The sequence below is a fragment of the Macaca mulatta genome, chromosome X (assembly GCF_049350105.2).
Source record: "Macaca mulatta isolate MMU2019108-1 chromosome X, T2T-MMU8v2.0, whole genome shotgun sequence".
Classification (NCBI taxonomy): domain Eukaryota; kingdom Metazoa; phylum Chordata; class Mammalia; order Primates; family Cercopithecidae; genus Macaca; species Macaca mulatta.
In genome coordinates this window covers 93,037,353-93,325,710 of record NC_133426.1, presented here as the reverse complement: position 1 = coordinate 93,325,710, position 288,358 = coordinate 93,037,353, and the positions used below count along the sequence as shown (strand labels likewise).

At 35.8% G+C, this 288,358-nt stretch overlaps 1 protein-coding gene and 1 pseudogene across 1 annotated transcript; one reads left to right on the top strand and one right to left on the bottom strand.

The window, feature by feature from the left end:
- Positions 1–61,468: 61,468 nt before the first annotated feature.
- On the bottom strand, positions 61,469–260,300 carry DACH2 (dachshund family transcription factor 2). The gene is made up of 9 exons (XM_015127763.3): positions 260,173–260,300; positions 210,853–211,011; positions 185,312–185,484; positions 159,577–159,712; positions 83,383–83,531; positions 83,110–83,257; positions 79,283–79,429; positions 78,027–78,092; positions 61,469–61,967 (listed from the first exon to the last, which is right to left on the bottom strand). The coding sequence occupies exons 1-9, from the start codon at positions 260,285–260,287 to the stop codon at positions 61,918–61,920; spliced, it is 1,143 nt and encodes a 380-aa protein (XP_014983249.3). The 5' UTR covers positions 260,288–260,300; the 3' UTR covers positions 61,469–61,917.
- LOC100423773 (COP9 signalosome complex subunit 8 pseudogene) lies at positions 98,290–98,913 on the top strand (annotated as a pseudogene).
- Positions 260,301–288,358: the final 28,058 nt, after the last annotated feature.

Here is a 288,358-nt window from a genome sequence, read left to right as displayed (position 1 = left end):
CATAGTGGTGGTCCCAGGGTGCTTGTGTCACTCCAACCCAAGCTTTCATTGGTCAGAAGAGAGAGAGAGAGAGAGAGAGAGGGAGAGACAGAGACAGAGAGAGACAGAAGGAGAGACAGAGACAGAGTGAGAGAGACTCTGGGTTTTTTTTTTTTTTTTTTTGGAGTAAGTAAGAGAAGAGAACAAGAGTCTCTGCCTGGTAATCCAGATACTTTTCTGGACATTGTCCAAGATGATCAAGGTGGTACCTTTATGAGTCTGCAAGAATTGTAGTGTTATACATACCCTCTGATTTAGGAAAAGAGAGGAATGTGAGCATCAAACTTGCTTTGTATTCTAGAACCAGGCCTGCCTCCATAAATCTCAATTTTGGAAAAAACCTCAGAGTCCCAGGCTCTAGGCCAGTACCATTGGAAGGGGTCTTATTGCCAGACTGGATCCCACAGCCAATTAAAATTTTGTGGACTACTGAGGTGGAATGAATACATTTTGTATGTGGGAACAATGTTAGTTTTGGGGAATCAGGAGCAGAATGTTATAGCTTGAATTTCCCCTTCGAAACTCATGTTGAGATTGTATTGCCATTATGACATTATTTAGAAGTGGGACTGAAAAGAGATGATAATGCCATGAGGGCTTCATCCTTATGAATGCAGTAATGTCATTAGCACTGGAGTGAGTTCTTTATCATGAGAATGAATTGTTATAGAATCTAATTTGACCCTCTTGTTCACTCATTCCCACACTCTCTTTCCCTTCAGCCTTCCACAATGGGATGATGCAGCATGAATGTTCTCACTGGATACCAGTGTAATGCTCTTGGACTTTTCAAACTTCACAACTGTGAGAAATAATTTTCTTTTCTTCATAAATTACCTAGCCTATGGTATTCTCTTATAGCCACACAAAAATGGACTAAGAAAAAACTTCAATAGGTTCTATTATTTAAAGTTTTTAAGGCATATTTTATGGTACACATTGTGTTCTCTCTTGATGAATGTTTCGTTTGAGCTTGAAAATAATGCATATTCTGATATTGTTGAATGGAGTATTTAAAATGTCAAATAAATTAAATTGATAAGCAGCTATGTCCACTATATCCTTACTGCTTGTGTGTCTACTTCCTCTATCAATAACTGAATAGGTGGCATTAAAACATTTAACTTTAAGAGTATATGTGCCCATTTCTCTTTAAAGTTTTATCAGGTTTTGCCTCATATATTTTGATGTTTTCTTAGGTGAATTTGTGTTAAAGATTGTTATTTTTTTGGAAAGTTAATTCCTTGATCATTAACTTTATCTTCATATTTGAATAATAATTTATACTTAATATATTCTTTTCAGTTTGTAATTTTTTTCTTTCAAAACTAAATATTTCACTCAAAGCTTTTTTTTTTTTTTTTTTTTTTTTCTTTCACAGTTTCTGAAATGAAGTCCAATGTCATTCTAATCCTTATTCCTCTGTAAGTAAGGTCCTTTCCTCTTCTAGTTTTCTTTAAATATTTGCAGTTGGCTTTGTTTTTCTGAAATTTAAATGTGATGTGTCCAGGTGTGTTTATTGTTTGTTTACTTGCATTAGTGTTGCTTAGTGTTCTCTAAGCTTTCTTGGTGTGTGAATTGGTATGTGGTTTTAATTTTCAAAAAACTTTTGCTCTTTGCAATAAATCTTGCTGCTGCTCACTCTTTGGGTCTGCACCACCCTTAAGAGCTGTAACACTCACCGCAAAGGTCTGCAGGTTCACTCCTGAAGTCAGTGAGACCAAGAACCCACCGGGAGGAATGAACAACTTTGGATGCGCTGCCTTTAAGAGCTGTAACACTCACTGCAAAGGTCTGCAGCTTCATCCCTGAAGTCAGCGAGACCACGAACTCACCAGAAGGAAGAAACTTTGGACACGTCCAAACATCAGAAGGAACAAACTCCAGACACACCATCTTTAAGAATGGTAACACTCACTGCGAATATCCACGGCTTCATTCTTGAAGTCAGCGAGACCAAGAACCCACCAATTCCGGACACACAAACACCTCCTACCAGACCCCAACCCCAATATTGGGGATTACAATTTAACATGAGATTTCGATGGAGACGAATATCCAAACGATTTCACCAACTTTTCAATGGAGTTGTTTGGTTTTTGCTTGTTAATTTATTAAAGTTTTCTATAGATTCTGGGTATTAGATTTTTGTTGTGTGCACAGCTTGCCAATATTGCCCCCCATTCAGTAAGTTGCCTGTTTACTCAGTTGATATATTATTTTGCTGTGCAGAAGCTCTTTGATTTAATTAGGTCACAGCTGTCAATTTTTGTTTTTGTTACTGCTTTTGGTGTCTTTGTCAAGAAATTTTTCCCAGGGTCTATATTTGGAATGATACTTCCTAAGTTATTGTAATGGTTAATACTGTGTCAACTTGATTGGATTTAAGAGTGCAAAGTATTGATCATAGGTGTGTCTGTGAGAGTGTTGCCAAAGGAGATTAACATTTGAGTCAGTGGGCTGGGAGAGGCAGACCCACCCTTAATCTGGATGGGCACAAACGAATCAGCTGCCAGCACAGCTAGAATATAAAGCAAGCATAAAAACCTGAAAAGAGGAGACTGGCAAGGCCTCCCAGCCTGCATCTTTCTCCAATGCTAGATGCTTCCTGCCCTCGAACATTGGACTCCAAGTTCTTCAGATTTGGGACTCGGACTGGCTTTCCTTGTTCCTCAGCTTGGAACCTTGGAATTGTGTGAGTTAGTACTTAATAAACTCATATATATATATATACACACACACACACACACACACACACACATCTATATAGATAGATAGATATAGAAAATCTATCTATATATAGATAGATAGATGCGTATGTGTGTCTATATATGTATATATACACATATATGTATACATACACACACACACACACACACACACACACACACACACATATATATATATCCTATTAGGTCTGTGCCTCTAGAGAACCCTGACTAATACTGATTTTGGTACCAAGAGCAGTTCTAGAGGAACAGAATATTAAGGATTGAGTTCTTTCATTGGTTTTGAGGTTTCTGGAGTTAGCTGCTTAATATGTAGACCCCCAAATGTTAAGGACTCTACTTCTAATAGTATGGAGAACACAGATGATCCTTGGCATGAACTATTTAGAGTGTTATGAAAAATAGATGCATCTGACACTCCTAATGCACTACTTGAGAGAGGCAAGGAGTTTAGTGACTCTAAACATAATAACTTTGACCATATATGGAGAACCAAGGAATATAATGAAGCTGGTTGGTTGCTCCTAAGTTCAGTAGACAAAGTGATAAAAGAAAATGATGAACCCAGGGATGCTATCTCCCAACTTCAGAAGCAGATACTGAGCCTCAAATCTGCTAAGATTGCCCTGAGTGAGAATAGAGAAGGAGCTGAAAGACACAAGCTATTATCAAGCAAGTGGCTGACCTGTAACGAAAGGTGCATGCAAAGAATCACCAGGTGTCTACTGTTAAAGTGAAGGTATTGATTGGAAAAGAATGGGACCCTGCATCTTGGAATGGAGACATGTGGGAAGACCCTGATGAAGCTGGAGACACGGAGTTTGTAAACTCTGCTGAACCTCTTAGGCAGTTGCCAGGCAAGATAATGTTGTTCTCCTCAGCAGCCACCCCCAACAACCCTGTTGCTTCTAGACCTATAACTGGACAAAAGTCCCGGAGAGCCCCTAGATGTGAGATAGAGAGTGTAACCCTTGATTCATAAAGCAAGTTTTTAGAGACCTACTAAGAGACTACAACTCCCATACAATAATAGAGGGAGTCTTTAACACCCCACTGTCAATATTAGACAGATCACTGAGACAGAAAATTAACAAGGATATTCAGGATTTGAACTCAGCTCTGGAGCAAGTGGACCTAATAGACGTCTACAGAACTCTCCACCCCAAATCAACAGAACACACATTCTTCTCAGAACCTCATCACTCTTATTCTAAAATTGACCACATAATTGAAAGTAAAAGACTCCTCAGCAAATGCGAAAGAATGGAAATCATAACAAAAAGTCTCTCAGACCACAGTGCAATCAAATCAGAACTCAGGATTAAGAAACTCACCCCAAGCCGCACAACTACATGGAAACTGAACAACTTGCTCCTGAATCACTACTGGTTAAGCAATGAAATGGAGGCAGAAATAAAGATGTTCTTTGAAACCAATGAGAATGAAGACACAACAAACCAGAATCTTTGGGACACATTTAAAACAATGTTTAGAGGGAAATTTATAGCACTAAATACCCACAAGAGAAAGCAGGAAAGACCTAAAATTAACACCCTAACATCAAAATTAAAAAACTAAAATAACTTGAGAAGCAACAGGAAACAAATTCAAAAGCTAGCAGAAGATAAGAAATAACTAAGATCAGAGCAAAAGTGAAGAAGATAGAGACACGAAAAACCCTTCAAAAATCCATGAATCCAGGAGGTGGCTTTTGAAAAGATTAACAAAATAGATAGACTGTCATCCAGACTATTAAAGGAGAAAAGAGAAAAGAATCAAATAGACACAATAAAAAATGATATAGGGGACATCACCACTGATCCCACAGAAATACAAACTACCATCAGAGAATACTATAAACACCTCTACACAAATAAACTAGAAAACCTAGAAGAAATGGATAATTTCCTGGACACGTATACCCTCCCAAGACAAAACCAAGAAGAAGTCAAATCCTTGAATAGACCAATAGCAAGTTCTGAAATTGAGGCCATAATTAATAGTCTACCAATCAAAAAAAGTACAGGACCAGACGAATTCACAGCTGTTTTCTACCAGAGGTACAAAGAGGAGCTGGTATCGTACCTTCTGAAACTATTCCAAACAATAGGACAAGGGAATCCTCCCTAACTCATTTTATGAGGCCAGCATCATCCTGATACCCAAACCTGGCAGAGACACAACAAAAAAAGAAAATTTCAGGCCAACATCCCTGATGAACATCAATGCAAATATCCTCAATAAAATACTGGCAAACCAAATCCAGCAGCACATCAAAAAGCTTATCCAGCACGATCAAGTTGATTTCATCCCTGGGATACAAGGCTGGCTCAACATATGCAAATTAATAAATATAATCTATCACATAAACAGAACCAATGACAAAAACAACATGATTATCTCAATAGATACAGAAAAGGCCTTAAACAAAATTCAACACCCCTTCATGTTAAAAACTCTCAATAAACTAGGTATCGATGGAACGTATTTCAAAATAATAAGAGCTATTTATGACAAACCCAAAGCCAATATCATACTGAATGGGCAACAACTGGAAGCAGATCCCTTTGATAACTGGCACAAGATAAGGATGTTCTCTCTCACCACTCCTATTCAACACAGTATTGGAAGTTCTGGCCAGGGCAATCAGGCAAGATAAAGAAATAAAGAGTATTCAAATAGGAAGAAAGGAATTCAGATTGTCTCTGTATGCAGATGACATGATTGTATATTTAGAAAATCCCACCATCTCAGCCCAAAATCTCCTTAAGCTGATAAGAAACATCAGCAAAGTCTCAGCATACAAAATCAATGTGCAAAAATAACAAGCATTCCTATACACCAATAACAGACAAACAGAGAGCCAAATCATGAGTGAACTCGCATCCACTATTGCTAAAAAGAGAATAAAATACCTAAGAATACAACTTACAAGGGAAGGACCTCTTAAAGGACAACTACAAACCACTGCATAAGAAAATAAGAGAGGACAAAACAAATGGAAAAAGATTCCATGCTCATGAATAGGAAGAATCAATATTGTGAAAATGGCCATACTGCCCAAAGTAATTTACCAATTCAATGCTATCTAAATCAAGCTACTACCGACTTTCTTCACAGAATTGGAAAAAACTAAAGTTCATATGGACCCAAAAAAGAGTTCACATAGCCAAGACAATCCTAAGCAAAATGTCAAATTGTCTCTGTTTGCAGATGACATGATTGTATATTTAGAAAACCCTGGGGTCTCATCCCAAAATCTCCTTAAGCTGATAAGAAACTTCACCAAAGTCTCAGGATACAAAATCAATGTGCAAAAATCACAAGCATTCCTATACACCAATAATAAACAGAGAGCCAAATCATGAGTGAACTCCCATTCACAATTGCTACAAAGAGAATAAAATACCTATGAATACAGCTTACAAGAGATGTGAAGGACCTCTTCAAGGAGAACTGCAAACCACTGCTCAAGGAAATAGGAGAGGACAAAAACAAATGGAAAAGCATTCCAGGCTCATGGATAGAAAGAATCAATATCGTGAAAATGGCCGTACTGCCCAAGGTAATTTATAGATTCAATGCTATCCCTTCAAGCTACCACTGAATTTCTTCACAGAATTAGGAAAAAAACTACCAGGGCAGTTCTCCTGGATAATATCCTGAAGAGTGTTTTCCAACTTGGTTCCATTCTCCCTCGTCACTTTCAGGTACACCAATCAAATGTAGGTTTGGTCTTTTCACATAGTCCCATATTTGTTGGAGGCTTTGTTCATTCCTTTTCATTCTTTTATCTCTAATCTTGTCTTTACATTTTATTTCATTAAGTTGATATTCAATCTCTGATATCCTTTCTTCCACATGATCGATTCGGCTATTGATACTTGTGTATGCTTCACGAAGTTCTCATGCTGTGTTTTTCAGCTCCATCAGGTAATTTATGTTCTTCTCTAAACTGGTTATTCTAGTTAGAAATTTCTCTAACCTTTTTGCAAGGTTCTTAGCTTCCTTGCATTGGGTTAGAACATGCTCCTTTAGCTTGGAGGAGTGTGTTATTACCCACCTTCTGAAACCTACTTCTGTCAATTCGTCAAACTCATTCTCCATCCAGTTTTGTTCCCTTGCTCGTGAGGAGTTGTGATCCTTTAGAGGAGAAGAGGCATTCTGGTTTTCTGAATTGTCAGCCTTTTTGTGCTGGTTTTTCCTCATCTTCGTGGATTTATTTACTTTTGATCTTTAATGTTGGTGACCTTCAGATGGGGTTTCTGTGACAATGTCTTTTTGTTGATGTTGATGCTATTTCTGTTTATTAGTTTTCCTACTAACAGTCAGACCCCTCTGGTGCAGGTCTGCTGGAGTTTGCTAGAGGTCCACTCCAGACCCTCTTTGCCTGGGTATCACCAGCGGAGGCTGGCTGCAGAACAACAAAGATTGCTGCCTGTTTCTTCCTCTGGAAGTTTTGTCCCAGCGGGGTACCCACCAGATGCCAGCTGGAACTCTCTTTTACGAGGTGTCTGTTGACCCCTGCTGGGATGTGTCTCCCAGTCAGGAAGCACGTGGGTCAGGGACACACTTGAGGAGGCAGTCTGTCCATTAGAAGAGCTCAAGTGCTGTGCTGGGAGATCCACTGCTCTCTTCAGAGCCAGCAGGCAGGAATGTTTGAGTCTGCTGAAGGTGCACTCACAGCCACCCCTTTCCCCAGATCCTCTGTCCCATGGAGATGGGAGTTTTATCTATAAACGCCTGACTGGGGGTGATGCCTTTCTTTCAGAGATGTCCTGCCCAGAGAGGAGGAATCTAGAGAGGCAGTCTGGCTACAGTGGCTTTGCAGAGCTGTGGTGGGCTCTGCCCAGTTCGAACTTCCTGGTGGCTTTGTTTACACTGTGGGGGGAAGACGGCCTACTCAAGTCTCAGTAATGGCGGACGTCCCTCCACTCACCAATCTCAAGCATTCCAGGTCAACTTCAGACTGCTGTGCTGGAAGTGAGAATTTCAAGCCAGTGGATCTTAGCTTGCTGGGCTCCATGGAGGTGGATCCACTGAGCTAGACCTCTTGTCTCCCTGGCTTCAGCCCCCTTCCCAGGGAAGTGGACATTTCTGTCTTGCTGGCATTCTAGGCACTGCTGGGGTAAGACAAAAACTCCTGCAGCTAGCTCGATGTCTGCCCAAATGGCCACCCATTTTTGTGCTTGAAACCTGGATCCCTGGTGATATCAGCGCATTCGGGAATCTCCTGGTCTGGGTGTTGTGAAGACCATGGGAAAAGTGTAGTGTCTGGGCCGAAGTGCATCATTCCTCAAGGCACAGTCCCTCACAGTTCCTCTTGGCTAGGGGAGGGTGTTCCCTGATCCCTTGCATTTCCTGGGTGAGGCAATATCCCACCCTGCTTCAGCTCACCTTCCATGGGCTGCACCCACTGTCTAACCCGTCCCAATGTGATAAGCCAGGTACCTCAGTTGGAAATGCAGACATCACCACATTCTGCATTGATCTTACTGGGATCTGCAGACTGGAGCTGTTCCTATTCGGCCATCTTGCCAACCAACACAACACTATAAATTTAATATGGAACTAAAAAGAGCTCATATAGCAAAGACAATTTTAAGCAAAAAAAAACTAATCTGGAGGCATTACACTATCTGACTTCAAATTATACTACAAGGCTACAGTAACCAAAGCAGCATGATACTGTTACCAAAACAGATATATAGACTAATGGAACAGAACAGAGGCCTCAGAAATAACACCAGACATCTACAACCATCTTATCTTTGACAAACCTGACAAAAAAAAAAAAACAATGGAAAAAGGATTCTCTATTTAATAAATGATGTTGGGAAAACTGGCTAGCCATATGCAGAAAACTGAAACTGGACCCCTTCCTTACACCTTATACAAAAATTAACTCAAGACAAGTTATAAACTTAAACATAAGACCTAAAACCATAAAAACCCTAGAAGAAAACCTAGGCAATACCATTCAGGACATAGGCATGTGCAAAGATTTCATGACTAAAACACAGAAAGCAATTGCAACAAAATCCCAAATTGACAAATGGGATCTAATTAAACTAAAGAGTTTCTGCACGGCAAAATAAACTGTCATCAGAGTGGACAGGGAACCTACAGAACGAGAGAAAATTTTGGCAGTCTATCCATCAGACAAAGGGCTAATATCTAGAATCTACAAGGAACTTAAACAAATTTACAAGAAAAAATCAAACAACCCCATGAAATGTGGGCGAAGGATATAAACAGACACTTTTCAAAAGAAGACATTTATGCAGCCAACAAACATATGACAAAAAGCTCACCATCAGTGGTCATTAAAGAAATGCAAATCAAAACCACAATGAGATACCATCTCATGCCAGTTAGAATGGTGATCTTTAAAAAGTCAGGAAACAACAGACACTGGAGAGGATGTGGAGAAATAGGAATGCTTTTACACTGTTGGTGGCAGTGTAAACCAGTTGAACCATTGTGGAAGGCAGTGTGGGAATTCCTCAAGGATCTAGAATGAGAAATGCCATTTGACCCAGCAATCCCATTACTGGGTATATACCCAAAGGATTATAAATCATTCTACTACAAAGACACATGGACACATATGTTTATTGCAGCTGTATTCACAATAGCAAAAACTTGGAACCAACTCAAATGCCCATCAATGATAGACTGGATAAAGAAAATGTGGCACATATACCCCATGGAATACTCTGCAGCCATAAAAAAGGATGAGTTCATGCCCTTCGCAGGGACATGTTTGAAGCTGGAAACTAACACAAGAACAGAAAAAAAACACCACATGTTCTCACTCATAACTAGGAGTTGAACAATGAGAACACATGGACACAGGGAGGGGAACATCACACACAGAGGCCTGTAGGGGGTTGAGGGGCAGGGGAGGGATAGCATTAGAAGAAATATCTAATGTAGATGACTGGTTGATAGGTACAGCAAACCACCATGGCATGTGTATAACTATGTAAAAACCCTGCATGTTCTGTGCATGTATCCCAGAACTTAAAGTATAACAATAATTTAAAAAATAACAGGCCATCGGGAAATGATGTCCTGTTCAATAAATAATGCTGGGATAACTGGCTAGAAATATGCAGAAGATAGACACTGGACCCTTTCCTTACACCACATACAAAAATAAACTAAAGATGGATTAAAAACTTAAATATGAAACCTAAAACTATATAAACCTTGGAAGATAACCTAAGATCCCTGGGAAAGATTTCATGACTAAGAGGCCAAAAACAATTGCAACAACAAAAAAAATTGACAAATCGTACCTAATTAAATTAAAGAACATCTGCACAGCAAAAGAAACTATCAACAGATTAAACAGACAACGTAGAGAATGGAAGAAAATATTTTCAAACTATGCATCTGACAAAAGTCTAATATCCAGAATCTATAAGGAACTTAAACAACTTTACAAGCAAAACACAAACAACCCTATTAAAAAGTGGGCAAATATCATGAACAGATATTTTTCAAAAGAAGACATACATGGGGTCAAGAAGCATGTGGAAAAAAAATGATCAACATCACTAATAATTAGATGATGCCAATTAAAAACTGCTGGCAGAAACTTTAATTAATTCATCCATTGTGGAAAGCCATTTGGGGATTTCTCAAGTAACTTAGAACTGCTATTTGACCCAGCAATCCCATTATTGGATATATACTCTAAGGAACATAAATTGTTCTACCATAAAGACACATGCATGCTTGCTGATGTTCACAATAATGAATCCATGGAACCAAGCTTAATGCCCATCAACATCACACTGGATAAAGAAAATGTGGTACATATACACCATGGATTACTACACAGCCCCCAAAAAGAATGAGATCATCTCCTTTGCTGCAACATCAGTGGAGCTGGTGTTCATTATCCTAAAGAAACCAACACAGAAAGAGAAAACCGAATACCGCATGTTCTCATTTGTGAGTGGTATCTAAACATTAAGTGTACATGACATTTGTAAACATGAAGTATACACGACAAAATGACATACTAAACATTAAGTATACATAAACTCAAATAAGATGTATATATATGGTATATATATTCCTTTTGGTATATATCCAAAGAAAATGATAACAGTATGTGGAAGGGACATCTGCACTCACATATTTATCATAGAACTATTCACAGCAGAAAAGATACGGAATCAACCTATGTGTCCACCATAAGGAGAAGATGGCCATATAAAAGCCAAGGAAAGAGGCCTCAGGAAAAAAAAAAAAAAAAAAAGTCTTATTTACATCCTGATCTTCAGCTTACAGTCTTCAGATTTATGAAAAAAAAGTCTCTGTTGTTTAAGCCAAAAAGGAAAAAAAAATATTTCAAAAAATGTAAAGTTATCCTGAAATAGAAAAGGAAGCCTTGTGACAAATTGAGTTACTGGTCATTAAGGATGTTAACACAGATGCTGGATGACAATCTGCAGGTTGCTTAAAACATTCAAGCATCAGTTATGATTCCTCTCAAAGTATTAGGTAAGTATCTATTACCCAATATTGCTGCCAAAAATAAAAGTACCAGATATTAAGGCCTGGAAGATTATGATTTATTTAAATAATAGAACTGCTGCATCATACTTTATCAAATTGGGTTAATTTTGTGATAAAAATAGTGAATTTATTTTGCAATGAAATACTACATATTATATATAATTTGGGCAATTAAGAAAATGCATAGTAAAATGCAAAAACTACATTCTGTATTGTACCACCACAAAATGTTTACACCAGCTGAATATCATTTCAATCAACTAATTATAAAGGTAGGAAGATAGATGGGTCAAAGGACAGATGGATGAATAGATGGATGGATAGATAGATATAGATATGACATATAGATAGATAAATTGACAATAAAAATGTTTTATGAATATTGGGTCCTAACACATGCCTTATTTTAAAAAATAAGTATTCAGTGTAAGTTTACGTGAATGAACAGAAAAGGAAACTGTAATGAAACTGAATTAAATATTGTTTCACCTTAATAAATTATTTCCTTTAATTTATTTCTAAATATAAAAATTTTTTAAATATAGGTTTTTAAATTATGCACCTTTAACTCCTCTTTTAAACTTTACACACATCAATTGGCTCTCTGCCATAAAAGATAAAGACATTAGCAGTCTTTCATGTTGTCCTACCTCCCTTCCTTCCTCTTTCTGATTTGTGATTTATGCTATTAATTTTATTTCACTAAAATTTATTACAGTCTGTTCTCTTACGTTCTGTTACTGTAATTTTTATAAGTTTATATTTGTATGTATAAGCTTGTTCATTATTTTATGTTTTCACATATTCATTATTTTTGCTTATTTCTTTATTCGGTTTCATCATTAAGTAGTTTTTATTTCCAACAAAGTTTCCAAAATGTTTCTTTTACAATTTTTCTGGGTTTAGGATTCCTAACGCTTTCAAGTTTCAACATTTTCTTTTGGATGAATAATCCTTCCATCACATTTTATTTCTTTCAGGAAGAAAACAAAACAACTTTGTCTTGAAATTTAATTACTTACACATGGGATATATCTTAACCATTCAGTGTAAATGTTTCCTGGAATCTTTTTTGGCTCTTTCTTCATTTCATGGAAACTTATTTTATTAAATATTTAATAATTCTCCCAATCCATATGTTGAGTTCTTCAGGGAAACCAATAATTCATATAGGAGATTGTCTTTGTCTTGCGTATCTATTTTTTTCTGATTACTTGATCTTTCACAGCTGTGTTCTCTGTAATTATTTCAAGCCTTTCCTCCATGTTATCAAGTAATTAATTTGCATTTTTCCATATATGCTTTGTTCATTGCACCTTTCAGTTTATTAATTACATTAATATATTTTGACCCTTTATTTTGTATTGTAAGTTAATCACCTCAGTTTTTCTCATGGTTTTGCTCTTTATTTTATTTAATCTGAGTCCTTCTGGAATACAAAGCATCATTGGCAAATTTCCTTTTGTTCCTTGGGTTATGTTTTCTTCCATTATAGTTTCTTTCTCTGTTCTTTTTATTGAAAGCATCTCATTTATTTTTTTTTTCTGGTGTTATGCATAGGCTTAATTTCCATGCCAAACTTTTTCAGCTTTTTTGCACTTTGGAATTTCCTCAGCTCTGTCCAGACTATATTTTAAATCTCTATAGTGTAGGTGAATTTACCTTCCTTTCCAATTCTTTTGTGACTTACTTTTTGCAAAAAGCAGTTATTTTCAGCTGCCTTTAAAATATTCTATTCAGTTTTTCTGTCGCCTGCAGTCATGGAAAGAAGAAAGAACAATACTGAACTCACTTTTTCCTTCCCAGATTTCGTTATATCTGCTGTATCAAGATGTACCGCACCTCACTGTTAGGTGTATTCAATTCATTTGGGGTATCATTTAACTTAAAATTTACTCCACTAATTATTCTTTATACTTAGAACCTTTATTTTTCTCCGATAAATTCAATCTCATTGTTAATTTCTTGAGTTTTACAGCATCCGTTTCCCCTATTACCTCTTCAGAAGAGAGTCAACACAAAGATATTCAATTAGCTTGCTTTTTCACATTTGGTAATATTAGTTAAAATTCTCAGGCTTTTGTGGAATCACTATTATGGTATCTAAAGGACATGGGTTGGATGGGTCTTGTCTTGTTACTTTTTTTTTTAATTTTTTAAATTTTTTTATTTCTTTAAATTTTATTTATTTATTTATTTTTATTTATTTATTATTATTATTATACTTTAAGTTCTAGGGTACATGTGCATAACGTGCAGGTTTGTTACATATGTATACTTGTGCCATGTTGGAGTGCTGCACCCATCAACTCGTCAGCACCCATCAACTCGTCATTTACATCAGGTAAAACTCGCAATGCAATCCCTCCCCCCTCCCCCCTCCCCATGATAGGCCCCGTGCTCTGTATGTCACATTATTAACTGTTTCCATTCTTGGTTGTCCTTTTGGAAGTTAATGATTTTGGGCTCCACCTCTTGCGTTATTTAGTCATTGCTACTTTTTTTTGGACTTTTAAAAATTTTTGCTGTCTTCTAAATTGTTTTGCTGCTGTATCTTATTAATTTTTGCGTTGTTAAAAACCATTATTTTTTCATTGGTAGCTATAGGAGAATTGGAGGAGAAATATGCTGTCAGGTACCATTTTTCTCTTCCATTTAAAACTGAAAATTTGAAGATATGCTTTTATGTGCCCCAAGTCTAAAATTATTAGAAAATTATAAAACAAATTTATGTTCCCATGTTTGAGTAATTTTAAGATAGTTTCAATGTAAATAATACCTTACAAACTTTTAAATTACAAAGGTGCGTAAGCTAGGAAAGCATGAAAATTTGATTCTCATAGAAATAGTAGAATTCTTGATCAAACAAAATTATATAAAAAGGATAAAATTTTTCCAGTGAATATGTTTTACACATGCAAATAATGATAGAAATCTTATTTAAAGGCACACACAAAAAGAACTGAAATGTTTTCCTTGGGAATCATTTCTATTTATTTTTCATTGTTATTGTTTTTTGGCCTCATCCACTAGATTACCAATAGGAAAGTATTAAAATGTATTCATGTGATATTATTTTTGATCTTTTGACATAGCCTATTATACAATTAATGTGAACAAATGGAAAAGATCGGCCACCTAATTCTATAAATTAGAAATTTAAAGGACATATTAGTCATGTTGTTCAGCCTCCATTTTTTCTAAATATGCGTTTTATTTTAGTAAGAGGCATGGTTTCACTGTAAACACAGAATACACATTGATTTGGTTTTATGGTGCAGGTTTAATTAAAATTCCACCCCTAATGGAACAGTACAAAGTCCTATTTTAAGTTTATGATCTTCAGCTAATTTCATGCATTATTTAAGAACCATTATTTTGGTTTATTAACAGTCACGTGTGCATTTGATCACTTTCTTCAGTGAGAAAGTGCTGTGTATAAGTTACTAGTTATTTCAATATCATCTAAAGCCCAAGTCAGTAACATTTTTTTTTTCAATTTGAAAGCAAGCACTGTTTATAAACTGAACAGATTAGAAAAATAATTATGATAAACACTTTAGTTCATCCTTCTAGTAAGTCTGTTGTTCTGGTCCTCCCTGTTGCCAGCATCTTCACCTTCTGCAAAAGGGATGGTCTTTTTTTATTATTATTCCACCTCATGGAGAGGATAATTTGAAGGGCCACAGAAAATTTTTTGCTTCTTTGAAGCATCTTTCCATCAGTAGAGATCTCATGAATCAGACCCTCCATGCAGATGATGCCATATTTACCAAGCGATGAGCAATCAATGTGTTATCTGTCAAGGCAATGTGCTTCTTGATGATTTTGCCATGATCATGTTTGTAGATTAGTTCAGTTACCAAGTTCAGGTTTGGGTATCTCCATGCAGTATATGGTTCTACAATCCACAACATATTAAGTGAAGCGTTGTTGAGCTTAATGAAGATTCCATTGAAGATCTGACAAAGGCAAAGAAGCTGCAACACCTTTCAGACTTTTGGGCTCACACCATTGATACTTCCGTTCCTGATGACAAATGTCAATTTGGGTTCTACAGGTGTAATACATAGAAATTGCTAGCTTTCTTAGCATCCTAGCCATTCGAATTTCAGATCTGTGCATCTGCCTATATTCCTTGTGATAGTACTTTGCTTTTTCATAGATAAGCTTCCTACTTACCTTTCGAAGCATCTTTTGGGCAAAAACTTCTTTCTCAGGCACTTGATGTTCAGCTCTGCTAAATCCTTCACTTTTTCTTAAGCATTACTGGCACAACAGGAATCTTCTTCTTCTCTTGGACAGCCTCCATGTTTCCAGCCAGAAAGGAGCTCAGTAAAGCTCTGATAGGAAGAAAGAGAAACTTAATTGCATTTGGCATGACTCTTTTACCTAATAACAAATTGGATGTTTGTGTCTTTATCTATAGAGTACCTATTCCTAGGCAGTATGTTAACAATTAAAAATGTATCATTTTAAAATTTCTCTCCCACATTTTTTTATCAACTACTATTTTATTTGCACATGCCCAGGAAACCAAGAGTGAGTTAACATTGAAGTTTCACTTGGGTGAACTATGAATATATATACATATATACATAAATACATATTTTCATTACATTTATATATGTATGTCAGAATTAGGAACTTAGATGTTCAAAGTTATATGTGTGTATATTAAATGTAAAAGGAAAAAGAGTCCAGAAATAATTGGTGATGTATAATATCATCTAAGTAGTTAAAATTCAGGAAAAAATACTCACCAAAGAAGAAATGAATGGAGAACTAAAACAAATGATGTTAAAAAAAGGGCTGGGCTCTCCTAGAGGTAAAGAAATAGTGGTTATAATAAAAAGTATTACCCTATAGAACTAGATAAAATCTGATGGAAAATTAGTATTCTAAGACTTTTATCTTGAAATGATCTGTGTTTTAGTATAATGATAAAAAGACTATGCTTTTGTTTTATTGACTAAATTTTTATTCTTCATACATAACAGATGCACAAAGAGCAATGTTTTCTGAACTGGCTTCCTAAATAATAAATAACTTGCTTAGTTTCTTTGTTAAACAAGCCTTAATGTTTCTGTATGCCATGCACTGAAGAAGTATGGAAACATTTTTATTTGATGGCAAATTCCAATTTTTCTTTAAAAGTTGGCAATATTTTGAGTCAAAAACATGACAAAACATCAAAGTCTATTTCGAAATGCTTTACATCTTAATATAGTTGAAGTTAAAGCAGTAAGTAATTTCAGAGATTTTCCCATGAGCTGCATAGTTCTTTTCATATGTAATTATGCTCTGAGTGCATTAGATAATGCTATGGTTCCCACAGCTGTATACACATCTATAAATCATTAATGAGGCAGTTAACTGAAACAAAACTGTAAAAGATTTGCATTACCCAGCAGAATCTGGCTTTAATGACATCTAGTTATTTACAATTAATTTTGCCTTTTGGAATAATAATTGAAAGTAATTTAAGATTTTCTTGCACAGAAATTAGATGTTGTCTATTCATCAAAAGTTTTCTCTCTCTCTCTCTTGTTTTACTATGTAATGGAGACTCTGTCAGTGACCAATATGCAGCCTGTGCTAACAATCTTAACTAGATCAAGCCCTCTCCTACTCTCCATTCCTAACCTTTCTGTTTTCCTTCCTCCCACCTAAAAAAGGAAGGATAATTGAAAAAATTCAGAAATAAAAGGAAAATGTACCTTATCTAAAATGGAATAAGAAGAATGAGTCCAGTGAAACATACTTTTGGGGTATATTTATTGATTCTTTATGTTTTTGAAGGAATATCTTTTTCATTGTTTCTTAAAAAATGAATGTTAAAAGTGAAAAGCAAATGAAAGTTTTATGAATGTATATGCTGTAAGTATAAATACATCATAATGCTATATAGTAACTAGGACTCTATAGAAATACTTTTCAAATATAGTAAACATGCTTTGGCATTTATCAACTCATTTTATATTGCTCTACCTACATGTCATATTTTAATGATATTATTCATTTGTCACAATTTTCTATTATTATTTATTTGCAAGTCATCATCCCTCAAACCACTAATATGCAATAAGCAGTCTAATGATGCCACAATGATTGTTCTTCCCCTATTTAACACCCACCAATGATGGAAACATCATAGAGAATGAGAGAGGGGATTGGTGAGAGACTTCATTATTGCTAAGAAACACCTAAGGAAGTTATCCAAATAATCGAAACTCTTACTGCAGTTTTAATATAAATTATAAGACAAATTATTTCCCCTTTTACAGTTTGTTTTTTAATGACTATCACTATAAATGAAATCTGGCCCCACAACACCAGATCGCTCCACTGCACTCCAGCCTGGCAACAGAGTGAGACTCCATCTCAAAACAAACAAACAAAAAAGAGTAGAAAGTGCAGAGACTTTCCATATACTCCCTGTCTCTACACATGCATAATCTCCCTAGTATTAACATCTCCCACTCCATGGGTTTATAGAAATGTATAAGGGCATATATCCAACACTATGGCATCACATAGAATAGTTTTACTGCCCTGAAATTCCTCTGTGCTCTGCCTATTCATTCCTCTCTCCCCGCCAACCCTTGGAAACCACTGATCTTTTTGCCATATTTATAGTTTTGCCTCTTCCAAAATGTCATATAGTTAAAATCATACAGTGTGTAGACTTTTGATATTATCTTCTTTTCACTGGTCAGCGTGTATTTAAATTTCCTTGCTAGTTCATTTCTTTTTAGTGCCGAATAACATTCCATTCTCTGGAAGTACTGCAACATGTACTTTTGCTCCAGGCTCTACTTCATGAAGGACACAAGCTAAGGCAAAAAGTCTAATGATATTAAGATATATTTAAAATACCAGCACTTTTAATTTGTTCTTTTGCACAATTTAAAATACAAAAAAAAAAAAAAAAAAAAAAAAAAAGGACTCTTGCTAAAGTTAACCGGAATGGAAACTAAAGTGTACTGCCTCAGAACGTTGTATTAATATATATACAAGATATCCAAATACATATTAGATAATCCATAAATGAATAATTATTAACAATTTAGATTTCCAGTTTTTCATCTGTCTCTGATTCATTCATTCACTCTAAAAAATGTTTGAGCCTTTAATATTGCCAGGCACTTTTCCAAGTGATGCTGATTTGGCAGGTTACAGAAACATGCAAAGTTCCTGCCCTTGTGTAGTTAAAATTTTTGAAGGGCAGATAGAAATTTGTTTAGATCTTTTTGTTTTTAGTTTTTGTGGTTACATACTATGTGTATATATTTATGGGATACATCAGGTGTATTGATACAAGCATGCAATGTGAAATAATCACATCCTTGAAAATGGGGTATTTATCATCTCAAGCATTTATCCTTTGTGTTACAAAGAATCCTATTATACTCTTTTATTTTTAAATGTAGAACTAACATTACTGGCTATAGCTACCCTTTTTGCTCTCAAATACTAGGTCTTATTAATTTATTCTATTATTTTTGTACCCATTAACCATCCCCAACTGCCCCCTACCCTTCCACTACATTTCCAGGCTTCTGATAACCATCCTTTTATCTCCATCTCCATGAGTTCAGTAGTTTTAATTTTCAGATCCCACAAATAAGTGAGAACATGCAATGTTTGTTTTTCTGTGCCTGGCTTATTTCACTTAACATAATAATCTCCATCCAGTTTCAGCCATTTTGTTGCAAGTACTTGGATCTAATTTTTTTACGGATGAAAAGTACTCCCGTGTGTATAACTACCACATTTTTTGTATCCAGTCATATGTTGATGAAGACTTAGGTTGCTTCCAGATTTTGGCTATTGTGAACAGTGCTGCAAGAAACATGGGAGTGCGGATATCTCTGCAATATACTGATTTACCTTCTTTTGAGTATAGAACCAGTAGTAGGACTGTAGGATGATATGGTAGATCTATTTTTAGATTTTGAGGAACTTCCAAACTGTTCTTCATAGTGGTTGTACTAATTTACATTCCCACTCAGAACGTACAAGGATTCCCTTTTTTCCACATCATCGTCAACATTTGTTATTGCCTGTCATTTAGATGCAAGCCATTTTAACTAGGGTGAAATGATATCACATTGTAGTTTTGATTTGACTTGACTCTGTGACGGCATTACTTGACCTGCCCTGGGCCAGAGGGGAGCCCACTACCCTGAAGGGTGAGTTCCAGGCCATGCAGCATTCACCACAAACTAACTTACAAGCCCTTAAGTCTTATGAAAACATCACTAATAGTCTGGCAGTACTCCACATGGACATGTAGTGCTGGTCAGAGGGTGAGGCTCCTCTGCTTTTGCAAAGAGAAGGGAAGAATGAGAAGCGCTGCACCTTGTGGTTTGAGTGCCAGCTCAGCTTCAGTACAGAGAGCAGAAGGTAGTTTGCTCTTCTCTATGAATCCTGGCTGTCATCTCTGGGCTCACCTGGGGTATGGGGCATCCTGCTGCCCTGAAGGGAAGGACATAGGACTGGTGGGCTTTACAATCTGCTGATTGTAGGGCCTTAGACCCTTGAATGAACAAAGGCAGTATCCAGGTAGTGGTTACAGAAGACCTTGGGTGAGATCTAGTGTTGTGCTGACCTCAGGTCTGACTCAACACAGTCATCATAGTGGTGGCCACAGGAGTATATGTGTAACTCGAAGCCCCAGCTTTAGGTGGCTCAGAACAGAAAGAGGACTTCATTTGTTTGCAAGAAAGTAGGGCAAGAACAAGAGTTATCTGCCTCATCCTCCAGAGAATTTGTCTGGATCTTGTCCAAAACCATCAAGGCAGTACTTCTATGAGTCTGCAGGAATCACAAATGTATGGGGTATGGGTTGCCACCTAAAGCAGATACAGTTTAGATCCCAATGCCCAAGATTTTTTGAATATCTAGAAAAACTTCACAAAAGGATAAGTTAAATAAAAAGACCAGACAATGAAGACTACAATAAATACTCAACTCTTCAGTGTCCAGACATTGAAGAACATTTCTAGCATCAATAACATCCAGTAAAACATAACCACACCAAATGTAGTCAACAAGGCACCAGGGACCAGTCCTGGAGAAACGCAGATGTGTGACCTTTGAGACAGATAATTATAAATAAGAGTTTTGAGAAAACTTTAAGATAGCATCAAGAAATAATTTAGAATGGTGTCAGATAAATTTAACAAAGAGATTGAAGTAATTTACAAAAAAAAACCCAGAAATTATGCTGCTAAAAAATGCAAGTGATATACTGAAGAAAACATCAGAATTTGAATAGTAGAATTGACCAACGAGAGGAAAGACTTAGGGACCATGAAGATAAGCTACTTGAAAATACCTAGTTAAGGATTGTGTATATATATATATATCACTAAAACATAATTACAGGATCTAGAAAATATCCTCAAAAAGGAAGAATCTAACTGTTAGTGATCTTAAAGAACAAATAGAGAAAACAGATAGTGGTAGAAAACTTATTCAAAGGAATAATAACAGGGAACTGCTAAAACATAGAGAAAGAAAGCAATATCCAAGTACAAGAAAGTTACAGAATGACAAGCAGTTTTAACAGAAAGAAGACATCATAACCAGACAAGGATACATCAATAGAAACAAAAGTATAAGGAAATATCTCTGGTGAGTGGTGATACAAAAATTCTCAAGAAAATACTAAGAAACTAAATTCAACAATACATTAAAAGTGGTGTTTGGTTTTCTGTTCTTGTGATAGTTTGCTGAGAATGATGGTTTCCAGCTGCATGTGTCTTTATAGCAGCATGATTTATAATCCTTTGGGTATATACCCAGTAATGGGATGGCTCGCCTGTATCAAAATATCTATGTAGCCCATAAATATATAAATCTACTATGTATCCACACAAATTAAAAATTTATAATTAAAAAGATAAAAGAAGATGTACTGAATTCCTAATGCAAGGCCCCAGAGCACACTCTTCCTCCTGCACAGTGATTGTGAATGCACGGAGATGGAGCCTTCATCAGCCTGGTGCCCCGGGACAACACAGATCAGAGCCCCTACCAGTCCATGAGAGATATGTAGCATGAGAAGAAATAAACCTTTGTTGTTTTAAGAAAAAAAAAAAAAGTGGGATTCATCATGACTAAGTAGGATTTATCTCAACAATGCAAAAATGGTTCAACATATGCAAATCAATCAATGTGACACATCATATTGACAGAATGTATAATTCAAACCATATGATCATTTCAATTGATGCTGAAAAGACATTTGATAAAATTCAACATTTTTCCATAATAAAAACCCTAAAATAACTGAGAATAGAAAGAACATGTCTCAGTATAATAAAAGCCATGCAAGACAGACCCACAGCTGGTATCACACTGAATGAGGAGAACCTGTAAGCCTGACCTTTCAGATCTGGCAGATGACAATGCCCACTACCAAAACTGTTTTTCCACATGGTATGAAATTCCTAGCTAGAGCAATCAGAAAAGAGAAAGAAACGAAGGGCATCCAAATTAGAATGGAAGAAATTAAATTACCCTTGTTTGCACATGATATGATCTAATATTTGGAAAAAATTAAAGACTCCATGAAAAAACCTTTAGAAATGGCAAACAAATTCAGTAAAGTTGCAGGATAAAAAAATCAACACAAAAAATCAGTGACATCTCTATATGTCAACAGTGAACAATGAGAAAAAGAAATAAAAAAGTAATCCCATTTACAGTAACCACATATACATTAAATACCTAGAAAGTAACTTCTACACACCAACAGCAGTCATGTGGACAATTGAATCAGTAACTCAACCCTTTTAACAATACCTGAAAAAAATAAAAGTTCTAGCAATATACCTAACCAAGGAGGTGAAAGATCTCCATGAGGAAAACTATAAAACGCTGCAAAAGAAATCATAGATGACACAAACAAATGGAAACACACCTCATGCTCATGGATGAGTAGAATTAATATTGTGAAGATAACCATACTGTCAAAATCAATCTACAAATTCAACACAATTCCCATCAAAATACCACAATCATTCTACACAGAATTAGAAAAAACAATTCCAAAATTCATATGGAACCAAAAAAGAGCCTGCATAGCCAAAGGAAAACTAAGCAAAAAGAACCAATCTGGAGGCATCACACTACCCGATTTCAAACTATTCTATAAGGCCATAGTCACCAAAACAGCATGGTACTGCTATAAATGAAACAGAATAGAGAGCACAGAAATAAACCCAAATACTTGCAGCCAACTAATCTTTGACAAAGCAAGCAAAAATATAAAGTGGGGTAAGGACACCCTATTCAACAAATGGTGCTGGGATAATTGGCTAGTAACATGTATGATAATGAAATTGGATCCTCATCTCATAACTTATACAAAAATCAATACAAGATGGATTAAGGACTTAAATCTAAGACCTGAAACTTTAAAAACCATGGAAGATAACATAGGAAAAACCCTTCTAGACATTGACTTAGGCAAGGATTTCATGACCAAGAACCTAAAAGCAAATGCAATAGAAACAAAGATAAATAGTTGGGACTTAATTAAACTAAAGAACTTTTGCGTGGCAAAAGGAACAGTCAACAGAGTAAACAAACAACCCACAGAGTGAGAGAAAATCACCACAATCTAAACATCTGACAAAAGCTAATATCCAGAATCTACAATAAGTCAAACAAATCAGCAAGAAAAAAACAGTGCCATCAAAAAGAGCGCTAAGGACATGAATAGACCATTCTAAAAAGATATACAAATAGCCAATAAGCATATACAAAATCTTCAACAACACTAATGATCGGGGAAATGTAAATCAAAACCACAATGCAATACCACCTTTCTCCTGCAAGTATGGCCATCATCAAAAAAACAAAAACACACTCGATGTTGGCCAGGATGTAGTGATCATGAACATGTCCCACTGCTGATGGGAATGTAAACTAGTACAACCACTACGGAAAACAGTGTGGAGATTCCTTAAAGAACTAAAAGTAGAACAACAATTTGATCCAGCAATCGCACTACTGGGTATCTATCCAGAGAAAAATAAGTCATTATATGAAAAAGATACTTGCACACACATGTTTATATCAGTACAGTTTGCAATTGCAAAAGTGTGGAACCATCCCAAGTGCTCATCAATCAATGAGTGGATAAAGAAACTGTGGTAGATATATACAATGGAATACCACTTAGCCATTAAAAGGAATGAATTAATGGCATTCACAGTGACCTGGATGAGATTGTAGACTATTATTCTAAGTGAAGTAACTCAGGATTGGAAGACCAAGCATTGTATGTTCTCACTGATATGTGGGGGCCAAGTTATGAGACTGCAAAGGCATAAGAATGATGCAATGAACTTTTGGACTTGAGATGAAGGGTGGGAGGGGGACGAGGGATAATAGACTACAAATAGGGTTCAGTATTTACTGCTCAGTTTATGGGTACACCAAAATCTCACAGATCACCCCTAAAATATTGACTCATGAAACCAGACATCACCTGTACCCCCAATAACCTATGTAAAAATAAAGAAAAAAATAGGTTAGACAGTGTCAAAATAAAAACAAAAAAGAAGCAATACCCAATGATATGTTGTCTACAAGAGATCCCTCTCACATGAAATGACACCTGTAGCTTCAAAGCAAAGAAATGTGGAAAAATCCACCAAGCAACCAGAAACAGAAAAAAAGCAGGGATTGCTATTTTAACTTAGATAAAACAGACTTAAAAGCAAGAGACAAAAAAGGACAAAGAAGGACATTACATAATGGTGAAGGGTTCAATTTAACAAGTAGACCTAAGTATCCTAAATATATAGGCACTCAAAATAGGAGCTGCCAGATTTACTGAGCATGTTCTTGGTGACCTACAAAGAGACTGAGATAACCATAAAATAATAGTGGGTGACTTCAACACTCTACAGAGAGTATCAGAGAGATCATTGAGGCAGAAAAATAACAAAGATATTTGGAACCTGAACTTGACACTTGAACAAATGGACCTAATAGGCACATGCTTGAAAATCAACCATGCAATTGCACATAAGACAATCCTTTGCAAAATCAAAAAACCCTAAATCATACCAACCCCACTCTTGAGTTACAGTGCAATAAAAATAGACATCAGTTCTAAGACAATTACACAAAATCATATAATTACATTGAAATTTAACCACCTGCTCCTGGATGACTTTTGGGAAAATAATGAAATTAAGGCAGAAATCAAAAAATTCTTTGAAACTAATGAGAACCACGATGCAACATGCCAGAATCTCTGGGACCCAGCTAAGGCAATATTAATAGTGAAGTTAATAGCACTAAATGACCACATCAAAAAGTTAGAAAGATGTCAAATTAACAACCTAACATCACAACTAGAGGAACTAGAGAAGCAAGAGCAAACCAACATCAAAGCTAGCAGAAATCAAGAAATAATCAAAATCAAACCTGAAATGAAAAAGAATTGAGATGCAAAAAGCCATACAAAAGATTAATGAATTAAGGAGGTTTTGTTTTTTTGAAAAAAAAATAATAAGATAAATGGCTAGACTAATAAAGAAAAAAAAAAGAGAAAATTCAAATAAACACAATGAGAAATGACAAAGGGACATTACAATTGACCCTAAAGTAGTTAAATAAAACTCTCTCCCGGCCAGGTGTGGGATATAATCTCCTGGTGTGCCGTTTGCTAATACCCTTGGTAAAGCACAGTATTAGGGTGGGTGTTACCTGATTTTCCAGGTGTTGTGTGTCTTAGTTCCCCTGGCTAGGAACACTTTTACACTGTTGGTGGGATTGTAAACTAGTTCAACCACTGTGGAAGACAGTATGGCGATTCCTCAAGGATCTAGAACTAAAAATACCATATGACCCAGCCATCCCATTACTGGGTATATACCCAAAGGATTATAAATCATGCTACTATAAAGACACATGCACACGTATGTTTATTGTGGCACTATTCACAATAGCAAAGACTTGGAATCAACTCAAATGTCCATCAGTGACAGACTGGATTAAGAATATGTGTCACATATACACCATGGAATACTATGCAGCCATAAAAAAGGATGAGTTTGTGTCCTTTGTAGGGACATGGATGCAGCTGGAAACCATCATTCTCAGCAAACTATCACAAGAACAGAAAACCAAACACCACATGTTCTCACTCATAGGTGGGAACCGAACAATGAGATCACTTGGACTCAGGAAGGAGAACATCACACACTGGGGCCTATTATGGGGAGGGGGGATGCGGGAGGGATTGCATTGGGAGTTATACCTGATGTAAATGACGAGTTGATGGGTGCTGATGAGTTGATGGGTGCAGCACACCAACATGGCACAAGTATACATATGTAACAAACCTGCACGTTGTGCACGTGTACACTAGAACTTAAAGTATAATAACAATAAAAAAGATTAGTTACTGCAAAATAAAACTTAAAAAAATAAAAATAAAAATAAAACTCTCTGAGACTATTACAATTACATCTATGCCCACAAGGTAGAAAATACAGAAGAAATTGATAAATTCCTGGTCACATGCAACCTCACAAGACTGACCAGGAATAAAATGAATCCGTTAACAGACCAATAATGAACTCTGAAACTGAAGCATTAGTAAAGCCCTGACAAACAAAAACAGCTCAGGACTAGATGGATTCACAGTTGAATTCTACCTCACGTATAAAGAAGAGCTGGTACCATCCCTACTGAAAATATTCCAGAAAACTTAGGAGAAACTAATTTTTAGCTCATTGTACGAGGCTAGCAAGATCCTAATACAAACACCTGGTAAGCACATAATAAAAAAAGAAAACTTCAGGCCAATATCCTTGATAAACATAGATACAAAAATTCTCCATAAAATACTAGCAAACTGAATCTCACAGAACATCAAAAAGTTAACCCACCATGATGAAGTAAGCTTTATCTATGGGATCTAAGGTTGGTTCAACATACGAAAATTAATAAAAGTGATTGATCACATAAACAGGAATAAAAATAAAAACCACATGGTTATCTCAACAGATGCAGAAAAGGCTGTTGATAAAATTTGCATTCCTGTATGTTAAAAGCCCTCAACAAAGTAGGCAATGAAGGAAAATTAAATAATAAGAGCCATCTATGACAAACCCACAGCCAACATCATGCTGAAAGGGCAAAAGCTGAAAGCATTCCCCATGAAAAGCAGAACAAGACAAGGATGCCCAAAGCAATTCATAGATTCAGTACTATTCCTATTGAACTACCAATAACATTTTTCACCGAATTAGAAAAAAAAAATTAAAAAATTTATATGGAATCGCAAAAGAGTCCAAATATCCAAAGAAATTCTAAGCAAAAAGAGCAAAGCAGGAAGCAACATATTATCCAACTTCAAAATGTACTACAGTGCTACAGTAACGAAAACAAAATGCTACTGGTACAAAAACAGACACATAGACCAATGGAATAGAATAGAATTGAGAAATAATGCCACACGTGTACAACCATCTGATCTTTGACAAAGAACTTAAAACTGAATTACCGTTCAACCCAGCAATCCTGTTGTTTGATATATGTCCAAATGAATATAAATTATTCTACTATAAAGACACATGTATGTTCATCACAGCACTCTTCACAATATAAAATACATTGAATGAATCTAAATCCCCATCAACAGTAGACTGAATAAAGAAAATATAGTACATAGACACCATGGAATACTACATAGCCATAAAAAGAACAAGATCATGCTCTTTGTAGCAACATCAATGAAGCTTGAGGTCATTATCCTAAGTGAACTAAAGCTCAGAGTCTTGAGCGAACATAGATAGTAGCCAAAAGTGATTAGAACAGGCCTTGGGCGGGACCCAGAGCAGTGCTTGCTTCAATTTCACCCAGTGCATTCATTGTGGTGGTGGCCACCGGGGTGCTTGTGTCACTCCACTTCAACTATAGATGGCTCAGAACAGAGAGACACATGCTGTATGTTTGGGATAAAGTAAGGAAAGAGAACAAGAATCACTACCTGTTAATCGAGAGAATGCTCTCAAATCTTGTCCAAGACCATCAAGGTTGTACCTCTGGGTCTGCAAGAATGACAGTGTTACTCGGCTTGGGGTGCCCCCTAATCATAAACATCTTAGGTTACAACACCTAAGTCCTTTTAAATATCTAGACGTTCTTCTCAAAGAAGACAGCTGCAAATAATCCCAGAGACTAAAGACTACAATAAACACTTAACTCTTCAGTGCCCAGACACCAAACAACATCTACTAGCGTGAATACCATCCAGGAAAAATATGACATTACTAAATAAACAAAATATGGCACCATGGACCAAACCTGGAGAAACAGAAATATGTGACCTTTCAGAGAGAGAATTCAAAATAGTTGTTGAGAAAAGTCAAAGAGATTTAAGATAACACCGAGAAGGAATTCAGAATTCTATCAGATAAATTTAGCAGTGAGATAGAAAGACTCTACATTGATTATATCCCCAGGCTTACAAATCAAAGAACCAATAAAATTGGAAAAATTTTTCAGAATATTCAAATTATGAGAGAATGCAGAAACCAAAAGTATATGGGTATAAGAGAATTGAAAAGTATAATAACGGTAAACCCTGTGAAGCTCCAAAAATAATATTTTTTCTTCAGAAGATAAATCAACTTGAATCAAAACTATTTTGCACATGGATAGAACACTGGGAGTAAGAGAAATAAAGTTTATAATATTGGGTAGGTGAAGGATCCCAAAAGAAATATATCACATTAAAGACTTGTATTAGTCAAGGTTCTCTGGAGAAGTAAAACCAATAGAAGGTGTCTATCTATAGTTTATATAGGGTATTAGCTAACATTATTATGGAGGCTTACAAGTCCCACAATCTGCTGTCTGCAAGCTGAAGACCTTGATGGTGTAGTTCACAGGTCTGAGACTGAAGAGCCAATTACAGATTCCAATCTGAGTCTGAAGCCCTGAGAAACAGGAGTGCCAGGAGCAGGAGAAAACTGATGTCTCAGCTCCAACATTCAGGCACAGAGTGAGAGAATTCTCCTTTATTAGTCCATTTTCATACTGCTATGAAGAAATCCCCGAGACTGGGTAATTTATGAAGGAAAAAAAAAGGTTTAATGGACTCACAGTTCCACATAGCTGGGGAGGACTCACCATCATGGCAGAAGGTGAAGGAGGAGCAAAGGAACGTCTTACATGACAGTAGGCAAGAGAGCTTGTGCAGGGGAATTTCCCTTTATAAAACAATTAATTCTTGTAAGACTTATTCACTATCACAAGAACAGCACAAGAAAAACCCACCCTCATGATTCAGTTACTTCCCATCAGGTCCCTCCCATGACATGTGGGGATTATGGGAGCTGCAATTCAAGATGAGATTTGGATGGGGACACAGCCAAACCTTATCACCTCCCTTCCTCCACCTTTTCTTAGGATTTAGGTCCTCAATGGACTGGATAAGACCCACTCACGTTGGGGAAGGCAATAGGTTTTACATAGTCTAATGATTCCAATGCTCATCTCTTTTGAAAATAACCTCATGAACTGTTTTGTATTGTTTTGTTTGATGGTCAGTCAGGTGTGGCCACAAAAGAAGACACAAGAGAGGCTGAAGAAAACAAAGTTTATTACACTCACAGGTCCTAGAGACAGGTGGCATAGCACACCACATAAAACCACACTGTAAAGACATTAGGGTGGTCAGGAGACAGAAGACAGGAATGTTAGCCAGAGCCTTTATTGGAGTTTCTGTGGGAAATGCAAGGCAGTGGAGGATGACCAGTTTAAGATTGGCTAGTTTGAACAATTTTTGCAGGCTTTATCCTATAGACGTGATCCCTAGTTGTCTGGTGTCTGGTCCTAGGATGCTTAAGGCTGAAGAATATTGCCTCCTGAGGTGTGTAGGCCAGATAGAAAAGTTATGGCTCTGGTTAATTTGCATGTCAAAGGGATGCCCCTAGCTGTGACCTTTGCTATCTCTGAGGATTGTCTATCCCTGAAATAGTCTCTCCCCAGCCAGAAAAGTTTTTTTATGATGCCAAAACTTCATAAATAATACAGAAAATAAAAATATACAACACATAGAGACACCCAGAATTAATTTGTTTTACCAGATATCTGGGCACCTCATGATCCAATCAAGTTGATGTATAAAATTAACTATCACAAGTCCACCCCTTTTCATCTTGACGATAATATGCATGTCATAAAACATACTTAATTTCCAAATAAAGACAATACTGGATCAAAATATCACCGAACATGATACAGCAATACTGTGTATAACTGAAAACACACTAACCCCTTTCCTAAAGGAAGAGTAATTTTGTCCTAAAGTTCTTAAGTTTTTATTCATTTACTTCATATCCTGTAACGTAAATATTATAAAGTAAAATTAATACTTAGTATGATATGAAGTGAATACATCTTATGTTATGTAATATAGAAATGAGAGGAAAGAAAATAAAGTTATTTGATATATTTTATACACACACACACAAACATGTTCATAACCAAATAAGGAGGAATACTCATGACAATTATAGTTCTCAGTTTAGTAACTAGTCACATGATCATGGCTGATATTTTTAATTGTTCTCTTCTCTTACCATTCTATATTTTCTTTGCCTTTATCGAGCACCACAGCTGGTCATTATTCTTTACCTGGTGTTGTAATCCAGACCTTCATTACTGAATGTTTTGTGCTAATCTGCCTGGATTAGGTTGTTTTAGTTTTCCATTGACTCTAATCACAGGGCATGATAATAATAAGAGATGCTCTAAGTAATATCCTGTGTTCCAGACATACTTTTCCTTATCTCCATTGTGGAGTAAGAGTCCAATCTTTTTTTGCTAGTCAAGATCAATCACCACAGCCAACATAGTACCTTCTTTCTTTGCCTGTTAATTCAGAGACAAAAGAGGAGTTCAAAGTGACTGGATGGCAATCTTAACTTCCAGTACAATGAAATTATTATTGTGTCTCCTGGTGGAAATATTTCTCCTTTTAGAGCTAAGTGCTCTAGGAAAGCAGGGCATAAAGTCGCAGTAACAGGAAGCAAATATTTGCTAATGGATCACTGGGGAGTTCTACCACTTTTATTTCTACTTCTTGATTCCTGGACCAATGATCCTGCTATAGAAGAAACACCACCATATATTGGACACTGATTCAGAGTATATACAGCCTTTTGGAGAGTATTGTGCCAGACCTGCAAGACATTGCCACCCAGCTGGTGCTGTAATTGATCCTTCAGTCATTCTACTGTTCTATCAAGTCAGCTGCTTCAGAACAGTGAGAAACATGGTAACTAATGGATTCTATAAACATTGGCCCACTGTTATATATACACACACACACACACACACACACACACACATATATGTGTATATATATGTATATATATGTATATATATATAGCGCTGTGAAATTTTTTTTATTAGAAACAATATTGTGTGGAATACCATGACAGTGGAAAAGCCATTCTGTGATTCCAAGGATGGTAGTTTTGGCAGAAACATCACATGCAAGGAAAGCAAGTCATATCTAGAATAAGTATCTGTTCTAGTAAGGATAAAATGCTTTCCTCTCCTAATAGAAGCAGTTTATTGCATTTAATGTGCCACCAGGTAGCTGGCTGATCACCCTGAAAACAGTGCCACATCAGGGCCATATATGGAACTCAATGTTGCTCTCTGCTGTTGGCACATTGGGCACTCAGCGGAGGCTGTAACTAGGTCAGTCAAGATGAGTGAAGTCCATATTGCTGAGCCCATGTATAATCTTCATCTCTGTTACCCTGGAGATTTAGTTCATGAGCCAATTGGGCAATAACAGAGGTGGCTGGGGAAAGAGTCTGACTAGTATCAGCTTGTAACCACTGAATGGTTCCGGTTCATCTTTTTCACTTGATTATTAAAATCCTCCTTTGCTGAGGTCACATTTTGGTGATCATTCGCATATGACACAAATATCTTTACATTTTTGCCCATTCAGAGAAGTCTATCCACATACCTCTTCCTCAGATTTATTTGCTATCAATTTTCTAATCATCATCTCTCTAAGTTCCTGACCATCCTGCCAAACCATTGGCTTTTGTGCATGAATAGGTATATAATCACCTATCTGGCCATTTCTTCTTCCACACAAAGTTCACAGCAGGTATGCTGTCAAAATTCTGCCCACTGAGAGGATTTTCCTTCACCACTGTCCAACAAGTATGTCCCAGGGAGTGGCTATAGCGAAGTTGTCCACTTTTGGGTGGTGCCTACATATCATGTCAAACCATCTATAAACCAGGCCTAAGTATTTTCTTCCTCTGCCACTTGATTATAAGGCACTCCCTGTGAGGTTATAGGTGCAGGCCAGAGGAAAAAAGGTAATGTAACAAGAGTGGGGATCATGGGCATTTGGACTGCTTCTTTGCATAATTTACATATGTTGTCAGGGCCTGCTAGGACTGGAACATGTATATATCTCTTCCATTTGATGATGAAATTTTGCTATGTGTGCCCTACTTTATGACATCGCGGGTCAAATTACTACCAATTCAAGAGGGACAACTCATGTTTCATGATAACTTAGTGGCTTCTGGTCAAGCATTCAGTTTCTACTAAGGCTCAGTAGCAGGCCAAAAGCTGTTTCTCAAAACAAGAGTAGTTATCTGTGGAGGATGGCAGAACTTTGCTCCCAAATCCTGCATCTGTACTATAATCTTCCTATAGGGACTTGTCAAACGCTCCAATGAACATCGCTACTTGCCATTGACACTTCTAGAATTACTGGATCAGGTGAACCATATGATGAAAATGTCAGAGTAGCTTTCACAGCAGCCTGGACTTGTGACAGAGTCTTCTCTTTTTCTTGGACCTATTCAAAACTAGCAGCATTTAGGTCACTCTGTAAATGGGCCAGAGTAACATACCCAAATGAAGAAATATGTTGCCTCAAAAATCCAGGGGTGTCCTGGTCATAGTGCATTCCTTATGGTTGTAGGAGGGGTCAGATAAAACAACTTATTCTTCACCTTAAAAGGAATATCTTGACAGATCCCACACCACTGGACCCCTAGTAATTTCACTGAAGTAGAAGAACCCTGAAGTTTTGTTGGATTTATTTATCTCCATCTGGAACAATGCCTTACCATAAGTCTGGAGTAGCTACTTCTTACTAAATCCAATCAGAATAATGCCATCAATATAATGGACCAGTGTGATCAGCGTGATATGGAAAGGAAAGGAGATCAAGATTCTTGCAAACTAAATTATGACACAGGCCTAGAGAGCTGATGTACTCTTAAGGTAGTACAGTGAAGCTGTGTTTCTGGCCTTGTCCACTGAAAACAGTGGGCTTTTAGTGGGCTTAATAGACAGGAGTGAAGAAAAAGTCTTTTGCCAGAGCAATAGCTGCATACCAGGTGGCAGGGGCTGTGTTACTTTGCACAAACAATGAAATAACATCTGTTATAGTAGATGCAATTGGAGTCACCACCTGGTTAGGGTTATAAAAAATCACTGCAATTCTCCAAGATTCAACTTTCTTCTGCACAGGGTAAATAACTGAGTTGAATGAAAATATGGTGATAACCACCATCCCTACATCTTTCAAGTCCTTGATGGTGGCATAATCTCTGCAATAACTCTAGGAAAGCAGTATTACTTTTAGTTTACTATTTTCCTAATTAAAGGCAGTTTAAGTGGCTTTCACTTGGCCTTTCCCACCATAATAGCCCTCACTCTATATAAGTCAGGAAACCAAGATGAGTATTCCTCCTGCTACTGAGTATATCTATTCCAATTATGAATTCTGGAACTGGGGAAATAACCACAGGATGGCTTCTGGAAAACAATGGGCCCACTGTGAGACTGATCTGAGTTAAAACTCCATTGATAACCTGACCTCCATAAATCCCTACTCTTTCTGGCAGGCCACAGTGACTTTTTAGGTCTCTCAAAATTAATGACAATTCATAACTAGTGACAGTAGTCCCTGAGAGATCTGAATATTTTCTTTCCTCAAGGGCAATTACCCTTAAAAAGGCTGTAAGCCCCATTGGGTTTGTCTGAGAGAAAAAACAGCAAAAATTTGTGGTTAGATACTTGGGTCCTTCCTTACAGTGACCTGACCTCTCCTTTATTCAAGAGCTTTGGGTCTGTAAACTGGCTCAAGTCTAAGAATTGATCGAGGGATGATAAGTTTCCATTTTTATGATTTAGGTTAGTCTTTTTTAAAATTGACTTAGGACTTTTCTGTTTATATGGATCAAGTAAGAATTTAGTAGCCTTCATATCTATTTTACTTCTATAAATCCCATAATCAATGAGCCAATGCCAGAGTTCTGGATGAGTCTACTCATAATTGTTGTTTTGACTCTGCTGTCTTTTATAGTAACCATGCCCACCTATTTTTGGCAGTTGAGTGCTGCCACTCCAAAATCCAATTAATCCCATTGCATTTAGAATTTCCAATTAAGTGGCAGCAGTTTCCATTTTTGTAACAATGGAAACTGCTGCCTACAGAGAAAAGCAATCATGCAGCTCTTTAAAGATGCTGGGTCTCCTTTATCAACTTATTTCTTGGAGTATTGGTGAAAGTTATGTATTCTGGACCTTCCTATTGTGGATGAGTAGGACTTAATGACAAATACACTGTAACATTTCAATCTCCATAAGCCTTTGATTTCCTTTCATTAAAGGAAGTCGGGTCTAGCATTTCCTAATCACTCATTGTGGGCATCTTTGGGTACATGTTTCACCCAACCGAGCAAACTCTTAGAACGCTTTCTAACTCTCCCAGCTACAACATTAAATCCAGAATCTCAGCTTAGTTATCTCATATCAATACATTCAGCCTGATTCAACTTAGTGTTCCTTTAATTATTTCATACCCTTAGAATTTACTCCCACACATATTCCCCAGATTTCTGTATGTATAAATTAGAAAAATTCAAGCAGCTATTTTGGAGTATGGCACACCTCTTCACGGGTCATACTATATACCTCACCTTTAGGGACCTGCCGGAAGTTGAGTCTAGTTATAGATCTAGAAGCGAAAGATGTAGTGGGGTGGATCCTGAAAGGAAGCAGCGTTGTCTTGCATGAAAATTGCCTCAGCGGAGCCCATTACAGTTTTCTCAGTCAATGCAGAGTTAATTTCCTTAAACCGAGATGGGTGTAAAATCTTATACCACTGGGAATGGAGAGATTTGGGGATATTGCTGCCACTGAGTGGGTAGTCTGCTTCCATTGGAGGCTGAGAGATCTCTTCCACTATCAAAGAAGACGCATCAGTTTTGTAGGAACTCAATGCCTGTTTTCACTCTATGGATTTGCCTATTCTGGACATTTTGTAAAAATGGGATCATACTAAATATGGCCACTAGTGTTTGTCTTATTTTACTTAGCATAATGTTTCCAAGGTTTATTCATGTTGTAGCATGCATCAGTACTTCATTATTTTTAATGGTCAAATAATTTTTATTTGCATGAATATACTGTATGTTGTTCATCTATTCATTTGTTGATGAACACTTTGGTTGTTTCCATATTTTGGGTACTGTGAATAAAGCGGCGATGAATATTGTCAAACAAGTATCTGTTTGAGTCTCTAGTTTCATTTCTTTTGAGTATATAGATAGGAGTAGAATTGGTAGGTCATATTGTAAGTCTATGTTTAACTTTCTGAAGAAACTCCAAACGACTTTCCAGTATGACTGCACCATTTTACATTCCAGTAAGCAACATACAAGGGTAATACTTTCTATACATCCTTGCCAACATTTGTTATTTTCTGCTGTTTATAATTATAGCTATCCTACTGGTGTGAAGTGGTATGTCACTGTGGTTTTGACTTGCAGTTTCTAAGTGACTGATGTTGAACATCATTTCATCTTCCTACCAGTCATTTGTATATGTTTTTGGGATAAATGTCCATCTATGTATTTTGCCCATTTTGTAACTGAAACATTTGTATTTTGTTGTTAAATTGCAGGAGATCCCTGTATATTCAGGATATTAAACCATAATCAGCTATATGATTTGCAAATATTTTCTCCCATTCTGTAAACAGTCTTTTTACCTTCTTGATAATGTCCCTTGACACACAAAAGTGTTTAATTTTGATAAAGTCACATTTCTCCTGTTTATATGCTTTTGTTGTCTGTTATTGGTTAAAATTCCACATCTCCTCTACCAAATCATATGTTGCAGTCCCAACACCTATTACCTCAGAATATGACTCTTTTTGAAGATACGTTCTTTAACAAGGTAATTAAGGTAAAATGAGGTTATTAGGTTGGGCCCTAATCCAATATAACTGGTGTCCTTATAAGAAGAGGAGATTATGATCCAGACACACACAGTAAAAATACCATGTGAAGACACAGGGAGAAGACACTCATTTACACGCCAAGAAGAGAGGCCTCAGAAGAAACCAATCCTGATGGCACTTTGATTTCAGACTTCTATTCTGAAGAATTGTGAAAAATAAATTTATATTATTTAAGCCACCCAATCTGTGGTACTGTGTTACAGTTGCCCTAGCAAACCAATACAGTGTCATGCTGAAAAATCCATTGCCAAATCTAAGGTCATAAATATTTTACTTCTAAGTTTTCTTATAGGAATTTTATGATTTTAGCTCCTATATTTATGCCTTTATTATACATTTTGAGATAATTTTTGCATATGGTGTGAGGTTGGGGTCCAACTTCATTCCTTTGCATATAGAAATCCCAGCTACTTAGAAGGCTGAGATAGGTGGATCAATTGAGCTCAAGAGTTTGAGACTTCAGTGAGCTATGATTGTATCACTGCACCAGAGCCAAGGCTACAGAATGAGACCCTATATCTACAAAAAAAAAAAAAAAAAAAAAAAAAAAAAAAAATCCTCCATTGGGCATAGATTCATGGGTTTATTACATGACTTTCAATTATATTCTGTTGGCCTATATGCCTTTTATTTTGCCAGGTCTACAATGTTTTATTAATACAGCTTTGTAGTAAGTTTTGAAATTTAAATGAGGGAATCATGAAACATTGTTCTTCTTTATTGTTTTGGTTATTTGTGGCTCCTTGTAATTACACATAAATTAGAGAATTAGATTTTCTATATTTGCAAAAAAAGACTATTGGTAAAACTTTGATAGGGATTGTGTTGAATCTAGAAATTGTTTGAGTAGTATTAACATCTCAACAAAATTAAGTATTTCTACTGTGAATTTGTGTTTTTCCCCCATATATTTAGGTCTTACTGAATTTAGTTTAGCGATGTTTTCTAGTGTTCATTGTACTATCTTCCACCTTCTTGCTTAAATGTATATCTAGGTATTTTTATGTTTTAGAGGTTATTAAAAATGAAATTGCTTTTTTATATTCCTTTTGGATTGTGCATTACTGGTGTTTAGAAACACAAGTGATTTTTGTTTGTTGAGATTGCACCCTAAAATTTGGCGGAATTTGTTAATTAGCTCTAGTAATTCTCTTGTGAATGCTTTGGTATTTTTCCATATATAAGATCTTGTCTTCAGCAATTGGAGATAGTTTTACTTCTTTCTTTTCAGTTTGGATGGCTTTTATTTCTTTTTGTTGTCTAATGTATCTGGCTAGAATTTACAGTGCAATGTTGAGTAACAGTAGTTAAAGTGAGCATTCCTGTCTTGTTCCTGACTTTGGAAGGGAATTGTTTCCTTTTGTTCGCCATTGAGTATGATGATAGCTGTGTGTTTTTCATAAATGCTCTTTAATATGTTGAAGAAGTATACTTCCATTCCTAGTGTTCTGGGTATTTATAATACGAAAAAGTATTTCACCTTGTCAAATAAATGCCTTTTCTGCATCAATTGAGATAATCTTTTCTCATTGATATATTATGTGTAATATTATATTGATTTTCTTATGATTAAAAATATTTCATTGATTTCTTACCAGCCCTTACATGTCTGGAATGAATCCCACTTTGCTTTGATTTCTAATTCTTTAAATATGCTGTCGAAATCTGTTTGCTAGTATTTTACTGAGGCTTTTTGCACATATATATATATATATATATATTACTAAAGGATATTGGTGTGCAATTATCTTTTCTTGTGATGGCTTTATCTATCTTTGGTGTCAGGGTAATGCTCATCTCCTAGAATGGGTTAGGTAATTTCTTGGAAGAGTTTTAGAAGTACTCTTTTAAAATATTTGATAGAATGCAACATTGAGACCTTCTGGTCCTGGGCTTTACTTAATTAAGAGATTTTTGATTACTGGCTTAATTTCTTTACATATTACAGCACCATTGATATTTTTAAATTTTTCTTAAATCACTTTAAGTAATTGGTGTGCTTCTAAGAATTTTTCTGTTTCATCTGAATTATCTAATTTGTTGGTATACAATTGTTTATAGAATTCTCATGATGCTTTTCATTACTGTAAGGTTGGTAGTAACATACTCATTTATGATTATGAACTTAGTTATTTGTTTCCTCATTTTCATTTCTGTCAGTCCAGCTAAAGACTTGTTAATTTTATTGTTTTTTTAAAGAACCAATTTGATTTCACTTATTCTCGTTATTGTTTTTTTATTATCCCTTTTAAAATCTCTATCCTAACTTTTTATTTCCTTCCCTCTGCTAACTTTCACTTTAGTTTATTCATTTTTGTTCTAGTTCTTCTAAGTGTACAGCTACATATTTCCCTCTGAGGACTATTTTCACTGCACTCCATAAGTTTTGGGATGTTGTGTTTTTGTTTCCATTTATCTTTAAATATTTTTCAATTTCCATTGTGATTTTTCTTTGTTCCATTGGTCCTTTACATGTGTATTGTTTAATTTTCACAAATGTGTACATTTTCTAGTTTTCCTTCTGTTATTTATTTCTAGATGCATTCTATTCTTGTTGAGAAGACACTTTGTACAATTTTATTCTGAAAAAATTTTCTTTGAGATACACTCTCACTCTGTGGCCCAGGCTGGAGTGCAGTAGTATGAGCAGACCTCACTGTAGCCTCAAACTCCTGGGCTAAAATTACCTCCTTTCCTCAGCCTCTTGAGTAGTTAGGACCACAGGAAGACACCAACATGCCCAATTAAGTTTTAAAAAAATCTTTTAGAAACAGGGTCCCAGTATGTTGTCCAGGCTGGTCTTGAACTCCTGGCCTCAATCAATCCTCCTGCCTTGGCCTCCCAAAGTGCTGGGATTCAGGAGTCAGCCACTGCAATTTCATTCTTCTTTAATTTAGAAGTTTTTTGTTTAGAATTTGTTTGTTAGAATTTGTTTTTTGGACAAACATATGGTCTATCCTGGAGAATGTTCCATATGCTCTTGAGAAGAATGTGTATTTTGCTATCATTAGATGGAGTGTTTTATATATATCTGATAAGTATAGTTGATTTATAGTGTTGTTTAAATCCTCTATCTCCTTAATGATTTTGTGTTTCATTTTTCTACCCATCATTGAAACTAGTGTATTGAAGTGTTGTACTACTGTAGTAGAACAATACCAAAGCCAGACAAAGGCCTTACAAGAAAGGAAACTATAGAACAATATTTCTTATAAATATATTTTTTAAATTCTCAACAAAATACTACTAAACTGCATCCAGGAGTATATTAAAAGGATGATGTACCATGACTAAGTGGGATTTGTTCCAAAAACAAAAGAGTGGTTTGACATAAAAAAGTCAATGAAAGTAATATACTGTGTTAATAAAACAAAAAAATCACATTGTCACAATAGATGCAGAAAAAGCATTTGAAAACATTAAACAATCTTCCACGTTAAAAAATGTCTAAAAAACCCTACTAATTGAAGGAAGCTCCTTCAACTTGTTTAAAGACATTTCTGAAAAACCGGCACACACACAAAAAGAATACTTGATGGTGAAAGACTGAAAGTTTTACCTGTAAAATAAGTAACTAGATAAAAATATTCATTCATGCCACTTCTATTCAACATTGCACTGGTAGTCCTAGCCAGGGCATTAGACATGAAAAATAAATAAAGCTATATAGATTATAAAAGAAGTAAACCTATCTTTATCCATAAAAGTCATAATCTTATAAATAAAATGTAAGGAATCCACAAAGAAAAAATCTGTTAGAGCTACTAAATGAGTTCATTAGAGTTGCAGCCACAAGATCAATATAAATATTAGTTTAATTCTATACACTAGAAATAAACATTTTGAAAACAAATACATTTACAAGAGCATCAAAATAATAAGATACTTAAATAAATTTATTTTTATTTGTTTATTTATTTGTGAGATGGAGTCTTGCTCTGTCACCCAGGCTGGAGTACAATGGCATAATCTCGGCTCACTGCAACTTCCTCCTCCGGGGTTCAAGTGATTCTCCTGACTCAGGCTCCTGAGTAGCTGGGATTACAGGCATCTGCCACCAAGTCCTGCTAATTTTCGTATTTTTTAGTAGAGATGGGGTTTTACCATGCTGGCCAGGCTGGCTGGTCTCAAACTCCTGACATCTGGTGATCCACCCACCGTGGCCTCACAAAGTGCTGGGATTAAAGGTGTGAGCCACTGCACCCAGCCAGATACTTAAATAAATTTAGCTAAAGAAGTCCAACACTTGTATAAAACATGGTAGAAAAAAATTAAAGAATACTTAAATTAATGGGAGGGTATCTGATTTTTTTGTATCTAAAAACTTAAAGATGTTAAGATAGCAATACTTACCAAATTAATCAATAGATCCAAAATGATCTCTATCAAAATTTCAATACTCTTTCTTTAAATAAATGGACACATTTATTCTAATACTCATATGTCAAAGCAAGGTACTGCTGAATGTCCAAATATTGAATAACCAAAACACTCTTGAAAAAGAAGAATCAAGTTTGAGGACTCACATGTGCAGTTTTGAAAACTTATTGCAAAGTTACAGTAATCAAAACAATGTAGTACAGGCACACTGAAATGGAATTAAAAGTATAGAAATAAATTCACATACTTTGATTAATTGATTTTTGAAAAGGGTGCCAAAATCATTCAGTGGGTAAAACGTAGTGTTTGCAACAAATGGTGCTGAGAAAAACAGATATCCACATGCGAAAGAATGAACTTGGACCCTTACTTCACACCACTCATAGAGAAAAAGGGAATCCTTTTTCAATCATTCTGTGAACCCAGTATCACCCTAATATCAAAATCAGGAATGGACGTAACAAAAAAAGATAACTACAGACCAATATCCCTGAAGAACATAGATGCAAAAATCCTCAACAAAATATTAGCTAACCAAATCCAACAGCAAATCAAAAAGATAATACATCATAATCAAGTGGGTTTCATACCAGGGATGCAGGGATAGATTAACATATGCAAGTCAATAAATGTGGTACATTACTTAAATGGAATTTTAAAATATCTTATGATCATCTTAATACATCCAGAAAAAATATTTGATAAAATCCAGATTCCATTTATGATTGGCATAGAAAGGACATACCTCAAAGTAATAAAAGCCGTCTTTGACAAACCCACAGCCAACATCACACAGAATGGGGAAAAGTTGAGAAAATCCCCGCTGAGAACTGGAACAACACAAGGATGCCCACTTTCTCCACTTCTATTCAACATAGTACTGAAAGTCCTAGCCAGAGAAATTAGATAAGAGAAAGAAATAAGGGGCATCCAAATTGGAAAAAGTAAGTTAAACTATCATTGTTTATCAGTGATATGATCATATAACTAGAAAAACCTGAAGACTCATCTAAAAAGTTCCTAAACCTGGTAAATAAATTCAGTAAAATCTCAGGATACAAAATAAATGTACACAAATCAGTAGCACTGCTATATACCAACAACGACCAAGTTGAGAATCAGATTAAGAACATAATCCCTTACAACAGCTGTAAAAATAAATAAATAAAATCCTTAGGAATATACTTAACCAAAAAGGTGAAAGATCTCTAAAAGGGGTGGGCGGAGCAAGATGGCCGAATAGGAACAGCTCCAGTCTCCAACTCCCAGCGCGAGCGACACAGAAGACCGGTGATTTCTGCATTTTCAACTGAGGTACTGGGTTCATCTCACTGGGGAGTGCCGGACGATCGGTGCTGGTCAATTGCTGCAGCCCGACCAGCGAGAGCTGAAGCAGGGCGAGGCATTGCCTCACCTGGGAAGCGCAAGGGGGAAGGGAATCCCTTTTCCTAGCCAGGGGAACTGAGACACACAACACCTGGAAAATCGGGTAACTCCCACCCCAATACTGTGCTTTAAGCAAACAGGCACACCAGGAGATCATATCCCACACCTGGCCGGGAGGGTCCCACACCCACGAGCCTCCCTCATTGCTAGCACAGCAGTCTGTGATCTACCGGCAAGGCAGCAGCCAGGCTGGGGGAGGGGCGCCCGCCATTGCTGAGGCTTAAGTAGGTAAACAAAGCTGCTGGGAAGCTCGAAGTGGGTGGAGCTCACAGCAGCTCAAGGAAACCTGCCTGTCTCTGTAGACTCCACCTCTGGGGACAGGGCAATAACAAACACAGCCGAAACCTCTGCAGATGCAAACGACTCTGTCTGACAGCTTTGAAGAGAGCAGTGGATCTCCCAACACGGAGGTTGAGATCTGAGAAGGGACAGACTCCCTGCTCAAGTGGGTCCCTGACCCCTGAGTAGCCTAACTGGGAGACATCCCCCACTAGGGGCAGTCTGACACCCCACACCTCACAGGGTGGAGTACACCCCTGAGAGGAAGCTTGCAAAGCAAGAATCAGACAGGTACACTCGCTGTTCAGAAATATTCTATCTTCTGCAGCCTCTGCTGCTGATACCCAGGCAAACAGGGTCTGGAGTGGACCTCAAGCAATCTCCAACAGACCTACAGCTGAGGGTCCTGACTGTTAGAAGGAAAACTATCAAACAGGAAGGACACCTACACCAAAACCCCATCAGTACATCACCATCATCAAAGACCAGAGGCAGATAAAACCACAAAGATGGGGAAAAAGCAGGGCAGAAAAGCTGGAAATTCAAAAAACAAGAGCGCATCTCCCCCGGCAAAGGAGCGCAGCTCATCACCAGCAACGGATCAAAGCTGGAAAATTTTTGCAATCTACTCATCTGACAAAGGGCTAATATCCAGAACCTACAAAGAACTCAAACAAATTTACAAGAAAAAAACAAACAACCCCATCAAAAAGTGGGCAAAGGATATGAACAGACATTTCTCAAAAGAAGACATTCATACAGCCAACAGACACATGAAAAAATGCTCATCATCACTGGCCATCAGAGAAATGCAAATCAAAACCACAATGAGATACCATCTCACACCAGTTAGAATGGCGATCATTAAAAAGTCAGGAAACAACAGGTGCTGGAGAGGATGTGGAGAAATAGGAACACTTTTACACTGTTGGTGGGATTGTAAACTAGTTCAACCATTGTGGAAAACAGTGTGGCGATTCCTCAAGGATCTAGAACTAGATGTACCATATGACCCAGCCATCCCATTACTGGGTATATACCCAAAGGATTATAAATTATGCTGCTATAAAGACACATGCACATGTATGTTTATTGCGGCACTATTCACAATAGCAAAGACTTGGAATCAACCCAAATGTCCATCAGTGACAGATTGGATTAAGAAAATGTGGCACATATACACCATGGAATACTATGCAGCCATAAAAAAGGATGAGTTTGTGTCCTTTGTAGGGACATGGATGCAGCTGGAAACCATCATTCTTAGCAATCTATCACAAGAACAGAAAACCAAACACCGCATGTTCTCACTCATAGGTGGGAACTGAACAATGAGATCACTTGGACTCAGGAAGGGGAACATCACACACAGGGGCCTGTCATGGGGAGGGGGGAGGGGGGAGGGATTGCATTGGGAGTTATACCTGATGTAAATGACAAGTTGATGGGTGCAGCACACCAACATGGCGCAAGTATACATATGTAACAAACCTGCACGTTATGCACATGTACCCTACAACTTAAAGTATAAAAATAATAAATAAATTAAAAAAAAAAAAAGATCTCTAAAAGGAAAACTACAAAATGCTGTTGAAGAAATCATAGATTACACAAAGAAATGGAAACACATCCCATGCTCATGGATGGTAGAATCAATACTGTGAAAATAATCATACTGCTCAAAGCACTCTACATACTCAATGCAAGTCCCATCAAAATATCATCATCATTCTTCACAGAACTAGAAAAAACAATCCTGCAACTCATATGCACCCAAAAAAGAGTCCACATACACAAAACAAGACTAAGCAAAAAGCACACAACTGGAGGCATCACATTACCCAACTTCAAATTATACTACAAGGGTGTACTTACCAAAACAGCTTGGTACTCATATAAAAATAAGCACGCAACCCAATGGAAGAGAAAAGGGAACCCAGAAATAAAGCTAAATACTTACAGCCAACTGATCTTCAACAAAGCAAACAAAAACACAAAGTGGGGGAGAAAACACCCTATTCAGTAAATGGTACTGGGAAAACCTGCAACCCACGTGCAGAAGAATGAAACTAGATCCTCATCTCTCACCTTACACAAAAATAAACTCAAGACGGATGAAAGACGTAAATCCAAGTCCTAAAACCATAACAATTTTAGAAGATAACATTGGAAACACTCTTCTAGACATTGGCTTAGGCAAAGAATTCATGACTAAGAACCTAAAAGCAAATGCAAAATAAATAAATAAATAAATAAATAAATAAATGCCACCTAATTAAAACAAAAGACTTCTGCACAGCAAAATAAATAATCAACAGAGTAAATGAACAGCCCACAGAGGGGGAGAAAATATTCACAAGCTATCCATTTGACAAAGGACTAATATCCAGAATCTACAAGGAGCTTGAACCAATCAACAAGAAAAAAACAAACAATACCACCAAAAAGTGGGCAAAGACAAAAGAAGATATACAAACAGCCAACAAACCTATAAAAAAGGCTCAAAATCACTAATCATCAGGGAAATGCAAATTAAAACCACAATGAAATACCAACCTACTTTTTAAAGAATGGCCATAATTAAAAAGTCAAAAAAATAGTAGATGATGATGTGGATGTGGTGAAAAAGGAACACTTTCATGCAGCTAGTGAGGATGTAAACTGGTACAACCACTATGGAAAACAATATGAAAATCCCTTAAAGAACTAAAAGCAGAGCTACCATTTGATCCAGTGATCCAACTACTGGGTATCTACTCAAAGGAAAATAAGTCATTATACAAGAAGACGCATGCACACACGTTTACAGCAACACAATTTGCAACTGAAAAAATACGGGAACAACCTAAATGCCTATCAACCAATGAATGGATAAAGAAAATGTAGTATATATGTACCATGGAATTCTACTCAGCCATAACATGGAATAAAATATTGGCCTTTGCAGCAACTTGGATGGAACTGGAGGCTATTATTCCAAGTGAAGTAACTCAGGAATGGAAAATCAAATATCATATCTTCTCATTTATAAGTGGGAGCTAAGCTATGAGTATACAAAAGCATAAGAATGATATAATGGACTTTGGGGATGCAGGGAGAAGGCTGGGATGTGGGTGAGGGATAAAAGACTACATACTGGATACAGTGTACTCTGCTCAGGTGACAGGTGCACCAAAATCTCAGAAATCACCACTGAAGATCTTATCCATATAAGCCAAAATTACCTGTACCCCCAAAACTATGGAAATTTAAAAAAAATGCATGCAAAATATTTATTTAAAATAGTTTAAAGGTGCTGGGCATGGTAACTCTTGCCTGTAATATCCGCACTTGGGGAGGCTCAGACGGGTGGATCACTTGAGGCCAGGAGTTTGAGACCAGCCTGGCTAATATGGCAAAACCCCATTTCTACTAAAGATACAAAAATTAGCTGGGTGTGGTGACAGGCACCTGTAACCCCAGCTACTTGGGAGGCTGAGGCAGGGGAATCGCTTGAACCCAGGAGACAGAGGTTGCTGTGTGCCAAGATCATCCCACTGCACTCCAGCCTAGGCAACACAGTGAGATTCCATCTCAAAAAAATATATATACTAGCAAATGTACTAGCAAATCAAACCCAGCAGCACATCAAAAAGCTTCAATGTACTCAAACTCTAAAATTCATATTAAACAAGAAAATAACTCAAATGGTTCAAGCAATTTTAAGAAAAATAACAAAGCTAGATAATGGAACAGAACAGAGAACCCAGAAAAGAAATCAGAGATCTACAGCCAGTTGATTTTTAATGAAGTCAACAGAAACATATGCTGCGGAAAGGACACCCTTTTCAATAAATGGTACTGGAAAAATTGTATTGTCATATGCAGAAGAAAGAAACTGGACTCCGATCTCTCAACACATACAAACATTAACTCAAGATGGAATAAAGATCTAAATGGAAGACCCAACACTATAAAAATCCTAGAAGGAAACCTAGGGAAATCTCTTATAGACATTGGACATTGGTCTAGGCAAATAATTTATGACTAAGACCTTAATAGCACAAGCAAGTAAAATAAAAATAGACAAATGGGACTTAATTTAAAAAAGAAACTTCTGCACAGCAGAAAAAATAATCAAACAATCAACAGAGTGAAAAAGAAAATCTGCACAATGGGAGAAAATATTTTCAAACTATGCATCAGAGAGAAGACTTATATCCAGAATTTACAAGGAACTCAAACAACTCAACAACAACAACAAGATAAACCAAATTATCAAATTAAAAAGTTGGCAAAGGATATGAATAGACTTTTTCAAATAATGGTCACCAGGCATATGAAAAATTATCAATATCAGTAATTATCAGAGAAATGCAATTAAAACCACAATGAGATATCATCTCACACAGGTCAGAATAACTATTATTAAACTGACAAAAAATATGAGATATTAGCAAGGATGTGGAGATAGGGGAATGCTTATGTACTTTTGATGGGCAAGTAAATTAGTACAACCTCTAAGGAAAACTAAAAATAGAACTACCATCTGATCAAGGAATCCCACTACTAGGTATCTACCCAAAGGAAAACAAATCATTATATCAAAAGATAACTGCATTGTATGTTTATCACAGTAGTATTCACAATAGACACTTAGGAATCAACCTAAGTGTCTATCAATGATGATTCAATAAAGAAAATGTGGCATATATACACAATGGAATATGATTGGGCCTTAAAAATAATGAAATCATGTATTTTGTAGCAATATGGATGGAACTGGAAGACATTATCTTAAGTAAAACAACTCAGATACAGAAGGACAAATACCACATATTCCCACTCATAAATGGGAGTGAAATAATGTGAACACGTGGACATAGTGTGGAATGATAAACACAGAAGATTTGGAAGGGTGGGAAAGTGGGAGGGAGGGAGATGATGAGAAATTACTGAATGGGTACAATGTCTTTATTCAGGTGATGAACACACTAAAAGCCCAAATTTCACCACTAAGCAATATAGTTATGTAATAAAATGGCACTTGTACCGTTTAAATTTATGCAAATAAAAATGGTGACAATATCGTGGAAAGCAGTTTAGTGATGTCTCAAACTGTTAAGCATAGCGTTACCATATCATCCAGTAATTTCACTCCTACACATATAGCAAAAATGAAATAAAAGGTGTTCAGAACAAAAAGTTGTACACAAATGATTTCGTGACATTATCCATAAAGTCAAAATTTGGAAACAATAAAATGTTCATCAATTGATGAGTGGATGAAAAAGTGTGTATCCATAAAATAATATATTATTTAACAATAAAAAAGTATAACAAAACTAATGCATGTTACAACTTGGATGAGCATTGAAAACATTATACAAATTAAATATTTTATTATTGCATTTATATGAAATATTCGGAATAGGCAAATCCATAGAAATAGAAAGGAGATTGGTGGTTGCCAGAGGTTGAGAGGAAGGGAAATTGGCAGTGACTGTTAAAAAGTATGGGGCTTTTAAGGGAGGTAATAAAAATGTTATGGAATTAGTGGTAATGTTTGCACAACATTGTGAATATACTAAAACTCACTGAATTCTACACTTAAAATGTGTTAAAATGGTGACTTTCAAGTTATATGTGCTTTATCTCAAATGAATATAAATAATGCCAATAAATCTGAGCCCAGTGATTCTACATCTAACAATTTTTCTTTAGATGTATACATATATCTATAACATAATAGTATTTTGCAAACTTAAATGTCTAACAGTATGAGATTAGTTAAATTAGTGTACCTACACAGAATACAATGTATTCATTAGAAAACATGTTATAGGCCCCCCAAAAATGGTAGTATACATTGTTGTATGAGTAAAAGAGGCTTCAAAATAGTATTTACAAGATACTTCAGCATGTTGGTCTGACATATAAAGAGGTTACAGGTCATCACTGTCATCCTTGAAACAAGAAAAAAACTGAACTAAAAGCAAACAACTCTTATTAGATCCAACAGCGAATTGAGGTAGAGGGCAAACCACTGTCCCCAAAACTGGAGAGAAATGTCAGTGCTGAAAGTTGTAGCTTACCAGTATCAGAAGCCTGCCACTGGAACCAGTACTGTTAAGAACACTTGATCTCTAATTGATGAGTTGTTGAAGGCACAAGGTGATCCAGCTTGAGAGGTAAGAATCTTGAGGGGACTGTTTTAATATGGCACCCACAATTTTGTAACTTTTGCCTCCAGAAAACCTACCACATTCTAAGGGTAAATGGTGGAGAGAAATCCTCTTGTGATACTCCATAGGGAGGGGAAAAGTAAGCATTTTGTAAGATAGCTAGAGCATTTGGTTCTCCTTAAACATGGGTCATTCTCAAAAATAAAATAGTGTTTACCAGAGACTAAGTTACATGGTTTTTACTAGAGTCTAACTGGCACAAGGGAAGAGAAATACCCAACTCCAGTGGCCCAGCCATACTGTCTTACCTAAGGGAGAAAAATCTAAGGAGCACTTGTGAAAGTCACAGCCTAGGGACACATGCTTCTAAAAGATTGAGATCTAATCACAAAATCCTTCCTGTCCCTCACATCTTACTGCCACACCAATAATTAGATTACGACTTAAGGACTGCAACATTCAGACCCTATTTTTAAAAAAAGAGTCTCTAAAGAAGCTCAACAGGAAGACAAAAACAAGGACATGACAGAAAAATTGAGTATTTGACACTAGAGCTACAGCAAATAGTAAACACAGACTAGGTCTCAGTCAGATAAACATAACGTTTCACATTATTGTTCATGTTACTCAATATATTAAACCTGGATTTCAACAAAAAACTGCAAGGCATGTTAGAAGACAAATATACAGAATAAAGAGGCAACATAGGTATCAGAATTAAACTAAGATATGACAGAAAATTTGGAATTATGAACTGAAGTAAACATAATTATGATTAATGTTAATCTTAATTAATGGGAAATTAATAAGAAATGTGGACAACATGAAAAACACATGGGTAATGTGAACAGAGAGATGGAAACCATAAGAAAGAACCAAAAATAAATTCTAGAAATCAACAACACTATAAACAAATGAAGAATGTCTTCAATGGGTTCATCAATTGGTGGATGTAAAGATCTGAATATAGAAATTTTCAAAACTAAAATGCAAAGAGAAAAGTAGTAAAAAATAAAAGGTAGAGCAGAATATATAAGAACAGTGAGACAATTATGAAAGGCGTAACATATGCATAATGGTAATGCCATTAGAAAAAAAGGAAAGAAATGAACAGAAGAAATATTTGATGCAATAATGGCAGAATTTTCCAAAATTAATGACAGATATCAAACTACAGATCCAGGAAGCTAAGAAAACACCAAGCAGGATAAATACCAAAAAAATCTACATCTAGGTACATAATATTAAACTGCAGAAAATCAAAGATGAAGAAAAAATTTTGAATGACGACATAGGGAATAAAAACACCTTACTTATAGACAAATAAGCATAAGAATTACATTGAAAGACTCTACAGAAATCAGGCAAGCCAAAGAAGAATGGTGTAAAGTATTGAAAGTGTTGAAAGTAAAGAACCATCAACCTAAAACCCTGTGTCCAGTGAAATTATCCTTCAAAAGTGAAGGAGGGATAAAGGCTTTCTCAGACAAACAAAAGATTGAGAAAATTAGTCATCAATAGACATGCCTTGCCAGAAATGTTGAAAGTTGTTTAGAGAGAAAGAAAATTATATAGACCATAAATTCTGATCTACGTAAGAAGATCAGGACACCCACTTAAAATTTAAAAGATAAGTTGAGTTGAAATCCTAAGTAAGGAAACGTTAGAATCATAAAAAATACTCATTTAAAACCAGAGAAAGCAGAAGAGTAAAAGACAAAATGAGAAACAAAGAACAAAGGTAACAAATTAAATATATTTAAAAATATGGTAATATTAAACCAACTATATTTATAATCTCTTTATATAGGAATGGTCTAAATACACCAATGAAAAGGCACAGATTGTCAGAGTGGATAAAAAATCAAGTCCCAACTCTATGCTGTCTTCAAAATATGCATAATATGATTCTAATTTTGTAAAATCTTTTTAGATCTATATTTGTATCTTATCTCAAGAACATCTAGAAACAAGGTGAAAAGGATATAAATCAAAGGTTATTGGTGATCATATATTGATGGTTAAATTATTGGCAAATTTTATTTTATTTCTCCCTTCACATGTTTTAAACATTAACAAAGAGATAATATTGTTTTTCTAATAAGAAAAAAACAGTAAATTTTATTGAAATAACACTGCAATTGAGAATGTCCATGCATTTTATAAATCGGCATCTAACTTTTACAGACAAAGTTATCTGAATTAATCAGGACCCATGCCGAGTAATATAATATGCTGATCCTAGTTATGGATTTCCTTAGCACAATGTTTTATTAATACATGTTTTTATCTTCAAAAACTTTAAATACTTATCATAACATTTAGTATTCATTATAGCAAAGTTAGAAAATTCAAATAAGAAAATCACCTCTATTTATAATACCATTTCCAACCTTACAATGTGTGTGTGATTATGGCATATAAAATTTTGTAGTTTGATTTTTCCCTAATTTATATATTGTACACCTCTTCTTGAGCCCATTAATATAAAAAATGACTACAGTTCAGTCTCCTCATGAAGATGCCATAATTTTTAAAATTTGTATCTATGTAAGATTTAAGGTTTATTCCATTTTCTCTTGATAGGAAAAAAGTTACTGTGAATAACTTTGTCATTCATTTTTGTACAGTTACAGCAAGCATATTTATAATAGAACAAGTACAAAGCTAAAGGATCAGCACATTTATATGGCTTTTGAAGCGTATTGACAAGTTATCTCCCCCAAATTTAACAATAAACCCTATCAACTGCAGTGTGTGACTTTTTCCACACAACTTCATTAACTCTGGCCATAATGATTTTTTTTTATTCTTGTCAATATTATAGATAAAAGGAAGCCCTCTCATTTCAACTTGAATTTTAATATGTGAGGTAAATAAGTTTCAAATTTATATCTTTTTAAAAATAAATTGATTAAATATCCATTTTCATTTGACAGTTTTTTATTGATTAACAATAACTCTTTATATATTACAATTATTAACTCTTCATCTGTCTATATTGCAAATGTTTTATCTGTTGTTGTCTTTCAATTTTTGTTTTGTAGTGTGTTTTACATACAGGTGTGGTTGACTGCTAAGAGCCAAATCCATCAGTCTTTATTTACCTTTATGGCTTCTGCCTCAAAAGTTATGCCTCCAAAGGCCTTTCTCTTTATAATATGATATAGATATTAATATGTTTTAGTTTAATGACTTTTGTGGTTAAGTCTAATATTATCACTACTACAATTTGAAATATCTAATATTATTATTACTATTAGATTTGAAAAATCTAATATTTGAAACATTTGTCAATCAAAAATTTAGCAGTCATTAAGTTTGCAAATTCCATGTAGACACATTTAAAATATCTTCTAATGAAGAAAATTATTGTCATTCTTAAACAAAATGTTTCATTATTATTTTTTGTAATATTCTACAACCACAAACATAAAATTATGCAGATAGAGGTATGTATGTACATTTATATATATTTAAACCAATCTACTCTTTTTTCTCTCCTTCAGAAGCATATGTTATTGTCTTTGTAGATATATGTGTACATGCATGTTAACAACGTATGGGTTTATCAAATAATTGATGCTTTAGCCATAATTTTTCACTGTCATCGTGGCTATATACTAAAACATTATACAGTGACTGTGTTTCAAAACATTCCTGGATCTGCTCATATAGTATGGTATTATATGCATTTGAAGGCCTATAATATATTATAGTAACATTTTTATGTCTATGGTTATACTGCACAGCAGCCAAAATACATCATGTTATTAGAGAGTGTACTCATTATGTGCCATACATCAATTATCAACGAAATTTTCCTTTAGTAACTACTTTGGATAATTCATAGTTCAAATATGCCTGTTCTGATGATGATAGTGATGCTGATGACTACCTTTTAGTTAGAGAAATCTAATATTCTGTGTGTGTGTGTGTGTGTGTGTATATATATATATATTTTTTTTTTTTTTTTTTTTTTTGACGGTGTCTCGCTGTGTCACCCAGGCTGGAGTGCAGTGGTGTGATCTCGGCTCACTGCAAGCTCCTCCTCCTAGGTTCATGCCATTCTCCTGCATCAGTCTCCCGAGTAGCTGGGACTACAGGCGCCTGCCACCATACCCGGCTAATTTTTTGTATTTTTAGTAGAGGCGGGTTTTCACTGTGTTAACCAGGATGGTCTCGATCTCCTGACCTCGTGATCTGCCGGCCTTGGTCTCCCAAAGTGCTGGAATTACAGGCGTGAGCCACCGTGCCCCGCCTATTCAGTATACTTTTGAGTTTTAATCAGTACACAGTAACTAGAGCTATTTTAATTTTCAAGGTAGACTAACTTAGTACTGGATAACAGTAATGTGCTTTGTCCTCAGTTTTTTTCACTGAAGATTGTTGTCTGATAAGAAATTTTTCTTTTATAAAAAATAAATCGAAATGCCTTCGGTAGCACTCCATTGCTGCAATTTGTCGTCAGGCACTGTGAGACAGACCGTGTTACAAATACATATTTTAAATATTTAATTGCATAATAGGTAATGCTGTGGAGATGGCCATCCATTGGAGTTATGCTTTTATGGCGTGAAAGTTGCTGTGGTGCTTTACAACTTCTGCAAGTGATCTTTCTAGATTGCAATCACACATATATGCTTTACTCTTTTCTATACTCATCACTGGGGGCTCCCTCGTATAGCGAGATATTCACCTGGAAAGAAAATCCCACTGAGAAGCATTACTATTCCAGAGCACTTTGACATTGCTGAAATACAAACGTTCATGGTGTAGAGATATGTTGTGGCAGCGTGTTTCATGGGAGTTACAAAGAGAAAATGGTTGGATTCATATTAATTAATTTGAATGTCATATTTAGGAATCAATCATTGCCCACAGATAATCCTAATTTGCTCTTATTGAGAGTATGAGAAAATTCAGCAAAAGAAAATATTAGTTACAAGCTATTTGGATAAAGTTGAAATATTTTCGCTTCATACCCCGGCCTGTCAATATATATCAGCAGCAAGCTAATAAGAATTTAGCAACAGGTTTCTTCTGTGAAACTTATCAATTCCCTAAACCTCATTTGCCAGTAGTTTGACACTTTAAATTATTTTTAGAGGGACAAATTAGAAATCAAGGACATATCAAGCCAATATCGGTGTAGTTTACAAAAATGTAAAGCAGGTTTTGAGGGGAAGTACTATGATTACAGTACTTTCCCTCTAAACCTGTTTTACATCCCTCAGAGATGTTAAAGAAAATACAGACACTTAGTTCTCAAAGTTCTCTGTGAAATATTTTCCATTAAACTTTACTTTTATTCCCTAAATTACGCCAGTGTAAATGCACTGGGAGATCAGTCATAAGAGGAAATAGTAGTGTTCATTCTAGCAATCAGCAATAACCGTGAGAACTGATTGACAGACTTGTGCCCCGAAGTTTCATGCTAAGAGTTCACAGAAGGATATCAATACAGATGGCCCTGGGCTGATATTCTAGGTGTGTTGAAAAACTGGCTGCTCGGTGACAGAATATCAGATGTAATCCTAACAGCATTTTATTTTACTATTCGAGTGTAATAGGAACGCTGAAAATCTGGAATTTAGAACAATGCTTTATCCTATCTTTTTATTTTACTATGGAAGTCTGAGAGCTAGTCTTAAAACAATAACAAAACACACACAAAGCCTTCCACATGGCAACTGGCTCTTTTATATATATATATATATATATATATATATTAATTAAAGGATTTCTGAATTAGGCTATGATATATATACACATATGATATATGTATATATATGTGTATGTATATGTATATGTGTATATATATGTATATATATCATAGCCTAATTCAGAAATCCTTTTAAAAAAACAAAAAAACCCCAACACCCTCAAAATGTAAAGTAGAAATCACTGGAAACATTTTGTAGGGACTCTCCTCACCTCAATGCTCCCCCCTCCCTTTTTTTTTTAATTGAGACAGAGTCTCGCTCTGTCTCCCAGGATGGAGTGCAGTGGCGCAATCTCAGCAACATTCGCCTCCTGGGTTCAGGTGTTTCTCTTGCCTCAGCCTCCCAAGTAGCTGGGACTACAGGCGCGTGCCACCATGCCTGGCTAATTTTTTGTATTTTTAGTAGAGTCGGGATTTCACCATGATATCCAGGATGGTCTGGATCTCCTGACCTCATGATTCACCCACCTTGGCCTCCCAAATCTCATGCTGGGGTTACAGGCATAATCCACCACGCCTGGCCAATGCTTTCTTTTTAAAAATTAGAGAGTGAAGGAATACTTCTGCCTTTTGTTTCTCCCAAACTCATCCCTTGCTTCCTAATTTTGGATGCCTTTGAGAATTCTGATTTTAGCAAAATACAGGAGGTAAGTGAATAACCGTTTGTATGAGTTCTAGAAAATTATTTGTTTTGAGCAGAAGGAGACACAATTGGAAGTTGCTGTGCATCTGTAGCAGTCAATATCAACTTCAAGTAAAATGTAAGTCAAGGTGGTGGAAACATTAAACCATCCCTTCACAAATAATACGACAAACACTAAAAGAATGAGTACTATGTACCAGATTCTGCGCTAAGTGTTCAATAAAAGCATTAGTTCATTAATTCATTTTGTATTGGGGGTGCTGCATGCTATGGTAGATATTAGGAGAGTTACAGAGTAATAAAGACAATCTTGAGTCCAGTGGGGGAGACAAATACAATTGAAAATAATTCTAGTATAATGTCACAGGCCAATAATAAATTAAAAGCTACCATTTAGTAGTTGCCTCCTTTGTACTAGACATTGTTCAAATTATTTAAGTACTTCAACTCCTTTAATCCTATATAAATCCTGTGGGTAGTATTCTCTACATTTCAGACAAGGAAATTAAGGCTCAGGGTGGGTGTATATATATATTTTTTATGTCAGAGACAGAATTGAGATTCAAACCTAAGTTTCTCTGTTTCAAAAGCCTGTGTTCTTTGACAGGGAAAAATGTATAGGTTACTAAGCAGATTAAAAATAAATGGACCTTTCTTCCGCAGAAGGCAAGTGAATGTACTCGGTCTCAAAGGAGTACACAAGATGGGAAACAGATACTGACAGGGCTGGCTTTGGCATTTAAAACTGGCTTCACACAAAAATAAAATTGAATGACAAGTTGGTGGTAAAAATTTATATTTTTCATAGAATGACATTAAATTGCAATTTAAAAAAATGTTAGCAAGAAAAAGAGAACATGGCAGAAAGGGAAAACCTTTATATATAAATTTAATGGCACTTATTTCTTGCTTTTTAAACAAGGGATTCCACATTTTCCTTTTGCACTCACCCCCAGGAATTATGTAACTGGTCCTGGGTCCTGATCATTTTAGGCAAAGAGAGCATGAGATTTAAGGAAATGGAAGCATTAAATATATACATTGTGTAGGTTGTGGGTGTATGTTTAGCATATGAGGGGATGTAGCAGGAATTGAGATTTAAAAAGTAAGACTGCCTTGTATGCCATCCCCAATTAGGGAGGAGGCATTAATGGTTTAAGACTAATAATAACATGACCCTAATAAAATCCTAGGAAGAGCCCTCTAGTAGTTTGGTTATGATAGCATGCAGTTGAAAAGACTACTACCTAAAAGACGAGTTGGACTGAAATTCTTCAGGTAGGAGATAATAGAGGTGTACATTAAGATAATAGCAATTGGAAGGGAAATGATTTTGAAATATATTTCTGAGGTAGATGTGATAGTATTCGATGACTAGATGTTGGTTATAAGTCAAAGGAAAAATTCAGAATGTCTCTGAGGTTTCTAGCTGGAGAGATTCAGTGATGGTTATGCATTAACTAAGAAAAGGATTATTCCAAAAGGGGCATGTTTGAAAGAGAAGATAAAAAATGTTATTTTGAATATATTTCATGCCCTTCATTATTATATCTGAATGAATATATCCAGCAGACACTTGGAAGTGTAAGACCAAAAGTGTTCGTGTACCAGTAAGACAATATTTTGTTACTTTGGTAGCAATTTTGAATTGCCTGACTTTCTGATTTCTGGTCATATATATTCAGAATTAGCTTCTAAGTTCAGAAATAAGTAAATCAGCCTGGGAGCCTGAAAGATTGCTCACAAAGTCTCTGGTCTAAAAGCGTAGTATGTATGCCTGTTGGCTCTGACATAAAGACATAAATTTTACTCCTATTAAAATTTAATGAGCTTGATTATCTATCCCTGAGACCTGTGTCACTCATGCCATACTTCGTGGAGAAGAGCTCTTACAAGAGTCAAGGTTGTACAATAGGGGAATATATGAAAATAAAGGAAAGTACATTCCCTTAGAAACATGTTGAATAACTGATATCGAATGAAATGATTTGTGTGAAGACAATTTATCAAATGCAAATTGCTACAAATATGTGCTATGGTTTTAGTCACTCTAGGTCAAACTAGTCATTCACAAATACCAAGAGAATAAGACATTTTTTACCTTCACATAGTTGCAGATATTATAAGAACTAAGAATGAGTGGTTAACCTGGGAGAAATAATGGGCAGTTAAAGCACTGGAAGCTTTTAGGGGCTTTAAAACCCATCAAACCCTATGGGCTATAGAGTGAGAACTTAGTACGTGGAGCCACCTTTATTTTTTTAATTTTATTTTCCTTTAAATGCAAAATAGTAATTGTACATTTTATAGGAAAATGTGATCTTTTCGTATGTGTATACATAGTGGAATAATTAAATCCAGCCAGTTAACATATCCATCACCTCACTTACTTAATTTTTGCAGTGAGGACATTTAAAATCTATTATTTTAGCAATTTTGAGATAAACAATGCATTATTAACTAAGGTTACAATGCTGTGAAATTGAACACTAAAACTTATTTCTAGTGTATAACTGAAATTTTATACTATTTGACCAACATTTCCCCTTTCCCCATTCACACTCCCAACCCCCAGCATCTAGTAACCACCATTCTACTCTCTACTGCTGTGTTCAAACTATTGGATACAGAGGAGAGAAAATTTAAGGGGAAAAAGAAATAAGAGGAGACTTTAGGTTTATTTCTTCCTGGAGCACCAAGATATTAAAGATGAAAGAACTTTAGGGGAATAAAAGTGGCATTTTTCTGGAAGTAAATTGCATATTTGCTTGCAGGTGGCCTGACCTTTCTTCCTCTAGTGAACTGTGTTTGTCCTTCAAGTTGCAAGTGAGATGTCTTTTTCTCCAGGAAACATAGAACCATCTGTGCTTCAAACCCCCAACTGTCTGTCAAAGCTAATCATTTGTCCATGGGAAAAAAAAAAAAAATCTGCCTCGTTCTGAATTCTGTATTAAACTCCAAAGATACAGCACCCAGTGCATTCTTAGTAGCAGGACATATAATTATTCTTCCTCATTTCAGTATGCTGGCTGATAGGAGCAAGGACTTTAATGGGACTGTAAATATTGTAGGGGCTCTGACTTTGGGGTTAGCTTGGTCAGGGAAGTACAGGTGGTAAGAAGATTTCAGTCGGACTTTGTCTTCTTAAGGTGGCAAAAAACCCTATGTTTAAAAGTAGTAAAAGGAGTGAGACTTTGGAGGGTAGAAATGGAGATGAGGCCTAGCTGATGCCATGGTTCACGTATAAAAGATGTTCAGTTGTAATGACACTTAGAATTCAGGGATGATCTACATTAGTAAAGTTGAAAATACTAGATTGATTGAGATTTCAGATGAAATGTTTTATTTCAAATAAAACTCCATTTCTGGCTTATGATTTTATAGATATTTGTGGAAGCTTAAATGCAAATGTTAAACCTTGCCAAGAACAGTTTATGTTGATTGACCCGTGGAACACCTCACATTCTCATAGTTAGCTAGGATTGTTAAGCATCTGTGAAAATTGATAGCATGTGTACCATCCTTGATTATGCTGAATTCTCCTTTTAAATTAAAAACATGTAGAGAAAAACATAAAAGTGCTATTTTATGCCATGTAATTGTCTCTCTTCCTGAAACTTCTTCAATCACTTTATCCCACACTGCTCTCAGACTGATGTTCCAAATGAGTTGCTGTTATATGTTCATTACTACCTACTCACACTGTTCTATAATATAGCCCCATTTTAACTATCAAATCTTATCTCCCACTAAAGCTGGATAAGAAGTCTGTGCTTTCTTAGAGTGAATTTCTTTCTGTTCCATGAATAGTACATACCATTTTACTTTCTTACCCTGGGGCTTAGCTGGTACTGAACTCTTACCATTGTCCTCTTCCCACAAATCCTTCTTGTTATTTAGGGCTGTAATCAAGTTTCACAAAACCTACCCATTATTCTTGCCCATAACATGTGTTTCCTTCTTTATCTCTGTACCATACATATTGGCATTTAATTATCTAACATTTGTAGTGATTTTTAATCGTTTATAATGTGAATTCTGTTTTCTCATTTCTATTAGAATTTTCTTGCTATATAAAGTATCCTTTTCTATGTCAGACACAAAATTATACCTAAACACTTAATTTTAATGCTCCTGTTTGACTAATTAAGATAGATTTTGAGGTGTGTTAGTGTTGCTCTGGAACTTCTAAGATCTTTACATACCGCTAATCTCATAAATGGCATGACAACCCAAGAGGCATACTCTACCTAATTTTAGCACAAATATTACACAAAAGATTATGGGTTTCATGCATTTAAAAAAGCACCCAAAAGTGAAGAAATATTCTCCCCATGAGAGCATAATGAGTTATTGTGTAATGCCCTAAAATGTTTATTCGTTGAGTTCAAATGCATTTGTGGTTATTGTAGCCCTCTTATTTGAATAAGTGAGAGAAGTTGTCCATGAGGCATAGATAATTCTGAAGATATTAATAAATATGTCTGATAATCAAGGAGCTTTAAAATTAGTACAATTGCCTTTCTGGAGCTTCTGCCTCCCATACTTCTAATGTATGAGAACATAAAACAGGGTTCCATGGTTGTGTTCTCAGTTGGACTATCGTTCAGTTTAAACCTAGAAACTTTAGGGAAGGATTGCAGTGTAATTGATAGAGGTTTAAAAAATGAACTCTTACATGGCCAGTTGGGGTCAGGAGAGGGGACTTTTTGTTCAGAAAACTAAAGAGCTGAGCTTCAGAATTATTATTATAATCTGGGCATTTTATATTCAAAATGACTACCTCCCCTCCCAATGATTGCCTACTATCTTCATACCTCACATTTGCTTTACATCTCATAATTTAGCTACTCACATGCTTTAAGAGAGACTTGAATCAGGTGAAACTGGACAAATGCCCAGATTTGATTTCAGTAATTCATTGACAAAGGGAAGCAGGAGTGTTTTGTGCATATATCCTCTGTGTGTGCACACAAATACAAATAGGAATAAAAACTATGCTGATTCCTTTTACTTTGCCTGTAATATCTGACAGATTTCTATAATTTTAAAGGAGGGAGTCATTTAGCTATGTTTGTGATTGGGGGTAGTTTTCCTCCAAGTTCAAGCTGAAGTGGTAAATTTTAATTCAATATCACTTTTGATCTTTATAATGCTGACAGCTGTCTAACAAAAGCAGCAGCTCCTTGACATTGTAATTCTTCAAATAGTAATTGTTTGCCTCCTTTTGATATATCGGACATTTGATGGTCTTTATAGACGCTCCCAATCACTCCCTAATCTCATATTCTATTTTAAATTATTTTTAGAACACCATCTACATCGACACCTATCCCTAAGTAAGAGGGCACAAAGCTAGTGTTTGCTGGGTGAGAGAGGCCTTTATAACCTAATACATAGGGGTTCAGTTATATATAAATAGCAGTATATGTGAATGGCATATGTTGGGAAGAACAAAAACAGCTGTATCTGGCAAAAAGGTTAGGTGACTTGTAAGGAATGGGAAGACACTCAGACTAGGATTGTAATTATAGATGACAGTGTTATGAGTATGTCTGGTGGTGGGAGCAGCTGTAATCCCTCACCCCTACTCCATGATTAGGGAATTTAAGGAAGTCAGAGACCATAGGATTTGCTTGAGGCTGATCCAACTGCTACAGCCATATTCCCAGGATGAACATAAACTGTATTTTCTCCAAAGAGAGTGCATAGGAAAATAATGTAATGTGGATCCTCCCAACCCTAGGATAAAAGCATTTACTGAGAAAGAATTGATATACAGTGAAACCACCATCCAGCAATGATGGAATTCTTAGCCTTGACCCAGTTCCTTTTCTTAAGGCTAAGGTTCCTGTGCTTTTGGAGGAGGGAGGTGGTTGTGAAGAGGAGGATGTGGAAGAGTTGTCAAGGGGTAGCAGTGAAATGACAAGCAATCCTATCCCAGTAAACTTGAAGGTACATGGTGGGCCTCACTCCCAATATTTTTCTGTCTCAGTTTCTTCTGATGGGTCAATTAAGTGGGCTTTCAAATAACCAGAAGATTCCTATAATTGCTTTCACTTCCTTAGAAGTCCTAACCATCCATGAGACCCAAAATCAAATTATGCCCATTGATGTTAAGCCGGTGCAAATAATTGCTACCAGGTGAGATAAACCCACAGGCAGCATTAGGCACCAGAACACCTGAAAGTAGGGCAGCTACTAGCACATGCTTTCTGTGATTGTTAGATTGACTTTTAAATAGTGCAAGCCTGAATATCATATGTCTGCCTATTGAGGACTTGCTTTGTGTGTTATGGCAGGGGCTATAGTATGCTACCAGAGCAGGCCTGCTTAGCAAACAAAAATCTTAGAGATCTTTGTCCTTTACAACACAGAAAGAGCTTATAGTCCTGTCAGAACTCTCAAGATTTCCATAAACAAGGACGGTGTGGACATGATAGTGAGAAGAAACATCTGTGGATTTACCAACATGGTTCCAAAGTAGAAGACCTAGTCATTGGGTGACCAGCTAGAATAATACTGTGAGATACAATACATTTCAAAAGATAGGCAAGGAGTGGGAGTGTCGCTGCCACTTCAGAGGAAAACCTGAGAGGTTTTATTATCAACCAGAATTTGAGTGAGCTCCAGCGTTTCACCAGAAGTGAACCAAGAGAAGCTAAGAGCACAGATTAAATAAACTGTAGGGCAGGGCTATAACTGGCCTTGGTTTTTCACCACACTGTGATGGGCACTTGGATATACAAAGAGACTTGATATTTTGGGGGGCCAGAGAAGATACATACCCCTTCAGTTTTGTTTGCTTTTTAGTGTAGGTGGCTCTAGAATAAACTTTTGACGATAACAGATGCTCGGAAAATGTTTTCCAGTTCTTGGTGCACCCATTTTTCCTGCTTCCCAGTGTAACCCTTCCTCCTGGAAGCAGGCTCACTAAGCACACATAGCTAGGAAAAGGCAATCCAGTGTGAATCAATATAACAATCGAGGACGGGAATATCATCCTGCTTAAACAGATGAACTAAAATAAGAACTGTGTTCATATCTGCTTGAAAATAACAAAACTAGAGGAAGATTTGCAAACATCTTGCTAGTTCCTGTATTTTGATTTGCATTGACTCTACTATATGTTTCAATGGCTGCAGATGGCAGTTTGAAAATAAATACTCAGTGACAATTGACAAAGTCAAAATGTTTTTATTTATGCTGAAGTTTAGCAAGTACATTTTTAACAAAGAAGGTGTACTTTAACGTTATGTATAGTAGAACAGGGAAACCATACATATAAGTTTCTAGTCTCTAACACACTACTGCATTTTTTTTAATTTAAAAGACAAAAAGCCAAGTTGAAATGAGCATAGAAAAGCATCAAATATGGTCAAGTTACTTTAGCCATTAGGATTTAGCTCATATTTTTAAACTGGTCTATCTAATGCAAGGACAAAGTTTACATCATTGCTTTTAAAATGTACACGTGTTTCTTTCTTTTTTAATGTAACATAGATTAAATAGCTCCTTCAGTAAACAAAGCTTTGCTGATAAACAAAATTGAAATAACTCCATGTTGAATAGTTTCAGAGATAAACTGGAATCACAAGCATCTTCATTTATGTAAAGCCAGCGAGGACCTTTCAGGCTGAATAAAACTGTTGTGCCATTTCTAAACAGTAATAGTTACCTCCTTTAAAAAAAAGAAAACAAGTTAGTTCTTATGAAGAATAATTCTGATACTTGCTTAAAAATACTAAAACTTCTATCTTCAGGAACCTAAAATGATCTGATGTAACAGGCTCAATTTAGTGTTGGTAAAATTTAACATTTCTTAACATTTCTATATTTTCATCTGTCAGTTTTCAAAGATCCTTCAAATTTCATGCTATAGCTTCTGTTCTTCTTTCCACAGCACTGGAGACATTGAAGACTGATAAAGGCTCTTCATAAACCATATTATAATGTCTGTAATAATCTATATTACTTTTTCTTTTTGTATATAATGGTGCATCTGAAATACAATTCCTATAGTTTACCAAAACAGGGGGAAAAGAGTATCTGGTTATGATCTAAGATAATGACAGCTTTGTACATTTAGAATTTCCTCTCCTGGGTTGACCCTGAGACTGTGTATACTGCATGAAGGGAGACTAGTTCCGAATTATCATTTTAGCTACAGTGTTTAGTCAAACCGGTATCCCTCTAAATGATAGCAATTAAAAGAGCCCATGCCATCCTAGAGTTAGATAATATTTAATTTGGGTGGGTAAAAGTTATTATTGGAAATTTGCTTTTTAAATTTTATTCTACCTCTTTTTGTCAAACCTTGTTATTTTCCACAGCAATGGCTTATAACCCGAGTCTCTATTTAGATGTGTTACAAAGATTGGCTTTTGGTTACAAACGAAGTCGGAAAAGAAATGTGGATGAATCAGTACAAATCCATTACTTGTGCTTGAGAAATACTTAAAGATAATGTTTCTGAGTCAAGTGGTTTATTTTAACATATAATGGAGAGGACATTATCATTGTTGGACTAATATGTCTAATCTAAAATATTAAGTCAATCCGGTCAAAGCTTATTAGGAGAAAAGTATACCCTTTTTAAACCTTGGGTTTAGTATCTTTAAAATCTTTATTCTTTCTGTGTATAAGGTATCATGGTGAGTAGCAGAATTTTCTAGATAATACCTCAGAACCAAAAATAAAGATGTAGTAAGGTAACAGACGAATAAAAGATTGGGGTTTGGGTTAGTCAGACTCATGGAGGGTTGGACTTCATCAGAGGGCAACCAGACATTTTTCCCAAGAAGCCCATGGAATTCACTAAAAGTTTTCCAGGGACCAGAAGAAAACAGAGCTTGAATTTTTGGACACTGGTAATTGTTCCAACTCCTTTGTGGAGTCTGAGAATATTTACTCTGATGAATTGACAAATATTTGCTTAGTCCTCCAGTCTACCTCATCCTATGTATACAAAGCCTAAATGTCAAAGGAAAGCTCTTCGACATGAAACGACAGTCATTTTACCAGGATTGAAATTTATACATTATAGCTAAAGCTTAAATCATGCAACACAAATTGTGAACATTACAAACTGGATAGCAATGGCACACACTATGTCCCCTTAAAAAGGGTACATGAACTCAGCAATGAATAGCGAAAGACAATCACCATCTGTCCTTTAGAAAAATGCAGTTTCTCAAAAATTTCTACTTTTGTTATGTTTATTTCTTGCCTTTATTTAGAGACAGAAATATTTGCCCACATCCTTTATGTGTCTGCTTACAAGGCCTATTAGGAATAGCTCCCACAGCTGCTCAAAAATTGAAAGAAAAATTAGGCTAGCAAGAAGAAAACAATATTAAGTGAATCCACTTTTCTACCGGAATACAATAAATTGAGATTTCATGGTAGTGAAACTTTTTCTCCCAATTTTGAGGACAGGAGCAAAATAGACCCCTGTGTAGCATGCTGTATAATGTTGACACATATTTGGTTACTGTTTTACATGTGCCAATACTGAATGATCATAAGGAAGATGCCAGTAAGGAACTGCTAACTGACACCGATCCTTGGAGCAATCTCAAAGTTTGCCACATTTCAATTTCAAAATGCATTTCAGCTATAATATGAGTGATTTATCACTTAGTAGTAGCTGTCAAAGTAATCTCCTAGATAAACCAAAAACATCTGGAACCATAAACAAAGAGGAGTAGTAGCTGAATTTTAATCCAGACCCAGTGTGCTCACTTCATTAGGAACAGGAAACAGCTAATTAGTAATGGAATGTTTCATATTCTTAAAAGGGTTTGTTCTTGAGCTCCAAACAGAGATGATCTGATATGAACTCTGGATGTCAATAAGATTAAAGATTAGGAAGAGAAACTAACAAAGTCTCTCCAAGGGAATGTTATGGAGCTTGGGAACTTAAAAAGAGGGACACACACTGATATTTGGGGGAAGCTGACAGAGTTTATTGCTTTGGGATTTATCAGATAGGTAAAAAGAGGAATTTGATACATACAAATGTGACCATTTTTAAAGTAAAAACAAAGGTCCATGCAGTCCTTCCCTTAGCACAGCACTGCCTGACGTGGGCATAGGCCATGGCACAGAAGGTCAGTGTGGGCACTCCATACAGGAGATGAACCTCTCCTAATCAATCGAGTTATCTTTACTGGGCCATAAATAGCTTCTCCAAACTCAAGTAAATGTGAGACTTGCCCTCTGTGGTATATATCCTAAACTTATGAGCCGGAATAGCTAAAATCATGAATCATAAACGAGGCAAATATATGGGAAAAGGCCAGAAAAAAATACACATGGGGAGTCCTCATGGTTCAAACAAGGTAAGTTAAACATATCTACTTATTTAAAAAAAAGACCTTAGTTTATTTTGAAGTGACTTAGTTCATTTGGAAATTCTATTTAATGATGAGACTTTCTCGGATGTTATATTTTTAGTCACCTGTCATTGTTATTTATTTCAGATATTTGATATTAATAAACATTTTTATTTGACTTGCTTCAAATCCTTCTCTGTGACTTATTTCTAATTTGGCATTATTTCACTGAATTGAGCTAAAACAGTACACCTACTCGATATAAGCAGACCTTCTACAGCCCATGAAGAATGCCAGAATCCAAATGCTTATGCTTTAGAAAACCTTCCTTCAGAGCATGGAATTACTGAAATGTCACATTGATATGAATTAATGGAATATTTTTAAGTGTTTAGAGTGGGTGGCCATTCCAGCAGAAATTGCATATACTGCCATGGGGAACCTCTTATTAGAAAATGGATAAAAACTCAGTTGGCCTTTTGCATAAGATGCTCGGTGCTTCTGTCACACCAGAACTTAATGCTAGGGCAGACGTGAAAACAACACAACGGATTAGATTTTGTTTAATGTAAGGAGGGCACTTTAGGAGGGGCATTAAATCTTTTTGGTCATTAGAGTACCATATAACACATTGGAATGCTGTTCTATTAGATTTTTAGTAGGCATCAAAATGATAACAGGTATCTGCCCCCAGCCAATGGCCAGATCTCCTCTAAGTAAACAGTTAAAAACATCTGAGGCCATTTCCTGCAAAATTCAAGCCAAATGACCCATTTGATCCTAATCATTTGAACACATTAGGAATCTGGCTATGTCTAGACCAGAGAGTGAACAGTAGAAAATATCCATAATCTCACTGACCCATCTGTCTTTCTCTTTTCTTTTGCCTGTAGATTTTTCATCCTGTTTGCTTATTAATAGCTTAATAAAGAGGAAGCAAGATTGGGGATGGGAAGAGAGAAGAAAACAGTAAAGGGGTATTTTTAGCAGCTTGGGTATCTGTTTTTATCATTGCATTCTTTGCAAATCAGGAATGTGCTAGTAGAAAGGGGTTAAAGGATTTGCTCCACCATCAGCAGTTCAAAGGAAAAACTGGGTGTGATAAAATCTAAAAACTAGAGCTCCTTATATTTTCTTAGAGAACACTACAGGCCAAGTGCTTCTTTTAGAAATGAGAGCTCCAAAGCAGTGATAACAAATATCGATCATTTGCACAAATGATTTACCACCTGATCTAATTCCTGTTAAATACCAGGTCAGACAAGAAGTTATTTCACAGTAATTGCAGCTTAAAGTAGGTGTGTCTGCATTTTAATTTGTCTCACACTATTTAGAAATAGCAGTTTCTCTGTCTTAAAAATTCTTCCACCTACTTACCCCACTAGGACTCTGTGTGAATTAATGTGATAATGTCTTTGAAGCACTATGAGCTCCTTGAGAGAAAGAGGTTAAAGAAGTGTAAAGTGTGTTCAGTCATTATTATGACTATCCCCTAAAAACCTGTGAAGCCCATTCTCTAGGACATTTGTCCTGTGTGTGTAAGGTTCTATTTATCAGTAATGAACAAACAGTAATTAAAGGTTCCATATTTTAAGGATTTGAGTATGAATTCTAAAGAATTTACAACACTAGATAAGCAGGTAACTGCTACAGCACCCTATTCGTGCCTATGATCAGTTGGAGTTCCGGCATCAGTGTTCAGGCTGCACAGAAAAAACAATAAGACCTGGTCAAAATTTCATTCGAACAAAGAAAATTCAAAATCTACTCAATGCACTTCACTGAAAACCACAAACTCACTTTATAGTATTTCACTGTGCTATGTATTTTCAAGATTTGAATAAATCTCTCTGAAATTAATGTATTATTTTATTAGGTTGATCTTTTAATCAAATATTCATTTATATGAGTCTCATTTTATCAAAAATAAAATTATACAAAGGTGAGCAAAAGCGTAGATTTACAGAAGTTTAAAGCTTAATCTTATTCTCTAGGGGTGATATTGACAATATAAGTATGGTGTAAATGATATTCCCTAACTCTAAAATATGCTTATGAGCCCCTTGTGCATGTTCTTCTTCTTTACAACCTGCAGCAAAATGCATAACTAGCTTAATAAGCAAGGCATTTAGGAATTGTTTTTTCCTCCACCGTCTAAAACACGAGTAAAGGCCTATACTGTTTTTTTGTGAGTCGAAATCTTTGCTAATGACTGCAATGTTCCCTCAGTATGAGATTTCCTTCCCTGACAGGATGGTTATTTGAAAGTAATTGCTCACTTTTTATTTTTCAAGAAACTACCAAGAACTGTATCTATAATGTGTTTAGAGGATTATATTTACAATAAAATGCATTTGTGATTTTTCTTACCCAAGGTTCATGTTTGCTTCCAAATGTCTCCTCACTACTTCTTTACCTCTATAAATAATGAGACTGCAGTACAAACTAATAGAATTCACACAAGTATACTTTAGGCTATCAAACCTTTCTTTTGAGGTAGCTAAGCTATTCTTGAACTATTGACAATATTTTGTAATGAGTTCTACAGCTAAGAAGTTCGTTCTATGTTTTCTTTATGTTGGTTAATCAGTGCTGTGCTTCTGATTTACAAATGGGCACTATATTATTTAGGAGCAAGTAAGATCATCTCTTGAAGGTCATGATTTCCTGACCTGAATAAGAGAGAGATAAAATAATGTGCTAGTTAATGCTCCACTTGTTTTCCACTTCAGTCTTAGACTCAATCCTAATTAAATGTAGAATTAATTGTAGAAACTCAACTTTAGTTGTGGAAATATGTTCAGAATATGATATTCTCAAATCAAAGAAGTGACAGTAGTGAGGTTAGTTTGGGATCCGGTCAGTTATTATTGGAGTAGTATAAATATGAGTTACTAATTTGAAAGTAGGAAAAGCAGACAATTGCAAGCAAGGGGAAGATACAATATAATGTTTGATTACTCTTTGTCTAGAGAAGAGCACTATTTTGGAGTCATTTTTTCAGAAGGTTCTGTTGCTTATTTTTAGAACATGACATGTTTTTTAAAAACAAGAGGTTTCTTGAAAAGAATAACCATTTGGGCTCATTAGCCTTACAAATATCTGACTTACAATTTAATCAAAATGAAGACCAGGATAGGTCAATAGGTCATCATTTTTTTGTGCAAATGGTATCATAAAGGAGTATCAAACTATCTTACTCACTTGTAATACACCCTGGTTTTGTGAAATAATTATTTAATACATCTCTTTCCCCTTTTTTGAATCTCCAGTTCTTAGAAAACATTCCCTTAAAATGGAAGCATGAATGCCCTTCTGCTCACACATGGGGATAAAATGCAAAGATATCATTAACTATAACTATTTATGGGAGAGCACATTCTTTAGCGGAAGCTTTACACATCACTTATAGGCCAAATAGTTCACTCTTACTGAAATCAATATTAGAAAACACAAAATCAAATTTGTGTGTATTTTATAGGGCACCATAATAATGATATCTTGTACTTGTCATACTTATCAGATAGTATGTATCTAACTTATTGATGAGGAAGAATAGGCAAATATTATGATACCTATTTTACTAAAGTTAAGGCAGAGAGTAGGTAAATGACTTCTCAAGGTTAGTAACTGAGTTAGCGAGTTAGTAACTGAGAAATTCTGACTACTAGATCAGTGCTCCTTCTGCCACTTCATTGTGCCTCTCACATACTGGTTATAAAACAGCAATAGAAGTGCACGTGTCCAGTACAGAGATCTCCAACTGTTGAGTCACATTAAGAGCTTTAGAAATACTGAAATTCTATTTTTCATCTTAGAAGAGAGAGGAAGGGAGAGGAGAATAAATGAAAGCTAACGTGTATGGAACACTATGTCAGGAGCCACTCCACATGTACATATGGCATATATGGAATGCCATCCTCCTTCATTATTTTCTTGTTGTGGATAATGCTACAGTGAAAAGTACGAATTATGTTTCTATGCCATTTCTCTAAATAATCTGAGACCAAGTCCCCCACTTTCCATAAGCATATAAGTTACAAAATGTTTTTTCTTCTTCTTTTTTCTTTCGTTTTCTGAGACAAAGTCTTGCTCTGTTGCCCAGGCTGGAGTGCAGTGGCAGGATCTCAGCTCACTACAACCTCTGCCTCCCGGGTTCAAGTGATTCTCCTGCCTCAGTCTCCCAGGTAGCTGGGAGTACAGGTGTGTACCATCACACCTGGCCATGTTTTGTATTTTTAGTAGAGATTGGGTTTCTCTATGTTAGCCAGGCTGGTCTCTAACTCCGGACCTCAGGCAATCTGCCTGCCTTGGTCTCCCAAAGTGCTGGAATTACAGACGTGAGCCACCACGCCTGGCCACAAAACGTTTCTTAAGGTTCTAATTGATTTGAGTTTTGTACAGGATGCAGATTGGAAATATTTTAGTTAATATTTTAAAGTATAGTTAAGTTCTATTTTTAAATGACTTTTAACTACTACTTTTGTCTGCAAAACTTATAGAAGAACACTATAATACTCGATTTTAAACAAATAAAAATATGGAGGAAAGTGAAAAATGAAAGTAATGGATAAACAAATGTTAACTTGTACAATGTTAAAAATGATGACATCCAACATTTCCCATAGAAGGTTGAAATGTGGTTCCCAGGAAATTGTAAGATTTGAGGGTTTATTAGTCCTATTGAGGGTTTTTCCTCACACGTTATTAAATGGTTGCTCACAGATGCTGAGATCAACATTACCTTTATTCATTTTTATTATTTTAATGAAAACAAGAGCGCTTAGACATTTGTGAAATGTTGCAGGAAGTCAGGGATCCCGAATGGAGGAACTGACTGGAGCTGTGGCAGAGGAACATAAATTGTGAAGATTTCATGGACATTTACCAGTTCCCAAATAATACTTTCATAATTTCTTATGCCTGTCTTACTTTAATCTCTTAATCCTGTTATCTTCATAAGCTGAGGATGAACATCACCTCAGGACCACTGTGATAATTGTGTTAACTGTATAAATTGATTGTAAAACATGTGTGTTTGAAAAATATGAAATCAGTGCACCTTGGAAAAGAACAGAATAACAGCAGTTTTCAGGGAACAAGGGAAGACAACCGTAAGGTCTGACTGCCTGCAGGTTCGGGCAAAATAAAGCCATACTTTTCTTCTTGCAGAGAGCCTATAAATGGACATGCAAGTTCGGAAGATATCGCTACATTCTTTTCCTAGCAAGGAATATTAATAAATAATACCCTGGGGAAGGAATGCATTCCTGTGGGGAGGTCTATAAATGGCCGCTCTGGGAGTGTCTGTCTTATGCGGTTGAGATAAGGACTGAAATATGCCCTGGTCTCCTGCAGTACCCTCAGGCTTACTACACCCTGGTAAATCTGAGGTCAGACCAGTTCTCTGCTCTCGAGCCCTGTTTTCTGTTGTTTAAGGTGTTTATCAAGACAATACGTGCACTGCTGAACATAGACCCTTATCAGTAATTCTGCTTTTGCCCTTTGCCTTGTGATCTTTGGTTTTGCCCTTTGCCTAGTGATCTTTGTTGGACCCTTATCAGGAGTTTCTGATTTTACCCTTGTCCTGTTTCCTCAGAAGCATGTGATCTTTGTTCTCCTTTTTGCCCTTTGAAGCATGTGATCTTGTGACCTACTCTCTGTTCTTGCACCCCCTCCCCTTTTGAAATCCTTAATAAAACTTTCTGGCTTTAAGGCTCAGGTGGGCATCATGGTCCTACCAATATGTGATGTCACCACTGGCGACCCAGCTATAAAATTCCTATTTGTACTCTTTCTCCTTATTTCTCAGCTGGCCGACACTTATGGAAAATAGAAAGAACCTACTTTGAAATATTGGGGGCAGGTTCCCCCAATAGTGAAAAAACAGGAAGATAGGAAAGAAATGTTTGTAAAATAATGATGCTTTCTTGAAAGCTAATAAAGTAATTGTTGGAAATGTTGCTCCAAAAATCATTTGCATTACTGACAAAAAGTAGATTCCAGTTGAAGTATGTGGATCATTACCAATGTTAATTTTCAAATATTAAAAAAGTAAAATGTAAACTTGAAAGCGTCAAGAGGTTAGGGGCCTTAAAGGAGTTGTGTATAAAATCCAAAAGAATGTTTTTCTTTATATTCATTTTAATTCCCAAAAGGTAATGTTACATGTCTATTATAAATGAAAAGTAAGTTCCCTAGAGTAAATAAATGAAACTTTATGCTAATGCTACATACGGAATTCCAGTCCAAAATTAGTTAAGTGGTTGAGAGTGGTGGCTCATGCCTGTAATCCCAGCATTTTGAGAGGCCAAGGTGGGTGGATCACCTGAGGTCAGGAGCCTGAGACCAGCCTGAACAACATGGTGAAAATTCAACGTTAGCCAAGTGTGGTGGTCCACGCCTGTAATCCCAGCTACTTGGGAGGCTGAGGCAGTAGAATTGCTTGAACTCGAGAAGCAGAGGTCGCAGTGAGCCAAGATCGTGCCACTGCACTCCAGCCTGGGTAACAAGCATGAAACTTCATCTCAACAAATATAAAATTAAATTAAATTAAAAAAATGTAAAATTAGACAGCGAGGCTCTGTTGAAATCTAGTTCTGACAGACAGAGTGAAGTGAGTGTAGTCAAGAATAAAAAAGGTTATTTCTGTTACTATTTCAGCTGCTCCACACAGTTTTAAATAGAAAAGAGAGTTGTATGGTATTTATCTAAATTTTATAAATATTACCCCAATCTTTACAAACTTTTAAAAGCAGAGGTGATTATTAAATTATACCTAGTTTTAGACTATTTTAATTAATGAACTATGAAGCAGAGAAGCCTCTGCCCTTTCCCTGAACCCCATGCACTGTTTTGCATTGGATAATACTATAGTCTTGTTGCACATCCTAACTAGCTAACTATGTGAGATTTTTACAAGAACGGATTGATAGTGATGTACAGTGAGATAAATGAATGAGAGTTAAGATTCCTGTGTTTTAGTTCCCACTGTCAATGGCAAGCAAATTAACTTAGGTTATTTTCATACTTACAAAACAGAGGTTAATCACATCTTTCCAAACTACCTCCCAGAAATAATCCTCCTAGAGGATATGATGTAAAGGATGACACAAATTACACCATGCTATACACATAATAGGTCCTGCCTTTCTTTTTTAACTATTCCAATTTTAGGCTATGAATTCCTCATTCTTAGAATGATAAGTATCTTGGAACAGAACCTCCACAGATTCATGTGGTAGCAATATCATAATTTTAATTTTTAAAGTACTTTGAAAATAATGGCATATTATTACAATCTCCTATGAAAATGCTGTTTGTTTTATTTATTAAAACACAAATGTGGAAGTAAAAAAGTAAAACTTGACTTAATCCTTTAATCAGGAAAATGTTTTTTCTTTTGCATGTCCTTCAGGTATACCTGGGTTGGGGTTGGTGTATGGTGAATCCCAAGCTTAAAAAATTGTATTGTATATGTAAAGAGGATGGGGCATAAAGCAACTAGTCAGTTATCAGCGTTAAGTTAAACAGCCCTTCCTAGATTATAGTAAAAAAAACACCTGTTAATTAGTGAATTACTCCTGTAGACTCAACATGCTGAATAGCAGAACAACTTATCATGGCTTGCAAGTCTCACTATTTGCTATAACTGCAATTTGATCTGTTATATAATTAAGATGTAGCTAGAACTGCAAGTCTTTGATCTATATATGAGATTGTATGTTACCATCATAATTACCATGACAATCTTGTGGTCACTGAAAATAATTTTGTTAACAACACATGTGTGTGGTGCAAGCCACTCCATGACAACCAGGCCCTAAATGATTAAATAATTAATGCAAGCTCTTCCCATCCTCCTAAGAAAAAAACTAGAAGTATAAATTGTACTATGGTCTGCCAGGTATTTCACAGCAGAGAGGTACCACCAGTCAGGATAAAAATCCTGTGGAGGATGAAGAAAATTAGGGGAAATACTTTCTGAGGAAGAAAATAGAAAGATTCAGGCCATTTAATAAACTGTACAGAAAAGCATTTTTGCTGCTTTAGAGAAAGATGCTGGGATCTTCTCTGTGGGGTGTGTGCTAGAGTCTTTTCCCATTGTATGATGGTCACTGCAATAAAGTCTGTCTAGGAAATAAAAGGATCCTACTCTTCAAGGAAGCATTTAAAAGAAAAATTTTAAGACCTACTTCCCACAATTCCTCTGGTCCCTGACTTGCTATATACCTCCACTTTATAAGAAAATATTTTCACTTTACAATGGGAACATCAGAGTACCTGTGTATATCTTCCAACACAGTACAAGGCATCAATGGGAAGGAAATCAATAATTAATGGTTGATGAGTTTAGGGTAGGAAGCAGTCAGTGGAAACCCTAGCGATGGAGAAAGATGGAGAGCACACTGTGGTGGAGGAAATTAGAAAAGCCTATAATAAAATTCCATCTGTTTTCCTTTTAATTTTTCTTGTCATATCACATGCATGCCAATAAATCATACGTGATGTATTTTTTCTGACTCCCTTTCATGCTCTTACTATCACTTTTCTTACTATTCTTCCTAATTCTACAGTGATAATCCTATCCCAAGGGTAGTTGTTTTTAGGAAATATTGGCATGGCATCTTAAGTTCTTTAGAGGAATGTTGTTTTAGGTTAGTAAGCAAGAACCAAAGAGAAAAGATAATAAGGAGGTCTAAGGGGTCAAGGAAGGATATACACTGTTCAAATTGATTTTGAGAGAATTGATAAAAATAGACATATTCACATATATTTCATATTATGAATATATATTAAATGTTCTAGGCCATAAGCTATGCATATTAAATTATGCCCTAGACTACAATTTTTAATATAATAGATGTTAAAATAATATTTGCTGCTTTTGCAGTCAAATGACACTTTTTTTGCTTTTAATTCTCAGTGGCACCTTCACCAGGTACTGCATAGATGAGATCATGACTTTTGTATCTTTGAATGACCAGTCTGTACTCTTTATAAGATCCCTTTTATTTCTGAGCAAAAATAGTTCAGAAAAAAAAAAGTTCTAGTAGTTTTACTTTTACATGAAATTTTGGTTTCCTTTCACATGTAGATTTGACTTAATATCTACTTCTAGTGTTTCAGTAGCAAAAGGAATAAAAAAATTATTTAGGATGCTACTACATTTATGGAAAAAATATCGGAGGAAAATATATTCCAGTGCTAAATCATCTTGTGTCTTTGTCAAACATGTATACATAAAAGAAAATGTAAAAATTATTCACAGAGATTGACATTCCATGGGCAAAACACAGTTAAACATTTTGTGGTTTATTTTTTTTTCCTCAAGCAAATGCAGTGGCAGATACAGGGACAGTATGTCACTGTGCCCTTGTACTTTATGATATCATCTCCCCTGAAATTTATTATTTTATTTTATTACTATAAAGTCAGTTCATGGTGACAGTTGTCTATTTTCTAAAAAGTAGGAGCTTCATATTCTGTTTTTGTTTTAACTATTGTTATTAAGATGTTAACTTCAATTTTTTTAAATTTAGGAAACATGCACTGTCAACTATACCACTAGCCACTAACAATGAAATATAGTCATACAAAAGTTAACTAAGGTATAAACATGCAAAAGGAGAAGTCTCCCTGAGATCATAAAATGATGTTATTTTCTGTTCAGCAGTTCATGTTACTGCTGTTCATGCTAATTAATTAAAGGAGCTGTTGCAGTAATGTGCAAACAGGGAATCTGAGAAACTGAGAGGGCTTTTAGGTCTCCAAGTGAAGTTAAGTCAATCTGGGCGCAGGCAATCAAATGTAATGAAATCACTTGTCAGTGCTAAGCTTGCAAAAACTGTGAAGTTTGACTAGGGAGTAAAAGGATTATAATTAGATTTCCAATAGGATAATAACTAAATGGCAGAATGCAGTAAAAAGAAATATTACTTTGTTAGCTAATGGTACTGCTGTTCAGTTTTAGTTTTTATCAGCACACTTGTAGTTGTGCTAATTTAATTTGCTTTTATCAGCAAAAATGCACTACGCAAATGGCACTTGAATGTCATTTGCAAAAAAATCATTGATCTGAAGGTGCACTTAATGACACCTAGTATGTTTATTTTATGTGAAACAGGGATTGGTTGATAAGATGGTTGATGTGCTATCTTGCAGGCCCTCAACTGAGTTATAGGAATTTGGATGGAATGACATTAGCACAAGTGCTCCACCAAATCCTTCATCTCTAGAGATAGCGGACATAACCACTGGAGTAGTGTATACACATTGTGTGATCACCAGAAAACATTCTGCAGGAGTTGCTATGGTAGACTCCCAAAATATAAAAGATACAGATACCCTTTTATGGAAACTTGGTCTATGCATATTATCTTCTCTGTCAAACAACATTCAAAGCATAAAAGACATGAAATAACTAAGCTGAAGAGATGTATTATATACATATAATGTATTACATATAATACATTATATAGAATACATAATATATATACACTATATATAGTATATATATAAAATCTTATATATTTAAGATTTCTGGTACATGTGCAGTTTGTTTGAACTAAAACTCACGTGGAAATTACCATAAAACTGGATATGACGTTTTTGCTTCCGGGGTGGTCATGTAACGTTTTCCCAAGTGCCTTTTAAATTCTTAAGAAGATGTCACAGTGGAATCAATTGAATTTCAAAGGGAGAGTACTAGGTGAATGACAGATGTCTATCTAGCAGAGCTATTGACAATAGGAAGAGAAAGAACTTTCCTGATGCTGGAATTTTTCCTGTGATGGAGATGAATTTTGGAAATGGTATTGTATTGGCATACATGAACTGACCCTCACAAACAATGATAGGAAATGATCTTTCAAGTTAAAAAAATAGGTTTCAAGGGAGATGGAAAAGATTGAAACAGTATCAAAATAAGTCACAAAAAAGAACTATGACTCACAAAACCAAAATTAATAGGAAGAACAGAAAAATAATGGCTAAGCTTGCTTTTCACGTTTTCTGAGCATTATACATTTTCTAAATTTCATAGATACATTTGAAAGTAATGTTTATATTACTTTTTATTATTTTACAAATAATAGGCAAAATGTTTGGGATTTTTAGGTGATTATTTGACCTGATTGATTTGGTAAACTCTATTTAAAATTATTTCTGATAATATTTTTAGGCACCTATTTTCCTGGCTAAAAGAATAAAATTTGCTATTTTTTTAAAATTAAATTGTGATTCTACTGTCATATTAACATAAGACATTAACTCTAGTTTTTCACAAAGGGATGATGGGGTTTTATCATTTACAGTGCTTAAATGTTGTGCTAAGAGAAGAGATAATGTGTATTTTTCCATTTGTATCACTTTTATATAGAATCTTATTTAATATAATGTAAAAGATAGACATCCAATAAAAAATTATTAACCTACCATATTTTACCATATATAGACAATATTGAACATAAATACTAGACAATGTAATTTTTAATTTGGAAAAAATACAAATCAGCTTCTTTGCTTTAAAATAAATTCCATCTCAATCCTTTTAAGATGAATCTCATTCTCTCATATTTAGCAAGTAAAAACTTGTAGAACTTATTAAAAGTATGTACAGTGAAAACCAGTATTAAATGTGTCCTTCCCTAAGTACAAGTAAATATGCAAAAGCCATTCTTGGTAGACTTCATAAAAAAATTTGGAAATGAAGAGTGGATCCACCTTTTGCTTATATCTCCTAATTGCCCACAAATAAAATATCACTATTTGCTACATGGAAATGAAATAATTTTAGGACAGTTCAAAAGCTTGTATTTCTCTCAGAGTTAAGAAAGATGTTACCACTATGAACTAAAGGTATCATATAAATTAAACGAACAGCAATAAATCAGAGGTACAGGTTAAAAGATAATAAAGATAAAACTCACTAGTGGTGTATTCGGATTACCCTCTCCAGTTTCAAAGCTGACCTTAAACCCACTCAAAGCAGGGCACACTCAAGTTCAACATTCCTTAAAGACTATGTCTATATTTGTGTGTCACTGATTCAGAAGGGATCAACTGCTTCAGGCTATTCATCTCTACCATGGAGCTGGTATGTGATGGCAACCTCAAAAACCGAGCCCACAACTAGTGGGGCACTTCTTAATGAATTTTGCTGTGATGAATTGGTTGGACAATTGAATTCCATTTGAATTGGTTTTGCTCATGTAGACACAGCCTTTAAGCTGAGGGAATAAAGCAGGCAAGCAAAAAAGGGATAAGAAACAGCAAAAGCTTCAATGAATGAGGTAAGCATGCATGCTTTTACACCTAACATAGTTAGTGCATTAGTTAGGTCTACCCAGCTGCAACAGAGTCATGCATCACTAGAGTATCCATGAGAGCTAATGTTTCTGGTTTTATAAAGATGACTCGTAAAACTACATGTAAAACAACTTAGGAAGCTACCACATAAAATGGTGACCTTCAGATGAACCAAAATGGATATTTTGGTCACATCCAGTTCTGTTGCCTTTATGTAGATCCACTCATCACACAGTAGAAAGGCACTGATTAATTCCAGCAAGCAACATATTCATAGTTGTCTTCATTTTTCAAAGTTAGGAAATAGTTTTCTCATTACAATGTTCTTTATTTTTTATTAGAGTGAGGTATTTTATCACAATAAGTGTGAAAATAAATGTAATCTGCATGCAAAGTTCTAGAAGTGCATTGGAATCAACCGGGAACATTTTCAGTGGTCACATTTAACTCATATTTTTATGTGCTTTTGCACTCCAGTGAGACTCTATAGTGATTTGTGTCATCTGTTTTCTTACTACTAAATATTGTCAAATATTTTTAAAGATGTAAGCATTTGTGATAATCATGGAAATCACGAATTATAAGTCATGTCCTGATTTTCATACTTAAGTGGTCTCTAAGATTAACATCAAAATTTAAAGGATGAAAAAAATGTTGTCTGGAACACCTTTAAAATTTCGATAAGTTATACTTATTGTACCTGTGGCTTTTACAAAGGGTAAAGTGGTGAAATTACAAAAATACCTCATGGTATTGTACACTTTGAAAAGGTAAATTACATTCACATTTATGCATTTTTAGAATATGCCTGATGTACAAATGTGTATTCTTTTTACAGCTAAACGTATTTGCTCACATTGTATATGTAAAATTATTAGTCCCTATGTAACCATAGTTATTGGGTTTTCAAACCCACGTTAAGTATTGTTTTCCTCAAAAAAACTGCAAATTGCTTCCTGTGTCATAAAGTAAGAAGGGTTAAAACTTATTTATTTTATTTATAAGAAGAGTATCATCATAGGAGCTCATCCCCACCTCATCCCCAGGGGTCACATAATAAGCAGTCATAGAAACAAGTTTGCAGTTGACACTACCTTGCATAGCAGCACTGTCATGAGGAGTCCCATTGTTTTCTATTTCAATATCTGGAATTCCAGTATCTGAAATAAGTGACATGCAAGATTAAGGTACAATGAGGTGGTTCCTGATTTCATTTAAAAGGAAAACTCCAGTAAGCCAGTACTTTGGTTCTACAGATAACATAAGACCTTGGGTGGCATTTTTGTTTTTTGTATGTCTGTTTTTAACGGCAAGAGGGAGGATTATAAACCGCAGCTGAATCTTACAATTGAGCATATATTTCTAGTTATATTGTAAATATCTCTATTTTTTTCATTCTCTAAAAATAAATCTTAGCAAAATAGTCTGTCCATTAAAACCCCCTAAGACTGTCAGGTTAACTTGCCCCCATCCTCATGCTATATTTTCCCTTTGTAAGATGTGATTCATGATATTATTTATGATATATATATATACACACACACACATACACACACACATATATGTGTGTAATATATATATCCACATATATGTGTGTATATATATATATAAAGTGCAAGTGAATACCAAAATATTCATTACGGTTTGTGGTCTTCATGTATTACTGGCTCTAGGGGCAAATGTTTTATGATTGTGCTGCTCAGGTAAAAGCTAGTAATTTTGATGTAAAAAGGTTCTGTTTGTGTGTGTACACATTTATTTGAACATTTACTTGAAATTGGGTCTGAGTGAGATGAAACAATGTTATGAGGCCTCAGAATTAAAAATAGAATCAAAAAAGTTTGGAATGAAGATCTTTCATAATTCAAGCATCTCCGTTTACAGGATCTGCAGGGATTAACTCAGAACATGTTTTTTTCAACCCGGTACTCCCTAGGCATGGCAACACTGATGGAATCTGCATTAAAGGAACAAGCATTGCATAGCTAATCAAAATACAGTTCACCAAACAACAGCATATTCTAACATGAAAAGATCTAATGCACCTACATTTTAGGTGCAGGGTGGTTATCAGTGTTATTGCTTCTACTGCAGAAGTCTGTAGGATTTCCTATTATTCCAAGGCTATTTGTATCTCCTGAACAGTGGTTATTTTGACTGGTTTTAATTCATGCTCTAAAATACTTGGTCTCAAATTGATTTTTTAATCATTCCTGGACAAAATATATCCATTTCCCTCTCTCCCTTCCTTTCTTCCTGCTTTCCTCTCTTTTTTTTTTCCTTCTTCTATTTTTCTTGAATCAGTTTTGCTTTGTTTACCTTGAGAGTGAAAGTCCAAATCAGACATTACCTTTTAACATCCTCAGGCCACTGTCACTAGTGGTGGCTTGCTTAAGTGCCTGCTCCACTTGCTCTCGGCGCTTTGATTCAAATTCCAAGGCTTCCTGCAATTTTCTCTTGTTTTTTTTCTCCTTTTTCAGGCGCTTTTGCATGGTAGCTGAAATGTAAAAACGTAGCTTGCAAAGACTTGAGCAATGAAATAGGGATGCCAGTTTTGATGAATTATAAGCCACAGATATAGATATAGAGAGATATAGAAATGTTTCACTTGACATATGATTAGCGTTCTTTTGGTACGAATTCTCATTAGGGTCATCTAAAGAATGCTTTATATACTGTATTTCAATCACACAACTGACTTCTTTATATTTTCACACTTCCAGAGTGTATGTTCTGTAATACACATGCATTTGTATGATGGTGGCAGTGGTGGTGGAGAATTGTCTTCTACTTTGAGTCTCTATATGCGTTTAATGATTCATTAAACATTTTATAATTCTCTCAAGAAAAATATTCTTTTTATTCATCAGGTTACTGATTACTATTCATATTTCAAAATGCAAAAAAATCCTGAAAATATCTATTAGCTTGCAAAATATAGTCCTTAAAACTGAAAATGGCAAGTGTCCATTCCTCTGAAATGTTACCAGTTGTAAAGGCAAATATCTGCCTGTTTAATGTACATATTATCAATCTCTCTCTCTCTCTCTCTCTCTCTCTGCCTCTCTCTCGCTTTTCTCCGCATGTGTATATACAGTCATAGGCTGCATAATGAGATTTCAGTCAATGATGGAACGCATATACAATGGTGGTTCCATAAGATTATAATGGAGCTAGAAATCCCTATCACCTAGTGACATTGTAGTCATCCTAATGTCCTAGTGCAATGCATTACTAGTGGGTATGTGGTGATGATGGTGCAGATAAATCTACTGTGCTGCCAGTCATAAAAATAAGAAACTTTCAAGTAAGAAAAACACTTTTATCTCAGTTTTGCAGATGAAGAACCTGAGTCCTTGACAGGTCAAGAAATTTACCCAAGAAAACACAGCCACTAGTTTTCAAAGCCTGAAGACCAAAGATCACATAGGTAGTTGTTTCAAAGCCTAAAGACCATATAATTGGCCAGGGGACCAAGGCAGGTGACCTCCAAGGTTTCATGTAGCTATATTATTCTATGGTTTTAAGTGTTTAATCTGTAAAAAAATATTATATAAGTGTTTTTAATCCAAGTAACACACTATGACTAGTAACCAAAAGGAAATTAGGTAGAAATTGTTTCTGAGTGTGGAACATTGTTTCCTTCGATTAGAAAAAAAAGTTTTGTAAATTATTTTAATACATACATAGTTTTATATATAGTTATCTATAATTTTATGTATGTAGTTACATATATTCTTCATATATATATACACATACATATCACACACACACAGACGGACTTAGTATGTTTACTATTTCTTTGGAGAGATGTTATTTTATGATCATATCAATTTCCCCTCTGTCTTTCCCATCACGTGACTTTAGGTAAAGAGTAAATTCTTTGTCATTAAAAGTGGGGTATACCGGGTGTGGGATCTTTAACGAAGTAAAAGAAATTTTAATGATTATCTAGAACAACTATTGTAATAGGTGAGGATACTGAGATTCAGAGAGATGAAGTATATAGTTTCTATAGATCAATCAAGATGACAAAGTAGTTTCCTATAATTATGGTAGTCATTACATACAAAATGCTAAAAAAGGTGCTTAGCTACATATTAGACATTTGATAAGCATTAACCCTAGTAATATTAGTAGTCATGATAATGGCAGTAGTAGTAATAATGAAAGCAATAGTATTAGTGGTATTATTATTATTATATTGTGATAAATGCTACATTTATTAAATACAAATACTTCACAGAAAATTTGATAATAGATACAATATTATACCTACCATGTCTAAGGACTTTTTAAAAAACAATAGATATGAATTATAAATACAGACCTGATGGGTCTATAAAAAGTCAGTGAACAGAAATCAAAATAAATAGATCCCTAAAAGTTAGAAGCCAATTTTACCATATGTAGTGGATTTTCATAAGCCAATTTAAGAGCCTTATTATATTTAACATACAATTTTTTTTGGATGTTTGGTATTAAGGAACTCTCTACTAAAGAAATGTGACTTATGACTGTTAATCATAATATTATATTTTGTATACCAAATATCAGAAATATATCAATTTCTCCAAACATTAAAAAGATGGTTTAGTCTTTGCTTTGTAGTATTTCATGAATTTGACAAGATAAGCAAAACGGGCTTAATTCTTTTTAAGTGCAAAGACTAAATTTCCATTTTGAATGAAACCAATGATTCCTAGGCCCTAAGGAAAATATATAGTATGTTTTCCATTTTATAAAATAAATTTCAGAGTATAATATGCTACTTTCAATTAGTATAAAGTTAGTAGATTTCATGCAACTGTAGTCATCTTTCTTTGTTCAGGTAATTATATTTGGATTATGGATTTTCACACCTTTTCTTTGCCTGTCTTTTCCACTCTCTTTGCTAATTTTAGGCTTTGTGACCCCCTACACAGAAGAGTAAACAGGGAAGGGAAAGAAGTTGAAATTCATAAATGTCATGTTTATGGCTGTTTAGTATTTTATGATAAATATAGGGAAGATGTGGAAATTATTGACTAAAGTTAAGTTTTTAATTCTCTGTGGTTTTGATATGAACTATTCTCATTTATTCATTAATCAAGTGGCTACTCACAGTTGGAAAGTTAATCCTATTTGTGAACAATTGTAAATATCTCCATTCCTTCCCTTTTGTCTTCATCCCTATTTCCGCTACTCTAATTCAGTCCTCCTCACCACTGCCTGGATGACAGCAATCTCCTTTTGCATAGTTTTCTTTTTCTCTAGTTTTATATGCACTCCCCCAATCTATTCCCAACATGGTGGTGATTGATCCAATTGAAATCAAATCAGATCATTCCACTGCGTATCTTTTAATATTTCACATCACCTACAGGATAAAGTCCAAGCTTTCACATGATTAAAATTGTCCTTCATAATGCAGCTTCCACTCCCAACTTTCTCCATCATCTCCCACTATTCACTTCAAAAACCTCAACGACATTATAATAAATTGTATTTAGTTATCCATGTATGAAGTTTCTTGTCCCCAAGCCTTTGCTAACTGATACCTCTGTCTAGCTTGCCCAAATCACTTAGGTTTTCTCATATATACACACACACACACACACACACACACACACACACACACACACACACACATATATATTTGCCTCCTGATCTTTCAAGATTCAGATTCAGGTGTCAGTATCAGGAAGTGTTCCTTAACCACTGTCAACAAACTAAGCTAACTACTCACTCTCTGTATAATCATATTGACTGGACATGGCTGCTTTTGCCACTTTGTGTTAAAAGTAAACGATTGCACTAGCTCTCTAAAACATAATCCTTCCAAAACAGAGACTGTTTTTTATTCGTGTTATAATCCCATAATCTAACACTGTGCCTGGCAAAGGGTATGCATTCCATATATAAGGAATTGTTAGATTATTTATATTCAGGTGAACTTCATGAAATTGTGAGATAACAATAAATATTCATGTTTCCAAATCTGCAGCTGGCCCAAAGTGCAGACATAATTCATTTTCTTTTAGTATAAAGAGCGACGTTTTGGTTTATACACAGTACTTAATTCTTAGCTTATCATTTGTTTTCGGCAATTCCAAGATATCTCAGAGAATATTTCTATTAGTATTGAAAATACCTCCAGCATAATATTCACTCTGTAATTGAACTTGTAAAACTTACTTCTGCTTTGAAGCTCAACTGCAAGTTGTCTTTCAAGGTTTTCTCTAATTTCTCTCTCTCTATAAAGCTCCAGTCGTAGCTCCTTCTTTTCTTGTTGAATCTGCTTCTCCTGGATGCGAGCATTATCCAAAGCCACTTTCAATAGACCCTGTCAAGGTACAGGAAATGACATGCAGTTCATCTTATCTGTTTTAATTTATCAAATATAAAATAATATATGTAGGTGCTAATGTCTTGTATTACATTTATTTTGTTTATAGAAATATTGTTGACCTGAATGTTGGTCAACAGAGTCTCCACGGAGGACAGACTATCAGCAAAAATGAATGGTCCAGGGAATCCAGCGGGCAATGCCTGCCCAGGAGTCAGCTGTATCTTGTCCAAGGGTGACTTCATTATTGGAATTTGTACTGGTACCTCTTCTGCAAAAACAAAATTAATATCAGAAGGTTCACAGATTAAGAGCTCAAAAGTCTCACTATGCCACCTCTACCAAGCATCTATAAAGATTTTGTTTCTAAAACTAAATGACTGACATTCTCATGATTAGAAGTCATATTTATTCTCCAGCTGCCTCTAATTTCAAAAAATAAATATTTCAGTAAAGAACTTGTGAAACTGAAACAATGCTTATGGCTAAAGAGGTATAAAATCTGCAGAAAAAAATTTAAGATACATACAATTGGCATATGTGTTTATAAATATCTATAAGTTAAATACTCAGATAACTTCCTGGAAAAACATAAGCAACATTTTATTTTTTCTTCTCTAAATCGATTAATCTGTCAATCAATTTATTTATCTTGATTATTTTAACAGCTTTAATGAAGCATAATTTACATAAAATAAAATTCACCTATTTTAAGTATACACTTCATTTTTAGTAAATTTCTAGAGTTGTCTAATCATTACCACGAATCTATTTTAGAACATCTTAATTTCCCCTATAAAGACTCCTCATGTCCATTTACAATTAATCTTCTTTCCCACCTCAGCCCCTAGAAACCATTAATCTGCTTTATCTCCAAAGGTTTGCCTTTTCTGAATGTTTCATGTAAATAGAATCCTACAATACATGGTTTTTTGTGTCTGACTTCTTTCTCTTAGCATGTTTTTTAAGCTTATCCATGTTGTGGCAGGTATCGGTGGTTTATTTTTATTGCTGAATAGTATTTCACTTCATTAATGTACTAGCTTGCATTTAAACATTTTCTAGTTGATGACTATTTGGATTGTTTCCACTGTTACTTTTTTTTTTTTTTTTTAACACTTTAAGTTCTAGGGTACATGTGCATAACATGCAGGTTTGTTATATATGTATACATGTGCCATGTTGGTGTGCTGCACCCATTAACTCGTCATTTACATTAGGTATGTCTCCTAATGCTATCCCTCCCCACTCCCCCTTCCCCACAATAGGCCCCAATGTGTGATGTTCCCCTTCCTGTGTCCAAGTGATCTCATTGTTCATTTCCCACCTATGAGTGAGAACATGTGGTGTTTGGTTTTCTGTTCTTGCAATAGTTTGCTGAGAATGATGGTTTCCAGCTGCATCCATGTCCCTACAAAGGACACGAACTCATCCTTTTTTATGGCTGCATAGTATTCCATGGTGTATATGTACCACATTTTCTTAATCCAGTCTGTCACTGATGGACATTTGGGTTGATTCCAAGTCTTTGCTATTGTGAATAGTGCCACAATAAACATACGTGTGCATGTGTCTTTATAGCAGCATGATTTATAATCCTTTGGGTATATACCCAGTAATGGGATGGCTGAGTCAAATGGTATTTCTAGTTCTAGATCCTTGAGAAATCGCCACACTGTTTTCCACAATGGTTGAACTAGTTTACAGTCCCACCAACAGTGTAAGAGTGTTCCTATTTCTCCACATCCTCTCCAGCACCTATTGTCCAGTGTTACTTTTTATTTCATGGAATATCCCTTATCAGAAAATAACATGTATGACATAAAATCACAAGTTACACATATTCTCCTCTTTTATTTTTATGCTGTATTCTTCAATAGTCTCATTACTCAATAAAGAGCTATGAATAGAATTTTTGTTTATAAATGTTTTACATTTGCTTCAAACAGATATACCTAATTATAAAGGAATCCCCTCCTACTTTGAGAACCCTGAACACTTGGTTATTCTGGCTGACAGTCTTTCATATGACCTGCATGAATTAGATAAATTGTCTTCTGTAAATGCATATGTAAAAAGAAACTGCCACTGAAAGGTAATCTTGGGATGTTAACGAAACAAATTCAGTTACTCTTAATTGGGTTCATCAGCAGTGCACGACGGGGTGAATCATAGCACCTCACACAGTTACGCTGCTCACTGGAGTATCTTAGTTTCATCAAGAGAGCACAGGTAAAGTTTAAAAAATATGCATCTCTCTGGTCAGAAAAAAAATTCAGTGACTCCATATATTCTAATGAGACTCGCTCAACAAAAAAGACTTGGCTTAAATCTAGACATAACCAATTTCATACGGTTTGGAAACAACAACAACAACAAAGGTCTCTTGGTTCTGGTTCCTGTAGGTTTGGAATATGGATTTGTCATATATTGACTCCATTTTGCAATTGCAAGCAGCCTACATATGCAGTGTGCAGAGTCTTGAGCCCATTAATTTATCAGTTACCGTTTGCTGTGGAATTTCTCGTGTGGGAAGTTGTGCCATTCATTTGTGGGAAACTTCAGTGAGATTACTTAGTACTATCTCTGAATAAAAGGCTCTTAGTATGTATCACCTTTACATTTTTTATTTTTCCAAACCAACATCATTTTTAAAAATGCTATATGATTTTATTAGAGTCAACAGTTTCACACTGTTTGAATCCAAATATTAAAAAGAGCATTTGTTTATTGACCTTAAATAATTCAATAAAATGCATGAACTATATCATTAATTTTATTTTTTTAATTTATAAAGAACATAAATTTATTCTCTCACAATTCTTGAGGCTTGGAAGTAAAATATCAAGGCACTAGAATATGACGAGGACCTTCTCACTGCATTCTCATGTGGCACAAGTCAGACACACAAGAGAGAGTGAACTCTCTGTTGCGAGCTCTTTTTATAGCTTATTAATCCCTTCGTGAAGACGGAGCTCTCCTGACCTAAACACCTTTCATGAAGTTACAACTCTCAACATTGTTGCATTGGAGATAGTTTCCAATACCTTACCTGGCGCAGTGGCTCACGCCTATAATCCCAGCACTTTGGGAGGCCGAGGCAGGCAGATCACCTGAGGTCAGGAGTTCGAGACCAACCTGGCCAACATGGAGAAACCCCATGTCTATTAATTTTCTTTAGCACAGAAAGCTATGAGAATAACTTCCCAGAAATTATTTTTTAGTAAAGCTTTAAAAACAGTATTTTGTTCACAGATGCAAATGTTTTCTACAATTCACTTGTAGTTTATTTTTATACTCTAGTTATGTAACTCTGACTATTTAAAATTAACCCTAAACTCTTACAAGACATTTGCCTCTCTACTTTTTTTTTTTGGTAAAGTCAGTGGTAGGTTTAGAAGAGTTAAACTATGCCAGAGAGAATCAGCCCATTATCACAAATTCTGTGACCTTATTCAGCTACATGGTTTCATTTGAAGTATTATCTCATAAAAACACTATTAAAACATGTCTTAGGCAGCAGCTCTAAGGTTTCTAAGGTACATTTCTCAACAATTAACCACAATGTTATGCTTCAATTGCATTATTTGATGTCTATATTTAAGTACTATTTTTTCCTTCTCCACATGAATGCATTAAGTGGATGGAATTACTTTATAATGATGATATATCAATATTTATAACAGCTGGAAAGGTTCTGTACTTTTATACTGATGTTTATAAATCTTCAAGTATTAATTTATGTAGCCTGGAAAAGCTACTATTATAAAATGAAGTGCTACAAAGTTATAACATTAACTTCCTGCTGATTCAGAGACAATATAATCATTTCCCTGAATAAATATTTTGTGTCAAGGACAGAGCTCTTAAAATAATGGATTCATTGTTACATATCACTTACACATATGTATAACCTCAGTGGTGAGACTCTGAGGGTTACTTTACAAACAAGATAGCTGAAAAGGAAAGCAATACATTTAGTATGCACAAAACAAAATTATAACTACATTAAATTTGTTAGAAGTCTTCTATTTGAAGATAAAAAAATGCCATTAAATTGGCTGAAAGGAAAATTACTATTGACGATGAAGACAGGTTGCATGGTCTATGGTTTATAATGTTGCTGTACAGTAAATTGGAGTTTCAAAATAGTATTACTCTTCTTTAAAGAGATAGACACAGCTGAATTAGGTGTTGCTTGCTGCAGTGAGGATCAAACACAAAAAGAATCATATTTCATCAGACCTAGTCAACACCAGGAAAATAAATAGAAATATAAGAGGTATGCAGGCAATGATTCATTTTGATAATCTGGCCCAAGAGAGACACATAGAGACAGCACACGGATCTAAGCTTCTATCAAAAGACAAATAGGACACAGAGGGTGGGAACTGGGAGGACAGTGTAGCAGAGGTCACATCGATTTTCAGCAGCAGTTTTAACATGGATGAGATAACCCTGGACTCTATTTGGCCCATTGTTCATATCCTACCTGTCTCACAAGCAATAAATTTCCTAGTCCTAGAAAAAGGGCCATAAAGAAGAAGGATTCTACTTATGACTTCTTATGATTAAGTTTCTGTGCTAACCAAACATGCTTTTCAGACCAAGGTCACATTGCATGTTAAGGTCCATAATAGCCCAAAAGTAGTGGAAGTGTATTACGTTTTAGCGTATGCAAGAGGAAACTGTCAAACTATTCATCAGATTTTTTTTTCCTATTTAACTCATTTGCTACAAAAATGAATGGCAAATGAATTGGAAATCAATTTCAATCTTGTAATATATTTTTACATCTGAACAGCATCCGAATTCTTTTCAGAATGTAAATAGGTGCACTGTCATGCAGGAATTTAGTAGATAGGGTTGAAAAATCCTAATTGGCAATAAAATTTTAAATGGGCAAGTACTAGAAGCATAGGCCATTGGTTAAATAAGAGCATCTCTTACTAAACACAGGAAAAAGGATTTTGATTTTTTTGATTTAAAAAGCTGGTATTCAAAATGTAAATAGTAAAAGCTTTATCAGTACATAGAACATAATAGTATAAACTACAAAGTAAAGATAGGAGAACTGCTATTTAGTCAAGGACATGAGCGACCTCTCCAGTTATTAAAGCAAGGTGGAAACCACTTTTATTAAGCCTGTTTGTTAAACCTGCCATACATACTTTGTAATAGCGATTGAGCATCCACTTAGAGAATAAGTTCTTCATTTTAATATATTTCTTAGAGTCCAGATGAATAGATAAAAAAGTTGATGAGAACTTTTGTAGGAAAGAAAGATAAACATATAGTGAATACTCAAAATAGAAAAATCACCCAGAAAATTAAGTCCAGGCTGCTAGAGGCTCTCTACATGACTCTAGTGCTTATTTTCCCATTTTTCATGGAGTGTCTCTCCTCTGAGCTTTAAGGATTGTGATACAGGAATATAAACTTAACACAGCTGACTACGCCAGCCGTAGAAAAATGTAGCTCCCTACCAGGTCATCAGTTTTATTCGTTATCAAGTAAATTATACTTTATTATTTTTTTGAGAACTTTTGCCTAAATACAGCTGTCCCAAGTGACTCTTTTTTTTTTTTTTTTTTTGGCAACGTCATTATTATTACATTCAGGACAAGTGAGACACCTGTTTCCCTCTCACAAACTGAGGAACAATTACAACAATAAAATGACCAACTGCTGTGTAATGTGACCTGCGTGAATATAAGGAAGTGTACATAGCTTCAATGACTCCTCAAGCATTGCCATCATCAAATGTGGAAAAGAAAAGCTTGATCCCCAAATTGTTGTATTTCTTTAAGGAGATGAAATAAAAATAATACAGATAAATGAAAACAGAAAGCTAATAGCAAAGGAATGAAGATGTATCAGCCTGAGAAAGTGACACAGATACTCTAAAACCAATTATGCCCATTTGCTGTGGATCCTTAGATTAGCAATTTCATATAACAGGCTCCTTTATAAATCATGTATTAGAATTCAATCGTCTTTCAGACAAAATACTATTCCAATAACAAATATTATGTTCAATGAAAGGTTTGGAAGAAGTATGATACCCTGTTCTTGTCATTAAGGAGTGGATACGTTAGTTAGGAAAACAGTGGATGCTTAAGCTTGAATCATGTTCATGTGGCATAGATTGTTATTTGCCTCTGGGAGTTCAAAGGAGAGATCACTGTAGTTTGGAATGAACCCTTAATAATCTATTCACTCTCTAGCTGAAAGGCATTCCCACTGTCCTTCGACTAAAGCCCCACAGAACTTCCACGTGATATTAGGTGTTCTAACAAGAAAAACTTCCTTGCTCAAATTAGTGTTCAGAAAACTGGCCTAAACAATATTTAACAATTTTCCTTAAAGCTAGGATTGCTAGATCCATTACAGGGTGCTCAGTGGAATTTGAATTTCAGATAAACAGCAAATCATTGTTTAATACAATTATGTCCAAAATATTCCATGGGACATCTTTAGACTAAAAATTGATTTCTCATTTATCTGAAACTCGTATTTCACAGGGCACAGTTTTCCTTTATTTTTAACTTGCTAAATCTTTTAAAGCAGAACATCTCAGACTCCATTTCACACATCACCGCTAAAGAATATACTCTTGTAACCAAATACCATGTCCCAAAATCCTATGGAAATAATTTTTTAAATAAATAAAATGCTAATACTAAATATTAACAAATGTTATATGTCAAGACAGGAAGCAGGAGCATAACGAAGAGCAAAATACACTGGAGCCTGATTGCTTGAGTTTGAATCCCTGCCATATGATTTGTAGGACCCTGGGAAAGTTGCTTAACCTTTCTATGCCTCAGTTTCTTTATCTGTAAAGTTAGGATAATACACCTACCTCTTACGGCTGTTATAAATATTAATGAACTACTATTAGCAAAATTGATAGAATAATTTCTGACCTAAAGTAAATCCAATATAAGTGTTTATTAAATAACTTAAATGGTAGTTGAAAATTTACTGAAGTGGAAGAGGGGTATATAGTCATATATTTGACAAACTAAGCATCTATTAACACCTCATGAAACACAATGTTTAGAAATATCCTTCTCTAGGTAAAAATTGGATGAGCCCAGCTTAACCTTAAATTAGCCCACTTTTACTTTCCAAGTCATTAAAGGCCTGAAGACACAAGTCAGTGGTTTTTAACCAGGAACAATTTTGTTGCCCAGAGCACATATGGCAATATCTAGAGAAATGTTTGATTGTCAAGACTACGTACTGCTGACATCTAGTGGTAGAGGCCGGTGATGCTGCAAAACGCTCCATAAAGCATAGGAAAGCCCTTCACCCCCAATTTCCGCTAGATTCCCAACAAAGAATTATCTGGCTAAATGTCAATACTGGTTGGGAAGCACTGTTCTTTCCTATTTTTCATATAGGAAAATCTCAATGAATGGACAGTTAACTAGATTTCCCCTTCTACAGGTTGAGGATCCCTTATTGGAAAATCTAAAGTCTGAAATGCTTCAAATTCAAAACTTTTTGAGCTCAGACATTAAGCCACAAGTGGAGTAATACACACCTGACATAATGTGACAGATCACAGTCAAAATACAATAAAAACTTTGTTTCATGCACAAAGTTATTAAAAACATTTTATAAAACTACCTTCAGGCTAAGTTTATAAGGTGTATATGAAAAGTAAATTAAGTTCATCTTTAGACCTGAGTCCTATCCACAACATATTTAATTATGTATATGCAAATATTGCAAAATCTGAAATACCCAAAATTAAAAATGATATGACTTGGACCTGTGTCACCACACAAATCTCATGTCCAAAATCCTCAGTGTTGGAGATGAGGCCTGGTGTGAGGTGATTGGATTGTGGGAGTGGAGTTCTCATGAATGAGAACTATGGTGCTGTTCTCAAGATAGTGAGTGAGTGACATCTCATGAGATCTGGTTATTTAAAAGCATATGACACCTCCCCACCTATCTCTTCCTCCTGCTCTGGTCATATAAGACATGCTTACTTCCCCTTTGCCTTCTACCATGATTGAAAGTTCCCTGAGGCCTCCCCAGAAGTCAAGCAGATACCAGCATCCTGATTCCTGTACAGCCTGTGAAACTGTGAGCCAATTAAACCTGTTTTCTTTATAAGTTACCCAGTCTCAAATATTTCTTCATAGCAGTGCAAGAACAGACTAATACAGAAAATTGGTACCAGAAGTGGGGTATTGCTATAAAGATACCTAAAAATGTGGAAGCAGCTTTAGAACTGGATAACAGGAAGAGATTGGAGGAATGCAGAGGGTCAGAAGAAGACAGGAAGATGAGGGAAGGTTTGGAACTTCCTAGAGACTTTTTAAGTTGTTGTGACTAAAATGCTTATAGATATACAGACAATGAAGCCCAGACTGAGGAGGTCTCAGATGGAAATGACAAACTTATGGGAAACTGAAGTAAAGGTCACTTGTGCTATGCTTTAGCAAAGAGCCTTGCTATATTGTGCCCCTGCTCTAGGGATCTGTGAAACTTTGAACTTGAGAGTGATGATTTAGTGTATTTGCCAGAAGAAATTTCTAAGAAGCAAAGTGTTCAAGATGTAGCCTGGCTGCTTCTAACAGTGTATGCTTTTATGTGTGAGCAAACAAATGACCTGATACTGGAACTTATGTTTACAAGGGAAGCAGGGCATAAAAGTTTGGAAAATTTGCAGCCTGGTCATGTGGTAGGAAAAAAGAAGCCCATTTTCTGGTGAGGAATTCAAGTGGGCTGAAGAAATTTGCATAAGTAAAGCGGAGCTAAATGTTAATAGCCAAGACAATAGGGAAAATGCCTCAAAGGCATTTCAGGGACCTTCCTGGCAACCCGTTCCATCTCAGGCCTTGAGGCCTAGGAGGGAAAAAATGATTTCATGGGCCAGGCCCAGGGCCACACAGCCCTGTGTAGTCTCAGAACACTGCTCCCTGCATCCCAGCCATTCCAGCTTCAGCTGTGGCTAAAAGGGACCCAGGTACAGCTTGGACTGATACTCCAGAGGAAGAAGCCATAAGCCTTGGCCGCTTCCATGTGGTGTTAAGCCTGCAGGAGCACAGAGTGCAAGAGTCGAGGCTTGGGAGCCTGTGCCTAAATTTTAGAGAATGTATGGAAAAGCCTGGTTCCCCAGGCAGAAGCCTATGGCAGGGGTGGAGCCCTCATGGAGAACCTCTATGAGTGCAGAATAGAGGGGAATATGGAGTTGTAGCCCCCACGCAGAGTTCCCACTGGGGCACTGCCTAGTAGTGTATCTGTGAGAGAGGGCCACCATCCTCCAGACCCCAGAATTGTGGATCTACCAACAGCCTGCACTATGAACCCGGAAAAGCCAAGACAATCAACACTAGCCCTTGAGAGCAATTGCGGGGGTTGAACCCTGCAAAGCCACAGGGGCAGATCTGCCCAAGGCCTTGGGAACCTATCTTTTGTACCAGTATGCCCTTGATCTGAGACATGAAGTCAAAGGATACACTTTTGGAGCTTTAAGATTTAATAACTGCACTGCTAAGTTTCAGACTTGCATGGGGCCTGTAGCCCGTATCTTCTGGACAATTTCTCCCTTTTGGAATGGGAGTATTTACCCAATGCCTATACCCTCATTGTTTTTTGGAAGTAACTAACTTGTTTTTGTTCTGTAGAGTCATAGGCAGAAGGGACTAGCCTTGTCTCAGATGAGACTTTGGACTGCAGACTTTTAGGTTACTGATGGAATTAGTTAAAACTTTGGGGTACTGTTGGGAAGGCATGATTTCATTTTGAAATGTGAGAAGGGCATGTGATTTGGCAGGGGTCAGGGCAGAATGATATGGTTTGGATCTGTGTCCTTACTTACATCTCATGTCAAATTGTCATCCCCAGTGTTGGAGATGCAGCCTGGTGGGAGGTGATTGGATCATTGAGAGAAAGTTCTCATGAATGGTCTAGCACCATCTCCTGATGCTGTTCTCATGATAGTGAGTGAGTCAGTTCTCATGAGATGTGGTTATTTAAACATGTGTGCCAAGACAGGCTTGCTTCTCCTTTGCTTTCCTCCATGATTGAAAGTTTCCTGAGGCCACCTCAGAAGCTGAGCAGATGCCAGTATCATATTTCCTGTACAGCCTGAAGAACCGTTATCCAATTAAACCTCTTTGCTTTATAAATTACTCAGTTTCTGGTGTTTCATTATAGCAATGCAAGAATGGACTAATAATGGAAACCTGTCTGGTCTGAAGCATGACAGATAAGGGATATTCAAACTGTAGAGAATGTAAGAAGCTTAATAAGAAAAAAAAAAGTCAAATAAAAATTTAGAACTAACAAAATGCTTTACAAGGTGTGTTTTAGAGTTTTTATGCATTTCATTTGAGATTGCTACCTGCATGATTTGCTCAAATGGTATCTTCTTTGTGAAATCTATACTGACCATCCTATTTAACACTGCAACTTGCACCCCTATTTCTACCCCCATTGAGATGATTTCTTTTGTTCTGTAAAATTTAGCACCATTTAATATACAGTATAATATAATTATTTATTGTTTTATTAAATATTTTATTCCAGTACAATTTAATCTTTTTGAGGACAGTGACTTTTGTCTGATTTTTATTTGCTCACTGCTGTCTCCTCAATATCTAGAATAGTCACTATTATGTGTCTATCTATAACCTATGCAATGAATTGGATATGTAGACTGGTAATCTTAAAGCCCTGTAAGATTTCTAATCATCAAATTGATTCCACTATTTCTTTTTTATTCAAAAAGACAAGATTGTACATGAATATATAATTTATTTATTTATTTACAAATATGTGGTAGAATGAAGGAAGAATGGGGATAGAGGTAAAGAGTTTCTGGTCAACTCTTAGTCTTTCCAATAAAATAAATGATTACTATAATCTACAAGTATTGTGACAAATTGAAATTTTACAATTTTGAAAAATAGCTTGTATAGTTGTCACAGAATGTCTAGTGTAAATTTATTGAAATTGTCTACATAGCATAGTCCTCTGAGCAAAAAAAAATTTAAAACATAAAGCTTTCTGTCCCACACACAGTTTCCCATCATCTCTGAGATGATCTATTAATATATCAGAGATAAAGCAGAGCTGACTGGTTTTTTTGGAGTAACTATATATTTTATAGAGCCTAGAAATACAAAACTGCTGAGGGTCCAGAAAGAAACTAGAATTTGATCTAAAATCGGCAAAGAAAAACAACAACTTCTGATATAAACAACCGAAAAGCACCACAGGCATGTATGTACAAGTCCCTTCTCCAGAAAACCAGCCTGGCTACCTCTGTGTAAAAGGCTGCACAAAAAAAGTAACATTTTATCAGTGCCGAGTAACATTGTAACATTCTGCATCATAAACTGGCAAACAAGAGGCAGGATTGGGAATGGGTATGGTAGAAAGAAAGTTGCTGTTTTAAAGTGATGTATTTGGGATAGATGGAGGAGGAGGGCACCCATTTCCATAAATTAGATGACCCTTCCAGGTGATAATGTTTTGTAACTCCGGCTCATTTGTAAAATGACTTTGTGCCTTCCCTCTGAAATCTGAGTATGCCAGCCATCGTGGTCCCTCAGTGGCAGCTTTCAACCTGACTGTGTCAAGTCAGCCATGTTGCCCATATTCCCCAGGATTCTAACATAGGTTTGCTTTTAGTCTTACTGGGGGCTCAGGCATCTGGCTGGCTGAAGAGGCTGTAAAGCAGATTTCTCACTTTGCTTCCCTGCCTGGAGACATCCAGTCTTTTTTTTTTTTTTAACCAAGAAAGAAACTTCTTTTCTTAACCTAGCACAGATCAGGAAGGGAAATTTATTGTTCTGACCTGGCAATTCAGGTGCCTAATTTAAAAATCATTGTTTTCATATTTGGTTAGTTAACTTATCTGAGTAGAGAGAGTCAATGGAAGGTAGAAGAGAGCAGGTTATTCATCCAGCACTTTAGAGCATAGTTCTCAAACTTTATCATGCATAAGAATGCACTGAAAGTCTTTTAAATACACATTCCTTGCTTCCAGAGTTTCTTACTCAGTAGGTATAGAGTAAAACCTGGCAATTTGAATTGTTAATAAGTGCTCGATTGATGCTAAAGTTGCTGGTGTGGGAATCACAATTCAAAAAACAACTGGGCTATATAAAGGTTATTTTTTGCTACATTTACAAGATTATAACATGATTTCCTATCACAATGTATTTTTTAACTAGTTATTTTTCACATTTCAAAAAATCATTTCAAAAATGATACCTAATTTTAAGTACGTATCGCCAAAACTTCAAGAAACTGAATAAAATTAAAGACATATATCAACCAGTCGGTTTTATAGATATAGAGGTTCTGAAAATCAATTTACACTGCAGAGAAATATGTGTGGGGGCCAATTTGTAGCATAGATTCAGGAAACAAAATAGTAAAAAACATGAGTCTATACAAATAAAAGGAAAATATTTTTCCAAGAATGAATTCTATGGATTATAATTAAATTGTATCCCAGAAAGGTATAAAGAATATATTTTAGAGGATTAACATTAAAAATTGAAGATAATTCAAAATCAGAATGACATTACCACGTAAAACTTGGGAAAACAGTCTATATAACAAAGAATTCAGTTTGTCACCTCCTATAAACTGTTTCATGAGGAACGTGCCCTTAATTACACAGATTTGACATTTTTATCAATATGCTCACTCATAACTGTGCAATTATATCTGTTTGTAATCTATGCATATTCATATTTTCATGTTACCACCGTACTAATGCTAGACAATTCTGTTTTCATTAGCCATTTCCTTCCCTTGCTCATGCATACACACATGTATGTGCACATACCCCCACAATCACTGAGAATATATACTGAGATTTCAGTCTTAGCTAAAATATGGAGGCACTGGGTTTGGTACAGTGGCACGAATCTGTAGTTCCAGCTACTCAGGATGCTGAGGTAGGAGGATCACTTGAGCCCAGGAGTTTGAGGCTGCAATGCATTATGATCATGCCTGCAAATAGCCACTGCACTCCAGCTTGGGCAATGTAGTGAGACTCCACCTCTGAAAAAACTTAAAAAAAAAATTGAGGTACTGAGGCATCACATGTTTTATACAAAAAATTAAGGGCTTTCCTAATAGATGAGTTTGATACCACAACTGCAACACTGTTATAAACCTAGCTAACTCAAAATGTCCCTAATTATTTATTTTAGAAAGTTGAATTTTATTTAAAATATATATCTAATTAATAAGGCAAAGCACTGTAATTTTCACATTTTTTTTTCTTATCCTGAGTAACATAGACATTAAGATAATAAAAACTGTTGCGGCCAGGCACCGTGGCTCAAGCCTGTAATCCCAGCACTTTGGGAGACTGAGGTGGGCAGATCACTTGAGGTCAGGAGTTCAAGACCAGCCTGGCCAACATGGTGAAGCCCCATTTCTAATAAAAATACAAAAATTATCCAGGCATGGTGGCAGGTGCCTGTAACCCCAGCTACTCGGGAAGCTGAGGCAGGAGAATCGCTTGAACCCGGACAGCGAAGGTTGCAGTGTGTCGATATCACACCACAGCACTCCAGGATGGGAAACAGAGTGAGACTCCATCTCAAAAAACAAACAAACAAAGCTGTTGCTTCTCGCCTGAAAATTTCTTAAGTTTTATCAAAGAAGTTGGTATCTATTCGTAATGCTTAATTTAACAACCTTTACAAAAAGCACAATCCTAGTTTCAGATGCTGTCTATTGCTATGAAAAAATCATACCATCTTATGGACACTCTTTTTTGATAAAAATAATAATAAAATAATTCATAATCTATATCCAAAGAGGCAAGGATAGGTAAATGCCAGCACTAGAACACATTAATGTGCCATTTTGTTTTGTGTTTTAATGCTGCCTCTTCTTCATCTTCATTTCTAGTTTGTGGGGACTGATTCAACTTTACTTTCTTCTATTTCAATATTCTCAACTTAATGACTTTTATCAGAAACACTTTTAAGTACCTAGTTGTGCATTATATTGTGGTATACATCAAAGTGGTATAAATTGAAGAGTGTGGTAGTGATTTTCTCTAATAACTACTAGACAAAGAGTAATATTTTCAAAAAAATTTCAATTAATTAGAAACCTTTCAAAAATGTGTCATGCAGTTGAATGTAAATGATTATACAATGGTTAATCATCTGATACGTCCCTTTCTGATTTAAACTTATTTCCTATGAGTCTGCCTTCTTCTTATAGCATGGTAAACATTACTGAATATCTCTGTGTGTTGGGATGCTACACAATGACTCTATATGTAGAATACAAAGATCTACCTCAGTGTGTGTAGGAAGTTTAAAGGAAAAAATTAAAATGCAAAACACTTAGCATGGTGCTGAGCACAGATTTGGCCCTGAAAAAGATGAGCTACATCTGAAGCTATGCCAGCCTTCGAGATCTGGAATGTTCAAGAAAAAGAAGTGCACTGAATATATATTGATTTCGGGATTCACCCAATAAAGTCTTCAAAAAAATTTACTCTTGTATTGAGTGAAGAATTTACGTAGTGTATCAAGAATGAATTAAGGTATTATAGCATTGTATTTTGTCTTCCTAATAACCAGACAAAAGAATAAACTTGTAATTCTGTAACTGAACTCTCTCAGATTATTTCTAAGGTAGTTTGAGCCTGAAGTCTTCAAACTACCTGAGTAGTATGAATTGACGCCCCACCCTGCTTTGGCTCTCCCTTCATGGGCAGCACCCACTGTCTAACCAGTCCCAATGATTTGAGCTGGGTACCTCAGTTGGAAATGCAGAAATCACCTGTCTTCTGCATTGATCTCCCTTGGAGCTGCAGACAGGAGCTGTTCCTGTTCCTATTCGACCATCTTGTCAGCCACCGAGTCGCATTTTCCCCTCAATTTTAAGTTGTAAATTTATTCCCATGGAGACATGCAAGTGTAAGATAACTGTACTTTCTACTAAGCATATAGGAAAAGGGGGACAGTTTGGGGTCTGGCTGTTGGGAAGGTGTGGCCGCAAGACAGGCTGGGAAGATGCCAGTGGCAACGATGAAGGAAAATGACTTCCGTTTCAGAAAGTTGTTGGATCAGAGCCAAGAGTTCCAGGCTTTTGGAGGAACTGCTGTTCCCCCAGTGTATGGTCAGCTTCTAGCTTTTTATTTGCTCCATAACGACAAGAATAACCCAAGATATCTTTGGTAAAGAATACCACCTGCTATAAAATCTGCAAATTCTGAACTTGGGAGAATTTGCTCAGTAGGAAAAAAATTCTGGCATAGAGATTTCCTTGGGATGTATACAACCCTCAATGCTTACCAGTAGCCTAAGATGTTCCAGTCAATTATGGAAGCACTTAGAGATACAACAAGGAGATGAGCCTTTGCCTTGCCCTTTCAAGCATATATCTCAATAACGGCTGATGATTTTGCAGCCTTTGTTGGACGTCCTGTAGAAGAGTCTGTGAAAAGTACATTAAAACAAGAATGGCAAGCTGACCCCACCATAAGAATGGTTATGCCCAGAAAGCCAACTGCAAGGGCCCCAGATGTTTCTTTTAACAAGTTTATTCTCTTGCCAGAGTGAATTCCAGTTCACCCAATCTCCAGTGAATAGCAGTTATCCAGATGGACGGGTTATGTGGTTTTCCTTGATAACTGATTTATCACCCTGAGTTTAAGATCCACCTTCAGAATCCTGTATATTGACAAATATAGAAATGTAAAGTTTTAATTTTCAATTTGTTGCATAGATGAAGCACCTCAGCATTCCTTACCATGTGATAAAATACACATATAAAGTACAATGTTGTATGTACATTTTGTTCTTAAACATTATGTTGAATAGTTGTTGAAACAGTTCTCATTTTGTAATACTTAACAGTCTGGATGGAGTCTCATTGCTACAGCAGTTAGCTTGTTTTTTAGTGACTTGTGCAATAAGATTTCCTGTTTCTTGTGGAACAGTTGTTGTCAACTATCTCTTGTCTGTGCAGAGGCCCCAGCACACACCGCACTCTCATCTGTACCATTGTTGTATAGTTGTAATGATTCATTTGGAGTTTGAGGGCAGTATCTGTATTGCTAGGGATTATGATTTACCCTCTTTGGAGACTATGCTCTCTTTTCTCCCCAAATTCTGAGAGCCACTGATGTAAAAATACAGAAATATGTCTGAGAAACAAATCAACCATTTTTATACTAAACCAGTTTGCTAACTTTAGATGTTTTCCAATGCTGTGAGTACATCTATTGGTGGCAGTGGAGGGCTTGCACGGAAATGTGACTCATTTAAGATATTCATGAGAAGTATTAAGTTGTATTATCTCCTTTTATAAGATGGGAAAAGTTAAGTGTGGAACGCATTATATGAAGAAAGAAGCAATTAAGATATGTGATACACTTTGTACAACTATCCAATGGCCTACTGATTGCTTGTATTTATCCTCTGGGTCAAGTTCTGCCCTTTGCAGAAATACTAAATGAGTCTTTCATTCAGTGTGTGACACCTCTCTGAATATTTGAAGTTGCTGTTTTATATCTACAGGTTAAAACAGACTTTAGTTCATTTATTCTGCTTTAGTTCAATAAATATTTAAATGAAAAAAAGACAATATGAAAAATCTATCTTAATTTTTCCTGGCAAATTCGACCTTATTTTACTGATGTTAACATTTCTTTATTATTACTATTATTATTATTATTATTATACTTTAAGTTCTAGAGTACATGCGCACAACGTGCAGGTTTGTTACATATGTATACATGTGCCATGAAAATTACTTACTGTTGTAACAAATATTTACGAATCCATATGGAATGGCAAATGTTGAAGCAAAGACACTACAGACATGTTTCACTTTTGCTAATAGCCCTAGTACTTGAGAATTTTTTTCTCATTTTTCTATCATAAGAACTTTAGTTTGAAAGAAGAATCTTAAGTGTTTACTGAATATAAAATTATGTCTATGTTGAGGCCGGGTTTATGCAGACAGTAAAAGTTTGATGGTTTTATTAGCTTGCAAATATAAATATATATTATATATATACTTATGTATGTAAAATAAATATTTATTAAACATCTTAAAATCTGTCAAAACTTGAAATGTAAAGAGAAACATAGTCAGTTCTCAACTTCCAGTGACATTTTAGATCACTATGATTTTCTCCTCTTTTCTTTCCCAATTGGATTCTATCCTTATACACGCAATAGTCGCCCCTTATCTGTGATTTCATTTTCCAAAGATTTCTGTTACTCCTAGTAAATGACAATCAGACAACAGGGGAGTACAGTACAATAAAATGTTTTGAGAGCAAGAGAGACCACATTCACATAATGTTTACACAGTATATTGGTATAGTTGTTCTATGTTTCTATCAGTTATTGTTGTCAATTTTTTACTATGCCTTATTTATAAATTAAACTTTAACACAGGTATGCATGTATAGGAAAAAAAAAACAATATGTGTAGGGTTCAGTACACTTCACTGTTGCAGGCATCTACCAGGGGTCGTGGAACGTATCCCCCACAAATAAGATGGGACTACTGTACTCAGAGCCAATGATACTTCTTTAGGAGGAAAAATATTTTTAAGATTTACTTGACATGAAGCCCTACAAAATTCAATGATTAGTATTAAATGCAGTTGTTTAACATTTTCTGTTTTTATGAATGTGTAAATATTATGAACTCAATAACCAGAGAAATTCTGGAACATGAAGAAAGGAAAATAAAGATAAAATTAATATGTAAAATCTTTCATTACCAATATGTTGTAATCAGATTTAAACAAAACACCCAAAATTTCTGCCCTAAATTCCAATTCTATGAAATTGGCATATTTTTATGAGTCACTTATTTGGATAAAGTGCTTTAAAAATCAACTTTATAACATTTGAGTCCCATGAAATTATTTTCAGTTTGGTATTGAGAGGTGAAGCCAGCTGAACTTCCTGGGTCGAGTGGGGACTTGGAGAACTTTTCTGTCCAGCTAAAGGATTGTAAACACACCAATCACCACTCTGTGTCTAGCTAAAGGTTTGTAAACGCACCAATCAGCACTCTGTAAAAACGCATCAATCAGCGCTCTGTGTCTAGCTAAAGGTTTGCAAACACACCAATCAGCGTGCTATAAAAACGGACCAATCAGCACTCTGTAAAATGGACTAATCAGCAGGATGTAGGTGGGGCCAAATAAGGGAATAAAAGCAGGCCACGAGCCAGCAGTGACAACCCGCTCAGGTCCCCTTCCACACTGTGGAAGCTTTGTTCTTTCACTCTTAACAATAAATCTTGCTGATGCTCACTCTTTGGGTCCACACTCCCTTTATGAGCTGTAACACTCACTGCAAAAGTCTGCAACTTCACTCCTGAAGTCAGCGAGACCACGAACCCACCAGAAAGAAGAAACTCCAGACACATATGAACATCTGAAGGAACAAACTCCGGGCACATCATCTTTAAGAACTGTAACACTCACTGTGAGTGTGGCTTCATTCTTGAAGTCAGCGAGACCAAGAATCCACCAGAAGTAATAAATTCTGGACACAGTATCATATGTTAGTCATTTCTGCATTTGTCCTGAATCTGCCTTCATGTTTGCTTTGGATAACCTTAAGGAACATGCAGCTGAGTGTGGTGGCTCATGCCTGTAATCCCAGCACTTTGGGAGGCCGAAGCGGGTGGATCACGAGATCAGGAGATCCACACCATCCTGGCTAACATGGTGAAACCCCGTCTCTACTAAAAATACAAAAAATTAGCCGGGCGTGGTGGCGTGCGCCTATAGTCCTAGTTACTCGGGAGGCTAAGGCAGGAGAATGGCCTGAACCGGGGAGGCGGAGCTTGCGTGAAGGGAGATTGTGCCACTGTACTCCAGCCTGGGCGACAGAGTGAAGATTCCATCTCAAAACAAACGAACAAAAACAAACAAAACCAACCAACCAACCAACCAAACAAACAAACAAAAGAACATGCTTCCATCACCTGAACAGCTATATCTATTCACATCACTTTGATTCTATTTGATCACTATGGAAGATCACTTTGCTCACTGCCTCTGTGTACATTGTCACCTCCCCTCCATTATTCATTTCCCATTAGACATTTTTCCAGTGTGAATGGCTAAATACTGTATTTTTAACACGGCATTGAAATTACTTCATCTTCTTGGCAAATGACAAGACATTCTATCCTATCTCTAGTTAAAATGCCTATATTAACAGATGGTGAAGTGCATCATAGTCAGCCTGTGATTCTCAACCACCATCAATAGCACGATTTCTCGGCAGAATTTACTAATAATCCATGTAACCATCTAACCTTACCTACCACTGTCTCTGACAGTTGGTGTATTTAAAAAAATTATGAGGGTGAAAAGCAATACAATATGCTATTCAAGTTTGAACACTGATGTGTATTGCTTTATTGCCACTGCTACAAGTTTCCAGAAGATACTTTCTCATCTGGATACTTACAACATGTGTTATCTTCCCCCATTTGCCTAGAAAATTGACTCACTGGTTAGCAAAATTCTATTATTGATACGTTGTAGCTTTTTAAACCTTGTCAACCCAAACTTTTGAAGCATATAGGGGTTGCATTTTCAGGTACCAGGTAATTATTTCTTATTTGCTTTTCAATGGAATAATACAGGTTGTAAAGGAAAATTTTACCATTATGTTTTTCCGTGCTTAGACTTCACAAATGTTATATCCCATATCAGCACCAAGGCCAAAAACTGTAACACAATAGTGGTAGTATCTCCACAGATATAAAATACTCCTACTAAAATTAAGATATAAAATAAGAACAATTACTTAGGTCTACCATAATAAAAGAATGGTCTTAAAACTGTATTATTCATAATAATACTGACATTCCCATTAGTACTGTGGCATACGCTTTCAAAGCTGTATACCCTATTCAAATGACATGGTGTCTTTTTGCAATACTGTTTGTGTCCAAGCAGATACAAGGTTTATAGAGAATGCATCTAGGGAGCCATAAAACTGGTGGTAAACATATTTCTCCATGGTATTTTAGTACTTGGAAAAATTCAATCACAGGGAAATGTTTTGTTGTAAATATCTTAAAAGGCTTATAAAGGCAATGGCTTCCCATAGCACCTGTTTCAATAATTTTAAGAGTGAGAATAGGTCTTACATACCAAAGCTCACATTCTTTAAATTTCTTTTATTTTTACATGTCTTGCTTTTGAAATTTAAAAAGAGATTTCAGTACAATGCACTTTGTGTGCTAGTATGACAATGAATAATCAGGCTTCTAACTTGCAGTGTTACCATGTTTTCCAAAATGAATCCAGGAAATACATTTTCACTTTGGCGTAGGTTTTACTCTTTCCGTACAAGGTATCGTTCGATGACTATAATTTGGCAAATAAAAATGACATGTTACATGCTCAATGTGCTTTATGTGTTTGTGTAAGTTTTGAATGAGCCAGAGTAGAAAAAAAAGCCCTCAAAGTAGAGAACATTAGAGTTTAAATTAGAAGCAAAAACAGTTTAATGATAAATTCAGAATTTTTGGAATTGAAATTTGGAAATATTTGTTTTTGTTTTTATGATCTTTCTTGCTATTACATTTTGCCTTCTAGTCAGTCCTCAGAAATTTTATTTATGTTTTTGAATGGGAACCGTGCATGATGTGTGTATATTCTCTCCCTACCCTTCAAGATAGAGTAAAATGGCACTTCCTACATCCTTCCTTCATCCCAAAGAGTGTATTCTCTTATATGTATCTCAATAATCTATTTTATTAACCAGTACCTTTCTTCAGAATGTACTAGCAAACAATCCACAGAGTAAAGACACACTACACCCATTGAATGGGAGAAAATATTTGAAAACTATTCATCCCACAAGGGTCTAACGTTCAGAATATACAAGGAACTCAAACAACTCAATAGCAAAAAAAAAAAAAAAAAAAAAAAAAAAAAAAAAAAAAAAAACCAAAAACCTAATAATCCCATTATAAAGTGGGCAAAGGACATGAATAGACACGTCTCAAAAGAAGACATACAAATGGCCAACAGGTAGATAAAAAAGACTCCACATACTAATTATCAGGAAAATGCAAGTTAAATCCCCAATGAGATCTCATCTTAGAATTGTTACTGTTAAAAAGAAAGAAACTAACAGGTGCTGGACAAGATCTGGAGAAAAGGGAACTGATACAAAGTTGGTAGAAATGTAAATTAGTACAATCACTATGAAAAACAGAATGGATATTTCTTGAAAAACTAAAAATAGAACTACCATATGATCCAAGAGTCCTACTACTGGATATTTTTCTAAAGGAAAAGAAATCAGTATATCAAAGGAATATCAGAACTTGCATGCTTTTGTAGCATTATTCACAAAAGCAAAGTTATGGAATAAACGTAAGTGTCCATCAAGGGATGAATGGATAAAGAAAATGTGGTATATATACACAATAGAATACTACTTGATCATAAAATAGAACGAAATCCTGTCATTTGCAGCAACATAGATGGAGCAGGAGGTCTTTAAGTTAAGTGAAATAAGCTAGGTACTGAAAGACAAATATTATTTGCTGTCACCCATATGTGGGAGCTAAAAATTGTCTTATGGTGGTAGAGAGGAGGATGATAGTTATCAGAGGCTGGGACAGGTACGTGTTGGGGGAAGGAGATGAAGAGGTTGTTTAATGGGTGCAATCATATAATTAAGTAGAAAGAATAAGTTCTGTTTGATAGAAGAATAGGATGACTATAGTTAACAAAAATATATTATGTATTTCAAAATAGCTAGAAGAGAGCATTTGAAATGTTCCCAACACATAGAAATGGCAAATGCTAGAGGCGATGAATATCCTAAATACACTGACATGATCATTTCACATTCTATGCTTGTGACAAAATGCCACATATCTTGCATAAAATATACAAATATTACATATCAATAAATTTCACTGGCAGTTTCCAATTGTTTTGCAAAAAGAATAAAGTTATAATAATGAAATATAAAACCTCCACCTATTATCTAGCTGCCTCTTTTTAAAATCATGTAACATGCCTGCCAAAATATTGAAGCCTAAACACGAATCATTCCTCTCTGCCTCTCAAAAATGTCCACACTTTTGAAGAAAGCAAAGGTATAGTACAAAAATATTTCACTTTGAAATCCTACACAGTGTAAATTTTCTGACCACACATATGGAATCTCACACTATCTACTAAAATATGTTCTTCAAATGTTATTTATATGCTTTATCAGTAATTAAATAATCTGTAAAACAAATCCCCATAACACAAGTTTATCTATGTAACAAACTTTTACTTGTACCCCTGAACTTAATATAAAAGTAAAAAAAAAAGTTCACATGATAATGTCTTAAATCTCTAGATTTAAATTATTTGAGAGTGGGGACTATGACCTACTCATTCTTTTTCCTCTGCAGAAGCTATCATTTTGCTATATACGGAGTGGACATTCAATAAGTACCCGTTTTCTAAATTACATATGACCGAAAGTCATATGAACATTTGAAATAAGCTAGAGCTGCCTAGAGAGCACATATTAAGGTTTACAACACAAAAGCCTAAAGGTAAATAGATTCCTAGACTGAATTCCTAGAAACTTCCCATGATCTTTAAATTAAGGAAAGAGCACTCAACAGGTTAATACTCATTCTGTTGAATGTGATTGAAGTGGGATTGTTCAATATTGTAAACATGTCTAGTGGTCAGAAAGTCAGTAATTAGAAGAGGATTTGAGGCATTGATTCACTGGTTATCAAATCCATATTCCCTAAGTTCAAAATGAATGGGTTTCTATAAGTGGGAAAGAAGTGTATGATTCTTCTAGCATTACTGGAGATGATTTCTTTAAGTAGTGTTCCATGCTTAGTGTGAACTAGGTTCTTACTCTCTGAGAGTTAATTACCAAATTGTTTTATGTCCTTAGTAACAACGTACTACAGCTGACCCTTGAACAATATGGGTTTGAACTGTGCGGGTCCACTTACACAAATTTTCTTTCACCACTGCCACCCCTGAGACAAGACTAACCAGTCCTCTTCCTCCTTCTCAGCCTACTCAGCATGGAGACAGTAAGGTGGAAGACCTTTATGATGATATACTTCCATTTAAGAAATAGAAAATATATCCTCTGTTCCTTATAATTTGCTTGATAAGATTTTCTTTTTTCTAGCTTACTGTATTGTAAGAATACAGTATATCATACATGTAACATACAATATGTGTAAATTGACAATTTACATTATCAATAAAGTTTCCAGTCAACAGCAGGCTATTAGTAGTTTCAAGTTTTGGAGAGTCAAAAGTTATACATGTGGCCAGGCATGGTGGCTCATGTCTGTAATCCAAGCACCTTGGGAGGCCGAGGCAGGAGGATCACTTTTGGCCATGAGTTCCAGACCAGGCTCGGTAACATAGCAAGACCCTGTCTCTACATTTTTTAAATTATCCAGCCATAGTGGTGCACATCTGTAGTATCAGCTACTTGGGAGGCTAAGGTGAAAGATTCCTTGAGCCCAGGAGGTTGAGGTGGCAGTGAGATATGACTGCATCACTGTACTGCAGCCTGGACAACAGAGCAAGACACTGTCACTTAACAAACAAACAAACAGAAGAGTTATATGTGAATTTTTGACTGGAGGCAGGTGGTGGTTCGTGCCCCAACCTCTGCATTGTTCAAGAGTCAATGGTATTTACAATGTAAAGTGGATTTATTCTATTCAAGTTATAATATTTAGAAAAACAGAATTTTAAATTTGTGGATTCTAATTTCTTGGGTACTTGTTCTTTATTACGTACAACAAATATGATTTAATACTGAATGCTGTACTTTCAAAAAAAGACTAGCCATAGCCGTATACAACTTGAGCTGTGTTTATGCATACAACTATATTGACCCTTATTGTTGAATCATATGGGTGTAAAACATTTAGTAAATTCAAACAAAAAGAAACAAAATCAATTATCTTGCAGAGCTGACATCTTTTCAGATTGAATTGATTGTCCAATTCAATTTTAATGACAAATCTCTCTGTGTGCGCATACATGTGTATGATAGCCAAGGGCATATAAAACTTAAAGCTACTCTCTCCATTTCTACCAAGAAACACAGTACGCTTGTGAAATATTTTTCTAGGCAAAATAAAATAATTTCCATAGCACTGAAGTATTATCCAAAATTGAATTACAACCGAGAAATTCAATTATTCATTGTAATTTTCCTTTGGTTAATTCCATTCCTCTACCTTTCTCAAAATGTGCATCATTTGGGAAATAGGTGACATCTAATTCTATTGCCTTGACAAAAAGGCGGATTTATGAGTCCTTCTGGAATCATCTTTTATTTGCAAAAATGTTACCTCTATGCTGTAGCATCTCCAAACACAGAAAATGCATTTACACACAAATGTATAGTATTTAACTATATTTTGTCTTCTTATCTCCCTTCGGTGTTGTGCACATGGCCATATCTTATACTTTGTTCAAATTCATTTAGAAGAACCAAGATAGAGCTATATCCTGTTACCTAGGGCTTAAAAGATGTCAGACTCCTTTTCACACCTTATGAATAAACACAATGATTTAGAACATTTTCACTGAAAATACTTAAAAGACAGGGATATGTTTTATAAATTGTATGGAGCATTTGAAATAGACTCCATCTATTGTTTTTGGAATTTTTTTTTTAAACTATTGATACCAGATATAATCTTTTGGGTTTTAATGGTTTCAAGAGGTTGTTGCAACCTAAAAGTTAGGGTAAATGTATTTGTGTTAGCTATGCAAACTAAACACTATCCAAATACTCAATCATCCTTTAAAGATCTAACCTAAGGTTGAATACCTGATGCTGGAAAGACACACAAAAATTCCATCAGAGACAAGGGTGATTCCCTTCTTTCACAAGGAAGTTAAAATTACCTCATGGGAGCTGCTGTCCTTTTCCATTACTGAAACCACAGAGAAGCCTCTACAATTTAACCATTTGTAATAACAAATAACAACTTTGTTCTTATTTCATGAATCAGTAATCATGGTTACACAATTTTTACATTCAAAGTAAAATGATCTAGAGTAATATAAATTGAGAATAAAGATTTGTCCGAGGGGGAAAAAAATCTCTTAAAATGTAGACATATGGATTTTAAGAGTACCTCTTGAAATTCTCAAAAACTGGAAAGCTAACCCCATAATTAAGGACAAATCAGGAGAAAGTGTACTTAGATGTACCTTAGGAGTAGAGCCAGCCTATTTAAAACAAATAACTCCTAAATATTCTTAGAGCCCCAATCAACTTTAAATTTCAGTTGGTGTTTTATCAAGGAGGTTAAAAAGAAGAAACTTAAAGTGAGTTTCCAGTGACTTAAATGTGTCTTCTATGTAATGTGAATGTAAATAAGGTTTTGTTTCCTGACCGATAGTTTCTGAGCAGTTATTTTCCTCTCTACTCTGCAATTCAGCCATTGGTGTGAGAAAAATCTCAATTCAGTAACAATAAGGGAAAGGGGAAATCCTCATTAGATTGAAGTGTAGGTATTATCAGTCAAAATAAAAGAAATCATCATGGAGAAGAAAAAGTGAGAAAGTGATATGATTACAAATAATGTTTTGCATATCATTGCAGTCCAATGATTGTGAAAAGACATGCAACATGTAGAAGAAAATTCAATTGCATGCACTGGGGTCTCAAATTGGAGTAGTTAGGTGGAAATGAACAGACAAGAGACCCACACCCCACCAAGAATGTCAAGAAACCATAAGGTGGTGGTCAGGTGGTTGTTAAGCTGTCTCTCTAAAATAATAATTGGTTGCAGCTAGCACCAAGGAAAGTCAGTCTCCCAGTAGATAGAAAACACGTGAAGCTGGTGATCAGCCGCTTCCCAATGAGATCTCAGGAGCTGGGCGAGTAGGCTTAAGCATGTACACTAAGAGGCAAGCAAAATGGCAGAGTTTAACTGGTATATAATCTTCCTATAAGAATACTCGACTGATAAGGAAAAAAACATCTCAAGTGAGCATGCTCACAACTTCAGTAAACTGCGCATGCGGCCTCTCCCAAGTGCTAGCAGGCCACTACCTATGCACACAGCCCACCTCAAGGGAACAATAAGACACAGACCCTGGAAGCATGCCAACATATAAAACCCCAACTCAATAGGTCAAGTAGTGCACTCGAATCTCTCAAGTTGCCCACTTGGCCCTCTTCCAAGTGCACTTTACTTCCTTTCGCTCCTGTTCTAACCCTTTTTAATAAATTTTCACTTCTTCTCTAAAACCTGCTTTGATATCTCCTCTCTCCCTGCCTTATGCCCCTCAGTACAATTATTTATTTGGGGGAGGAAAGAATTGAGGTTGCTCAGATACATATGGATTTTCTGCAGCTAACAAAATAACATGTTGCATTACAGTGTTGTGCTTTGGAGTAAAAAACCCTATTTATGTTTCACATTCTGGCCAGTGCATCGACCTTTACTTCACACTGTAAAATAAGTGCTGACTCATTTTCTTTTCCTTTCTTTCTTTCTTTTTTTTTTTTTTTTTTCGGGGAGACTGAGTTTCACTCTTGTTGCCCAGGCTGGAGTGCAATGGCATGATCTCAGCTCACTGAAACCTCCACCTCCCGGGTTCAAGCGACTCTTTTGCCTCAGCCTTCTGAGTAGCTAGGATTACAGGTGCACGCCACCACGCCTGGCTAATTTTTTTTTTTTTCTATTTTTTAGTAGAGATAGGGTTCCGCCATGTTAGCCAGGCTTGTCTCAAACTCCTGACCTCAGGTGATCCACCCTCCTTGGTCTCCCAAAGTGCTGGGATTACAGGCCTGAGCCACCACCCCTGGATGTGCTGTTTCATTTTCTAGCCCTGAGAGAGTAAACTAGATCTTTTAATTTTCACTCAAAAGTGTCAGCACAAAATTATTATTTTCCATTTAAAACTCTAGAAACATGCTTCTATGTGGTCACTAAATGTTGGTGCTATTTTTTTATTTTTTATTTTTTATTTTTTATTTTTTTTATTTATTTATTTATTTATTATTATTATACTTTAAGTTATAGGGTACATGTGCATAACGTGCAGGTTTGTTACATATGTATACTTGTGCCTTGTTGCTGTGCTGCACCCATCAACTCGTCATTTACATCAGGTATAACTCCCAATGCAATCCCTCCCCCCTCCCCCCTCCCCCTTCCCCCCTCCCCCCTCCCCATGATAGGCCCCGGTGTGTGATGTTCCCCTTCCTGAGTCCGAGTGATCTCATTGTTCAGTTCCCACCTATGAGTGAGAACATGCGGTGTTTGGTTTTCTGTTCTTGTGATAGTTTGCTAAGAATGATGGTTTCCAGCTGCATCCATGTCCCTACAAAGGACACAAACTCATCCTTTTTGATGGCTGCATAGTATTCCATGGTGTATATGTGCCACATTTTCTTAATCCAATCTGTCACTGATGGACATTTGGGTTGATTCCAAGTCTTTGCTATTGTGAATAGTGCTGCAATAAACATACGTGTGCATGTGTCTTTATAGCAGCATAATTTATAATCCTTTGGGTATATACCCAGTAATGGGATGGCTGGGTCATATGGTACATCTAGTTCTAGATCCTTGAGGAATCGCCATACTGTTTTCCATAATGGTTGAACTAGTTTACAATCCCACCAACAGTGTAAAAGTGTTCCTATTTCTCCAGGTGCTATTTTTTTAAAGATTTATTTTTCAACCCCTCGTTAAAGGCAATTGTATTAGTCCGTTTTCATGCTACTGATAAGGACATACCCAAGACCGGGCAATTTACCAAATAAAGAGGTTTAATGGACTTACAGTTCCACATGACTGGTGAGGCCCCACCATAGTGACAGAAGGCAAGGAGGAGCAAGCCACATCTTACATGGATGGCAGGAGGCAAAGAGAGAACTTGTGCAGGGAGACTCCCTCTTACAAAACCATCAGATCTCATGAGACTTATTCTCTATCATAAGAAAAGCATTATATAGACCTGCCCTGATGACTCAATTACCTCCCACCGGGTCACTCCCACAATACATGGGGATTGAAGATGAGATTTGGGTGGGGACAGCCAAACTATATCAGCAATGATGATGAACAAAATTATTTTTGGAGGAAAATGTTTTTTACTGCAGTAATCTTAAATTTGTTCATGGCTCCTGTTCATTAAATTAGAAATATTTTCCCAATCCAGCAGCCAAAATATCATGCTGGAATTGGCACATAAAATCTTAACAGAAAAATGTTATGTAGAATTATTTATAAGTACTTTGTAAATAATTAAACCAACACTGCTGTGAATGTTTGAGAAGCTACCATTTTCTTTATCTTTTATGACAATATCAGTAAGAATTTTCATCAGACCAATTTGAACATGCTGTTTCTATCCACTTTCTTATTCATCACTTAGAGTAATAGTTTGGCTGTCTCCTTACTGTGATGATAACTATGACACAAAGGCATATGGCTTGTGGCTTGGACTCTGCAGGTTGCAGGTATCAACTGTGATATAATCATTAACAAGCACTGATAATCTAATGGGCAGCAGGTTGCTCTTTAGGTAATAAGTGCATGTGCATCTCCACTCTACTACTTAATATTGCAAAAACTTCTGGTACTGCTCTCAGTGCTCCAGTTTGAAGGGAGAGGAAATAGTGCCAAGATGCATATTTTGTTTATTTCAATTCTGTCACACCACTGAAAATGGTTATCTATCTGACTGTCTTCTACCCTGCCTTCTGTCTCCAACCTTTCTTCAGAGTATATATAGTGGGGGTGGTGTTAGGGGGTCACTATGGTCTATATTTAGTATTATAGAAGAAAGGAGCAGTGTTCCAATTTCTTGTCTTCATGGCTTCTCACATATAATGTTATAGATTCCTGTATATTCCTATAGAGAGTTTCTTCTTGTGATAGGATTGTTGAATTCTGAGATAGGAATCATCGAATCTTGTTTCTGACCGTGTTTGAGAGCTAGTTTTCTTAGCTTGTCTTTTTGTTGAAACTTATGAGAAGAATATTCTTTGAATTGTAATTTGAGGAAGCATAAATGAAGCATACATGGCATATATGTAGCATATAGGAAGTAATGCCTTTAGAATTCTCCATTTTTCAAACTTCATCTCTACAATTCTACCTGTGGTCCTGTTGACTTGATGAATTATGGTCCTAAGATTTTCACATATTAAAAATGGTTTTTCTTGACCATATGCTGCCTGACTACCACACCACTCCTCTTCTTACATTTTGTAGCAAAACTCCCAGAAAGAGTTGCCTATACTTACTTGACTGTCTTATGAACTTACTTCAATTAAGCTTTTGTCCCATCTGTCCAAAGATCCCATTCTTATGAAGGTGGCCAATTATACATATTTGTAAGTCCAACAGTCAACTCTCAGTCTCAATCTTACTTGACTTCTCAATAGCTTTTGACACAGTTGATCATATACTCCTTAAAATATTTCCTTAATTTGAATTCCAGGGCATCATTTTCTCTTAGTTTTCTTCCTACATCATTTACTCCTCCTTCACAGTTTCCTTCAGAAGTTTCTCTTCATCTGTCAAGCCTACACTGGAATGTCAGAGGGCTAAATCCTTGGGCTTCTTTTCTTTTTAATCACTCCTTTGGTGATTCTGTCCAATTTCATGACTTTAAATGCAATCTATTGGCTTATTATTCCAAATTTCATACCTCCAGCATGTACTTGTCTCCTAGATTTCAGACTGTATATTTCACTGCTTACTCAACATCTTCAGTAGATGTCTTACAAGTACCTCAAAATTTACATGATCATCTCCCTTACCTAAATTCTCCTTCTAGAGACTTTATTTATTTTTGAAAACCTTTTATTTTAGGTTCAGGGGTACAGGTGCAGGTTTGGTATACAGGTAAATTGCATGTCATGGGGGTTTGAAGTACAGATTATTTCACCCCCAGTTGATAAGGTTAGTACCAGATATGCAGTTTTTTTTTTATCATCTCTCTCTTCCCAACCTCCACCTCCACCCTCTAGTAGGCACTGGTGTCTGCTGTTCCCTTCTTTGTGTCCTTGTGTATTCAATGTTTATCTCCAACTTATTAGTGAGAACATGCAGCATTTGGTTTTATGTTCTTGAATTAGTTTGCTTAGGATAATGGCCTCCAGCTCCATCCATGTTGCTATAAAGAATATGATCTCATTACTTTTGTGGCTGCGAAGTATTCCCTGTTATGTATTTACTACATATTCCTTATCCAAGCTAGCACTGATGAGCATTTCAGTCGATTCCATGTCGTTGCTATTGTGAAAGTGCTGCAAGGAACATATGTACTTATGTGTCTTTATGATAGACTGATTTATAGTCCTTTGGGCATATACCCAATGATGAGATTGTTGGGTTGAATCGTAATTCTGTTTTAAGTTCTTTGAGAAATCACCAAACTGCTTTCCACAATGGCTGAACTAGTTTAAATTCCCACCAGCAGTGTATAAGTGTTCCCTTTTCTCTGCAGCTTCACCAGCATCTGTTATTTTTGATTTTTTATTAATTGCCATTTTGACTGGTATGAGATGGTGTCTCATTGTGATTTTGACTTGCATTTCTCTAATAATTGATGGTGCTGAGCATTTTTTCATATGTATGTTGTCTGTGGGTATGCCTCCTTTTGAAAGATGTCTGTTCAGGTCCTTTGACTACTTTTTATTGGGGATGTTTGTTTTTGGTTTCTTAATCTGTTTACATTCCTTATAGATTCTAGATATTAAACCTTTGTCAGATGCATACTTTGCAAATATTTTCTCCCATTATGTAGGCCGTCTGTTTACTTTGTAGATTGTTTCCTTCTTTGTTTCTTTTTTATTTTTATTTTTTGTCAGTACATTGTAAGTGTATATATTTGTGCGGTACATTGGATGATTTCATACAAGTATACAATGTGAAATAAGCACAGCATGGAGAATTAGGTATCCATCCCCTCAAGCACTTATCCTCCAAGTCACAAACCAGTTACTCTCTTTTAGTTACTTCAAAATTTACAATTAAGCTATTATTGACTATAGTCAACCTGTTGTGCTATCAAATAGTAGGTCTTATTCATTCTTTCTATCTATACTTTGTACCCACTAACCATCACCAACACCCTCTCCCGACCCTCCCACTACCTTTGTCACTCTCTGGTAACCTTCTTTCTATTCTATATGTCTATGAGTTCAATTGTTTTAATTTTTAGATCCCCAAAATAAGTGAGACTATGCTGTTTGACTTTTTGTAACTGGTTAATTTCACTTAAGGTAATAATCTCCAATTCAATCCATATTGTTGGAAAGTTTTTTGTTCTGTGTCTGATTTATTTCACTTAAAATAATAAACTCCAGTTCCATCCATGCTGTTGCAAACGACAAGATCTCATTCCTTAATATAGCTGAAGAGTACTCCATTGTGTATATGCACCATATTTTCTTTATCCATTCTTCTGTTGATGGATACTTAGGTTACACACAAATCTTAGCCACTGTAAACAGTGCTGCAACAAACATAGGAGTGAAGCTGTCTCTTCGATTTACTGGTTTCATTTCTTTTGGGTGTATACCCAGCAGTAGGACTGCTGAATCGTATGGTAACTCAATTTAGATTTTGAGGAATCTCCAAATTGTTCTCCATAGTGTTTGTACTAATTTACATTCCCACCAACAGTTTACGAGGGGTTCCTTTTCTTCACAGCTGTGCCAGCATTTGTTATTGCCTGCCTTTTGGATATAAGCCATTTTAATTGGGGTGAAAAGATATCTCATTGTAGTTTTGATTTGCATTTCTCTGATGATCAATGATATTGAGAAGCTTTTCATATGTCTGTTTGCTATTTGTATGTCTTCTTTTGAGAAATGCCTCTTCAAATCTTTTGCCCATTCTTTGATGAGATTATAAGATTATTTCCTATACAGTTGTTGAGTTTATCATATATTCTGGTTATTAATCCCTTGTCAGATAGGTAGTTTGCAAATATTTTTTCCCATTCTGTGGGATGTCTCTTCACTTTTTTTATTGTATCCTTTGCCATGCAGCAGCTTTTTAACTTGATATAATCCCGTTTGTCCATTTTTTTTCCTTTGATTGCCTGTGGTTGTAGGGTACTGCTCAAGAAATTTTTGCCAAGAACAATGTCCTAAAGATTTTCTCCAAAGCTCCCCTGCAGTAGTTTCAGTTTGAGGTCTTAGATTTCTGTCTTTCAATCCATTTTGATCTGATTTTTGTATATGGTGAGACATTGGTCCGATATTTCATTCTTCTGCATATGGATATTCAGTTTTCCCAACACCATTTATTGAAAAGAATGTCTTTTACCCAGTGTATGCTGTTAGTAACTTTGTCAAAAATAAGTTGGCTGTAGGTGTGTGAATTTGTTTCTGAGTTTTCTATTCAGTTCCATTGGTCTATGTGTCTATTTTTATGCCAGTATCATTCTGTTTTGGACACTATAGCTCTGTGGTATTATTGAAAGTCAGGCAATGTGATTCCACCAGTTCTGTTCTTTTTGCTTAGGATAGCTTTGGTCATTCTGGGTCTTTTGTGTTTCTACATAAATTTGAAGATTGTGTTTTCTAATTCTGTGGAGATTGTCATTATTTTAATACAGATTGCACTGAATTTATAGATTGTTTTGGGTAGTATGGACATTTTAATAATATTTATTCTTTCAATCCATGAACATAGAACATTTTCCCACTTTTTAGTGTCCTCTTAAATTTTCTTCATCAGCATTTAATACTTTTCATTATATAAACCTTCCATTTTTATGGTTAATTACTAGGCATTGAATTTTGTGTCACTGTTGTGATATTGATAATGAGATCTCTTTTTTGATTTCTTTTTCACATTGTTCACTGTTAGCCTATAGAAATGCTACTGTTTTTTGTTTGTTTATTTTGTATACTGCAACTTTACTGTATTTTTTTTTTATCAATTCTAATAGTTTTCTTGTGGAGTCTTTAAAATTTTCCAAATATGAGACCATATCATTTGCAAAGAAAGATACTTTGATTTATTTATTTCCAATATGGATGCCCTTTATATCTTTCTCTTGTCTGATTTTTCTAGCTAGGACTTCCAGTACCATGTTGAGTAACAATGCTGATGTGGGCATCCTTGTCATGTTCCAGATCTTAGAAGAAAAGCTTTCATTTTTTCCCCTTTCAATGTGATACTAGCTGTAGGTCTGCATAAAATCCCCATATATATATTCCATTAGTTCTGTCCTTCTGGAGAACCCTAACCAATACAGATTTTGGTACCAGGAGTGGTTCTGGAGGAACAGAATATTAAGGATGGAGTTCTTTCATTGGTTTTGGGGTTCCTGGAGTTGACTGCTCAATATGATTAGACCCCTAAATGCTAAAGATTTTACTTCTAATAGTATGGAGAACACTGATAATTCTTGGGGTGAACTGTTTAGCGAGTTATGCAAAATAAATGCATTTGACACTCCTAATTCACCACTTGTGAGAAGCAAGGAGTTTAGTGACTCTATACATAATACTTTGACCATATGTGGAGAACCAAGGAACATAATGAAGCTGGTTGGTTGCTCCTAAGTGGACAAAGTGATCAAAGAAAATGATGAACTAAGGGATTCTATCTCCTGGCTTTAGGAGATACTGAGCCTCAAATCTGCTAAGATTGCCCTGAGTGGTAGTCTTGGCTCCTGTAGAGAAAGAGCTGAAATTGTGGAAAAACAAACACAAGCTCTTATCATGCAAGTGGCTGATCTGCAATGAAAAGTGCATGCACAGCCTTGCCAGGTGTCTACTGATAAAATGAGGGCATTGATTGGAAAAGAATAGGACCCTGCAACTTGGAATGGGAATGCGTGGGAGAACTATGATGAAGCTGAAACACTGAGTTTGTAAACTCTGATAAACCTTTCTTGCCAAAAGAAACAGCTTCCCCATCCCCAGTAGAGGCAACATCCCCTCGCGGACCCATACTGCCATGAGCCTTTCCATCTTTGTTTGAGGAGATAAACCCTGCACTGGCTGAGGCAACAATTATGGTCTCCCCTGAGGCAGGTGCCAGGTAAGATAACGTTGATTATCCTCAGGAGCCATCCCCAACAACCCTGCTTGCTTCTAAACCTATAACTAGACTAAAGTCCTGGTGGACACCTAGGGATGAGGTTGAGAGTGTGACCCATGACGAGGTGCGCTACACTCGAAAAGAACTGTCTGGGTTTTCTAATTTATATAAGCAGAAATATGGAGAACAGGCAAGGGAATGAATATTAAGGGTGTGGGATAGTGGGAAGGAATATAGTATTGAATCAGGCTGAGTTTATTGATTTGGGCCCAAGAAGTAGGTACTCTACATTTAATGTTGTTAAATATAACAATGCTGTTAAATATTGTAAATTTTTCAGCTCTATTAGATCTGTTTGGTTCCTTCTTAAAATGGCTGTTTTGCATTTCATCTCTTGTATATTTTTATTGTATTCCTTATATTCTTTGGATTGAGTTTTGACTTTCTCCTGAATCTGGATCCCCATCCATATTCTGAATACTATGTCGGTCATTTCAGCCATTTCGGCCTGGTCAGAAACCATTTCTGGGGAACTAGTGTGGTTGTTTTGAGGTAAGCAGACACTTTGGGATTTTGGGTTGCCAGAATTCTTGTGTTGTTTCTTTCTCATTTGTGTGGGCTGATGTTCCTTCAATATTTGTAGTTGCTGTCCTTTGGATGGGTTTTTTTGTGTGTGTGTTTATATTCTTTGATGCCCTTGAGAGTTTCATTGTGGCATAAGTGGGGTTCAGCCCACTGGTATCATTTCTGGAAGATTTCAGGGGGTGAGGGCTCAGCTTAATCACTCCTGGGCTGTGTGCTCTAACCCTGGGGGATGGGTATCAGACTCCCAGCTTTGTTTTCTGGCCTCTCAAGGTTAGAAAACTGCTGCATTTGGGAGGATGAGATATTCCCAGTCCATGAGCAGCAACAATCCAATGGCTGGTGCCAGCCAAAGTGTTTCACTGGGGCAGTGGCAGTGGGATGCATGCTTGCATATACATGCCAGCAGCAACAGTGGCACAGCCAAAACTTTCCATATTGGTACTAGCAATGAAATGCTGAGAACAAAATAACTTTGGAAACAACCTCGTCTTCTGTTTTCTTCTCACATGAACTAACAAATCCCTCAGTGAACCGTTTTGTCTCTACATTCAAAATACATCCAGAATCAGGTCACTTTTTACCATTTCCATTGCTGCTACCCTGGTCCAAGGCACTGTAACTCTCACATCACATTACTGCAGTTGTAATTTGACTCTTCTTTCTGCCTCAGTTTCTGCTCCCCTCCAGTGTATTATTTACCAGTACCCAGAGTGATACTTTGAGACATATATCAGGTTATATCTCTTTTCTGTTCAGAATCCTTCAATGGCTTTCCATCTCCAGAGGCTTCCTATCTTCTCAGAAGCTTCAATTTTAAATCCTTAAAATAGCCTATAAAGTCTTACATGATCTGGATCCCTTTAATTCTCTGATTGTGTCTGCTTCTGCATTCCCTTTCATTCCCTTTGCCTCAGCCACACTCAATCAAGGTCTTTACATTTACTGTTGTCTCTGGCTATAATAATCTTTCCTCAGATATCAGCATGGTTAGCTCCCTCATCTACTATACAAATATTGCCTTCTATGATGCTTTTTATGGTCACCTTATTTAAATAGAATGTCTTTAGTCTCTACTAACACAGACCATCCTCTTGTCTGGTCTATTATTTCCATAACACTTATTACCATGTAACATTAAACAAATAGGTAATAGAAAGACATTAATATGCAAATATAATGTTATATTTGTGTATATGCATATTTATTATTAACCTCATTACCTATTTCCTCCAACTAATATAGTCTTCATAAGAGTAGGCAATTTTGTCTCTTTTATTTACTGGTGTATATTTAGCATCTAGAATACCCCCTGGCACATAGTAAGATGTCAATAAATGTTTGTGAAATGGTTGAAATAAAAATGAAAATATTGGCCAGGCACGGTGGCTCACACCTGTAACACTAGCACTTTGGGAGACCAAGGCAGGTGGATCACAAGGTCAGGAGTTCAAGACCAGCCTGGCCAAGATGGTGAAACCCCCGTCTCTACTAAAAATACAAAAATTAGTCGGGCATGATGGCAGAAGCCTGTAAACCCAGCTACTTGGCAGCCTGAGGCAGGAGAATCACTTGAACCCAGACAGCAGAGGTTGCAGTGAGCTGAGATCACGCCACTGCACTCCCACCTGGGCAACAGAGTGAGACTTTGTCTCAAAAAAAAAAAAAGGAAAAGAAAATATTACTAAGGTTCTAGGTTTTTGGGGCATAATGAATGTCTGTGGCATTTATAGAGAATAGCATTCATTTAATAATTCATATATTGGGCTGTGACTTTCTTTTCTATACTCCTAAACTAGTAGTTAGTTGTTTTATTACTACCTAACATTGCATGTGTTTGACTTATTTCTAAACTTACTGAAGAAACCATTCTTCCATTTTTGGCTCAATATCACTAATCATCAGAGAAGTGCAGATAAAAACTACAGTGAGATATCACCTCACCCCAGTTAGACTGGCTATTATCAAAAAGACAAAATATTAATAATAAATGCTGGCAAGGATGTGGAGAAAGGGAAACTCTAACACTCCGTTGATGGGAATGTAAATTAGTACAGTTATTATGGAAAACACTATGGAGGGATCTCAAAAAAATAAATAAATAAAACTACCATATGATCCAGCTATACTATTACTGGGTATGTATCCAAAGGAGATGAAGTCAGTATATCAAAGACACATCTGCACACCCAGGTTTACTGCAGCACTATTCACAACAGCAAATATATGGAATCAACCGAATTGCCATCTAGAAATGAATGAATTATACTTTTGATGTCTTTGAACATCATGCTTAATGACTATTTGATGATGCATGTAAGTTAAAGATTACTCAAATCCATATTTTTCTTATTTTAATTCCTCTTTTAAAGAAACTTTAAATGAAATGTATATATGTTACCTGGGGCATCCTGATAGACATTGTCTATTTTTATTTATACCAAAATAGATATTATTGCCATTAAAGTTGCAGATCACAGTTTATCCACTCAAAGGAATGTGACAAGGGGTGACAGCAGAAAGTGTCACAAACTATTTCAGAAAGGAAAACTGAAAATTTTCTTAGTAACATATTTAAATATAACATTTTTATTTAGAGAGGGACAAAAAAAACATCTACTAGGGGATTTATTTAAGCTATTTAAATGACATGAATGTTATAAATGCAGAATAAATAATTATAGAAAAATCTATATTTATTTGTATAGTTATTTGTATTTTCATCAAAACAGTGATGTTTAAGGATATAGGACATAATGTGAAACAGAGCCAGAAACTAGAGAATCACTTAATATCAGGAGGTGTGTCTTTCAATAAATTTTCAAAATTTGGTAAGCTTCCTTTCTCCCTGAAACCAATGATAACTGTCTTCTCTAGGGATTTTTTGATGTGCAGGGACAAGTGTGAAGGTATACTCAAGAACTTTCGTCCCAGATAGTCTCCTTCACCAACGGGTAAACTCTTAAAGTCTAAAAAATGTGCTTGTTCAAGGAAAACCAGAGTTTTCCCATTTGTACACCATTCTCAGTTGACTTAAAATATATGTGGTACTATGGAGTAAATATTTGTATTCTCTCAAAATTTATATGTTGAAACCTTAATCTCCAATGTGATGGTATTTGGAGGTGGGGCCTTTGGGAAGTAATTAGGTTCAGATGAGATTGGTGCATTTATAAGTGAGATTCAATCTCTCTCTCTCTCTCCACCAAATGAGCAAACCTGGAAACAGGCTCTCACCAGACATAGAATCTGCCGGCACCTTAATCTTGGACTCTTAAGCTATTAGAACTCTAAGAATAAAAAAGTTTGCTGTTTAAGTCACTCAATTTATGGTATTTTTGTTATAGCAGTCTGAACTGATTCAGACATGCTCTTTTGGAGTTTTTATGAAAGTAGTATAGTATATGATTTCCTTTACCTCCTATATCTAGTGCCTGTGCCAGATAGTCTGGAAAAAAGCATGTTATAGTTATTAAGCAGGCAGGCTCTCAAGTCAGATGGCCTAGGTTCAAATTAAGTTTCCACCACTTACTGAGTGACCTTCTCTCTATGCCACAATTTTACTATCTTTAAAATGGGCTTAACAATTGTATCTACCTCGTAATGTGGATTTGAAGTTTAAATGAGTTAGTAATTGTAAAGTCCTTAGAGCCATACCTGGCCTGAGATAAGATCTTATTAGATTCTTATTGTTATCATATTTTTTAAAAAATATTTTTGATGTGAGAGAGTACCTAAGAACAAAATGTAAATGCAAATGCAACACTTCCCTGGTAGAAACACAGTACTTAAGAAGTTTTACATTTCTATTAAATTTCTATTGTTTTGTTCTGCTTAATAACAATATGAACTGAGCACATTATTATCCTCTGGACATTTATTCATGTCACCTAAAACAGCAGTCCCCAACCTTTTTGGTAAAAGGGACTGGTTTCATGGAAGACAATTTTTCCACTGACAGTGAGGGAAAATAGTTTCAGGATGAAACTGTTCCACGTCAGATCATCAGGCATTACTTAGATTCTCATAACGAACCCACAACCTAGATCCCTCGCATGTGCAGTTTACAATAGGGCTCACATTCCTATGAGAATCTAACGTCACTTCTGATCTGACAGGAGGCGGGGCTCAAGGAGTAATGCTCCTTTGCCTGTAGCTCACCTCCTGTTGTGTAGCCTGGATCCTAACAGGCCACAGACCTGCACTGGTCCAAGGCCCAGAGGTTGGGGATCCATGAAATAAAACACCTCATATCTTCACTCTACTTAAACACAACATATTCTTCCTCCAACACTTAACTCAGGTCCCAACTCTTCCACAACACTTAACTCAGGTCCCAACTCTTCCACAACACTTAACTCAGGTCCCAACTCTTCCACAAACCCTTCGAGACTACGCAGTCCATTCGACCTACACTTAAAGCAACAATTGCCTGTACTAGTCATTTGCAAAGTAATCTTTTTATGCTTTGTGACGTTCACTTTTCTGATGTCTTTATTATTCCTAAATACACTATAAAGTCCCTATAGAGAGGGCCCTGTCTTTAACCTCTTTACATTCCTGTAGCACCTAGAACGCTGCATACATGGAAGATTCACCATAATTATTTGTTGATTATGTTTTACGCTATTCTATTTTGTACATGGTAATAATATAATAAGATTGATTTCTAAAAGGTCCATATACAATAAAAGCCCTGTTGCCTAAGTTGATATTCATCACCGACACATAAGTGTATGGTCATTTGTGTGTGTATAAACATGCAGGCACACACAATTATAAATCCTGTCATGAATATAATTGCTTTTCTCAATGAACTTCTGTGAAATAAAACACAGCTAATGCCTCCCACTTACCATTTCCACTGAAATTATGGTTTGCAGCTTGTAGTGGGAAAGCACTATGTAAAGGATCCGAACCATTGTGTTCAGAAATGCTATTGATTGTCTTTATTACTAGAATAACAAACCCTCCAAAATATGATAGCAAGTAATATGATCATTTCCCTTGGCAGCACCATTAAACCTGGCAGTGAACTACTTCAAACAGCTGTGAGTGTTAAACATTAGTTCAGCCTTAAGTAGATTTGGCTATTAAATAGCCAAATGTGCACTGCAGTCTATCTGAATGTTAAAAGCACCTTTCAAACTTAATTTTACAGAAATCTTAATGACCAGAACAAACTATTGAAGGCAAAAAGAAAAGTAATTATTTCAACAGATGAAAGGAAACAATAAATGAATGTTAATGTTTTAAAAAGGGGGCTTTAAAAAAGAAGTCTCTTTTTATAAGGAAATGTTCTGAGCTCAAAATATGATGATGATACTTAAGCTACTCTTTACATAGGAATTATTCCTATTTGCATATATAATTCTTGGAGGGGAGGGAATTAACAGCTTTTCTAAACTTGAGTTATTAAGTGAAACACCAGAAGAATATTTGTTTTCAAAAGGGAATTTCATTAGTTTCCTTTTTAATTTTAGATTTTTAATTTTTGTGGGTACATAGTCTTTGTACACTGTTGGTGAGAATGTAAATTAGTCCAATCACCGTGGAGAAGAGTTTGGAGGTTCCTTCAGAAACGAAAATTAAAGCTACCATACGATTCAGCGATCCCACTACTGGGTACATATCCAAAAGAAGGGAAATCATTAGTTTGTAAATGCCTAATTTAGACATTTTCTACAATGATTAGAACTAAGAATGAATCACAATGGTAAATGGGCATGACCAGAAATGGAAAAGGAAATGACAAAAGCAGATGCAAAAAGACTTCGATATGTGGTGGTGGTGGTGTGGTGGTAAAGATCGATTGCGAATTTGAAGTCCAACGCATTTCATTTTCTTTTCCCAGTGCTGCCAATGGGTAACTCTGAGAATGTGTTGAAATTCTAAACTGATAGACAAAGAACATAACTAGTGAAAAAAGTAATGGTCTTGGAATTGTTCTCTCTTGTAGATATTTATAAGTTAAAGGTATACATTTAAATTATAAAATTGGCAAAATCATCACATCAGCATAGTAAAAAATACTTTGAAAGAAAATGAACAATTATTTACTAATAAAATATACTTAACCAAAATCAGATTTGTATGAAACCAAGTTTGAAGTATATGCATTATGTATAAAATAGTCTTCAACACCATTCTGTCAGAATTTTTTCCTTAAGGAACAATGTAATTTTGCTGCACTAAAGCCAGTGACTAAATTTTACTCTCAAAATTCTGTATAGAAATACAGGCAATGAAAACTAAGCTAATACCTAAGTATTCTCCCCCAAGCATTTGTGTCTTTAGCCAAGATTTACAATTTCTTCTTAAACAGGATGAAGAACTCTCTCAGATTCTACTACGTTGCCAATAACAACAGGAACCTTCTTTTCAGAGAATTAAATAGGTTCTAGTGGCATACAAAATTAAAATGAGGTGAGCTGACCACAATTTAATCAGGTTCCTTAGGTTTGGAAAATCATTGGTTTAGTTACAAATAATTTAAGGTTGGATTTGTGGAAGAAATTTTAGTTTTCTCAGTCAGATTTTAAGCCCTTGGCAAGCAGGAAATAGATCTGTGTGGTTCATGTACTTCCACGGAAGCACCTGATTGAATGCTCCATTTCTGTGGGCTTACAGGATGTTTTCCTTAAAACAATAATAGCACAACTATGACTGTCTTATATAGTAGGAAAAAACTGTCCTCAAGGGGCTTAGGAATTCTCTAAATGTCTTTTACTGATGATGATGTGACTCCCTTGAGGCAATTCAGCCCCAGATTTCATTTCACCCTGTGGGTCTAGTGAAGCCATTTTTGAACACTAGTTCTATGCAATGGAAGTAGAAATATAGCCTGTCCTATTTCTGGCAATTAAAAAGGGAATAATAACTCTGACAATGTATTTTACCTTTATGTTTCCCACCCTTACCAAACACAGTATTATTTGTTTTCATTCTTTTTTTTATTAATATTTTTACTCTACTTGCAAGCTGAATAAATACAGTGTTCTATCTCCACTATTCTTAGATGAAAGGAAAAACACTCAAGCATTGCTTTTAATGATTTCACAAGCTCTAAGTTTTCATGGTTTTATCAGTTATATATAATGAAGATGAGTGAGTACTTTGCACTTTGTACAGTATAAGTACTTCTATAAGGTTAAAATTGGGAACAATAAAAAATAAACTAGGTTTGTAAACCCAACAGGAGTAATTGGAACTGGAACTACTTCAAGCTTCTTGCTATTGGGACTGTTAAATGTTCTAAGACAAATAGTTATTTGTTCTACTAATTCAGTCTCCAAGTATTTTTTGTTGGTTTTGGTGAGCATAATATTATACTAAGCACAATAATAATAGTAATAATTATAAAGGTGCCAAGACCTGTGCTAAGCACTTTACATTAATTATCTCATTTATTCCTCAAACCAACATCAGAAAACAGGTACTATCATTCCTCCATTTTCTAGCTGAGGAAACTGGCATTGAAAGTTAAAAGATGCTTGCCCAAACTCACAGCAAAGCTCAGAACTGAATCCAGTTCTGTCTCACTCTAGATTCTGCACTGTTAACAGCTTAACTACACAGCATAATCCCTAGCTTGTAGTACACTGAACTAATATACTAACATTTCACAAACAGAGTTATCTTCTGAAAAAGAACAGACACTAGAATGATGAGGCTTTGGTTTTTGAGTTTTTCTTGAAGTAAAAACTCTCAATAATGTTTGCTAATAGGGACATACCTAAGCTATGTGTGTAAGGAGGTGAATGGAATTCAGGACACCAAGAGATTAAAAAAAAAAAATGACATTTACTTGTATTCTAGAAGGGTACACATGTATTAAAAAACAATGTAAAATGCAGCCTTCCACAAAAGAAGTAGCGTCATGAGAAAACTTGGGTTTCAAGTTTTGTAAACGCTGCATTTTCAATATTACAGTGTCAGTCTTCATTCACTCTTTGACAAGGTTGTCAATCAAATAGCAATCTAGTTTTGTGAGACATTAAACAAAGATCAAAGCAATGATACTGCTGAGTTAACATTATCTTCCTACTTAAACACTTTCATACTTTAGCATCAGTATTAACTTCAAACTCATCTTTCAAAGCAAACAAAATGGTAGAAACTTTAGTATCATTCTTCCCCATGGAAACCATAATTGCTAGCTCTTAGTCAAATATTTTTGAAACATTTCTTTCAATTTATATTTTAAGGAAATGCAGAAAGCCTTTTTTAGTGTCTATTTATATATTTTACATATTTTGTTTTATCAGTAAAAAGTAATGCAGTTAAACGTGGAATATAATTTTCATTCTCACTTTAGAACAATGGCAAATGAAAGGCATCAATAATCAATTTAATAAGCAAGGAAACTCAGAAAATAAATGCAGTGGAAAAATAACTTCTGTATCCTCCTCAGCAAGCTGACTTATAAGCAGAGCTAAGCCTAACTCCTGGATATTATGTCAGCACAAGCCTCGCTTTTAAGCAAACCATATGAGATTTCTATGATGCTCATATGAAAAGGTTATGAATATTTTTGTTTACATTTTCAAAACCATGCCCTGGTAAACATCACCAAAAACCCCCAATCTACCACACAAATAAAGTAGACAAAATATGGGATGTAAACACACATTGATGTGATATATTATCTTTTTCCTGGGAAGTAGGCACTGAATGCTTCACTAAATTCCCTTTCTTACTAGCATTTTGTGAGTACCATTGGGGCATATGGCACTGTATTAGATGTTACCACATTAGCTGAAAATAAGGGCATAGTCCTCAAGGAATGTTCTGTATCTTAACTGTGCTTGTTATATACAAAGTCCTCAGAACATGTTAGAACTAAATAATGCTGAATTAATTATTTGGTTATAGATAAAATTTGCCCAAAGTGTGATATTTTCCCTGGAAAAATAAGGAATGTAAATATATTTGGAAGCTCAACCTTGTCACTTTACCAAATAATGATAGAAACTGTCAGGTGAGAAACATACTCTGGCTATCTCTGACTAAAGGAATTGATAGATTTATAAATGCATCTTTTATGTACAATTTGGAGGTGAGAGTTGGGCAAGGAGGAAAGGCAGTCTTTTGTTTTAGGTTTTCAATTGACTAGGAAAGATGAGCTAATCTGACATGGAGAAACCAGAAGCAAGTCAAGTAAATTGCTGACAACGACCTCAAGTCAAAAATCAGCCAAGAGCTCTCCATGATTCCTCAAAATATGTTCTGAACTAAGGTGCCTAGCACTTGAGTATCCTTCAACACATTGAAATTAGGATGCTTTCTTGGACTCCGCGGGTTTTTTTAGAGCCAAGCATAACTCATCACAATAATTTTGCTGTAGAAATATAGCCCACCTACATGAATATGTGGTATATTAGTGCCTGAATGAAAAAAAATGAGTGGCTCTTATGAAGTCATTGATGAATGTCTTTGTGTGCTTTAAAATTTCTGGTGACTTCACTCTGTATTCTCCATATAAAATGGGGACAGTCTAAAGGACCATTGTAATTGCACTTTTCTTTTTGCTGCTTTTTTCTTTTTTCTTTTGTATTTTATTTTTTTATAGAGATAGGGTTTTGCCATGTTGCCCAGTCTGGTTGCGAACTCCTGGGATCAGAAAATCCTCCTGCCTCAGCCTCCCAAAGTGCTGGGATTACAGGTGTGAGCCACCATGCCTGGCCTATAATTGCACTTTTCTACCATTGATACACCAGAGAAATCTCACAAAGCTTCTGTCATCATTTAAGCAATCAAAATCAATAACAGTATTTTGTCATTAAAATAAAAAATGTGACTTTTAAGGTGAAATAACTGTATCCCAACCTACTCCGACATTGCGAAGAATATAAAAATGTTTGTCTTTGATTCCTAGATGATTATATGACTATATGTCTATATGACTACAGATACATGCTCCTAGAATTTAAAAAATTATAAAGTAATATTATAATGTTCTAAGTCATCTCAAATGAACCAGTCCTATACATACCCCAGCGCTTTTCTAAAAATTAGTTGTGGTACACCTTGAAAAATGGTAATGTGATACCTCCAACTTTCTTTTTGTTTAAAAGCACTTTGGTTACTTGGACTCTCTTTTGGTTCCATATGAATTTTAAAACAGCTTTTTCTAATTCTGCACAAAATGACATTGGTAGTTTCATAGAGATTGCAGGGGATGTGTAGATTGCTTTAGGCAGTATGGGTATGTTAACCATATTTGTTCAATCCACGAGCATGGAATGCTTTTTCATTTACTTGTGTCATCCACGATTTCTTTCAGCAGTGTTCTGTAGTTTTCCTTGTAGAGATCCTCTACCTTGTTGGTTAATGTATTCCTAGGTATCTATTTTGTTGGTGAATTTGTCATAGATGGCTCTTATTTTCTGAGGTATGTTCCTTTGATGCTTAATTTGTTGAATATTTTTTTATCATGAAAGGATGTTGGATTTTATCTAATTCTTTTTCTGCGTCTATTGAGATGATCATGTTTTATGTTTTTAATTCTGTTCATGTAGTGAATCAAATTATTGATTTGCATATGTTGAATCAACCTTGCATCCCAGGAATAAAGCCCACTTTATCATGGCAAATTAACTTTTTGATGTGCTGGTGGATTAAGCAAATTAACACAGAAACAGAAAACCAAATATTGTGTGTTCTCACTTACAAGTGAGAGTTTAGTGAGTTAAACTTTGAATACATACAAACATAAAGATGAAGACCACAGATACTATGGTGTCCAAAACAGGGGAAGTATAGAGGCGGCGAGGACCAAAAAACTTCCTATTGGGTTCTATGTTCACTATTTAGGCAACGGAATCAATAAAGGCCAAACCACAGGAACATGCAACATACCCTTTTAAGAAACCTGCACGTTTCCCGAATCTAAAATAAAAACTAATAAACAAATAAATATGATTACTTTGGGACACCGACATTACTAATAATGAAATTCTGCTGAACACCCAATCTGTCTCTTTAACATTACAATTATAATAAGTGTAAGTGGCCCTACAAGAAATCCATGAATCACTTTCGAATTATTAAACATGATGAGAGAATTCATAGTTAGGTTTGGTTCGAATCTGCATATGATCTGTAACTTAGAAATACAATTGTATATACTAACCTACAGGGAAAATATTCATTATGATATATTATAAAGTTGATTCTTAAATATCCACAGAAAGGGAAGACACCAAAGAAAAGAAAATCCAATACAGGTAATAATCCACAACAGTAAATTCTTTTGATTGTGAATTATATGATTTTATTTATTTATTTATTTATTTTTGAGACTGAGTCTCGCTCTGTTGCCCAGGTTGGAGTGCAGTGGTGCGATCTCAGCTCACTGCAAGCTCCGCCTCCCCAGTTCACGTCATTCTCCTGCCTCAGTCTCCCAAGTAGCTGGGACTACAGGCGCCCGCCACCATGCCCGGCTAATTTTCTTTTTTTGTATTTTTAGTAGAGATGGGGTTTCACTGTGTTAGCCAGGATGGTCTCGATCTCCTGACCTCGTGATCCACCCACCTTGGCCTCCCAAAGTGCTGGGATTACAGGCGTGAGTCACTGCGCCCGGCCTATATGATTTGATTTTTAAGATAATTTTCAATTGTAATTACTTTGCTTAAACATGAACTTGCCCCAAATCCCAATTTTCACAGCAAACAGCTTTAGTTTTTTCCTCTTCTAATCTATCCTGCAAATGACCAACAGATATACCTTCCAAAAATAGTGTTTTGAGCATAGTACTCTAAGACTTGTGAGATACATTATTAAACCTTTACCCTGAACTTGCTAAAACTCAAGTCAGAATCTTGCTAACTCTCTACAGCTGTATCTCCTGGCTTTTCCTGGCATTTCATCTATAATTCACCAGTGAATGAACCATTTTTTAAGTTAAAAAAAGGAAAAAAAAAATAGCTGATTCATTGTCCATAACATACTTTATGAAGATGGTCAGGCAGTGTGGTAGAGGGGAAAGAACTTGGAACACCCAAGTTCGAATTCTGGTGTTGTGCTTATTAGCTGTGCCAAAGTGGTCAAATTCCATAACCTTTCTCTTCTCCAATTTTCTCACCTAGTTCTTTGAATGGAATTCACCTATGAAGCATTTTACGTGTATTTATTTATTGCCTAATTCGTCTAATATAGTGAAGGGTAGCCTAGGCCAACTGAGATATACTGAAATATAAATTTGCCAAAGAGAATATACGCAGTGGCAAATAACAGAAAATGTCTAAATTAAGTGTTGACATCAGCGTGTCACTCTATAATTCAGTTAATAGTACCTGGAGGAGAAATGTCTAAAAGCATACGCACTAATTAATTATGCAAATATATTCTCAGACCACCTACCAATCTGCATTTCTAGTAGGTACCCTCCTTCCTTGATACTTTATGGGGAAAATGCAAATATCATTTGATATTGAGGACATTTCTTTCTCTGTGACATTATGCTCAAACTAGGAAGGAAAGAGAGGAACATATGTTTAAATAATGCCACAAGTAAAATACAAATTAACAGTAGTATAGGAAACAAGTACTGCTTCAGAGGTTCTAGCCAACGAATTAATCCCCTGTTTACATCTTATGAAGCCCATGAGTAGATAAAGCACAAAGGTTCAAGCCTCAGTGATATTGACTTCCCCATAATAGCAAAATTCTATGGTCAATTAAATCCCTAATGTTAAATTATTAAAGATCACTCTTCGCTGCCACAAATCATTGGATATAGGTCGGGCATACAAAAGATTAGGCAACTGATTATTTAGGACATGAGTGACAATTTCATAAAAACTTGTTTCTGCTACTTTACAAAATGGGGCAGAAGAAAATTTAAATGTATCACTAGGGTACAGCAAACCATGTTGAACAGCTGCAAGTGAGAGGCTAATTTGCTCATCAGCTATCAATTTCTTTCAACTGTGGGTATTAAGGATGTAAGTAAGACTCTGTGAATGCCACTAGGAAAAAGAAAAAAAAATCCCTGGACTCAAGATGTTTAGAATCTTGTTGGTGGGAAAAACTAGGGAAGTTTGAAATTAGTAAGAACAACTCACAGAAGAATATAACATGGAGAAAATACGAATACTAGTAAAATAGTCCAGTATTTGGGCCTTGAAAGCCTGATTGGGATTTCAATAAATAAGGGTTGAGTGTAAGACGTTTTCAAGCTTAGTCAATAGCAAGAACAAAATAGCAATGTATAAAACATAAATGTGGTGCACATTCAGCAAACAATTTTTAATCTAGTTTGGTGCAGGAAGAAAAGAAAAGGCTAGAGAGAGAATTTGAAGATGTGGTTAAAGCAGCAATGTGTTGGAACTGGTTCACACCACCTCGCAAGAGCTTACTATTAGCATCTCTTGCCATGTCTGCATTCACTGACATCACGCTGTTACCTTGAATTTGGCCATGGTGGGAAAACTTACACCATATAATTCAGCACATGTTGCAAATCAGGGTTTTGTATTTATTTGGGTTGGGAGAGAGTCAGTTAACAAACACTTTTTAGCACACTTCTATTTTAAGAATTTGAATGCCAGGGTCAGAAAAATATTTATTTCACAGTACCATTAGGAACTATTTAAGAACTTTTAACAGAGGGATGATTTGATTTAGGAGTCATCTACTGAAATTGGAAAGTTAAAGCCATGGGCATGGACAGAGTTTCCAAGAAAGAAAATACTTACAAGAGTTCTGAGGAAAGAGTTCTGGGAACATCCAGGCTTGGAGAAGAAAGGAGAGAAGCTTACTGGTGAAATACATAAAAAGAATAGTCAGAAAATAAGGGGGAAAATTAGGATTGGTCCAAGTCATAGAGGAAAGAAATAAGTGTCAAGAATGGTGTACTTTAAACAAGGAGGTAAAATATCACTACAAGGAGAATTATGAAACACTGTTGAAAGAAATCAAAGACAACCCAAATAAGTAGAAAAATATTCCATGCTCATGGTTTGGAAGAATCCATATAGTTAAAATGACCATACTGCTCAAAGCAATTTATGGATTGAACACTGTAGTATTAAAAAAAAAAAAAAGCCATTTTTAACAGAATAAGAGAAATGTATTCATTTGGAACCAAAAAAAAAAAAAAAAAAAGCCCAAATAGACAAAGCATTCCTAAGCAAAAAGAATAAAACCAGATGCATCACATTACCTGACTTTAAACTATAAGGCTACACTAAGCAAAACAGCATGGTATTGGCACAAAACAAACATATAGACCAATGAACAGAAGAGATAACCCAGAAATAATGCTTCACATCTCCAAATATCTGATCTTCAACAAAATTGACAAAAGCAAGCAATAGGAAAAATACTCCCTGTTCAATAAATGGTGCTGGGGTAACTGGCTAGCCATACGTGGAAGAATGAAATTGGACCCCTACTTTTCACCATATATAAAAGTTAACTCAATAGGGATTAAAAATGTAAGTGTTAAATCCTCAAAATATGAAAATCCTACAAGAAAATCCAGGAAATACTCTTCCTAAACTAGGCTCTGTTTGGCAAAAAATTTATGGCTAAGTTCCCCCAGAGCAATTGCAACATAAACAAAAATGGACAAGTGGGATCTAATTAAATTGAAGACCTTATGCCTAGCAAAATAAATTACCAACAGAGTAAACAGACAACCTACAAAATGGGAAAAGATACTCAGAAACCATGCATCTGACGAAGGTCCACAATCTACAAGGAACTTAAATCAACAAGCAAAAACAAGCAAACAAAAAATGCACTTAAAAATGGGGAAAGGACATGAACAGACACTTCTCAAAAGAAGATATACAAGTATCCAACAAATATGAAAAAAGTGCTCAACGTCACTTATTATGAAAAAAAAATGCAAATCAAACCCACAATGGATATCATCTTGCCAGCAAGGATAGTGATTACTAAAAAGTAGAAAAACAGGCCAGGCGTGGTGGCTCACGCCTGTACTCCCAGCACTTTTGGAGCCCGAGGCAGGTGGATCACAAGGTCAGGAGATCGAGACCATCCTGGCTAATATGGTGAAACCCCGTCTCTAATAAAAATACAAAAAAAAATTGACCGGGCATGGTGGCGGGCGCCTGTAGTCCCAGCTACTCGGGAGGCTGAGGCAGGAGAATGGCGTGAACCTGGGAGACGGAGCTTGCAGTGCGCCAAGATCGCGCCACTGTGCTCCAGCCTAGGCGACAGAGCAAGACTCCGTCTCAAAAAAATAAAATAAATAAAAATAAAAATGAAAAAATAAAACAAAAAGTATAAAAACAGCATGTTTGTGCGGCTGTAGATAAAAGGAAAAGCTTATATAATGTTGGGGGGAATGCAAATTAGTTCAGCCACTGTGGAAGGCAGTTCGGAGATTTCACAAAGAACTAAAAATAGAACTATCATTTGAACTAGTAATCTCACTGCTGGGTATATACCCAGAGAAAAATAATCCATTCTATCAAAAAGGCACATGCATCCGTTTGTTCACTGCAGCACTATTCACAAGAGCAAAGACATTTAATCAACCTATGTGCCCATCAACAGTCGACTGGATAAAGAAAATGTGGTACACATACAATATGGAATACTATCTGGCCATAAAAAAGAATAAAATTATGTCCTTTGCAACAACATGGATAGAGCTGGGAGCAATTATCCTAAGTGATCTAAAGCAAGAACTAAAAAACCAATACTGTATGTTGACACTTGTAAGTTGGAGCCAAACACTGCATGCACATGAATATAAATATGGGAACAATAGACACTGGGAACTACTAGATGGGAGAGGAAGGGAGGAAGGGATGGGCTGAAGGATCACTTGTTGGATATTGTGTTTACTGCCTAGGTGATGGGATCATTGGGAGCCCAGGTCTCAGCATCACGCAATTTACCCAAGTAACAAACCTGCACATGTACCCTTTAATCTATAATAAATGTTGAAATGTAAAAACAGGAAAAGAAATTTCACATATATAATCTCATTCTTGGATGATGTTGTATGGATATAACATTGTGGTAGTTATATACAAATTTGTTATAATAGTTATTCATTTATATCTAAAATTAGAATGTTCATTTAGATTCAATTCATTTTTAAGCAGTAATATTTTATTCGGATTTAAATAACAAGACCTGAACATTATTATTAGATTGGAATATATAAGAACAGGTCAAAAAAGTTTCTGAATATCCATGGTCACAGCAACCAGAGATATTTACTCTTAGCATTTTAGTGTATGTCTTTCTAATCTATTTTCCATACCTTTATTGAAACATATTATTTATATTAAAAAGTGCATAAATTATAAGTATATAAGTCAACGAATTTTCACAAATTGGACATATTTGTGTAACGAGCAATCAGTCAACAAACAGAATATTACCAAAAACCAAAAATTCCCCTTACATCTCTTTCCTGTCATTAGAACATCATCTGTCCTAAGAGTAACCATCCACTTTGGGAGGCTGAGGCGGGCGAATCACAAGGCCAGGAGATCGAGACCATCCTGGCTAACAGGTGAAACCCTGACTCTACTAAAAACACGAAAAACAGCTGGGCATGGTGGCAGGTGCCTGTAGTCCCAGCTACTCAGGAGGCTGAGGCAGGAGAATGGCCTGAACCTGGGAGGCGAAGCTTGCAGTGAGCCAAGATCGCACCACCGCACTCTAACCTGGGCGACAAAGCGAGACTCTGTCTCAAAAAATAAGAGTAAACGTCATCTTAAATTTTAACACAATAGATTCGTTTGCCTATTTTTGAACTCTATATGATTGGAATCAAAGTATAATTATTTTCATGTCTAGCTTCTTTCAGTCAGTGTTACATTTGTGGGATTCAAACACATTATTGTTTGTGGCTGTAAATCATTCCATTTCCTTGCTGAATAGCATTCTATTTTTTGAACATATCTGAATTTTTTTACTCATTCTACGGCTCATGGGCATTTGGGTAATTTCCAGGTTTTGGAAAAAATAGTGCTGTTATGAATATTTTTTTATAAAGCATGATATGCTAGTGGTGAAATACATTAGCTTTCAGGCGCCATTAAGATTTGGAGATCATTATGTTAAGTGAAATAAGCCAGGCATAGAAAGACAAACATCACATATTTTCACTTATTTGTGGAACCTGAAAATCAAAACAATTGCACTCATGTACATAGAGAGTCGAAGAATGGTTACCAGAAGCTGGGAATGGTAGGGAGCTTTGGGGCTGAGGTGGGGATGGTTAATGTGTACGAAAAAATAGAAGGAATAAGACCTACTATTTGATAGCACAACAGGATGACTATAGTTGATAATAACTTAATTGTACATTTTAAAATGAAGAGTTTAATTGAATTGTTTGTAATGCAAAGGATAAATGATTGAGGGGATGGATGCCCCATTTTCCATCATGTGCTTATTTCACATTGCATGCTTGTATCGAAACCTCTCATGTACTCATAAATATATTCCTACTATGTACCCATAAAAATTACAAATAGAAAATTAAATTAAGAAAATTAAAAAGTGGAGTGTTGACATCTTAACAAAGATTGTGCCTTTGTTACTCTGAATTAGCTACATGCAGATGGATCTCTAATCTTTCTACTCATTATCAAGAAAAATACTCAATACCTAATTTTCCCAATTATCTAGGAGCTGGATGCCTAATTCCAGAGACTAGTAAAGTATCTTCCAAATGGAAAGCTCTCAAAGACAGAATATGGAGGGGTGGGGAACAAAATTGCCTTTCTCTCTTCGTTTCCATGACCATTAATGAGCAGAAGATTATAAGAATTTATACAAAAAGCTCTAATTATTTGAAAATAACTGCTTGTGGATACCAGTTTAGAGATAATAAGGTCTTTCAGATTTTTTTTCCACTAGTCTAAGTAATGATTTTTTAGGGAATAACTTGAGAGAGCTTTTGCAGGAAGTTAATGAACTGACCTAGTCACTTCTCCCTTTTGATATATTTACCGTTAAATGTCTATGATTGTTTGAATGTTTTTTTTTAATTTGTTTGCTCATCTCTTTTGACCTTTAGCAAGTGTGAGTCCACATAGAAAATCCTTTAAAAGTAATTTCTTGAAATGCTTCAAGATGGCTGACTAGACGCATCTGTTACTTGTTTCTTTCATGGAGAGGAACCAAAATAGTGGGTAGATAATCACCCCTCGAATAGACCATCTAATAGAGAACAATGGTATTTAACAGACAAGCGATAGGAAGCACTGAAATCAAGGAAGTAGAGGGAAACAAGGCTGTCCACTTGTCCAGGATCAGCTGGGAGCCTGAAGAGGCTCCTCAAGCAGGGAAAAAGTGAGTGAGAGACCTCCAATGGTCCACATTTTTGCCACAGGCTCCTACAATCCTAGCCATGGGAAATCTGCTCAACACTTGCAGGTCCTGATACTAACATAGGGAGCTACCTGGAGACCACGCAATGTCATTTATCTAGAGAGGGATATCATGCTGAGTCCCACATACTGACCAAATCCTAAGCAGCTGCAGCATGGCAGCATTTTGAGAGCCCAGCCACAATAATACTGTATCCTGCTCTAGGATGGTGTAGCATCTAGACATATCTGGAGCCCCATTGACATTACCTTCCCATAGCTACCACTGCTGGGGACAAAGTGTGAGACACTAGCAGTGAACCTTCTGCCTTATAGGAAGGGCAGTCACACAGTTTCACATGCCCCAAGTGCAAATTACACTTTCTGCAACCTCTGCCTCTTCTGGCATCTGCAGGGCTAAGGCATGAGTGTACCACATGTTCTCCAGCCACCTGCTTATGGATGCTCCCACTGAGAGCATCTTCACTTCCCTCAATAATAGGGCTATGGCACAGCCAGTTCTACTCACACCTGAGCATCCTGCCTACCACACCCAGCAACTGCAGACACCACCAGGGGACCTGAGAGCTGGTCAGCCTTGCCTTTGCCAACCCCATGTCTGCACACTTTCCAGGGGTCTGGGAATCTCCCAGCCCATTTCAACCAGTGTTGGTACCTGTGCACTCCTTCCAGAGTGGAATATAAAACCCACTCAATCTGCCACTACCACCACAATTGGTACCCACACATATGCACAATCTGCTATCTAGGAGACTGGCCTCCAGCCCATCACAGGTATCACTAACACCAAAATGAACTGCTTGGATCTCAGAGGGTTGTTCCACCATGGCTACTGCCATTGTCCATACAATGCCCACTGCCTAAGGACTAAATAACTGAATTACCCACCCACTGAGCCAACTGGTTCTATTCCTAGCATCTAAGCAAGCCATGTGGAGGCCCAAGAATCAGCCTTTTTAGAGCCACTATCATGGTGCCAGTGTATGCCACACTGGAGCCCCAAACAGGCATTCTTGAACCACTCCTGCCAACACTGGGGCTCAAAGACTTGCTCATTTGGTATCCTACTCTTTTTTTTTTTTCTTTTTTTTTTGAGACAGAGTCTCGCTCTGTCGCCCAGGCTGGAGTGCAGTGGCACTATCTGGGCTCACTGCAAGCTCTGCCTCCCGGGTTCACGCCATTCTCCTGCCTCAGCCTCCTGAGTAGCTGGGACTACAGGCGCCCGCCACCTCGCCCGGCTAGTTTTTTGTATTCTTTTTAGTAGAGACGGGTTTCACCATGTTAGCCAGGATGGTCTCGATCTCCTGACCTTGTGATCCGCCCGTCTCGGCCTCCCAAAGTGCTGGGATTACAGGCTTGAGCCACCGCACCCGGCCTGGTATCCTACTTTTTAGAAAAATTTTGCCACAGCCTCCACTAACAACCACACTCCAAGCCACCAATGAAATAGTAGGTGTTTATATGTCAGATTTTCTTTATCCAGTCTATAATTGATGGGCATTTGGGTTGGTTCCAAGTCTTTGCTATTGTACATAGTGCTGCAACAAACATACATGTGCATGTGATTGTATAGTAGAATGATTTATAATCCTTTGGGTATATACCCAGTAATGGGATTGCTGGGTCAAATTGTATCTCTGGTTCTAGATCCTTGAGGAATCGCCACAATGACTTCCACAATGGTTGAACTAATTTACACTCCCACCAAAAGGGTAAAAGCATTCCTGTTTCTCTGAATCCTTGATAGCATCTGTTGTTTCCAGACTTAAAAGAATGAGTTCATGTCCTTTGTAGGGACATGGATGAAGCTGAAAATCATCGTCCTCAGCAAACCAACACAGGAACATAAAACCAAACATTGCATGTTCTTACTCATAAGTAGGAGTTGAACAATGAGAACACATGGGCACAGGGAGGGGGAACATCACACACTGGGGCCTGTCGGGGTGGGGGGAAAAGGGAGGGAGAGCATTAGGACAAATACCTAATGCATGCAGGGTTTAAAACCTAGATGATGGGTTGACAGGCGCAGCAAACCACCATGGCACGTGTATATCTATGTAACAAACCTGCACATTGAGCACATGTATCCTAGAACTTAAAGTAAAATAAAAACTTAAAAAACAAAACAAAAAGAAATAATGGATATTGCTAATGCCATTTACTGTTGAAAAAAAAAAAAATCACACAAAAACTACACTACTGCATGCATCCAAAATCAGAGCCAAAGTATGCTGCAAAACAATCACCAAAAAACATCTTTAGGAAAAAGTCCTCCTTTAAGAAAGCAAATTTAAAGCAAAAAAAAAAAAAAATGGAAGAAGCAACTTTCACACCAGATGTGCAGATATCAACCTAAGGACACAGGAAACATTAAAAAGAAAAGAAACATGACACCTCCAAAGGAACAAAATAATTCTCAAGCAACAGATACAAATAAAAAAGAAATTTATGAAATCTTGGAAAAATATTTTAAAATATCGATGTTAAAGAAGCTCAGTGAGATACAAGAGAATACTGGAAAAAAATACAAAGAAATCAGAAAAGCAATTCAGAATATGAGAGAGAAACTTGCCAAAAATATAGACATGATAAAAAAGAATCTAACGCAAATTTTGGAACTGAACAATTCATTGAATGAAACAGAAAACATATCTGAAAGCTTCAACAATGAACTTACTACAATAGAACAAAGAATCTCAGCACTTGAAGACAGTATTTTGAAATAACACAGTCAAACAAAAGTCTAGAAAAAAGAATTGAAAAAGTATGAGCAAAGCACATATGTCGTATGGGAAATGATAAAATGATCAAATATTCAAATGTTCAATGTCCCAGAAGGCAAAGAGAAAAGCAAAGGTTTAGAAAACCTGTTTTATTAAATAATAGATGAAAATTTCCCAAGTGTAGTAAGAGACTTAGGCACATAGATATAGGAAGCTCAAAGACCTCTAAATATATGCAAGACATAAATGTGTTCTCCATGGCACATTACATCAAACTGTCAAAAGTAATAAACAATGATAAAATTCTAAAAACAGAAGGAGAATAGTGTCTAGTCACTTATAATGGAACCCCGGTTATTTCTTATGAAAAAGCTTACAAGGCAGGATTAAATGAAATGATATATTCAAAGTCCTAAAAGAAAAATAATGCCATTCAAGGACACTATACTCAGCAAAGTTATCATTCATAAATTAAGAAGAAATAATTTTTTCCCAGCTAAACAAGAGTTGAGGGAATTAATTGGCACTATACTGTCCTGATAATAAATACTCAAGGGAGACCTCCACCTACAAGTGAATGAAGACTATCTACCATCATGAAAACACACAAAAGTACAAAATACACTGGTAGAGCTAGCACAAAAACAAGGAAAACACTCAAATGTTACCGTTACAGAAATTCACCAAACCACAATGGTATCTGTAACAGAAAAATTAAGGAACAAAAAGTATACCATCAACCAGAAATCAATAAATGAAAGACAAGGAATAAACATTCGCACATCAATAATAACCTTGAATGTAAATGAATTCAACTTTCCACTTAAAAGATATAGACTGGCTGATGGATTTAAAAAACAACAACAACAACAACAACTATATTCTGCCTATGAGAAACTCATCTCGCCTGTAAAGACATATGCAGACTAAAAGTAAAGTGATGGAAAAAGATATTCTATGCAGATGAAAACCAAAAGTAAGCAGGAGTACCTATACTTAGATAAAACAGACTTTAAGTCAAAAGTAACAAAGAGAGAACAGAGACAAATAAAGTAAATATATAATGATAAAGGGATAAGTTCAGCAAACACGTCTAAAAATTCAAAGCATATATGCAACCAATACCAGAGAACCCAGATATGTAAAGCAAATATTATATCTGAAGACAGAGAGATCTTCAATATAATAATAGTAGGGGATTTCAGCACCCCACCATCAGCCTTAGACAGATCATCTAGACAGAAAATGAACAAATAAATATTGTATTTAAACAGCACAGTATATTTGTGGGAGGTAAAAATTAAAATAACTGAACTCATGGATACAGAAAGGAAAAAGATATCTACCAGAGTCTGGGCATGGGAATGGGGGAAGTGGTCATGTTTAATGGGTACAATAAAATAGAAAGAATAAGACCTAGCGTTTGATAGCACAAAAGGGTGACCATAGTCAATAATAAATTAATTGTACATTTAAAAATAACTAAAAGAGTATGATTGGATTGTTTGTAACACAAAGGATAAATGCTTGAGGTTATGGGTACCCCATATACTACCATGTGATTATTATGCATTTCATGCCTGTATCACAATATCTCATGTACCTCATAAATATACTAATGTAACAAAAATTATAAATTATAAGATAAGCTGCAGGTTAGACCAAATGGACCTAACAGACATTTACAGAACATTTTATCTAACAATTACAGAATACATATTCTCATCAGCACATTAAACATTTCAAAGGACAGATTATATATTAGAAGACAAAATAAGTCTCAACAAATTTTTAAAAATCAAATCTTATAAAGTATCTTCTCAAACCACAATGGATTCAAACTGAAAATAAATAATAAAATGAACTTTTTGGAAACTGAATAAACACAGGGAAATGAAACAACATACTCCTGAATGTCCATTGGGTCAAGAAAGAAATTAAGGAGGAAATTTTAAAATATCTTGAAACAAATGAAAATTGAAACACAACATACCAAAACCTGTGTGATACAGCAAATGTAGCGCTAAGAGAGAAGTTATAGCAATAAACGTATTTATCAAAAAGCAGAAAGATTTCAAATAAACAATCGATGCACCTCAAGGAACTACAGAAGGAAGAACAAACCAAACCCCAAATTACCAGAAAAAAATAACAAATATCAGAGGAGAACTAAACCAAATCAACAAAACATAAGGATGGTTTTTTGAAATGATAAAATTGATAAACCACTTGCTACATTAACCAAGAACAAAAGAGAGAAGACTCAAAGAAACAAAAGTGAGAAATGACATATTAACATTAAGAATGCAGAAATACAAAATATTATCAGAGATGCTTAAGAACAACTACACACTAACAAACTGAAAAACCTAGAGGAAATAGAAAAATTTATAGACACATACAGCCTGACAAAATTGAATCAGAAAGAAATAGAAAATCTGAACAGACCCATAATGAATAATGAGATTGAATTAGAGTATTAGTCAATTCTCACACTGCTATAAAGAACTACCTGAGACTGGATAATTTATAAAGAAAAGAGATTAAACTGGCTTATGGTTTTGCAAGCTGTACAGGAAGCATGGCTTGGGCAGGGCTCAGGAAACTTACTTACTCATGGTGGAAGGCTAAGAGGAAGCAGCACGTCCTACATGGCTGGAGCAGGAGGAGGAGAAAGTGAAGGGGGAAATGCTACACACTTTTCAACAACTAGATCTTGTGAGAACTCATACACTGTTATGAGAACAGCAAGGGAGAAGTCCACCCCTATGATTCATTCACCTCCCACTAGGCATCTGCTCCAACACATGGGAATTACAATTCGACATGAGATTTGGGTGGGGACACAGAGCCAAACCATATCAATTAGTAATGAAAAGTATAGCAAGAAAAAAAAGTCCAGGACCAGATGGCTTCATAGCTGAATTCTATCAAACTTTCCAAAGATTAACACCGATTCTTTTCAAATTATTTCAAGATATTAAATTAGAAGAAATTCTCTCTAACTCATTTGACAAAGCCAGCATTAGCCTGATATGAAAAACCAGACAAGTATGCAACAAAAAAAGAAAACTACAGGCCAGTATCCCAGATGAACATAGGCACAAAAATTCTCAACATCATAAGGTGTATTCTACATCTTGGCTCTTATGAATAGTGCTGCAATCAACATAGGGGTGCAGAATGTTTGTATCAAAACATCATATTTACCTCATATATATGTACAACTATTATATATCCATAATACTTAAAAATTAAAAAAATAAAATTCTAAACAAAACACTAGCAAACAGAATCAAACAGAAAATCAAAAAATACATGATCAAGTCAGATTTATTGCAGGTATGTAAGGATAGTTCAACATACACAAATCAGTAAACACAATACATCACATCAACAGAATGAGGATAAAAAAATACGATCATCTCAATAGCAGAAAAAGTATTTGATAAAATTCAGTATTTTTTCATAATAAAAACCTTTAAAATAGGTAGAAAAGTAGCATAACTCAACATAATAAATGTCATATATGACAAACCCACAACCAACATCATACTGATTGCAAAAGTTGAAAGTCTTTCCTCTATGAGCTGGAATAAGATGAGGATGCCCACTTTCAGCATGTCTATTCAACATGGTACTGGTAGTCCTAGCCAGAGTTATTATATAAAAGAAAGAAATAAAAGTCATCCAAATTAAAAAGGAAGGAGTAAAATTATCCCTGTTTGCAGATGACATGATCTTATATCCAGAACACCTAAAAATTTCACCAAAAAATCTTACATCTAATACATAAAATCAGTAAATTTTCAGGATAAAAAGTAGCATGCAAAAAATAAGTAGCATTTCTATACAATAAAGAAGTAGTTGAGAAAGAAACCAACAAGGCAATCCCATTTGCAATAGCTACAAAAATTTAAAAAAAAAAGCTAGGAGTAAATTTAACCTAAGGGGTGAAAGATCTCTAGAAGAAAAACTACAAGACTCTGATGAGAGAAATTGAAGAGGACACAAATAGATGAAAAGACATCATGTTTTCATGGATCAGAAGAGTTAATATTAAAATTACCATAATGCTCAAAGCAATCTACAGATTCAACGCAATCTCTACTGAAATACCAATATCATTTTTCATGGAAATAGAATAATAATTCTAAAATTCGTGTGGAATCAAAAACAGCCCAAATAGCCAAAGGATTCCTGAGCAAAAAGAACAAACCTGGAGGTATCACACTGTCTGTCTTCAAAATATATTGCAAGGCTATAGTAGCCAAAACAACAAAACAGCATAGTATTTGGTATAAAAATTAGACACAAAGATAACTGGAACAGAATAGAGAGTCCAAAAATAAATCCACCTATTTATAGCCAACTGATTTTTCACAAAGGCACCAAGAATATACATTGGGGTAAGGACATCCTCTTCAATAAATGGTGCTGGGAAAATAGGATGTCCTTATGAAGGAGAATGGAACCAGACCCCAGTCTCTCACCATATAAAAAAGTCAGGCCAAGATGGAGTAAAGCCTTTAATGTAAGACCTGAAACTATAAAACTACTAGAAGAAAACATAGGGGAAATTTTTCAGGTATGCTTTGATCTAGGCAAAGATTTTATGGCTAAAACCTCAAAAGCACACAAGATAAAAAACAAAACTAGACAAATAGGACTATACTAAACTAAAAGGCTTTTGCACAGCAAAGGAAACTAAACAAAGTAAAGAGACATCCTGTTGAATGAGGGAAAACGCTTGCAAACTATTCATCCAACAAGAGATTCATATCCAGAATATACAAGGAACTCAAATAAGTCCACAATAAATAATAATAAATATTATAAGTGGGCAAAGTGCATGGGTAGACACTTCTCAAAGGAAGACATAAAAATAGCCCACAGATATATGAAAAAAAGTTCAACATCACTAAGTATGCAAATCAAAACCAAAATGGGATACCTTCTTACCCCAATTAGAATGGCTATTATTAAATAGATAACAAATAACAGATGCTGGCAAGGATGCAGAGAAAAGGGAACTCATACACTGTTGGTGGGAATATAAATTAGTGCAGCTACTATGAAAAACAGTATGGAGATTTCTCACAGAACTAAAAATGGAACTATCATATTATCCAGGAATGCCACTACTAAGTATTTATACGAAAAAAATAAATCAGTATACCAAATGAATACCTACAACTCACATGTTTTTTGCAGCACTATTCAGAATAGCAAAGACTGGGAATCAACCTAAGTGTCCTTCACCAGATAAATGGATACAGAAAATGTGGTATAATACACAATTGAATACTATTTGGCCACAAAGAAAGAATAAAATTATCTTATTTACCACAACATGGATAGAATTGGAGGTAACTATGTTTAGTGAAATTAGCCCAGCAAAGGAAGACAAATATCACATATTCTCACTCATATGTGGGAGATATAAAAGTTGATCTCGTGGAGGTGGAGAGAAAAATGATGGATACCAGAAGCTGAGAAGGGTGTTAGGGTGGGAGGGGGGTATGAAGAGAGGTTGGCTACAATGAGTACAACCATATATTTAGATAGAAAAAAATATTCAAATGTTAGATAGCAGAGTAGCAAATATGTAATAAAAACAGTGTATTTATATATTTCAAAACAGCTAAAAGACTTGAAATGTTCCCAACACATAGACATAACTCAATGTAATGTACACCCCAAATACTCTGACTTTAGAATTTCATACTCTATGCATGTAACAAAACATCACATATACCTCATAAGCATGTAAAATATTACGTATTAATAAAAATGTAAAAAAGAAAAATAATATTTTTAAATATTTATTTTCCATTTAAGTCCCTTTTAATCTGTAATGCCTGAGGCATGACAAGTAAGTCAAAAAATGATTAGCAACTTGCATTTATCTTTTAATATGTATGTTTTCATTTATTTTGTTTTGAAGGCAATATATTAGATATGTACATATACACATGGATAGAAATATATAAGACAACAGAGATTTATCATATGTATCTATAAAAATGCACCTATATGAACATTCTTTTATCATAACATCCTATGTTTTCAAATAGAGTACCTGGTTGAAGCCAATGTTTGAAGCTGTTTATGTATCTATTAATTTTTTGTTTATTAAATTACCAAGTGTTTTTTATGAGAGAAAATGTACTATGTCAAATGAAAATTGATGCTAAAACATGTATAGACTAAAACAGCAAAATAATAAATAAATAGATCGTGTTTTCAAAGCAACATACCTATTACGAATTTGCTCAATGGAGTGCATTAGACATTAAAGTAGTTAAAATAGTAATTGGCACTTTAGCTTCTCTCTTCAGTGGATCTGAATTTCTACATCTCTTTCAGAATAATAAAGATTTTTTTATCTGCTTCCCATTTTGCATCATTCTCTGTATTTGCCTATTTTGTTACAGTTTCAACAAATAAATAATAAAGAAAAAGAGGTTGTTTAACAACATGTGTTCATAGAAGTAAACCATTGGTCATATCAATGTTAATGAATCCACCCAAGATAAAAATTCTGCATGTAAAGGAGAGTTAACACAGTGATGTAAAAACATTGAATTCTTCTTTATTGACCTAATCCAGATAGTCTATTAGGAAATTGTGGGATTATAACTCTACTTAGGATTTGGAGGCAAATATTTTCTGGGCACAAGTACATTAGCTAGATGCTTTGATAGATACTATTTCTTTACAATGACTTCTAACCCTCAATCAAAAAAATATTGTTTCTCCATTTAAAAAGATGAAAGGTATTCTCTGAAGTTTATTAGTCCCTCCTGATACCTAGATAAATGTTATAACTTATTGCTGTATCCTCATTTATATTTTTTCCTATCCTCATTTATCTTAAACTAGCATTTTTTCTGTCACCTTGTCTGTCTGTACTACATTCTAGATGATTTTTTCATATCTATTTTTCAGTTCAGTACTTCTTTCTTTAGTTTTATTCTGTTGGTTAACTCATTCGTCTAGTTTTTAATTTCAATGTTTATGTTAATTTATTTCTAACAATTATATTTGGTACTTTAAAAATCTGTTTGGAAATGTTAGTAATATCTAGTTTCTTGCTTATTAATTTAATTCCATGTTTTAATTCCCTAGGCAGTTCAGATAAAGTGTAAAATAAATATATGTCTGAATACTTACGGATCTAAATCTATGCTTAGCTGTTTCTGTGATGGTCTCATGGTGGTTGGATTCCTTGTGTGTTTGAACATTTGTTTTCTTTTTTTATTGTGAGCTCATATTTGGTTCAGTTTAAGGGCCTCAAATACAGGTAGTGAGATCAAAAGATAAACCCTAAGCCCACAGTAAGGTGTGGATGCTGAATTTGAGACTCCTCTTAATATAGACAGGACCTTGAGGTCAGTAGCACTCTCTTATCATAAACAAACACAACTTTACTCTGAAGAAAAGCACCTGTATTTTAGATGCATTTTAGAATTATTGCATTCTCTGTGAGCTCCTTGGGGACAAGAATAATATCTCTCATCATTACATTCTCAGTGCCTGAAATAATGTAGGGCACAGAAGACATTATTTATAAAAATAATTAATGGAAATCATAGTAAGAACTGTAATTATGATCCGGATAAAACTGTGCATGTGACAGCTCTTTTTGTTATCCTAACACTGCCACATGAAATGCTAATTAGATTTTTATAACATTCACTCTCATAATGAAATAACAAGATCAGGTCTGATCTATTGTCATCATTGAAACCATCTAAATTCCTCTGTTTATGATAATGTAAACAGTAAATACATTTATCTAACTATAATGCGTCATAAGGAATTTTTAATACTTTTTAATTCTTTTTCCCAGTGACTTATATAATGCAGTTATCTAAACAAATGCATCCAGAATGAATGAATGAATGTATTTATTCCTGCTTTGGAGAAATTCCTATTTGCACCTGATGTCGAGATTTATTATAGTTCTCAAACATCCTTATTTAGACAGACAGCATGAAAATCAGTAATAACACATACAACAGACTGGAAGTAACTGGAGTGTACTTTTCTTCCTTTAACCAAGAGCCATTTTAAAACAATAAATGAACCATGATGTATGTGTGTAGGAGTGTCTGTGTGTATGTGTGTATATTTTTAATAAGGCTAAATTCTACAGGCAGCATTGGAGATTATATTGAATTAAAAGATATGAAATATGAGAGCTCAAATAATATAAACTTACTGCTAATTCTATATTAATAATCTTTTAGTCATATTTATACAACTGCTCTAATAACTTCATATGATGATATTAGTGTAGTGATAATGTGGTTTATATTCAGGATTAAGCTAATTGAAAATATAGTAATTTGAATACAAATGTACAAATATCAGTTTACTTGATTCTTCTCTATCATAAAATAGAATATTTTTAAATGACATTTTACTTCTTCTTTTTCCAAGACTTCCATAGTCACCCATCATTCTGGCAGGATTTGTTATGCACGGATATAATCTGCAATAACTATTAAGAAAAAATGTTATGTTCTGATCCAAAACAATCAAATCTATGGTTCCTGCAACAAATCAAATAGCCTTAGTTGTATTATTTGTAATATTGTAATTTAGTCATCCTGGTTCTTTAAAATGTGTGTGTTGAGATAATAGCACTACTACATGTTGATTATTAAAATTATAGAATAATTATGTGTACCTTAGCCTTATGTCAAGGTATTTATACATCTATTTCTTTATTTCTCCAAAACAGACATAAAAATGGCCAGTAGATATATGAAAAATTGGTCAACATCAGTAATCACAAGGAAATGCAAATAATAACCACAGTGAAATACCACCTTTCACCTGCTAGTATGATTTCATCAAAAAACAAAAGATAACAAGTATTAGAAAGAATGTTGAGAAATTAGAAATTTATACAGTGTTTTTCTATCATTTCAAATTTTATTATAGGTTAAAGGGTACATGTATAGGTTTGTTATATGAGTAAATCATGTGATTCTGAGGCTAGACGTCCCAGAGTATTGACACCCAGGCAGTAAGCATAGAACCCAACAGGTAACCACCCCCCTCCCTCGGTTCCCATCTTTACATTAATATGTATTCAATGCTTAGCTCCAACTTATAAGTGAAAATATGTGGTATTTGGTTTTGTGTTCTTGCATTTGATTGTTTAGGATAATTGGCCTCCAGCTCCATCCATGCTACTGAAAAGGACATGATATTGTTCTTTTTATTTCTGTAATATTCCATGGTGTATACGTAGCACCTTTTCTTTATCCAATCCACTGTTGATGGGTAGCTAGGTTGATTCTGTATTTTTGCTTTTGTGAATAGTACTGAGATAAACATATGAGTGCACATGTATTTTTGATAGTTGGCTTTCAGTCTTCTGTGTATACTTTTCTTTTTTTTCCTATTTCCTTCCTTGCTGCCTGCCTGCCTTTACTTCTGTCTTCTTGTTTTTTTGTGTGCTTCACCAGTATTTACATATTGTGAGTCCAACAATGCACAAAATTTAGTTTAGATTTAGTTTAGCTAGAATCTAATTATATTGTAGCATGAGGTTCCTTCATTGTATCTAATTTGATAGATTAGATAGAATAAGAGCCAACTAAAGCATAGGTGGCTCTTATTATTTGCAGGTATGTTCTCTCTATACCTAGTTTATTGAGAGTTTTTAACATGAAGGGGTGTTGAATTTTATGGAAAGACTTTTCTGCCTCTGTTGAGATAATCATGTGTTGTTGACGTTTTCTTTTCACACTAGCGTCTCACTTAGCAAATCATGTGCTTTTTGTCTTTAGTTCTGTTTATGTGATGAAACATATTTATTGATTTTCATACGTCGAACCAATTTTGTATCTGCGGATGATGCCTACTCGATCATGACGGAGTAGGCTTTTGATATACGGCTTGATTCAGTTTGCTAGTATTTTGTTAAGAATGTTTGTATTGATGTTTATCAAGGATATCGGCTTGAGGTTTTCTCTTTTTGAAAACTCTGCAAGGTTTTGGTATCAGGTTTTTGTGTTAAGTTTTGGTATCATAGAATGAGTTGGGAAATAAGGATTTGGAGAAACTAGAACCTTGTACACTTTTAGTTGCAATATAAAATTGTGCAGTCACTCAATGTGGAAAACAGTATGGTAGTTCCTCAAAATATATTTTTAAAACAAAAAAAATCGACATATGATCCAGCTTTCCATTTCCATGTATAAAACCAAAAGTATTAAAAGCAGGAACCTGGACTGATATTTGTACACCAACATTAATACCAGTATTATGCACAATAACAAATACATGGAAATAACCCAAATGCCAATTTATGGATGAAATAGATAAATACAATGTGGTATATAATACAATAAACTATTATTCAGCCTTAAAAAAGACAGAAATCTTGTCATATGTGACAAGATGGATGAACCTGGTGGACGTTTGGCTAAATGAAAAAAGCCAGTCACACAAGGACAAACACTGCATGATTCCACATATATTAGTTATGTAAAATAGTCAAATTCATAGAAACAGAGAGTGAATAGTGGTTGCCAGGGACTGTGGAGAGAGAGAAATGGAGAGTTGCTGTTCAACTGGTATAAAGTTTCAGTTATGCAAAATGAATAAGTTCAAGAGATCTGCTGTACAGCATTATACCTACAGTCAACAATAGTCTATTGAGCACTTAAAAATGCATAAGATGGTAGGTCTCATATTAAGCATATTAAGTTTTTACAACGAAGAATAATAATAGAAATATAATTTACTTAGAAAAAGCAATGTAATGAATTGTACTAATAAAGTACAAAAACCACAGCGTCATCTTGATACATACAGAAAAAGAATGTGACAAAATACAACGTGTTTTCAAAGTAAATACACAAAACAAACTAAGCATAGATGAAAACTTCCTCAATCTGAAGGGAGACATCTATAAAAAGCTCACTAATCACATCATATTTAATGGTAAAAACTGAAAGCTTTCCTCTTAAGATCGGAAATAAGACAAGGATATTCACTCTCACCATGTCTACTCAACATTGTTATCACAGTCTCTAGCCACAGAATTAGGCAAGAAATGGAAATAAAAGGCATATAGATTGGAAAAGACAGATAAAACTATCTCAATTTGTAGATGGTATGATCTTATATAGAGAAAATTCTTAAAGAAACTACAGAAAAAAATCGTAAACAATCTATATAAAAACCATTAAAGCTAAAAAATTAATACATTTGAAGAATATAAGAATATAGGAAAAATAATTATATTTCTATACACAGCAGTGAACAATCTGAAATTAAAATTAACAAAACAATTTCACTTATAAATAAATTTGAAAACATTTAAAAACAAAATATAGGCATACCCTGTTCTTTGCACTTTACAAATACTACATATTTTACCAACTAAAAGTCTGTGGCAACCTCACATTGAACAAGTCTATTGGTGTCATTTTTCCAATAGCACTTGTTCACTTTTTGTCTCTGTGTCACGTATTGGCAATTCCCATGAAATTTCAAACTTTTAATTATTATTATAACTGTTATGGTGGTCTATTATCAGTGATGTTTGATGTTACTATTATAATTGTTTTGGGACTCCATGCACTGTTCCTATATACAATGGCAAATGCAACTGATAAATGCTTTCTATGTTCTGACTGCTTCACTGACCTGTTGTCCCCCCATTTCTCTTCCTCTGCTCAGGTCTTCTATTCCCTGAGATACAACAATATTGAAATTATGTCAACTACAAATCCTCCAATGGCCTCTAAGTGTTCAAGTAAGAGGAATAGTCACATGTATCTCACTTTAAATCAAATCTAGAAATGATTAAGCTTGGTAAGGAAGGTATGTCAAAAGCCAAGATAGGCTGAAAGCTAGGCCTCTTGCACCAAACAGGTAGCCAAGTTGTGAATGCAAAGGAAAATTTCTTGAAATACATTAAGAGTGCTACTCCAGTGAAAACACAAATGACAAGAAAGTGAGCTAGCCTTATTCTTGATATGGAGAAAGTTGTAATTATCTGGATGGAAGATCAAACAAGTCACAACATTTCTTTAATCCAAATCCTAATCCAGAGCAAGGTCCTACCTCTCTTTAATTCCTTGTAGACTGAGAAAGGTGAAGAAGTTGCAGAAGAAAAGTTAGAATCTGACAAATGTGGGTTTATGAGGTTTAAGTAAAAGAACAATCTCCTTAACATAAAAGTGCAAGGTGAAGCAGCAAGTGTGGATGTAGAAGCTGCAGCAAGTTATCCAGAAAATCTAACTAAGATCATTGACGAAGGTGGCTACACTAAATAATAGATTTTCAATGTAGACAAAACAGCCTTATATTAGAAGAAGATGCCATCTAGGACTATCATAGCTAGAGAAGAGAAGTCATAACTGGCTTCAAAGCTTCAAAGGACAGGCTAACTCTCCTGTTAGGGGATAATGCAGTTGGTAACTTTAAGTTCAAGCCAATGCACATTTTCCATTACAAATAAAAAAATAAAAAAATCTGTAGTTTTTAAGAGTTATGCCAAATTCTACTCTGTCTCTGCTTTATAGATGGAACCATGAAGCCTGGATAATGGCACGTCTATTTACAGCACGCTTTGCTGAACATTTTAAGCCCACTATTGAGACCTATGGCTCAAAAAGAAAAGATTCCTTGCAAAATATTACTGCTCACTGCAAACGAATCTAGTTACCCGAGAGCTCTGTAAAAAGAAATTCAGTTTTCATGCCTGCTAACACAACATACATTCTGCAGACTATGTAACGTGGGGTCATTGTTTGACTTTTGGGTTTCATTATTTAAGAAAGGCATTTGACAAAGCTAAAGCTTCCATATATGAAGATTACTCTAATGGATCTAAGCAACATAAATTGAAAACTTTCTGAAAAGGATCCATCGTACTAAATGTTATTACAAACATTTGATTCATGGAAGGAGGTCAAAAGCCAACATTAACAAGAGTTTGGAAGAAGTTTATTTCAACCCTCGTGGATGACTTTGAGGGACTCAAGACTTCAGTAGAGGAAATCACTGCACATGTGAAAATAGCAAAAGCACTAGAATTAGAAGTAAAATCTGAATATATGACTGAATTGCTGCAATCTAATACCTGAATGGATGAAGAGTTTTTTGTTTTTTTATGGATGAACAAAGAACATGGTTTATTGAGATGGAATATACTCCTGATAAAAATGTTGTGAACACTGTTGAAATGACAACAAAGTATTTAGAATATTACATAAACTTAGTAAAGAAGTGGTAGAGTTTAAGAGAGTTGTCTCAAGTTTTGAAAAAAAATTACTGTAGGTAAGATGCCTTCAAACAGCATTGCATGCTACAGAGAAATCTTTCATGAAAGGAAAAGTCAGTTGATGTGGCAAACTTCATTGTTGTCTTACATTAAGGCTGTGGATTTCCACAGCCACCCCAACCTTCAGTGACCACCACCCTAATCTGTCAGCAGCCATCAACATCAAGGGAAGGCCCTCCACCAGTAAAAAGATTATGACCCGGTGAAGGCTTGGATGATCATTACCATTATTTTAGCAATGAAGTATTTTCAAAGTAAGGTATGTATACTGTTTTTTAGAGTTAATGGCATCACACAGTTAACAGACTACAGTATTGTGTAAATATAACTTTTACATGCACTGAGAAATCAAACAATTTGTGTGACTTGCTTTATTGCAATATAGGATTTATTGTGGTGGTCAGGAACCAAACACATGATATCTCTGGGGTATGACTGTGCTGAGGAGTAAACTTCAAAGAAGTGCAAAATGTATAGTTTGAAAACGACAAAATATTGCTGGAAGAAATTAAAGAGAACCTAAATAATAGAAAAATATCTTGTTTTCACAGATCAAAATAATTAATACTGCTTATATGGCAACACTAGCCAAATGTATCTACAGTTTCAATATAATCCTTGCAGTAATTCCAGTTGATATTTTATCAAAAACTGATCTAAAAATTCTCATAGAAACACAAAAGATCAAGAAGACCCAAAGCAATTCTGAATAAAATAATAAAAAGACTCATACGTCTTTATTTTAAAACTTATTACAAATCTATAGTAATCAAGATAGTATGATACTGGCAAAAGAATAGACATGTAGATAATTGAACAGAATTGAGAGTCTAGAAATCAATGCTTAGTTTTACAGAGAAGTGATTTTTGATGAGGGTGCCTACTTAATTCAATGCGGAAATGTTTAAAACAAACAGTGCTAGGATAATCGAATATTCAAATGCAAGATAGTGAAGTTGGTCCCCTATTTAACACAACAAAAATTAACTCAAAGGGGAGTACAGATCTAAGTGTAAGAGCAAAGCGTTCTTAGATACAACACCAAAAGCACATGTGTCAAAAAAAATAGATAAATTGATCTTTATGAAAATTAATAACCTGTCTGTCAAAGGATACTATGAAAACAGTAAAAAGATAACCCAAAAAATGGGATAAAATATTTATAAGTCATATGTCTGATAAAGAGATTGTATCCATAATATAAAATGAACTCCTACAACTTAAAAACAAATGAGAAATTAAATTAAGGAATGAAAATGCCCAATTAAAAAATGGACAAAGGACTTAAATAGATATTTGTCCAAAGAAGATATATTAATAGCCAATAAACACAGGAATAGATGCTCAAAATGATTATTCATCAGCGAATACAAATCAAAGCCAAAATGAGATAATACATCGCAAACATTAGTCCAGCTATAATCAAAATCACAGAAAATAGTAAGTGTTGGAGAGAGTGGGGAGAAATGAAAACCTTCATATATTGCTGGTAGGAAATGTAAACGGCTGCATCCACTTCATTAAAAAGTGGACGGAGAACATGAACAGACTTTTCAAAAGAAGGCATACATACATTCAGCAACATATAAAAAATATTCAATATAATTGATCATTAGAGAAATGCAAACCAAAACCACTATGAGATACCATCTCACACCAATCAGAATGGGTATCATTAAAAAGTCAATAAACAACAGATGGTGGCAAGGTTGTGGAGAAAAAGGAATGCTTATACACTGGTGGTGTAAACTAGTTCAGCCACTGGGGGAAGGAGTTTGGCGATTTCTCAAAGAACTTAAAATAGAACCACCATTTGAGCCAGCAATTCCATTACTGGATATATACCCAAAGGAATATAAATCATTCTAAATAATGCACGCATATGTTCATTGTGGCACTGTTCACAAGACAAAAGACATTAAATAAACCTAAATGCCCATTAAAAACGTGGTACATATACACCATGGAATATTATGCAGTCATAAAAAAGGACAGGATGATGTCCTTTGCAGCAACATGGATGGGGCTGGAGGCTAAGAGAGAGAACTAATGTAGGAACAGAAAACAAAATACTGCATGTTTTCACTTATAAGTGGAAGATAAATATTGAGAATACATAGAAACAAAGAAGAGAACCAAAGACAATGGGGCCTACTTGAGGGTGGAGGTTGGGAAGAGGGAGAGGATTGAAAAACTACATGTCAGATACGATGCTTATTACCTGGGTGACAAAATAATCTGTACACCAAACCCAAGTGACACAGAATTTATGTATACAACAAACCTGCACATGTACCTCTGAACTTAAAAGTTAAAAAAGAAATATGACAATGCTTTTATTCAAGGTGAAACATAATATATATATTATTGTGATAAAAGGACGTTAAAACTATTAGCTGTTCATCTGTAGGCTCTGAGTTAACATGTAACATTTCAATGGGCTAAATTCTTGGGCTGGGTGGTGAATTTATTGTTCAACTATTTCTGTAGCATATCAGACTTGATTAATCAGAGTGTTTGGGGCATTTTACACATAGAGAGTTTTCTATTGAAAACATTTACTTCCCAGTGCAAAATATCACAAAAACCCTATTCCCAATAGCAGTTTGAGAGATAAGTGGCTGCCAGAGGAAGGGGATTTTACTCTGTGCCTTTGCTTCCATACAGGTAAACTAGAGTGAATAGTCATAATTGCTGTACTCTAAAGAATCCCAGAATTGACTGTTAAAGACCACATAACACAATGTCATAACGTGATTAATTTGGTCAATTTATTTGACAAAGTCTGTGAAAAAATAAAATCAAAAGCCTTATTTGACTGATCAGTCAGTTTATTCAAAATACTTGATTCAAAACTAAAATCACAATATTGGGCACAGTCAAAATGGATATCAATGCCGTGAAAGCTCAGGTCATACAGACTTTGAGACATGTATTATAATGTCATCCAGTTTTACCAGATACAGTAAGGGTGGGCTACATGAATAGTCTAAAGATATGTCTTTATGTTCTGAAAATTCCTTCATAATAGCAAAGCTGGCATTTTATAATTTTCAGAGCTATAAATCATTTTTAAAATCATGATGATACTCAAAGCAGATGTGAAAACATATGTTTGCCACAGTTGTATAAACTGCTTATTTGTCACAGTTAATAAATGTTGACACTTCTACTTTAACTCATTCCCTTTTAATAACTAAACTCTATTTCAGGAAAATATGTTTTTTTCTTACCATCACAAATATAACTGGAAGGACTTGACATAGAGAATCCCATTTTTAAAAAAAACCTTTCCACTATAACTGGGGTGCAGTTTCATATGCCACTCTTGCTTATTAACGTCCTCATCAGGATATGTGACCAACTTATTTGATTTAAACAAGTAAAATTCTACCATTCCACAGCAAGAAATTCAGAAATACCAGTGCATACTACTATATATTTTATGAAAATCAGTTGCTGTGCACCTGTAATAATGCTCCAGCTGATTTTTCATAGGCCACAATAGTGTACACTTGCGTGCTGCAGCACACAGGACAGCCCCAAATGCCATATTGACTGATGGGGTTTGCAACTCTGATTGTATTATACGCATCATGCACAGCTTGGGACTTTCCTAGCAAAGCTGCTTTACTACCAAGGTGTCCTTTAAATAGTCATGAGATGGTGGGAAAAAAAGTTTCGGGAACAAATTGTTGCTGGGTTATAAACGAAGTTTCATCTATAACTAGACTTTCATTACCTGTGCAAGAGTTTGGGTAGTTTAATATCATGAACCTGACTTTCATTCTGACAACTAATCCAAAATCAGTCATTTGCATTTTGGAGCCCCAGAGGGTATAGCCTTTCACTGTCAGGCTAAGAAAAGACAAAACATGTGGCTAGGAAATCAACCATAGATCAATGAAATTAAAATCATACATTATTTCAAATTCCAACGAAAATGCTCATCTAGTAATTATGAAGCACATTCAGTTTACAGAAAAGAGAAAATATTCTTCATTAACTCTCCAGTTCATGAAGTATTTTTTTCTATATATTATGGGCACCTTTAGTAGATAGAAAAATTTACCCTGTGGTGAAGTACAAATAAACTATCGGATGACCTGAGAAATTATATGTTAGCTACTGTATAACTCATGGTGACAGCAACAATGTATCATCTATGCCATATGATTATGTATTTTCCTTTTCTCTTACCCTTTCAGCCTTATAAACAAAGTTGTACTCAGCTTTCATATTAGGAGAGCATCACTTTAAAATTCTTTATCTTCCTTGAACAGCTCTCCTAAGACAAAACTGGATACTATGCCGAGGTGATACATGTACCTCAGCTGATCAAAAGGCAGGTTGAGATAATATGTATCAGTATTCCAGGTAAATACCTGATGGGCTAACTTGCTAAGCTTTCATCTGAAATGTCCAAATTAGTATATATTTTAAAAATCACTTTCAAGGATTGACAGAAGCAGCTCCCCTGTGTGACAGCAACTCAGTTTTGTCAAATATAACCGTCAACTACAACCAGCAAATGGTGAATCATTTAAACATAGTTTAAAAAGTAAACATATAATACAAAGGGCGTCAGGTGTCTCTGAACTGGCATAGTAAGAAGGCTTAAGATAAAGTTTCCAACCACATGCACAGATAAATTTCAGGTGGATATGTAATTTATAACCTTCCAAATAAACAAGCTTCAGATAAACATCATGTTTTCTACTATTAAAATAACTTATCCAAAGTTAGTATGAATCTATTCTTACTAAGGGAAATGTGGATGCAGTATACAGCACACGGGTGTTAACTGAGTTAGTATCTGATTATTATATGTGTATCAAATAAGCAAAAATAATTTTACCTTTATTATGTTTTTGGAATTTTTTGATGGTTAGTCCATTATCCTGAACAACAGTAAGTCCCTCTCTATTGCTGGGCATCATAACTATAAATAAGAGATGTAACTGAATAGTTTTCTATGTAAATACCCAGAAAAAAAGGTAGAAAACATCACACAAATGGCTAATATAATCTAATAACAACTAACATAAGTTTTATGTACTTCTATTTCTAAAACAGTAGAAAGATTTTTTTGTTGGTCTGAAGATCATATAATGAAAAAATCAGTAAGCTGCTTGATCGTGTGAGTTCTAAAGTATAATTAATATATAAACATATATACATATGAACTTGTTAAACAGAGCAAGATTGATAGATAATATAACTTTCTGGAAATTATTATGATTCTTTATAAAACATATTGAAAGAGAAAAAAATGTTAATTTTCAGAGTTTATAATTTAATTCTCTTTAGTCATATTTTATTCAAACATTATACAGCCCTAGTAATAAAATATGGTAACTGTAAATGTAATATGTAAAAATTCTCAAGCCGTTTTATTTATTTATAGACAATCTTGGTATCATTGTTAGACAACTGTGGAATGTGCATATAGAGCCTAATTACTGCCAGTGTAATTAGAAGTAAACTATACTGTCAACATTTTTTTCTAGGATATTACATTGCTTCGGATATGTTTGATTTTACTTCTAAGTATAAGTTGCCCATTCTTTTATGATATATCTATTACCAAGTATATTTCCCTATGTGCTCTGCTTTTTAGCCAGCACTCAATAAATAATTATCTCTCTCTCTCTATCCCTTTCCCCTTTTTGTCTCCTTCTTCCCACTCTCATCAATATGAATGGTATCCCAACAGAAGAATGTGTCCTTTTGCTTCTTGATTCATTAGTGGTCACTCATTTGTAGACTCTCGTTCTTTCTAAGACTTTCTTGAATCAGTCGTACACAATGTTGTAACAACCAGGTAGTCTATGTCAGAGAAAAGAGTAAAGCTAGAAGATGTCTATCAGGTCTTCCAGGAATTAAACTTACTCTCTGAGAGACATTAGCCTCAAGCTCTGATCTACTGGTTCTTAACCCTGGCAGAACATAAGAATCTACGGAAGAAATGCTGAAAAGCAAAACAAAATACTGCTGCCCAGGCTCTATTCCAGACCAAGTGAATCAAACTCTGAGCATGTGGCCTCAGCATCCATATTAATAAAAACTCCATAGGTGATTATATTTGGGAGCCAGATGTGAGAAACACTATGCTCACCATGAAGCTAAAGAGCTCCAAAAAACATATAATACTGACAAGCTAAGTGAGTTTTGGATTAATTTCCCCAAGGGATAGTCTTCATCCTTCTGAAATCTAAAACCTTCCTTAATCTCCCAAATTTCTCTTCCCCCAAGAAAATACATTATTTTGGAAAGGCTGAAAGCAATAGCTATTATGAGCTGTAAACATTCACAGTTCACTTAAAGAACTTCCCCCCTTTAAGACTAAAGGGATAGCAAAAATCATTATGCCAAAAATAAATGGGTACATAGGAGATCGGACTGTGTAGGTACAGAAGATTAATGAAGATTTTACCTAACTCAACTGATCGGTAATTACTATACACTAAATGAGAATTTGTTACAGCTGAATGTACCTGTCGACTTCTATATACCTGAGTAGAATTAGATAGCAGGAAATGATAAGTAATCAAAGTCAAGTCACACAGAGAAGAGTAATTTTTATCACCCACACTTCCTTGGCACTTTTTTCACATAATGTTTCATTTCACCTCTCAATAATCCAGCGCATTAGACAGGGTGATAAGGTTTTTTTCCATATAATAAGTAAAGAAACTCATCGTGGTTAAGTGGCATACACAAGATGTTATAGCTAGTTAGTGCCAGACCTACAGCTAGACTAAAGTTCCCAATATGCCACATCACAACCAATTTCTGGAATAGTGTCTATGGCGTAAGGCTTCTGAGACAACAAAATATATATAAACATAGGGGAAATCATGTTAAATATTTGTGATCTAAGTTGTTGAGATTGTGGCAAATCTTATATTGATTCACTTTTTTTCACTCTTAAAAGGGGAACTGCCTAAAGGATATTTCAACTTCCCTTATTCAAAAAGATGTTGTGACTGTGTCAGGTGTATTGTATCACATATAGAACTCACATATACTCTACAAACAGTTCATCATATTAATTCCATGAGATTGAATGATACAGTAAAGGAAGATCTTTGCAGAGAACAAATTTCTAATAATGTAAGTTTCATTTTGTTGGTCATATTGTTTCAGCAATTACGAATGACCAACTTTCAAAAAGCTATTTATATTAAAGAGGTGTCAGCTTCCCCAGCTTTTCCCTCTCCTCTATTTTTCCTAACAACTAATTTCCTGAAACAATATTTTTCAATTACCTGTTTCCGAAAAGTTACTCACCCATTCTTTCCAAGTGATGATCCATCTGAGAGGGAGAACTGGACACACTGCTGCTGGAGTGGGAAGAGGTCTGGCTCCCAGGACGATGATTCTCTTCCAGAGAAGGAGCAGGAGAAGGACTCTCTGGGATCCGCTCCTGACACAAAAGGAAACCCAAAAGGAAATGTCATCTATGCGCCAAGTTTTTATGTTGGTTGAGTCCATACATTTGAAATGCTGACCTCTCACTTATTGTGAAAGTGTACTCATCTACTATAATTCGTCTTACAAACATATCTTTTTTTTTATTATACTTTAAGTTCTAGGGTACATGTGCACAACGTGCAGGTTTGTTACATATGTATACATGAGCCATGTTGCTGTGCTGCACCCATCAACTCGTCATTTACATTAGGTATATCTCCTAATGCTATCCCTCCCCCCTCACCCCTCCCCACAATAGGACCCGGTGTGTGATGTTCCCCTTCACGTTTCAAAAAATATATCTTTAAACAAAAATATATTTTTGATTCTTATGAAATTAATAAAATATCATGAGGGCTAAATTATGGAAAAAGACAAAAAAGCATATGGTAAAGGGTCAAGAAAAGTTAATTTCCATGTGCTCTCCTAAAAACTTCATAAATGATTAATAGTGTAGGTGTGTTTTGAAGGTTATTGTTATTGTAACTTCTAGATTGATGTAAAGTTCATAGCAAGGCCTGAAGGGTGATACTCCTATCTCATTAAGAAGGAGAACTCCCAAATGTAAAGACTTGAGAGCCCTGGAATAAAACTCACAAATCGTGGCCCCTGGTACAAGTTGAGCTTTTCTGTGTGGACAAAATTTATGCAAATAATATGCTTGTATATTAGACACTTGTAACCTCTCAGACCTTAATAACTTATGTTGAATTCTGCCAACAAAATATTTTAATAGCCTGGGCACGGTGGCTCATGCATGTAATCTCAGCACTTTGGGAAGCCGAGGAGGGTGGATCACCTGAGGTCAGGAGTTCAAGACAAGTCTGAGCAAAATGGTGAAACCCCATCTCTACTGAAAATACAAAAATCAGCCAGGCATGGTGGCAGGCACCTGTCATCCCAGATATTCGAGAGGCTGAAGCAGAAGAATCCCTTGAACCCAGGAGGCGGACATTGCAGTGAGCCGAAGTCGTACCACTGCACTCCAGTCTGGGCAAAAAGAGCGTAACTCCATCTCAAAAAAGTATATATATTTTAATAGTCACAGTACATGATTATTTTTTTCAAACTTAACGCTACTATCTATCAAGGTCACTTCTTCTAGTATTCCATAGATTTTTTGTAGTTTTCAGTAATGAATTTTAATAAAATATTTTTGCATACTTCTTCAGTAATTATTATGGCTCTCAAGACTTCTGATTATTAAAATTGCTATAAAACACTGAAGCTATTCACTGTTTATGCATCACAAATTGATGAATAAATCGAAATCATTAAGTTAATTTGATCAATAAAAGAACCAAATTGCAGTGCTTATGCACATATTCAATAAATGTGACTGGGTGATAGACATGCTGGGACAGAGAATGTTCTATAAAATATTTAATTCATCCATAATAAATTTCTTCAATTAAATGTTGTGGCTAATTATCTGTAATCACATCATTATTCTAATCACCATAACATTAAGAAATAATTTGTCAAATATGTGCTTGTACATTTCCACATTGATTTTGCATGAGAAGCCCAAATAACCCCCCTAAAAACTGTTTGTTTAATGCAAAAGTAATAGCATGAGAGTTAAAATTTATTATTTCATTAGTAGTAGTTAACATTATCCAATGTCTGGCATTGCAGTAGGCACAATGATGCCACCTCCCCAACTTAAAATCTCCAATCCACATCTTAATCCTAAGAACCTGTGAATTTGTTACTTCACGTGGCCAAAGGGACTTTGCAGATGCAATTGAGAATTGTGGAATAGGGAGATTATACTGGATTATCTTAGTGGACCCAATCTAATCACCAGGATTCTAAACTGTGGAAGACACAGGCAGAAAAGAAGGGTCAGAAGGAGAAATGATTGCAGAGGAATTGTCACAGAGATGCAACATGGCTGGCTTTGAAGATGGAAGAAGGGAGCCATGAGCAAAGAAATGTGAGTGGCCTTTAACAATAAACACTGGGCATTTCTAGAGGGGGAGAGAGGGAAAGGGGAAGGGCTGAAAAACTACCTATTAGACACTATAGACACTACCTAGGTGACGGGACCATTAGTACCCTAAACCTCACCATCACATAATATATCCATGTAAAAAAACCTGCACAGGTATCTCGTATATCTAAAAGAAAAGTTGAAATTATTTTAAAAGAAGAAAAGAAAATAGATAAGAGATTCTTCTCTGGAGCCTATAGAAAGAAATGCAGCACACCTTGACCACACCTCGCTTTTAGCCTAGTGAAACTCATGTCCAACTTCTGACCTACAGAACCCCAAGATAATAAATTTGCACTGTGCTAAACCACTAAATTTGTGGCAATTTGTTATAGCAACAATAGAACACTAATACGGTCATCAATGTAGTATGCATATTGTTAAATTTTGCTTTACATTATTGCTTAGCATTTCATTAACATCCAATAACTTTAGTGAGATGAATAGACTTTGAGTATATTACCTGTAGTTTATGCTAATTAAATACCAACAATTTTAAATGTATATTACATGTTAAGGACTTTATAGCTGTTGTCATGCCTCCAAAACAATGTTTCCAAACAGAGTAGAATACTGATACATTTCTCTTATATTTAGTATGCAGGAAAATATCTGCTTATCACATAATGTCTGCCAGGAAAAATAAAAAGAAATATAGAAGCAAAGCAGAAGAAAAGAATCAAGTTTTTTCCCCTAATCATTCTATTCACATTTTGGAGGGATGGTACGGGTACTGAAAGCAATATCCATACAGCCCTTCTATCATACGCTTTCAATTTTGAAAAATAAACTTGTAGTTTATCAGTTGTGAAATTCAACTTAAACTATAATGCTTTAAAATATATTATTTAAATAGTATGTGTGTGCATGTGTGTGTGCATGTGTGTACACGCGCACACACACACGCGCACACACACACACCAGTGAAAGGAATTTAATATATGTGGCCTTTTTTTTTTTTGTCTTTCATCATTGTGTCTCACTGATTCCACGCCAAAATATGTGCAAAAACTGCAGAACATTTGCTATTTGTGTTTGAATTCCAACACTGAAAATGTCCTTTAAATATGTGTAATTCAATGAACTATATTTATCTCTAATGGACCTCTGAATGAATGGAGAGGGACAAAGTGCAGCAGTTATTGTGAAAAAATAAAACTGACAAAAGGAAAATCACTGTGTAATAGCAAACTGGCATCACATATACAGCAATGCATGCTGCTGTAATAAAAATAAACAATTTTTGAGTGATCCATGCAGTTTCACGGTTTAATAAACAAGAGAGTCCAACTGACAGTGATACTTGGCCTTGCTCACTCCCCCTAATAAAAGCTGAGTTCTCATTATGAATACATAAAAATCATAAGAACACCTATATGAATAGAAAATATCATGAATGTTAACAAAAATGAAATTGATATTAACTCATATTAAGAAAAAATAGTGGATTCCTCTAACATATTTAAAATTAGCATAGGATCAAACAATATAAACTCCAATAATTTACACTGAAACTCCTTCTTTGCATTTTCAGCAGCATCTTATGTGAAACAATGAACTAACTTTGAGAACATAATTTAGAAGGTGACTATTAAGAGTGACAGTAATATTTTGCATGAAGCAAATTTTCTCCTTTAAGATTTTGTAGCCTGTACTTACCAAATTTGACCAAGGTTCAGTCCGTTGTTATTTTTCTAAGGCAGCACAGAAGTCAGACTTTTTACACCACGCAAACCTTGTTATGTGAATGCAGTGTCTTATATTGATTAAGACTTAGGTGTTGTGTTTTTTTTAATCTCTGTGGAAGTGGAATGTTTAAGTTCTCCTAAAATAATGAATAATTATATGAACAATTTCTTCTTTGCAAGTAAACAGATCCATTTCTTAGCCCTATAATAAGTATGCATCTATTTAGCTACTTAACTGCAATATGCTTTGGTTCATTAGGTGGCTACTGTTGTGTCTCAGCCTAGTTAAAATTTCACAGCAAGTTAATCTGTTTTATTACAAATGAGAACACAAGCGATAATGTTTTCACCATTTGCCAAATACGGGGTTAACAGTATTTGCAACAAATCAATAAGTACATTTAAAAAGGAAACTTGCAAATCTAAAACCCCAATCATTTTTACTCATTGATAAGTTCATTTACATGGCATTTATGACTTTTACAACCCTGTTACTTTTTGCATATTTAATTTATGCTCCACCGAAAACAACTGTAGCTCCTATGAACCACAGAAGTCTTCTCCAAATCCAAAGTAGCAAAGGACAGAGATTTCCAAAATGTATATATTCTCACAATTCCTATTTTTCCCAGTAATTAGTAATACTATCTTCAATAATAACTCAGATTCTGATGTGTACTTACATAGTTCAAGGACTTTGCTTAAAAAGAATAAGTTGTTATAGAAAATGTTATTAATTAGTACACATAATCCCTTCTTCTACTATACCAGTTCCTTTTCTTTAGAGGTATATCACAAATGGTTAAAAATGATGCCCATTATATCAAAGTATTTGAAAGTACAGTTGAACCTTCATAAAGGATGGGACAATGTTTAGAAAACTGAGTTTTTTATCACAGTCAATTTGGCTTAGGATTCAGTTTATTGGCACTAAAGTATCAACTCTGACCATGTTCACAGAGGTCATTTATTTCATTTCAATATATTGTTTTGCATTCTTGGAAATATGGAAGTATACACAGAATTTACGAAGTATTAACACATTTGTGTTAAGTATCTCTACCATGTGGTAATATGTATGTGTACATGTTCCATTGCCTTTTAAAAACAACTGTGTCAACGTTGAATTGCCTCTGATATTTTATTATATTGATTTCTTTCAAGAATTCAGTAGAATTATGTAATATATGTCTTATTTTTATTTAGTTTGACTTCAACTCTCATTGTAATTACTCTTCCAAATGTTAATCTATTAATGAGTTCCTCAAGGATTTAATGGCATTTTGCTGCTGAAGAGTGGCTTTTGGAAGTTTATTTGAATGCTGAATATTTTATTCATGTATTCGTCTTGATATTTCATATTTAATTGATATGCTTCTTCTGTGTTGTCACCAGAGTTCTGCAGAAACAGAACAGATTGTAACTTGAAAGACTTTAATAATAAAACCAGAGACGGTAAAATAAAAATTTGCTCTTTGTTATTACCAACTTGGCTTACCACTAAATAGGGGGGGTAATTTGATGCCCAAAGTTGGTTTATCTAAAAACCTTTGGAAGCATGACACTTTATGGATGTTTATGAAACAATTCAAGAATTGGTCTGTGTTCTACAATCAGCAATTTACCATTGAATTTAAATTAACAATGATGAATATAGCGAAGTTTTCATAAACTTAAAAAATGGAAAAAGGGCTCTTGAGGTTAAAAAGGAAAAATTATGCAATTTAGTAATTGTTAAACTCCCTATTCCAGGGTAGAAGCTATCACAACATACATATTTCATTAGTCTATGAAACAGTGAGTCCACAATACTCTTACCTTGTTTCTCAAGGAGTGTTTAAGAAACTCACCACTCAGAAAAAATATTCTAGATATTGGGAGCTTTCACTCTTCAGTGGTTTTGAAGGCATAATTGCAATCCTGAATTAGAAGAGGCAATATAATAGTATGCATAAAAAATAATGCCAGATTGGGGGTGCAGCTGGAATACGTAAGCATGAGAGTGGAAAATAATACACACAACCTATGTGTGACCGATGTGGTGTTTGAACAAAGAATCCTCTCCTCTCTTTAATGTGATGAACCTGTCCTGGAAAAGGCTCACAGATTAAGGGAATCAGCCATAATATCTGACCATAGCCTAAAATACCTTCAAGTGGGAGAATGGATAGCTCAATGGGAAAAATGCATGGTTTCCAAGTTATGTTGTGGGCTTGTTACTCTGCCACCCACCCAAACAAACAAACAAACACAAACAACCCTTAATGCCCACTCAATGCATCTTCATCTCATGCTCTGAGATAGTAATAGCTTTCTCTTTCCACAGAGCACTTAGACTGAGACCCAAGTAGTGATTTTTGTCAGTGAATTTGAATTATCACACAAAAACCTCTCTGTGTTGACTAATTTTAATACCAGATGTTCACATGCTAATGCCACTGCCGTGTGACCATTTCCTATCAATTCATTAATCGCCAGCTGCTCAGCCAAACAAGAAACAGAGCTAATCAGATGGTGTTGGTAAACTGCCAAATAACAGCTTCCAACTTAAATTTCTTAAATGTGTTATCAGAAAAAAGCTATGGCACACTGACATTACACAGTTTCCCACAAATAGAGAAAGATGTATTGTAAGACACTTAAATATCAAACAGGGAATAGAATTCCATACCAGTAAGGTATTTGACCTATTTTTGTCTTCATGATTTTGCCACATTCAATAATATAATTTAAGGATTAATAGTCTTGCAAGCCTAATGATCATAATGCAATTCCAATTCATGTTATAGCTATATTATTTATTAGCAACACATGCTAATAGTTGAGCCAACACCAAAGGGATCTGAGCCAGAACTAAAATTTACCATGTGCCTTGTGTAGCAATATTCCCAAACTATCTATTGACAAAAAACAACAAGAAACATTTATTTGCAACTTGTAACGTCTTTTCCACTTTTGGATTTAAAGTCTGTATTAGTAATAATAATTTATGTTGGAAACACTCCCCAAAGTTTAATATCTAAAGTGACTCCTTTAGCTTTCATTCACTCATGCAACAAATATTTATTGACTGCCTGATGCACCCCACTGGGGATGAAAGGAAGGCATATGTATGTTTTCATATGCATTGTAGGTGCCCACGGTGCAAACTATACTAAATAATTCACATGTAAACATTCAAATATTATTTAAAATTAAACACCAACCAGATCAAATTTGATATTTAATTGGGCACCCTTCTCCAGCCCCCATCAGGCTCCTAATCTTTATTCTGGGGTATCAAATCAAGGCAACTATCACAGGTAAATCAATGCTGTAGGCCAATAACTGTAGGTGAATTTAAAGGTGGAGGTTCCCTTTGTCCCATTACTGGTGAGAGAACATACAGAAGAACCTACATAGAGGAAGCTACTTCTATCTCATGCTAGTTTTTGGCCACAATATGGTTTTCTACTTACTACTATATCTGTATGGATTCTTCAATGTAAAATATTGGTTAAAACATGCTGTGCACTTAGTAGGTGCCAAACATTACTCTAAATGTGTTAACATGCTTTATGTCACTTAGGCTTCTGTTAACACTATGAAGTAGGTACAATTATCATCCCCATTTCATTGAGACCATGAGGCAATCTGAGACACAGGTGGGTTAATTAATTTGCCTAAAGTCACATAACAAGGAATGGTAAAACCAGGATTCAAATCTAGGCAGATAGCAATTATACTATACTACCTCTAATGAAATCTGCTTCTGAATGCATCTTATTTAACTAACAAATTATGATGGCTCTAGCCAGAAGTGGTCCTTTTGGGGGTGGAGCCTATCTATGTCTGTTTCTTTTCTGTGTTTTGGACAAAGCAATATGACAGAGTCTTTTGCATACATTCAACATTTGCTAAATCAGTGAATTCTGTTTTCTAACAGAAAGTGATGAAGATAATAGTACAATAAGCCAAAAGTCAACAGTAGCTGTCCTTTCTGGGTAACTGAAAGTATAATTTCCAGACGCTTGCTGATTTTTAAATCTTTATTATCCTTCTTTGTTCTCAAAATTATGGATGGTTCTAGACCTTCCATTCACCCTATTTAATGGAGTTCTGTTCAATGGAACTTTCTACAATGATGAAAACATCCTATAATTGTGCTCTCTAATACAATAGCCACAAATAACATGCGGCTATTGAGCACTTGAAATGTGACTAATTTGGTAACTGAAGTTTGAATTTTACATTTTTATTTAAGTTAAAATACCCACACATGCCTAATGGCTACCATTATGGGCAGTGTTGCTATAGTAGATATATCCTATGCATCTAAGATGCACTGTTAATTATTTAAATCCATGGAAGCAAGGAAATCTATAAGACTATGTAAGAAATACATATTTTCTTTGGAATATAAGCTTCTAAAAGTTATATCACTTCTGAGACCTAAAATGAAAAAGACTTAGCCAGGTGTATTTTCCCTTTTGGTAGCTTTCACTATTTGAGGATATTTGTAGGCATCCACACTTCTAATCACCAAACATTTTTTTTAACCAATATTTACATGCTGATAAAAAATGATCTAAATGCAATTAAGCTAAACTCCCTTCCAATTTAATACCATTCTCTGTTAAAGTGGTATAAACTGGTAAACAAACTTTATTCATTCACTTTTATAGAGAATTTTCAAACACTTAGTTAATGTGTTATGCTTTGTTGAAGGTATTGAAAAGTAAACTGGTTGGAAAAGTTTTTGTTGTTTGCTTTGCTTAATAGATATAAGAAAAGGTTGTCATGGAGAGTCTGAAGTGATACCCATTTCATATTTAGTATAATATTTTTAAAGGAGGCTGCTGCCTTGGACCTGCTCAAGCTAGAGCCAATTGTTAAATATTCATTAATTTTGTGAACCAGTTGTTAAGCTGTTGGTAACCTGAAATCTGCCATGATAGAAATATTTACACCAAGAAAATTGGCAAATGTTATAAATAACAGTTTTCTTCTTATTTTGATTTGTTTTGCTTTTGGAGAGCTGGTTTTTAGGCATATCACTGGATGCTGGCCCCAAAATTATAAAATCTGAAACACTGAATGTATAAGTCCATTATAGAAATTAGAAGTTTTTCTTTCATCCTAACATTCAACATTACCTGATTAAGCAAATATTAAGTTCATGAATAAGTACACAAGTTCTGTGTTCATTTGAGCCTATGAGCATTCAAACAAACAAAACTAGACTTGTAACATTCTGAAAATAAATGTATTTTGTGAGTATGCACTCAATCACAGTTGCATATATCCCATAGCTTTCTTTTTAGGAATGTGAAAAATAAGAGACAAAAATAGCACACTAACAAATCACCCAGTATTAAAATTTTAAGCAATGTGAAGGTAGATTAATATAAATAATTATAGGTAGTTTCACTTCTTTTTATAACTCAAAAACCCTGGTCTCATAAGGCATAAAAGCAAACTCTACCATGTTTTCAAAAGAGAAAATACGGGTTCATTTTGTCTATCTAAATACTTAATAGAGAATTATATAATTATTTATTTTGTTCATTATTTGTCTCTCCCATTTAAATCATAAACCTTGAGCACTACCTGATACACAATAGTGATTCAATGAGTAGAAAACAAAAAATATGAATGAACCAAAAAATTTTTTAAACCAGATACCAGTGGCTTCATTTGATTCAATTAATTGTTAACAAATAAGCCTGCCAGCAAATGACAAATTGACTTGTTTGAATTGAAATGAAAAGTTAACATGGCTTACAGATTAGCCTAATCAGTTTTCAGATGTAAACTATAATTTAAATATAAACTTTATATGCAAATATAGAAGTAAAGTATAAAGAAAGCAAGATCCATTTTGCAGAAAGGAAAACTGAAGTGCAAAAATATTTTAAAAGTTGCTCCTAGGACCTTTGTCTGGAAATACTAAATGTTAGAAATAAGTATGATTTGTATAGCCAGTCATTTATTAACTTGATATATTCTATGCATCATATAATCCTATTATTCAAAGAATATACTAGAAGACGAGCTTCCAGTGGAATTAGTGATCCAAGTATTATGATCATCAGTGACAAGCATTAGCACAGGCATCAGCTTAACATAAACCAAGCTAAAGAAGAGTGGCATGTGTTTTGGCATGTGTTTAGAAGGACACTGAAAACATGTTTCAATATCACAGCTTGCTTTTTTTTTAATCCCAGGGATTTTAAAAAATGATATGGCAAAAAGGATGTCTTATGCAGTTCTTGCATTCCTACAAATAAATACCCGATACTGGGTAATTTATAAAAAAAGAGATGTAATTGGCTCATGGTTCTGCAGGAGGCACAGGAAGAATAGCACTCGTATCTGCTTCTCGAGAGACTTCAGGAAGTATTTACTCATGGAAGTTGAAGCAGGAGCAGGCATATCATATGGCTAGAGCAGGAACAAGGGTGGGGAGGTAGGTGCAACACATTTTTAAATAACCAGATCTCATGTGAACTCAGAGTGAGAGCTCACTTATCACCAGGGGAATGGCCTGAGACATTCACAAGGGATTTGCCCCTATAATCCAAACACCTCCCATCAGGTCCCACCTCCAACATTGGGGATTACATTTCAATAGGAGATTTGAGCAGGAACAAATATCCAAACTATATCATTCCACCCCTAGACTCCCCCAAATCTTTTGTCCTTTTCACATTGCAAAGTACAATCATGCCTTTCCAACAGTCCCCAAAAGTCTTGGCTTATTTCAGCATTAACTCAAAAGTCCAAAGTCCAAAGTCCCATGTGAGGCAAAGCACGTCCTTTCCACCTATGAGCCTATAAAACTAATTGCTTACTTAAAATCAATTAATTCAAATTACTTACTTCCAAGATACAACAGGGGTATAGGCATTGGGTAAACATTCATGTTCCAAAAGAGAGAAATCAGCTGAAAGAAAGGCCCTGCACAAGTTAAAAACCCCGCAGGGCAGTCATTAAATCTTAAAGCTCCAGAATAATCTCCCTTGACTTCATGTCCCACATCCCACAAAATAATCTCCCTTGACTCCATGTCCCAACTGCCCTTAACTCCAGGGAACACTAATGCAAGTGGTGGGCTCCTGAGTCCTTGGGCAGCTCTGTCCCTGTGGCTTTACAGAGTTCAGACCCTGTGCTGCTCTCATAGGTTGTTGTGCATCTGTGGCTTTTCCATACTGAAGTTGTAAACTGCCAGTGGATCTACCATTCTAGGGTCTTGGAGCCAGTGGCCCCTTTCTCATAGCTTCACTAGGCAGTGCCCCAGTGGGGACTCTGTGTCAAGGCTCCAATCCCATATTTTCCCTCTGCACTGCCCTAGTAGAGGTTCTCTGTGTGGGCTCTGCCCCTGCAGCAGGCTTCTGCCTGGACATCCAGGCCTTCTCATACATTTTCTGAAACCTAGCAAAGGCTGCTAAGTCTCATTCACTCAAGCATTCTGTGTGTCTGTAGTATTAACACCACACAGAAGCTGCCAAGGGATATGGTGGCTTGTGTCCTCTGGAGTAGTGGCAAGAACATTATCTGGGGTCCTTTGAGCTGAGGCTGGAGCTAGAGCAGCTGAGATGCAGGGAGCTGTGTCCCAAGGCTGTGCAGGGCAGCAGAGCCCTGGGCCTGGCCCAAGAAATAATTCTTCCCTCCTAGGCCTCTAGGCCTGTGATGAAGGGGCTGCATGAAGTTCTATAAAATACCTTTGAGGTCTTTTTCTCATTGTCTTGGATATTAGCACTTAGCTTTCCTTTAGTTATGCAAATATGTCTAGCAAATGGTTGCTCCATAGCCTGCTTTTATTTCTCTCCCAAAAAAGCTTTTTCCTTTTTTTGCCACATAGCTAGGCTGCAAATTTTCCAAACTTTAATGCTCTGCTTCCTGTTTAAATATAAGTTCCAACTTTTCATTATTTCTTTGCTTCCACATAAGAGCATATGTTGTTAGAAGCAGCCAGGCCACATCTTGAACACCTTGATGCTTAGAAGTTTCTTGTGCCAGATACCCTAGGTCATCACTCTCAAGTTCAAACTTCCACAGATCCCTAGGGCATGAACAGGACGCAAACCAGGATCTTTGTTAAGGTATAACACATGTGAAATTTGCTCCAGTTCCAAATAAATTCTTCATTTCTATCTGAGACCTCAGCAGCCTAGACTTTACTGTCCATATCCTCATCAGCATTTTGGTCACCACCATTTAATCAGTCTCTAATAAGTACCAAACTTTTCCGCATCTTTCTGTCTTATTTTGAGCCCTCCAAATTCTTCCAACCTCTGGCCATTACCCAGTTCTAAAGTTGGCTTCACATTTCAAGGTATCTTTAGAACAATGTTTTATCCCTCAGTACCAGTTTTCTGTATTAGGCATTTCTTGCATTGCTATAAACAAATACCTGAAAAAGGGGAACCTATAAGGAAAAAGGTTTAATTGGCTCATGGTTCTGCAGGTTGTGCAGGAAGCATATCACTGGCACCTGCTTTGGGGAGGCCTCAGGAAACTTTTACTTATGGTGGATGGTGAAGTGGGGGCAGACACATCACATGACCAGAGCAGGAGCAAGAGAATGTGATGGGGCACGTGCCACAGCCTTTTAAACAACTAGATCTTGTGTGAACTCAGAGTGAGAGCTCACTTTTCACCACAGAGATGCCCCAAGCCATTCATGGGGGATCCACCCTCATGATCCAAACACCTTCCACCAAGCCCAGGCTCCAACATTGTTTACATTTCAACATGAGATTTGGGTGAGGACAAATATCCAAACTATATCAAAAGGTAATTTTCATCTGAAGGAAAAAAATGACAATATGAGTAATGTAAACATTTCAAAATAATTTGATAGCTCTTTCTGTAAATTTTCACAAGTTTTATATAACTAAACACAAATTTTGGACCCTTTTTATAATGTGCCCTAGTCTCATACTACATCTTTCAAATTTTGAGTATTGTTTTTCTTTAGGTGTGTTTTAAATTGATTATAGTATACACAGCAAAGAGGTTTTGGGAAAGGCCACTATGACTTTTCTTAATTCATAGTGGATTTGTCAGAAGGAAATCAAATTTCATAGTGAAGACATTTACTTCTAATAATTAAATGTTAAATATTCTGATAATGCATATTTGGAAAGACAGTTTACCTACATGTTAAAAATGATATAAAAGACCTGGTGAATTAAACTAAGATATTTTGTAAAGTAATGAGTTATACAAATTTAAACATTTGTTTTATTATGTAAAACTGCTAGGATAATAAAATTTAAAGAACAGTGAGTACATATTCACATTTCAAACAGACTGTCTAAAAGAGAACACTAAAATTCAACAGAGACTCATGGGAAACCCCAAAGCAAGTAATGAGAGGGTTTGAAGCAGCTTACCAGGATGGGGGCTTGCTGGGGACCAAGAAAAGCTCCTGGACATGGGGAAAAGGAAAGGGAGAAACTCCCCAGGACTCCACACTCCTGCAACAGACTTTAGCAATCTTGGCTTATAGAAGAACCCATCAATCAACACAGGCCTTGGACCTAACATAGGGAGTTGCCTAGTGATTGCACAGAGGTGTTGATCCAGAAAGGGAATCCACCCAAAATCCCACAGGCTTCCAATCTCAGAGCAGCTTCAACCTGGAACCATTCTGAGAGACTAGATACCAAGGATCTAGATCCTGCTCCGAGGCAGCACTGACAAGGCTGTTGCCATTGCCAACACTGGACTGAGGAAGGATCTGGGAAACTGAGTGCTCCCATACACCGTTAGAACAATCTCCACCACCCTACTTGAGGCTGCTGTAAGACTGAGGCATAAGCAGACTTCACTTTCTGCAGCTTCTTATCCATGCTGCTCACCTGAGAGGTGCGCCACTCTCTCTGGTTATGGACCCACACCTGGTGCAATTTTGAGAGTGTAACACTGGGCTGTGCCCCACCACTGGGCAGAGTTTGAGCTGACTCTGCTGCATCTGCCACCTGGCTGAAGCGGGAGGAGACTGGACAATTCAACGCACTCCTAAAACAATTCCCTCTCCCCTGCTACAGCTGCTGTGAGATCAAGATGTGGACAGGCTGTACTTTCCAGAGTTACCTGCCCCTCCAGCTATAAGGAGCCCCACCCTCCCTGATGGCAGGTCTACAGCACAGCCATGACAGTCCATTCCTGAGAATTCCACTGGTGGCATGAGGACAACCCCACTTTTGCTTATCACACACAGCACCTGAAGTCACTACTTTCAAGGAAATGTCTCCTTGCCTAGACCCATATCCCCAGCACTCAAGCACGCCACGCAGGACCCAGGAAGTTTCCCAGCCAAGTTTATTATTGCTGGCACTTGATTGCTGCTTCCAGAGTCTGAAGTCATACTGACCCAATCTACCAATACCACAACAGATGACACCCACCCACATGTGCTACCAGCAGGCCAGGGGAACGAGCCTCCACAACCAATTGCAGGCACCAGCAACACGAGCGCAAACCACTTGATTTCAAGTGGGTTGCTCCATCTTCACTACTGCATTTAGTCACATCACACCAGCAGTCCAGGGGTCCTGGGAACCTGCCCAAATGCATGGTCCACCACTGTTATTACCAGCATCCAAACAAGCTACCTGGAGGCCCACAAATTGGCCCTTCAGGACTCATGAACACTGGTGCCTGTGTAAGCTGCTCTGGGGACTAAGAACAGGCAGATTCAGCCTATTGACGCCATCACTACTGCCTGAAGAATAGTCTATCTCGCATCCCATTTCTACAGCAAAATTTCAGCACAGGCTTAACACATAAATGTATCGTAACCCATGGAGGAAATCACAGATACCAATGACCCTGTATATTACAGAAAATATTGTATAGATTACCATGGGCACCCAAAGTCAAAGCCAAAGTATCTGACTCAACCAATAACATATATACATTTTCAGCAAAGTTTTCTTGTATAAAAGCAGTTCCAAAAACTTGGAAAAGCTACTGTTACCCCAGGAAGCATGATAAGCAAGGAAATATGACACAATAAAACCATAAAAAATTGATCAGGAAAAGAAATGAATCACAAAGAAATTATTGAATGACAGATAAAATATTCAAAATGTTAATTTTAGAGAAGCTCGATGACATGCAAGAGAAATCTGAAAACAAATGCAAATAAATTGGAAAATCAATTCAGGACATAAATGAGAAATTTACCGAGGAGACAGACACCGGTTTTTTTTGTTTTTGTTTTTTTTTAAACAAAAACAAACAAAAAAACAGAAATTCTAGAACCCAAAAGTTCATTGAAGGAAATACAAAGTACACTTGAATATTTCAGTAATAGACAAGACCAAGCAGAAGGAAAAGTCTCATAACATGAAGACCAGTCTTTTGAAATAATCCAGTCAGTCAAAAAAAAAAAAAAAAATTAAAAGAATGAATAAAGACTATAACATATTTTGAAGTACATAAAGCAACCAAACTTAAGAATTATCTGTGCTTCTGAGGAAGAAGAAAGAACCAAAAGTCTAGAAAACCTATATGAGGAAGTAATTTATGGAGATTTTGCATTTCTAGCAAGAGTGTCAGACATCTAAAGGAGACTTAGCAATCTCCAAGAGTATACACTGCGAAAAGGACTTCACCACACCATATTATAGTCAAAATATCTAAAATCAACAGGAAATAAATAATTTTAAAATCAGAAAGAGAAAAACATCTAGTCATCTGTAAAGGAATCCCCATCAGAAAGTGGAATTCTCACCTGAAATGTTACAGGTCAGAAGAGAATGGTATGACATTTTCAAAGTACTAAAGAAGAAAAAACTGCCAGACAAGCATTTTTCATCCACAAGAAGAAGCTTCATAAGTTAGGGAAAAATAAAATATTTCCCAGACAAGCAAACACAGAGAATTCTTCCCCACAATATTGATCATACATTAAATGTTCAAAAGAGTTTTAAACATGGAAACAAAACTTCGTTATTCACCATCATAAAAACACATGGAAGTATAAAACTCACAAGACTTACAAAACAGTCATACAAAGGAGAAAGAGAAATAATCAAATGACAACATGACAGAATTCTATCAAACAATAAAGAAACATAGAGAATAAGGAAAAAGCAAATAATCTGTAAAACCAATTAAAAGGAATAAAAAAACATGACAGGCACAAAACTTCACATGTCAACAATAACCTGGAATGTAAATGGATTAAATGCTACACTTAAGACATAGATGGGTGAAATAAATTAAAAAACATGATCCAACTATATGCTGATAACAAGAAGCTTTCCTGTAAAAACAAATACAGAATCAAAGAGGTGGAAAAAAAGATATTTCATGCAAATGAAAATCAAAAGTCAGCAGGAGTAGCCATATTTATATCAGTTACAACAGATTTTAAATCAAAAATAGTAAAAAAAAAAGACAACTCAATCACTATTGATAAAATGATCAATTCAGCAAGAGAATATCATGATTCTAAAAATACAAGCACCCAACATGGGAGAACCATTTATAGAATATTCTATCTGACAACTACAGAATATTCCTTTTCCTCATCAGCACATGGAACAGTGTCCAAGATAGACCATATACCTGGCCACAGAACAAGTCTCAACAAATTTTTAAAATTCAAATTCATATAGAGCATCTTCTCAGATCACAATGGAATAAAACTAAAAATCATTGAAAAGAAAAACTAAGGAAACTTCAAATATATGGAAATTAAACAACATGCTCTTGAGCAATCGTTGGCTTAAGGAAGAAATTAAGAAGGAAATCTAGAAATTTCTTAAAACAAGTGCAAATGGACCCACTACCTATCAAAATCTATGAGACAGACAAAAATTGTGCTGAGAGGGAAGTTTATACCATTAACTGCCTACTTCAAACATTTAGAAAGCTTACAAATTATCAACCTAACATCACACCTCAAGGAGAAAGAAAAGCAACCCCCCAAAAAAAAAATTAGCAGAAGAAATAAATATCAGAGCAGAACTAAATGAAATAAAGAACAAAAAAGTATGAAAAATCAACATGAGAAAATAGCTCTTTGAAAATGTAAACAAAATTGATAACCCATTAGCTAGACTAACAAAAGATACAAATAAAAATCAGAAATAAAAAAGGAGACATTACAAATGATTCCACAGAAAAATGAAAGATCATCAGAGACTACTATGAAGAAGTAAAAGCTTGCATACTTGAAAACCTAGAGGAAATGGATAAATTCCTAGAAACTTACATTCTCTTAAAATTGAACCAGGAAAAAATATAAAACCTGAGCAGAACAATAACGAGTAGTGAGATTGAATCATTAACAAAAATAATCATCAAACAAAATAAAGCCCGTGATCAGGTGTATTCACAGCCAAATTCTACTAACACCAATTATCCTGAAATTGTTACAAAAAGTTGAAGAACAGGAAAGTATCCCTAAATAATTCTATGAGGCCAGTAACATCCTGATAACAAAACCAGAGGGCAACACAACAATAAAAGGAAACTGCAGGCCAATATCCTTGAAAAGCATAGATGAAAATATCCTCAACAAAATATTAATAAATTAAGTCATGACACATCAAAAGGATAATATATAATGATCAAGTGTGTTTTATGCTAGGAATGTAAGGATGAATCTACATATACAAATCAATAAATGTCATAATCTCAGGATTATGTGGAAAACTACCCCCATGATTCAATTACCTCTACCTGGTCCTGCCCTTGACACTGGGGGATTATTACTATTCATGGTGAGATTTGGGTGGGGACACAGAACCAAACGTTATTACTGGGACTCCACTTTGGGATGCCAAGTTGAAAGAAGGGCTTGAGGTCAGGAATTCAAGGCCAGCTTAGGCAACATAGTAAGACGCCCACCTCTACAAAAATAAAAATAAAAAATAAAGAAACACATTAGCCAGGCACGGTGGAAAATGCCAGTAGACCCAGTTACTCCAGAGACTGAGGTAGGAGAATCACTTGAGCCCAGGAGCTTGCAGCTGCAGTGAGCTATAATTGTACCACTGCTCTCCAACTTGAGTGAGAAAGCAAAATGCTGTCTTTAAATAAAGAAATACACAAATACATAAATAAATACATAAATAGGATATATTACACAATCCAAATTAAAAACAAAAATCATATAATCATCTCAACACATGCAGAAAATGCGTTTAATAAAAATCCAACTTCCCTTCATGATAAAAGACCTCAATGAAATAAGGAGCCATAAAAGGAAAATACCTCAAAACAATAAGAACCATTATGACAAACCCACAACCAATATCATACTGAATGGAGAAAAGTTGAAAGTATTCTAAGAACTGGAACAAGACAAAGATGCCTGTTCTCACCAGTCTGATTCAACATAATACTGGAGTCCCAGTAATAAGGTTTGGCTCTGTGTCCCCACCCAAATCTCACCTTGAATAGTAATAATCTCCAAGTGTCAAGGGCAGGACAAGGTGGAAGTAATTGAATCATTGGGGTAGTTTCCCTCATGCTGTTCTCGTGATAGTGAGTGAGTCTCAGGATATCTGAAAGTTTTATAAGCGTTGGGCATTCATTTCCACTGCTGGCAGTCTTTCTCTCTCCTCCTGCCTTGTGAAGAGGTGCTTTCTGCCATGATTGTAAGTTTCCTGAGGCCTCCTCAGTCATGCAGAACTGTGAGTCAATTAAACCTCTTTTCTTTATAAATTACTCAGTCTCATAGCATCATGAGAATGAATTAATACAGTAAATTGTACTGAGATAGTAGGGCACTGCTGTAAACATACCCAAACATGTGGAAGCAACTTTGGAACTAGCTGGGTAACAGACGGAGATTGGAACAGCTTGGAGGGCTTAGAAGAAGACAGAAAGATGTAATAACGTTTGGAACTTTCTAGAGACTCGTTGAATGGGTTTGACCAAAATGCTGACAGTTACATGCACAATGAAGTCCAGGCTGAGGTGGTCTTAGATGGAGATAAAAAACGTGTTGGGAACTAGAATAAAGGTGACTCTTGCTATGCTTTAGCAAAGAGATTGGCAGCATTTTGCCCCTACCCTAGAGATCTGCGGAGCTTTGAACTTGAGAGAGATGATTTAGGGTATCTGGCGGAAGAAATTTCTAAGTAGCAAAGCATTCAAGAGGAAGCAGAGCACAAAACTTTGGAAAATTTGAAGGCTGATGATGCAATAGAAAACTCCCATTTTCTGGAGAGGAATTGAAGCCAGCTGCATAAATTTGCATAAGTAATGAGGAGCCAAGTGCTAATCACCAAGACAAAGGGGAAAATGCCTCCAGGCCAAGTAAGAGAGCTTCCCATCACAGGCTTGGATGCCTACCAGGGGGAATTGGTTTCCTGGGCAGGGTTCAGGGCCCCCCTGCTGTGTGCAGCCTAGGGACTTGGTGCCCTTTGTCCCAGCTGCTCGGCTAAAAGGGGCCAATATACAGCTCAGGTAATTGTTTCAGGGGGTGCAAACCCCAAGCCCTGGTGGTTTCCATGTGGTGTTAGGCCTGCAGGTGTGCAGAAGACAAGAATTGAGGTTCAGGGACCTCTGCCTAGATTTCAGAGGATGTATGGAAACCCTTGGATATCCAGCAGAAGTTTGCTGTGGAGACACAGTCCACAAGGAGAACCTCTGCTAGGGCAGTACAGAAGGAAAATGGAGCATGTGAGCCCCCACACGGAGTCCCCACTGGGACACTGCCTAGTGGAACATTGAGAAAAGGGCCACTGTCTTCCAGACCATGGAATGCTAGATCCACCAACAGCTTTCATCGTGTGCCTGGAAAAGCCACAGACACTCAACACCATCTTGTGAAGGCAGTCGGGAGGGGGCTGTACCCTGCGAAGCCACAGGGGCAGAGCTGCCCAAGGCCATGGGAGGCCACCTTTTGCATCAGCATGACCTGGATGTGAGACATGGAGTCAAAGAATATTATTAGGGAACTTTAAGGTTTAACGACTACCCTGTTGGATTGCAGACTTGCATAGGGTCTGTGTCTCCTTTGTTTTGGCAGAATTTCTCCCATTTGGAATGGCTGTATTTACCCAATGCCTGTTCCTCATTGTATTTAGGAAGTAACTAACTTGCTTTTGATTTTAGAGACTCATAGGCAAAAGGAAATTGCCTTGAGTCCTTTCTCAGATGAAACTTTGGACTTCGACTTTTGGGTTAATGCTGGGATGCGTTAAGATTTGGGGAGACTAGGCCAAGCGCAGTGGCTCAGGGCTGTAACTCCAGCACTTTGGGAGGCCAAGGCGGGCGGATCACAAGATCAGGAGATCAAGACCATCCCGGATAACATGGTGAAACCCCGTCTCTACTAAAAATACAAAAAATTAGCCAGGCGTGGTGGCGGGCGCCTGTAGTCCCAGCTACTTGGGAGGCTGAGGCAGGAGAATGACATGAACCTGGGAGGTGGAGCTTGCAGTGAGCCAAGATCGCATCACTGCACTCCAGCCTGGGCAACAGATGGAAACTCCATCTCAAAAAAAAAAAAAAAAAAAGATTTGCGGGGACTACTGAAAGGGTATGATTGTGTTTGGAAATGTGAGGACATGAGATTTTGGAGGGGGCATAGGTGGAATGATATGATTTGCCTCTGTGTCCCCACCAAAATCTCACCTCGAATTGTTATAACCCCCACATGTCAAGGGCAGGACCAGGTAGAGGTAATTGAATCATGGGGGGTGGTTTCCTCCATGCTGTTATTGTGAAAGAGTGAGTCTCATGAGATCTGATGATTTTATAAATGTCTGGCATTTCCCCTGTTGGCAGTCATTCTTTCTCCTGCTGCCATGTGAAGAGTTGCCTCCTGCCATGGTTGTAAGTTTTCCTGAGGCATCCCCAGCCATGTGGAGCTGTGAGTCAATTAAACATCTTTTTTTAATAAATTACCCAGTCTCAGGTATTTCTTCATAGCAGCTTGAGAATGAACCAATATACCCCAGCCAGAGCAATCACGCAAAATAAACAAATAAAAGGCATCCAAACAGAAAAGGGGAAGTCAAATTTTCCCGGTTCACTGATGACATGACCTACATCTAGAAAGCCTCAGTCTCCACCAAATATCTTTTGAATTTGAGAAATTAATTTAGTAAAGTGTGAAGATCCCTTTACAAAAATTGGTAGCATTTCTACATACCAATAATGATCCAGCAGATAATCAAATAAAGACGGCAATCCCATTTACAACAGCTAGTAAAGAATAAACTAAGAATAATTTTAGCCAAAGAGGTAAAAGATATCTACAAGGAAAACTACAAAACACTGGTGAAAGTAATTGTAGATGCCAAAAACAAATGGAAAAATATCCCTTGCTCTTGGATTAAAAAAACTAACATCATTAAAATTACCATACTATTCAAAGCAATCTACAGATTTAATGCAATCCCTTAAAAAAATCATTTTTCACAGAAATAGAAAATACTATCCTCAAAATCATATGGAACTAAAAAGGAGCCCGAATAGCCAAATAAATACTAAGCAAAAAGAATAAGGCTGGAGGCATCTCATTACTGACTTCAAATTATACTATAAGGCTACAGTAACCAAAGCAGCATGGTACTGATATAAAAATAGACACATATATCAAGGGAACAAAATAGGGAACACAGAAATAAAGCCAGGTACTCAGAGCCAACTCTTTTGTGACAAAATCAACAGGAATATACACTGGGGAAATGACATCCTTTTCAACAAATGGTGCTGGGAAAATTTGACTGTCATACACAGAAGAATGAAATTGGACCATTATCTTTCAGCAAATTCAAAAGTCAACTCAAGATGGATTAAACCCTTAAATGAAAGACATGAAATTATAAAAGTACTGTATAAATACCTAAGGAAAATTATCCTGGACATTGGTCTAGGCAAAATATTTATGAATAAGATGTAAAAAGCATAGGCAATAAAAACAAAAATAGACAAATGGGACTTAATTAAACTAAAAATCTTCTGCACAGCAAAAGAAATAATCAAGATTGAACAGGCAACCTACAGAATGGGAGATAATATTTGCAAATAATGCATGTGACAGGGGATTAGTAAACAGAATTTAGAAGGGACTTAAACAACTCAAAATGAAAACTCTAAATAATCCCAGTACAAAGTGGGCAAAGGACATGAATAAACATACAAATGACTAATGGGCATATGAAAATGCTCAATGTCACTAATCATCAGAGATACGCAAATTAAAACCACAATGGGATATCATTTTACATGAGTCAGAATGGCTATTTTTCAAAAGACAAGAAATAACAAATGTTTGTGAGGATTTTTAAAAAGATAAAAAATAACAAATGTTTGTGAGGAGAAAACGTAATGCTTATACACTGTTGGTAGAAATGTAAATTAGTACATTCACTATGACAGTAGGGAGATTTCTCAAGGAACTATAAATAGAACTGCCATTCAATCCAACAATCCCACTATTGGGTATCTACCCAAAGGAAAATAACTCACTATATCAAAAAGATATCTACACTCATATGTTTATCGTAGTACTATTCACAACAGCAATGATATGGGATCAACCTAAGTGTCTGTCGACAGATGATATGATAAAGAAAAACTGCAAGATATATATATATGCATATATATATCTTGCATATATATATATGAATATATATCTTGCACATTTTTAGGATCATAGTATTCCATTTATATATATATATATATATATATATATATATTCCAAATAGTATTCATATATATATATAAAATATATATATTATATATAAAAAAAGGCACATATCACCGCCACTGCTCCCAGGTTTGCTTTTTAATATAATTTCGCCATTTGTTTTTGTTGTCATATTTTCTTAATAGCCATACAGTTTCAAAATCATGGGAAATTTATCCTAACAGGCATATTTGCCTAACAGGCAAATTTATCCTACATTTCATGGGTAATTTTCTTCTCAAAGACAACTCTAAGTTTACACTCTGATCAAATATTTTAATAACAGAGCTCTCATTAGTTAGGATAGACTAACCCATTATCAAATTCCTATCTATCTATCTACATAGATAGATAGATAGATAGATAGATAGATAGATAGATAGAGAGACAGATAGGTAGATAGATACAATATATATATACGTATATATATATACGTGTATATATATATATAAATGGAATACTATTTAGCCATAAGAAAGAATGAAATTTGTCTTTTGCAGCAACATGGATGAAAATGGAGGCCATTATCTTAAGCATAACAAGTCAGACACAGAAAGACAAATACCATATGTTCTCACTTATAAGTGGGAACTAAATAATGTGTACACAGGAGTGTAAAGTATGGAATGATAGACAATGGAAAGGTGAGGGGATGGAATAGGGTGCATGATGAGAGATTACTCACTGGGTACAATGTACATTATTTGGGTAATGGATACCCAAAAAGCCCTTCTTCCACCACCATGCAATCTATGCATATGACAAAATATATTTCTCATAGATTTGTACAGAAATAGAAATTTTTATCAGCGTGTTTTAATTAAATATATCTATCTTAACTTACTTTAGTCAAAATAACGACATGAAAGTAGATACATTTCTCTTTAGCATAAAATGGTTTCTATGTATTTGTGTATTTGGCAGGACATAAATAAGCATGTGATCTAATTTCACCTGTTAAAAAGTTGTATAAAATTGTTTGTGACAATGCCAACTTTCTTTTTTAAAAGGTTGCATATGAAATAGACTAATAAACCCTAAACAAAATGTCAGTTATATTGCTGTAATAGGTAAAAAAAAAAAAAAAAAAAAAAAAACACAAAAACAAAACAAAACAAAAAAAACAATATTTGGATTAAGAAGATAATTATCTTTTCCATTTCCAGGACCATAATTATGAACCACATTTCCATGTGCCTCTTGACGCAAATTATTCACAAAGCTAACTGAAGTCTCAAACATTCAAACGAAATACAGCTAATTAAATGTGGTACTTATGAAAACCAACCAATGTACTTTTGAAGAGTCATAAGCATGCCTCTATTAAGAGTACTCTTCCATCATTCCAAAGCCAGTATGACAATACAATTACTTTGAAGTGCTTTTGGTTTGTTTGTTTTAGAGAAGGAGCCTCACAATGTTGCCCGGGCTGATCTTGAGCCCCTGGTTTCAAGTGATCTTCCTCTCTTTAGGCTCCTAAGTAGCTGGGACTACAGGCACATGTCACTGCCACTGCTCCCAGGTTTGTTAATATAATTTCACAATTTGTTTGTGTTGTCATATTTTCTTAATAGCCATCCAGTTTCAAAATCATGGGAAATTTATCCCACATTTCATGGGTAATTTTCTTCTCAAAGACAACCCTAAGTCCAAGTTTACACTCCCGTCAAATATTTTAATAACAGAGCTCCCATTAGCTAGGATAGACTAACTCATTATCAACCACAAGCTTTATTTTTACCTTTAATTTTTTTTATTGATTCAGGGGTACAAGTGCAGTTTTGTTGCCAGGGTATTTGTGTAGTGGTGAAGTCTGCAACCAGCCTCTACAGGAAGCATACTTCCAGTTGGTGTTATAAATATATAGATGAAGCTTTATAAAAATGATCAATTTTTCTGTTCCTTTCTTACAAAGGTTATGCTTAAAATTTTCTTCAGTGCTTTAGAAGGCTCCCAAATTACAAGCTAATTTTAAAATGAAACAAGTATGTTCAAAATGTCACATTTCCTCTGCCTTCATTTCTTTCACCTCCATGCCTATCTATTATAATCATATCAATATTGCAAGGCTCAGTTGAAATCCATTAACTATAATACCTTCCCAGATCCCTGCCTCCTCTCTTCTAAAAGGTAGGTATAATCACTCCTTCCTCTAAATTCCTGTAATACTTGGTGGTTCTCTTATGTTATCCACCATAGTCTGTCTTGTTGGTTATAAGTTAAGTGGGTACTTGTTTGTCTCACATTTATGTTTGGGAGCTCCTGAAAGTCAAGGTGTATATCGTACTTATAAATTTCCCATATTGCTCAATTCCCTGACATGTAATTATTAAGGGTGTAATATTTGTTGAGTAAGTGGAGGAATAAAAGAGGGAATCAATGGGTTTCTGTGATTAACTAAAATCTTGGGATACTATGTACCCGTATATCACCTCTTCACAAGAAGAAAAAGCATTCAAAAGCCTAGTTCATATGACAATTGAAAAGAGAGCAGAAAAGCCATATCCCAAACTAAGAGGAAAAAGAAGGGGTAGCTACAAAATATCCTTTGTGTTTCATTATCCCATGCCCATAAACTTGAAAAAAAAGTATTCTAACATCATAACGTTAATGCAATAAGTTATCATAAATAGTGTTAATGTTTTGCAGGTCTTTACATATATTTTACTCATATTATCTCTGGACAGCCCACGAAATAAGCAGCATAGATTATTAACTATGACCTTCATTTTACAGTTGAGGAAACATGTTCAGGAGGGCTGTCATGCCCAAGTTCATTCAGCTAAGTTGCAAATCAGAATTGGAACCCAAAACTGTCTGACTATAAGTCCTGTATGGTATATCATACCTCATAACTGTCCCTGAAACTCCAAAAAGATGCACAGTGTTTACTTTGTTTCACCCCAGCAATGGGAGTGGTTTTTGCACACTCTTCTACTCTGTCATTAGTCTGCCCATGCCTCTCACACACTGTGCACATGACTGCAAGACAGGAAACAGAATTAAAAGTGAGATCTGTGGCCATGGAATGAAAACAAACAAACAACAACAAACCTGGAAGGCCTAGTCACAAACTAAGTCCATCAATACTGTATGCTAACTAACTGAATCAATGAGCTGAGTGACTACTGAAGATCCAGTGGGATTGTTAATATTTTATCTAAATTTGCATGTAATTGACACCTTTGTCCTTTTCTAAATCATGATTCTTACCTTTATAACAGAGGTACCAGCTCTGGAGAGTGGACTGTGAATCTGTGCTGCAGCAGCCATGTTGGCAATAGTATTGAGATGGTTCATCTGATTCATTGCCATGGCAACTGATGCAGGAGGTAAGCTGACTGGAAGTAGGGGATGAGGCATCATCATAAATGGCAGATCCAGTCCTAAAAGAGACAGTGCATATTAAACTTGTTACATTATGATTATCTGAAATAGTTTGTTAAAAAGTATCTGAATTCATTCTTAGTTTTCTTATAAAAACAATTTTTATTATATGCTAGTGTCACCTTGTGCCATTAATAGCACCTGTGGTATTTTATATTGTTTAATAATTTTAAAAATCTTCCTGTATCCACATGTTTAATTATAAATATGCTTTGTTCTTGCTTTTACTCCCCAAATATTGATAAGATGCAAAATTTTTACCCATAAAACAAACACAAATCTTTAAGCCAAACATCATTGCATTTCAAAAAATAAGAACTTTCTTCTTAATCATTATAACCATTTTGTAACATCATAACAATAATGCATTGATGTGTTGATAGTTGACAGCTTTATAATTTCTTTAAGAGACTTAACAGAGGTGCTGGTAAGGCAGGATGTAGATTCTCTAAGCTTCAGAACTATAGAAGAAAACAGACTCGAAGTATGTTATACCCTTTTAGATATAAATCTCTAAAATGAATGCTTATATTAATAGCTTTAATTTAAAGTCTTTGTGAATAAATAATAACTCTCCTATCAAAATATCAACCTATTTTCCAGTTTAATAAGAAATACTTAATAACAAATATTATTGAGTCATTTCAGGAATTTCATTTTTTTTGTTATGCAAGTTGAAATAATTTTCACACATTTGAAATATCTGAAAGAACATCTCTCAATTATTATCCACATTCAACTTCTGGTAGCCACAGGTATGCCATCATGTAAAAGGTAACATTAAAATCATTGTCTACTTATCCCTTAATAGGCTGAAATTTGTAGGAGGAAAGGAGTTTGAGCAGAGTCTACTAAAATTTAGTTTAGCTTTATGGATGTGAATGTGACTGTGAGCAAATCATAGCACTTATTATAAACAATTACCTCTACAGTAATCTTGCCTAATTTTTGACAGAAGCCCAGAAATCAGTAGTCTTTAACGGATGTTCTAAAACATCCCTGTCTATAATTTTTCTAAATTATCACAGACTACAGAAATTCTATGGTGGACAGCATTTACGTTGATTCTGCACACAAGTATTAAGTATTAATAATGTCCTTTTTTTTTCTCTTGGTAATCGCTTCACATTTCCTTGCTTCCCTTATCACAACAGAAAAAGAACGTCAGCGAATCTATAGAAAGTATATTAAAAAGCTCCCTAAATCTCATTCCTCAAACCAAAGTGGCAGTAATACAAACACTTAAAACACACATTTTTAGGACAAAGATTTTCTTGCATTCTATGGCTTCATTTTCTTAACAGTGTGTTTCACAGAGTAGTTTTTAATTTTAATAAAGTCCAATTTTAATGGGAGCTAGAAGGAAGAAGCAGTGTTAAATTACTTGAGGTCCATCTCCTGATTTCACTTATAATGGTTGATCTAAAACTGTTAACAAGAAAGTACAAAGGCAGCACAAGCAGTGGAATACATTTCCAGGTAGGTAAGGTCTCATACAACACTCAAGTGATCATCACAATGAAAGCAATTCCTCAGTAAAGAAAACATTAGCCACCAGTGTTTCTGATAAAGATAGTCACAAAATGCACTGTTACCAGAATTACACAAGGATAAAACCTAACCTAGAAACTTAAATTCTGTGTGGAACTCAGGAAAGAAAACATTCTCTGTACTCCCTATCTGACTCCATATCCCAGAGTCAGAAACTATTTTAAACTTTTCTCCTATCCGTGTTCACTTACAGCTCACTATCTCTAAATCCTTTTTAGGAACAACCTTCTAAACCAAACTTTCGAGCTCTGAAATATTTTTGTTGCCATTATTAATTTATCAATGAAGCCTCAAAACAACTCTTACAATATTGAATTCAAAGTGGCCTTTTCCACTCACTTGTGATTATTTTTACTTTTTAATAGTTAAAAATTTTATTATACATTGACAAATTACAATTGCATATACTTATGGAATACAAAGTGATCCTATTATATATATGTGTACACACACATATATACACATATACATATACACACACACAATGTGGGATAACTAAATAACGCTAATTAATATATCCATCGCCTCAAACACTTGTCATTCTGGAGAACATTATGCTAAGCAAAATAAGCCAGGCACAGAAAGACAAATGCTGTGTAATCTCATTTGTATGTGCAACTCACTCCCTTTAAAACTAAAAGCATATTTTCAGTTAGCCTTCTAAAATTACTTAGGTACATATGCATTTTTATCATATAGCTTATGCTATAATGATATTTTATAACATATATTAAACTAATCACTGTTTATCTTTCTCCTGAAACCTTCACATTATGTTCAACATAATAACGACAATCAATGACCTAAGTAGGTTTCTATATAAGGCTATCATTTACCGCAAGCCCAAGGTAATTATACAATTCAGTCCTTCTTTGTGTACACTGCTTCAGTCACAAATTGATCAAACTTAGATGAAAAGTAGCCATCAGTGCTCCTATTTACTATTCAAATGCTCAAATAAGCTTTTGTTCAACTTACAGTTCCCTTAACAGTGTAATAATCTTTCCTCATTCTCCAGAGATTTTCAGTATCACCTAGGCACCATCTGGCAATAATAGGAAATATGCCTACTTAAAGTCCAATTGAAATGCAAACTAAATGCAAACTACAAAAAGAATTTAACAGCCCATTGGCAGTTTTAAAATCTAATTCATCAAACATTTCAAATGACCATGAAAGGCTTAAAACTCATATTTTGAAATCATGACCTGCAATAACTGTCAATTGACTGTAATGCCCTAGACTTTACCCCAAGCTAGTACTTACATTACAGGCCAATATAACAGTGACCACACATGAGTTCTCCATGCCAAGCTTATGCAAGTACTGAATTATGAAAGTCAAACTTTTTCTGAAACTGAACACATATAATTAAAAACCATCAGTAGTACACACCACACCTGCAATCTGGCTCACTTAGTCACATGCTAGATATACAGGTAGCCTTTTAATAGCATGGTAATAAAGACAAATCTTTTTAAAAAATCACCAAAATGGGTTATCTCTTTTCCTATTGACTTCACAGACATTATGCAAGTTACTATAAAAATAATTCTTCTTTTTAATTTAAATTTTTTAAATTATTTATTTATTTATTTATTTTAAAAAATATGACAGATTCTCGCTCTGTCATCCAGGCTGGAGTGCAGTGGCATGATCTCGGCTCACTGCAACCTCTGCCTCCTGGGCTCAAGCGATTCTCCTTCCTCAGCCTCCCAAGTAGCTGGCATTACAGGCATGTGCCACCACGCCCAGCTAATTTTTCTATTTTTAGTACAGATGGAGTTTCACCATGTTGGCCAAACTGGTCTCGAACTCCTGACCTCAAGTGATCGGCCCACCTCGGTCTCACAAAGTGCTGGGATTCCAGCAGTGAGCCACAGAGTCGGGCCTGTAAGAATAATTTCTAATGCATCTTGGTATTTCAGCAGCTCCTACAGTTCTTATATAAGTGCATAGCACCACCTCCTTCTAGCTATGAAAGGTACAAACTTTAGTAATCCTCTGTCTATCTAAATCTCACATTGATTTGATTTCTAAGTCACGTTGACTTCTGTAATATTTTGCCATTTCTACGGTGACTACCAGGCATTAATCCCTTGATAGAAGTACCCTATCTTCCCAATCTGTCTTCCTGTGGTTTTTCATTTGCCTTTCCACTCCCTTTTTAAGACTTCCAGTGACCACTTACTGCTACCAGAATAAAATACAAGCATTTTTATTTCATCCAAAATTACCTTTCTGGTTGTAATGTTTCATTATATTCCTCTCTGTATGCTGTACTCTAGCCCCACTGGACTATTTACATCTACAGTTTGAATTCATGTTAGCCTTCACTCATGTTAATGCTTCTCTCTGGAATCTGCCTTCCTAACCCAATTGATTTGCCTATGTAAATACCCCTTCCCTTTAAAAAATAAATAGACTAGTTTTAGAGCAGTCTTAGATTAATAAAACACATTAGCAGAAGTTACAGAGAATTTTCTTATACCTCCACTCTGCCATCACACAGTTGGTCCTCATATTAATATCATGTAATAATCTGTTGTATCTCTACATTTGAAAAATCAATATTGATGTATTAACCACAGTCCATAGTTTATAGCAGAGGTCACTTGTTTTATCCCTCCCCCCAACCTCTGACAATCACTGATCTTTTTAGGCTCTATAGATTTGCCTTTACCCGAATGCTAGCTAGTTAGAATCACACACTATTTAGCCTTTTCAGACTGATTTGTTTCACTTAGCAATTTGCACTTAAGGTTCACCCAAGTCTTTTCAAGGTTTGATAGCTCATTTGTATTTATTGCTAAATATGTTTCCATAGTACATATATACCACAGTTGGTTTATGCATTCACCTATTAAGGCATATCTTGGTTGTTTCTAATTTTTAGCAATTATGAATAAAGTTACTATATACTTTGGTGTATAGGTTTTTGTGTGAACTTAAGTTCTTCATTGATTTGTATAAATATAGGACTATGTTTACTTTAGTTTAAAAAATGCCCAAAATGTCTTCCAAAGTCATTATAGTATTTTGCATTTCCATGAACAACAAACGGAAAGTTCCTGTTGCTCCAAATCTTTGTGTGCAATTGAAGTTGACAATTTTGGATGTTAGCTATTTCCACAGGTGTTTATGGGTATCTCCTAGTTGTTTTAATTTGCAATTCCCTAGTGACATATTATATTCAACATGTTTTCATATGCTTATTATCCATCTGTGTCTTAATTAATGAGATGTCTGTTTAGGTCTTTTGTCCACTTTTTAATTTGGTTGCTTATTTCTTATTGTTGAGATTAAAGTTTTTTGTATATCTATCAGTCCTTTATCATATATGAGTTGTGCAAAGACTTTTCCTATTCTTTTGTTTGTCTTTTCATTCTCTTAACAGTGGGCTTCATGGAACGGTTTTTAAGTTTAATGAAATCCAATTTATTAGTTTATTTTAAGGTTTATGGTCTTGATATTGTATCTAAAACCTCATTGCCAAACCCAAGATCACCCAGCTTTTCTCTGATGTTATCTGCTAATAGATTCAGAGTTTTGCAATTGCAATTTACATTTAGGCCTATGATGCTCTTGAGTTAATTTTTGTAAAGAACAGATGGTCTGTCTGTGTCTAGGTTCATTCTTTGCATGTGATATCCCAGTTGTTCCACTGTAATTTGTAGAAAAATGCTATGATCTTTCTATTGAATTGCCTTTGCTCCTCCATCAAATACCAATTGACTATATTTGTGTGGATCTATTTCTAGGCTCTCTATTCTGTTCTATTAACATTAATCTATTTGTCAGTTCTTTTGCCAAAATCACACTATCACGATTACTGTAACTTTATAGTAAATAATGAAGTATGGTAGTGTCAGTCCACTGCATTTTTTTTTGTTCAATACTTTCCTGGCTATTTTGGTTCTTTTAATTTCCATATAAATGTTGGAATCACTATGTGAGTATCCACAAAACAATTTCCTTGGATTTTGATTGGGAATATATTAAATCTATAGATCAAGTTGGGAAGAACTGCTGTTCTAACGATATTGAGTCTTCCTATCCATGAACATAGGATACCTCTCCATTTATTTATATATTCCCGGATTTTTTCATCAGAGTTCTGTAGTAGTCATTCTAGTAATCTTATATCTATATCTATCTATCTAGCTAGCTAGCTATGTTTATACTTAAGTACTTCAATTATTGCTGCTAATTTAAACAATTTTGTGTTTTTATTTGTATAAATTTAAGAGGTACAAGTGCAGTTTTGTTACATGGATACATTGTGTAGTGGTGAAGTCTAGACTTCCACTTATAAGTTTTTGACTTTCTGTTTCAGAGTTATTTCACTTAAGATGTGTTTTTAACTTCAAATTGCAACTGTTCATTGTTGGTATACAAGAAAGCAGTTGATTTTTTACATTAATTTTGTACCTGCAACCTTACTATAATCTCTTATCAGTTCTATGAGACTTTTTTGTAAAATCTTTTTAAATTTTACACAGATAATCATGTCATCTTTGAACCAATACAATTTTTTCTTCCCTAATTTGTATAAATTTTTGTTTCATTTTCTTGTCATTTTTCACTATCTAAGGCCTCCAGTACAATGATGAATAGAAGTGATAAGAGGGAACATCCTTCCCTTATTTTCAATCTTAGGGGAAAAGCACCTAGTTTTTCACCATTGAGTAAGATGTCAGCAGTAGGTTTTTGTAGATGTTCTTTAACAAGTTGAGGCAGTTCTCCTCTATTCCTATTTTTTTCTAAGAGTTTTTATTATGAATGTGTATTGTATTTTCTCAAAAACTTTTTCTGCATCTACTTTTAGTATCATATTATTTTTTTTCTCTAGCCTACTGATGTTACAGATTACATCAACTGATTTTCCAATGTTGAGCTACCTTTACACACGTGGAATAAATTCCACTTGGTAATGGTGTGTAACTTTTTGTTTTGTTTAGTTTTGTTTTTTTGAGACAGAGTCTCACTCTATCACCAGGCTGGAGTGCAGTGGTGCGATCTCGGCTCATTGCAACCTCCGTCTCCCTGGTTCAAGTGATTCTCCTGCTTCAGCCTCCCTAGTAGCTGAGACTACAGGCACACACCACTGCACATAGCTAATTTTTGTACTTTTAGTAGAGACGGGGTTTCACCATGTTGGCCAGGATGGTCTTGATCTTTTGACCTCATGATTCGCCTGCCTCAGCCTCCCAAAGTGCTGGGATTACAGGCATTGGCCAACGTGCCCGGCCGGTGTGTAATTTTTCCTATACATTGTTAACTTTAATGTACTATTTTGTTTTCAGGATTTTTGCATTATGTTCATCAGAGACACTGGTCTATAGTTTCCCTTTCTTACATTGTCTTTCTCTGATATTTTGGTATTTGGTTAATTTTGATCTCATAGAATGAGGTAGAAAGTATTCCCACTGCTTTTATCTTCTGGAAGGTATTGCAGATAATTGGTATATTTTCTTCTTTAAATGTTTGGTAGACTTTACCTTTGAACCCATTTGAACATGGTGCTTTCTGTTGTGGAAGGGTTTTAATTATAGATTCTATTTCTGTAATAAGTATAGGCTTTTTCAGATTATTTGTTGCTTCTTGTGTGAGTATTGGTAGATTGTAGTTTATAAAAAATTAGCTAATTTCTTCCAAGTTATCAAATTTGTGGGTATAGAGTTGTTGAGTATTGCTATATTATCATTTTAATGTCATAGTATAAATAGTGATGGCCTCTATTTTCTGATAATAGTAATTTGCATCTTCTCTCTTTTTGTTAGTCTGCCTAGGGATTTATGAATTTCATTTGTCTTGTCAATGAACCAGCTTTTGGTTTCATTGATTTTCTCTGTTGATATTCTGTTTTCAATTTCATTCATTTCTATTCTAATAATTATTATTTATTTTCTTCTGCTTTAGATTTTTTATCTTTTTATTTTCCTAAAGTGGTAGCTTTGATTACTGATTTTATCTCTTTATCCTTTTTAATATATTAATTAATTCAATGCTATTTATTTCCCTCTAAGCACTGCTTTTGCTACATCCTATGAATTTTGATAAATTATATTTTCATTGTCATTTGCTTTAAAATACTTTTGAATTTTTCTTGGGGGTTCTTTTTTTGACTTGTGTGGTATTTATAAGTGTACTGTTTAATCTCTAAGTATTTTTTTATTTTACAGCTGTCTTTCTGTTATTGGCTTCTCGTTTAATTCCATTATGACTGAGGGTATACTTTGATTTCTATTCTCTTAAATGTGTTAAAGTGTATTTTATGGACCAGAATATGTCCTATCTTGGTGAATGTTCCACATGAATTTAAGAGGAATTTAAAATTTTTATTAAAATTTTTAATGTTTTAAAAATCAAACCGTTAAAACTTTTAATGTTCTTTAGTGTTTGCCTTAGAGTTTTCAATATATATTTACAATTAGTCTTATTCCATTTACAAATACCACTATACTACTTCAGGAGTAGTACAAATGCCTTATAACAGAGTATTCTCAGTTCTCAATTCCTCCTTTCAGTCCTTTATAACATTGCTGTCACTTATTTCACTCATCCACAAGTATAATGACCCAATACATTCTTTTTAAAATTACTTTTTCTTGTTATTGTTCGTATTTCAATAGCTTTGCGTGTACAAGTAACTTTTGGTTAAATGGATGAATTGCATAGTGTGAAATCTGAGATTTTAGTGCACCTGTAGCCTGAGAAGTGTACACTGTGCCCATAATGTAGTTTTTTTGGTCCCTCACCCAGCTCCCACACTCCTCCCTTCTGATTCTGCAACGTCCATGTACCACTCTGTATTTCTTTGCATACACATAGCTTAAATCCCACTTATAAGTGAGAATATACAACACTTGGTTTTCTGCTCCTGAGTTACTTCACTTAGAATAATGACCTTCAGCTCCATCCAAATGACTGCAAAAGATATTAATTTCTTCTTTTTGTGGCTGAGTTGTATTCCATGGTGTATACATATAACACTTTATTTTTATCTACTCATCTGTTGAGGAACACTTAGGTTGATTCCATATGTTTACAATTGTGAATTGTGCTACGGTAAGCATACAAGTGCAGGTGTCTTTCTGATATAATGACTTCTTTTCCTTTGGATAGACACAGAGTAGAGGGATTGCTGGATTGAATGGCAGATCTACTTTTAGTTCTTTGAGAAATCGCCATATGGTTTTCTATAGGGGCTGTACTAAATTACATTCCCATCAACAGTGTCCCGTCAACAGTGTCTAAAAGGAACAGTGCTACTTTTTCATTACATCCAGGCCAGCATCTATATATTTTTTTAAATGTTTAATAATATCCATTCCGGCAGGGGTAAGGTAGCATCTCATTGTGGTTTCAATTTGCATTTTCCTATTGATTAGGGATGTTGAGCATTTTCTCTTGGCCATTTGTATATCTTTTTTCTTATTTCTTATTTCCACAAGTTTTTGGACAACAGGTGACATTTGGTTACATGATTAAGTTCTTTTTTGGTAATTTCTGAGATTTGGGTGCACCCATTAACTAAGCAGTATACACTGGACCCAATTTATAGTCTTTTATCCCTCTCCCACCTGCTATATTATCCCCCGAGTCCCCAAAGTCCATTGTATCATTCTTATGCCTTTGCATCCTCATAGCTTACCTCCCACCTTTGAGTGGGAACACACAGTGTTTCGTTTTCCATTCCTGAGTTACTTCACTTAGAAGAATAATCTCCAGTTCCATCTAGGCTGCTGTGGATGCAATTAATTTGTTCCTTTATATGGCTGAGTAGTATTCCATTATATATATCACATATATATCATACATACAATTTCTTTATCCACTTGTTGATTGATGAGTATTTGGGCTGGTTCCATATTTTTGCAATTGTGAATTGTGGCTATAAAAGTGCGTGTTTTTTTGTGTGTGTGTGTAATTACTTCTTTTCCTCTGGATACATACCCAGTAGCAGGATTGCTGGATCAAATGGTAGTTCTACTTTTAGTTCTTTAAGGAATCTCCACACTGTTTTCCATAGTGGTTGTACTAGTTTACATTCCCACCAGCAATGTAGAAGTGTTCCGTTTTCACTGCATCCACACCAACATCTGTTATGTTTTGATTTATTGATTATGGCCATTCTTGCAGGAGTAAGGTGATATCACACTGTGGTTTTGATTTGCATTTCCTGTATATCTTCTTTTGATAAGTGTCTACTAATGTCACTTGCCCACATTTTTGATGTTATTGTTTTTGTCTTGTTGATTTCTTTGAGTTCTTTGTAGATTCTGGATATTAGTCCTTTGTTAGATGCAGAGTTTGCAAGCATTTTCTGCCATTCTGTGAATTGGCTGTTACTCTGAAGATTATTACTTTTGCTGTGCAGTAGCTTTTTTTTGTTTTGTTTAATGAGGCCCCATTTATTTATTTATTTTTATTATATCTGCTTTTTGGGTCTTAATCACAAATTCTTTGTCTAGACCAATGTTTAGAAGAGTTTTTTCTAGGTTTTCTTCTAGAATTTTTATTAATCGAGGTCTTAGATTTAAGTCTTTAATCCATCTCTAGTTTATTTTTGTATATGGTGAAAGACAGGGATCTAGTTTCATTCTTCTATATATGGTTATCCAATTTTCCAAGCACCATTTGTTGAATAGGGTGTCCTTTCCCCAATTTATGCTTTTGGATGCTTTGTCAAAGATCAGCTTTATTTCTGGATTCTCTATTCTGTTCCATTTGTCTATATGTCTATATTCATATAAGTACCATTCTGTTTTGGTTTTGGTTACTATATCCTTGTAGTATAATTAGAAATCCAGCAATGTGATAACTCTCCAGCTTTGTTCATTTTGTTTAAGATTGCTTTGGCTATTTAGGCCAATTTTTTTCTTCCATATGAATTTTATAATAGTTTTTTTTATTAATTATTTAAATGAACGGCATTTGTATTTTGATAGAAATTGTAATGAGTCTGTAGATGGCTTTGGGCAGTATGGCCATTTTAACAATACTGATTCTTCCAATCCATGAGCATGGAATGTTTTTCCATTTGTTTGTATCATCTATTATTTCTTTCAGGAGTGTTTTGTAGTTCTCCTTATAGAGATCTTTCGACTCATTGGTAGATGTATTCCTAGATATTTTACATTTTTGTGACTATTGTAAATGGGATTGCATTCTTGATTTGGCTCTCATTCTTGATTTGAATCTTATTGGTATATAGAAATGCTACAATTTTATGTATGTTGATTTTGTATCCTGAAACAGTACTGAAGTCATTTAACATATCTTGAAATCCTTTGATAGCATCTATAGGACTTTCTACTTATACGATCATATTGCCAGTGAAGATAGATGTTTTAACGTTCTCTTTTCCTATTTGTGTGTCCTTTCTTTCTTTCTCTGGCCTGATTGGTCTGGCTAGGACTTCCAGCACTATGTTGTACAGGAGTGGTAAAAATGGGCAACCTTCTCTTGTTCCAGTTCTTATGGGGATAATGCCACCAGTGTATGCCCTTTCAGTATGATGCTGACTGTTGGTTTGTCATAGATGGCTTTTATAATTTTAATTATGTTCCTTCAATGTCTAATTTGTTGAGGGTTTTTATAATAAAGGAATGTTTGATTTTATTGAATGTTTTTCTGTATTTATTGAGATGATCATATGCTTTAGGTTTTAAATTATGTTTAGGTGGTGAATCACGTTTCTGGACTTGAGTACATTGACCCATCGCTGTATTACTGGGATGAAACCCACTTGATCATGGTGTATTATCTTTTTGATGTGTTGTTGAATTTGGTTTGCTTGTACTTTATTGAGGATTTTTTTCATCTAGGTTCATCAGGGATAGTGGTCTATAGTTATCTTTTTTTGGTTATGTGCTTTCCTTGCTTGGGTAACAAGGTGATGCTGGCTTCATAGAATGAGTTGGAGGGTATTCTCTCTCAATATTTTGGAATAGTTTCAGTAGGATTGGTATCACTTCTTTGAAGGTCCAGTGAATTTGGCTTTAAATCCATCTAGTCCTGGGCTCTTGTTTCTTTGGCAATTTTTAAATTACTGATTCAATCTCACTGCCTATTATTGATCTGTTGAGGATTTCTAGTTCTTCCTGATTCAAGCTAAGAGGTTTGTATGTTTCCAGGAATTCAACCATTTCCTCTAGGTTTTCTAGTTTGTGTGCATAGAGGTGGTCATAGTAGTCTCAAAAAATCTTGAATTTCTGTGGTGTTGGTTGTAATAGCTCCATTTTTATTTCTAAGTGAGCTTATTTGAATCATCTCTCTTATTTTCTTGATTAATCTACCTAATGTTCTATTGATTTTGTATCTTTTCACAGAACCAGCTTTTTTTAAATTGATCTTTTTTTCATAGATTTTGTTTCCATTTTATTTAGTTCTGCTCTAATCCTTGTTATTTCTTTTCTTCTGCTAGCTTTGGGTTTGGTTTGGGCTAGTTGCTCTAGTTCCTTGAGATGTGATGTTAGGTTGTTAATTTGTGACCTTTCAGATTTTTCGATGTAAGCGTTTAGTAACATAAACCTTCCTCTTGGCACTGTTTACTTTTTTCTATATTCCAGCTGTTTTAATAACTTGTGTCACTATTATCATTCATTTTGAATACTTTTTAAATTTCCATCTTGATTTTATTGTTAAACCAAAAATCTTTCAAGAGCAGACTGTTTAATTTCCATGCTCTTCTATAGTGTTGAGGGTTCCTTTGGCAGTTGATTTCTAGTTTTTTTTTTCTTTTTTTTTTTTTTTTTTTTAGATAATGTAACTTTTTTTTTTTTTTAATTTATTTATTATTATTATACTTTAAGTTGTAGGGTACATGTGCATAACGTGCAGGTTTGTTACATATGTATACTTGTGCCATGTTGCTGTGCTGCACCCATCAACTCGTCATTTACATCAGGTATAACTCCCAATGCAATCCCTCCCCCCTCCCCCCTCCCCATGATAGGCCCCGGTGTGTGATGTTCCCCTTCCTGAGTCCGAGTGATCTCATTGTTCAGTTCCCACCTATGAGTGAGAACATGCGGTGTTTGGTTTTCTGTTCTTGTGATAGTTTGCTAAGAATGATGGATTCCAGCTGCATCCAAGTCCCTACAAAGGACTCAAACTCATCCTTTTTTATGGCTGCATAGTATTCCATGGTGTATATGTGCCACATTTTCTTAATCCAATCTGTCACTGATGGACATTTGGGTTGATTCCAAGTCTTTGCTATTGTGAATAGTGCTGCAATAAACATACGTGTGCATGTGTCTTTATAGCAGCATAATTTATAATCCTTTGGGTATATACCCAGTAATGGGATGGCTGGGTCATATGGTACATCTAGTTCTAGATCCTTGAGGAATCGCCATACTGTTTTCCATAATGGTTGAACTAGTTTACAATCCCACCAACAGTGTAAAAGTGTTCCTATTTCTCCACATCCTCTCCAGCACCTGTTGTTTCCTGACTTTTTAATGATTGCCATTCTAACTGGTGTGAGATGGTATCTCATTGTGGTTTTGATTTGCATTTCTCTGATGGCCAGTGATGATGAGCATTTTTTCATGTGTCTGTTGGCTGTATGAATGTCTTCTTTTGAGAAATGTCTGTTCATATCCTTTGCCCACTTTTTGATGGGGTTGTTTGTTTTTTTCTTGTAAATTTGTTTGAGTTCTTTGTAGGTTCTGGATATTAGCCCTTTGTCAGATAAGTAGATTGCAAAAATTTTCTCCCATTCTGTAGGTTGCCTGTTCACTCTGATGGTAGTTTCTTTTGCTGTGCAGAAGCTCTTTAATTTAATGAGATCCCATTTGTCAATTTTGGCTTTTGCTGCCGTTGCTTTTGGTGTTTTAGACATGAAGTCTTTGCCCATGCCTATGTCCTGAATGGTACTACCTAGGTTTTCCTCTAGGATTTTTATGGTATTAGGTCTAACATTTAAGTCTCTAATCCATCTTGAATTAATTTTCGTATAAGGAGTAAGGAAAGGATCCAGTTTCAGCTTTCTACTTATGGCTAGCCAATTTTCCCAGCACCATTTATTAAATAGGGAATCCTTTCCCCATTTCTTGTTTCTCTCAGGTTTGTCAAAGATCAAATGGCTGTAGATGTGTGGTATTATTTCTGAGGACTCTGTTCTGTTCCATTGGTCTATATCTCTGTTTTGGTACCAGTACCATGCTGTTTTGGTTACTGTAGCCTTGTAGTATAGTTTGAAGTCAGGTAGCGTGATGCCTCCAGCTTTGTTCTTTTGACTTAGGATTGTCTTGGAGATGTGGGCTCTTTTTTGGTTCCATATGAACTTTAAAGCAGTTTTTTCCAATTCTGTGAAGAAACTCATTGGTAGCTTGATGGGGATGGCATTGAATCTATAAATTACCTTGGGCAGTATGGCCATTTTCACAATATTGATTCTTCCTATCCATGAGCATGGTATGTTCTTCCATTTGTTTGTGTCCTCTTTGATTTCACTGAGCAGTGGTTTGTAGTTCTCCTTGAAGAGGTCCTTTACATCCCTTGTAAGTTGGATTCCTAGGTATTTTATTCTCTTTGAAGCAATTGTGAATGGAAGTTCATTCCTGATTTGGCTCTCTGTTTGTCTGTTACTGGTGTATAAGAATGCTTGTGATTTTTGCACATTAATTTTGTATCCTGAGACTTTGCTGAAGTTGCTTATCAGCTTAAGGAGATTTTGGGCTGAGACAATGGGGTTTTCTAAATATACAATCATGTCATCTGCAAACAGGGACAATTTGACTCCTTCTTTTCCTAACTGAATACCCTTGATTTCTTTCTCTTGCCTGATTGCCCTAGCCAGAACTTCCAACACTATGTTGAATAGGAGTGGTGAGAGAGGGCATCCCTGTCTTGTGCCAGTTTTCAAAGGGAATTTTTCCAGTTTTTGCCCATTCAGTATGATATTGGCTGTGGGTTTGTCATAAATAGCTCTTATTATTATGAGGTACGTTCCATCAATACCGAATTTATTGAGCGTTTTTAGCATGAAGGGCTGTTGAATTTTGTCAAAAGCCTTTTCTGCATCAATTGAGATAATCATGTGGTTCTTGTCTTTGGTTCTGTTTATATGCTGGATTATGTTTATTGATTTGCGAATGTTGAACCAGCCTTGCATCCCAGGGATGAAGCCCACTTGATCATGGTGGATAAGCTTTTTGATGTGTTGCTGAATCCGGTTTGCCAGTATTTTATTGAGGATTTTTGCATCGATGTTCATCAGGGATATTGGTCTAAAATTCTCTTTTTTTGTTGTGTCTCTGCCAGGCTTTGGTATCAGGATGATGTTGGCCTCATAAAATGAGTTAGGGAGGATTCCCTCTTTTTCTATTGATTGGAATAGTTTCAGAAGGAATGGTACCAACTCCTCTTTGTACCTCTGGTAGAATTCAGCTGTGAATCCATCTGGTCCTGGACTTTTTTTGGTTGGTAGGCTATTAATTGTTGCCTCAATTTCAGAGCCTGCTATTGGTCTATTCAGGGATTCAACTTCTTCCTGGTTTAGTCTTGGAAGAGTGTAAGTGTCCAGGAAATTATCCATTTCTTCTAGATTTTCCAGTTTATTTGCGTAGAGGTGTTTATAGTATTCTCTGATGGTAGTTTGTATTTCTGTGGGGTCGGTGGTGATATCCCCTTGATCATTTTTAATTGCGTCGATTTGATTCTTCTCTCTTTTCTTCTTTATTAGTCTGGCTAGTGGTCTGTCAATTTTGTTGATCTTTTCAAAAAACCAACTCCTGGATTCATTGATTTTTTGGAGGGTTTTTTTTTGTTTCTATCTCCTTCAGTTCTGCTCTGATCTTAGTTATTTCTTGCCTTCTGCTAGCTTTCGAATGTGTTTGCTCTTGCTTCTCTAGTTCTTTTAATTGCGATGTTAGAGTGTCAATTTTACATCTTTCCTGCTTTCTCTTGTGGGCATTTAGTGCTATAAATTTCCCTCTACACACTGCTTTAAATGTGTCCCAGAGATTCTGGTATGTTGTATCTTTGTTCTCATTGGTTTCAAAGAACATCTTTATTTCTGCCTTCATTTCGTTATGTACCCAGTAGTCATTCAGGAGCAGGTTGTTCAGTTTCCATGTAGTTGAGCGGTTTTGATTGAGTTTCTTAGTCCTGAGTTCTAGTTTGATTGCACTGTGGTCTGAGAGACAGTTTGTTATAATTTCTGTTCTTGTACATTTGCTGAGGAGTGCTTTACTTCCAATTACGTGGTCAATTTTGGAGTAAGTATGATGTGGTGCTGAGAAGAATGTATATTCTGTTGATTTGGGGTGGAGAGTTCTATAGATGTCTATTAGGTCTGCTTGCTGCAGAGATGAGTTCAATTCCTGGATATCCTTGTTAACTTTCTGTCTCGTTGATCTGTCTAATGTTGACAGTGGAGTGTTGAAGTCTCCCATTATTATTGTATGGGGGTCTAAGTCTCTTTGTAAGTCTCTAAGGACTTGCTTTATGAATCTGGGTGCTCCTGTATTGGGTGCATATATATTTAGGATAGTTAGCTCTTCCTGTTGAATTGATCCCTTTACCATTATGTAATGGCCTTCTTTGTCTCTTTTGATCTTTGATGGTTTAAAGTCTGTTTTATCAGAGACTAGTATTGCAACCCCTGCTTTTTTTTGTTCTCCATTTGCTTGGTAAATCTTCCTCCATCCCTTTATTTTGAGCCTATGTATGTCTCTGCGTGTGAGATGGGTCTCCTGAATACAGCAGACTGATGGGTCTTGACTCTTTATCCAGTTTGCCAGTCTGTGTCTTTTAATTGGAGCGTTTAGTCCATTTACATTTAAGGTTAATATTGTTATGTGTGAACTTGATCCTGCCATTATATTAACTGGTTATTTTGCTCATTAGTTGATGCAGTTTCTTCCTAGCCTCAATGGTCTTTACATTTTGGCATGTTTTTGCAATGGCTGGTACCGGTTGTTCCTTTCCATGTTTAGTGCTTCCTTCAGGATCTCTTGTAAGGCAGGCCTAGTGGTGACAAAATCTCTAAGCATTTGCTTATCTGTAAAGGATTTTATTTCTCCTTCACTTATGAAACTTAGTTTGGCTGGATATGAAATTCTGGGTTGAAAATTCTTTTCTTTAAGAATGTTGAATATTGGCCCCCACTCTCTTCTGGCTTGTAGAGTTTCTGCTGAGAGATCTGCTGTTAGTCTGATGGGCTTCCCTTTGTGGGTAACCCGACCTTTCTCTCTGGCTGCCCTTAAGATTTTTTCCTTCATTTCAACTTTGGTGAATCTGGCAATTATGTGTCTTGGAGTTGCTCTTCTCGAGGAGTATCTTTGTGGCGTTCTCTGTATTTCCTGGATTTGAATGTTGGCCTGCCCTACTAGGTTGGGGAAGTTCTCCTGGATGATATCCTGAAGAGTGTTTTCCAACTTGGTTCCATTTTCCCCCTCACTTTCAGGCACCCCAATCAGACGTAGATTTGGTCTTTTTACATAATCCCATACTTCTTGCAGGCTTTGTTCGTTTCTTTTTCTTCTTTTTTCTTTTGGTTTCTCTTCTCGCTTCATTTCATTCATTTGATCCTCAATCGCTGATACTCTTTCTTCCAGTTGATCGAGTCGGTTACTGAAGCTTGTGCATTTGTCACGTATTTCTTGTGTCATGGTTTTCATCTCTTTCATTTCGTTTAGGACCTTCTCTGCATTAATTACTCTAGCCATCAATTCTTCCACTTTTTTTTCAAGATTTTTAGTTTCTTTGCGCTGGGTACGTAATTCCTCCTTTAGCTCTGAGAAATTTGATGGACTGAAGCCTTCTTCTCTCATCTCGTCAAAGTCATTCTCCGTCCAGCTTTGATCCGTTGCTGGCGATGAGCTGCGCTCCTTTGCCGGGGGAGATGCGCTCTTATTTTTTGAATTTCCAGCTTTTCTGCCCTGCTTTTTCCCCATCTTTGTGGTTTTATCTGCCTCTGGTCTTTGATGATGGTGATGTACTGATGGGGTTTTGGTGTAGGTGTCCTTCCTGTTTGATAGTTTTCCTTCTAACAGTCAGGACCCTCAGCTGTAGGTCTGTTGGAGATTGCTTGAGGTCCACTCCAGACCCTGTTTGCCTGGGTATCAGCAGCAGAGGCTGCAGAAGATAGAATATTTCTGAACAGCGAGTGTACCTGTCTGATTCTTGCTTTGGAAGCTTCCTTTCAGGGGTGTACTCCTCCCTGTGAGGTGTGGGGTGTCAGACTGCCCCTAGTGGGGGATGTCTCCCAGTTAGGCTACTCAGGGGTCAGGGACCCGCTTGAGCAGGGAGTCTGTCCCTTCTCAGATCTCAACCTCCGTGTTGGGAGATCCACTGCTCTCTTCAAAGCTGTCAGACAGAGTCGTTTGCGTCTGTGCAGAGGTGTCTGTGTGTCTTAGTTTACTGTGCCCTGTCCCCAGAGGTGGAGTCTACAGAGACAGGCAGGTTTCCTTGAGCTGCTGTGAGCTCCACCCAGTTCGAGCTTCCCAGCAGCTTTGTTTACCTACTTAAGCCTCAGCAATGGCGGGCGCCCCTCCCCCAGCCTCGCTGCTGCCTTGCCGGTAGATCACAGACTGCTGCGCTAGCAACGAGGGAGGCTCCGTGGGTGTGGGACCCTCCCGGCCAGGTGTGGGATATGATCTCCTGGTGTGCCTGTTTCCTAAAGCGCAGTATTGGGGTGGGAGTTACCCGATTTTCTAGGTGTTGTGTGTCTCAGTTCCCCTGGCTAGGAAAAGGGACTCCCTTCCCCCTTGCGCTTCCCAGGTGAGGCAATGCCTCGCCCTGCTTCAGCTCTCGCTGGTCGGGCTGCAGCAGCTGACCAGCTCCGATCGTCCGGCACTCCCCAGTGAGATGAACCCAGTACCTCAGTTGAAAATGCAGAAATCACCGGTCTTCTGTGTCGCTCGCGCTGGGAGTTGGAGACTGGAGCTGCTCCTATTCGGCCATCTTGCTCCGCCCCTCGAGACTTTTTTAACTTTTATTTTAGGTTCAGGTGTATATGTGCAGATTTGTTATACAAGTAAACTGTGTGTCATGTGGGTTTGTTGTATAGACTATTTCCTCATACAAGTAATAAGCATAGTACCCAATAGTATTTTTTTCTGATCATCTCCCTCCTTCCACCCTGCACCCTCCATTAGGCCCAAGTGTCTGTTATTTTCCTCTTTGTGTCCATGTGTTCTCATGGTTTAGCTTCCACTTTTGAGTGAGAATAAGTGGTATTTGGTTTTCTGTTCCTGCATTAGTTTCTTAGGGTAATGGCCTCCAGCTCCATCCATGCTGCTGCAGAGAACATGACCTAATTCTGTTTTATGGCTGTGTAGTATTCCATGGTGTATATGTACAACACTTCCTTTATCCAATCTACTGTTGATGGGCATTTGGGTTAATTTCATGATGTAGAATTATGTCATCTGCGATTAGGGATAGTTTGACATCCTCTCTTCCTTTTTGGATGCCTTTGATTTCTTTCCCCTGTCTGATTGCTCTGGCCAGGAGTTTCAGTACTATGTTGAATAAGAGTGGTGAGATAAGGCATCCTTGTCTTGTGCTGGTTTTCAAGGGTGATGCTTCCAACTTTTGCCAGTTCAGTGTGATGTTGGCTGTGGGTTTGTCAGAGACGGCTCTTATTATTTTGCGGTAGCTCCTTCAATGCCTAGTTTACTGGGGGTTTTTAACATGAAGGGATCTTGAATTTTACCAAAAACCTTTCGTGCATCTATTGAGACAGCCATGTGGTTTTTGTTTTTACTTCTGTTTATATGATGAATCACATGTATTTATTTGCATATGTTGAAACAACCTTGGATGCCAGGGATAAAGCATACTTGATCATAGTGGATTAGCTTTTTATGTGTTGCTCAATTTGGTTTGCTAGTATTTTCTTGAAGATTTTTCCATCTGTATTCATCAAGGATATTGTCCTGATGACAATACCTTTTTCTTTTTACCTTTTACTGTTTTTGGTGTGCATCTGCAAGGATTTGGTATCAGGATGATCCTGGCCTCATAGAACAAGTTAGAAAGGTCCCTCCTCCTCAATTTTGGGGAATATTTTCTGTATAAATGGTACCAGCCCTTCTTTGTACATCTAATATAATTAAGCTGTGAATCCATCTAGTCCCTAGCTTTTCTTGTTTGGTAGATTTTTTATTATTGCTTCAATTTTGGAACTCATTATTGGTCTGTTCAGATATTCAATTTCTTTTTTGTTCAGTCTTGGGAGGTTGTATATTTTCAGGAATATATCAATTTCTTCTAGATTTTCTAGTTTGTGTGCATAGAGGTATTTATAGTAAGTCTCTGAGAATTTTTTGTATTCTGCGGGTTAGTGGTAATGTCCCCTTTGTCATTTGTAATTGTGTTTATTTGGATTTTCTGTCTTTTGTGTCTTTATTAGTCTAGCTAGTAATCTATGTATCTTATTAATTTTTTCAAAGAACAAAATCATGGATTCCTTTATTTTTTTTACTGTGGTTAGATCAAAAAAGAAAAAAGAGCATTACATAATAATAAAGGGTTTAATTCACCAAGAAGACCTAACTACCCTAAATAAATATGCACCCAACAGAGGAGCACCCAGATCCATAAAGCAAGTTCTTAGAGAACTATGATGAAATTTGGATTTACACACAATAATAGTGAGAGACTTCAACATTACACTGACAGTATTGCACAAATCACCAAAGCATAAAATAACAAAGATATTCAAGACCTGAACTCACAATTGACCAAATGGGCCTAATACACATTTACAGAACTCTCCAACCAAAGACAATAGAATGCACATTCTTCTCATCTGCACATGGCACATACTCTAAAATTGATCACATAATCAAATATTTAAAAACTCAGAAAATTGGGAAAAAAATAAATCATACTAAAATCTACCACATAATCAAACATAAAACAATCTTCAGCAAATTGAAAAAAGTGAAATTATACCAGCCACACTTGGACAGCACAATAGTAAAAATAGAAATCAATACTAACAAATTCAATCATATAATTACATGGAAATTACACAACATGCTCCCAAATGACTTTTGGGTAAATAGTAAAATTAAGGCAGAAATCAAGAAATTCTTTGAGACTAATGAGACCAAAGATAGTACATATGACAATCTTTGGGACACAGCTAAGTCAGTGTTAGTATTGAAGTTTATAGCATTATATGCCTACACCAAATAGTTAGAAGGATCTCAAATTAACAACCTATTCTCACAACTAGAGAAACTGGAGAAGCATGAGCAAACCAACCCCAAACATATCAGAAGACAAAAAATAATCAAAATCTGAACTGAACTGAAAGAAATTGTACATGTTTTTTGGCCTATCATATGGGCTGATATGGTTTGGCTCTGTGTCCCCATCCAAATCTCATCTGGAATTGTATTCCCATAATTCCCATGTGTTTTGGGAGGGACCCAGTGGGAGATAACTGAATCATGGGAGAGGTTTCTCCCATACTCTTCTCATGGTAGTGAATAAGTCTCACGAGATCTGATGGTTTTATAAGGAGAAACCCCTTTACTTGGTTCTCATTCTCTCTCTTGCCATCGCCATGTAAGAAGTGCCTTTTGCCTTCCACCATGATTGTGAGGCCTCCCTTACCACATGGAAGTGTAAGTCCATTAAATCTCCTTCTTTTGTAAATTGTCCAGCCTTGGGTATATCTTTATCAGCAGCGTGAAAATGGACTAATCCATGGTCTATCATAGAGAATGTGCCACATGCTGATGAGAAGAATGTAAATTCTGCATTTATTGGATAAAGTGCTCTGTAAATACTTTTAGGTCGGTTTGTTCTAGCATTCAGTTTAAGTCCTTGTTTGCTTTCTGCTTTGATGCTATGTCTAGTTCTGTCAGTGGAGTGTTGAAGACGCTCACTATGATTGTGCTGCTGTCTACCTCTTTTCCTAGGTCTAGTAGTAACTGTTTTATTAATCTGGGAGTTTCAGAGTTAGGTGCAGGTATATTTAGGAATGTAATATCTTCTTGTTGGATGTATCCTTTTATCAATATATTAATATAATGACCTTCTTTGTCTTTTCTTCACTGCTTTTGCTTTACAGTCTGTTTTAACTGATATAAGAATTGCTCCTCCTGCTTATATTGCTTTTATTATTTGAACAGACCATTATGTGTTAGATTAACTAAGAATTTTTATAAATTGATTGGGCATGGTGGCTCATGCCTGTATTCCCAGCACTCTGGGAGGCCAAGACAGGCAGGTCTCTTGAACCCAGAAATTCAAGACCAGCCTATGCAGCGTGGCAAAACCCTGTTTCTACTAAAAAATACAAAGGTTAGTTGGGAGTGGTGGCACATGCCTGTAGTCCCAGCTACTGGGGGGTGGAGAGGGTTAGGATAGAGGATCTCCTGAGCCTGGGAGGTCAAGGCTGTAGTGAGCCGTGATCACACCACTGCACTCCAGCCTGGGTGACAGAGTGAGACCCGGTAAAAAAACAAACTAACAAAACAAAAAGAAGAAATCAAAAATATTAATTTATCTTAATTTATTCCTCCTCTAGTGCTCTTCCTTTGTTTACATAAATCAAACTTTCCAACGTATATCATTTTCTTTTTTCGTGAAGAGTTTTCAATGTTTCTTGTGATGCAGTTCTACTGGTATGGTAACAAATTACCTCAATTTTTGTTTGAGAAAGTTTATATTTTTCCTTCACTTTTAAAGGGAAATTTTCCTGGAGACAGAATTCTAGGTTTGTAGGGTTTTAAATATATATTTTTAAATTATTGTGGGTGGATAGTAAGGGTATACATTTATGGTGTTTTCTTTTTCAACACTCTAAATATTTCATTCCACTCTCTTGCTATTTGCCTGGTTTCTAAAGAGAAGTCCAGTGTAATTATTATCTTTGTTTCTGTGTGAAAATAAAGTTTTTTTCTCTGTCTTCTTTCAAGATTTTCTTTTTGTCATTGGTTTTTTGCAGTTGGAATATGATATGGGTATTTGTAGATTTTGGTATTTATCCTACTTAGTGTTTGCTGAACAATTTGTGATTTGGTGTTTCTCATTAATTTTGGAAAACTCTCAGTCGTTGTTATTTGAAATATGTCTTCTGTTCTTTTATCTTTTTCTTTTCTTTGTCACACAGTTCTTAGATAGTCCATTCTGGTATTTTATTTCTGTCATCATTTCTCTTTTTTCAGCTTGGGAAGTATGTGTTGAAATATCTTCAAGCTTACTGATTCTTTGCTTGACTCTGTGTATTCTATCGATTATTTCATATAAGATATTCTTCATTTTATTGGAGTTCTTTCTTTTATTCCTAGCATTTTCTTTTGATTTTTTCTTAGGGTTTCTGCCTCACTGATTAACTATCCCATGTGTTCTGTATGATGTTCGTTTTTCCCATTCTCTTAGTATATTAGTTTTTTTTTTTTTTTAATTCTCAGTCTGATAATTCTAAAATATCAGCTATGTCTGAATTTGGTTCTGTTGTTTGCTCTGTCTCTTCAGATTGTGTTTTTTGATTTTGTTTATGTTTGCATTTTCTTTTTCGTTTAAAGCCAGAAATGATGTAGTAGGAGAGACTGAAGTAAATGGGCCTTTGGTGATAGGTTTTATGCTGATCTGGCTGGTAGTTAGGCTATCGTAAATGCTTGCTTTACCTGTGGCATTAGTGTCTAAATTTTCCTCTAGTCTTGTTTCTGTCCTCCTTAGTTTTGCTTCTCCCTAGAGAACCTGTCATAACTAGGGTCTGAAAATTGCAGTTCTTTAAGCTGTAATCCCCCTTTGTTATACAGGAGCACTACTGTGGGGATACTTAAATGTGAGAGAAGAAACATTCTGTAATCTTATGATTAGGTCTTAGCCCCTTAGTGAGCCTGTATCCTTGGGCTGTGACTTTCACAAGTAATTTTTAACTCCCGTAAGTCCTTAGGTGAGACAGAAGGCTTAAGGCTGCTGGAACTGTACTGTTCTTTTCCCCTCACATAAAAGTTAGAGAGGGTTGGAGGTTAGTATATCCCTTTCCCCAGGTCAGTTAGGCTCTAGCAACACCAAGTAGTTTAAGCTCTGGTAAAATAGTTTTCTTTGAGGACGGGCCTTCAGGAGAACAGATACTATGAGCATATTTCAAAGTTGTTACTTTTCTTTTCCCCTTGCTAGAAACATGAGGAGAATGTTCTCATATCTTCACCCTGAGAATCTGGTACGGCTCCTAGAAATAAAACTCATGAAAGTGTAGGGGCCTCATAAACCAGGGCCTCCATGAATTTTTTGTCTCTTGAGCTAGATCTACAGCAAGTCTCCTGCAATTACTCAATTATCTTTTAAATGCTTCTACCAGGATCTAGCTGTGGCTTCTTCTCCTTATGAGCTGTGCTGCCTTTCTCTCTAGTTTCCAGCATGGTGGGGCTCTGTGACCTCAAGCTCTGATGGCTTTAATAAGAGTTGGTGATTCTCAGATTGTTTATCTTTTTTCTAGTTGCAAAGATGGGAGTAATGACTTCCAAGCTCTTTATATGTCGGACTAGAGGCCAAAGTCTTCTAAATTACCCTCATTATAACCTGAATCTACCTTAATCAGTCCTTTTTTAACTTTTCATATCATAATATTTATAACTTTTCTAGCATTCATTTCATTTGCTTTTGTTTAACATTTCATTTTGTACGGGACATTTTATGCTTGAGATTATAACTACTTTAAAGTAACACACCATAACCTATTTTTGTATGCTTAATAACTGACCAATTTCACTAAGATTTGGAACATTATATTAAAATGTCTCAGAATTCCTCTGTTGCCTTAATCCCAAGGTAGAATGGGAGGATAAAAGTGTCAGGGAAGAGAGTAATGAAACCCTATCCTGGATTATCCATTCGTAAGAAAAGTAAGATATATATAAAAATCATATACACAAGATCTGCTTTGCTGCAGAAAGACTTGTGAGTCTTTGAAGTCCCTAAAACATCATCTAAACCTGTATTTGTACACATTAGCTATAGTGCGATTGCTAAGTAATAATACTACTTGTGATATATATAGTACTTACTATATGCAACTCACTGTTAACATATTTTACTTTATTATTCTGAGACCTCACAGCAACCTTAAGTGGGTGTATTTTTATCCACAGTCTATATAGTTGTGGATATTAAGACTTAGAAATGTTAGGTGACTTCTCCAACATCTAACAATAATGTAGAATTCAAAACATGTGGCCGGGTGTAGTGGCTCACACCTGTAATCCCAGAACTTTGGTAGTCCAAGGCGGGCAGATCACCTGAGGTCAGGAGTTCAAGACCAGCCTGGCCAGCATGGTGAAACCCCATCTTTACTAAAAATACAAAAAAAAAAAAAAAAAAAAAAACTTAGCTGGCTGTGGTGGCAGGTGCCTGTAATCCCAGCTACTTGGGAGGCTGAGGCAGGATAATTGCTTGAACCCAGGAGGTTGCAATGAGCCAAGATCGCTCCATTGCACTCCAGCCTGGGCAACAAGAGCAAAACTCCATTAAAAAAAGGAAAAAAAAAGAATTCTAAACATGTGGGATTCAAACACAAGTTTATGTGACTTTAGCCAACATTCTTAATGACTATACTACATAGCCTCCCATGTACCTCTATTCTGTGTACCTCTACCTTCCACGTACCTCCCATGTGCCCTTACATGTACTTAAGATTTAACCATTTAATATCAGAAGAGGAGGTAAAGAGGGAAAGTGAGTCCCTCTTTACCTCCCCTTCTGATACTAAATGGGTATACCTTATTGAAGAAAAATAGACTAAGCCCTGCCAGCCAAAGTTTTCTAGTAGGTCTTGGATAGTATTTTGCTCAACACACCCAGTTTTGGGAGGATGGTATACATACTATTGGTTAGCAGGTGGTTCTGCTGCAGTGGATTGAGGGTTGGAGCACCTCCAACGCCTGGCTGGCCAGCTAGGGCTGCATGAGCAATTCCATGTTGGGGTCCAGGTGCCGCAAATGGAGACTGCATCTTATCCTTATCCCAGGAGGATTCACTTCCACCTGAAAAAGATTCATATAAACAGATTTCAATTTGACAACTTTCCATAAGAAGGCTTTTTAAAATTCCCTTTTAGGGCTGCAATCATGAATACCACCTCTTAGAATATTGTTATTGAACACAGTTAACTCATTTTTATGACAGTTTCAAAAACTTTCAATAGTCTAGAGATGTAAGCTGCCTTTGGGAAGGCTAAATCATTCTCAATAATAGTATAGGCACTCTTGACTTGTTGGTATTCTCAAGAAATCTGGAATCATAATGAATAGCTTTTAGAAGCACTTACATGTTAGGGAACATTAATTGACCACCACTGCCTTGTATTCTAAACCTTTAACATACATATACTATATTTTAAAGGACTGTACTGATCACTGAAAAAGAACACACTCATTTGTAAGAGCATGATAACATGCAAAAATACATAGTAAGAAAAGAATGATCTTTTCTTCTCAGGTCACTCAGAGAAGCAAATCTATTCATATACACTAGAGTTCTGTATAAAATAAGCTGGACAAAAATAGGAAACAATTGCTTTGAATTTGAAATTATACTTACCTTGATCCTTCAAGATAGAACGTGAGGTGAAGTGTGTATAAATGTAGATAAATCATGATCTACATTGACATAGCTATTTCATCTGGTATCTAACATACTATGGGGGATAGAACCATTGCTTAAAATCATATGGAAAACAAATACAGAATAATTTCCAGGACATTCTTTCAGGATAATACTTTAAACAGGGAAGTAAAGAGTGGGATTCGAATCACTGCAGAAGCAGATAGTCTGGCTTTAGAAAACAAAATGGTTGTGCAGGCAGCTGCATCTATTTGCTTGATGTGCTTCATTCATTCAGGGGTCAGTGGTTCCTCCTCCATTCCCATGCTGGGACTGCAACATTAGCACTCTACCTGGCTGACACCATCCCACTTACTGCCTGAAACTCTGACCCTGTTTGTGTGGGGTTTGGTCTTGGGACTCTTGGGAGCTCTGTAAAATATGTACGTTTAATGGTTTTTTTTAAAGGTAGAAAAATCAACATACTCATATCCACAACATTTAATATTGTGATTATTTTCACATCTTTGACTTCCCTCCCACACTTTGTTCATATGGATACCCATTTTTACATTATAAGCAGTCTGTCATGTTGCTTCAGGTATCATATCTACAAAGTGCAGTGACTATTAAACATTAGACTTCGTTTCCAATTGTCACTACTATAGTCTACATTATAACAAAAACATTCATTTAAATTATTTCCTTAGAATCAGTTAATTCCCTGAGTGGAATTTGAGTCAAAGGGGACAAAAATTTTTATACTTTTATTTCAAAAACCACATTTGCAAAAGCAGTTTTGAGAGTTGTAAACTTTTCAGGGAAATGTCTTCAGGCCCAATTGGTATTCCTCCTCAAGATTTAAAATTTATTCAAGCAAATTGCCTGCTAGAATCTCTGAAAGGATTGTTTAACCTTCCTCTCCAGTCATCCAGTCTTACCTCAGTTCTGAAGAGGAAGAACCTTATTCTAGTCCTCCTCTTCAGTACTCTTTCAGGTTCTTTTGTGGCCAAAGTTAATCTCTAATCCAAAAGTGAGAATCTTGACTAGCCTCCAACTAGATGAGCTGAGATAAGGAAACACCAGATTCTAGAGCAGTATATGTAAAGATTGAAGGGTATCTGGCCCTGCTGATGTGGACGCAGATTTTCCAATCAAATGTGGGAAGAAATAAGCAGTTACTTGTTGGGGTCCTGCTATAAGCCATTCAGACAAGATGCATGAAACCTTCGTAGGTAGAAAATTTGGTTGAATTTAATAGACTGGTTTAATGGACCAAAAATCATTCCCTTGATCATGTTGAGGTCTGCTATGTTCATTGAAAACATGCAATACTTCTATGATTACCACTTGTTCTCTCTTTTCATCCAGATGTTGGCTGTTGTACAGCATGTGCTTAAGAGCAGGGAGGTAATTTATGGTTTGGTGCATTGACATATTTTAGTGTTGACAAATTTGAAATTTCAATTAAAATCAATAAGACATTGTTATGCTGTAATGAAGAGAGATGGTGGGGCAAGGGAGTATTTTAATAAGCTATGAAAGTAACCACTGCAACACTGAGAATTCTTTATAGAAACATTAGGCCAATAAACATGATTAATATCAGAAAATGCAAAAATTTGAAAGATCAATTACTGAGCAAAAACGGAAGCACTGCATCATTTTAGCACTATGTTCAAGATATGAATTAGCTTACCATTGCAGAACTGTAATTTATAAAATGAGTAAAATATTGACAAAGGAAGATACATTTAGAAGACATTAAATTATACCATATGATAATAATATAGTACTGCAGTATCACAGCAGCAACAGCAACACAGCAACATTGGAGCTGAGATTATATTAATATTTATTTTATAAATGTAAAACTATTTATTCTACATTTAATATTAAATGGTACATTAGGTAGTATTCTCATGGTTTGTGTATCACATTTTCCAAATAAGCTTGAATAGAAATGTTTTAAAAATCTTATCAAAGGATTTCAGTGTGGTTTTATGTATGCTTTGATGAGAACTTTGTATACACTTTTTCCAACAGCTCACACCTTTGTTAACTACTGTGTTAATGATAGAAAAGGTAGTTTCCATCTCTTCCCACCTCCACCAAATGTGGATATAAGTATTATCCTGCAATGTAACGGCAACTGTATATGAATCAAATGGCTGAGGAGTGTGGAACATTCTAGATATTTGGATTAGGAGGTATTAACTCTCTGACTACATTTTTTTTGTCTTTTGATCTAAATCTCTTATCTTTTTAAGTGTAAACATTAATTATGACTTAATCTGGAATGTTCAGGGGCCCCAATATTTGCATTTTTATGCCTCTTTGTCAAGATGCAGTAATACCCATTGCCCTTAAAACTAACAAAGTATTTTGACCAATCTAAGCTACAGTCAGCCTTGTATTAACCACTATTTTGAAGGCTTGGATATCCACCTTCCTTGTCCTATCTATCTGTCTGTCTGTCTACCTCCAAATGCAGTAGTTAGCTAAGGCTGCCATAACAAATACCACAGACAGAATGGCTTAAACCACAAGAATTTAGTTTCTCACAGTTCCGGAGGTCAGAAGTCCAAGATCATGGTTTTGGCAGGTTTAGTAGTTTCTCCTGAGACCTTCCTCTATGGTTTGTAGATGACTGTGTTTTCCCTGTGTCCTCACATGCTCTTTCCTCTGTGCAAGTTCATCCTTGGTAACTCTTTTATGCTCAAGTTTCCTCTTCTTATAAGAACTCCAAGCAAACTGGATTAGAATCCATTCTAGGCCGGATTTATTTATTTATTTATTTAAATTGTTATTATTTTTTAATTTTTGTGAGTACAGAGTACGTGTATATATTTATGGAGTACCTGATATGTTTTGCCACAGGCATGCAATGTGAAATAAGTACATCATGGAGAATGAGGTATTCATCCCCTGAAGCATTTATCCTTTGAGTTACAAGCAATACGGTTAGATTCTTTGTTTTAAAATATACTTAATTACCTCCTTAAAGGCCTTAGCTACAAATACAGTCACATTTCAAAGTAACTGGGGGTTAGGGCTTCAATATCTGAATTTTAGGGGTACGTAATTCAGCCCATAACACTAAAGTATGCACATTTGTTGGAACCAGACCATACTAGCTTTGTGAGGGAATTCCTCCAGTAAAGAGGAGATAAACTGGACAGCATTTTTCACAAGGCATGACTAAGAGGCTGGCAGGGTAGGCAGTGGGTTTGCGAAAATAAAATAACCTCTTTAAGTCTTCACGAAATTTTGTATTAAGTATAAACGTAACCTAAGCATGTAAAGATAATGTAGAAAATGCAGCAAATCCTCATTAACTGAATAATTTATTTGAGCTTTTCCATATCAACTACTTATCACTGTTTTACCACAATATTTAGTAAAACTAAATTGATGACAATAAACAGTGTAACACAATCAACAGTATTACAAGCAACTATTGCTACATTAGTACTAATTTAATCCTAACGTTACCAATAAGAAAGCTAGAGAGAACTACATTTTTATAAGCCCTTACTTCATAGAAATATATATTCTTAGTTAGAATCAGTGTAAGAACAATAAAATGATTCACTGTGGGGAAATATTAATTTAACAAGGTATCTGACAAACTTCCATTGCTTTAATCAGAAACTCTTTAGTTTGCAATTTAGACCTTTTTAAAAAAATCCCATTTTAAAATGTTAGGGTTCCCAGAAGGTTATTTGTTTTTGTGGCATTTTCTTTGTAGGATAAGTGGGTAGAGGACAGAGACCTATGAATCACAGAGACCCTACAACAGAAACATGGAATTTAACACATAAAAAGGACCTTTTTATCATCCATTGAGTTACAAATAATAACTTGAAAAAGGATTGGCCGGGCGCGGTTGCTCACGCCTGTAATCCCAGCACTTTGGGAGGCCGAGGCGGGTGGATCACGAGATCAGGAGATCGAGATCATCTTGGTTAACATGGTGAAACCCCATCTCTACTAAAAATACAAAAAATTAGCCGGATGTGTTGGCGGGCACCGTAGTCCCAGCTACTCGGGAGGCTGAGACAGGAGAATGGCGTGAACCTGGGAGGCGGAGCTTGCAGTGAGCTGAGATCGCACCACTGCACTCCAGCCTGGGCGACTGAGCGAGACTCCATCTCAATAAAAAAAAAAAAAAAGGAGCAAGATCATATCATGGGTGGGACCCAAAGCAGTATTTTAATGTTTTAATTTGCTAAAATTTTGAATTAGCACTTCCGCATTTCCCATTCTAATAACACAATGCTTACTATGGTCAGGTTGTGAAAAGCAATAACAAAGATCATTATGATGTGTTCCAAACAAATTAGCATAAGCCTACAAGCCAAAACACCGAAACACCAACATGTTTCAAATGCATATAAAGGAAACCCAGCAGTAAGGCTCTAAATAAAAATTCCAAGCAATCATTCTTCACCTTAGCACCATGTTGTTAAGAATGAGTGAAGGAAGCTAATAAAATATTCGCTGAAGAGAATCAAGAAAATTTAGTAACCAGTCTTCCTCATCCACCCATAGGGGTCAGTGATCTTCTTTATAAATGAATAAGCTGTAATTTCTGTAGGTTTGAGTTTCTAAGACTACTAGAATTGTGTGAGTCATAGGCAAGTGTTTCATAATTTAAAAGTGATCTGTCTTATGAATTCAAGTTGAGTGTAACTTTTAAAATTTTAGAGGAATACTGTAATAGCAGTTGCTAGTATATTTTGCAAAGTACACATTTAAAAGCCACCTACTAGAAAAAATATATAAGGTAATTATATAAATTCAAAACTATGGCCTTGAATGTGAAAAATGGAAGTGTTTATAACAAGCTGTCCTTACATTGAAACTTTTGTAGCTACAACAAAACATATAAGTCAGATTATTTGAAAATATGGGTCTAAATTGATCATGTTTCCAGTAATCTTACGTACATAAGGCAAAGAAAAAGCAGTCAAATGGGAAGAGGTCTATGTAGCATACGGCCTAAATCGAGCTTGTTCTCTCAGCCATAGAATATTTGTTTAGCTAGAATCTTAGATAAACGCACCTTGTTTGATGAATCTACACAGTATGAAGCATTTTGTAGTAGAAAAATATTTTGAATCATAATTAAACCGTTAAAGACTTCATTTATTTTTCTAAATAATAATATAGTATGTGTTAAGTGTGTGTAGCGGGGAGGTGTACACATACACATATAGACACAAATTCAGGGTTTAGGATATTGTAAAGTGCTAATACATGAATGGAAAACAAGGTGTGTATGTGTAGAGGTGCTATACTCTACAATCATCATATTATTCTTTTATTTGCTTTTCCTGTATGCATTCAAAAAATAGAATATTCAGCAGTTTTCCAGATTGGTGACATCAGTAGCACAATCATGCAGTGTATCTGAAATTTGAACCAATATGGATAGAAAATAGACAGCAATTATTCATTTTAAAATATTGAGAAGGTCTCAACTAGTTTATCTCCTCTTTTACTTTAAAAAGTTACCTAGAAACAGCCACACCGCCGGGTGATGGTCTAGGAATTTCAAGTTTAATCAGAGGTATAATAGCAGCTAATTGATGAGCCTCTAGGGCTGTACTTGCCAATACAATAACCACTAGTCACCTGTGGCTATTTAAATATAACTTTTAATTAATTAAAATAAAGTCAAAAGAATGAAAAAATTCAGCTCCTCAGTTGCACTAATCACATTACCAATGCTCAAAGGTCACATGCAGCTAGGGACTATCATATCGAGAAGTACAGATACTGATAATTTACTTCCTTGCGGAAAGTTATACTAGAAAGCGCTATCCTAGAGTATAAGCAGTTTGTGTAAAACAGTTTAAAACACAGGTATCTACAGCATCTTCATTTCAACATATCTGAAACTAAACTGACCATTATTCAATGAAAGAGATCTTGCTCCTTTATTTCCTATATCTGTTAGTGGCATAATGCAGTTGTTTCAATGGGAAATGTTTGAGTTCTTAACATGTGTCAGGTGCTATTTGCAGGTATTGGGAATAGAGAAATAAAGGGCAAATCCCTTGACCTCAACGATCTCTCAGTGCAATAAGTACCATTGCCATCTCTTAACCATTCACTCTGTGCTTAAGTGACCAAATTATCTGGAATTGACATTACACTGAGTTCCCTTCCATTCCCACTGACACTGCCTTTGTCTGGACCCTCATTCCTCTCTCACATTACAATCATCTCAAGAGACTCTTAACTGATTTTCCTACTACTAGCCTCATCTCCTCCAATTGGCCCTTGACATAGCGACTGAAATAAACATGAAAAACAAAAATAAAGAAGGTGGAGTATCAGAAAGGACCATCTAAAAAGAAGAGAATACAACTGAGCAGAGCAGTACCCAGGAAGAAAGAAAAGAATGCCTTGGTTGCATGACCAGAATGTTTATATACAAACCTTCAAACGGTTCCAAGAAATGTACAAAGACTCTGTGAGAGAGTGTGATGGGTGGACCAACATGCACTACAACTGTTGTATTAACACATAAGCATTATCTTCTTTCTTTATTATACTTTAAGTTCTGGGTTACATGTGCAGAACGTGCAGTTTTGCTACATAGGTATACACTTGCCCTGGTGGTTTGCTGCACCTATCAACCTGTCACCTACATTAAGTATTTCTCCTAATGTTATCCCTCCCCTAGCCCCCTAGCCCCTGAAAGGCCCCAGTGTGTGATGTTCCTCTCCCTGTGCCCATATGTCCTCATTGTTCAACTCCTACTTCTGAGTGACAATACAAGGTGTTTGGTTTTCTGATCTTGTGACAGTTTCCTGAGAATGACAGTTTCCAACTTCATCCACGTCCCTGCAAAGGACATGAACTCATCCTTTTTTATGGCTGCATAGTATTCCATGATGTATATGTATCACATTTTCTTAATCCAGTCTATCATTGATGGACATTTGGACTGGTTCCAAGTCTTTGCTATTGTGAATAGTGCTGCAATAAACATACGTTTGCATGTGTCTTTATCATAGAATGATTTATAATCCTTTGGATATATGCCAAGTAATGGGATGGCTGGGTCAAATGGTATTTCTGGTTCTAGATCCTTGAGGAATCGCCACACTGTCTTCTACAATGGTCAAACTAATTTACACTCCCACCAACAGTGTAAAAGTGTTTCTATTTTTCCACAACCTCTCCAGCACCTGTTGTTTACTGACTTTTTAATGATCACCATTCTAACTGGCATGAGATGGTACTCATTGTGGTTTTGATTTGCATTTCTCTAATGACCAGTGATGATGAGCTTTTTTTCATGTCTGTTGGCTGCATTATCTTTACAGGCGAAACCACCAACCACACAAACAAATGAAAAAAATCAAACAAATGACCCTATACTTTTATCATCACTGTCATTCAAAAAGATTAGGAGTCAATTTCAAAAGTTTCCAAATTAATAGTGAATAAATTTGTTTCTGGATTTAAAAGGAACTCACGCTTCAAAGTAGACTTGATAATTAAAATATAAGTACTCGCCACAGGCTTACTCAAGTCAATTGCACCTAACTCATACATATTTCTAAAAATAAGGCTAATATGTTTCACAAAGTAAATGTAAAATTCAAACAAAGTCCCAATATATTTGTTTCTAAATTAAAATGTTGCAAGCTGTAAGTATTCCCTGAGTGCCACTTTAAAGCACAGTGGCTAAAACTTGAACATCACATTATGGAATTTCAAAGATTAGTTTAGTTGTAGAAGGAATTATATCACAGATAATGAAGGCACAGTGCTCTTCCATATGACCTGCCGAATGTGATGATATGGTTGGAGAAACTCTTGCAAACTATTAGTTTGCATAACTTAAAATACACTCTGGTTCAAAGGTATTTTATCGTAGACATGAAGAAAATGGGGTTTTGCCAGATATTATTTTGCAATTCCAAATGATAATCTTATCTTATTCACTCTCCTATGAACCCCCCACATTTTTAAATTGTCGTATTTATCTTGGTATCATGTTATGTTGCCTGGAGTAGAAGTTTTTTAAAAAAATACACTTCAATGGCTGGGTATGGTGGCTCACACCTGTGATCCCAGCACTTTGGGAGGCCGAGGCAGGCAGGTCACGAGGTCAGGAGATCAAGAACATCTTGGCCAACATGGCGAAACCCTGTCTCTACTAAAAATACAAAAATTAGTTGGGCATGGTGGTGTGCAACTGTAGTCCCAGCTACTCGGGAGGCTGAGACAGGAGAATTACTTGAACCAAGGAGGCAGACGTTACAGTGAGCCAAGATCACACTACTGAACTCCAGCCTGGTGACAGAGTCAGACTCTGTCTCAAAAAATAAATAAATAAATAAATATAAATAAATAAATAAATACATACATACATACATAAAATAAAAATACCCTTCAATTCTATATAAGCTGTCTGCTGTGGCAAGTACAGAAAAATGTGTTTATGTGTGACAAGACACTTTTTGGAAATTTGAATTCATTTCTTGCTACTGTAAGTATTGCAAGTTAAAACACTCGAAAAATCTAAGTTCAAGACAGTGATAGCATTTTCTTATCTGAATTTGAGTTCCTTCTTTTATTCTTAATAACATGTGGTCTGTCTAAATGACGAACATATTATCAAGTCACTTCACAGTAAATAATCATATAATACCACCAATATAGCTTGGATATTTGTCCCCACCCAAATCTCATGTTGAATTTTAGTTTCGAATGCTGGAGGTGGGACCTGGTGGAAGGTGTTAGGATCAGGGGGACGGAACCTTTATGGCTTGGTGCTGTCTTCATGACAGTGAGTGAGTTCTTGCAAGATTTAATCATTTAAAAGTGTGTGGAACCTCACCTTCACCCTCTCTCCATTGCTACTGCTTTCACCATGTGACATGATTATTCCCCCTTTGCGTTCCGCCGTGAAAAAAAGCTCCCTGAGGCTTCACCAGAAACCAAGCAGAACCACCATCTATCATTTCCCTCTTTCGTCATATTTCTGAAACATTGAACAATTACTGAGAATACAGGCCAATTATTTATTTTAAAGAGCTAGTTCCTAGAATTTGTAAGTTGTGATATGTGCTCTTGTAAAATATACCTTAAATCGGAGGTCCTTAAAATGAGGTTATGCATACCCTAGAAAATGTAAAAGCTGACCTACAAAGATAGAGCAAGATATTTGAGTTTTAACATTTATTTGATATGTTAACCAAAAAGTAGCTACAACATTATGTGTCACTAATATTTAAGATATGAATCATCACTGATGCCTTCACCGCTCAAGCATTAGAGGAACCCGGAGGGGTTGGGGGAAGGAGGAATTTTCAGCAGGGCACGTGGTTGGCCATTGGCAGCCCTAGATTTTTATTTACTCTGACCTCATTGTGATATGTTCTACATGCACTGAGTAGATTCAATAAACTAGCCGTTACAAAATGAACAACACAATACAACCTCAGACTGAAGACAATAATGCAAGCATAGGAGAAGAAATATAAAATAGCAGAGCTGATACTTCTCCTACTCAATGTAGGAACTCTGTCACTTTCATTAAGAAGTGAAATATTGTAAAGGTCATCAGATTTGATGTATTAATCACATTGTCCTCACTGATACTAAGAATATATGTTTTAAAGGTTTTATGTAATAAATAAACTTTATTAGTTAAAATCTTGTTTAATCTTGTTCTCATTAATTTCTATTTTATGTATATGTTAGTACATGTATACAGCTTGAAATGTACTTTATGTATACTAGAAGAACATACTTTTTTTTTTTTTTTTTTTTTTTTTTTTTTTTTTTTTTTTTTGAGACAGAGTCTCCCTCCGTCTCCCAGGCTGGAATTCTGTGGCACGATCTAGGCTCACTGCAAGCTCCGCCTCCCAGGTTCACGCCGTTGTCCTGCCTCAGCCTGCCAAGTAGCTGGGACTACAGGCACCGGCCACCATGCCCGACTAATTTTTTGTATTTTGTTTAGTAGAGACAGGGTTTCTCCGTGTTAGCCAGGATGGTGTCGATATGCTGACCTCGTGATCCGCCCGCCTCAGCCTCCCGAAATGCTGGGATTACAGGCATGAGCTGCCACGCCCTGCCTAAAAGAGCATACTTATTATTTACCTGATGGAGTGTATGAACATAAGGTTTCAATGACTGCTTTGAATTTATAAAAAAATTAAATGGCACAAATTTACAGTTTTTTTCATAATCAGAAATTTAAAAAAAATAGGTGTGTAATATTATATTTTTACAACACTCATTTTTCATAGATCAACTAAGAAGATGAAAAATGAGTGTTGTAAAAGTGTAATATTATGGATGTATATTTACCTACCCATACATAATTTAAGTATATTTACCTACTTGTAACATAATTTAAATATATATACCTACCCATAACATAATTTAAGTATACATACCTACATAATTTAAGTGTATTTTCCTACCCATAACATAATTTAAGTATATATACTTACACAAAACATAATTAAAGTACTTTTTCTATTACACTGTTAATTTAACCAAATAAACCATGCTTTAGAAGCTAATGAAGTAAACCAAAAAGCAGAGGATAAGACTGGCCACATAGAAGGAGGCAGAATAATTCATCTCTTCTTTTTATCCCTGCCCATAAACTAATATCATTTCTGTAGGTATAAATATCTTCCTGTCAGTGCAATTCTTACAGCTATCAAAAAATTATTTAGGGAAACCATATCACAGTCTCTAGACAACAGAATTCATTTTGACCAATAAATCGAGATGAAAGCATTATGATCTTTTGCAGCCAATAGTGAGAGTTAATTATTAGTCACACAGCAAGTTTTCTTGTTGAGATTTCAGCTTGTCTGTATGCTTTGGAGTGGTGAGGTTGAAGCGATCTTACTTGACTAGTAGTGGTCAACTGGCAAAGTTCTATGAAAGTGGCAGATAGAGACCGACACAAAATAGAGAGGGAAGAACTGTATCCTTCAAAAAATTCTAATAGCATAGTGGAAGGAGCATCAGACAGACCTGAGGTTGAATTCTGGTCGCTCTATTTACTATCTATGGGCTTTGGAAATGACATTAAGGTTGTTTGAGTCCGAGTTTCCTAATATCTGATAGGGAAATATAATCTACCTGCTCTAGGGTTGTTTTAAGGATTAAATGAGATGGAATATGTAAAACGACACAATATCTAGACATATCAAACACTAAATGAGTGTAAGCTATTATCATTTAAGTTATTTTAGAATATAAAACCCCGTCTCTACTAAAAATACAAAAAATTAGCCGGGCGTGGTGGCGGGCACCTGTATTCCCAGCTACTGGGGAGGCTGAGGCAGGAAAATGGCATGAAGCCAGGAGGCGGAGCTTGCAGTGAGCCAAGACCACTCCACTGCACTCCAGCCTGGGTGACAGAGTGAGACTCTTGTCTCAAAAAAAAAAAATATATATATATATATAAAAGACAAAATAGGGTATTAAATTCATTAACCTGTCTATAGAGTGACTACCTTTTTAACTATACTACCAACAAAAGATGATGAAGACCACTAGTGACCCCAAGAATTAAAGAAATAATTTGCAGAGGTAAAACTCTATTATTTTTGCAGTTAACCACATTAATTTTCATGGCCATGTGCATTTTAACTTATTGCTCTTAAAGCAGATTGCATAATAGAATACAGTAAAACATTGAAAATGAGAACTGCAGATGAGACTTTACTAGGCTACTTCTAATAATCTATCAAGTGGTTCAGCAGTGAGACTAAACAACTATATATAGCCTGTTCTCGCCTTGAGAAAGCAGAAGCAGAAGGGCTCTTTGTTTTTTTCCTCTGTGCAGAAAAGACTGGGCTTGGCTGGTAAACATTGATTATTAATCCTAGGACTTCTTAAAAGAAGAACAATAAGAAAGAAACAAAAAAATACATTTAATATGAAGAAAGAGGAGAAAGTTGGTAGAAATAATGGAGAATAATTTTTGCCAATAATTTTCATAGTGCTCTAAACCGAATACAAAATAAAACAAAAAACAAGAGGAAAGAGGCAAGCATACAACATGAACATGAAAGACACAAAAAAGAAAGAATTTCAGCAAGAAAAAGGTAATCCTTTTACCCACATAAAGACAAAACCTGCAGACCCAAATTCACAGAAATCTATAAAACTGGGGAAAATATGACAAATTGAAATACATGGCAGAACCTGAAATAACAATACAAAGAGAAAGAAACATATTTGTTAAGCTGAGGCATTAGACTGAATACACCAACAATTCTTCCATACGGAAAAAAGAAAGGATAAGGGAATACAGTTTTTTTAATGAAAAATAAAAGAAGAAGAAAATGCAGTAGATGCAACATAAATCAATAGATAGAATCAATATATAGCAAGTATCGATTTGACATGGACCATTCACTGGCTCTCGGATCTTAGTGCCTGTGAGTGTGTGGAATGGATCTTTCACTTGTATTATACTGGGGCTTATGAATGACTGCTGATGATATCAAAGAGATTCATAAATGGATTTTATCACTACATTGAGTAATTAAAACTATAATTATCAGTTAAGGGCTGCTACTTACAAAACAATTACAGCATATATGTCTAATACCTGTGAAAATCACAGTCACTGAACGCACACTATGTGCCCGAAAAACGTTGAAAGCACACTGGGCACTTGACATGTGCCAGAAAGTATTCACCTAATCCTCAGAACACCATGTCATAGGTACTGTAATCAGCCACATTTTAGAGAGAAAACTGAAACTCAAAAGATTGATTTTCCCACGCTTGTATCACCAGTAAAGAATCAAACTAGGAAAGGCTCCAGAACACACACACTAAATCACTATCCTCAACTGTTTACTGATACGAGGTATATAAGTCCTTTTAACTGAGGTTTTGATTGTGAATGTGCACAGTTTAGAATCTGAGGAACAAAATGAGGCACTTTGGTGAAGAGAACTAAGAAAGTGGTAGTTTCAAAGATAGGCTTACTAGACTAGGCTGAGACCTGTAGTGGGCAGACGTGGGAATCATGAAGTATTGAAGGCCTTCAGAGAAAATCCCTCAATTCCAAGTGGCATAAGAAAGCTACTTTCTTATTCACGTCCCTCTTTTAAAATGAAGTCTTTTTAAAATATAAATGATATGAGTCAATTATGGGTAGTGTTTTCTCTGTCTTGAAAACGAGGGTAAGGCTGCAAAGCATCTGAAGGAAAAGGGTCAAGTTGATGCCTGAAGAGAAAAGAGTGGAAAAATAATGGTATTTCTTGGAAGCCAATCACTAAAAGAAGGACAGAACATACAAGGTCTAATACCACAACTGAAAACAATAATTTAAGTGGAAAAGGCATTATTACTACATCCAATGTGATTATTAACACTTCTTTAATGATCAGAAAAAAAAATACTAACAGCCATGGGCTTAAAGTAATGAAAATATATCTAATTCAGAATACAATAAAAATGCCACAAGTAGACTAAATCTTTTTTTTTTTTTTTAAGACAGGATCTCACTCTGTCACCCAGGCTGGAGTGCAGTGATGCAATCATGGCTCGCTAGAGCTTTGAACTCCTGGGCTCAAGTGATCCTTTCAGCTCAGCCTCCCGAATAGCTGGCAATACAGGTGCACAACACCATGTCTGGCTAGTTTTTTCTATTTTCTGTAGAGATGGGGTCTCACTGTTTCCCAGGCTGATCTTAAACTCCTGGGCTCAAATGATCCTCATAAAGTGCTGGGATTACAGGTTTGAACCACTGCAATTGGCCAAGAAAACTTTTTATACACTGTTTTTCTTAACCTCAAATCCTGAACTTCTCTTTGAGCAGCTAAAATTATTTTTCAAGTAGTGTGCTAGACAAGCATTAGGAATAAGATTGTCTGCTTTTCTTGACCAAAACAAGAGAACACATCCTTTTCAAGTTGCAGGTTTTATATATGAAATGCTTACCATATCATAAAGAAACAAATTCAAGAAAATTCTATCAAGCAAGATAGAATGGAGTCAGACATAGATATAGATAGATAGATAGATAGATAGATAGATAGATAGATAGATAGATACATACATACATACATACATATATACATAGATACATTGATACATACATACATACATAGATACATAGATAGATACATAGATGAATGTGGAAGGCATGGTATGCACTCCCTGTCTACTGATGTTAGAAATGTTCAAGGGCAGCTGGATGCAAGGACTGACACCAGTAATCCTAGCAATGTGGGAGGCTGAGGCAGGAGGATTGCTTAAGGCCAGGAGGTCAAGACCAGGCTGGGCAACATAGCATGACCCCATGTTTACACAAAATGAAAATCAGTTTTAAAAATTAGCCAGGCATGGTGGTGTGCATCCGCAGTCCGCGGTACTTGGAAGTCTGAGGCAGGAGGACAGCTTGAGTCCAGGAGGTCAAGGCTGCAGTGAGCTATGATCTCACCACTGCACTCCAGCCTGGATGACAGAGTGAGACCCTGTCTCAAAAAAAAAAAAAAAAAAAGAAAAGAAATGAGTCATTATGAATTCAATAATTAAAATACATTTACTGGTTGAAGAAGCCATTAGTTTCTTTTAAAGAAAATAATGATGAGTATAGTTAAAATATGCACAAAATTTGCAAATGATTAAGGAGAAGCACTGACTTGCTTTCCAAATGGTCATTCAACACACGATAGGCAACAGGGCAGTAAAAAATAGTGTCTGGTAATTTGTTTTCATTCCAGATTGTTCCATTGAACACATTGTTCAAAGAAAACTATCAAACATTGGATTAACTTATGCAATTTAATACATTAATAGTTTAGCTGCAGTTTTTACTACCTTTACACAAAAGACGGATGTTTACAAAATATGATTATATATTCTGTGTTAATGGCTGGATGATAATTATCTTTAAGAACTTTTAGTTTCTCCAAAGCAGCTACAATAGTTGGAAAAGTTTTAAAGCATGCAGTTATGTTTCAATATTCCTTTAAAAATTCAGTAAGATTTCGAAGAGAGAGGAGAGAGATTGATCTTAACAACAGTACAATTTGAGATGTCTGGATCTTTTACAAAAATGGAATATTTTTCCATCATTAAATTATTTGAATTGGCCTCTTCACACTATGTATAGTATGCTCACAAGAGAGGGAGTAGAATATAAACAAATGAGTCTATTTTGCATAAATATAAAAATCTTGTGAATCACTAATAGACTAGATATTCTTTCAAATACAAGCCCAAATTCAGCTGCACAGTATTATTTAGTATGAGATTCTCTATTGGCCACAGCCTATCAAATTTCAATACATAACAACCATTAAGCTCAGACCCATTCCTGTAAGGAGGAAAGGTTAAATATGCACCAGCACACCACACAGGCTTGGCTTATTAGGGTTGGCAGTGCAGCAAAAGTAGCAGAGACTCATAGCAAAATAATGTGTGATGCTTTTGGCCAATTTACAGACTTGTTTCCAAGGCCGACAACCTGGCATGATAAATGTATTTGGGAATACACACACACACACACACACACACACACACACACACACACACACAGAGAGAGAGAGAGAGACAGAGAGAGAGAGACAGAGAGAGAGAGAGAGAGAGAGAGAGACAGAGAGAGAGAGAGAGAGAAAGACATATAAAACCTATGCCTGGCACTGAAAGCAAAGTGTGTATGCTACAGTTTAACTTTTTGGAGTTTTATAAAATAATAGTAACTTCAAAGTTAACAACATTGCAAAATCATAGGCATTTTAAAGTTTGCATGTGTTGAAAATATTTATGCATTGTCAACAGTAGTAATATGTATGTTTTAGAACTTTGAAGAACAGAAAAGAGCACAGATCCAAGCTCAAAGTAAAAAGAAATAGCTCTTCATAGATATGTGCGGGAGTAATTTATACGTACGCATTCACACAAATTTCTTAAGATCTGCCATCCTAACAATGCACAATATACAGAGTAGCCTAAGAAATTGGGTTTCAAATCAAAAGGCCTTAAAAGCAAATTTGGAAAACTGGCTAGAAATTATTACCTTCCAAACTTGATTAATGACTCAATTCATATAGGCTTACCTCAAGCAATGATAGATAGTTCAGACATATTTTATAAAGTAAGTATAAAAAATTTAAATTATTGTAGAAATGGAGGTGGGAAAGAACATTTGTGGGATGTAACTTGGGTAGGATTGCGTGGGATAGGAAGGATGGTGGAAGATACAGTTGCCTAGGTGTAGCCGAAGAAGAGGAGGATAAAAGGACATGGAGATCTGGAACCTAAGATACCAAGGGAACAGGCAGGTCCATAGTTTTGTCTACTTTTCACCTTCTCTGTTTCTGACCAAGAAGTTTAATTTGTAGTCATGCAACTGAATTCAGCACCAATATGTAAATGACAAAGATGAAAGGGATACCACTACTTAAAGCAATGCTGCCTATTCTAGAAAATGTCAAAGTTAAATCAGCCAACTCTTTTAAAAAGATCTATAACTTGATAATAAAATACCTGAAAGCGGCCTATTTTTTATTTTATGTTTCCTTTTAATGATTGCTCTTATTTATTTATTCATTTATTTACTCATTCCATCTATGTGATAACATCTATAGTTCATATGTTTCTGAAAGTCAAATTCATAAAAGCATACATATGTGATTATTTCTGCAAAGTACCAAATCTGTTATTGAATGAAAATAATTTATATTTCTATTACAGTATTGATATTTTTGTAAATGACACAAAACATGAATTCTTATTGTCTGATTTTTACCAAGTGAAAAATAGAATAATTGTAAATGCTTTCAAACATTCTTTTCTCACTAATATGTTTTCTTTTGGCTGTTCAGTTTGTTATCCAATTTTGAAACATATTTCCAATTTGGCAATGGACACAATAAATATTGCACAGTCTGTTATTTGGAAAGAAAAATAAATAATATTTTCTCTTTGAATACAGAACACGTGTACCTTGCTTGAAATGGAAATAGGCCACTGATTATCATAAAATACAATGGCCTGAAAAAATTTCATGGTTACAGTGCTCAGTGGGAATATACTATCTAAAAATGTATTATTTTACGTTGATGTGAACACCTGCACCTTTGTATTTTTCTTTAAAATATGGGCTGCATTTTTACCATGTACCACCTTGATTATCTTTAAAAAAATATTAACAGCTTGCAGCCTCATACCAATGCCCATTTACAAATTCCAAATGTTTTGTCACATTTCTTGTGAGCAATGCCATCTGCCAGAGGTGGCATTCATGGCTGTTTACCCTGACTCCCTCCAAGAATTCATCTGCCACTATCTAATGCTGCCTGAATAAAGGGGATTAAGACTCTGATGCAACAGAGACTATTGATAATTTGGTATAATTGGGAAGAAATGAAGATAAATGAGGTTGAGGATGGAGAGGCAATTAGTTGAGCTGCCTGTACAGCTGTGTTCTCGGCCTAGCTCCCCTGGCCTTTTCTTCAGTGAGGTATGCGCAAATTAACCATAATGACAAACACACTCTTCCCAAAGCTCTTGTACTTTGTAAAACCTGAGAATTCACTTTTCACTTCTGATAACTCAGTTAGTTGTTTGGTAAAGTTGTTTCTCACACAGTCTCTTAATGTCCTAATTACTGAGGGCTACCACACCTGTTATACTTCAGGACTAATATCCACCTCCAAATACCCAAATTCCTTGCTTTCGGTGGTTGTCAGGCAAGTGTTTACAAGCTGAGTACAGTGAGAATCCGAAGCCCATTTTACCTTAATTGTGGTCCAGTGTTTAGGACAAATTGGCAGTTCTTTCATTTTTACATGATTAGAAGCCAAGAGAACTCTTCGGAGTGAATGAAAAGCAGCTTATCTTTTAATTTTAGGAGAATAGTGTGCAAACTGCATTCTTTTTGATAGTTTGTGATGAAAAGGCAGGGCCAGCTTTACAAACAAGCTCTTAGGCATCTTTAGAGATTGGCAAAACCAGTATTTATTTTCTAAGGTAAAATTTACATATTCATATTAAGCCTGTTATTTTCATTATTATGCTTCCTAAATGAAAATGGCAACTCTGTCAAAAGTTCACCACAAACATGTGTAGGCAGTGACTAACTCAAAATGTGAGATCTCTTTTTCTAACCACAGAAATGGCTATGTTGGGCATTTAGTTGAGGATGCTATCATAGAAAGTAAATATTTTGAGGTGCAGTATCTCCATTGATATTTTTTCTCTATTTTGCCATGTAAAAATTATTCTTATTATCTCATTTGTAAATACCTCTGTGTGCCTTTGAATTGTTACTTCTTGTGAGAAAACAGTAAAACTAAATTAATACATTTAGAATATGTAACTGTACTAATATATTGTGGGGTGATGGATGCCTTTGCCCACTCTATGGAAAGGAATGTGGCAAGATAAATACTTTTTCAATTTGTGATTTGTTTCGCTCACAAAACCAATAACCTAAAAGTATTTATTTCAAAACAAACGGTATGCTAATTACAAATGTTGATCAATTCAGGCATATACATGCAGTGTGAGGACTGTTTATGGTTACATTCTTATTTCTTGAAAACACCAATTAAATTATTTGTTTTTTATCTGAGCTGTGCAATATAGTAGCCACTGGACACGTATGTCAATTTAAATTAATTAAATAAATAAAATGAAAAATTCAGTTCCTCAATCACACCAACCCTACTATGATGGACAGCATGGAAGAACATTTCCATCATCACAGAAAGTTCTATTGGTCAGTGCTGGTCTATATTTCAGACTTACTGCTACCCCATTCATACAAACTAGTGAGGTTGAACTGTAGGCAGACTAGGGATGTAAGAGCAGATAAATGAAAGACAGAGTCTTCAGTTTACAAAGGGATTCAGAATTCCCTCAGTTTTCTTAGGTGGAGTGCTAGAAGCTTCAGTTTCAACAGGCTTAGTTGATAAACATTAGAAAAAACATTATTGGTGTGTTTACAGAGCACTGATCTTTTTAAGACTTTAAGAAACTTTAGCAAAGGTTATTCTTCAGCTAAATCTCTGCTATTTTACCCACAATTTCCCTTACATAGCCAAGGTATATAGTGTGACAATGGCAAGCCATCAGAAATAAATCTTAGGTTATTACTTATTTAAGGTGATGAACTGTAAAATCAAAGAAATCATATGTTACAATTTCTGGGGACTATTTTGGAAATTAATACTATGTTCAGCTAGTCTGAAAATATTACATACACATATGTATGTGCACACACATATTCAGCAATACAATTCTAAACAAAATCAGAGCAGATTAATATTTTTATCGGAAATTATTTTTCACTGAAATTGTTTTAAAAAGACTACTGCATGTTTTAAATTTTACTACTTTTCAATAGGACTGAGGTTCTTGATTTATAATTCAGAGACTGATAAATGTAATACATACAAGTTTGATAAGCAGTTTATCTGTAAATATGTTCTCTTACAAATTGTATACTTTTAAGTAAAAAAAAAAAAAAAAAAAAAAAAAAAAAAAAAAAAAAACCTCTTAATTTGAGACTCATAGCACCAAGTTTTAATGTTAAGCATTTTAATATCAATTTTTTTCAAGACAGTGTTTCACTCTGTCACCCAGGCTGGAGTGCAGGGGCACAGTCACCACTCACTGCAGCCTCAACCACCCTGGGCTCAGATGATCCTTCTACCTCAGCCTCACGAGTAGCTGGGACTATAGGCATGTGCCACCATGTCTAGCAAACTTTTGTGTTTTTCTAGGGACGATCTCTCGCCATGTTGCCCAAGCTGGTCTTGAACTCCTGGGTTCAAGTGATCCACCAGCCTTGACTTCATAAAGTGCTAGGATTACAGATGCGAGCCACTGCACCTAGCCGTAATATCAATTTTTATGTTGTAATTATAAATAAATGGATAAACTCATAGAATACTAGTAATTTTCCAACCTCTAAATTGATGATTAACTTCCCACTAAAAGGCTAGACATCCTCAGTTTGCCTCCTATAGGTTTCAGTCTCCTTTCTTATACAATTATTAAGTTGAGCTGGATGATTTGAAGGCGGCCTTCCGGTTCTGGCATTTCATGATTCTATAGGTTGTTTCTATAAATAAATATTTATTTAAATATAAGCACCATAAAAAAGTGGTGAAATGTTAAATGCAAAATTCTGGAGAGTGCTTATCTTTGGTTGGGAGGCAGAGGGATGGGAAAAGGGATGTGCATATATGTAAATGCAAGTTTTTAATAATCTTTTAGTTCTTGTGTAGTGAGTTCACTAATAATTTATATATATTACTGTTGGGAACAGGTCCCCCCAAATCTGGCCATAAACTGGCCTCAAAACTGGCCATAAACAAAATCTTTGCAGCACTGTGACATGTTCATGATGGCCATAACGCCCACGCTGGAAGGTTGTGGGTTTACCGGAATGAGGCCAAGGAACACCTGGCCCACCCAGGGCGGAAAACCACTTAAAAGCGTTCTTAAGTCACAAACAATAGCAGGAGCGATCTGTGCCTTAAGGGCATACTCCTGCTGCAGATAACTAGCCAAACCCATCCTTTTATTTCGGCCCAACCCTTCGTTTCCCATAAGAGATACTTTTAGTTTATCTAATATCTATAGAAACAATGCTAATGACTGGCTTGCTGTTAATAAATATGTGGGTAAATCTCTCTTTGAGGCTCTCAGCTCTGAAGGCTATGAGACCTCTGATTTCCCACTTCACATCTCTATATTTCTGTGTGTGTGTCTTTCATTCCTCTAGCGCCACTGGGTTAGGGTCTCCCAGACCGAGCTGGTCTCAGCATATTACATATTGTTTTTTTCAATTCCAATGTTTTTAAAAGATAGCATAAGGAAATTACTGAATGGCTACTCCATTTGGTTCTAAGAATCAAGTTATCTGATGTTAGGCTGTGCTACGTAAAAGCACAGGGCCAAGACTTCTTTAAAGCAAGTACAGATACAAGAGGAGTGGATGATGAGCCCAGATTGCTCAGAGATTATAAAACTGGCTTGAAATACTTGTCACTTTCTTTCTTTTAAAGCAGAAATCCTGTATTTTCATCAGTTTTTGGATATGACAAAGAAAAATGCAGAAGGGTAACAGACTCGCCATTTGTGCAATAAGAGATTCTGGAGCCAGAAAAGATAAACACTAGATACTCAAGATATTTCTATTCACATTGACATTACTTATTTTAAATAAGTTCAAGATCTTAATGAGTGGGTCCTGAGTTAAAATTTCCATTGAACATGATTCTATTCTGCTCTTTTGGCCATTCAACTGTAAAATATCAAAACCAACTGTATGTACACACTCATAAAAATCAATTCAAGATAGAACAAGCTTGACAATGGAGGCTTAACAGCCTACTTTGCTAGTAGAACATTAGAATATTTGTAGTTCAAGTTCTAATCACTGCTTATTTCCTGAGTCCAGTGGCTAGTAAAGTCCAATGAATTGTGACTTCTAAAGTTGTCAAATTAAGAGATGGTAGCTACTTGGTGGCAAGTTATTTCTCTTTTGAGAGTCTATTAAAGGCTTACTTCAGACAAGAGTAATAAACAATGTCCTCTGAGTACACATGCAAAAATGTACCAATAATAAATTTTGACACTAACCAAAGAGAATAGAGAAAATCAAAGAGAAGAGCTGAGGGTTACAACGAATTTTTAGGGTTCTGGGGAATTATGTAGGGAACAGAATTATCCAAAGGTTCTGCCTTGTACAAAGGTTCTGTCCATTCATGAATTGCTATGAAGAATTACCTGAGACCAGGTAATTTACAAAGAAAAGAGGTTTAATTAGCTCACACTTTTACAGGCTGTACAGGCTCCCCTAGGTGGGGAGGCCTAAGGAAACTTACAATCGTGGTGGAAGCATGAAGGGGAAGCAGGCATGTCCTAAATGGCTGGAGAAGGAGGAAGAGAGTGAAGGGGGAGGTGCTACACACTTTTAAAACACCAGATCTCTTTATAACTCACTCATTGTCATAAGAATAGCAAGGAGGAAATCCTCCCATTATCCAGTCACCTCCCAATAGGCCCCACCTCCAACACTGGGAATGACAATTCGACATGAGATTTGGACAGGGCCACAAATCCAAACCATATCATTCTGGCCCCTCCCAAATTTCATGTCCTCACACTACAAAATACAATCACCCCTTCTCAACAGTCCTCCAAGTCTCAACTCATTTCAGCATTAACTCAAAATTCCACAGTCCAAAGTCTCATCTGAGATAAGGCAAGTCTCTTCTGCCCATCAACCTGTAAAATCAAAAACAAGTTAGTTACTCCCAAGATACAGTGGGGGTACAGGCATTGGATAAATATCCCTGTTGCAAAAGGAAGAAATAAGCCCAAACAAAGGGGCAACAGGTACCATGCAAGTCTGAAACCCAGCAGGGAAGTCATTAAATCTTAAAGCTCCAAAATATTCTTCTTTGACTCCATGTCTCACATCCAGATCACATTGATGCAAGGAGGCGAGCTCCCAAGACCTTGGGAAGCTCTGCCTCTGTGACTTTGAGGGTACAGCCCCCTTGGTTACTTGCACAGGCTGGCATTAAATGTCTGCGGCTTTTCTAGGTGCACAATGCAAGCCGTCAGTGGATCTACTATTCTGGGGTCTGGAGGATGGTGGCCCTCTTCTCACAGCTCCACTAAGCAGTGCCCCAGTGGTGACTCTGTATGGGGACTTTAACCCCACATTTTCCCCTCACACTGCCCCAGTAGAGGTTCTCCATGAGGGCTCTGCCTCTGTAGCAGGCTTCTGTCTGCACATCTGGGCATTTCCATGCACCCTCTGAAATCTAAGCGGAGGCCCCCAAGCCTCAACTCTTGCCCTCTGCACACCTGTAGGCGTAACACAATGTGGAAGCTGTGAAGGCCAACAGCTTGCACCTTCTGGAGCAGCAACCTGAGACATATCTGGGGCCCTTTTGGCCATGGCTGGAGCTAGAGCAGCTGGGACTCAGGAAGCAGCGTCCTGAGGTTGAGCAGGGCATTGGGGTCCTGGGTCCAGCCTGCAATACCATTCTTCCCTCCTCAACCCACAGGCCTATGATATGAGGGGCTGCTGCCATGAATGTCTCTGAAATCCCTTTGAGGCATTTTCCCCCATTGTCTTGGCTGTTAACATTTGTCACCTCTTATGCAAATTTCTTCAGCCAGCTTAAATTCCTCCCCAGAAAATCTGTTTTTCTTTTCTACCACATAGCCAGGCTGTAAATTTTCTAAAAGTTTATGCTCTGCTTCCCTCTTAAATATAAGTTACAGTTTCATATCATGTTTTTGCTCACACATATGAACATAGGCTTATAGAAGCAGCTAGGCTAATTCTTGAATGCTTTACTGCTTAGATATTTCTTCTGCCAGATACTCTAAATCATCTCTCTCAAGTTCGAAGTTCCACAGATACCGAGAGCATGGGCACAATGCTGCCAGTCTCTCTACTAAAGCATAGCAAGAGTGACCTTTACCCCAGTTCCCAAAAAGTTCCTCATCTCCATCTGACACCTCATCAGCTTGGCCATATCTGTTCATATTACTATCAGCATTTTGGTCAAAACCACTCAACAATGCTCTAGGAAGTTCCAAACTTCCCTCATCTTCCTGTTTTCTTCTGAGCCCTTGCAACTGTTCTAACCTCTGCCCGTTACCCAGTTCCAAAGCTGCTTCCACATTTTCAGATATCTTTAGAGCATCCTCAGTACTAATATTCTGTATTATTCCATTTTCATATTGCTATAAAGAAATACCTGAGACTGGGTAACTTATAAAGAAAAGAACTTTAATTAGCTCACACTTCCACAGGCTGTATAGTAAGTCTGGCTGTGGAGGTCTCAGGAAACTTACAATCATGGTGGAAGGCAAAGGGGAAGGAAGCAGGTATGTTTTACATGGCTGGAACAGGAGGAACAGAGTAAAGGAGGAGATACTGCACGCTTTTCAACAACCGGCTCTCTTGAGAACTCACTCACTATCATGGAGAATCTTCCCATCATTCAATCACCTCTACCGTGACGCTCCTCCAACACTGGGGATTACAATTCAACATGAGATTCAGACAGGGACACAAATACAAACCATACCAGCCTCTATAACACTTTTGGTATCAAGTTCATGAGCAAAAACTAGCTAAAATGGTATTACCAAATTAATGCCTTTTGTTGCAATATCCTTTATGGATTTTATCATTCAACCTAATGTGGAATATAATTGATCTTAATTGCATTAGAAGGTATCATGTATATACAGTGAAGATCACTGAGAACTGTAGTGTTAAAACATAATTGTATTTATTTCTAGCTTTACCAGTCCATTTTATACACATATGGCAGATAAGACATACAGACACATTTGTCACTCAAATGTGATTCAATTGTTATGTTACTAAAACAAAAGAAACAATTCAATACAAGGAAATACAGACAATGAATTTGGATTGTCAATATATCTCATTGAAAACACCCTGTACTGTTTATATGTGTCACTAGCGATTCTATCTGCACCAAATGGCTATGTAGCACCGACTCCTCAGAAAAGACAATAGAGCCTCACTAAAGGGTAAATTAAAATATGCTGGTCAATTTAGTCACTATAACAATATCCATATACTGTTTCTTCATGCTATAGATTTTAAAAAGAGTTAACATACTCTAACTTGTCCTTATGATAACAGAGCATATTTCAGATGAAAGGAACCTTTAAAACGATCATTTTACAGATAGGGAAACCTGAGATTAACATAAATGAAGGCCAAGGTCAACTGCTAATTAGTGGATGAACCATTCGTTTACTGTTAAAAGCTGTTTCTGTTCATCAGTCAAAAAGATAGGCGGAGAGATATAAGTCATACCTAAGATGCAGGGCCATTATAGGGATGAAGCTTAGGTTGGGAAGAGGGTTAGAATCCACAGGGTTCTACTGAAGGAGGCACCTCTTTTCTGGCCATATGAGAAAAACAATCTCCACTCTTAAAATATGTAAATAATCACCCCTCACATATATATGACTGTTAGAATTTAAAAAGTATTTTTCACATCCATAACCTCATTTTATTTTCACAACAAAAATAATGAGACAATGAAAGTAAAATAGCTTTGACAAAAAATTTCTGTATAGCTTATATAACTTTAATATATTATTATTATTTCAATTATAGTGAAAAGCTTGCTAACCACTTCCCCTCTCAAATATATTTCTCAGAAAGAGTAAGAAAAAAGATAATTGCATGGTCTAATTCACTCAAATAAACAGTCTGTATATACTATCCAAGTTTATTAAATTATCAAATACATAAATGGACTTTGTAATAAAGTTTCCCAGCATTTGTAAGCGTTTTAACTTTTGAAAGCACTTTTAAATCCATTATCACATTTTATTTTCACAACAGTTCTATGAGTACCTCCACGAAAAGGACTGTGTCTTATTCTCCTTAACATCAATGCCACAGATTAGTCAATAAATAAGGGCTTATTGAGTGAATATATAAATTAAAAGGTAGAGGAATAAGGGGATTGGGCAAATGGGTAAATGAATAGGGAAAAAAGAACAAAGTAGCTCGGTATTCATTTTTTAGAGTATTTTTAGCAATATGCCTGTAATAATCTGTCTCTACAATTCTGTATTTGTAAAGATATTTTAAATCCCTAAGTGCACAACCTTGCCGTAATTCTTCTTTAGTATTATAGCTTCATGGCATGTCCTAACTTATATTGCAGTCCTATATTTAGGACTGTCGTGGTTTAGTATAATTTGTATAATTGAATTCAACTCAGATGTGATGAGACTCTCTAAGTACGTCCACAAAGGGGTGAAGAATGTAGGTATGCTTATGCTTGCTGTTGTGCATTTTTTTCCTTGTTTATTTTATTGACCATTGTAATCTAGCCTTTCTGGATTTTATGTTATTTGAACCTCTTTTATATTCAATATTGTGACTTTCAACAGGTTTCCAATTACCCCATTGCAACTATTAGTTGATTTTTGCTTTTGGGATATCAAGGCCCTATTGGTTTAATATATGTTGTTTCTGTTCCTTCTAGCTTTATATCTACTGACCAAATACCCATCACTGCCCTCTTCCATCTACCCCAACACATGCTATCAGCAACACAACAAAATATCTTATAGTCTAGTGATCTCAGTTGTTTGAACTTGCTCCAAATTCTGTATGATCACCTGTTTATGTTATCTGCCATGCCTAATACCTGAATTTATCTGTACTAGTGCTTCCTTCACGGAGACAAAGTGTATTGTTCAACTTGGAAGTGACCCAAAATAATGCATTGATAAGAACCGCTGTTACTGACTTTGCAGTAGCAAATCAAATCACAGCAACAAATTTAATGTTTTCCTTCAGAGTTTCTAAGTTGAAACTTATCACAGATTTGTTCATTATAATTATTTCACCTCTAAGTACACTTTCCAGTAGCCTGATTAGAAGAAAAAAATGCTTATAAAATTTCTATTTATTTATTTATTTTGGACGTTGCAGAGAAAGGCAATTCTTTGTTTCTATTGACAAAAAAATCTTAGTCTATAATGAAGACAGAGCTAGAATAACAGTATGTCCTACAATAGTGTAATCCACAGGACTCTCAGCATAACGTATTGAATACAATGGCACACTACGCAATCAGCATTCATCAAATATTTATTACTGAGTGCCTAGTCTCGGCCAGAAACTTGTGTTAAACGTGAGATAATTGATCTATTCTTGATATATTTATCATCCCAACTTTATGTAAGACACTATTCTAGAGTAATGAACATAAAAATGAAGACCAGACAAGTATTACATTGTTGAATAAGGAGCTTTCATAATGAAGCAGCTAGACTCTCTTAGAGTTGATTTGTAAATTTGGGCTCAAACAGGTTATTTTTATTAGCGTTTATCACTAACAGATTACATGTACAAAGAACAAATAGATTGATTGTAATAGCTGTCTTCTTCTTTGCAAAAGAAAGAAAAAGATAGAATCCCCTGTGACAGTGTTACTTATCATTTAAAACAAAAACACCTAATGCTAGTTATCATAGCAAATAAAAGATGCTGTTCACCATCATCAAACTGAAATCTCCTCTACTGCTTTGCAGTGTGAGCAGTCATGAACCCAGGGTTTAGGAAAATTTCCATTCTAATTACATTGTGTTCTTACCATTATGATGTCACCAAAATCTATTAACCTGTACATTGATGGAACCATATGTGTTCTCAATTTAATTTTTTTACAATGAGTTATTTTGCCATGAAAATAATGTAAGCTTTGGAGTTAAAATTCATATATTTGACCATATAATGTCTATTTGAACTTTACTAAATCACTGAGCCTCTTTGGGCCTTGGTTTCTTCTAATACCAAAGAGAAATCATGACACTACTCGCTCTACTTGCCTTATAGAATTTTCATGATAATCAAAGGAAATATGTTGATGTGAAACCACTTTGTGAACTAAATTGCTAAACAAATGTGAGCTTTCAAGTAAATGACCAATATATAATATCTTTTTTTTTTTTTTTTTTTTTTTTTTTTGCTAATTCTTGTATCTACTAAGAAGGGTCTAAAACAAGAATTGGAAAGCAAACAAATGCAGTAAGACTGAATTTGATAATCATATGCTATTAGATATGTATAATCAGAAACGCCACCAGTAATGTGTTAGTACATCTGATCATTCTTACAATTATCAATGGGCAATAATACATGTGTTTTGAAGGGAAGATGAAACCTATTCATAACGCATATAATTTCTTTTTAGGCTACTTTTTTTGGCCCTTGGAACCCATTAACATTAAATGAGAAAAAAAAAAAAATCTAAGACTTCCAATTATTAGTAAGTCTTTAGTGACCAGAATGATTTGTGACTCTAGCATTTACTGACAATGAAGTACATAACATACGGAATAGCTGTTACATTCAGTCTGTCAACTCATTAAATTCTTTGTTTGAATATAAAATTTTTATTTAAAAGATGATATTATTTTGTATAACCATACTAACATATAATACATGCTTCAATTATATGATATATGTCACTTAATTAAACTTCTCTACCTAGTCTTTGCAATAATATTCAGAGATCATTATCAGGAACAAAGCAACAAATCAAAAACCCTCGTTTCCTAAAATTAAAAACAAGGTGCATGCTCTTTCATTTCCCCACCGCAACATATTGAAAATAACACTAAAATATTTGGATTGGAAGTTTTTATTAGATCTTATTTTCTTCCCTTTTAAAATCAATTTCTTTGTTTCTTGTACACATCTCTTGTCAATAAAATGAAAAATGATATAGATTTAGGAGGATAGTGGTCTCAGTGTAGCATCTCTCATATTATTATTCCAGTATCATCTGTTACAAAGTAAGACCAATTCCCACATCTAATTACAAACAGGATTTCAGAGTCATTAAACAAAATACATTTCCATTAATGCTGCTGTAAGAAGATAGGGGAAAAATGAAGATTAGTTCATGCTGCATCTCTGCTTTTCAAGCTTTGAAGATTTAGACCTCTGTAGTTAGAGACTATAAATTTGTCAAAGATCAGCAAAGTTACAGACATGTGAAAATGCTTTACTCTACATAGCTTAGGCTGCACTACTTGTATTTTGTCATTAGTTTTTATTGTGTTGCATTTAGTACATGAGGAAATTAACAAGAAACTGAAAAATTCCTTCTCTGTTGTTTGGTAGGTGCCTGGAGGTATCTTCTTGTGCTCTACAAAGACATGTTCCTCATACTTCAAAGTAAATTTGCTACAACAAAGCTTACATAAGAAAATAGATTACTTTCAAGTAGCTAATTTTGATTCGATAAGACAAAGTTATTTTTTTACCCTATTAAAACACAGTGCCAATTCTTCAAATTCAAGGAAGGTAATAGAATAAATAAACCAAGTAAAGTGGTTCATGCAATATCCCTAAATGGATGAAATATAAACTAAGAGGTATATCTTTTCCTTCAATGAAGCATGCAGTTCTCGTTAACGTTAATGAATCCAGGGAAGACATTGCTGAATGTCTGAAGGACATGTTTTTTGCACTTTATTTACTTACAATTTTCTTATGGAGAGTTTGTTTCAAGTAGTCCAAACAGAGCTTTAAAGTGTCCCTATTCATAGTATTTTAAGCCATATAGCTCATGGAGATCCAAATAATTCTAAACTGAAGAAGGATAAATATGATGACTCTGGTCCTACAGGCAAAGGAGAGAGAAGGCTTCTCATTTGAATTTTAACTCTTTCAAGAATAATGACAAATCTAGTGTATTACATTAATCCTTTTACCCTTTTATTGTGGATGGAAAGCGGTTAAGACCAGGGCCTCTTTCTTTCCTTCCTTCCTTCCTTCCTTCCTTCCTTCCTTCCTTCCTTCCTTCCTTCCTTCCTTCCTTTCTCTTTCTTTCTTTCTCTCTTTCTTTCTCTTTCTCTCTTTCTTTCTCTCTTTCTTCTTTCTTTCTCTTTCTTTCTCCCTCTCTCTTTCTTCTTTCTTTCCCTCCCTCCCTTCCTCCCTCCCTCCCTTCCTTGCTTCCTTCCTTCCTTCCTTCCTTCCTTCCTTCCTTCCTTCCTGCCTGCCTTCCTGCCTGCCTTCCTGCCTTCCTGCCTTCCTGCCTTCCTGCCTTCCTCTCTCTCTCTTTCTTTCTCTCTCTTTCTTTTTTTTTTTTTTTTTCGACAGAGTCTTGCTCTGTCATCCAGAGTGGAGTGCACTGGCATGATCTCAGCTCACTGTAACCTCTGCCTCCCAGGTTCAAGTGATTCTCATGCCTCAGCCTTCTGAGTAGCTGGGACTACAGGTGTGCACCACCATGCCAGGCTAATTTTTTTCCTTTTTTTTTTTTTTTTGTAGAAACAGCATTTCTCCGTGTTGGCTAGGTTGGTCTGGAACTCCTGGCCTCAAGTGATCCACCCGCCTCAGCCTCCCAAAGTGTTGGGATTACAGGTGAGAGCCACCGCATCTGGCCCAGGGCCACATTCTTTACTATACACTGTTGAGATGCATCACACAGCAACTCAATGTTTTCTAATGTGTATGATGGAAATGTAGTTACTCTAGAATTCTAGAAGAAAATGAAGAATTGGCAGTAAAACAATATCTGGATTATTAATTTTCTAAAGTTTATTTACAGACAGTTCCAGAACTAAATGGGCATCTTACCTATGTATTGCCACACCTCTCTTTCTCCCTTCTGCAATTAGAGTGACAGCAATAACTCATTACCCTATGTACAAAGAGAGAATTGCCACAGCTAGAATTGATTTAACTGTAATCTAATCCCACTTTCTATTTTACAAATCAGAAAACTGAGGCTCAGGTACAGAAAGAGACTTGCCTGGATTCACAGCTACTTCTTGGCAGAGGTGGTTCTAGAATCCAGGTCTTTTAACACCTAATGTTAGGTTGCTTCCTCTGCAATTTCTCAACTTAATGTCAAAGGCACTCTCTTATTTCACCCTCTTATTTTTCCTCATTCCCAAACCATCATGATAGTTCTTGTTTCTTGCTTGAGAGCAAGGACATCTTTCCTGGACTATGACTGTAGCGATAGTGATGTTGATGCAGGTGCTTCAGCACTTCAGCATGCATATGCTCATTCTCTCTCTCTCTCTCATACACACACACACACACACACACACACACACACACACCTCCAAAAACATTGCTGAAGTATATGAATGCCTTTATTAACTTAATATATCTGGTAGACATAGTAGAGAAGAGGAGTAAACAGAGGTTAGTGGAGACGAAAAAGAGAGGATAGAGTTATCATCCAGAAGCAAAGGAACCAGGCAAAATGAGAATTCGGACCTCAGACCATTCTACAAGTTGATTCAAAATATTAATTTGGCTTCCTGAATTTTTCACTTATTGTGATTTTGTCAGTAGAAATAGCATATAATAGTAATGATGATGAGTTTTCTGAAAATAAAAAGTGTAAATTAATGCTCCTCCCAAAGAAGTCCTGTACACAATACCAAATCCACAAGAACTTATGAAAAGAAAGTTTAACCATTTATATGTCGAAGTATGCACATCTGTTTCCATAGAAATACTAGTGACCCAGAAATCAGGGAATAACATATGTTTTATAAATTTTTGCTATTCATTATTTCCAGTGGAAATTCTATCAAAAGATTTGTAGGGTTTTTTCTTTTTTAACAAAGTAATATATAATTTTAAATTGAACCCTCATCAGCAATTAACTTCCTGAAATCTACTTGGACAGACTTTTCCAAAATATAGATGATACAAAAAATATTACTTTCCAATTCTATGCCATTAATCCTGATTGGCTGGTTGTGATTTTTCCTTCATTGGCTATGAATTAGCAGCTAATATGGAATAGGAAATTTTCATTAAGTATTTTCTGGCTTAGAGACAATTAAACACATATAAATGCAGAGAGACTTACAGAGAAAAGGTGGGATGCAGCAGCAGAGTAGAAAACACATTAGGCTCACTAGACTGAAAACACAAAATCTTGGCTTTGTTACCACTAATTTTCTCTTAGTGTCAAAATATGTCACCTTAAGAGAGGTACTTCATTCTTTTGTGCCTCTCTTTGTCTCTTCTATGATAATAGTCAGAATACTGGCTTCTTACTTGCCTCATAGGGGTAATACAAAGGCATAAGGATGTCAATAACTATATTTTGGCAAGATGTTACTAGACAATGCTGCCCTTGTGTATTCAATAAAATTATATTAAATGCTTACATGTATAGTATCTATAAATTCATTTTTATATTAGTAGACTATAGAACTTTCCATGTTTATAAATGGCATGCTCATGCACTTAAATCACTAAAATAAAGTGTTTCCTTATGTTTATTGAAGGCAAAATGGTTAAGAAAATACTTTGTTCATGAGATAAATGTGTAAAAATAATACCTACTTTAACAACTTCAAAACACTCCTGGGAACCTTGCGCAACACTCAAAAACATGAAAAACAATCTTTGGTCTTGTCATCTTTACTCTAACACTGAAATAACAGCCCAGGCATGTTGCTTTTTTAGACTAAAAGATGTACCTCTTTTGCCTTTTGAAGCACTTGAAAATTTAAAAAAGAAAAACTCAAAAACGCTGACTGCCTAATAGCTGAGTATTCATGGTGGGTGTAAAACATGAAAGGTTACAGTATGGATCTGTGCCTACACATTTCTTTTCAACTCGAGCAGAATCCTCCTGCATCTGCTAACTCGGCAATCATGCGGCTGACAGACTTCTGGGTTTTCTAAATAATGCATGGGCTTTTCTTTTAACATGTCAGTACAAAGGTATCAATTCTGCCCCAGTGTCTTTCATGATGTTCATTTGCCTTGACAGCATTCCATTAAACCAATGAGTTTCTCCCCTCCTGATGGTTCCTTAAATATTCATCCGAGTGATGTATTTGTTGTTTTTAAACGTATTATGAAGGATGTTTGCATTTATGAGAAAACTCCATGGCAGGTATAGTTGGAAAAAGAGGTAGAACAACAATCAAACTTTACAGCATGATGCTTTTCCTCATTCCTTTGATTCCTCCAACTCCCTCCCTCCCCGCAAACACCACCACCCTCTACCCTCCCAAAAGAAGGTCTACACTCAAAACATTTGAACTTCCTAAAGAAATAACACCGAAATATTTACTACTACTTGATATATCTCTTGAGAAAGCAAAAATATCTTTATTAAATAATGCAGGTTAACTTCAGCATCCACACTAGGAAAACAAATGCTTTGTTCTTTGCTCAGTGTTTTATGGGAGCAGGTACTGTCCCCAGTACAATGCATTGATGTTCCATTGATTATGTCTCAGTAGGAGGAACAAGCCTAAAAGCCAGAAAGTTAAAAGGGAATAGCATTTGTGCTCTATTTTTATAATGAGGTATGTAGTTTTCATAGATGCTGCTGCCCATAAAATACAAACCTTGAGCATCTGCAGAAAATAACTTTTGCCTCCTGGTTAAAAATGATTTAGATGCAAATCAGTCCTAATGGTTTATAGAGGTTTCTTTGCAAATTTCTGCAAGCCATTTAAGATAAACATTAGGATTTTAGGATGATCACCTAGAGGAGGCACTTGTAATCAACCATTTATGATGCAGCTAGAGAGACTTGACAATTTAATTCATACAGAAAAAAGAGAGACCTGGACTGAGAATGCATTAGGTTAAGTGGACATGGTGTCAATTTACACATGGAGAATAATCCTTGTGAAGGAACAACCTCCTCTTTTTGCCAAGAAAGAGAAGATAGGCATCTTCAATAAGATTTGGAAATACCATTCATTAGGAAATATTAAAGGTTCAGAAAAGAATGAGGTAAACTTTGAAACAGGAAGCGTTTGTGTCTGGGACCCTAACTTTTAGTTCTCTTTTCTCTCCTGTCGTTTAAAATCTCTGTCCAGGGAATTCCCTCCTCTCATCAGCATTAGCTCTCAAACTTTGATTCACACTAACATGTAAATGACTAATAACTGTCAAAAATAGAATACCCTGGGTAGCTTTACAATTAACTTTATGCTTTGCATTAAACACATCCTAAGAGAGTTGGCAATGGCAGAAACACCACAATTTCTCAGAGTCCATAAAATTATCTTACTTAAAGATAAATGTAGCTCTGAGGCAGTGTCTTTTGTTACTTCATTAATTATATCTAATTCTGAAAGGAAACATAACTCTTTAGAATCTGTGTCCATCAACTTCCCTCAGTAAGTTAAAAACCAAAACTCTCATACATGAGTGAAATGAGTATTTCTTACAGCGAGTGCCTACATTGTTTCCATATTGAAGTTTTACTCCGAGAGTCAACGATCTTAATAGTGGTTTCTTGAAAGTTTCTCCAACTATATTTTTCTTTTATTATTAAAAAGCTACTAATTTTCACTGTCTATAATTATTTTTTTATTTCACTTTATATTTTACTGTTTTATTATTTATAGTACAATTTTTGATAAATGTTTATCTTATGTGTAATCATTATCCATTTATCATTATCATGACATATTTATATACCAATAAAGAATATATATATGTGTATGGTACATAAATATAAATCTGTATGTATATAATATTTAGGGTGTTAATCTCTTTGAAAGGGGTCTCATTTAACTGTTGTAAGGTTTAAGATTTAGGCATAATTCTCCATAGTAAGCCAGAAGAGAAGAGAAAAAAGTCTAGGAAGATATCACTCCCTTAAGGACTTACCAAAACCTATGAGAGTATACCTTAAGACAGTTCACCCAGTGGCAACTTCCCCAGAATTTGTTTTTTCTTTTCTTTCTTTTTTTTTTTTTTTTTTTTTTTTTTTTTTTGAGACGGAGTCTCGCTCTGTCGCCCAGGCTGGAGTGAGTGCAGTGGCCGGATCTCATCTCACTGCAAGCTCCGCCTCCCGGGTTCACGCCATTCTCCTGCCTCAGTCTCCGGAGTAGCTGGGACTACAGGCGCCCACCACCTCGCCCGGCTAGTTTTTTTTTTGTATTTTTCAGTAGAGACGGGGTTTCACCGGGTTAGCCAGGATGGTCTCGATCTCCTGACCTCGTGATCCACCCGCCTCGGCCTCCCAAAGTGCTGGGATTACAGGCTTGAGCCACCGCGCCCGGCCTGTTTTTTCTTTTCTCCTTGTACTACTGTTCATGTTATTTCAGTAGAAGAAAACTTACATAACCCCCATCTCCCACCTTTGTTTGTTTGTTCGTTTTTGCTTTTGTTTGAGACGGGATCTCGCTCTGTCACCCAGGCTGGAGGGCAATGGCATGATCTCGGCTCACTGCAACCTCTGCCTTCCGGGTTCAAGCTATTCTCCTGCCTCCCGAGTAGCTGGGACTACAGGAGCGTGCCACCATGCCCAGCTATTTTTTTGTATTTTTAATATTAGTAGAGTCAGGGTTTCACCGTGTTAGCCAGGATGATCTCGATCTCCTGACCTCATGATCTGCCTGCCTCGGTCTCCCAAAGTGCTGGGATTACAGGCATGAGCCACCTCCCACCTTTTGAAGTAAAACAGACATATCTTTATCCCAACTAGTGATACCTTCCTACTTTACTCTGTATACATTTCCTCCTTCTGAATCTGAACTGTCTTAACCCATATGTGACCAGAAGCCAAGGGTTAGAATGCCAGGCTAATTCTAGTAGAGCTGAGTCTATGAGAGCATTGGTCTTGATGACAATACTGATATGATGACCCCTATGTGGCATAATTTATTTTCCTGCTCTATATTCTTTATACTACAAACTTCAGAAAAGTCAGAGGTCAATTCCTCTCTCCATATATCAACCAATCATATTTCACTTCTTAAACTTTCTTTAAAGTCACAACCTTTGCTTTTATTGTTGAAGGCAATAAACTTTACTTTTTTTGTAAAAAGTAAAGTTTTTTGTAAAAAAAAAAAAAAAAAAAAAAAAAAAAAGAAACTTTAATGCTACCACTTGGCAGGATCAGCTTACCTCTAAAAAGGGGAATTAAAATGTTGGAATATCAAGAAATTTGCATAAGAAAGACCATAGAGTGTGGAGCATCCAGGAAATGCATGGTGTATGAAAATCTATTTTTTGAAACCAATCTGTGAATATGTGATGTACAAAATTCACTTTGGAAATGTAAAATGTTTGGCATTTCTTCAAAGTGTTAAAAACAGAGTTATCATTGTACCCAGCAATTCTACTCCTTGGTATATATCCCAGAGAAATGAAACCATATGTCTACACAAATCTTGCACACAGATGTTTATAGTAATATTATTTATAATAGCCAGAAAGTGGAAGCAACCCAAATGGCCATGAACAGATAAATGGATAAACAAAATATAGTATTTTCATAAAACGGAATCTCATTCAGGCATTAAAATAAATGAATTTCTGATACATGCTACAATATGGAAGAACCTTAAAAACATTATTCCAAGTAAAATAAATCAGACACAAGAGGTCACATATTGTATGATTCTATTTATGTGAAATATCCAGAATAGGTAAATCCATACAGAGAATACAATGTAATAGTAAATTAGTGGTTTCCAGGTTCTTGTGGATGCAGAGAAATGGGCATCCTAATGGGTACAGGATTTCTTCATGGAGTGATAAAATATTTCTGGAATTTGACAATAAGTTATTAAGACTAGAATTAGATAATGATAGTAGTTGTATAAGTCTGTAAATATACTAAAACCACTGAACTGTACACTTCAAAAGAGTGAATTTTATGGTATGTGAATTTTACCTCAATAAAACTCACAAAACTCACAAAATTTTCACTTTGGATACTACAGAACTTCCAAACTTTCCATAAGGGCACAAGTATTTATTACTTGAGTTCAATGCATGAACTAGGTTCACTGTATATACTGATTATATCCATGACTGTGATGTTAATATCCAAGTATCATAGAAAAGTAGGATTTAGAAAAAATAATAGTGATTATATCTGAGTCCCTTACACTAATATGTCCAGTGTAAAGTAGAATCCATTCAATGTGGGAGATATTTAATGAGCTCAACTCTATGTGAAACTATATGCTTATTAAACTGCCTTTTGAAAAGTAAATAGAAACTAAATAAGAGTATATATGTATATGATGACAGTGCAGAATTACTATTATTTTAATTTTTAGATACATATATACTCTAAAGAGTATCTCAAAATCAATATACGCTGTAAATTAACCTTTGAAATCTGGCATTGTATTAAGCAAATTACTATTGAATATTTTGTCATGTTCCATTTAATTCATGAAGGAACACTTCTTAAATGATAGCATATACCAATAATTACTTATAGTAAACTCCATTTATGAACACAATCTCTCAACGTAGATATAACAATAATTTGTCAAAGGTTTTAGAAAATAAAATAAAATTATATTACTTTTTGGTCCAGTTTAAGAACCATTGCCTATATTTTCCCATTCTGTTATTTTTCACCTGTTTGTACTTAACCTGTAAGGATAACATGTGTGTCTTGGAAGATACTGCAAATCAATTTGCAAATACCTTGAAGGGAACAGTATGCTGGATAACACCCTGCATGGCTTCCTAGCGATTGAGTCTTGTCAGGCGCATCTAATCTCCTGTGACAGAATGACAGCATGGGAGATAGAGGGGAAACAATAGATATAATTTATTTTGACTTTACTAAGGTTTTGGAGACCATTCTAAACAATTGGCTCATCAATATATTGTGAAAATCCAGTCAGAGCACACACCTGAAGAGAGTTCCCAGAAGGGGCACGAAGAGTGATCACCCATGAATAAATGTTAAGTTGAGGCAATGATACAAAAAAGTATTTTCCAAATCCCAAAAGCAGGAAAAACATTTCTGTCAGTGTACTGAACATGGACAGAGGCACATTTTGATCACATGACACTAACCTCAAACTTCTAAGGAAGGGGTTCAGAACCTGAGGTGACATCACTAAGTGAAAGATTCTGTAAGGAATAAATAGTATGGACTATGAGAGCAACAGATTCAGGAGAGTACCCATTAAGTAAAAACAATACAAACAGAAGATGGGACTAGACTAATGATGCTCAAGAATTATAATAATGAATTCTAAGGCAATGTGATTATCCCAGACTCATTCATTATAACCAAAGCACCAAGAGAGAATACTTGGTTGAAATCACTTGTTTTGAACCACGCAAAACTGTAGCAGAGCTAGATATTTAGCATGAATGTACAAAAAACCAGAAACACTAAATGAGAATAACATGTAGGAATCGAGACAATATATTCAACACTGATTACATCTTCTCAAAAGTGAAGTTCTGCCCTTTGATTTGATAATAGCATAGTTGGGGACAGGAGGAAGGTGGAGGACTAGGAAGATCAGAATGATTATGCGTTGGCTAACAGGATCTATAAGGATAGATCACATCATTTCAGATTATTAATTGTGAGGAAGAGATAACACTAGGCCAAACTCTGAGGTGACTGCATACAAACTGACCTTAATATTACTGACAAAACAAGAAATGTAATTCACTAGATGAGGCATTAGGAAGAGACATAATAAACAAGTCCCCAGAAGTGGGAGTTGCTTACTCCTGGAATGAGTTATAGAAGGGTATTGAAAAAACAATAGGTTCTTCTGGCTTACTTTTTAAGGGGTCATAAGCACAGAAGAAAGATGGGTAAAGTAGTAAAAGTTGAAAATTCTATCAGAAAAAACCCTCTCAAAACAGTTCTTGGTATCAGGAGCTAATAAAAACAGCATGCCTCGCTTGATTCCCTAGAAACATCTTGCTCCATATCTAATGAGGTGTTTGGATAACATAAAGAAAGAAGGCAATCTTGGGATTTTCTAATTCAACTTTGCAAATTAATCAACCATATACACTTTGATTCTCTCCACTAAAACTATATTTTCCAAAAGGTAAAGTACTCAACATCTGCTCCATGGAAGCAAAACTGACACAAAAGTCAGAACAAGCAGGGACTCGGAGGATAAAGATTTACATGATTATAATCGTGGGTTCTCCAGAGAACATCACTGAGCATAGTTCTTCCTGAAGTAAGCAATGCAGTTAAAAATACTCCATTTATTTCTACAAGTAAATGGGCAACCCTGGAAGTCTTTGTTAGAGTTTAAAAATAGATTCTGCAACTGTATAACTATATTTCTAATTTGACAGCTACAATTATAATCATTCAAGCATCTATTTCCCACAAACTCTCTACAGCCATAACCTTTAGTGATTAATTATAAAGCTCCATGAGAAATAGTACACAGACTAATTTCCTAAAACAATAAAAAACAGAATTTCTCATTTGGAGCTAAATGAAACATGAACAAGTTGTTATTCATGCTGAAATCTTGATGCAGAGTCATGGTGCAGCCATTATGGAAACTATTAAACAAACCTCAAATCAAAGAAACTATAGGTCTGCCTTCAAAGAGAAAATTCTGGTCTTGCATAAGAATATTCTAACTCCTATATTTGCTTTTTCTTTTAAAGCCTAATGGTATTCACTCTATTTTCATACTCTCCTGCCTCTGCTCTTGTCGAATCACCCAAAAATATCAACTTAAGCAAAATAGAAGATGTAAGAACTCCCAGCAGGAAAACTCTTTTTTTCACACACATTCAAACATCTCCACTAAATACGGCCTTCCAGTATTTTTAGGTCAGTGTGCTGCTTATTTCAGGATGTGTCAATAAATTTGGAAATTTCCTTAGGTCATGAAATACGTGCTCTCTGACCACCGTGGTTGGTTTTTTTGTGAAGAGCAAAATGCACAACGATTGATCTCATACCCTCTAGGAAGTTGGTACATTGCTGTACATTTCTCTGTTTAGTTCAATTGTGAAAGCATGATCTTTTAGTCTGTATTTTGATAAAGGCTTTCACAAATAAAAGCCAATACCTCCACAATTAAATGGCAAGAATCAATGGGTCATGGGGGGCTAGAATAAAAAGTCACAAGGAATATGCAGAGAAAACAAAGTTTGATCCTTTTTAAAATGAAAAGATAGATAAACATATTAACACCAGCAGAAAAATTTTAATTGAATACTTGGCATGTTTTTATACCTGTGGTATTATGCCTTCAGGTGATTTAGCCACTAATAACAATGATGGAATTAAAATAGTAATTCTGCCACAATAAGTCATTTAAAACAGAGTGTGCTCACTCTTAAATTGAAAAACAAACTCATTTTTAAAGTTTTCTGGTTACACAAACCATTGTGAAAATGGCTTATAAGAACCAAAAATTGGCCTCTCAAGGAAAATGTTCATATGACCACAAATACATTCAACAAAGAGAGACCATTCATTTATATTTATAATTGTGTCGTATAAAAACAAATGCCACTCATACGGGAGAAAACAGGAAAGGTAATATGCCCTCAGCTTGATTTCAGAGCAGGGATATAAATCATTGAGTTTATACTTAAAACAGTATAAAATTCTAAATCATATTTAATAATTTATAATATTTGTGGCTCTAACTAGATTTTTTAATTTCAATTTTTAATTTTTGTGGGTACATGGTAAGTATATTTATGGATATATATTGAGGAGATATTTTGATACAGGTATACAAAACATAATAATCACTTTAGGGTAAACAGGCTATCTATCACCTCAGGTATTTATCCTTTGTGTTATCCACAAAAAATACAATCCAATTACACTCTTTTAGTTATATTTAAATGTGCAATTAAATTATTTTTGACTATAGTAACCCTGTTGTGCTAGCAAATACTAGGTTTTATTCATTCTTTCTATTTTTGTACCCATTAACCCTCCCCACATCACCTCCTCACCTCACCCCCCACTACCCTTGTGAGTCACCTTCTACTCTCTATCTCCATGTATTCACTCATTTTAATTTTTAGCTCCCACAAATAAGTGAGAATATGCAGAGACTGTCTTTCCATGCCTGGCTTACTCCACTTAACATATTAACCTCCAGTTCCATCAACGTTGTTGCAAATGTCAGGATCTTGTTATATTTTTATGGTTGAATACTACTTCATTATATATATATATATATAAAATATAATATAATAATATATATATACACACACACACAATATGTATATATATATACACTACATATTAAAATACAAATATATGTATTTTATGGCTTGATTAATTGGACAGTTTCAGAACTTCAAGTGAAACATTGGTTTTCTATACCTTACTTAATTGAAGAGAAAAAAAGATAATATCAAGAAAGAAAATCTATCAGAGATGTAGTCAAAATAGTAATTGCCAGAGTAGATCCTGAGGTCAGGTCAGGTCTCATCTGAAGTCTGGTAACTATTTTGTAAACAAAATATTAGTCAAGCCAAATTAAGGAAAATCTCCTTTATCAGCTGCATCTCAATCTCTAGGCTTATTGATTGAGATTCATTATAAAAGAAAGAAATTAGATTATGTAGCTTAAACTATACTAGAAAATTGATTCAAACATTAGAAGCATAATGTTATGATGGAAAGATCAAGGAACTATGAATCAGTGCTAGATCTCTCACTACCTAGCTGTGTGATTACTGGCCAATTTCTCATGCTTCATACATCATCTGTAGTATGAAAGGTTGGGATTTAATTATCTGAAGTCACTTAGGACTCTAAATTTTAATTTTAGAGATCTTCGTCAATAAGATTGTAAACAACAGGCGCTTTATAGTTAACCTAAAAATGTAATTGATCAAAACTTTATAGTAATCAAACATAAAATTTCCTCAAGCCATGTCCTCAACTCTTACCCAACTTCTGTAAATGTCCTGGGGTCTCTGAGAATCACTATTTGAAAATGACTGTCTAGGGGAATAGTACAGTGTGTTTATTTTTTGAAGGCTTATTTTATTTTAATGATTGATCTACACAATACCGAGGCCATTATGTACAGATAAGTGAGGGGAGCTTTATTCCTTGGTCTCTTCTGCACTGGACAAAGTCTTGATGATATACCCGTTGGTCTGGAGGCACTCAACACAATGAGACAATCTGCTTAATGCTTCATTCAAAGCTATGCAATTTTTTTTTTCTGATGTTCAATTTCACCTTCTTCAAAGAACAGTTCAAATTCTACATCCTACAATTGAATCTCTTTCTGATCATCTAGAAGTAATTTTTTCTTTCTCTATATTGTCACAGTTCTTCTTGTTGCTTTTATCACATTCCATGTCAGAGTATAGTCATTTATATATTGATTCATTTTTATCTCCTCTCCTACCTAGATCATAAGCATTTGAAATACAGTGATTTTTTTTTTGTCTTCTCTCCTCAGACTACCAACATATTGCCTTTATAACTGTTGGAATATTGTACATTGTGGAGCCTAATAAATATGAAAATTGAATTTTGTTGAGAATCTTATTCAAGAATTACTCTAATCCCTCATGGAGTGGTTTAGAAATAGTCACTAGCCACACTGCTTATTTCGTTTATGTACTTGCCCTTCATGGAATGTCTATTATTTGCTAGTCACTTCAAATATACAACTGGAATTACTTACAACAAAATTGAAAATAACTGCATTTTATCATAATCTAACACTCACTTCTATGTCACCACATAAATGATGGAAACATTCAATGTTTATCCCTCTGGATACCTCACAACCCACTCAATTGAATATTTACCAAATTGACTGCTTTTCTTTGGCCTGATTAGATCTAGTACTTATCTTGTGAACAAAGTTTGAATGTTTCTCCAAGATCTAGCTTTCCTTTGGATTAAATAGCCAATCTCCCAGTCCTGCTTGAACCATAAGCATTGAGAAAGAACATTCCCATAACTAGTAATCAGACCATAAATGCTATGACCCCTGATCTCCCTTGTTGGAATTAGCTATTTCTGTCGCTTCTTGGAAGGCACCAAAGTAGATAAAAGTTGGAAACAAAGAGAAATCAAGCCCAGTCTTTGATCTCAGTTTAAATGGTGAGATAGGTGACCCAAAGAGCAACAAGACACACTAGTCCCCAGATTACCAAAAATTTTCGGATCTAAAATGCTTGAAATAAATTTTCATTTACAAATGATCATTTAGGAAACTGTAGTAGTTTCACTTTCCAGTAGAGCAGGGATTTCATTTATTCAGACTTTGAAATGCTTCAGAAACTTCATTTAAACCTATATAATAATAATTATTATTATACTTCAAGTCAGCTTCACTTCATTACATCAAGATAAGGATAATTAGATTGTAATCTCTGCATGGCCAAGGACAATCACTTCTGTCACTCAATTTCTATTGCACCAAGTATAACTTCGTACACAGATGGAAATTTATACTTTATTTTATCACAATGATAGAGATATTCAGAATTAGGCCAAATTATATCTAGACAGGAAAATTATTAACTATTTAGCAAGTTTAAAATTAGGCACCAGTATAGCTCTCATATATGATAGCTCATTACAAAGGAGACACATTAAAAACATTGTAGAATATCTTTTTCCAGAAACTGGTATTCCTGAGACAAACATGAAAGAAATTACTGTGTGAACTCTCACTAATTTTTATTGGTAGAAAACACTGCTTTATAACAACATTGTATTATAAGAGGCTTCCTTTAGAATATTGGTCATTTCTGAGTTACTTTAAGTTTTGAAAGCCAGTATGAGTTAACTGGCATTAGGATTAGGAATCTGATAATCAGTTTTCTCACTGTATCTTCATTTTAACATTTTTTTTGAATTCCACGGTTTTGATAAAGTCAAATTCTCATTACAAACCAAGATTGAAGAGGAAGCATAACGTGGGAAAAGCAAACACTTTGGATTTAACTAGACACAAGACTCAAACTTAGGTCTGCAATTTACTAGCTTTGTGATTATAGGCAAGGCTGAACCTTTGTGCTTCTGTTTCCTGATCTATAAAATGGGAGTATTGAAAGTACTTTTTCTCAAGATTTAGGTAAAAATTAAATGAGTTATTATGTGAGATACTTAGTACATAGTAACTAATAACTATTCTTACTGTTGCTATTATTATTGTTTAGTGTTGTTTATTCTTATCTATGGGTTGTTTTCAGTTTCCAAGAACCCAATAAAATACACATTTTCCACTGATTCCCCAGTAAATTGCATCCAGGCTATGTAGAAAAAAGTCACTGTTAGCTCTGGTTGAAGTGCAGTTCTTATCTTGCATTTCACCATGAAAATTGTAACTTTACATGAGGCGATCTACACTGTCTTAAAGTCAGAGGACTTTCTCATACTGGTTTCATTCAATAATTTTCCTCTTTAATTGCTCTTACCACTTTCCTGAAAAATAAAGCCCCACCATGCTTGAATTTCCAGGAGTCTAGAAAAAGAGATGTAAAGCTGCTGCCAATTTACCTATCACATTATGTTGAATTAAATTGCAGAATTAGTTTGGAAATCTTTGGATCCTAAAACCATCTTTAATTGCCTTTTTTTTTTCTAAAAATATTTGGGGGACAGGGCCAAGATGTTGAACTAGAAGCAGTTCATGTGCACTGCTCTTATGGAGAAGAAAGCAAAGGGCTAGAGAACACTGCCGTGCAGGCCAATCAACAGAGAAATCATGTAGGGATCCATCAAGGCAGCAGGCAGAAACAGAGAACAGAAAGGAACAAAGCTGGCCACTAACCTGTTAGATATCAGCATCTTAAAAAATATCGGCTGAGTGTGGTGGCTCACACCTGTAACCCCAGCACTTTGGGAGGCCGAGGCATGTGGATCACCTGAGGTCAGGAGTTCGAGCCTAGCCTGGCTAACATGGTGAAAAACCTTCTCTACTAAAAGTACAAAAATTAGCCGGGTGTGGTGGTGGGCACCTGTAATCTCAGCTACTTGGGAGGCTGAGGCAGGGAGAATTGCTTGAACCCAGGAGGCAGAGGTTGTAGTGAGCCAAAATCGTGCTACTGCACTCCAGCCTGGGTGATAGAATTAGACTCTGTCTCAAAAAAAAAAAAAAAAAAAAATAGGATTTCATATCCAGCCAAACTAAGCTTCATAAGCGAAGGAGAAATAAGATCCTTTTCAGACAAGCATATGCTGAGGGAATTCATTACCAAATGGAAAAACATTTCATGTTCTTCAATAGGAAGAATCAATATTGTTAAAATGGCTAGGAGAACCTCTCAAACATGGACAGGCTGAGTGAGTGAGAGCTCCCAGGGAGATTCCTGCTCCCCACAGGGACCTGTGTAAGACTGGGAATGGGAAATCACCCTGCTCACCCGCACCCTTCCACCACACTTTTAGACTGAGGCAAAGAGTCACCTGAAGGTTTTGTGGGGGCAACTCCCAAGTCCAAGAGGACCTCCACAAGTCTTGGACCCTGGGACAAACCAGCACAGGTGTCACAGCACCAATGGAGGCCACAGTTGCAATGCCGGGGAGCATTAACATTGTTCCACCACTGCTTTTCAGCCAGGGCTCAGCTCCAGCTTCTGGCCCATCAGTCCTGCTTTGACCCAAACTTGGCTACCACCACCCAACTCTGCCACTGGTAGCCAATCGAGCAACAATTGCTAGAACCTCCATATGTTCCTCTACTAATAGCATCTTTAACAAAATTTCAGTCTTTTGATCATTTTTTAAAAAGAAAAAAGAATGAAAAGGAACAAACAAAATATCTGAGAAATGTGGAAGTATGTAAACCCCCACAAGCACTTCACATGAAGATTTTCCCCAAGACACATAATCATCAGATTCTACAAGGCTGACATGTAAGAAAAAATGGTAAAGGCAGCTAGAGAAAAAGGACAGGTCACCTACATAAGGAAGCCCATCAGAATAACAGCAAATCTCTCAGCAGAAACCCTACAAGCCAGAAGAGGTCGGGGGCCTATAGTCAACACTGTTACAGAAAGGAAATTCCAACCAAGAACTTAATATCCGTGACTGGGTGCGGTAGCTCACACCTATAATCCCAGCACTTTGGGATGCCGAGGCAGGTGGATCACCTGAGATCAGGAGTTCAAGACTAGTCTGGCCAACAAGGTGAAACCCCTTCTCTACTAAAAATACAAAAATTAGCCAGGCGTGGTGGCGGGCACCTGTAATCTTAGCTACTTGGGAGGCTGAGACAGGGAGAAATGCTTGAACCCAGGAGGCAGAGATTGTATTGAGCTGAGATTGTGCCACTGCACTCCAGGCTGAGCGATAGAGTGAGACTCCGTTTCAAAAAAAAAAAAAAAGAATACATATTTGGCCAAACTAAGCTTCATAAGTGAAGGAGACATAAGATCCTTTCCAGACAAGCAAATGCTGAGACAATTCATTACCAAATGGAAAAACATTTCATGTTCTTGGATAGGAAAAATAATATTGCTGAAATGGCCATACTGCCCAAAGCAATTTCCAGATTCAATGCTATTACTATCAAACTATCAATAATATTCTTCACATATCTAGAGAAAACTATTCTAAAATTCATATGGAACCAAAATAGATCCCAAATACCCAAAGCAATCCTAAGCAAAAAGAACAAAGCTGAAGGCATCACATTACTTGCCTTCAAATTATATTACATGGCTACAGTAAACAAAACTGCATACTGCAGGTACAAAACAAACACATAGACCAATGTTACAGAATAGCTAACCCAGAAATAAAGTCACAGACCTGAAACCATCTGATCTTTAATAAAGCTGACAAAAACGAGCAAGGGAAAAGGACACCCTGTTCAATAAATGGTGCTGGTATAACTGGCTAGCTCTATGCAGAAGACTGAAATTGGACCTCTTCTTTACAGCATATACAAAAAATCAACTCAAAGTGGATTAAATTCCTAAATATAAAACCTCAAACTGTAAAAACCTTGGGAGATAACCTAGGAAACACCGTTTTGGACATAAGAACTGGCAAAGATTTCATGAAGAAGATGCCAAAAGCAATTGCAACAAAAGTAAAACGTGAGAAATGGGACCTAATTAAAGTCAAGAGCTTCTGAACAGCAAAAGAAACTATCAACAGAGTAAGAAGGCAACCTAGAGAATGGGAGAAAATATTTGCAGTCGATACATCTGACAAAGGTCTAATATCAATAATTTTCAAGGAACTTAAACAAATGTGCAACCAAAAAACAACCCTGTTCAAATGTGGGCAAAGTAGATGGACAGACACTTTTTTAAAGAAAATATACATGTGACCAAGAAGCATATGATAAAAACCCAACACCATTGATTATTAGAGAAATGCAAATCAAAACCACAATGAGACAACATCTCACACCAGTCAGAATGGCTATTACTATAACGTCAAAAAATAAGAGATGCTGGCAAGGTTGTAGCGAAAGGGGAATGTTTATACACTGCTGATGGAAGGGTAAATTAGCTCAACCATTAGGGAAAGCAGTGTGGTGATTCCTCAAAGAACTAAAAACAGAAGTACTATTTGACCCAACCATCCCACTACTGGTTATACACCCAAAGGAATATAAATTGTTCTACCATTAAGATATATGCACACATATGTTCACTGCAGCACTTTTCACAATAGCAAAGACATGGAATCAACCTGAACGTCCATCAATGAGAGAGTGGATAAAGAAAATGTGGTAAATGTGCACCATGGAATACTATGCAGCAATAAAAAACAATGAGATCATTTCCTTTGCAGGAACATGGATGGAGTGAGGCCATTATCCATAGCAAACTGATGTAGGAACATAAAATCAAATACTACATGTTCTCACTTACAAGTGGGAGCTAAATGATGAGAACATATGAACAGAAAAAAAGGGAACAACAGGCACTGGGGCCTATTTGAGGGAGGAGGGGGTAGCAGGAAGAAGTTCAGAAAAGAAATAAAACTGTTGGGGACTATCTTTAGTACCTAAGTGGCAAAATAATCAGTATGTACACCAAAACCCCAAATCAAATATTTACCTATTTAACAAACCTGCACATGTACTCCTAAATCTAAAATAAAATTGGATACTTCTTAAATCTTTCCTGTATTTATGTGTCCATCCTTCCACTTATCCATCCATCCATCCATCTTTCCATCTGTTCATCCATTCATTCATGTGTGTTGATAGTTATAATTCCACCTACCTTCAAAAGAGATCTGAGGGGTCTTATGATCAAGGCCAAGGTAAAATGATCACGGGGTAAAAGAAAGAAACAAGTAACATGAGAGGAGAGGACTTTCCACTCTACAAGTCACCTCTGTTTTCTTTTCCTTTCATCCATCTTTTCTTCTTTGCCTGCTCCCTGTTCTACCTCTTTTCATTAATCCCTGTCGATAACGCCTGGAGTCACCCAGCACTTTCCTTTATCTAAGGAAATGGTACTCCAGCTGAAAAGACTTCAGCCCAGCCAACCTGGACTGTCAGCATTGCCTTTCAGTGGTAAATTATTTAGAATAGGATGGAGTAAGAAACCTGGGGTGATGCTGGAGTGCAGCAGTCTTTGTCAGGCAGAGAGCACAATGGCTAGCACTATAGGAATTATAATTCAATTCCACCACAGCAAAACAGTGAAGATAACTAAATGTTTCCAAAACGAGATTAAGACTTGTAACTGTTTTCTAATGTCAGTGTACAAATGCTAGCAATAGGGCTAAGCATCCCTCTTGAGTATCTTTATTTATTTTTTATTTTTTTAGAAAATAGATACCCATTTTATTTGTCTTCGTGGTGTTGAATCTTCTTTTTATTATTATTATTATTATTATTATACTTTAAGCTCTAGGGTACATGTGCATAACATGCAGGTTTGTTACATATGTATACTTGTGCCATGTTGCTGTGCTGCACCCATCAACTCGTCAGCACCCATCAACTCGTCATTTACATCAGGTATAACTTCCAATGCAATCCCTCCTCCCTCCCCCCTCCCCATGATAGGCCCCGGTGTGTGATGTTCCCCTTCCCGAGTCCAAGTGATCTCATTGTTCAGTTCCCACCTATGAGTGAGAACATGGATTAAGAAAATGTGGCACATATATACCATGGAATACTATGCAGCCATAAAAAAGGATGAGTTTGTGTCCTTTGTAGGGACATGGATGCAGCTGGAAACCATCATTCTTAGCAAACTATCACAAGAACAGAAAATCTTGAGTATCTTTATAACCAAAGTAGACATATCATTCTCTCCTCCATCCTCATCCCGCCTCTCTCCTGCCCCACAATAAAACAGTAAGAGTCACCTGTCTGGGATTCCAGAAGACACTCACCTGTGTTAGAATTAAGATCATCAGGCTCTGATTCAGTGCCATTTTGGCTTCCATTTCCCTGAAGAGTGTTCATAGCCATAAGCTTCATCTTCTGCAGTTTCATCGCCTCAGCCATTGCTGCAGCTGTTATACCTAAAATCAGAATTATTCCATTCCATTTATTTATTTATTTATATTAACAATTTCAACTTTTATTTTAGATTTAGGGGTACAAGTGCAGGTTTTTCACATGAAAATATTGCATGATACTGAGGTTTGGGCTATGGATGATCCTTTGTAAAATGGGGATGATTTCTTAATGTAATTGAAAGCTGGATAAGTTTATTTTACAGAGCTATGATGCATAGCACAAACCAAAAGTAACTTGAATTTGTTAATATTTTTAACAATGTATCTTTCAACTCTTATAATTCCTTCACGCTACAATGAATAGTTTATAAATTTAAAAAAATACATATTCAACATATATCTGATCCCCAATTTGAAACACAAATAAAACAAAGATAGTAAAATGCAAATTGTTTAAAACATTCCAAGACTCTTGCTAATGTATTCTTTTGTCTGCTAAGAGTTTTGGATGGTTATTTTGGACAGAACTCACTATGTAATAAATTCCATCTAAACCAGCATTGTCAGTGGGAGCACTCCGAAATTCTAAAAGAAACACCTTTTAGTGTATATCCTCATTAGTGTATATCTAAAGGAACACTTTTCTAGTGCATATCCTTGCTGGCACTTTTATAAAGGATAGGCTGCCTCACCTGTGAGGATCAGCTTAGTGGGGAGGGGGAGAAGAAGGAAAAGACTTCAGGTATTCTTTCTACCTTTTTGTCTGCCTCATACTTACACACTGAGGAACCAAATGAATGAAAACATGGCATGCCACCTATATAGCCAGCATCTGTAGTATAGTTATAATCTTTTGTATTAATAAAAGTCAGATATTAAAATAAAGCTCTCAGCATAATGGTATAAATAAGTGGGGTGTGGGGGAATGGCCATGGATTAAAAAGTGAATATGTAAGTTTGAAATTATTTCTCCTAGGAAGTCTATATCAGACAACAACACAACCATATATAAGGAAACAAGTACTAAAAGTACCGGAACAATACATACTCCAACGATGTCCTCCAAAAAGTCTAGTGAATTCAACTTAATTATATTTAGATAATGTCCCGAATCATCTACTGGTACATTGCTACCATGGGCCAAAAAAAAAAAAAAAATCATCATCATCATCTACTGGTACACTGCTACCATGGGCCAAAAAGAAAAAAGAAAAATCTGGTAGATTTTGAAGCATTATTTCAGAATTGAGTAAAATTCATCCTACCATAAAAATGTGATTCAAGGAAAAGAAGGCAAACATTGGTTGTTCAAAAAACAACAACAAACAACAACAACAACAAAAAACCATAACTGTCATTAGAAGATTCTGATTCTAAGAGGTAAGGTGAAGCTTTATCAAATATGTGAGGGGAGGTAAATGCAGGCTAAACCATCTGTGTGTTTGGTAGAATAACTAAGGTTCTGTTTTGCCATTCTGTATTCCTATGATGCATAGAAAACTCCCAATGAAGCAAACTTTTCATTAAATTAGATTGTCTCTAAATCATGGCAAAGAAAAAATCTGAAGGGAAATTTCCTTAATATCTAAACTGATGATATACATTTGTACATTATCTTGACGGTCCAAGAGATTTTGTTGCCACATCTGATTTAGCTTTATAAAATTCCAATCCCCCAAATAACCCATTCAGCTCCCAAAGGGTATGCCTAGACAGAAAATATGATGGCAATGATTTAAACAAATGGACCCTGCTTAGGACTACCATGACTGAGTGCCTCATAATCAAAACTGTATCAATAAGTTTCCAGAATTTACATTGGCTCCTCAGAACTGAATCCTGGCTATGGTAATTAGTGAATTAATAGGTATTTTATTATTTGTAGGGTAAATAATGGATTCCAGTGAACAATATATGCTTCCTAACTCTGAAAACTAAAGGTATACAAATATCTAAACCCTCTCACAGATAAAGAAAATTCATGGTAAAATGTTTGTCTTATATGATGATATTAAGATAATTAATTAGCAAGACGCCCCACATATTTTTAATTCATACAAAAAATTAGGAACTAGTTTAATTCTTCAGTTTGCAGATGAGGAAACTGGGTCTCAGATTGAACCATTATAGGTCAGTTATTTAGGTGAAGATAGGGAGAAGTCTAAGTTTCCTGATGGAACCTAGATGTATTTGTTAAAGTCCTAAAGTAGCTCACACATGATTTAAAAAAAAAAAGTCTCTAAAGGATAAGATCCCCTTACTACATACGGTCATCAATTTTTGTTTTGTCTTTTATATAGCTCCTTATACTTGATTCAAAGTTTAGAGGTATAGCCTATATAACATATATTTTGTATTGCCTCATGGTCCAGAAAAAAATTATTATTTGACTTTTTATTTTATTTTTTGAAAACTAGTTAGTAGAGGTACGATTGAGATACAAAAATCTGTACATATATAATGTATACAACTTGATGATCTTGGAGTTAAGTATGTACCCATGAGACCATCACCATAATTTATACCATATTTGCAGTGACTTTAAGCTTATGAAACTCTTACATCCTATTTGTTTAGTCTTCAGTGCAGCACCTGAATATCTGTGTCTTCAGATAATACCACAGTTAAGGATAGGAAAGTAGTGGAAAAGATGTTTTGGTTCATATGAATTTTTCATAGCAATTTGGCCTTTTATTCAACTGTTCAATTAAATTCTTATCCTCAGGAAGCTTCTCAGTGTAACACAGATAGATTTAAAGTAGCACTTTATCACCTGGCCACAAGTTCTCAAAATGCAGGTCTGGAATAATTCGTAAAAAGGGCAATACATAAAGCTGATTTGGGAGTTACTTAGTTAAATTTTACTTGGGAATCGAAATTTCAACTTGCACCAGACAACTAGAAAATAGTAAGTTAAATGAAAATGAAAAGATGCCTTTAAAAGTGAAAGTGCTACAATATAGGTAAAAACCCACACATATACCTAGAAGATACCTAGAAGTATAAAAGTTGTCCTTTTCAGTCACTGAATCTGAAAATAACACATTTATATTATGTTCAGATTACATATATTAAATTATTGAAATTGGTTGGGAAAGGCAGAGATTCAATTTTACTGAGAAAACATTCCCATTTTGCACTTACTGATAACTGAGCATTTACTTCTGTAAACTCAGTGCCTTCTATTCTTGTTCACTTAATTTCATTATTGCCTCAATGTCTAGTCACTGTAATTATTGACCAAGTCATAATGTATAGCCCTTATGGTACTCTATACTCTTCTTTTTATAATTTAAACATATTTATTAAGTTATTTGATTTGTTATTTTCTTTTTTAAAAACTACTTTACTGAGGTATGATTCAGATACAAAAAGCTGTAAATATATGTAATGCATAAACTTGATGAGATTGGACATACATATATATCCATGAGACCATCACCATAGTCTATACCATAAACCTCCATAAGTTTCTGCCTGTCTACTTTATTATTGTTGTTGTTTGTGTGATAAAAACACATAAAATAAGACCTACACTCTTAGCAAAGTTTTAAGTATACAGTACAGTGTTGTTAACTATAGACACTATGCTGTACAGTAGATCTCTAGGACTTATTCATCTTGTACATCCGAAACTTTGCTCATCTCAGCTAATAGCATCCTGTTTCCTCCTCTCCCCAGTGCATGGCAACCACCATTCTAATCTCTGCTTCCATGAGATTGACTATTTTAGATTAATCATATAAGTGGTGTCATGGTGTATATCCATCTTTCTGGCTTATTTCATTTAGCATATCATCCTCCAGGTTTATTCATGTTGTCACAAATGGCAAGATTTCATTCTTTTTAAAAGCTGAATAATATTCCATTGTATATAATATATAAATACCAGGTTTTTTGAATCCATTCATCCATTGTTGGTCATTTAGGTTTTTTCATATATTGGCTATTGTTAATAAAGCAGCAATGAACATAGGAGTGCAGATATTTCTTTGAGATTCTGATTTTACCTCTTATATATATTCAGAAGTGGGATGGTTTGATGGTATGATAATTCTATTTTTAATTATTTAAGAAACCAAAATACTGTTTTCCATATTAGCTAAACTGTTTGTTGGTGATTTGTGTGTCTTCTTTCAATAAAAAAAAAATATTTTCAGCTCCGTTGCCTATTTATTTATTTATTTAAAGATATTTAGGATGTACAAGTGTCAGTTTCATACATCCATATATTGCATAGAGATAAGGTCTGGACTTTTAGTGTTTATTTTTCATTATTGAGTTGCAGGATATCCTTATATATTTTGCATACTAATCCTTTGTTATATACATGATTTGAAAATATATTATCCCATTCCATAGGTTGCCCTTTCACTCTGTTGACTGCTTTCTTTGCTGTGTAGAAGCTTTTTAGTTTGATATAGTACCACTTCATATTTGTTTGTGTTACCCATGCTTTTGGTGTCATATCCAAGAAATCATTGCCAAGACCAATGTCAAGAAATTTTATCCCTATGTTTTCTTCTATCAGTTTTGTCATGTCAGGTCTTATATTTAACTCCATTTTAAAAATAAAAGTATACATTTAAGGGGTACCAGTGCAGTTTTATGGATATATTGTGTATTGGTGAACTCTGAATTTTTAGTGTAACAGTCATCCGAACAGTTTGCATTGTACCCATTAAGTAATTTCTCAACCCTCACCCCCTACCTGCCCTCCCACCCTTCTGAATCTCCAATGACTATTACTTTACACTCTATGACCATGTATACTTGTCATTTAGCTCCCACTTGTAATATTCAGTGTTTGAATTTTCATTTCTGAGTTGTTGCACTTAACGGCCTCCAGTTTCACCCACGTTGCTGCAAAAGACATGTCATTCTTTCTTACAGCTAAATAGTCTCCCGTGGTGTATGTGTGTACCATATTTTCTTTGTTTTTAAAATTTTTATTTCAGGTTTGGGGGTACATGAGAAGGTCTGTTACATAGATAAACATATGTCACGGGGGTTTGTTGTACATATTATTACACCACCCAGATATTAATCACAGTACCCAATAGTTATTTATTTATTTATTTATTTATTTTTTGCTAATATTCTCCACCATCCTCTCCCCTAAAGTAGACCCCAGTGTCTGTTGTTCCCTTCTTTGTATTCATAAGTTCCTATCATTTAGCTCTCACTTATAAGTGAAAACATGCAGTATTTGGTTTTCTGTTCCTGCCTTAGTTTGTTAAGGATGATAGCCTCCAGTTTCTTCCATGTTCCCCAAAAAGGCATAATCTTGTTCTTTTTTATGGCTGCATAATATTCCATAGGGTATATGTACCACATTTTCTTTATCCAGTCCATCATTGATGAACATTTAGGTTGATTCCATGTCTTTAGTATTGTGAACAGTGCTGCAATGAACATTTACATGCATGTGCCTTTCTGGTAGAATGCTTTATATTCTTCTAGGTGTATACCCAGTGATAGCATTGCTGGGTCAAATGGTAGTTTTGCTTTTAGCTCTTTGAGGAATCCCCATACTGCTTTGTACAAAGATTGAACTCATTCACACTCCCACCAACAGTGTATAAGTGTTCCCTTTTCTTTGTAACCTTGCCGGCATATGTTACTTTTTTTCTTTTTTATGATACTCATTTTGATGGAGGTGAGATGGTAGCACCTTGTAATTTTGATTTGCATTTCTATAATGATCAGTGATATAGGGTTGTTTTTCATATGCCTGTTGGATGCATGTATGTCTTCTTTTGAAAAGTGTCTGTTCATGTCCTTTGCCCACTTTTTAGAGAAATTGTTTTTATCTTGTAAATTTATTTAAGTCCCTTACAGATGCTGGACATTAGAATTTTGTCAGATGCATAGTTTGCAAATATTTTCTCCTATTCTGTAGGTTGTCTGTTTACTCTGTTAATAGGTTATTTTGCTGTGCAGAGCTTTGAGGTTTAATTAGATCTCATTTGTCAATGTTTGTTTTTGTTGTTCTTGCTTTTGGTGTCCTTCTCATGAAATCTTTGCCCATTCCTAGGTCCAGGATGGTATTGCCTGGGTTGTCTTCCAGGGTTTTTATAGTTTTGGTTATATGTTTAAGTCATTAATCCATATTGAGTTAATTTTTGTATATGCTTTAAGGAAGGGGTCCAGCTTCAATCTGCTCCATATGGCTAGCCAGTTATCCCAGCACCATTTATTAAATAGGAAGTCTTTTCCCCATTGCTTGTTTTTGTCAGCTATGTCAAAGATCAGAGGGTCATAGATATTCACCACTATTTCCGCACTCTCCATTTTGTTCCATTGGTGTATGTGCCTGTTTTTGTACCAATGCCACACTGTTTTGGTCACTGTAGCCTTGTAGTATAGTTTGAAGTAAGGTAGTGTGATTCCTCCAGCTTTGTTCTTTTTGCTTAGAATTTCCTTGACTATTCCAGCTCTTTTTTAGTTCCATATAAATTTAATTTTTTCTAGTTCCATGAAGAATGTTTTTGGTAGTTTGATAGGAATAGCGTTAAATTTGTACCTTGCTTTGGGCAGTCTAGCCATTTTAATTATGTTGATTCTTCCTATCCATGAGCAAGGAATGTTTTTCCAACCATTTGTGTCTTTGATTTATTTGAGCAGTGTTTTGTAATTCTCATTGCAGAGATCTTTCGCCTCCCTGGTTAGCTGTATTCCTAGATATTTTAATTTCTTGTGACAATTATGAGTGGGATTGTCTTTCTGATTTGGCTCTCAGTGTGGCTGTTGTTGGTGTATAGGAATGCTAGTAATTTTTGTACATTGATTTTGTATCCTGCAACTTTCCTGAAGTTATGTGTCAGTTGAAGGGGCTTTGGCACCAAAACTATGGGATTTTTCTAGATATAGAATCATGTTGTCCACAAGCAGAGATAGTTTGACTTCCTCTCTTCCTATTCAGATGACCTTTGTTCTTTCCTTTGCCTAATTGCTCTGGCTAGGACTTCCCATACTATGTTGAATAGATGTGATGAAAGAGGGCATCCTTGTCTTGTTGCAGTTTGCTTGTTCCAGAATGCTTGTTCCAAGCATTCTCCTTGAGGAGAATGCTTCCAGCTTTTGCACGTTCAGTATAATGTTTACTGTGGGTTTGTCATAGAAGGTTCTTATTATTTCGAGGTATGTTCCTTCAAAACCTATTTCATTGAGAGTTCTTAACATGCAGAGTTGTTGAATTTTATCAAAAGCCTTTTCTACGTCTACAGAGATAATCATTTGGTTTTTGTCTTTAGTTCTGTTTAGTTCTGTTTATGTGATGAATCACATTTATTGATGTTCATATGTTGAACCAACCGCATCCCGGGGATGAAACCTACTTGATTATGGTGGATTAGCTTTTTGATGCCTTGCAAGATTTGGTTTGCAAATATTTTTGTGGAGGTTTTTTGCATCAATATTCATCAAGGATATTCACCTGAAGTTTTCTTTTTTTGTTGTGTGTCTGCCAGGTTTTGGTTTCAGGATGATGATGGTCTCTTAGAATAAGTTGGGGAGGAGTCCCTCCTCTTCAATTGTTTGAAATAATTTCTGTAGCAATTGTATGAGCTCTTCTTTGTACATCTGGTAGAATGTGACTGTGATTCCATCAGGTACTGGGCTTTTTTGATTAGTAGGCTATTCATTATTGATTCAATTTTGGAGCTCGTTATTGGACTGTTCTGGGAATCAGTTTCTTCCAGGCTCAGTCTTGGGAGGACGTATGTGTCCAGGAATCTATCAGTCTCTTCTAGGTTTTCTAGTTTGGGTGTGTAAAAGTGTTTGTAGTAGCTTCTGACAGTTGTTTTGATTTCTGTGGGGTCAGTAGTGTCATATTCCCTTCATCATTTCTAATTGTGTTTATTTGGATCTTCTCCTTTTCTTTCTTAAGTAGTCTAACTAGTGGCCTATTTTATTTTATTTAAAAAAACAAAATACCCAAACAAACAATTCCTGGATTTACTGATCTTTTGAATGGTTTTTATGGGTCTCAATTTCCTTCAGTTCAGCTCCGATTTTTGTAATTTCTCATTTTCTGTGAGGTTTGGGGTTGATCTGTTCTTGCTTCTCTAATTCATTCAGCTGTGAAATTAACTTGTTAATTTGAAATCTTCCTAACTTTTTTATGTGGGCATTTAGTGCTATGAATTTCCCTGTTAACACTGCCTTCTATGTGTCCCAGAGATTCTGGTACGTTGCATCTTTGTTCTCATTATTTTTAAAGAACTTACTGATTTCTACCTTAATTTCATTATGTACCCCAAATCATTCAGGAGCATTTTGTTTAATTTTCATATAATTGTATATTTTTTTAGAGATTTTCATTGTGTTGATTTCTGTTTTTATTGAGCTGTGATCTGAAAATGTGTTTGGAATGATTTTGGTTCTTTTCCATTTGTTCGGGATTGTTTTACGTCCAATTATTTAGTTGATTTTAGAGTATCTGCCATGTGGCAATGAGAAGAATGAATATTCTGTTGTTTTAGGGTGAAGACTTCTTTGAAGGTCTATCAGATCCATTTGGTCCAATGCTGAGTTTATGTCCTCAATATCTTTGTTCATTTTCTTATTCAATGATCTACCTAATGCTGTCAGTGGAGTGTTGAAGTCTCCCACTCTTATTTTGTGGGAGTCTATGTCTCTTTGTATGTCTCTAAGAGCTTACTTTCTGAATCTGGATGTTCCTGTGTTGGGTATATTTATGATAGTTAGCTCTTCTTGTTGAATTGAACACTTTACCATTATGTCATTCTCTTCCTTGTCTTTTTTTTTTTATCTTTATTGATTGGAAATCTGTTTTTCTGAAATTAGAATTGTAACTCCTGTTTTTTTTTTTTTTTTTCTGTTTTCAATTTGCTTGATAGATTTTTCTACATCCCTTTATTTTGAGCCTATGAGTGTCATGACATGTGAGGTGGATCCCTTGAAGACAGAATACTATGGGTTCTTGCTTTTTTATCCAGCTTGCCACTATGTACCTTTTAAGTGGGGCATTTAGCCCATTTACATTCAAGGTTCATATTGATATGTGTGGATTTGATATTGTCATTATGCTGTTAGCTGGTAACTATGTTGGCTTGTTTGTGTGATTGCTTTACAGTGACACTGGTCTATGTGTTTAAGTGTGTTTTTGTATTAGCTGATAGTAATCTTTCCTTTCTATTTTAGTGCTCCTTTCAAGATCCCTTGTAAGACACTTCTAGTGGTAATAAAGTCCCTCAAAATTTGCTTATCTGAAGAGGATCTTATTTCTCCTTCACTTAGGAAGCTATGTTTGGCTGGATATGAATTATTGGTTGAAGATTTTTTTTCTTTAAGAAGATTTATTATTATTGAATAAATATAGGCCCCTAATCTCTTAAGGCTTGTAGGATTTCAGTTGAGAGGTCTGCTGTTAGCCTCATGGGAATCCCTTTGTATGTGACCTGCCCTTTCTTTCTAGGTGCGTTGAACATTCTTTCTTTCATTTCAATCTTGGAAAATCAGATGCTTATGTGTCTCGGGGATGATCTTCTTGTGTAGAATCTTGTAGGAGTTCTCTGCATTTGCTGAATTTGACTGTTGGCCTCTCTAGCAAGGTTGGGAAGTTTTCATTGACAATCTTCTAAAATATATTTTCCAAGTTGTTTGCTTCTCCCCTTCCCTTTCAGGGGTGCCAGTGATTTGTAGATTTTGCCTCTTTACATAATCCCATATTATCTGGAGATTTTAGTCATTCATTTTTTTTTCTTTGTTTTTGTCTGACTGTCTCATTTCAGAGACCCAGTCTTCAAGTTCCAAGATTATTTTATCAACTTGGTTTATTCTACTGCTAACACTTGTGACTGCGTTGTGAAATTCTTCTATTGTGTTATTCAGCTCTGCCAGACACGTTAGGTTCTTCTTTACACTGACTGTTTTGTCCTTCAGCTCCTGTATCGCTTTATTGTGATTCATATTTTCCTGGGATTGGGTTTTGCCAACCTCCTAAATCTCAGTGATCTTTATTCCTATCCATATTCTGAATTCTATTTCTGTCATTCCAGGAAGTTTTGTCTGGTTAAGAACTCTTGTTGGAGGGCTGGTGTGATCATTTGGAGAATGTATGACACTCTGGCCATTTTAGTTATCAGAGTTCTTACGCTGGTTCTTTCTCATCTGTGTGTGTGGTTGTTCCTTTAATTGCAGTGTAAATTGAACACAGTCAATAGAGTTCTTTTTAGGATGTTTTCACCGGGCCAAGGCTTTGTGTAGAGTCTTTATTTGAAGCTGACTTTTTGTCTGTGGTTTCACAGAGGGAAATGTTAGTAAAGTATTGTTGGGGTTGAAGCTTTGAGATGTGATCCAGCAGGTGACACTTAGCCTTATTGGTCAGTTGGTAGACTCTTGCTTGGTTGTGTGGCTCCCCTATGTTTCCTCACAGTTGCAGCTGTGTTTCCCCCTCGTGCTCTGAAAGGGTGACTTCCTCTCCCCCTTGAGTGCTGGCTGTAGTTCATAACTTGGCACTCCTTAGTTGCCTACTGCAGTTCCTAGGCGATCTCAGTGTTTATGTTCCTTCCCCAGCTCAGAGGGAGCAGATGAAGACATCTTAGTGGTTGTGGCCAAGGGTTATTTTGCTTGACTCTTGGGGGATTTACCACAGAGAGAGATGCAGGTGTAAGCAATCACTCCATTCAGTCATCCCAAGAGGGCAGGTTTGTGCTTTGGTCCCAAGCCAAGGGGTTTACTGTCTGCTTATGAGTCGTGAGAGGTGCCTGAGGCATGTGGGAGACGAACTGGCCTCCTCTCCTTGTGTCAACTGCAGCTTGTTGGAGATGTGGATAAAGCACTTAGGGTCTTTACTTCTTCATTAGTCTGGGGGTGGCAAGGACAGTTCCACAGCAGAGGCAGCGGCTGAGAGGCTTTCGGTTGCCCTTGGAGGCTCTGTCCAGGGAGTTGCTGAGTTTGTACTGGCTCAATAGCTCTGGCGGGGTGTGGCTGGAAGCACAGACTGGAGGGCCTGTCCAGTGAGGAGATATGGGAACGGGCACCCGTGTAACAATCTGGCCACTTTTCCGTAGGGTTGCTGCAGTATGCTTAGGGCCCACTCCAGTCCCTAGTCACCTGGGATTTTCCAGAACCCAGAGGTGTCATCAGTGAAGGATGCAAAACAGCAAAGATGGTAGTCTGTCCCTCCCTCTGGGAGCTTTATCCCAGGGAGGTACAAACCTGTTGCTGTTCCAAAAGCACCTGTAGGAAGTGGGTGGAGACCCCAGTTGGGAGGTCCCTCTCAGTGAGGAGAAATAGGATCAGGCATCCACTTAAAGCAGCAGTCCGATCATGTTTTGGTAGATCAGCTGTGCTATGCAGGGGATCCCTTCTGACCTGGGTCAGCTCAGAATCTTCAAAGCCTGATGGCTGGAACTACTAAAGTGCCCCAGTAGCAAAGAGGGTGGCCTGCCCCTCCACCAAGGAGCTCCGTCTTAGGGAGGTGCAATGCCACTACTTGTAGCTGGCTGGAATTCCAAACCAGTGGGTCTTATATTGTGATGTGCACTGGAAGTGGGGCCTGCAGGCTGTTACTGTTCAGCCCCCTGGATTCAGCCTCTTTCCTAGGGGTATGTACCATAGTCTAACCTACCACTTTGCAGGAGCTGCAGGTACTTTTGCCAGTAAGCCCAAGTATCTAAGGCTCCAGGGTCTCCAACGCATGCCTGAGCAGCTGCTCTGCCATAACTCCATGTAGCTCTGTCTGTCAGACTGAAGACTGAAGGCCCTGGTGGACTGGGTTCACAAGGACATCTCCTGACCCGAGGGTTGCAAAGATCTGTGGGAGAAGTGTGGTTTCCCAGAGTCGCTCATTCATTCACCACTTCCCTGGGCAAAGCTCCATGTTGCTCCCAGGTGGGCTGTTTTCCGGTCTTGCTTTTCTTCATTCTCTGTGGGTCAAGTTGTTTCCTGGATCGATTCCAATGTGAGTACCTGGATGTTACAGTTGAAGATGTTGCGTTTAGTCTCTCAATTTCTGTTCCTCTCTGTGAGAACCACACACACTAGCTGCTTCTATTTGGCCATCTTGGCCACTCACCGCTACCATATTTTCTTTATCCAGTCATTCACTGATGGACATTTAGGTTGATTCCATATCTTTGCTATTGTGACTAGTGCTGCAATAAACATATAAGTGCAGGTATATTTCGGATATAATGATTCCTTTTCCTTTTGGTAGATACCCCGTTGTGGGGCTGCTGGATCTAATGGTAGTCCTACTTTTAGTTCATTGAGCAATTTCCATACTGTTTCCATAGAGGTTGTACTAATTTACATTCCCACTAACAGTGTATAAGCATTTCCGTTCTCCATATCCTTACCAACAGTTGTTATTTTTTTTTTCCTTTTTAAAAATAGCCAGTCTGACTGTTATAAGATAATATCTCATTATGGTATTAATTTGAATTTATCTGATGAATAGTGACATTAAGCATTTTTTCACGTGCTTGTTTGCCATCTGTATGTCTTCTTTCAAAAATATCTATTCATGTCCTTTGCCCACTTGTTGATGCGGTCTTTTTTTTTTTTTTATTTGTTGTTGAGTTGTTTAAGTTTCTTATAAATTATGACTATCAATCCCCTGTTGGATGCAGAGTTTGCAAATATTTTCTCCCACTCCGTCAGTGGTCTGTTCACTCTGTACATTATTTCTTTTTCTGTGCCAAAAGTTTTTAGTTTAATTCCCATTTGTCTATTTCTGTTTTTATTGTTTGTGCTTTTGAGGACTTAGTCATGAATTCATTGCTTAGACAATTGTCCAGATGAATTTTTCCTGGGTTTTCCTTGATATTTTTATAATTCCAGGTGTTACATTTAACTCATTAATCCATCTGGAGCTAGTTTTTTCATATGGTGAGAGACAGGGATCCAGTTTCATTCTTCTGCATATAGTAATCCAATGTTCCCAGCACCATTGAAGAGGGTGGGTGTCCGTTCCCCAGTGTATGTTTTGTCAACTTTGTTAAACATCAGTTGGCTGTACGTATATGGCTTTATTTCTGGGATCTCTATTCTGTTCCACTGATCTATGTGTCTGTTTTAACACCAGTTTCTTGTTGTTTTCATTAGTGTACCTCTAATGTATAATTTGGGATCAGGTACTGTGATGCCTCTGCCCTTGTTCTTTTTGCTTAAGATTGCTTTGGCTTTTCAGGCTCTTTTTTGGTTCCATATGAATTTTAGGATTTTTTTTTTTAAAATGTTGTGAAAAATGACGTTGGTATTTTTTTAAATTTAACTTGTACTTTAGCATTTGGGGTACAAGTACAGGTTTAGTATGTAGGTAAACTTATGTCACGAGGGTTTGTTATGCAGATTCTTTCATCATTCAGGTACTATGCCTAGTATCCATTAGTTACTTTTCCTGGTCTGCTTCCTCCTCCCAACCTCCACTCTCTGGTAGGCCCCAGTATATGTAATTCCCTTCTATGTGTCTATGTGTTCTCATCATTTAGCTCCCACTTATAAGTGAGGATATGTGGTATTTGCTTTTCTGCTCCTGCATTAGTTTGCTAAGGATAATATTCTGCAATTCCATCCACGTTCGTGCAAAGAACATGATTTTGTTCTTTTTTATGGCTGTGTAGTATTCCATGGTGTTTATATACTACATTTTCTTTAATCAGTCTACCACTGGTGGAAATTTAGGTTGATGCCATGTCTCTACCATTGTGAATAGTGCTGCAAATGTCTTTGGGTATAATAATACCATTCAACACAGCAATCCTGTAATGGGAATTGCTGAGTTGAATAGTATTTTTTTAGGACTTTGAGGAATAGCCACACTGTTTTCCATGATGGTTGAATTATCTTACACACCAACCAACAGTATATAAGTGTTCATTTTTCTCTGAAAACTAACAAGCATCTGGGTTTTTTTTTCGGCTTTTTACTAATAGCCATTCTGACTCGTGCTAGATGGTATGTCATTGTGGTTTTGATTTGCATTTCTCTAATAATCAGTGATGTTGAGCTTTTTTTCATATGCTTCTTGGTCACATGTGTGTCTTCTTTTGAAAAGTGTCTGTTCATGTCCTTTGCCCACTTTTTAGTGGGGTTATTCAGTTTTTTTCTTGTAAATTTGTTTAAGTTTATTATAGATGCTGGATATTTAAACTTTGTCACAGGAATACATTGAAAAAATTTTCTCTCATTCTGTAGGTTACATATTTACTCTGTTGATACTCTCTTTTGCTGTACAGAAGCTCTTTAGTTTAATTAAACCTCATTTGTCAATTTTTTGTTGTAGTTGCAATTGCTTTTTGTGTCTTTGTCATGAAATCTTTGCCCATTCCTATGTCCAGAATGGTATTGTGTAGATTATATTCTAGGGTTTTTATAGTTTGGGGTGTTACATTTAAAACTTTAATCCATATTGAGTTAACTTTTGTGTATGATGTAAGAATGGGGTATTGTGTCAGTCTTCTGCATATGGCTAGCCAGTTATCCCAGTATCACTGAATAGGGATTTCTTTCCCCATTGCTTGTTTTTGTCAGTGTTGTCCAAGATCAGGTAGTTGTAGTCGTGTGGCCTTATTTCTGGGCTCTCTATTCTGTTTCATTGTTCTACGTGTCTGTTTCTGTACCAGTAGTATGCTGGCGTTTTTGTTGTTGTTGTTGTTAATTTGTTTGTTTTGAGATGGAGTTTCACTCTTGTTTCCCAGGCTGCAATGCAATAGTGGGATCTCAGCTCACTTCAACCTCTGCCTCCTGGGTTCAAGTGATTCTGCTGTCTCAGCCTCTTGAGTAGCTGGGATTACAGGCTCCTGCCACTATGCCCAGCTCATTTTTGATATTTTTAGTAGAGATGGGGTTTCACCATGTTGACCAGGCTTGTCTTGAACTCCTGACCTCAGGTGATCTGCCTGCCTTGGCCTCCCAAAGTGTTGAGAGTATAGGCATGAGCCACCGCACCCAGCCTAGCATGCTGTTTTGGTTAATGTAGCCCTGTAATACAGTTTAAAGTCAGGTAGCATGATCCCTCAAACTTTGTTCCTTTTACTTAAAATCGCCTTGGGTATTTGGGCTTGTTTTGGTTCCATATGAATTTGAAAATAGTTATTTCTGGGTTTGTGAAAAATGTCATTGATAATTTAATAGCAATAGCACTGAATCTATCAATTGTTTTGGCAAGTATGACCATTTAAAAAATATTAATTATTTCTATCCGTGAGTATGGGATGTTTTTCCATTTGTTTGTGTCATGTCTGATTTCTTTGGGCAGTGTTCAGTAGTTCTTCTTGAAGGGATCTTGCACTTCCCTGGTTAGCTGTATTCCTAGGTATTTTATACTTTTTGTAGCAATTGTGAATGAGATTGTGTTCATTATTTGATTCTCAATTTTACTGTTGTTGGTGTATAGGAATGCTAGTAATTCTTTTGCATTGATTTTATATTTTGAGATTTCATTGAAGTTGTTTGTTAGCTTAAGCAGATTTTGGGCCAATACTATGGGGTTTTCTAGATATAGGATCATGTCATCTGCAAACAGAGATTGCTTGACTTCCTCTCTTTCTATTGGCATGCAGTTTATTTCTTTCTCTTGATTGATTGCTCTACCCAGCACTTTCAATATTATGTTGAATACGAGTGGTGAGAGAAGACATTCTTGTCTGATGCCAGTTTTCAAGGGGAATGCTTCTGGCTTTTAACCATTAAGTATGATGTTGGCTGTCGGTTTGTCCTAGATGTCTCTTATTATTTTGAGGTATGCTCCTTCAATACCTAGTTTGAGAGTTTTGTTTGTTTGTTTGTTTGTTTTACCACTATGGAGCGTTACATTTTATCCAAAGCCTTTTCTGCATCTATTGAGATAATCATCTCGTTTTGTCATTGGATCTGTTTATATGATGAGTCACATTTACTGCTTTGTGTATGTTGAAGCAACCTTGCATTCCAGGGATAAAGCTTACTTGATTGTGGTAGATAAACTTTTTGATGTGCTGCAGAATTTGTTTTGCCAGTATTTTGTTGAGGATTTTTGCATCTGGTGTTCATCAAGGGTATTAGCCTGAAGTTTTCTTCTTTCGTTATATCTCTTCCAGGTTTTGGCATCAGGATAATGCTGGCCTTATAGAATGAGTTAGGGAGGAGTCCCTCCTTCTCAACTTTTTGGGGAATATTTTCAGCAGGCATGGTACCAGCTCTTCTTTTTATATCTAGTATAATTCAGCTGTGAGACTTTGATATTTTGAAAAAGATTGCAGGGAATCTGTAGATTGCTTTGGGCAGTACAGTCATTTTAATTATATTAATTCTTCTAATTCATGAGTATGGTATATATTTTCATTTGTTTTTGTCCTCTATAATTTCTTTCATCCGTGTTTTGTAGTTTTCTTTTACAGATCTTTCACTTTCTTGGTTAAATACATTCCTAGGTATTTTAATTTTTGTAGCTATTATAAATGGGATTAATTTTGTTCTCAGCTTGTTGTTGTTGGCGTACACAAATGCCACTGATTTTCGTACCTCGGTTTTGTGTCCTGAAAATTTACTAAATATAGTCCTTCATAGTAGTCTCTAAAGATCTTTTGTATTTCTGTGGTACCATTAGTAATGTCTCTGTTTTCATTTTTAATTATGTTTCTTTGCATCTCCTCTCTTCTTAGTTTGTCCAACTAGAGTTTTATCCATTTTGTTTATCTTTCAAAGAACCAACATTTCATTTCCTTTATCCTTTGTATTTTTTGGTCTGTATTTAATTTAGTTCACTCTAATCTCCGTTTTTGTTTGTTTTTATTTGTTTGTTTGTTTTTTGGCTAGCTTTGGGTCGGGAGTTTGGTTTGCTCTTCTTTTTCTAGTTTCTTGAGGTGCAACATTTGGTTATTAATTTGTGGTCTATTTTTTCTTGATGTAGGAATTTCACTCTATAAATTTCTCTCAGCACTGCCTTTGCTGTATCCCATAGGTTTTATTATATTGTATCTTCATTTTTGTTTTAGAAAAGTTTTTAATTTCCATCATAATTTTGTCATTGACCCAAAGAACTCTCAGGAGCATTTTGTTTAATTTCCAGGTATATGTATAGCTTCTAGAATTCCTCTTGGTGTTGATTTCTAGTTTTATTTCTCTGAGGTCTGAGAAAATACTTGATATGGTTTTAATTTTAAACAATTTATTGAGAATATCTTTAATTCCTTGTGAGTTCATTTTTGTGTTTGCTGAAGGGTCCAACTTCATCCTCTGAAGTGAATACTAAGTTTTCCCAACACCATGTATTGGAGGGACTACCTTGTCCCCATTGTGTATTCTTTCTACATCCTCTTCTTAACTTAAAATTCAACATAATATTTTGAAAAATAACCCATATTATGAATGTGTGTGTGTGCACATGTGTATGACTATTATAATTGTTAGCACGTATATTAGGTCCAAATTGAGGCTTAGAATGTTGAGAGAAGTTCTTAAGTGGTACAATAACTTTAATAAACATCTAAATCAAATCCTCCATTTTATAAATGCAAAACTCTAAGTCTAGAGTGGAAAAGTGAAGCAGGGGCTAAAGATAACACAGTCAGTCAGTGGTAGAGCTATAAAGTCCACACAAAATGGAAAACTTCAAATAATTGGATGGCGTTCCATGCCAAACGGAGGTAATGAAACCTTTTTGCCCTAGTGCTTTCTTTACTAATCCCAAAATTCATAATCTTGACTTGAACTTTTAAAAAACTCTCTAAAATGGATCCGCAGAGATACCTTATATGTCACTGACCAGAATAAAGGAGAAATTGCATCATATAACTTTTCTGGACTTCAGTTTATTCATGTGCAAAATGGAGTTCAGCCAGATTGTCCTTGAGATACTTTATGAGTCTATAATTCTGTCTAGATTTGCTTTGTACTAGAGAGTTTTCTGAAATTCCAGTTTTTAAAATCATTCATGCATGCTCTAAAACAAAGTTGTTCTTGTACTCCTTTCTCACTAGTAAACAAGGATTTGATTTACAACTTTATGTCATCTACAGTCCTTAAACTAGCAGTGTGTGAAGAAAAAATGATGGTTTGCAATACAATTTACAAGGAAAATAACCAAAAAAGTTTGGAGACTTTGGGTTCCTCCACTGATGTGAACTATATCCTTCCCATCATATTAGTTTGAAATATTTTCTGTCAATACTGTGAGCAAGTAAATTAACCAAGGGAGAGCTATGAGTAATCAAATCTTGAGGTTTACAATTAATTAAATATAATGGTGAGTCAGTTCACTGCAATATGGTTTTATATTTTAAAAATAACACAATTAAATTAACAGTCAGGCATTGCAATTGATAATATCCCTCCAAAAATGAAAAGCAGTTTAGATCTGCCGTATTATTTCCATCTATCTGTCAAGTACCATGTGTTAGCTTGTTTGTTGTTGCAATCAAAGCTACTTTGGGTCAAATATGATGTATCAAAATATGAATAATAAAACATCTGTTGGTATGAAATGTTAATTGTTATATATCACATTGAATCTACTTTAAGCAATTTTGAAATTCTCTACAAATCAACTGGGAAGATGCAAATCTTTCCAAACAGAGGTAGTATCTGGGTTTATTTTCAGTTGATGCCTAGGCTCTGAATTCTACTCAGAAAAATACTAGAGACTGAAAGAGCAAAGAAACCACGTGAAGGTATTTACAGGCTAACCAAATGAGGAACAAAAATTCCGGTGGTTTTTAAGTGTCACCATTCATGGATAGACACAAGATTAAAATTTAGTGCAATTCTATGACTGTAAGGGAAAAGTTGACAAAATACAGCTTTGGAAGGATCTCAAAACATTCAACAGGAGCTGCATTTTGCTACACATCAGCGAAGCCTTCAAATGATGTGAATACTAGAAGTTGACTATATTTTGCAAATATCTGTTGAGTTACAGATAGATATTAAGAGATAATACACTCAGTCTGTGCTAAAGTTCCACTTGCCTCACCAAAACAACAGTTGGAGGAGGTACAATCAGGCAGTGAATTTGCAGTTACCTTTCTGCCAATGCATAATAGGCACTTCAGTTGCCTGTAATCAAAGCTACTCTAGAGGCTGAGGCAGGAGAATCGCTTAAATCCAGGAGGCGGAAGTTGCAGTGAGCTGAGATAGTGCCACTGCGCTGCAGCCTGGGCGACAGAGCAAGACTCAGTTTTAAAAAAATATTTAATAAGCTCTTCAGACACTCCTGTTACATATACTGTTAAAAGATTAAAAGCAAAAGAGAAGCACCATACAGAACCTGTCTTATATCAACTTTTTCCAAACTACTTTTCATTTGACTACTTGTTCCACAAAATGTTAAAAGAGCATCTATTTAAAAATCGAGAAATTGGGTAAGAAATTTCCCAGGCCAAATTAGGTAACAATGAGTTAATAAAAACCTTACCTAGCACTTGTCATATGCCACAAGCTCTCTCTTGTTCATATATATATATATATATATATATACACACACACATACACACACACATAATTCAAAGCAACCTTAAGAGGGTAATAACATTACTATTTCCATTTCTCAGATGAGTAAACCAAGACAGAAACTGAATAATTTGTCTAATTTCATGCAGCTAATAAATCTTGAAATTGGGGTTTAAACCCAGGTACTCCAGGCTTTTTTAATGGCAGTTTTTTAAAAGCTTTACACATGTAATATGTTAATGAATTTCCAAAAGAGACATAAAATAGAATACCTATTATTTGATCTAAAGATACTAAAACTCTGTAGAACACAGTATGAGAAATGCTGCACTAAATCTATTTCTTTTAGCAAAGGATATAAGCTCAACTTCATCTGCTTGGGTACTATTATTTTCCAAATTTGAATTTAAGCTGTATATTGATATCAGGATTTCTTAAAATTTATATAAAGTTCATCTGTTCTCTCATTGAGTAATCATGAGTTATACTTGTCTGTTGGTAGTTTATTTTTATTATTTATTTATTATTTATTTATTTATTTATTTATTTATTGAGACAGGGTCTCGCTCTGTTGCTCAGACTGGAGTGCAGGGGCACAATCCCAGTTCACTGCAGCCTCAACCACCCCAGACTCAATGGATACTCCCACCTCAGCCTCCTGAGACTACAGGCATGTGCCACTAAGCCTGGCTAATTTTTTTTTTTATTCTGCAGAGACAGGGTTTCACTATGTTGCTCAGGCTGGTCTTGAACTTCTGAGCTCAAGTGATCCAACCACCTGTTTCCCAAAGTGCTAAGATTAGAGGCATGGGCCACTGCACCCAGCCCACTGGTGATATTTTAAACTGTAAATGTTTCCTCTTTTTCTACCTTATAATTAAGAGAATTATTAATTGTCTTTCTTGTACCAGTGAATAGATAATCTTCTTGTTTAAGAAAATTTGAGTCATAATAACTCTTAATATTATATACAAATTGTAGTAAGTTGCACTCTGCCCTAAGGTGACTTATTTGAGCATTTTTATAGAGTATTTACTGGATGTTTCAAGATCATTTTTAAGGAATTTCCAGCCCTGACTTGCCATAGGACTATGATATCTAAATCAGAATATCAGAAGTGGTATGACCAGCAAATGCCATTGTGATTCAAGGAGACAGTGTACATTAGACATAGACTAGAGGCGACAAAACACTCCTAATTTCTGACATTGGACCAAGAGTGATTCTTTCCATGCCTAGTTAGCCTAGAAATTCAGGAAGACTACCTGAAATGCTGGGAACCCAAGAAAATTAACAGCAACACATACTCCTGTTTTTTAGAAAGGCAGTTCTGTCTGTAGAAAAGCAGCAATACTTTGCAAAATACAGTACAATAAATTTCCCTTTATAAGTAGAATAAATGGGAAATTAACCTCAAATTCAATAATATAGTTTTAGTCTAAAATTGAATTGTAGTGCTAACTTCTGCATAGCAGCTAATGAAAATTCAAATGTGTTCTGTATTTGTTAAAAGGTATCAAACTGCCAGTAGGAGAATATTAAATATCAATAATGAACCACCTTCCAGAAAGGTAATTGGCTTCCTAAAGATCACTTCTCTTGTGGCTTTTCAGTAGCCATTCTTCCCTTGGATATACCACATAAATGCCAGAGAATCAACTGTGCAATCAATTCTTCACTCCTCAGAATAGTGATTCTCAACCAGTGTCATGCTCTGTTGCTGCAGAGAGCAACTACTATCTTTCTTAGTTGTTTTTATTCAACATTGTGATAGTTTGTGTTTTAAATATGTGTATACTACTTAAATGAAGGACAAAGAATCCAGCAATACATCTAGAAATGTTAATTGATCTAAAAACCTGCATTTTTAATGTTGTTTGCAATATATTTATGATAATTAAATGTGTAATTCATAACATCAAGAAAACAGCGAGGATAGTGCTTATCTAGCCTGAATTATGATGTATGTATGTACATCACACATACATATGATGTAAAGAATACTGAATGAGGAATCATAAAGTCTGGACATTAAAATTGGATTTATCTATAGCTACCTGTATGCCTAGCTGAATCACTTTATCTTAAGAATCAATGTTCATGTCTTTAAAATGAGGTTCAATCCACTGTTAAACTTCAGAGAGTCTAACCAGAATGAAATACTTCCAAAATAACCATAATTTATTAATTTTATATGTTAATAATATCTCCCTTACCAAGGCTGCAAGGTGCTTACTACCATAAACTAGAAATGTATTATTCTTATTGTTTGTATTCCCTGGTGCCTGACACAGTAGTGAGTCCATGGTGACGCCCAGGAAGTGACTGCAGAATAACAAAATGCACCTTCAGAAGGGACAACAGCAGGAGGAGGAAAAAGGGCTATTAGCCCAATGCTAGTAGTTAAGGATGCTTCTCTAGAAGCAGGTCTATTTTATGTTCTCTTCACAATTGCATTTTCCCTGACTATTCTGTTAAGACATAACAACAAAAGTGAGAAGTGCCCAGGGATGAAGATGGTTCACTCAAACACTGAAAGTGTTTGCCTTTGTTTTACTCTTTGTCTGATGGTTTCATTCTTTATCATCAGTTTATGCTTATATTTACTGAAGCCAAATACATCCAGCATCTGTTTTAGAAAGCAAAGCAATATGACATAGTGAACACAATTATGTGAAAACTTTGTGACAGAACTTGTCATTCTCAATTTAATGAGTACATAAAATTAAATATAGATGCATTGATATAAATGTATGAATAGACTTGTAATCACATTTCAGAGGTTTGCATTTGAATAATATGTAAAGAAATGTTTATCCTAATTGTTTTTAATCTACTACTTTTAAGAGACTGATTCTCAACCTCCAGAAAACAAGAGATTTAGATAGTACCTAAATTAAGCTTACTATAACAATAATATTTAATTACATATCCACATGTTTTAAGGTACAAATGTTGAAAACTATGTTTCTATTAACTATCAGAATGTATAATTATTGTACTAGAAGCTACTTGAAACGACCAACAACAACATGAACAATTGTTATGTGACAAGAAATGATAGATATCATATAAATAGATACAATAAAACCTAGGCTAAGGCAGTCTCAGAGGGAGATGAGAAACTTGTTAAAAACTAGAATATAGGTGACTCTTGCTATGTTTTAGCAAAGAGACTGACAGTATTTTGCCACTGCCTTACAGATCTGTGGAACACTGAACTTGAAAGAGATGATTTAGGGTATCTGGAAGAAGAAATTTCCAAGCAGCAAAGTATTCAGGATGTGACTTGGGTGCTCTTAAAGGCATTCAGTTTTATGTATTCACAAAGATGTGTTTTGGAATTGGAACTTATGTTCAAAAGGGAAGCAGAGCATAAAAGTTTAAAAAATTTGCAGCCCCATGATTTGATAGAAAGAAAAAAAAACACTTTTTGAGAGAAATTCAAGCCAGCTGCAGAAATTTGCATAACTAAGAAGGAGGCAAATGTAAGTCACAAAGACAATGGGAAAAATGTCTCCAGGACATGTCAGAGGTCTTCCTGGCAGCCCCTCCCATCACAAGTCAGAAGGCCTAGTAGGTTAAAATGGTTTCCTGGGCAGGGCCCAGGGCCTTGCTGCTTTATGCACTCTTGGGACTTGGTGCCCTGTGTCTCAACTATGACTAAAAGAGACCAATGTACAGCTCAGGCTATTGCTCCAGAAGGTGCAAACCCCAGGTTTTTGTGGCTTCCACATGATGTTAAGGCTCTGGGTGCCCAGAAGTCAAGAACTGAAGTTTGGGAACCTCCACCTAGATTTCAGAGGATGTACAGAAGCTCCTGGATGTCCAGACATAAGCTTGCTGCAAGGGCAGGGCTCTCATGGAGAACCTGTACTACTAGGGCAGTGCAGAAGGGAAATGGGGGGTTGGATCCCCCACACAGAGTCCCCACTGGTGCACTGCCCAGTGGAGCTGTGAGCAGAGAGCCACTGTCTTCCAGTCTCCAGAGTAGCAGTTCCACTTTTCCAGTGCCTGGAAAAGTCACAGACACTCAACACCAGCCCATGAAAGTAGCCATGAGGGGGGCTATACCCTGCAAGCCACAAGAGTGCAGCTGCCCGAGACCATGGGAACCCATCTCTTGCATAGGCATGACCTGGATATGAAACATTAAGTTAAAGGAGATCATTTAAGAACTTTAAGATTTGATTGTCCTGCTGGATTTCAGACTTGCAAAAGACTTGTAGCCTCTTTGATTTGGCCAATTTCTCCCATTTGGAATGTGTGTTTTACCCAATTCCTGTACCCCCATTGTATGTAGCAAGTAACTAACTTGCTTTTGATTTTACAGGTTCATAAGTGGAAGGGACTGGCCTTGCCTCAGATGAGACTTTGGACTGTGGATCTTTGAGTTAATGTAGAAATGAGGTAAGACTTTGGGGGACTGTTGGTTAGGCATAATTGGCATTGAAATGTGAGGACATGAGATTTGGGAGGGGCTAGGGGTGGAATAATATGGTTTGGCTGTGTCCCCACCGAAATCCCATCTTGAATTGTAGCTCCCATAATCCCCACATGTCCGTGGGGAAGACCCGGTGGGAGGTAATTGAATCAATGGGGCAGGGTTTTCCCATGCTGTTCTCATGATAGTGAATGAGTCTTATGAGATCTGACGGTTTTATAAAGGGGAGCTCCCCCACACAAACTCTCCCTTGCTTGCTGCCATGTAAGAGGTGACTTTGCTCCTAATTTGCCTTCTGTCATAATGGTGAGGCCTCCCTAGCCATGTGGAACTGTGAGTCAATTAAACCTCTTTCCTTTACAAATTAACCAGTCTGGGGTATGTCTTCATTAACAGTATCAGAAGAGACTAATACAGTGGGACTTAGGGGATTGCCTCTAATACTAAGAAAATATATAATGGGCATAATTTTCTCCTACAATTTCTGTGGAGCATATTACTATCAGTAAGGACACTCAAATGACATGTTTGAATTGCACACATACAGTATTTCATAATGGCTCAGTAGAAAAATAAGTGCAAAGGAAAATTCTGATATCAACCCATCCTTCTCAAAAGTGTCATTATCTGATATACACAAGGTAGCTCTTGGTTAATAGAAAAATACTTCTCCATTAAATAATTATGCCAGCTTATTAATGGAGGAAAGAGAAACCCACCCCTAACACACACACACACACACACACACACACACGCACGCACGCAAACACACACACACTAAGAAGGTTTTTGTATAGAGATATGGGATAGTTGAATGATTTGTAAGGTGGAATATTCTTTCTGGTTTCCGGAATTCTGTCACAGTCCTATTAACAATAAATTCCAAAAGAGATACAAACCATTTTTCTGCTTGGAACCAATATCTTGAGGTTGCTAACGGGCATACTAACTCAAATGGGTCAAATTAAACAGAAGTCATAAAGAAATTTATCTTTATCCTACCTTTTTATTCAGTCAGAATTTGAAACATTTTGGCAATAATATGTCTGACCTTAAAACTGCTATGCTAGAGATAAGCAAACATACACAGCTGGGAGGTAGATGAGGATGGGTTGACCCAGCACAATGCTAGTAACACTATACCATCTTGATGATGAGAAAAGGCACTCCATCTTTGGTAGATTTGAGAATTTCCATAGGTATTTTTGCCATGAATATGACTTTGTATGTTTGGAACCAATAAAATGAGAACAGAAACATCTCCCTAGATAATAGTTTACTAAACTATGTTCTGTTTACTCCCTTTCATTTCAATGATTTCTTCCTTTTCCCATTTTGTCCTCCTAGATCTTGGATATTGTTGGAAGACTGTGTTTCCTGAAAGACTGTGGTAACCTGTTAACTTGTTCAAACAGATTGGCATAAATCATGAGCTTTCCAAAGTCAAAGGTGTAATTTCCAGGTGATCTATACCATCATTCCTTCTGTTTGTGATCCTGATACTAAACCCCTTTCAACTTTTTGTCAAATTATACTTTCTTTTAACCAGTTATTACTCTGTTCTTTTTGCTTTTAAGAAACACAGAATCTTAGTATAGTTTATGTGCCATTTTTTTTAAATTGCCATGTATCTCATGTAAGATAAACACATTAAAAAAAAAAGCAATATGATCTGCTTGGTTGCAATTGAATCAGAAGCGTAGGGATGTTAGAAAGTTCTACATGAACTAATAGGAATGTATAGATAAAGTACACTTTATTTTTTAGTTTGAAATCCTGCTACTAGTAATTTCAAACATTTATTTTCCAAAGCAGGTTTAAATAGCATTACTTCAAAGTTATACATTGTAAGTCTAAAGGAGATTTATTGGCTATAAAAGGAAATATGCCACTTTTTAATAGGTCTGTATTCTTTCTCAGCTAGACTACTTGAAGAACTTCCTGAGTGATCGCTCTGCCTCTAACTCTTTGCCTTTCCAGTTTATGTTATATTCTCATATTAGTGACATTCTTGTAAAGAGGAGTATCTTCACATTGCTCACCTACAATAAAGTGTTTTGTGGTTTGATACTTGCTGTAGAATAAAGTTCAAAACTTTTAATATGGGAGTTACAATCTCCAACAATCTATCCCCACCCATCTTCAGACAGAGCTCCTTTTTTTTTCCATCACAAATCCACTATTCTAGCTAGACTGAACCCTTTGTTACCCAAAAAAATTGGTATTAATATTTGTTTGTGTTCAGACCATTACCAGTTTCCCCTGAAATACTTTTATCCCTGTTTTGCCAACTGCAACTTAACCAACCTTTAAGGCACAAATTAAATGCCATCAACATCAAATATTTTCTTTAATTCCCACAACTGTTAATAATTATTCTCATCTTTCAATGTCCCTATATCACATAGACATATTTACACAAACATATGTATGCTTATAAATACAGGATTTTGCCTTTTATTATAATTATGCCTACAAGTAGGTCTCATTTTCTCAACTCGAATAAAGGCTGTGAAATCTGTTATAGGTCATTGACTATGTCTTACTCATCTTTGTACTCACAGTATGACCTAGAGTGGTGTTTCACAGGTAGGCAGTACTTGATAAATAGCTGTCTAATGAATTTACCATTTAATAAAATAGATTTAGTAAAGGTGATATAAAGATCTTCAATAGTTAGAATGTAGTCATACACATGGGTTAATAGTACTCACAAACATACCTTCACTACCATCAAACACCAGTTTTTTTCTCTTTAATTCAACTGTCATCATCATGTGTTGTCATGTCTCTTGTGTCTTTAATATATCATGAAAATTTCCCTATAGTTTGATTAATCTATGACAAGAAGAATGAAAAATGCATGATCCTTTTTAGAGCTATTAAGACATTTTTAAGCAAAGTTTTAAATATTTTTAAAATATCTAGGTTAAAAGAAATATTTTCTCTGATTAATCATGGAGTAACTACGAATGATAAGGAGAAAATTATATTACTAATGAGCAACTATCTGTTATCAAATTACATGGCATTTTCATCAAAAGACCTACAAAGGCAGAAGACTGACAATTTAACATATTTTCACTGACCTGGGGGGATTTTTTTTAGTTAATAGCTTGTGAAGAATGCTTCCTTTTGACACTTGTCTCTGACACCAAAATGATTGTCCCATTTAACCAGTCTTCTATCACATATATCAGAGAATCTTATTTACTCACACACTATTGAAACATTAAAACACAATAGAGTGATTGTCTCTAGAAGAAAAAAATTCAAGATTGACTTCCTTTTTATCCCAAAAGAAGATTGAGATCAAAAGCTAACTCTAATAGGTGTTTGACTAAGGTCATATTCCTAGGAAAAGAAATACTGAAAATGAAATAAAATAAATAAATAGGTTTGACTTTTGATCTCAGCAAAATCCACTTTACATTGTTTAGCTTTTATGATACTTTAGTTTTAGGTGATATTGTGACTGAAATGAATAGTCTTTTTTTTTTTTTTCTTGAGGTTTTAATAGATCTGTATTACTTTGGCATTTAGCAAAGTTCAGTAAAGCAGATCCCTGTTTTCTAAACTGATATTGCAGTATTAGTTGTAAACAAGTTTTTTCATTCATAAATACCACTATTATATGATATACACACTAGATTTTCCAAAAATATGAAAGGGAGCTGAAAAACTAATTCCTATGAAATGTTCTTGAAAGAAAATCAGCACTGAAGTCACTAAAATTTGTAAATGGCAAAGAGCCTTATTAAATTTAAACTACATTATTTTGAATGTACATTTTCCATGAACTAGAACAGTTTGCTACTTTAGCTCATCACTGGACAGAGTCAATGCAAGAGAAAAAATGAGAACTATTATTGAACACCCACTGCTGTATGTCAAGCACTATTTCAAAACTTCACATACATTATCTTATTTAATCTTCAAAACAACTCTATGAAAATGCAAGAACTATTATGCCAATCATACAGATGAGGAAAACAAAAGCAAGAGAGACTGACTAGCATGGGCAAGATCACATGGTGAATAAGTAATAAGGCAGAGATTTGAACAAAGCTTTAATCTAACTCGAAAATTCTATTCTTCTTATGTTTTTTTTATTATTAAAATTCTGGAACCAAAAAAAGTTCTTTTTATAGTTCCATGAATTAAATCTTTGTCAAAACTGGAGCAATAAATTAGCTAGTCTTATATAATCCAGTATGGAGGATTGAGATATAGCAGAAGAGTTATACCACTTAATTTATGAAACACTTGTCT

What these genes read in the sequence shown, in the direction of transcription:
- DACH2 (XM_015127763.3), bottom strand. Translation starts at nt 260,287, where the DNA reads ATGGCTGAGGCGATGAAACTGCAGAAGATGAAGCTTATGGCTATGAAC. An exon ending in GAACCACCTGCTAACCAATA is followed by an intron (nt 185,485 to 210,852) that starts GTATGTATACCA and finishes TGTCTCTTTTAG; the next exon opens with GACTGGATCTGCCATTTATG. An exon ending in CTCTGTTGACCAACATTCAG is followed by an intron (nt 83,258 to 83,382) that starts GTCAACAATATT and finishes GTACCTTGACAG; the next exon opens with GGTCTATTGAAAGTGGCTTT.